General features: G+C 55.3%; 3 protein-coding genes and 1 long non-coding RNA gene across 4 annotated transcripts in view; 3 read left to right on the top strand and 1 right to left on the bottom strand.

Annotated features, from left to right (window-relative positions):
* The first annotated feature begins 26,521 nt into the window (after positions 1-26,521).
* Positions 26,522-167,661, top strand: ARID3C (AT-rich interaction domain 3C). Its single transcript, XM_078852999.1, has 9 exons — positions 26,522-26,548; positions 27,081-27,230; positions 28,472-28,987; positions 118,245-118,317; positions 149,674-149,857; positions 151,046-151,290; positions 152,058-152,312; positions 163,294-163,383; positions 167,430-167,661. The coding sequence occupies exons 1-9, from the start codon at positions 26,522-26,524 to the stop codon at positions 167,579-167,581; spliced, it is 1,692 nt and encodes a 563-aa protein (XP_078709125.1). The 3' UTR covers positions 167,582-167,661.
* LOC140912001 (uncharacterized) lies at positions 64,876-68,313 on the bottom strand. Its single transcript, XR_012159198.1, has 3 exons — positions 68,252-68,313; positions 67,119-67,213; positions 64,876-65,345 (listed from the first exon to the last, which is right to left on the bottom strand). It is a non-coding gene; the product is annotated as an uncharacterized LOC140912001 (long non-coding RNA).
* A 75,752-nt stretch (positions 167,662-243,413) lies between the features above and the next one.
* On the top strand, positions 243,414-259,980 carry DCTN3 (dynactin subunit 3). The gene is made up of 6 exons (XM_078852998.1): positions 243,414-243,974; positions 244,835-244,919; positions 246,089-246,175; positions 252,921-252,979; positions 254,064-254,210; positions 257,337-259,980. The coding sequence occupies exons 1-5, from the start codon at positions 243,711-243,713 to the stop codon at positions 254,151-254,153; spliced, it is 585 nt and encodes a 194-aa protein (XP_078709124.1). The 5' UTR covers positions 243,414-243,710; the 3' UTR covers positions 254,154-254,210; positions 257,337-259,980.
* A 2,713-nt stretch (positions 259,981-262,693) lies between these two features.
* The window catches only part of IL11RA (interleukin 11 receptor subunit alpha), a 66,663-nt gene continuing 59,246 nt past the window's right edge, over positions 262,694-270,110 (top strand). Inside the window, exon 1 of the mRNA XM_078852693.1 lies at positions 262,694-263,026. The gene's annotated coding sequence lies outside the window, so the exon portion shown is untranslated. The remainder of the gene's footprint in view (positions 263,027-270,110) is intronic.

Here is a 270,110-nt window from a genome sequence, read left to right as displayed (position 1 = left end):
TGATGGGAAAACTCATGATGCTTTTTTTCCAGTAGATTTGTTATCATTACTAATGTACATAGAGACTGAATGAATAGAGCTCGTTCTCCTCCTCCATTGTAGCGCTGCTCTGCCACCCCCCCCAACCCCCCCCCAGTTCTCTTGCTGAACGTCAGCCTTGCTAACCTGGGCACTAACGAAACATGCCAGCCAGTAACTCCTCCACGGGCAGGGGGCTCAGCGAGGTCTGTTTTCATGCTTGTAGGCGTTGATGGAGGGGGCTGGAGTTTCCCAGCGGGCACGAGATTTAGAGAAAAATTTTTGACGCCATATCCTGTGGGCCTAAATATTGCTTTCCTCACAGACACTGCCTGGGTGGGAAGTAGCTTTTTGTGAAGGGGAACAGGCTGTCTTCACAGCTCCATTTCCCGTGGAGGTGACTCTTACCAAGCTGAACAAATCTAGAAACACCCGCAGGGGGGAAAATCATGCGCTGGAATCTTTCTCTAGGACCTACACAAAAACCTGTAATCGCGGGCAGGCCCTGCCCTATATTGGCTTGAAGGGTGGGGAGGGTCGTCTGTGTTGGACTCCACTGCTTGTTCCCCAGGCCAGTGGGGAGGGTCGCTCTGATCTTTTTGCCGTTTGCCTTGTGGGGCGGACCGTGTCACAAGGCGGGCGGGGAGGTGTCCTGGACCTGATGTGGGACCCCTGCTGCAATTTCCTGTCCCTCAGCCCAGACGCGGCGCTTCCCGTGTAGGCCATGTCTGTCCCATTGCAGTGACGGGGCAGGATGGTGGTTATGGGCCCAATCCTGGAAGTCACAACAACAAGTCGTGTGGTTTGGTGCAAGGAGCCCAGCTGCACTCTGTCAGGTTCGAGCGTGTGTCAGGACTTCCCAGCGAGAGCTAGGCCGCAGAAGCGGACGTTAGGACCCCAGCGTCGGGTGCGGCCTAGTCTCCGTAGACAAGGATCAGAGCCACCAAACCTCCTCCAAGTTAGTGTCGCCCGCCTGGCTCTTCCTGCCGCCTGGAGCCAAGGCAGCGCGTCACCCCGATGGGAGGGGAACTAGCGATGCTGGTGGAGCCAGCGAGGAGCAGTCAGAGTTAGAGGCTGTTTAGCCTTCTCCTGTCGGTCATATCCCCCTGTGCCTGGCAGGGCAGAGAGCAAGGGGGCCTCTACCCCCCCCCCCGCCCCGTTCTGGATTGTATGGGGGGGGTGCCAACAGGGTCCAAAAAAGAGACCCATGTAATACAGAGACGCTGGCACGGAGGGGGGACTTTAGCAGAGGGATCTGAGAGGGGAGAACAGTCCTGTGGGAACGAGGTGCATCGAATCACCTCCTCTGCATTAGCCCCGCCTGGATCTGGCTGAGGGCTGGGGAATGACAGCAGTCCTGGCACGGCATCCGGCAGGGGACCAGGCTGCTCTCATGCGGCACAGTTGGTTTCAATGGAAGGACACAGCCTCGAAGACCTCACCACGAGGGTATCCCCTAGAGTCCCCTCCGGATTCCAGCCTGTGGTGAAATCCCAATCCAGCAGGGATCCCGCCCCTATCCAGCATCTGCGCTGATCCCCCGGCCTGGTGGGGATCCCTCCCCCTGCCCAGCATCTGCACTGATCCCCTGGCCTGGCTGGGATCCCTCCCCCTGCCCAGCGTCTGCACTGATCCCCCAGCCTGTCCGGGATCCCACCCCCTTACCTTGCTGATCCCCAATTCTCTTTCCCCACATGACGGTCCAGCAAAGGCGGGGGGAGACCTTTACCCAGCAAATCTTTCCTTGGCTGTGGGCAGCCTGTCCCAGGGTCCCAGCTGCGGAGGAGATAAGAAAAGGCAGTGCCCAGGACACCAGGCGCCCCTGGTGGTTTTGTGGCAGAGGGATGGGAGGGACTGGAGGAATTTTGGGGCTCAGCGGACCTGCGCCAAAATGGGCCAGTTTGGGTCTGACCCCATTCTCTGTGGCCCAGGCCTAGTAATGGCAGCTCTCTTGTTTATGCCCACGTACTCTTACTCGCTGGGATAGGGCCCGGGCAGAACTGCCTGGCAGGGCCACCAGTCTGTCACTTGGCACATCGGCCCCAGGGTGCCGTTCTCCCGCTGGCCCCTGGTCGATGGACAATGTGGAAGCCCCTCCTAGGCAAGCTCCATAGGTGGCAAGCCTGGGGGCGGGGGCATGAGGGAAATCTGAATCATAGAATATCAGGGTTGGAAGGGACCTCAGGAGGTCATCTAGTCCAATCCCCTCCTCAAAGCAGGACCGATCCCCGACTAACTTATCCCAGCCAGGGCTTTGTCAAGCCTGACCTTAAAAATATCTAAGGAAGGATATTCCACCTCCTCCCTACGTAACGCATTCCAGTGTTTCACCACCCTCCTGGTGAAAAAGTTTTTCCTAATATCCAACCTAAACCTCCCCCACTGCAACTTGAGACCATTACTCCTTGTTCTGTCATCTGCTGCCACTGAGAACAGTCTAGAGCCATCCTCTTTGGAACCCCCTTTCAGGCAGTTGAAAGCAGCTATCAAATCCTCCCCTCCCCCCCCCCATTCTTCTCTTCTGAAGACTAAACATCCCCAGTTCCCTCAGCCTCTCCTCATAACTCATGTGTTCCAGACCCCTAATCATTTTTGTTGCCCTCCGCTGGACTCTTTCCAATTTTTCCAAATCCTTCTTGTAGTGTGGGACCCAAAACTGGACACAGTACTCCAGATGAGGCCTCACCAATGTCGAATAGAGAGGAACGATCACGTCCCTCGATCTGCTGGCAATGCCCCTACTTATACATCCCAAAATGCCATTGGCCGTCTTGGCAACAAGGGCACTCTGCTGACTCATATCCAACTTCTCATCCACTCATCGCCATGAGTTTTCAAAGATAATGTCCAATGGCTCTGCAATCACATCCGCCAACTCCTTTAGCACCCTGGGATGCAGTGCATCCAGCCCCATGGACTTGTGCTCGTCCATCTTTTCTAAATAGTCCCGAACCACTTCTTTCTCCACAGAGGGCTAGTCACCTTCTCCCCATGCTGTGCTGCCCAGTGCAGTAGTCTGGGAGCTGACCTTGTTCGTGAAGACAGAGGCAAAAAAAGCATTGAGTACATTAGCTTTTTCCATATCCTCTGTCACAAGGTTGCCTCCCTCATTCAGTAAGGGGCCCACACTTTCCTTGACTTTCTTCTTGTTGTTAACATACCTGAAGAAACCCTTCTTGTTACTCTTAACATCTCTTGCTAGCTGCAACTCCAGGTGTGATTTGGCCTTCCTGATTTCACTCCTGCATGCCCGAGCAATATTTTTATACTCTTCCCTGGTCATTTGTCCAATCTTCCACTTCTTGTAAGCTTCTTTTTTGTATTTAAGATCAGCAAGGATTTCACTGTTAAGCCAAGCTGGTCGCCTGCCATATTTATTATTCTTTCTACACATTGGGATGGTTTGTCCCTGTAACCTCAATAAAGATTCTTTAAAATACAGCCAGCTCTCCTGGACTCCTTTCCCCCTCATGTTATTCTCCCAGGGGATCTTGCCCATCAGTTCCCTGAGGGAGTCAAAGTCTGCTTTTCTGAAGTGCAGGGTCTGTATTCTGCTGCTCTCCTTTCTTCCTTGTGTTAGGATCCTGAACTCAACCATTTCCTGGTCACTGCCTCCCAGGTTCCCATCCACTTTTGCTTCCCCTACTAATTCTTCCCAGTTTGTGAGCAGCAGGTCAAGAGGAGCTCTACCCCTAGTTGGTTCCTCCAGCACTTGCACCAGGAAATTGTCCCCTACATTTTCCAAAAACTTCCTGGATTGTCTGTGCACCGCTGTATTGCTCTCCCAGCAGATATCAGGGTGATTGAAGTTTCCTATGAGAACCAGGGCCTGCGATCTAGTAACTTCTGCGAGTTGCCGGAAGAAAGCCTTGTCCATGTGGAGGAAGTGAGTCTGCCCAGGATCCTTGTGCTGGTCGAGGGGCAGCAGGGAGCAGAGACTGCCCTGCCCGGGCAGTGGAGAAAATTCTCCAGCGGCAGAACCAGCTGGGGGATGCATGTGCTGAGAAGCTCTGTGGTGAGCCTGGGGAGAGGCTGTGGCAAAGCCCCAAGACGGGGCAGGGTAGGAAGTGACCCAGAGAGGCAGCTGGGGGTCTGTGCAGTCAGGCCTGGGCTGCTCATTAAGGGGGCCCTTGGACTGGACTGCAGAGGAGAGGGGCGGCCAGGGCTCCCCCGCTCTCCAACCCAGGAAAGTGGAGTAGAAACCCCTGGTGCCGGGAGGGGTGAGGGCTAGTGAGTCCAGAGTTGGACTGCAGGCCCACCATGCGGTCTGAGGACTATTACGTGTTGGGCCCCGAAGGAGTGGGCTGTGGGTGACCTGCCCGGAGGGTGCAGTCACAAGAAGGCGGGGGCTCGGCAGACTATTGTTTGTGGCTAGCGGATCTGGAGCTAAGGAAAAGCCAGGCATCACACAGAGCTGTCCCCAGGCCGCCGTGCTCAGACACAGCTGGTGGCTCTCTGGCTCCCATGCTGACACAGCCTCGTGGCTAAGTCGCAGCCTGGACAAAGCCAAGGGGCTGGTGCCCGCTGCGTGGCGCTGAGCAAACCCCGATCTCCAGCAGGAGCTGCGGCAGGCTCGGGCCCAGAATCGGGCCTTGCTGTCGGCACGCCTGACCAGCAGGTGGCAGCGTCGCCATTCCCTGAGCCCAGCGGTTGCCAGTGTCCTTTGGCAGCTGCAGGAGCTGGGCACAGACCCCAGCGCTGGGCACGCGTGGGGGTTCTGATCTGTACGGCCGGGCCCCCCGAGGCTCTGTCCAGGCCGCCGGGGGCTCTGGAAGCGGGTCGGAAATCAGAGTCTGCAGAGCCCACGTTGGCCCGTCAAGTTGTCCTTTTGCCATGTGGCTGGGACGTCACCCCTCCGTCCTCCCAGCCGCCAGTGTGGCAGGAGGCCCCGGGATGCCCTGCTGGTGCTGCTCTGTGCCCATGCCCGACGGGAGAGATGCCTCGATTCGCCCAGCATGCCCTGCTCCGCGCCGTGCGGATGCCGCTCAGCCGTGTTTGGCGCACCCGGCTCCAGGCATTGCTCCGGCCTCAGCTGGAAGCCCCCCAGAGCAGAGCTGTGTACATGGACCCAGCTCCAAGGGCAACCACGGCCCCCAACTCCCAGGGAGGGCGGGGGATCCTTCACCTGCAGCTCCGGGGGAGCCGTGTCTCAACAAGGCTGTCAGGGCTGGTCTTGGCAGGCACCGTCCCCCAGCCCTGGACCCTGCACCTCTGCCCCCTGCCTGGTTGATTCCCCCCACATCTAGGCCAAGGCTGAAGCTGGCCTATTCCTCCAGAAAGGTGTTCGGATTCACCTTTGCTTTCTGTCCAAGCCACTCTCCAGGCCCAGACCCCCTCTCATCTCCCGAACACCCGCCTTGCCCCATGCTGACGGGCATCATCTCTCTGGCCAGGAGTTTGCTCCCCATCACCCCCGGCCTTGACTTCATTCCCCAGCTCGCCTTCCAGAGACCCATGTGCAGGAATCTACAGCTTCTCGAGCGAATGAGCCTCTGTGGATGGGGCCCAGAGGAGGACACAGCACATGCTGACCAGTGGGTTCCACTAACTTCTCTTCCCCCCGTCTCCATGCCCTTTGCTGCTCTGTCTCTTCTCACATGAGCCCCAGAGGTGCCAACCAACGGGATGCTGGCAGAGCTGAGCTGTAGCTAATTAAGGTGTCGCTAACGATGTAATATCCTTAGACTTCTGTAAGACGTTTGACTTGCTACCACATGACATTTTGATTAAAAAACCTAGAAAGATGTAAAATCAACATGACATACATTAAATGACTTAAAAGCTGGCTACCTGTTAGGTCCCAGGGTGTAAATGAGGGATCCACATCAAACAGGTGTGTTTCTAGTGAGATCCCCCGGGGCTCGGTTCTTGGCCCTGTGCTATTTAACATTTTTATTAATGACCTGGATGTAAACATAAAATCAATCACTGATGAAGTTTGCAGATACCACACTCACTGATACTGAGTGATTTGGATCACTGGGTAAACTGGGTGCAAACAAGCTATATGTGTTTTAATATGGCTAAATGTAAGCATATGCATCTAGGAGCAAAGATTGTAGGCCACACTTACAGGATGGGGGATTCTATCCCAGGAAGCAGTGACTCTGAAAATAATTTGGGGGGTGGATAATCAGCTGACCATTGTAACCTCAGAATTTGACATTACTGCAGCTAGCCATTTTGTGTGTCCAGTCACGGCTAGCTGAAAGCCAAATGCCACGTCGCTAGAAATAATGTTACGCTCTGAGAGGCAAGGCCACACAGCTGCATGTTTGCAGTTCTGCAAATTAAAATTTAAAAATGGAACAAAAAATTCATGTGCCATAAAAATAAAAAAAAATTAAACAATCAACCTTGGTTAAATGCCAAGCATAGAATTTTACTGTTACAATTAAAACCACTAAAAATTCTTTAATAATAAATAATAAATAGTTTGCTAAAACTGAAAAAATTGGTGACCCACTCGGAGACACTATAAGTTACGTGCTTTGTTTAAGTTAGGTATGAAAAAATTAAGCAAAAAAGATTCTTTGAAGCAGTTCAAGGAAGCTTTTCCTTGGGCAAGGAGCTGGCACCTAAACTCCCCAGCAGCAGGGTGGAAGGAGGGCCCCCTGGAAGGCTGGACTCCTCAGAACTATTTCAAACGCTGGGTATATATAAATGTTTGGAATGCTCTCACCCTACTGCACCAGCATATATGTGAGTGTGTGTGCTTAAGACCTAATAAAGAGTAGGTTTCAGAGTAACAGCCGTGTTAGTCTGTATTCGCAAAAAGAAAAGGAGGACTTGTGGCACCTTAGAGACTAACCAATTTATTTGAGCATGAGCTTTCGTGAGCTACAGCTCACTTCATCAGATGCATGCCGTGGAAACTGCAGCAGACTTTATTTATACACAGAGAATATGAAAAAATACCTCCTCCCACCCCACTGTCCTGCTGCTGGTGATAGCAGGAGAGTGAATTTGTGTGGGGGGGTGGAGGGTGAGAAAACCTGGATTTGTGCTGGAAATGGCCCACCTGATGATCACTTTAGATAAGCTATTACCAGCAGGACAGTGGGGTGGGAGGAGGTATTTTTTCATATTCTCTGTGTATAAATAAAGTCTGCTGCAGTTTCCACGGCATGCATCCGATGAAGTGAGCTGTAGCTCACGAAAGCTCATGCTCAAATAAATTGGTTAGTCTCTAAGGTGCCACAAGTCCTCCTTTTCTTTTTGCGAATAAAGAGTAGTTTTAGGTAAAAGCATTCTGTTTCGCGCCAATCATTTATCAGACGAAGGAGCTGTGTCCCCATCGATTCATTCCTGTCAGTGCATAAAAAGAAACAGTCCAGCTACCACTGCTTTGGGTTCTGAAAACCCTGGGTACCTCCATGAGCTCCCAGGGCGATGCTGTGGCCAATGGGTCTAATGCAATCCTGGAATACATAAACAAGGAACTCTTGACTTTCTGTCTGTCATTGGCACTGGTGCGGCCGCGGCTGGACTCCTGTGTCCAGTTCTGATGCCTGCAATTCAAGAAGGCTGTTGATAAGTTGGAGAGAGGTCAGAGAAGAGCCACAAGAAAGACAAGAGAATTGCAACACATGCCTTGCAGTGATAGCCTCAAGGATCTCAATCGATAAACAAAGAGAAGGTTAACAGGTGACTTAATTACAGGGTATAAGTATCTACCTGGGGAATAAATATTTAATCATGGGCTCTTCAGTCTAGCAGAGGAAGATCTAACACGATCCAATGGCTGGAAGTTGAAGCTAGACAAATTCAGTCTGGAAATAAGGTCTACATTGTTAACGGTGAGAGCAATTAATCATGGGAACAATTTACCGAGGGTCCTGGTGGATTCTCCATCACTGCCAAGTTTTAACTCAAGATGGGATGTTTTTCTAAAAGCTCTGCTGGGGTGATGACTGCCCTGTTGGGGAGGGGCACTGGGGAAGGGAATGACATGTACCCTGAACCCTTACACCCCTGTTTTACTGAAGGCAAGCAGCAGGCCTGCTGGGGGTGAGAGCGGGAGGTTGTGATTGCATCTCCCTGCTGGGGGTTACCCCCCGATGGTACCCTCTCCTCCCGGCACTTTGCTGGGACGGAGGTGGACTGAGTTTCTCTCACATAGTCATGGCCCCGTTTTCCTGAGCCGGATGATGTCCCTGGCATCGCAGCAGCCCCGGCACCTTGACACGAGTGTTACAGCACCACCGCCCGGCTGGGATCTCTCTAGGATCTGGCAGAGATCCCATGGGTCGCACAGCCCTTCAGCAATACCTGCTGGCCACTCAGGCCAAGAGAGTCCCAGGGGACTGTGTCCTCCACTCTGGCAATGAGCAGTGTGTTTATATCACTCCCCAGTGGCCCAGCGAGGGTACATTACACGCCGTGTAGACAAACACATTGCACAGTGTGTGGGCTTGCTACCGCAAGCTCTATTTTGTGCAGTTTAGAGTATTTTGTGTGTGTGTGTTGAGTGTAATAATGTATCTGTGTATAATGATTGAGTGTGTGTGCGGGGAAGATTGTACACACAGATTTTACACATATACAATCGACACAGACACACACTCATTCTACGTCTGCACAATGATCGTACACACACAGATTTTACACATATACAATCTACACACACACACTCATTCTACGTCTGCACAATGATTGTACACACAGATTTTACACGTGTACAGTCATTGTGCTGATGAAGAATGTGTGTGGGTGTGCACAGACTGATTGTGTGCCTCACAAACATGTCTCACTCTGCGATAACTATCCTTCCGTGCGCTCTGCGGTCTTGGTCATTTAGCGTAAGATGCTGTCCAGGAATATGAGTAATTTTTAATTTGTGTCTGCAGGAAGGCGGCTGAAGTCAGCAGCTCATATCAATACAGCTCCACTTACAGTGAAGGGCGGCGTAATGAAAATCCAATGGCATGCCGGTGGGAGTAAATAAGTATGCCATTAAAATGAGAAAATCAAAGCCCCGGACAGGTCTTTTCTCTTGCCCATTGATTTCTTTTATTATGGAATTATTGCTGCTAAATAACATTAGTGTGAACAATCTGGACAGTGTTTTCCGTAGATTGTGGGTCAATGGCTTGCACACGGGGAGGGGGATCCCATTCGCGGCTGTTGGGGGGGGAGGAGACATCAGCACAAGAGTAAGGGCCATTCCTTTGGTACCCCACATTGTTCAGCAGATTAAGCCGCATGTTCGGCTGGGTGGGAAGGTGCTACACGAGGCATTGATGGCACCATCAGACCATAGCCTGGCCTCCTGTCTAACCCCAGCCCTCAAACTTCACCCGGTCCCCCCTGCTTATGAAGCCCAGGGCCTTGCCCCGCCCCAGACTTCTTCCAGAAAAGGGTCTCTGAGCACTAGGACGCTGGTAACTCGTTTGGCCTCACAAGCCTGGCCCCATTGTACAGGTGGGGGGACCGGTGGCTGGAAGAGGTAGTGGCTTTGCCCAAAGTCACACACTGAAGCAGTGACAGAGCCGAGCATGGAACCCAGGAGTCCGGGCTCCTCGTTCACGCCTCTCCCTCTTGGAAACCCACACGCAGAATGGCACTGGGGGCTCGCGTTACAGAGCCGCCTGCCAGCAGGACAGGAACAGGCACGACCGGCATGGGGACCCAGGGAGCTGAGCCCAGATGCAGTGTATCACCCTGTGCTGGCTGGGTCAGACCCTCTGCCTCTCTTTACCGCCACCTACATAGCTGGGCATGCCGATAGTCTCGTCGAATTCAGCTGGGGAGGTTTGTGATGTTGTTTCTATTTTACATGTAGGAGGGAAACTGAGGCATGGAGCCGAGCACGGGGAGAGAGTGACTTGCCCCATCATGCGGCAGCTCAGGTGAGCCAGCAACTAACCCACCTCTCCATGCTCTAGTTCCAGGCTTCGCCCAGAAGACCCCTCTTCCTCTCTCCCCAGAGGTGCCTCGCCACCAGAGAGGAGGCCCACGCATGCTGGATCAGCCGCTACTGTGCGTCCTGTAAAGGGCTCCCTGTGACTAGCACCGCCCCAGACTAAAGAGAGAGGAAACTCCCCGATCCTGCTCTATGACAAAACACGAGTGCGTCCCGGCGTCATCTGTCCTCCGCCTTGCTCTCCTAGCTAGCCAGCCCCTGCGAGCTTCCGGGCGTGGCTCAGGCAGAGCCCCCTGCTCGTGGTAAACGGGGGACAGTCCGGGCGGGAGTGGGGAGGGGTTAGCTGTTATCCTGCGGGGCGGAGGGTGTCTCTATTCTGTGGCACCAGGGGCTCCCCACAGCACTGAGCAACTCACAGCAGTGCCCGGGGAAGCCCTGGATGTCCTGACCACCGTGGCTGGCAGACCCCTCCCTGCCCCTTTTTCTTTCGCTTAGTGTCCTCGCAGGGGCTGTTCCCCTCCTGACTGGTTACAAGGCAGCTTTGTGGCGGTTGTGTCTAGGTGCCACGTTCTCCTGCCACGGGCATTTCTCAGGGGGTGACTCCGTCTTCCCGGCCTGGAGGTCGCTGGCCGACCCCCTCGCCCTAAGCACTCTGGGGACTTGCAGGGGCAGGTGTGCGTGGCCACGTAGCGACTAACCACAGTACATTGCTCCCACGCATGCCAGGCCTAAGCAGTGCTGTCCACAACCGTCCACCATTTCTTCGATTGCCCCCTGGTTCATTCCTCTCGCTCTGATTTTCAGCGCTGCTTTTCCCAGGCCACTGTCTATTCTGGGACAAGACATAGTGCCAGGACCTGGGGTTCAGAGGGGCATGAGGGGCTGCCTGATGGGAGCCAGGCTGCGGGTTGATTTCACCTTCTACATGTTGCCCGGCACTGTGGACGCCTTTCAGCTGGACTGGTGTGTTAGCTGTGTTTAGACAGGGCTGGTGACGGGTGCGTGAGTGAGCCGTGTCCTGCCTGTGTGGTGGCTTTTAGTTATTTATCCCTTTGAGTGCAGGATTGTAACAGCGTCACTCTTTCCTGGGACTCACGTTCACTCAAGGCGTTTTCACCTTTCTTCCTTTGTCATTGGACGAGGGAGACCTTCACCTTCCCTCAGCAGAACCCCGCCCAGCAGCCGGTGCTGGGGCCTCCCTGATGGGGAATAATAATTGAGGTCAGGTGATTAATTCAGGCCAGGCCTGGGGATGGAAGGAAGAGAAGACGACAGGCTCTTGGGGTACTCGCTTGAAAGGGAGCTCAGCTCTCCAGCTCAGGGCTGGGAATGCCAGGCAGGACAGGAACTGGGGAAGTTGCAGCTGGCTGGACAAAGCAGTGGCTGGAAACGAAGATGCAGTCTGAGCTGAGGACTCTGGACTCGAGGAGCTGGAGTGGCAGTTGGAGGCTGGAGCAGAGAGAGGGGAGAAACTATATTTTTGAGTTTATTTGGACTCAAGGTAGACTCAGCAGGGGACTTTTGTCTCATACCTTTGGGACTGTGTGGAATAATTCAAGGAGTGCTGAAGAGGGTAAACTGAGGCAGGATCACCCTGAGGCCATGAGGGAGTATGTGGGAGGCGGGTGACTCTGTTACACCATGTAACCAATATTACCTCGATAAGAATAAGAAATACTTTGATCTATCTGCACTCGAGTGAAATAAAGTTTCAACCCAAATAGATTCAACGTCTGTTGTGTACATGTGTTATTGTGAGCTAGGTGAAACCTTGGCATGAGTTGGAGTCAAAATCTTGTTCAAGCAGAGGCGTGAATAAGTCCTCCATTTAAATGTAAGCAGTGTCAGGATGAGCTCCACCCTGACATCTGGTGGTGAGGTGTGGCAAGTTGTGGAAAAGAACTTCAGGGGCCGATCTCATTTGCATAGGCACACCCACCCCGCCTAGAATGAGGCCATAGCTGCCCAAATGGTCACTTTGGCTGCTGTGGGATCCCCAGCGTCTCTGTTATTGGGGCAGGAAGAATAAATTGTTATTACCCTGATTATGGGAACTGTGCTGGGAACTGTACGTGGCCTTTTGTTATGATGGAGGGACTCACCATCAATTAAGTAGCACTCGCTAGCCAAGGGTCATGGGTTTTAAAACTCTGTGAATGGAGAGAGGCTGGGGATAAGTATTAATACTTAGAGGTATGGGCCCCTTGGTGGGGGCCTTACATGCTAATTGCACTTCTTCCTCTCTCCACTGTGGAATGTCAGAGCTAATTTTGATTTCATTAGGAGTCTAGTTACAGGCTGCTGAGCTCGCTTTGGGCTAATGGTGCACCAGCACTGGGGCTCCCCTACTGCAAGCTGAATTCACCAAAGAGCTGAACTGACTAGGAGCTGAAATCACTGAGCGTTGTGTTCAGTAGTGGGGGAGCCTGAAGCTATATTGTGGAGAAGTTTGCGGGACGGCTGTAGTGCCTTGTGGACCGGCTGGTGGAGCAGTTCGTAGGACGGCGGGAGCTGCTTGTGGGCCGCGGAGCTGAGCGAAGCAGTTCGTGGGGCGGCTGGCGGAGCAGAGCGAAGGCCTATGGAGCTGTGGGGCGGTCAGCTTCAGGTCATGTAAGGTGCCTTTTACCCCCGCCCCCATCTTCACCCAGGTTGGGAGGTAAAGCTCCGCAGATAAACTTTCGAACTCTGGGGCTGCCCTGACCAGGGACAGAGACTTTTGGGTCATTGGACTTTTGGGACTTTGGGTGATTTGGGGTTGCTGGATTCAAGAACCAAAGGGAAAGGACACGCCCCAATTTGCTTGGGGTGGGTTTTTTTGCTCATGGGTTGTGTTATGAATCCTGTTGGTGGTGTTTCCCCAACATAATGCCACATTGTTTCTCTCTGTTATCAAAAGGCTTTTTGCTACACTCAGACTATGTGCTTGCAAGAGGGGAAGTATTGCCTCTTGGGGGCGCCCAGTGGGGGTGGTATATATTTGTCCCAGGTCACTGGGTGGGGGCTCGAGCCGGTTTGCATTGTGTTATTGGAATGGATGCCCCAGATATTGAACCCGGCCCTTATTGCTGCCAACTCTGACGGGCAGAAGGGTTACATAAGATAATGCTAAGAGACAGTGAAGGGGCCAGACCTAAAACAAGGCCAAAGAGAACATAAGAATGCCTATCCCAAGTCAGACCAAAGATCCATCTAGCCCACTGTCTTCCGACAGTGGCTGGTGCCAGATGGTTCAGAGGGAATGAACAGAACAGGGCAATTATCAAGTGATCCATCCCCTCTCATCCACTTGCAGCACCTGGGCTTAGGGACACCCAGAGCATGGGGTTGCTTCCCTGACCATCTAGGCTAATAGCCACTGATGGACCTATCCTCCAGGAACTTGTCTAATTATTTTTTGAACCCTGTTATAGTCTTGGCCTTCACAACATCCCCTGGCAAGGAGTTCCACAGGTTGACTGTGTTGGGTGTAGAAATACTTCCTTTGTTTGTTTTAAACCTGCTGCCTATTCATTTCATTGGGTGACTCCCTGGGTCTTGTGTTAGGAGAAGGAGTAAATAACACGTCCTTATTCACTTTCTCCACACCAGTCATGATTTTATAGACGTCTATCATATCCCCCCTTAGACGTCTCTTTTCCAAGCTGAACAGTCCCAGTCTCTCCTCATACAGAAGCTGTTCCATCGCCCTCATCATTTTTGCTGTCCTTCTCTGCAGCTTTTCCATTTCTAATCTATCTATTTTTGAGACGAGGTGACCATAACCGCACGCAGTGTTCAAGGTGTGGACGTGCCATGGATTTATATAGAGGCAACATGAGATTTTCTGTCTTATTAGCTATCCTTTTCTTAATAATTCTCAACATTCTGTTTGCTTTGTTGACGGCCGCTGCACATGGAGTGGATGTTTTCAGAGAAAACTGTGACTCCAAGATCTCTTTCTTGAGTGGTAACAGCTAAGTTAGACCCTATCATTGTATATGTAGAGTTGTGACTAGGTTTTTCAATGTGCATTACTTTGCATTTATCAACATTGAATTTCATCTGTCATTTTGTTGCCCAGTCACCTAGTTTTGTGGGACCCGTTTGTAACTCTTCACACTCTGCTTTGGACTTAACTATTTTGAGTCATTTTGTGTCAGCTGCAAACTGCCAGCTCACTGTTTACACCTTTCTCCAGAGAGTCTGCTCAGAAGCTAGCACCATGGGAAGTAGCTTGCCTGGTTATTGGGATTAGACGTGCGTGTGTGTCTCTGGGCTCCCAGAAAGTAACTGGGACCAGGCAAGACTGGGAGAGGGTGAAAAAGCAAGAAAGCCAAGCAGCGCCTGTGTGCTCAGCGGTGTCCACACTTCATTGTGAAGCCAGGCCTGTGGGAGCCGGGCGTGTGGACTCAGTGGTTTCAAGCCTCACCACTGCATAGTAAGTCTGGGTTCACTGCCATGCACATCCATACTGTGCAATGCCGACCTTCTGACTCCAGTCTGCAGCTTGACCTGCATCCACACTACAGAATGACAGGGCTTGGCTTGAGTCCCGGCTGAACTCTGGCTCTGACCCATCCTCCTAGCAGGGTGCTGAGTGCTGACTGACCTGAATCAGACGGATTTGCGTGTGGACAGAGTGGGGACATGGGCTCAAACCGGAGTTAGAGCCCGGGGTTAGGGTGCAGTGTAGACATACCCAGTGTGACCCTGGCAAAAGCTAGAGAGATCTTTTCAACTTGGTGTTGGCTTGGGGGACTGGTAAGCTAAGAAACTGCTCCTTTGTGTCCTTGTTTCTTTCTGCAGTCAGAGGTATGGGACTTGATTCATTCCTTGTAAACGAGCAAGATTGTATCAAAGAAAATACATCCATTTTTATTCCAACCGGAGCATGCCCAGGGCCCCCAACTTTGACTAGCCACTTGGCTCCAACGAGCCAGCGGTGTCAAAGCTACCAAAAGACTGCAGCTGGACCCAGGGCAGTGACTGTACCAGTCCTGTGCCTCCCACCGACTCCAGCTCTTTGCCTCGGAGGCTAAGCAGGGTTAGGGCAAGTCATTAGCGTTAGCGGTACTAGCCTTGCTATTCTCTGCCGGGGACACCGGAGATGCTTTCATGAGTAGTCCGGACATTGGTTTCACGGCCCAACTGGAGGGCAGCGTCTTTGTTCATCATGCTGCTGCCATGCCCACTGATTCACCCTCTCCCATGCCAGCCAGCCATTCAGGGTGTTGCTCTGGCTTGCCCTAGGACTGGTCATGCAATGAATTTTTGTTGTGGATAGGAATTGGGTAGTATCCATTTGTGAGAGCTCGGCTAATGCTTCCTTCAGTGTCCCTGGAGTTTCTATTGCATGTGACTAAACTAAAGAACTTTGCATTGTCCCCAAGTGTTGCTCACCTGACAGCACCTGTCGCAGCACAGAACCTTGGGGCCCCCCTCCTTACCCTTCTTCCACGGTACAAATTCATTGCTTCGTGATCGTGGCTCTCTGTTTCTTAAACCGCAGCCTGACCTACAGCAGAACTTTACCCCTGCCCCCCAGGAATACTGTACTTAGCCCTCAATAGCCTCTTGCGCGGGACTTTATCGAGGTTTTCAAAAGTCCGAATAACTGTTATCGACCAGTTTTCCTTGAGCCGGTAATTTGCTGATTGCCTCGGAGCCCAGCTTATCGCAGAAATATGAGCTGGCTGCGAGGTGAGGACATGGAGCAGGCCCTGCTGCGGTTTGGTTCTGAGCCAGCCCTAGGCCCACAGTGCATGAGCTAGGTGAGTGCTTGATCCAAACCCATGACAAGAACAAATCCATGATGCTCCCCATCAAAACACATTCTCTCTGCACCTCTCTCTATCTTGCTGTCTTTCTATGCTCAGGCAGCTATTGATCTGCCTACAGGATCTATCTATCTAAAGGGTCCATCTATCTACAGATTCTTTCTGTGGTATCTATATATCTAGTGCATCTCTCCATCTCCTCCGTCTACAGTATCTGTATATCCACAGGGTCTATCTATCTCACTGCAGTATCTACCTTCTGATTTACCGACAGCATCTATCAACACATGGCGTTTAGCCGTGATATTTATCTGCAGGATCTCTGCTCAGGCTACAACTTGTAGCTTCTTAGGCCTGGTCTGAACTTTACCATTAGCTCGACCTAGCTACGTTGGTCAGGGCTGTGAACAGTTTGTGCCCTGAGTGCCATAGTTAAGTCAACCCAACCGCGGGTGTAGGTGCAGCTAGGTCACCAGAAGAATTCTTCTCAGCCATGCAGGGAGCTCTGCTGTCGGGGGTGGGGTCTTGAAACATCTTGACGAAGCAGCCTTTGCTCGAGAGGAGTCAAGGTAAATGGATCTTATACGAGACAGTGTCTGGGCAATGCCGGGTTAAAGTATTTGTACAAAACCTTAAGTCAGTGGAAATGTTCCCTTGATTTTTTTCAAGGATGTAACATGAAGCTCCTTGGGTCATGGACTATTCCAGGGGGTGGCCAAACTTGCTGCCCCTCCGAGCCACATACAACAATCTTCAGAGAGCTAGGGCGCGCCTGCAAGGGCTCAGAGCTTCAGTGTAATAGCGGCAGCCCCAAGACACCCCCTCCCCGCTGGGCAGAAGCCAGAGGTGATACATGGGGAGGGGTCATGTGGGATCACGTGCCCCCCTCCCGATTTTTGCCAGGGTTGGCTGGCCCCATTTAGTCACATGGTGCAGCCTGGCCCCCTCCTTGCATGGCAGCTGCAGAAGCCAGCAAGCTGGGAGCTGCACCCATGGGGCAGTGGAAAACACCTGGGGGCTGCAGGGAGGGGCCTCTGAGGGTTGGGGGGGGCATGCCTGGGAGGGAAGCCGTTGTGGGGGGAACCTTTAAATTGTGCCCCCCGTCATCTCTGGCAGAAGCCCCTTGCCCCACCACACCACAGGGCAGAATCCCCGAGCTCCCCCTCCCCCAAGTCTGGTAGGCGGAGAATGGGGTGGGGGGGACTCCATGAGCTGCATGTTAACTATAAAAGAGTTAGATGCAGCCCACAAGCCCCGGTTTGGCCACCCCTGGACTATAACTTATTCCCTGTGGGTACAGCCCCCAGCACAAGCCTGATTTTGGCCGTTAGGCGCTGTGGCAACATCAACGATGCAATTAGTACAGGGTTTATGGGGGTTTGGGTCTCAGCCCTCCTCTCTGCTCTTTGCAAACCAAACATTTCAGCCGGATGCTGGGGCCAGACAGCCAGGGAGGGGAACAAAAGTGAAAATGACCCATCTGCTTTCAGTGAGCCAGGGGCGAGGAGCTGAGGGTTTAAACCCTGTGCCTTTGATTAGTAACCCAGAGAATGAACGGCAGGGTGCTAATCCAGGAATTTTAATCGGCGCGTGTCCTTTTAAAACAGACAGACACGACTGTACCTGCTGGTGTCCAGCCATTTGAGATAATGGCCCCGTTCTGCTGCTCTCGTTTCCTCTCTGTCTATCTGGGCGCTCCTATGGCCCCATAACCGTGGTCGCTGAGTGCTTGAACCCTCGCCAGGGGAAACGTGCATCTGCAGCTGTTAATGGGAGGGCGGCTGACGTGCAGTATCTGTCATTGCTGTGTTACGTCGGATCAACTTCTGGCCCAGACCCTCGCGTCTGCCCGAGCTCTGGGAGACTCAGTCTGATGGAGTCAGATCTGAACTTCCCAGCTCAGCTTAGACGCTAGTTAAACTTCCTTCCAATAACCAGCCCAAAGCCCCTTTGGTCCCCAGTCTTCCTCCGTCTGGGTCTCTGCCATGCCCTCATGCGGCTCCTCTACCCCAGGGCTTCCTTGCCAGGAAAGGGTTTGTCTCGGCCCCTGCCTGGCTCCAGCCGTTAGCAGGGATGTTCCAGGGCCGATCCCCATCCTGTCAGTAGGTGTCACTATTAGACCCCGTCCTTTCTGCTGCTCCGTGGAATAGGCGCCGGCTCTGGTGTGAGCCCCTCTGCCTTTGACAGGTTTACAGCTGGGATAGAGTGGGGAGGGGGGGAGAGGGACGGGATCTCTGGGCCACCCGCAGCTCTGGCGTGCACGGGCTGCACCCCCTTGGATTTATCTAGGCCAAGCTGGTGGTTTCGGGGGCCCCCTTTGGGACGTGCTGAGCCTGGTTTTCAGAGATGCTGCGGACGGGCCTGGAAGCTCCTTGGGGCAGGGATTGTTCGTTCTGTGTTTGCGCGGCACCCGCCCCCTGGGGTCCTGGCCCGTGACTGCCACACTCAGTCCAAATAATACAGAGTAGTCATCGGTCCCGCTTTGGCCCTTGGCAGTGGTTGAACCCAACACCTTCAGTGTTAAATGCATGAGCCCCTGCTGCCAGAGCTAAAGGACTAATCCAGTTAGCCAGCAGCGATCATAGGTTCTTATCTGCTTATGGGCACCAGCCCCTAGAAGGGTGAGAGCACCTGCCATGCCTTTCACTAAGTGTCTTGCCTCGGTTAAGCCTGCAAGAACTGACCCCAGCAGCTCCTTTCCTGACTGTGTTTCCCAGGACGAGGATCGCAGAGGAATCCCAGAGGCTGAAGGAGTTCAAAAGCACCTTCTCTCCCCTGCCCAAACCTATCTGCTATGCACTGCCATGTGCCATTACCAGCCCCCTGCACCTCACCATAGTGACACACTTTCTCCCGGCCTTCACCCGGCAACCTGCATTCGCTCAGCGCTCCCTGCCTACAGAAGCCAGTGATTGCTGAATAGAGCTGGCTGCCATTCTATCAATGATGAGTTTGAGGTTGGTTGGGGGGGTTTTGGTTTGTTTTACACAAGAAATGACTTTTTGACCAAAACCAACAGTTTCAGTTGGGTCAGAAATGTTCCTTTTTTGATGAAAAATGGAAAGGGGTGCTTCGTTCTGAAACGTTTCAGGGTCGTCCCCCCCACCCCATTTTAAAAAAACTTTTAAAAAATCTTTTCCAGTGGAAGAGAAACAAGCCAGGATAGTTTTTAAAAGGGTGGTGGGGGGGAACACTTCTTATTTTTGTATTTGAAATGAAAATTTTGGTTTCGTTTCAAATTTTTTCACGGGGGGAAAAATCTTGCACACGTTTTGAATGACACAGAAATGTTCGTCTCTTTCTCATTTGTTTGCAGATGTTGCAACTCTGGCTCTGGGTCTGAGCGGTGCAGGAGAGGTGGATGGGCTGAATGTGGCATCTCTCGCTGGGCCTCAGGGCTGCAGGTGTTAGGGCCTCATCTGGAGCCGACAGCTGGCGGACGGTGGCAGGTCAGTGGCATGGTTTGAGGTCCGGAGAGGCTGTAGGGTTTACCATTATCCTTTTCCTACACCCACTGTGTGTTGTCAGAAAGACCCCAAAGACACAGAAGACACCAGAGAACCTGCATGGCAAGGGACAGGAAGACTGGTTCCTCCATCCAAACTCCCTAAGTGTCCTAGGCCCTATACTGCTCTGCAGGATACAAACGCCGACCACTGGGCATTATTGTCCTGGAGTGGGGCCCTGTTGGGAGCAATCTCCCACTCTTCCCCACTGACAGACACACACACGTGTGCACACGACATTCATGCACACTGACCCCTGCACACACTCCCACTTAGCCGCATGCAACGCAGCTGCACACACGCACGAGAAATCTCCTTAGATAATACGTCTTCATTAGGGCAGGTCTTCTGCCGTCAGCATAAGAGCTCTGCAAACCCCCCAGCTGCACATCGCGGGAGGGGGTCACTTCTGCCCTTCTGAGCATCTGGAGTCAGTTGGCTTTAGAGTTGGAGTCAGAGCTACCCCGAGGGAACCTGAAGGGCACCTTCCTGCCACAAGAAGGCACTGGAAGAGGCCTGGCTTATTACACCCACCTGCACTGACTTCAGTGTTGGGCCCCACATGGAGAGTGTTCCAAGTAATCGAAAATCAGCACAGATTCCTCCTCCCCCCCCCCAGCTCTTTCTGTCATCCCCTCTCCCTGAGCTAGAGATGCCAGCCCTGCAAGAGTTTTAGGGTGTGACAGGAGAGTGTTGCCTAGTGATCAGAGCAAGATGCAGGTGGCTACTTGGGACTCCTGGGTTCTGTTCCCAACTCTGCTGCTAACTTTCTGTGTGACCAGGGGTGCCAATTTTGGTGGGATGTATTCCTGGATTATTTCATCACAGGACATAATCTTTCATTCCTGGAGACTCCTGGACAATCCTGAAGGGTTGGCAGCCCAGCATGACCCTGTCCAAGTCAGTCAGCATCCCCTTATGCTCCTCGGGAAGACTAGAATACCAATATTGACCTGCCTCACAGGGGTGTCTGCCAAGCCCATTGCAACCCTTCATTGGAAGGCACAGGAGCAATTGGAAGTCTTTCAATAGACGTGTATACTGCTGCTCTCCAGTGTATGGAATCCAAACTGCTGAGGTATGTGTCCTAGTCCCTCTATGGCTAACAGAGATCCTTCTTTAGCTCAGGTGCCGTAAAGGCACCGTGAGCTTTCCCAGCTAGAGGGTCTGCGTTCTGTCAGTGCCCCCCCTACAAAGTTGCCAGGGGAGCGTGGTGGGGATGAGTAGCTGAGTGACAACCACCCAGCCCTCTGTCGCTAACAATCTGCTATTGTACGAATCAGACCGTTATTTTTAGGCGCCTCTTGGTGGTTCTTATAGATCTAAAGAAATAACAAATATGATTAATAACTGAATGAGTGACACACGAATCACGTGGGCTTTTCCTTTGCCCTCCCCAGCCCTTGGGTGTTCCTCACCTGTCCAGGAGAGAGACTCCAGGGCTGCGTGTACAAAGATACAAGACACGGGAGTAAGGCATACAGCTCTGTTCGTAAGGGGAGTGACTCCTGGACAAGTCTGGCCAGGGCTGGCTGAGGAAGAAGGTGTGAGAATGGGGGCTCTTCTACTACCAGATCAGCTGGGCCCAGGCCACGTGACAGGACAAACAAACAGAGGGGCCCGTGGGGCACCGTGTCCATTTATCATGACGCTCGGTAATAGGAAACCACCACTAAGGAACTCAGGCAGTACCAACAGCACAGAACAAAAGCCTCTTTGGAAATTCATACTCGTTTGCCATCACTGATCACTTTAAAATCAAGGTGGGATGTTTGTGTAAACGCTCTGCTCCAGGAATTACTGTGGGGCTGTTCCCTGGCCTGGGCTCTACGGGAGGTCAGACTAGATGATCGCAATGGGCCTGTCTCACCTTGGAATCTGTGTATTATAGGCCTTTATATGGCTGACCATCCCTACATGCTCTTGAATGCATATGGACTATCTAAAATACACGGCAGACTCTAATCACCTGTAGCTATTTAAGATCTTCCTAGAGTTACATACTGACCGTTAGCACTAAGGGCTAACAATGAATGACACAGACAGAAAGACGTGTGTGTGTGTGTGTGTGAGAGAGAGAAAGAGAGAGAGAGAGACTGCCCTCTGTTGGCTGGAAGCAGATCCTCTCAATTGTGTGTCATAGGCCCTATGCTGCTAGCAACTCGTGGTGAGTTTCCTTCAGCCTGAGTGGTAGGAATGATGTCGGAGTAGGAGGATCTGGGTTCTAGCCCCACTGTTGCTGTGAAGTTCTAAGTTGCAGCAGAGTGACAATGATGCAGTTCCTAGGTAGCCATACAGTTCTGCTAGTCCCATTCATCTGCTCAGCTAGTCGTGTGGACAAAGGCAGCTCCACCGAGCTCTCTGGGGCAGGTGCGGATAGCTCTGTTTTGCAGGTGGGAAACTGAGGCACAGATACACTAACATTGCTATCTTTAAAAGTTGAATGCCAGACTCAGACTCCTCAGGTTTGATTTTCAGAGATGCTGAGCGCCCAGACCCGAAGGCCCATCACCTCTGCCAACCAGGCCTTAGGTGTTACCAGACACTGCGTCAGTGACAGAGCCAGGAATAGAACCCAAGAGTCCTGACACCCCGTCCTAGCGCACAATCAGTAGAAAGCAGCACACCCCAGTACACCACAGCTGGTTTATCTCCTGTCCACAGAGAAACAGTCGCACAGGCACTGAAGATTTGCTTCCGATAGTTCACCATCTGCATGACATTAGAGTCAGCCAGGATCATTGCCAGGGCCCCAAAGACGCAGAGGGGAGGGGGTGTGAAAAAACCATTCACCTGTGAAACTCAGGGCTCAGATTAAGTGGCCACCTGACCGTGATGTTGCTTCCATGTAGTCCATGCTGGATACTTGTCACTGTCACCAAACGACTGCGCCGTTCAGCCCGGATCATAATGTTTCTTCAGGACGAGGCCGGGACCAGTGGGGGTTGCTGCTGGTCTGCACAGAGGTGCGTCAAGAGCCCTGTAGGGGTGTCCCAGGACTGGGCTAGCGGGGGTGAGGTCGGTCAGGCGGGCGGAGGTGGATTAGCAGAGCTGTGCTGAGATCCCAGGATCGGGACCGCAGAGTGGGCTGCCAGTGAGCCGTGTAGGCAGCGGTGCAGGGGGAAGCTCAGGTGGCACCTGCCTGCAGCCTGCCTTGCTTAGACAACACCATCAGACTCACAGCTTCACCATCGCTCATGGATGTAAAAGACCCTCCCCCCAACAAAGCCCCTCCCAGCCTGACCCAGGCAGATACGTATGGAGACTGACTTCTGCAGTCTCCTGGTGACTTGCCATGTAACAACAGCCATGGGCATGCATGATGGCACAGTTCTCCTTAGTCTGTGCAGAAAGTCGTGAAATCTGTGGGGTTCCAGCGGGCAGCCCTCCCCGTACAGTGCCTATCTCACACCCGTGTGCAAAGTAGATTCTGTATTTTTAGTCCATCTCTTTGGACTCCTGTCCTGACTCTTGCACCATCAGATTGTGAAGCCTGTTTCTCCCTGCGGTATGATGAGCTTTGCTCCGTGCTGGCCTAGCCCTGCCCAGGTGGCAAGAAGTTCTGCGACTCATTATCTATCCCAGAATGGGGCGAAGCAGAGCCGAGATTCACCACGGTCACAGGGCAGTGGCTTCAGTGAGATTCTCAGAACAGAGTAGGGCCCATTCCTTAAAGATAATTATCTTACATTTCTATAGAGTGTTTCAGACAAAACACTTTATATGCCATACCTATGGGGCTGACTTCATCCACCACTGCCATGCAGGTGCCTCTGGGGTGGTGCACAACAGCTATCTAACAGCGCACACCAAGAAGAAGAAATGAAAACTACATCCCAATGAAACGGCAGGGGCGTTGGGGAGGCAGAATCTGCCGGACTGGTGATTGCACACAGCCCTACCAGTCAGGAGTGCTCAGCGCTGTTCATAATTCCAGTGCCACTAACTCACTGTGAACCTGAGTAAGTCGCTCCTTCTCTTGCTGGCCTAGCTTTTCCCCGTCTGTCCTGCCGCACCCCGGAGCTGGGGGGATTCTGGAGGTAACGTCTGTAAGACACCTGGAGACCCGCCGAGGAAAGGTGTTGTATGAACACAAACTATTCATATCATAGCAGCCCAACCAGCCAAGGACTGAGGGGAATCACTTTATGGAGAAAGTGCCAGGAAGGATATTCAACCGCCGCAATTGGACAGAATCTCGGTTTTATGTCTCATCCACAAGACAAACGGAAGAAGTAACCACTCCTCCTGGGCCACCACAATGGCTCGGGTTGTGTTAGAGGGAGGGGAAATGGCAGACTGACATTTGGAGATAAAAAAGTTTGCCTTGCTAAAGAAGGAAGGATAGATAGATAGATAGATGGGGAAGGATGTATAGGGGGGTCTAGGAATGGATGGATAGATGGAAAGGATGGATGGATAAATAGAGGTATATTGGGTAGGTGAATAGATAGAGGGGCTGTGGGGATGGATGGATAGAAGGGATGGATGGGGAAGGATGGATAAATAGAAGGGGTGTATGGGGAAGGCAAATAGGACAGATAAAGGGGCTGTGGGGACGGATGGATGGACAGATAAATGGGATGGATGGGGATTGATGTATAGAGAGAAAGTGGGGTGTGCTGGGATAGAGAAGGAGAGAGATCAATTTGGGCCCTGAGCTTTGCAGATGGGGTATTGCTCTGCCATTCCCATGCTGTAAGCATGTTGACTTATGAATGGTTCTAGCTGAATTAGATGCCCTTAAAACCATCAGTGTGTTGAAGCCGTTCCTCATCCCTGAGCTCTGCTCACGTGACAACCTTGCCATTTTGGAAATTCAGGACTGGAAAAATAACCTCCTGAAAGAGTGATCAGTCAAGGGATGTAAGGAGCTACAGTAACCAGCTGCCCCTACGTCCAGGGAAAGCTGCCTCTGAGAGAGAGATGTTATAGAGACCACCTGCTCACCCTGGTCCCTCTTCCTGTTTCTGGTATTCATCTCAGATGTAAACACCCCAAAGGAGGTAGGATAATATCATGTCTCATCATCCTCCCCTGTCTGTACTTACTAGATGCACTTACTGTATCTTCTGCAGCAGATTGTGTAATTTTCCAGCTGTAGGGAAGAGAGTGTGGATCAGTGGTTAAAGCAGCAAGCTAGGCTGCAGGGATTCTGGTTCTAGGTTTCCATGAGTCCCATCCTGCTGCTGTTCTTATTTGATTTCTGTAGGCTTGTCTGATAGGGCCATGTCCACCCTTGGGAGAGTCACTTCACCTCTGTGACTCAGTTTACCCATTTGTAAATCTGGGGGAAGAACACTGACTGTTCCTGTTTCCCTGGAGTGTGGTGGGGCTCTATTAATGAATGCTAACAAAGCACCTGACATCTTCAGTTGAAAGGAGCTACAAAAGCGAAAGGGTGGGCCTGATCCTGGAAATATTTAAACCGATCAGTGGCACATAAAGTTACCCATATGCATATTGCAGGATCAGGAACTATGTTATTTGCTTTGGTCTCTTGCATCTGAGAGATCCATGCAGATGATCAAAGGCAACAAGATTCCTCCCCCATCTATTTATTTTGTGTGTGTGTGCGTTAAAATATGCCGTAAACGTACAAAGAAGAGGAAATGAAGCTGCAAGGATTGTGTCAAGGTGAGGTTTCCTTTCTCTTCTGTGGATTTCTATAACATCGGTACTCACTCCTGCAGCCCTTATGCCAGTGAGGCCTGCAGGATTGGGCCCTACCGGCCCTGGTTCTGAAAGGTGCCCATTCCCTCCCAGGATCAGAACCTAGCCTTTCTTGATCACGTCTAACGCGCTCCTGTCTTCGGGATAAACGTGGATGCCCTTTGTCAGCAGTGCTTAGATGCTGCCGTGATGAATGCGGTGACGAATGCATCATACTGTGATGTATTGCAGATAGGGAACTAGACGGGTGGAATTTTTCTAATCTGTGCAAGAAAAGTAAATTAACAAGAATTTAAGACGTGTGTGTGTGAGAGAGAGATTGAGAGATTCCTTCCAGGAAAAAACCCCTCAAAACATCCTGAAATCCTATGTGCAGCCAACAATGGCCTTTAGGCCCAGGTTAAGGACAAAGTTGCAGCAGTAACTGTGAATTTCCTGGCTTTGTGGGTTTGAGGCAGCTGGTATTTCTGGGTGTGGGTTTTGTGTGATTTGACACAGTTCTATATCTGACACAGGAGATACATATTCCTCCCCAGCCCCCAGCTCTGATGTTAACTTTTCAACCTGCTGCCCCTCACACTTACGCGCTGCTAATCACTTACGGCTGGAGCTCGCTGATGGGATGAAGTGCATCTGATTTAAAAGCACTGGGGGCCTTTCTGCTGTCAGTGGCACAAGGCATATGTGCAGATGTCAGGAGGACTTATCCCAAGGCTTTGTGTAAATTGCAGTGATTTCCCCGGCTGACAGGGAAACATGGGTCTTGCAAATGAAGATATCAAGCCTTGGTAGTAACATTTCTCCTGTTGAATGCGCCTGTCACTGAGGATCCTTTTAAATAAACCACACACACGCACGCACACACCCACTCTCTCTCATGCACAGGCATGGACTGATCACATTTTTGTGTCAGGTATGGCGGAAATGCAGTTTTCAGGCGCCCTGTATGGTGATGCCACGGAGCCTGGACTATGGATTGTCCATGACTGGACAGCCCTTGAAAGACAGCAGATACCCAGGGAGGGAGTTTCTGATCTCACACACATAGAGTCAGGACACTCGGTTGCAAATGCCCCAGCGTGATCCCTGTTACACACACAGCACTAGGCTGGAAATGCACACGTGTGATCGCAGCCCCACCTCAGAGCCCTGGGCTGGAAATGCCCGGGTTTGAGCCCCGCTCTGCGGATTGGAAAGATCTCTCCCACGCAGAGCAATGCCCAGAAGTAGGTTAGAAATGCCCTGATCACTGTGCAGCATGTATCCTCCTCTGTGATCTCCCTGCTGGGGAAGCATTACAGCGTTTTCCCCCTTTGGCTGTCAGCAAACCCTGCCCTCTCTATTTATCATTCCCTTGACGTGTCGCTAGCAAATGGGGAGCAGAGAGGGCTGATCTCTCGGTGGAAGGGGTCACACTGCCTCTGACTGCCACTTGTTGCAAAAAAAAAAAAAAAAAAAAGGGAAAAAAACCCCACCCCACCCCCCACCCCCCCATTGCTACAACAAGCTGCAGAATAAAGGAAATATTTGTAACAATCTGATCCATGCTGGGACCGGGGGCCCAGCGCACCAGCAAAGCGCCAGAGGAATAAAAAGACAGCCACAGATCCGATTGTTTTTTAAATCTATATTTATACAGCCCCCCGCCCCCCCCCCCGGCCCCCGGCTCCCTTGGGCAGCCAGTCAGTGGGAGAGAAGGAAGCATGGTGGAAAACACGAAATCTGCTTTGGTAAGCTTTTTTTTTTTTAAAGAAAATTGTATGTTTTCGAATGCCTGACAGAACAATTACCTCCGGCTCGCGGCTGGGGGGGGCGGGCGGGCGGGGGGGGGGGTTAATGGGGTTGCGGTTGTTGTTTGGTTTCTTTTAGTTGTTGTTGGGCTTTTTGCTTGGTGGGGGGTGGAAGTGAACTCGGGGGCGGGGGTGGAAACTGCATCAAGTCAAACGTCCTGCAACTTCCCAGCCCCCCCAGCCCCCCCCCCAGCCCCGCCGAGTCTGATCATTCATAAAGAGCCGAGCGAGGGGGGATCCCCCGGGGCTTGCACGTGGATCGCGTGTGGGTCTGGCCGCCCCGGGCGGAAAGGGGGGGGGGGGGTCTCCCGGACCTCCAGAGCTGGAGCCGGGGGGGGGCTTGTGGGGAGCCCCCGCGCCCCAATCTCCCCCCGTCTCAATTCTCCCTGCCCTGAAACTCCCTTTACTGCGTCCGTCTCCCCCTCCCCTTCCTCCCCGGCCCATCCGCCGGGATGTTTTCTCGGGCGGGGAGATCCCCCGGCTGGAGCCCGGCTCCGGGCTGCGAACTTCCCGCCGGGGCAGAGGAGCCGCTTCCCGGCTCCCCGCGAGGGGCTTGGGGCCCCCGGCTGGAGCGGAGCCGGGCAGCGGCAAAAGTTGGGCGAGACGCGCCCCCGCGCCCCGAGTTAGTCCGGGTGGGAGCGAGGGGGCGACGCGCTGCGGCTTCTCCCTGCCCGCCCCCGGCCCCGGTTCTCCGGTCCCCCCAGCCCTCCTGCCCCGCTCCCTTCCTCTGTCCCGGGCTTCCTCTCCTCGGCCTCTCCCCCCTCGGCCCTTCTCTGCCCCCCTCCTCCCCCTCTTCCTCCTTCCCCCTTCATCCCCCTCTCCTTCCCCTTTCATCCCCCTCTTCCTCCTCCCTCTTCATCCCCCTCTTCTTCCTTCATCCCCCTCTTCCTCCTCCTCTCCTTCCCCTTCATCCCCCTCTTCCTCCTTCTCCCTTCATCTCCCTCTCCTTCCCCTATCATCCCCCTCTTCCTCCTCCTCTCCTTCCCCCTTCATTCCCCTCTCCTTCCCCTTTCATCCCCCTCTTCCTCCTCCCTCTTCATCCCCCTCTTCCCCCTCCTCTTCCTACTTCCCCCTTCACCCCCCTTCCTCCTCCTCTCCTTCCCCTTCACCCCCTCTTCCTCCTTCCCCCTTCATCCCCCTCTTCCTCCTTCCCCTTTCATCCCCCTCTTCCTCCTCCTCTCCTTCACCCTTCATTCCCCTCTCCTTCCCCTTTCATCCCCCTCTTCCTCTTCCCTCTTCATCCCCCTCTTCCTCCTCCCTCTTCATCCCCCTCTTCCCCCTCCTCTTCCTACTTCCCCCTTCACCCCCCTTCCTCCTCCTCTCCTTCCCCTTCACCCCCTCTTCCTCCTTCCCCCTTCATCCCCCTCTTCCTTCTCCCTCTTCCTCCTTCCCCTTTCATCCCCCTCTTCCACCTCCTCTCCTTCCCCTTCAACCCCCTCTCCTTCCCCTTTCATCCCCCTCTTTCTCCTCCTCTTCATCCCCCTCTTCCTCCTCCTCTCCTTCCCCTTCACCCCCCTCTTCCTCCTTCCCCTTTCATCCCCCTCTCCTTCCCCTTTCATCCCCCTCTTCCTCCTCCCTCTCCATCCCCCTCTTCCTCCTTCCCCTTCATCCCCCTCTTCCTCCCCCTCTCCATCCCCCTCTTCCTCCTCCCTCTCCATCCCCCTCTTCCTCCTTCCCCTTCATCCCCCTCTTCCTCCCCCTCTCCTTCCCCTTTCATCCCCCTCTTCCTCCTCCCTCTCCATCCCCCTCTTCCTCCTTCTCCTTCATCCCCCTCTTCCCCCTCTTCTCCTTTCCCCTTCATCCCCCTCTTCTCTGGGCCGGGCACTCACCCCCACCCCCCACTCTCCTTGTGTCTCCCCGCAGGCTGCCTTCTCCTCCCCGGGGTCGCTGCCCCTGCCGGGGCCGGGCGCCGGCGGCGGCTCCCCGGGGCGCGGCGCTGCCCTGCCGGCCCCGGGCGGCGGCGGGCTCCGGCTGGAGGCGGTGATGGAGAACCTGCAGCGGCAGCAGGCGGCGCGGCTGGCCCGGGTGGAGGAGAAGCTGCGGCGGGGGCAGGCGGAGCCCGGCCCGGGGCAGCTGCGCTCCGTGGTGGGGAGCCGCGTCCAGCAGCAGGCGCTGGCCATCCAGCACTACCAGGCGGCGGTGCGCTGCGGGCTGGCCCCCCGCGGCCGCCTGGGGGGCTCCCCGCCGGGACCCGGCGCCCCGGACCACGAGGAGGAGGAGGAGGAGGAGGACCTGGAGGAAGAGGCGGGGGCGGCCCGGTACCCGCCGCGCTCCCGCAGCGCCCCGCAGCAGCGCCCGGAGCCCGCCCGCTCGCTCTCCCCGCCCCGCCAGCCACCGCCCCAGCACCACGAGTGGACCTACGAGGAGCAGTTCAAGCAGGTAAGAGCCACCCCCAGGGGCGCCTTCCCCCGGGAGCCAGCGCCCCCAAGTTCCCCCCCGGCCAGCCCCACCGCTCCCCAGAGAGCCACCCCCACAGCTGTCCCCCTGTCAAGGGCCTGGGCCTCACCCTCCAGTACCCTGACCCAGAGAGCTACTCCCCTATTTCCCTCCTGCCCCAGGGTCCCCCATCCCAACAGCAGTTCCACTAGCAACCCCCCGGCCCCATCTCCCAATATCCGCCACCCCAGTAGCTACCCTCACCCTGCCCCGATAACTATCCACCCAATGGAGACCCCACCAGTCACCCCCTGGCCTCATCTCCCAGTAGCCCCACTTCAATAGCTATCCCCATATATCCCAGCCTGCCCCGATGCCCTCACCCTGCCCCCAGGACTCCCCACCCCAATATCTCCCACCCCATCCCAATGCCCTCCATCCCAATAGCTTTCCACATATCCCCCATCCGCCCCAGGACTCATCCGCCCCAAGAACTGCCCCAGTATCGACGGCGCGATATCCTCCCTTCTGCTCCCACGTCCCCCACCCCAGTAACAATCCCGCCAGCCACAGCAATATCCTTCACCAGCCATGAGATCCCTATCCCAATATCCACCTCAGCATGCACCCCGCCCCATTATCCCTCCAGAGTATTCCTGTCTCCCCCATATCCACCCTGAGAACTGTCCCCAGTCTCCACTGCAATGTTCTTCACCAATCACTACCCCAATTCCACCCGAAGATCCTGCCCGTCCTCGCAAATACCCTCTCCAATAACTGTCCCAGCAGCACCCCCAGTGGGGAGGGCACTGGGGTGGCTGGGAAAGCTTCCTCGCACTGACTTGAATGGAGAGGGTGGGACTGGGAAATTCAGTGACTTGTTCGGTGATGGAAGGTGAACCTAGAGTAATATGCTGTCTAAACTGGCTGCTCCCTGCCTCTAAATATGCAGGGACTTCCCCATCAGGGAACGTATTTCCCCGTTGCTCTGTCTATCTTGCTGTAGTTTGCATGATCGTATGATGACAACATGCTTTTTTACCTGGCACTTTGGAGACCTTGGTGTGACACTTCCAACCCCGGAAATGCGGACAAAATTCCTACTGTTTTAGAAAGTGCAGGGCTTGGTACCAATTATTTGTTTCTCCCCAAGGAGTCCTTCCTCCCCAGTGTTTGCAGGGTCAGAGCCCTCCTCTGTGCTGTTCTCAAATATCTCCAGTCCCAAACTTCCTTCTGTTTATCCCGCCAGTAAAACTGCAAACGCTCTCTTGAGTTAGGAAGGTCCTGTTCCCGGTTAATTGTCCCTAGGCCTATTGTTCTCAAGGCCCGGATAGCTCACTGATAGAGTGAACGCTTTGGTTAATACAGTACACAGCCTCGTCTCATTAACTTTGGGAGGAATATAGGGAATTGTGCATAAAAGGACATTTCTGTAACTGGATGTTATGTTACCCTCGACTTGGTGGACAGCCAGCGCCAAACCTGCAGCTCTTCTGAGGTCCTTGCTCAGGCGAGTGGTCCAATTGTTGGGAAGAGCCTGCGGCCACAGCCGGATTTAGGGGCAGGTGACCCATGTGACCATCTGGGGGCCAGGGTCAGGGGGCGCCGGGCTCGGGGTGCTGTGTTTGTTGCTAGTGTCTTATATGACGGATACATCATGCATACAAATCGTGCATCAAATTGGTGACGGGCTACAAATGCAATACAAAATAAGATATTCAAACGTTTAACCTGGGGGGACACACGCTGAAGATGCCCCTCACTCAGGGCGCTATTTGATCTAGGGCCAGCCCTGCCTACAGCCCTTACCCGTGCGGGTGATCCGGACTGCGGTTGATTTCAGAGTGAGAGGATTATATACCTGCGGAATCGGGGCCTGGGTGCGAGGAGCGGTGAGGACAGAGTCAAGGCCTGCTCCTGCTTCCCTGGGGAGCTGGCCAAGAGGAACTTCCACCCTTCCCTAGAGGTCGATTGCCCAACCTGTTTGCTGATCTGCTGCAGAAAAGCGGAGGAAACGCACCCTTTGGAAACAGGAAATGGAGTCAGGGCTGGAGCTGACCTTCTTTATCCAGCCGGCAGAGGGGCTGAGCTGTGTGTTTGAGATGCTGGGCAGATAAGGAGATGGAGGGGGCAGATAAAGGAGCATGGCTGCTGGACAGGCCCTGGCGGGAGGTGAGGGGAATAGCAATGCCCGCTGTACTTGGCTCTTCAGATTTGCTCCTGGCCAGCGAGCTCCGAGTGACTGACACATTTGTAGCTAAACAGCTTTCAGCGAGCCGAGAGGCGGCATCTGGAGCCTTTATCGAAAGGAGTTCAGCGGGAAGCAGCTGTCCTGGGCACCAGCAGAGCACAGGGCCGGCCCAGCTTGCAGGCACGTCGGCGTGTGTGGGGAAACAGAGATGTGTCTCTCAAGCCGGAAAGGGGTAGGCAAGGAGGTGATTGCAGGGTTTCTATTTACCACATGCGCTCCCAGCTCCGGGCAGGTGAGCGCTGGGGCGCTGGGCAGGGGGTTCTCAATTGAACCTGGCCTCCTTTGTCCTGGACATGGAAATGGTTGTGTTTACGGCTCGACAATGCGCACATTGATTCCCTGCGCTGAGTGGGCTGCGGTTTTGTGGTCTGAGGCAGCGACGCCCGCCGGCTGCTCACCCGGCTTCTCTTTGGGTCTCTCGGGTGCTCAGGGTCTGGTCGAAGCTGTGGAAGGGGTGGGGCTCAAGTGGCAAAGACTGAATAAGGAGGAACTCACACCCACGCCTCACCTTACATGGGTGTGTGTCATGGTGGGGCCCCAGCCACTTTGGATCCGCGTTTTAGTTTGTGTGTGTTTGATATCGGCGTGCTCTCGAGCTGTATCCTACACTCATTCATCGATTCCCAAGCCAGACGGAACCCCAGTGATCATCTAGCCTGGCTCCCTATAACACAAGCCAGAGACCTGCCCCTAAATAGAACTAGAGCAGAGCTCTTAAATAAAACTAAATCCAAGACACCTTAGCAGCATGCCAGCCTGCTTTCCCTGAGCTTGGTAAAACCCTCTGTCCGGAGGCAGACCGTGGAAACCTTCAGATGCGTTTTGCATTGTGGCCCCTCTGGCCTTGAACCAAGTTCTGGGGGCGAGGGGAAGGGGGCCAGGAGAGCACCAGGGCCCCGATCCTGATGGCAGCGGAAATGTTATGAACACGAGGAGCGGGGGTCAGGGTCTATCATTGGGTTCTGTTGTCGAGATGGTAAATTAAACTACTTAGTGTTTGTGAAAGGGGGTTCCGTTAAATTTCCTGACCTGTGGCCTTTCACGATGACCCCTGGAGAAAGCCTGGCTTCCAGGAGTTTGTAATGCTGCTCTGATGAGCCCCAGAGACAGTGGGTTTGGGGAGATCCCTGCAGTGCAGTCACACGCTGCGTGGGGAGCGTAGGGGTGGGTGGGTGTGTCTGCGGACCATGGGTATAAATCCAAGCGTCATTGCCAAATCAGTAAGGATCAGCTTAGCAAAGCCGCGGGAATGGTGCTCCGCTGACCTTTCTGTTAGAGAATTGCGCAATCAGTCGCTCGTTCACTGGCATTTCAAGCACAGTAACTGGCCAAACTAGAAATAGATTGTCTCCGCATGTACCTGTCATGCGTCAGGTATGCAAGCAGGCAGTATTTACCGTCTGTCCGTGCCCAGGAACCTTGTGCAGTCGGCCGTTGGTCTATTTCTGGATCCGGGCACGTATTTGTAGAGAGAGGCCCAGAGAATGGCTTGGGTGGGTGTGCTGAGTCGATTGAATTGCACTGCCTGTATGGAGGGTTACGTTACGCACAGGGACAGGCTGGCTGGCCAGTTCAGAGGGGTCAGTGTGAGGGGTGTGACGGGCTCCGTGGACTCTTTTGAGAGAAAGCATTCAGAGCATTTGTGTGAAACAGGGAAAGCCTCCCGCCAGCACTCTGCTCCCTGGATCCTAATGCCCCCCCGTTCCCCCCGCCCCCCCAGTTCCCGTGAAGGTCTGAACACACAAGCAGCACAGAAACGGGGCCAGAGGGTCTTGATTTAAACAGGATATAGAATAAATGCCTGTCTAGATAGATAGAAAAGGAAATTAAACTGGATTGGCTGGCAAATAAAATCCTTCCCTACATGAAAGTTTTTCTTTCTTTCTTTCTGATACGTTTTCTTCTGTATTCTTAAGATCAGATGAGAAGTGGGAGCCGTGCTGGATATTTGTAACGCACCCCAGCTGTCTGCCCAGCACAACACTCTGTAAAACTGGCATCAGGTCTAGCGAGTGCGTTTTCCCAGACACGGAGAGCCTTGCTCCAGGAATTGCCCCTTGTGTGTTGTCTTTAGAGATAGGAATCAAACAATCTCAGCAGAAGGTTTGATGCAAAAAGTGGTGCAGCTTTGGGTCGATCCATGAACAGGGCTTCAAGCCGCAGTGTGACGTGGCAGGCGAGGGTTAATCTGACAGCTGTGGCTGGATGGTGGGGGAATTTAGTTGAGGGAACCCCTGAAGAGCCAGACATAATTGTGTCTCTCCTGTCCCCCCAACACACACACTAGTACCTTGGCGTTCACGCTTTGGGAACCAGCTTTCTCGGGTGGTTTGGGCTGCTCTGAAAACACCGTGGCCTTGGGTTTGCATGGTTAGCGTTTGCTGGATGTTGGAACCCATCAGCGGTCTCCTGTCTGGATGTGCCCCTGCTCCGATGACCTTAGATAAGAGCCCTCATGCTGCAGCGGGTGGCGAGGTTGTCACATCCTCGGAGGATCGCCCACAGCGTGGGGACCAGAATGTGTTCTCCATCCTTCTGAGTTTATACAGGGTCTCTTTTTATTCCTTGTGGGCGTGGGAGAGAAATTCCTCTTGGCATCTCTCCCTCCCCTTCCCTTTCCCTCAATGGCCTTAGTCAGGCAGCCCAGGTGTGAGCCACCCTCTTTGCAGGAGATTGGGCCCTTCACGGGAGGAAGAGCCCCGTCTCGGCTCCGTGCTGTGGCCGTCTGAGTGTGCTTCCTCTGACGGGACGGTCCTGAGCTCCAGCACCCTCCCAACCCCTGGCCTAACCTTCCTCTCTGGGCTAGTCACTTGCCGAGCTCCTCACAGGTCTGCACCATCCACTCTTCTGTTTCCTCCCTATCCCCAAAGGAGTTTTTAAGTGCTGGTAAAATAGCTGACTCTTCCTTGCTGGGTCGGGGCTAATATCACCCAGGAATCCCCAGCCCTTTAATAACAGAAGAGAGCAAGGGGGCAGGATGTTGGGGGAGGAAGGGAACAAGGTAAGCTGGCTAGCTTGATCAAATAGCCCGTGGACCACTTACACTGCCTCAGACGGTGGCGTGGTGAGAGTGTGTTTGTACAGTGCCTGGCACAGTAGGGTTCTGGTTCATGGCTGGGGTTTCTAGGTGTGCTGCTTGTATGTACAATAAATCAACAACAAAATCCTGCAAGAAAATCAAATCTAATGCCTGTCACCAGCGTATCTTAACTCCCCTTCCAGGACCTGCCTTCTCTTTTCCGTAGTGCGCGGCGGGGCAGGACTCCTGGGTTCTGCTCACAGCTCGGACACTGATTTTCTATATGACCAAGAGCAAATTGCCAACCCCACATTTTCCGAAGTCACCACTAATTTCTGGTGCCTCTGTTTGGGGCACTCAGCTGGAGAGGGTTAGGGCCTGAGTTTCAGATGTGCTGAGTATCTGCAGAGCTAATTGACTCAGTTAATAAGCTAAGAGGATAGGAGAGGACTGCAGTGATGCATAAAGGCCTTGCTACTTTAGCATCGGCAGCAGAGCTCAGGGCTGTTGGGTTGGTGGGTCGGGGTTTGAACCCTTCTCTAGCAAATAGACAGCATTTTGCTTTCCCTGGGTTTATTCGGATGGCAAAGCTCTTTCTGGGCTCTCGTGTTGGTGCTGAGGCTGGAATGAAGTGTGATCATAGAATCATAGAATCATAGAATATCAGGGTTGGAAGGGACCCCAGAAGGTCATCTAGTCCAACCCCCTGCTCAAAGCAGGACCAATTCCCAGTTAAATCATCCCAGCCAGGGCTTTGTCAAGCCTGACCTTAAAAACCTCTAAGGAAGGAGATTCTACCACCTCCCTAGGTAACGCATTCCAGTGTTTCACCACCCTCTTAGTGAAAAAGTTTTTCCTAATATCCAATCTAAACCTCAATGTTTAGGTATTGGAGCCTTTCCTTGGTGCCAGGCACTAGATCTTCGCACAACGCACAGTCAACCTGTGGAACTCATTGCCAGGGGATGTTGTGAAGGCCAATCGCTAGGTTTAAAAAAAAAAGAATTAGTTAAGTTCCTGGAGGACAGGTCCATCAATGGCTAGTAGCCAAGATGATCAGGGACACAGCCCCATGCTCTAGGTGTCCCTAGATCTCTGACTACCAGAACCTGGCATGGACAACTGGGGATGGATCATTCAAAATTGCCCTGTTCTGTTCATTCTCTCTGAAGAATCTGGCACTGGGCACTTTCAGAGGACAGGATACTGGGCTAGATGGACCATAGGTCTGACCCAGTGTGACTGTTCTTCTGATCTCCCTGGCGGCATTGCAGTTGTAGACGTGCCATGTGGGTCTTGTCCTCTGCTTTTTTCCTGTTGGTGCACAAAGATAGATAGACTTGGAAAGAGTCTCTTGGAGGTGGAGGACTGTACCTTTGGGACTCCATGGACAAATTAGCTCATTTGCACTGCGAATGCTACCCCGTCCCATGCCCTGGCATGCCGATTTTCAAACTGATCTGATTATAGATGCAGTGTAAGGAGGTTACGTAATTCAGCTTTGAACAGAAACCGTGTTGCACCTTCCCTACGGTGTGTCCGTCACTGCCCTATAACAAAGAAAGATGCTGTTTAAGTGCATGATGCAGCCGGTGAAGTGAGCTGTCGCTCACGAAAGCTCGTGCTCAAATAAATGTGTCGGTCCCTAAGGGGCCACACGTCCTCCTCTTCTTTTTACGAATACAGACTGACACGGCTGCTGCTCTGAAACCTCATGTTAATACGATTACTCACTTTCTGTCCAGAACCGTTGGGTCATGCCGCTGCGTCCCATTAAATGGCTGCCTCCAGAGGTGGTGGGCTACACACATTGAAGAATGGCCCGGAACTAGGATACTAGATCCAGATTTGAACTCTGAAGAAGATCGGCTCTGGATCTGAATCCTGATCCAAGCTCTGTGGTGTTCTCTCACTCTCCTGTGGGAGTCACACAGGTGAAGTCGGCAAGATTGGGCCCATTAAAATTTGCAAAGCAGGTTGACCAGAGTGTGAGGGTCTCTGGGTTTGAGGTGCTGTTTCAGAGTCGTTCCCTAGAACAGGGGCGGCCAGTACACGTGGCTGTCCCACCTTTGATCTGTGCCAGCAGGTGCTCTGTTCTCTGGGGTCCAGGCCAGTTCACAGTCTGTGGTGGGACACGGAGCCAGCCACACGTACAGCAGTCGCGTTCGGCTCTGGAGATCCCCACACGTGTGACGTCATGGCTGGGAACCCATCCTGGGAAGAATCACCAGCCTTTGAATAGCCTATGGGATTGCTGCACCGTGACCGGCTAAGTGGCCTCTGAGGTCACAAAGCCAAGACCCAGCAATGAGCTGTGCAGAGAATCCGAATGTAAAAAGCCCTCAAAGGGGTCTTCCCCCTGGATTTTGTGCTGGTGTTTCCGCTTGGTGGAGACCCCCAATCGCCCAAATAAAGGTGTGATGCGGGAGGGCTCAGGGTGGATGGAGCTTTAATAGAATGTCCTTTTTCTTGTCAAAATCCTGTGATTTCCTTTCCCTGAGGGAAACTGGGCGAGGTGGGTAAAGGTGTATCCAATGGCCCCAGAGACAGCTTGGGCTTCCCTCCTGCCTTTAATGGTGGTGGAGCTGTTAGTTGACCCCTTCCTGTGTATGGTTTTACAGACCATTGGCTCTTGTCCCTCTTCCTGATTGTCACCATCCTTTGGGGAACACCAGCACTTTGCACTTCCATAATACTGCCCGTCCACAGGGCTCACACAGGGCTTTCCAGCAGAACGGTAAGTGATGTGGAAATGGCAGACAAAGGGAACTCATCTTAAATTTGCCCCCACATTTACATTTGATTAGCATTTTTTTAAAAGCAGGGACATTTAAAAAAAAAATCCCCCTACATGAATTCACTGCAGGATTCCCCTGCCCGGTTTGAAACCTGATCATTACAACAGAAAGTGAAACTGAGTGTAAACAGAAGTGAAACTGGCAGGTTGATGTCACTGTCTGAGCTGAGAGAAAAGCAAACAGGAAACAGAAGGGAGGGGTGTTGGCTTTCCAAAGGGTTGTGTCTTTTTCTCTTTACACAACAAACCCAGAAATGAAGGAGCCACGTGGGCCTGGTGGGCTTCAGGGCCGGGCGGCCGGAGCGCGGCGGCTGCTGACGGAGGGCCCAGCTCTGCAGGCAGCAGCGCAGAAGTGAGGGTGGCAACACCCTACCTGGCATCCTTCCTTCGGCGCTGCTGCTGGCAGGGCTCCGCCTTCAGAGCTGGGCTCCCGGCCAGCAGCCCCCGCTCGCCAGCCCCCCAGCTCTGAAGGCAGCTGCGCCGCCAGCAGAAGTGCAGAAGGAAGGGTCGCAATACCACCCCCCCACACAATAACCTTGCGACCCCCCCCACACACACACACACCTTCTTTTTGGGCCAGGACCCCGACAATCACCACACCCAGACATTTCAGATTTAAATAGCTGAAACCATGAAATTTACGATTTTAAAAATCCTATGACCATGAAATTGACCAAAATGGACTGTGCATTTGCTAGGCCCCTATATATAATATAGGTATACTGCTGGAAGGGATACGTTGGGCTCGGTGACTCGTACTGCAATGTCGTCTCTGAGGTGGTGGTTTCTGGACTGTGTACAGCGGGTTAAGATGAGCTGTTGGGGTTTTTGCTGTTTGTGGGTAGTTGGACTGGAGGAGGGTCAGTGGAAGAGTTGGTTCCCTTTATGTGAAGGGGTGTATAATAGTTGATGTTGTTGCCACCATAAACTGGAGCCCAAATCCTGTCGTTCTAGTCCTGAGATAATCCCTGTTGCTCTGGTTCTTTGTAGCTTTATTTACAGCTTGAGTCGAGGGTGGTTCATATTGGAGGTGAACGTGAGTCATTATGGCCTGGATGCGTGCTGGCTGAGTTTACAGGGTTGCTGGTGAATAGTTAGAGGATTACTGTAGAAAACAGGGTCAGAGTTAAGGTTGTTTAGAAGTTCACTTTATGAATTTCATTATTTGGGAACATTTCTTTTTACCGTTGCCTTCGCTTTGGATTTCCGGCCTTTCACACTTCTTTTTGGAGTAACCACAACATGCTTTTAATGTCATTGTTATCTGTTTCATTCTCTGAACAAAGTTTTTTGTCCGGGAATTTCCTTAGCTTTAGAGAGTATTTTTAAAAATACAATGAGATAGGAAAACAGAGTTTTATTTGCCTTTTAAATAGCGAGATTGTATTTTGCTCTAATTCTAGCAGTGCTGCAGAGACAGCTCGCGGTGTTCGATAAAACACAGATCAGTGCAGCACTCTGGTCAAATAAGCCCCGGGTGGAGTTCGTCACCGCCTGAGACTCCCAGGAGTTTGGCTGACAAAGTTTACAAACCCCTCATTGGCGCCTCTAATCTTCCTGAACCGACACGGGCTGGCTGATGTGGCTGGCTAACTGCCTCATGCCTGGGGCACCAGATCTCTGAAGTTTATAGAGGCCATGGAGAAATCAAAGTCATCAGCCCATAATGTGTAATTCACCTGCCCTGATTAGGAATAACTGTGAGCTCCCTCAACCCTGAGCTGGAATCAAAGGTGAAGTTATTGTTGAGATTGACGTTACAGATGAGCACAAAGCTTTCTGGAAGTGAGCTACAGGTCTTCCAGAGAGTCCGGGATCTCGAGACTGGTTGGCCTCCTGTGTCACAAGATAGGTGCCGTTTTGCACACAGGCCAGCCGCGCAAGGTTTCAAGAAGAGACTTTGGGAGGAAGCTGCTGGTGGGAGAAACATCTGAGAATCGGGCTTGCAGAGGAGCAGCTTGGGATTTTATTCCTGCACTCCCCAAAGGCAGCGACCTGCCAGTGGGATCCTGGCCAAGTGCTAGGATGCGAGTCTCGGGGAAATGACCGAAAGGCAGGGAAGAGGGTAGAGGTCGGGGTGATCGGAATATCTCGATCACCCTGTGATTTGCTTCATAAGGAGATGCTGCTGCTGGCTTTAAGTAGGGCTTTGTAATGGAGTGGCTTTGGTTTTGGTGGGCAGGAGGAAGGGATGACTGACGGTGCCCCCCCCACACACACACACCTGACCATGCTTCCCCCCCCAGCCCCGGGCCAGTTAAGGCCCTGCTTTGTGCTAGAACGTGTCCAGACTGTGCCCAGAGGAGGCAGAGGGGAGTTCTGGCTGCCCTGCCGTCTTTGCTCTGGATTTAGTGCAGCAGCTCTCGCCTCCGCAGAGTGTGTGGTCTGCACATTCCACCCAGCTGCCGCCACCGCCGCCTTCAGATCCAGAGGGGACCCTCCGGGGGAGGCTCCGGGATCAATCACCTGCCTGCTCCTAGTTACGCACCCTGGCCCCCTGCAGGTGTGCACACCCCCCACACCATAGGTCCTGCACCTTCGGGCTTGCCCACCCTTGGGTCTGCCCCCCAACGCCGGGGCATGCTCGTGCACCCCCCTCCCCCGATGCCTGGGCAAGCCCAGCGACCACTGAGGGGCTGGAGACAGGATCCAGGCTGCCAGGGCTCCTCTATGCATTGGCCTGTTGGACTTTCCCCAGTGCCAGCTGGGACTTTTGCACAAGAAAGATGGCTGGCACAGGTCTGCAGGGCTTAGGTCCATGCGTGTCCCCTGTCCAGGCAGCACCTGGAGAGGAAGGACAGGGCAGTGGCTAGTATCCAGCAGGGGTTCAAGATCCACTGGGATCCTCCTCGGCTCTGACCCCCCGCAGAGCGCAGCCAGAGGACGGCCGGGGATGAACTCCTGCCCCTGGGCCAGCAGCGGTGGCTGAACTGCAGCCTGTCCTTTAGAAAACAGCCAAACTTGAGTTAAAAATTGCCGGGATGGACAATCCCCCGCGACCCTTGGTCAGTTGTTCCAGTGGCTAACGACCCTCCCTGTTAAAAACATGGGGCTAATTTCCAGTCTAAATGTGTCCAGGTTCAGTTTCCAGCCACGGGGTCTTGTTCTGCTAGATTGGAGAGCCCGCGATAACCCAGTTTCTGTTCCCCGTGTCGGGACTTAGCGACTGGGACTTTTAACCGGCTCTTTGTCAAGCTAACCAGATTCAGCTCCGTGAGTCTGTCACTCGGAGGCAGGTTTCCCAGTCCTTTGATCATTCTCGTGGCTCTTCTCTGACCCCTCTCCAATTTCTCAACGTCCTTCTGGAACTGTGGGCCCCAGACCTGGAGCCAGGATCCCAGCAGCGGCCGCACCAGAGCCAGGTACGGAGGGAAAATCACCTCCCTGCTCCCACTGGAGGTTCCCCTGGTGATGCCTCCCAGGGTCGAGTTAACTCTTTTGGCTACAGCGTCACACTGGTAGCTATGTTCAGCTGATGGATTCTCCACCCTGACCCCTCGCTCTCCTGCCGACATAGCGCTGTCCACGCCAGCCCTGGGGTCCGTGTCACTTACGGTGCTCAGGGGAGCGGCTTATTCACACCCCTGCGCGATAGAGGTTATACTGACAACCTGTAGTGTAGACAAGCCCTGATTGTCCTTAACTCTGCTGGCCATAGCGTCCTCCTTGTGTCCCTTGGCTTCCCTTATCAGTTTTTCACAGTTAGTAGCTTCTAATTTATGTTCAGTGCTATCAGCTTCCCCCTTTGTCCGTGTGTGTGTGTCCGTGTGTGTGTCCGTGTCCGTGTGTGTGTGTTTTATGGCTGCCTTCACTTTCCCCTGAAGCCTGGTTAGATTTAAGCTGTGCCAGCTTTAGCCGGGCAGCTGCCTTGCTGAGGCCCGGGGAGAAAGGGAGACCCCTCTGGGGCAGGTCAGGGCGAAGGCTGGTGCTTCCAGGGCAAAAAGCCTGGGGTGTGGCTGACCCCGGAGACCCCCTCCCCCCATCCTGTACTGCACCTTCAATCCAGGTGCATCAGCCAACAACTGGAGGCCTCTTGGTGCCTAATGAAAGGGTCTCTGGTTGCATTCCAACGCTGGGGGAGGGGGAATGGGCTGGGTGGAGGGTGGGGGGGGGGCTCAGTGTTGTTTCCTCCCCTGGCTGCCTGGAGATTTCTCAATCTAGGCTGGAAAATCTCCTTGCCAGGCCCTCCTTTCTGCGGAGGAGAAAGCTGGGTGGGGGCCACCTGTCCTGGAGCATGGCTGGGGAGGGGAGGGGGAAGGGCTGCCAGGGGCTGGGGCTGGGAGCAGAGATCAGGTCTGGGGGGTGAAAGGTCAGTGCATTAATCCACTGGCTGGGCGGCTTTTACTGGCAGCCCCTACGCCCAGCCGCTTGCTTGGTGCAGCGTTGTCTGGCGTCCGGCTGCCTGCAGGCGATCGGCGCGGCTGCTGTAAACAGAGCCCCAGCCCGGGGCGGGGGGGTGCGCGGGCATAAGTGTGTGTGTCTTGGTAGGTGTGCACGCCCGTGCGTGTGCACCTACATGTGTGTTTCGGGGGGGGCGTGCACGTCTGTGTCTTTGTGCACACGTGCGGGTGCACGTGTGTGTAGGGGTCCGTGTGCGTGTGTGTACACGTGTGTGTAGGGGTCCGTGGGTCCGTGTGCGTGTGTGTACACGTGTGTGCATGCACAGGGGCGTGGGCGTGTGTCTGCAGGAGCGTGCAAATGCACGTGTGCACGGGGGGTGCACCACTCCGGGGCGGGACTCAGCAGAAATGAGGCCTGCAGGTAGGTTTTCGGAAGCCTCTGACTCCCTCCCACCGATGGCCGCTTTCCTCCCTCCGCCGAGCCGCCCCCCCCCGCAGCACGGCGCCCCCTACTGCCACGCCGAGAGGTCGAGGTCCGCGCTGGCCCGAAGCGGGTCGCGCCCCTCGCTGCTCCGCCCCGCGAGCCCGTCCAGCTGTAGACACCATCCTGCGTCTGTAACTCAATCCGGGGGGAGCAGCGGGCGTGAAGGAGGAAGTGTAAAAGCAATCAAGGGTGTGAAGAACAGAGGGTGGCGGAGGAGTCGGCCGGAGGGAGGGGGGAAGCGAAGGTTAGGGATAAACTCAGCCGTGGGATGGGGGAGGGGGGTCGCAGAGAGCGGGGGAAGCAATTTCCCGACACCAGGGCGAGGTTTCTGAGATGAGCTCTCTCTGCCTGGCTAGCTCTCGCAGAGCAGGCGGGGACGATTTCCCAGGGGAGCTGCCGGCGGAAATTGGGATCAGGCCAGCTTGGGTGAGCAGGGAAGTAGCGCATCTGAGTGACAGGGTGACGTTGGCGGGGGTGGGGGGGACTGGGTCTGAGCTCCTGATTGAACGGGGGGCAGGTTGGAGGTCTGGGCTGAAATCCCACCAGGCCTTGGTGCCAGGGCTTGTGGCGATCGTGTCCCGTTCACACTAGGGGTTAACGCGGCCACAGCTCCAGCTCAGGGGGCCTGGGAAGGACGGAGCATCCCGGAGGGGAGTCGCCCTTGGGGGCGGCCGGGTTAGAGGCACAGGGATGTCGAGCGGGCAGCGACTGGTGTCAAATGTGATCGCTGAGGCAAACTCACTGCCAGGCGTCGCTGTCGGCTGGCCACAGGCAGGTGTTGTCATGCGTGGCCCAGTGCTTAGAACAGGGGGCTGGAAATCAGGATGCCTGAGGCCTAGCCCTGGCTCTGCCACTGAGCTACTGGGCTGACCTGGGGCAAATCACAACCCCTCCGTGCCTCAGTTTCCCCCGTCTTTCAGATGGGGCTAATGAGCCAGAAGCACCCGGATCTGCTGGGCCAAGAGTCCCACAGGATTGGAAATTGCAGCTCCTGATTGTTAGGAGGGTTTGTTCCCTGGATGGGACAAGGGAGCAGGAGACAACGTGACTGGAAAATAAAACAAAGGCGCCCTGGCAAGCCCCCCGTAAGCTCCCCCCAGCCTTTGGGGCTGGCTCCGAGAAGGCAGCTGGCTAGTGGCGTCATGGTCTGGTGGCCTGCTTGATGTGGGAAGCTTGCAAGGCAGCCTTGTGTGCCAGGATGGGACTCTGGCACCAGCCAGTACCTGGCCCCAGTCTCTGAATGCTGATGGTGCCGTCGGACCACTATCCGGGGCCCACATGGAACGGGCTGATGGGCTCCGTCTAGGTCCAGCCCCCAGAAGGGCTGGCACCCCTTGCACCAGTTGGCCCTCTCATTGTCAGGGGAAAACCAGGGACTGAGTGATTTTGCTTCTCCCCAGCCAGGCTGACACAGCGCAGGGAGGAGGTAGCTTTCCGGCGCCAGCCAGGTCCCTTCACCAGCCACACACCCCCTTTGGAGGTAGGTGGGGCACAGCAGGTGCCCCCGGCCATCAAGGCATCACCGGGGAAGCTGGCAGGGGCGTGGGGCAAACAGACAGGGCCAGCCGTGGGATCGGGCTGTGGCGCGGGTTGGCAGGAAGCCCAGACACCCCAGAAAGGGAGAGGAGACTGGGGGTAGCTCTGGAGGGGCCAGGCTGTGATTCCTAGAGCCCTGCGTTTCTCCTGTCCCGGGCTGCTTCTCAAGCCCCTTCAGTAGCGGCAGCCCCCCTAGCCCGGAGCTGAGAGCAGCTTAGCAGCTCGTGCAGACGGGGCAATGCTTCTTCCACCCACTCCTGGCCCCGTGACTCATGCGCGGAGGGCCCACAGCCCCCCGGGGAGAAAGCTTCTTCAGCACCCGCTACCGGGGGCCCTGACAGTGACACCTGGCCGCAGCAATGGGCCTGTTGCCACGTGTGGATGTGAGGAAGACATGGAGGGGCAACCATGTGCCAGCCTGGCTCGCCTGCCCTGCTGGGATCCCCTGTGGTTTCCTCCCTCCCCCGGGTGCTGGGATCTGCTCTGGGTTCTCCTCCTCGCTCTTTGGGGTCTTCCCCCCTTTGCAGGGAGCCAGCTGCGGGGCAGCACCAAGCCCGCGTGAACCTGATGCTGCTCTGGGTCTTTCCAGTAACAATTCAGCCCCCTGCTTGGCAGCCTCAGGCCACGGGCTTCCTTTCTCCTCCCCAACGTCTGATTCTCTTGGCACCTGCTTGATCGGGGCAATTCATCTTCGGGGCAATAAACGCCTCCCCAGCTTTCAGCCTGACCAGAACGGGTGGGGCAGGGGCGGGTTTTCAGCCCTGACCTCTGCCCTCCTGTGCAGGAGGCGTGTGCTTGGAGCTGGCAGCTCCTGTCTGTCTGTGCTGTCAGTGCACTCCCCAGGCTGTCGGCCATTCAGCCGGGATGCTGTGGGCTGTGTTGGAATTGCAGGCGATGGCTTTGTGGGTCTATGGAAGGGGTGGGGCGGGTCCTTGCCCTGCTTGTGGGGGGTCTGTCGGGAAGCATGTGAACAGAGTCAGTCTGGAAAGAACCAACCTAGAACGAGGTGGGGTGAGTTAGGTCAAATGGCACAAGGGAGCAGCCTGCTTTGTCTCTCTCTGGTTCGGGTGCTTTGGGGGTTGGGGTTCTGGATTCTAAGAAATAAAGTCATGCCACATTGCAGCCTTCCAGCAAGAGGATTCAAGGCCTTTGATTTAATTTCTCCGTGTGTGTGCTATGAACACAGCAGGCAGGAGCAGCGGGGGGCACCCGCTGGGGGGGTGGGGAAAGCGGCGAAGGAGAGAGTAGTTTGCAGCTGGTGTCTGGGCCATGGCAACGGGCTGTGCACGGGGGAGCGAGGGCTCCGGGGCTCGGGGGAGCGAGGGCTCGGGGAGCGAGGGCTCCTGGGCTTGGAGGTGGCCATTAAGGGCCGTTGAAAAGGTTCTGAGAGTAACGTGAGGTGGAGCGTTGTGGGGGAGCCAGGCCGACGCAAGACCTTGGTGCCAGGAGCGGGAGTGCTCAGGCTGTGGCAGGCAGAGCCATGCTGGGGCGGCTGATATCCTGCACAGCTGTGCCTCCTCCTCCTCTGTCCCCTTGGCCTGTCCCTCCAGCTGCTGCCAGGTCATTGGCTGTCACTGGACTTTTTGTGCAAGTGGGGGCAGTTTCCTGACCCTCCCTCCCCCCAACATCCCTCGGGCAGGGCCTGGGCTAATCCAGTAATTGGTTTAATAACGAAAGGCCAATCCCCGTATAGAATCGGCAGGCCGGGCTGGGCAGGTCCTTGGGGCCAGTGGAAAGGCAGCCCGCGGATCCCTGTCATCAAACCCGCTGCACCGGGGCCGTGAGCGTCACCCCCTTCATGGCAGTAATTGGATTTCCTCTCAGCCGCCAGCAGCCTGTGTACACACGCGCGTGTGTGTGTTCCACCCACACTGCGCCAGGCCAGCGGGGAAATGCCACTCCCACCCCTTCCTCCAAAGCTTCATCGTGGCAAAGGATCCAACAGCACAAAGGAGATTCCTGACTGTGTTTGACAGAGAGATCGAGTGTGAGGCCAGAGGTGACCATCCGCCCCTCTCGTCTGACCTCCTGGGTAGCCCGGGGCGGAGACCATCACCTGGTTGCTCCTGCTCTGAACCCAGGAACATCTCTTCCAAGCTGGGTTTGAAGACACCGAGAGAGGGAGACTCCACTGCATCCCTAGGGCGTTTGTGCCAGAGCTCGATCACCCTCCCTCTTAGAAATCTTTGCTGCATTTCTAACTGGTATGTGTCTGGCGTCAGCTTCTCTCTCGTCCTGCCTTTCTCCGCTAGCCTGGAGAGCCCATCAGCACCTGGGATTTTCTCCTCTCGCACCGTGCAATCGGGTCACCTCTCATTCTCCTCACTGATGAGCTAAACCGCGGGAGCTCCTTCCGTCTGTCACACAAAGGCATTTCCTCCAGCCCCTAAATCATTGTGGTGGCTCTTCTCTGCACCCTCTGCAGACCTTCAGAGTGGGTGGTGATGATTTCTAGGGACAGAGAGGGATAAATCCGATCAGCGGGGGCAGCTCCCGGCTGCGGATCTTGCCACGCTGTGTGTGTAGCGCATGGTTAGCCACCTGCCACCTTCCCTGGGTGCAGCCAATGTGCAGCTGAGCCATCCCTACTCCGACTGCAAAGTCATGGTCAGCATCCTGTCCTCTCAGCCCAGCCTCCCGCTTGTGTTTGCATTTTCTAACATACCCAACCGGGAGAAACCCCACCTGTAGCCCGTTACTCTCGGGTGTCCAAAGGGTATAAAGGGAAAACCAGCACCCTGGTGAAACAGCTGGGGATTTGATTGCATCTCGCTCCTAGGGAATGGTTCCATTCCTCGGTGCGTCCCATTGATCTTCCTGCCCCCCTGGCCAGCCAGCTGCCTTGCCTAGGCAAGCTGGGTTTTCCCCTCTTTGCCCTTGTTTGCTTGATGGCAAAACAGGGGCCTTGGAAATTAACCAGCCCCTCCTGTATTCATACAGAATCGGAGCGGGCAGGTGGGAGAAGCCATGGGGCCTGTGCTGGGAAATCCCCGGCGACCTGAGGGTGGGATGGACAAGGAGCCAGGCAAAGGCAGGCCCAACTGAGCAATTCCTCTGGAAAGAAGCAGAGCTTCCCTGCCCCCCACATATTGCACAGCAGCCAGGAAGGGACACCGCCTGGCCTGTTCGGAGGGGAGCCCTCACCCCCGGTAATAACCTGCTCGCAGGGCCGAAAGCTGCCCAAAGGTAGCTCCGTAGCCGGCAGCGCTGCGTGGGGGTGCCTGGGGCACGTTCCCATTCCCCCGGTCGACGTGTGCTGGCCCATATCAGTGCAAGTCCTCGGAAAAACCTGCTATCCATCCCTATGTCTGCACGGGACGACGGCACTGGGCGCACAGCCCCCTCCCGGTATCTGGGGAGGAAGGACTTGTTCTGTACATAGCTCTGCCAGGGCCCTCCAGTCCAGACCTGCAGTCCTGCTGCAATCCCTGCCCCAGACTACCCCATCCCCCAACTCAGCCTCAACCCACAGGCCCCTGCTGCCCCAGCCCTGAGTTCTACCCCTTCCTGCCCCCCAGCCCTGCTGGTGTCCCTGGGTCTCGACCCACAGTCCCTTGCTATCCCAGGGTCCAGCTTCCCCCAGATCTGCTGGAGCCCCGAAGTCCCATCCCGCAGCAGATAACAGATTCATGGATTCCCAGTCCAGAAGGGATCATCTAGTCTGAACCCCTGTAGCGCACAGGCCAGAGACCTGCCCCCAAATAATTCCTAGAGCTGACCGATGGCGCACTCAGAAATCCAGAGACTCAAACCCATTTCTGGGGGTATGCACTTCATGCTTGTCCTATCGATTGCCAGCAGAGTCGGGGCTAGGGGGCCCTGACACCTCACCTACCTTTTGTCTTTCTGGTGCCGTTTCACAAAGATCATGTCCCCTTTACTAGGGCTGGTGGGTTTGTTTTCCGTAAGAAACCCAACCCCCCCAAACCAGAGCTCAGAGCAGGCTCACAATAACAGACTAGAGTGGGCAGCCCAGTGCATGGGAACGATCCTAACAAACCAATGTGCCCCCCAGCATTCACCAGCAACCCTACAATAATAAGCCAGCATTTGTGCACTGTGGGGGGTGTGGGTGTGGAGGGGGGAGTTGTCCTTAAAGTAACAGATTCCAGTTACATGGCTGTCGGGGCTCTACCAAAGTCAGGGCCATGAAAAACGTGTCACAGAAATCTGGTCTCCCTCCATGAAATCTGGTCTTCTGTGGGCTTTTACCCTATACTATACAGATTTCATGGAGGGAGACCAGCATTTCTCAAACTGGGGGTCCTGACCCAAAAGAGATTTGTGTGTGTGGGGGGGGGTGTTGCAAGGTTGTTTTAGGGGGGCCACGCTATTGCCACCCTTACTTTTGGATGGCAACACCATACCTGCCATCCTTACTTCTGCACTGCTGTGGGTGGCAACTCTGCCTTCTGAGCTGGGCTCCTGGCCAGCAGCCACCGCTCTCCGGCCACCCAGCTCTGAAGGCAGCAGGACCGCAAACTCCCCCCGCCCCCCGCGCACACACACACAATATCCTTGCAGACCCTCCCCTCCCCCAACTCCTTTCCGGGTCAGGACCCCTGCAATTACAACACCCTGACATGTCAGAATTAAATATCTGAAAGCTTGAAATTTACGATTTTTTAAAATCCTATGACTGTGAAATTGACCAAAATGGACTGTGAATGGGGTAGGGCCCTAGCTGTAAAGGAGCTGCAGGCAGCCAATGAGGGATCGCTCAAGAGCTGCCCTGGATCAGAGCTGTCCCCTTGTCTGGCTACCGGGGCAGAATGGGCTTTCCCCTGCGTTGGGGCTTGGTGGCTCCCGTCCTCAGTGTCCCCCTCTGAGCACGGCCGCTGGCTGGAGGAGCTGCTGGGGTTGGCCGGGGGGCGGTGGTCTGACAGATGCTGGGTTTGCAGAGAAGGGAAATCTTAGACGGCTCCTGTCAGCAAAGCGGTGATGTCCACCTTGGATTTATGGCCGAAAGGGCACCGGGTGGGCTCAGCTGGGCCCTGGAGGGGGTGGGGTCTCTGCGCTCTGGGCTCTGCTGTGCCACTTAACTCTTGTGCGGTGTCACCTTAAGTGCCTGTTAACAAAGGCTGAATTGCAGTGTAAACCTTGTTAGCCCCACGTGGCCTGCCTGTTCAATGGACTCCATGTCCCTGGGACAGCTGCCTGGGAGCCAGGCTGATGTGCGGTCCAACTGGCTTGTGGGGGCTTACAGCAGGGATGGAATGGGCCCGATGCAGTGTGTGCTTTGCTTTAATTGTATTTACTCGCAGCTATTCATTATTAGTAATAAGTTACTCAGCACAGAACCTCGCACTTTGCAGCCATGGCCTGTTGACATACACAGGTCTCATTTCGTCCATCACCAAAATGCAGCCAACTCTGGGGTGCAACGCGGTGGCTCTTTAACCACGCACAGCAACACAACTTGACAGGTAGGCAGTGCAGAGGAATTTGGTATCCGGTGAAGGCCGGAGAGGTAGATGGCATGTGATGACCCAGGATGCCATTGGGCCAGCACACCAGAATTACCCACAAACCCTTGGGGAAAATGCCACAAAAGATGCCATGAAGGGAGCAATGCGGTTGGCTTTTCGTGGTACACAAACGATGCTTAACGCGTCTCCAGCGCCTGGCACCTTCCACACAGTACGTAACATGTCCTCCGAACACCTCAGGGAAATAGGCAAGTGCATATTGTCCCCATGCTCCAGGGAGATCGGTATGAGCGTCGGGGGTGCCTGTATCTGGACACTAGGAGCTTTCCGGTAGGAATCGTGGGGGCCACCTGACTAGTTTGAAGATGGAGTTTATTAAGAGGATTTATGACGGGGGTGGCCTGTGATGGCCGGGGACTGACAGATGCCTTTTTGACCCAAAGGAAAGTCTTTTTTTTTTAACTTGGGGGGGGGGGGGGGTTGACCAAAAAATTCTAAATGAAATTCTTTGAATTTTTTAGAAAAATGATTCATTTTGGTTGGGGGAAAACATCACTATTTCCATTCTCCACACACACCCCTTCTTTTCCAGAAGGAGAAAAAGGAGAGAGCCCCCATAAGGAGAAAAAGGAGAGAGTCCCCAGGGAAACAAAACCTTTTAAAAAGTTATTTATTTTAAAAAATTGTTTAGAAATTTTTCATCGATGTACAAAATCATGGGAAATTTCAAACAAGATTTCCTTTGGGGGTTTGGGTTGGTTTTGCAAAATATACTTTTCCCCCCAGCCACTTCCAATCCACAGTTGCATCAGACAGCACACGTACATTTAGGAGGGATATAATCAGGTCAGGAGGAAAGTTCCTCTCTGGATAAGAAAATGGAAATGGCCCACCTTGATTTTCATACACATTGTGAGGAGAGTGGTCACTTTGGATAAGCTATTACCAGCAGGAGAGTGAGTTTGTGTGTGTGGTTTTTGGAGGGGGGTGGGGGAGTGAGAAAACCTGGATTTGTGCTGGAAATGGCCCACCTTGATTATCATACACATTTTAAAGAGAGTGGTCACTTTGGATGGGCTATTACCAGCAGGAGAGTGAGTTTGTGTGTGGGGGGGCGGAGGGTGAGAAAACCTGGATTTGTGCTGGAAATGGCCCAACTTGATGATCACTTTAGATAAGCTATTACCAGCAGGAGAGTGGGGTGGGAGGAGGTATTGTTTCATGGTCTCTGTGTATATAATGTCTTCTGCAGTTTCCACAGTATGCATCCAATGAAGTGAGCTGTAGCTCACGAAAGCTCATGCTCAAATAAATTGGTTAGTCTCTAAGGTGCCACAAGTCCTCCTTTTCTTTTTGCGAATACAGACTAACACGGCTGTTACTCTGAAACATCTTTGGATAAGTTCTCCCATAACTGCCACCTTCCTCAGAAGTGGCTGGTGCCGGTCACTGTCAGAGACAGGCTGGGGCGAGATAGACCCTGGTTCTGATCCATTTGATGTGCCTGGAACCCTACAGCAAGGGATTGAAGCTGGGAGTTTCTGGCTCCCAGCACTGTCCTCTGTCCTCTCTGCTTAGGGTCTGTGTCAAACTTGTTCTTTCTTTAAAGGCTTCAAAGCAGCCCTACGACGACAACCCCGCACTCGTGACTAATCCCACAGGAGCAAACCAGTGCCTGGGTCTGAACAGGGAAAGGCTGCAATGTTATTCACAGCGCCGCTGATGCACCCCAGTCCTGACCTGCAGCCCCCTGCTACTCCAGCGGTGGGGAGGGGAAGCCCGGGCTCGCCCCTGCTGTGACAGGGTCCTGGGGAGAGCCCTGGCATAGGAGGAGGAGGGGGCCCTGCAGTGTGGGGTCTCCAGTGTCAGTTGCTGGTGTGTGGGGCTGGGAAAGGCAGCGGGGTGGGCTGGGGGTGTTAACCCCAGGTGCTTTGTTTGCGGTAGTCTGTGCAGGGGAAAGGATGCGGGGAACTCCCAGGGGGAGGCAGGGGAGGGGAGCCCAAGCCCAGCCATTGTCAGGGGCCCCAGCCGGCCTGTTTGCTCTCTAAATACTCCAGCAGCTTCTCGTTCAATTAACAGCAGGAAGGGGGAGGAGGAGGCGACTTAACCCTTCCCCTGCTGGACAGGGTCAGGGAGGTGGTGGATGGGAGCCTTGGTGGAGAACCCCAAGGGTGTGCGGGAGGCAGCTGTCAGCCAGCCGCGGAGCTGGGCCTTGGGCCTCCCGGGGGTGGGGGGGTTGTTCCCCGCTTCCAGCAAGAATGGGAGATGTCGTCAGAGCCCTGGGGGAGGGGACAAGACCCTGGACTCTTGGGAACAGGGGGATGAGGGAGGGGGACACAGCCCCGGGGATGGGGGGCCAGTGGGATCTCTCCAAAATGGGATTGGCACAGTCTAATCTGGGCATGGGCTCAGCTGAGCTTGGGTAGGATGCCCCCCACGGGCTGCCGGGAGGCTGCCCTCTGCTACACGTCACCTGCTGCTCCGTGTGAGGTGCATGGGGCTCAGTGCCGTATGGGGAGCGGGGGGCAGTAAAGGGAATAGATACCAGACAGTGCACCCAAGACCCACCCCACTTCCGGGGTTTCACCCAGTGTCTCACAGGCTTGATCTCCGTCTCTCATTACTTCAGCCTGGAGAGAGCCAGCGAAATGCCTTGCCCTGCCTGGGGAATCAGCAGGGCACTTGTCTCATCCCACCAGCAAGCTGCCCAATTGGGTGCACGCCCTGACGCCCATCACGTATACGATTCAGAGATATTAAGGCCAGAAGAGACCATTGTGACCATCAAGTCTGAACCTCTGTAGAACAGAGGCCAGAGACCTGCCCTGAAATAATCCCTAGAGCAGAGCTTTTAGACAAACATCCCATCTTGAGTTAAAAATGATCACCAGGACCCTTGGCAAATCATTCCAGTGGCTAATTCTCTTCACTTCAGATTTGCACCTTAATTCCGTCTGAATTTGTCTTGCTTCAATTTTCAGCCATTGGATGGGTTTAGACCTTCTTCTGCTAGAGAGAAGAGCCCGTAATTAAATATTTGTTCCCCCTGTCAGTACATATAGACTGTGATCGGGTCACCCCTTAACGGTCTCTTTGTTAAGCTAAATAGACTGAGCTCCTAGAGTCTCTCATTTTGAGGCATCTTTTCCAATCCTTTAATCGTTCTCGTGGCTCTTCTCTGAACCCTCTGCAATTTGTCAGCATCCTTCTGGAATTGTGGGCACCGGAACTGGATGCAGGATTCCAGCAATGGTTGTACCAGTGCCAGTTACAGGGTGAAATAACCTCTCGGCGCCTACTCGAAAGTCCCTTTTGGCCTTGGGCAGCACACCGGGAGCCCATGTTCAACTGGTTGCTTACCAGGACCCCTAAGTCCTTTTTGGGTCTCTGCTTCCCAGAATAGAGTCCCCCAGCCAGTCACTTTCTTCCTAGATCTATGGCCGTACATTTGGCTCTATTGAAATGCATCTTGTTGGCTTGTGCCCAGTTTACAAAGCCATCCAGAGCGCTCTTTCCGTGACCTGGCCTCTTCATTATGTCCCACTGCCCCACTCTTTGTGTCACCTGAAGACATTGCCCTAGATGAGTTTTCCTCCAGGTCATTGATAAAAATGTTAAATAGTGCTAGGGTGACCAGATGTCCTGATTTTATAGGGACAGTCCTGATATTCGGGGCTTTTTCTAATATAGGTGCCTATTACACCCCACCCCCGTCCCGATTTTTCACACGTGTTGTCTGGTCACCCTAAATAGCGTAGGGCCAAGGACCGATCCCTGCAGGACCCTGCTGGAGATGCGGGTTGGGCCGTGGGAGCAGGAGAGGGGAAGGCTGGCAGACGGGCCTGGCGAGGAGATGACGTGGGTGGATCATGCCTCAGTGATCTGCAGAGGGCGGAGCACAGGCTGTCGAGGGGCATGCCAGGGCTCTGATCCCGGCTCTGACGGGATGTCTGTGTACACCCAGGTCCTGCTAAGCTGGCAGTTCTCAACCTTCTGCCCAGCGTGACCCAATGTTTCAAACGAGGAAAGTTTTGGGACCTTCCTCCTTCCTTGCCATGAAGAAGGGCTGGAAGTGGATCCCCCCTCGGAACAGCTTATTCCCTCTCCCCCCCTGAATGAGAACCCATTTCCAAACACTCAGCCCCAAGCCCCTGTACCCTGGTAGTCTCTGCTCCCTTCTGCATCGCCAGCTCTCTGAAAGCCCGAGAGAGCATTGTCCAGTGATCAGAGCACAGGACTTCTGGGTCCTATTCCTGGCTTGCCTACTGATTTGCTGTGCCATTGTCTGCCGGTGAGCTTCCCCCTGGGGGTACCAGGGAGCACAGGGCCACAAGGGGCGGGCGGGAGGAGCTGAGGAAGAGGGAAGGCTCCCAGATTCCCTCTCCGCTCCTGCACTGTGCCAGGACAGCAGCAAGGCAGCCAAACACATTGGGGCTTGCAGCTTGTTCCCACTGGCCACCTGGCTAGGGCTGGGCCAGCAGCAGCTGTGAAGGGAGCCTGGAACCCGGCCGTGGCTGGGACAGTCACGGCCTGCACCCAGCTGGGCCCGTGCCAATCCCATTCTTAGTTCATTTCATCTTGCTCTTAACACTATTGCCCAGCCCTCCCTCGCCACTGAGCTGCCCACCTCATGTGCTGATTGCACCTCTCGGGGAGGGTAGGCACCTCCGCCTCCCACAGAAACGCCAGCGCTGAGCGCAGCCAGCCCAGCGGCCCGAGCTGCCGGGGCGGAGGTGGCAGGTTGTTCCCGATCCTTAGTGCATTAAGATAGCAAAGCCCTGCCATCCCATCCCCTCTTGTAAACCAAGCAGGGTCCAGGCTGGGAGGGGAGCCTGAGCCTCAGCAAAGCTTGGGGGAGCTGTGTGGGTGACCCAGGGCGATGTCTGGGTCACAACCATCCCAGCCGCTGTTGCGGATTCCACCCTGGCTGCTCTTCGCTCCGGTTCAGCTCCGGCCCGGATTTCCCCGCCCTGTGGCAGAGGCTGCTGGACGTATTGTCCTCCAGCTGAGCGTGCAGCTGAGGTCCAGCCACCTGTGGTCATCAAAGCGCCCAGGGCAGGTTTCCCTCAGAACAGAGGTTTTAATTCTGGTCTCCTGGCTGCGTTCCAGCTCAGACAGCTGCATTTTTATTTAAACTCCCGCCGCCCTTCCAGCTGGATACAGGGGCTGTTCGCTGTCACAGTGCCGCTACCCGCCACCCCAGAAGTGGCCGCTTTTCACTGGTGGCTGAAGGCAGGACCCCCAGCTTAGCTTGCCAGGGGTGCGATGAGGTTTAATGAGCAATTACTGTTGGTAAAGCGCTTTGAGAGCCTGGGACAGGAAGCCACAGAGAAACACCGTGAGAAGACCTTCCCTCTTATCCCGTGGCAGCTTACTTTGCGTAAGAGCCTTTGGTGAGGGACCTTGTCACAGGCTTTCTGAAAATCTAAGTACACTGCATCCACTGGATCCCCCTTGTCCACATGCTTGTTCTAGTAGATTGGTGAGGCATGATTTCCCTTTACTAAAACCATGTTGACTCTTCCTCAACGAATTATGTTCACCTCTGTGTCTGACAATATTGTTCTTTATTATAGTTTCAACCAGTTTGCCCGGTACTGAAGTCAGGCTTACACCTCTGGAGCCCTTTTTAAAAATTGGCATCACATTAGCAACCCTCCAGTCATTGGGTAAGAAGCTGATTTAAATGATCGGTTACAAACTACAGTTAGTAGTTCTGCAATTTCACATTTGAGTTCCCTCAGAACTCTGGGGTGATACCATCTGTCCTGGGGACTTATTGCTGTTTAATTTATCAATTTGTCCCAAAACCTCCTCTAAAGACACCTCAGTCTGGGACAGCTCCTCAGATCTGTCACCTAAGAAGAATGGCTCAGGTCTGGGAATCTCCCTCACATCCTCAGCTGTGAAGACAGAGTGGGAGGACTGGCCAGGGAGATGCGGGGAAGTGGGCAGGACTGGCTGGTGGCCACATGGGCCTGGAAGATGCTGTTCCAGGTAGGACATTGCACCACCACTTGGTTCATTTCTGAGCTGTGGGCCAGTCACCTGCACTAGCTCCTGGCTCCCCTTTTCACAGTCTGATCCTGAGCAGGGGCAGCAGGGGTCCTGCTCTCCATACCACCCATGGCAGGGTGTCCCGGGAGAAGAGTTCTTGGAGGCCTGGAACATCTCTGGGCCTGGCTCAGGGGCTGGGGGTCACTGGTAGCGTTTCAGCTCCGGCCGCTAGCACCTGGAACTTGCTGCAGCGCCCCGTGGGGCTCAGCCCCGGGAACCACACTGAGCCTCGCAGTAGCTGTTGGGCTCAGCAGAGGGGTCAGGGACCGAACGGGCTGGCCAGGCTGCACTCCCAACCACAGGGCAGGGTGGCAGACGACAGTAGCGGGGCGCTTTGCCCAGTGCACCCTTCAGCACCCTCTGGGAGCGGTGGGCTGCTCTGACGGATCATAATTCTACCTGCCCCTTTGCAGAGGAGGGCGGCATCAGGTGACTGGCCCCAAGCCAGCCAGTGGCCAAACTGGGAATAGGAGACAAGTCTGGGCCCCAGCACAGTGCTTTAGCCACTAGGCCAAACTCCATGGTCTGGACAGCTGCCTCCGCATCACCCTTGTGCCCCCACCAGGCTGACGGGCCAGAGGCAGGGTGCTGTCACTCTCTCGCTGGGACGTGAGGCGCCGTCTGGCTCTGTCCTGAATCAGTGCCGGGCTCGCGGCGTTCGCAGTGGGGGACTGAATGCAAGGCCCCAACTGGCGGCCTCGCGGATGACAGGTGGTGCCGGGATCAGGGCAGGGTGCCGGATTAGCCCATCTGCTCTCTCATGCTCAGCGGCTTCATCAAGGCAGATCAAACCCCAGGATTAATTTATTTCTCTCGGCCCCTCTCCCTCTCTAACAGAGATTAAACCAGAAACAGATGTTCCCTCCCATCTTTCGGAGAGGTGCTGCCATTCTTCCCAGCATGTGAGATACTCCCTGTGTGGGGAGTGGAGCCTAGTGGTCAGAGCAGGGGGCTGGGAGTCAGGATTCCTGGGATCTGGCTCTAGGAGGGGAATGTGGTCTCTAGAGGCCAGAGAAGGGACTGGGAGTCAGGAGTCCTGGGTTCTGTTCCTGGCTCTGGGAGGGGGAGTAGCCTGGAGATCAGACATGGGGCTGTTGTGTCAGGACTCCTGGGTTCTCTTGCTGCCTTTCAGAGGGGCGTGGGGGTTAGCGGGAGGGGGAGACCTGATAGTAAAGGCTCCTGGTTCTGACCACGGTGGCCTTTGGCATGTTCTTTAATCTCTCTGTTGCAGTTTGCCCACCCGTGAAAGGGGGCTGCGTGTCTGGGAGCGCGGTGAGCGACTTGGATGGAAGGGGTATAGAAATGAAGGAACAGCATTAGGACTAATAAGTAGCACCACACACCCGGGGGGCTGCCCTGGTGGGTTTGACCGGGGAGCCGCAAGGGGAAGGAGTCTGTTTGGTGTTGAAGCTGTAGGTAGGGCAAAAATCCCACGAGGGGATTGCAGGACACTTGGGACCCTGATCGGGACTCTCACCCTCTCCCTGACCCAGCCTCTAACCCCAGGCCCTGAAGCGAGGCCTGCTCTGAATGGGGAGAAGAAAGAGCCAAAGGATCTGGGGTCTCTGACCCTCCAGCCATGAGTGAGGGCCAAGGTGTCTGATGTCGCCAGAGACGGGACCCAGTGGGACGTCTAGTTTGGGAAACAGAACTAGGCCCTGGGGCGCACCGGGAACGACTGCTCCCTCTGAGTGCCCCAGCCATGGCCCCGCATGGTCACCGGCCCGGCGGATGGGCCTGAGAAGCTGAAGCTAGCTCACCTCGAACTAACAGTGAGGCTGATTCACCGCTGGAACGACTCACCTGGGGACCCGTCGCGTGGCGTCTTGACATCCGGATGGCGTGTGTCTTCCTAAAACATCCGCTCCAGCGAGGCCACAAGCCACTGGGCTGGAAGCAGGAATCCCTGGGCGGGGTCTCTAGCCCATCCAGGAGGCCAGACAAGATGATCTCCTGACCTGCTGGGTTGAGCCTCTCTGACTCTGCGGCTGATCTCCGTCCATGCCCAGGAGGAGCTCACCAGCCGCCACTGGGCATGCTGTCTCTGTCGGTGCCCCGAGCCGCAGACCGAACTGGCTGGACTCATGGAGACCCCTAATGTATCATCCCAGCTGCGGGAGGAAGATCAGAGGAAGTGCAGTGCCTGGGGAGATCGTCCCTACAGGGCAAGAGTCTAACGATGGCTTCTTTAAAAGAGGCCAGTAGGCGGGTCCATCCGGGCAGCAGCCCGGGGTCTCTGCCTCCACTCACCCCCAGGGGCAGGGCTGGAAGGGAGAGGCCGCGCGCTCCAGCTCTTCAGCCTCCGGGGTGAGCAATACCGGCTGGAACTCGAGCCGAGAAATCGGCACAGGTGCTTTGACCCGGATCCGGGCGATTTCCGTCTCTTCCCAGGGAGAAATGCTCCATTCTGTGGGCCCTGTCCAGCCAGGTCAGTCTCCACCTGGGACAGTGCCACCCCTGGGGCGCTGAGGGACTCTGCCGGATGTGCTAGGCAGGGGGTCAAACACCTGGATCCCAGAGCAGATGGAGGGGCCAGCTGATGGCCAGTGCATGGATTCCCCAGCTGCGAGGGCCTGGGACATGGCTTTGGGAGGCGCCTCTCCTGACCCCTGCACGGAGATCAAACCGCCTTGCCGCACGGGAAGGAGATGGGTTCACACCTCAGACCTGTTTGGTTACAGCAGTTACCTTTGATTACAGAATCCTCGTCAGTCTGATGGCCGATAGAAAGGGCAGGGGAGAGGGTGCGGGCCCCGTTCATATAGACAGGGGAGGGGCAGGGGGGTCATCTGGTTCCAAGCCAGCCCAATGTTCGGCGGGGGGGATTCAGGACTGGGGTTCCAGCCCGGCTCGTTACAGAGACAGCTCGGCACAGCGGTGACTTGTGGCCCGTATCAGACGTGGATTGGGACGAAGTGGGCAGAGATGGGGGGGTCTTGCCTGCGGGGGGCTAGAGGTTGGCATTCAGGGCTGTGTGGTGGGCGCGTGACTATGAGCGACGGGCATGCGCCCAGAGGGCACTTGGCACCCAGAAGGCAATGAAAGAGGCTGCAAATTGATTACATGATCCAACCTAAGGAAGCAAAGATCTGGGGTGGGAGGGCGGTTCTGTGCACTGACCCCCCTGTTCTAGCAGCACCCCAGACAGCTCCCCTGCGTGCTGAACCAGGCAGGGATCCTGGCATGGACCCAGGGCTGAGCGCGGGGAGCCGGGCAGGGGAAGGGCGTCCCTGGAGTGATGGGGGAAGGAGACAGTGTCATGGCCGCTTCCACAAAGCGAGGAGCTCAGGAGCTGTCCCTGGGCCAGTCCGTGCTGGGGAGGGGGCAGCAAAGGGCTAGCAGCCTGGGGACAGTGCAGGGACTCTCCTGGCTCAGCCTGGCCCCGGGCGGGACGCTCCTGTTGCTTGGGCTGGACTCTTCCACCCGGAGCAGGGGAAGTGCCCCGGCCCTTGGGGGCGTCAGCCTGTGACTGGGCTAACGGGGATCCCGCTGGCTTGAGAACACACAGCTCCAGCTTTCTGCTTGGCTGCCCGGCCCTTCCTGGGAGCGGGGAGAGCCCACAGCACCTGCCGGAGGATGGGCGCAGGCTTGCCTTGCAGTGTGGGCCAGGTCCCTCCCCACCCCAGACAGAAGCTGTCAGCTTCATCCTTTTCCTCAAAGGATTCCCACCCCGCAACTCTTGGGACAGTCAGGGAGACAGGACGGACCCCAGCGGGGCCCCAGGGACCATGGGTTGGGGGCGGAGACAAGGCAGACCCCGGCGGGGCCCCAGGGACCACAGGGGAGACGGGATGCACCCCAGCGAGGCCCCAGGGATGACAGAGAAGATGGCGCAGACCCCAGCGGGGCCTCAGGGATGGTGCGGGAGATGGGACGGATGCCTGCAGGGCCCCTGAGGCAACAGGGGATACGGGACGGACCCCAGCGGGGACATGAGAATGTCGGAGACAGGATGGAACCCGGTGGGGCCTCAATAGGGTGACCAGATGTCCCAATTTTATAGGGACAGTCCCGATTTTTGGGTCTTTTTCTGATATAGGCTCCTATTACCCCCTACCCTCTGTACCGATTTTTCACACTTGCTGTCTGGTCACCCAAGGCCCCAGGGATGACAGAGGAGACAGGATGGACCCCAGCGGGACCCCAGCAGGCCCCCAGGGACAAGGGAGGGGGAGGGATAGCTCAGTGGTTTGAGCATTGGCCTGCTAAACCCAGGGTTGTGAGTTCAATCCTTGAGGGGGCCATTTAGGGATGTGGAGCAAAAATTGGGGATTGGTCCTGCTTTGAGCAGGGGTGGGACTAGATGACCTCCTGAGGTCCCTTCCAACCCTGGTATTCTATGATTCTATGACGGACCCCAGCGGGGCCCCAGGGATGACGGGGGAGACGGGACGGACCCCAGCAGGGAAACAGGACAGATCCTTTCAGGGCTGCAGAGCAGGAGGAGGGATGGCCGCTGTGGTTCTGGAGTGCGAGGTCAATGAGGGAATGGGACAGGAGGTAGCAGGTTTCCATCTGGCCCCATGGCAGGCCTGAAGGAAGCTCCAAACCTTGGCTGCATCCCAGCGGCTGGTTCTCCCACCCCCACCCCTTGCCAATGTGGGGCCAGCGGAGCTGGGCTGGGCAGACCGGGAGAGGCAGCCCGGGGGGCGCTGGCATTGTAGCTGCTTGGTGTGGTGTGCACCTGCAGTGGTGGGAACCAGCTGACCCCCGAGGGTCCCAGCCCCTGTGAACAGGGCACTGCCATTTGCCCAGGCCGTGAATCACGGCTTGTGGCCTGGCAAGGCTGTGCCCAAGGCTCGGTGCCGTTCGCCTGCCCACTGCTCCGGGGGTGAACTGGGCTCGGTGCCCGCGACCGGCTTCCCGGCTCCCTGTCCCTCCCCGTTGGCGTCCCTCTGGCTGTGTGTGCACTGAGCCGGGCTCCCCGGCGGGTTAGCCGGGCGGTTACCATGGCAGGCAGCAGAAGAGGAGAATGCTGGGCGGTGCTGGGAGACGGGCTGGGAGTGGGGGTCAAAGCAGGGAAGGACAGCGGGGAGGTGGAACCCCGGAGAGCTGGCTTCAATGTCCTGCTCTGCTACAGACTGCCTGGGTGACCTCAGGCAAGTCCCTGCACCAATCCCAGCCTGTCGAAGGGGAGATAATCCTTCCTTGCTGCTGCCCTGTCTGCCTCATCCACGGGCAGGGACCATTTCCCACTAGGTGTCTGTACAGCGCCTGGCACAGGGGGGTCCTGATCTCTGCTGGGGCTTCTCGGTGCTACCATGCCACACCGAATACCGATCGTCTGGATCGCTAGGCCCGCCAGCTTTCGTTGGGGCAGGGCCCGCGGGAGCAGGCCCAGCAGTCAGCAGCGGGTAAGTGGCGTGGTTGAAGGTGCCGGATCAAGGCAGTTTATCACCTTCCTCTTTCAAGTCACTGTTCAGGGCCTCAGCCACCTAACCGCCTACAAACAAGGGACTCTCCCGCTGCCGGGGACAGCAGAACTGGAGCCGTGAGAGATGAGCCCCGCCCAAACTGCCGGGATCTGACCCTTCTCCCACCGCCCCGTGTCCAGGCGGCCTGTGTAGCAGTGCTTCGGAGAGCTGATTTATTTGTCATGCTCGTGTCACTCCGTTCTCACGAGCCCACTGCACCTGGCTCCGAGGGACGTGAGAGATGCGTCTGCTAACAGGGAGGCTGAGGGATGGCGACTCACACAATCATTGATTCGTTGTATTATAAGACTTCAGCTGAGGTCAGGGCCCTGTTGTGCCGGGTACTTAGGGTTACCAAACGTGTCCAGTTTTCGACCGGAGCACCCAACTCTCCTGAGTCCCAGCCCATTTGCCCTACCCACTGGACCACGCTGCCTGCAGCTACTTGAAAACACTAGGCTCACAGTCTCCCTATAAAGCATCTGGCTTTGGGGGGTCAAGCAGCCTCTCCCTAGCCCCTCGTCTGTTGTGCAGCGTCTTGAACTGTGAGTTTGTTGAGCCAGGACCGTACCAATCTCTGGGTGTGGACAGCGCCCCGCACTGTGCCTGCTGGTGAGATTCAGAAAATCACGGCCGCACTGCAGGACCGCCGAGGACGAAGCCCGTTGGGAAGCTGAGGAAGGGATAATGGAGTCCAGCCGTGGCAGCCCGTGGTGTGTCTGGCTGTGATCCAGTCACTGGGCTAGGACGGCTAGTGCCCCGGGCCCGGGTGGGTCTGGGAAGGGAGAGAAGGCGGCTTGTTCCTTGCAAACTCCGCGGCAGCTGTCTGGAGCTGCTGCACTGTGCAGAGCACAGGGGTAAGTCCCCCGGGAGATGGGGCAGTGCGCAGAGGGTAAGTGTGGCGGTCAAAGGTGCCGGATCAAGGCAATTTATCACCCGCCGTTCTCAACGGGGAGCTCGCTGGCCCTGCGCGCTTCAGACAGGAATGAGTTAATCCTGCCAGCGCCTCCCGGAGGCCGCCAGGAGTGTCCCCATTGCACAGCTAGGCCCAGGGAGGCAGGCAGAGTGGGGATGCCAGGAGATCAGCGGGGCCCACCGGTCCTGGGCTCTTCGGAGCCGGGAGCCCTGCAGCCTGGCCAGTAGCCTGGGGCGAGTTCAAGTCCAGCGTGAGCTGGTGTATTTCCGTGGGCCCGGGAGCCCCCGACTCCTCGGTGTGTGCGGCTCTCTCCATCCCACACACAGCCCCTCTCTCGGTTATAATTTATGTCCCCAGGCAATTACCCGCTGTGCACTCCCATTTCCTGCCCCAGCTGCCGAACGCTCGGGCTGGCTTTCATTTTAATAAGGGATGGTTGCCCTCCAAATTGACATTGATTCATTGGGGCTGATTCGGGCCGGACGCTTTACGACCCGACCCGGGGCTGGGAACGGAAGGGCGGAGCGGCTGGTGCTAATCCTTCCCCGGCCCTGCACTTTAGGATTCAGCTGATGAGCTGGAGAGAGGGGGCTGGTGCGGGTGGGGGAGGGGCAGGGCTGTCTGGACCCCGCTCCCAGAGAAACAGGGTTTGTGTGCGGGGGTGAGATTCACATCAGCAATGCCCGATGTGTGCACTTGGGTCAGTGGGGGACGAGGTTGGGGGATTGTGCCCCAGCCCCTCCAGGCCTGACCTTTTGTATTCTTTTGTAAAGTGAGGCGGTAACTCCTAGTGGTGCAGAGCTCACAGGGCAACGCACACACACAAACGCACACCCAGCCGTGCACACAGCCGGGCACGAAACCAACACACGTGTGCACAGCCGGGCACGCACAAGCAGGCCTGCGCACAGCCACAAACACACGTGCGCACGGCCGGGCACGCACAAGCAGGCCGGTGCACAGCCACAAACACACGTGCGCACGGCCAGGCACGCACAAGCAGGCCTGCACACAGCCACAAACACACGTGCACACAGCCGGGCACGCACAAGCAGGCCGGCACACAGACACAGACACACGTGCGCACGGCCGGGCACGCACAAGCAGGCCTGCGCACAGACACAAACACACGTGCACACGGCCGGGCACGCACAAGCAGGCCGGTGCACAGCCACAAACACACGTGCGCACGGCCAGGCACGCACAAGCAGGCCTGCACACAGCCACAAACACACGTGCACACAGCCGGGCACACACAAGCAGGCCGGCACACAGACACAGACACACGTGCACACAGCCGGGGACGCACAAGCAGGCCTGCACACAGACACAAACACACGTGCACACAGCCGGGCACGCACAAGCAGGCCTGCACACAGCCACAAACACACGTGCACACATCCGGGCACGCACAAGCAGGCCGGCGCACAGCCACAAACACACGTGCGCACGGCCGGGCATGCACAAGCAGGCCGGCACACAGACACAGACACACGTGCGCACGGCCGGGCACGCACAAGCAGGCCGGCACACAGACACAGACACACGTGCGCACGGCCGGGCACGCACAAGCAGGCCTGCGCACAGACACAGACACACGTGCGCACAGCCAGGCACACACAAGCAGGCCTGCACACAGCCACAAACACACGTGCACACAGCCAGGCACACACAAGCAGGCCTGCACACAGCCACAAACACACGTGCACACGGCCGGGCACTCACAAGCAGGCCGGTGCACAGCCACAAACACACGTGCGCACGGCCGGGCACGCACAAGCAGGCCGGCACACAGACACAGACACACGTGCGCACGGCCGGGCACGCACAAGCAGGCCTGCGCACAGACACAGACACACGTGCGCACAGCCAGGCACACACAAGCAGGCCTGCACACAGACACAGACACACGTGCACACAGCCGGGCACACACAAGCAGGCCGGCACACAGACACAGACACACGTGCACACAGCCGGGCACGCACAAGCAGGCCGGCACACAGACACAGACACACGTGCGCACGGCCGGGCACGCACAAGCAGGCTGGCGCACAGCCACAAACACACGTGCACACAGCCGGGCACGCACAAGCAGGCCGGCGCACAGCCACAAACACACGTGCGCACGGCCGGGCACGCACAAGCAGGCCGGCACACAGACACAGACACACGTGCACACAGCCGGGCACGCACAAGCAGGCCTGCACACAGCCACAAACACACGTGCACACAGCCGGGCACGCACAAGCAGGCCGGCACACAGACACAGACACACGTGCGCACGGCCGGGCACGCACAAGCAGGCCTGCGCACAGACACAGACACACGTGCACACAGCCGGCACGCACAAGCAGGCCGGCACACAGACACAAACACACGTGCGCACGGCCGGGCACACACAAGCAGGCGCGTGGGCAGACAGGTGTATGCTGTGACTCAGGTCGGGCTGACCTTTGTCAAGAGCCACTGGAGGCCGATGTGCCAGGAACCATGGCCACTCCCCGCACCGTTGCGGGTGACACTGTGCAGCCCAGCTCCCACGCTTGCTCCACCGCACCTGATCTGACACCCCCAGCAGTGGTCCAGGCGGCGTCCTTCAATGCCCAGCCCTCCTGCCCCATAGCTCAGCAGGGCAGCCTGGCCGTAGCCGTCACGAAGAGGTCAAAAGTCCCCCACCCCTTCCCTCCCCCCATTGAGTGACACACAAGCGTCAGGCCCTGGATCAGGCAGGAAATGTGGCGGCTTGTTCATCTGGCGTATGGAAGGCACGATGGCCCGGGCTGTCAGTGGCACGTGTTCAGTGCCGGGTGCCCTTCCCGCCCCTGGTACCCCCCCCTCCCCGGCTGAATGCCAGGGCCACAGTCAGGGCTGCACTGAGCCCCTGGCAACCAAGAGGAGACTTCAACCAGGCAGCCTCCTCCACCGAGGGTTAGCCCCTCTCAGCCCAGCAGCTGCCCTACCAGGGAGCCCTCCAGTCGTGCTCCGCGACAGGGCAGCAAACATGCTGCTGCCTAGGTGCTAAGCAGCCCCGACCTGCCATGGCACACAGCAGAGGGTGAGAGGCCAGGGCCCGGGCTGGGTTCTGTTCCCAGCTCTCAGCTCTCCTTGTGACCTTGAGCAAGTTGTGTTTGAGGCAGGGATGGTCTGGCAGTATGTGTCCATGCAGCACCCAGCACAATCGGGCCTTGATCTCAGCTGGGGACTCTTGGTGCCCCTTGAACACCAATAATTAATCACAGCAACTCGTGAGCGGGGAACGCAGCGCCGCGGGTCTGCAGAGACGGGGGGGTTGGATCTGTCCGTGTTTTCCAAGCCCAGGGTCCAGGGCACGTGGTGGGAGTGAGCCAGCAGTGCAGATCCTGGCTTTCCAGGCTGTTGACACTGGGCCAAGCACAGCTGTGGTCAGGTCTCTATTGACATGGACGAGCGTGCTGGAATTGCTTTCGGTTTTAACACGTTTTATTTAACCTGATTTACAGACTTGGCTTGGACACGTTTTCAGGACAGCGCATTTATTGATTCACAAACTAAACCCAAATCATCGGGGAGCGAGTGGCGGTCACCAGTTCAGTGACGCTGCTGCCCAGGGTTGGGACCCTTTCAGCCCTCACAAGCTAAGCAGGGCTGGGTTAGGTCAGGGCTTAGACGGGAGACATCCGAAGACAACCTGCATTGGGGTGGGTAGCAATACTGGGGAATTAGGCTGTGCAGCAGCGAGCAGTGTGGGTGACTTGGGCCAGGTCTACACTCAAAAGCCGACCCAGCTGCGTTGCCCGAGGGGTCATTGCCGCTTGGAGAGGTGGATCAACTCCCGCCCTGGGAGAACCCCTAAGGTGCCGGGAGCAGGGTCACGACTCAGTAGGGGGTGATCTCTCTTCCCCATTGTGGGGCTGGAAAGGCAGTGGTTCTTGGAGGAGAAGTGAAAGAGGCTTTGTGACTCAGAGAGTGGCCTTGTGTCTCTCTAACTTCCCCCTGCGGTTTCTTTTGGGCACAGTGTCCTTGGGTGCCATGGTGGATTGCTGTGTGCTGTGGGGTGCTGGTGGAAGGAGATGGCTAGCGACAGCTAACGGGTTCCGTTCCAGTTGCCTTGCACACGCTGCTTTGGCCTCTCTGCCTTCCTGCAAAGGAGGAAAATGCCACTTTTTTGCAGCCCCTGAATCCTTGGGGTCGTAGGACCCAAGTGCATCGAGCTTGTTGGACTCAGCCTAGCCTCGTCATCCCCTGGTACAATTCGATTCACTGTGTCTGCCTGGGAGATGCACGGGGCGTGAATAGCAGGGACCCTGGGAGCTGTGCGGGGTGGGTTGGCATAGCTGTCAAGCAAGGATGGAGGGGCCTGCTGGGCCCTGCTTGCGCTTTCCCTGACTTTACCCAAGCTTGTTACCCTGCCGCTCACAAAGGCAGAAATTCCCTCCTTGTTAAGAAATGCTAATAACATCTGTGCTTATCCAAGCAGCCCCGGCTCCCAGACTCCCAAGGTGGGGAGATTAACTAGAGGAAGGAACCGTGTGCATTTGTCTTTTGGTGGCATAAAGCCAGCTTGCAGAGCTATGAGGGCATTGGGCAGCTATTGTTATGGGCATTTTCGGATCTCAGCATTTCCCCCAGCCTCTCGGCCAGCCAGCCCCAGGGGGATAAGCCCATCCCACAGGTGCCGTTCCCAGCCCTGTCTGCGGGTCAGGAATGTTGCTGAACCCAGGTGGGTGATGCTGCGGGAGGAGCGGTGCCCCCTTCCTTCCCTTGTTTTGTTTGAGCCTGGCTTTCGTGTGTGTTTTCCTGTTTATCTAAAGGGCTGGCCCCTTCCGCACCCAAATTGCTGGTGATCCTGGGAGGATTAAGGAGCTCTGAGCTGCTGAAAAAGCTCCTTTTCGTCCCTCGCCAGGCAGCAAAGAAGCAAATCCCGTTTCCCCCTGTAATGCCAAGAGGACGGCAAGAGACTCTGCACTTCCTGTCCCAAATGGCTGCAGCACCGTCAGCTGCTCAACAGCCGCCGCGCCCCACCCCAGAGGTGGATGCATCACGACAGCGCTCCCTGTGCACGCCAAGCCCCTGGCCATGGACAAGGCTGTGTAAATGCTGGATCGCTACCAGAGCTGCCCTCCCAGGGGTGGGTCCGCAGCTGACCAGAGCCCCTGTCCAGGCCTTGGCTCGTGGCGGGGGAACTGCACGTGGGGGGCGACCCGCAGGGCGCTGTGCGGGGCCTCCTCAGACCAGACCTTTCCCCGAGCCTGGGGGGTTGCCTTGGGGATTCCTTCCCCTGCCTCCTTGGAGGGCCAGGGCTTAGGGGAGAGGGAGCAGGCAGGAGGGGCGGGGGGATGGGGAAGCAGCACAGAACAGGCCTGTCAAGCTTGGAGGAGCCAGCGGGTCAAAGAGGTTAACCTGAACAAATCCCCTCATTGACTTCCTGTCGTCTTCAGCCATGAACTAATAGCAGGAGGCTGGGGGTGGGGGTGGCGGAGCGGGGCTGAGAGGGAAGGGGCTGCGGGGAGGAGGGGAGGGCTGCGCGGGACCCCCCACTGAGCAGCCCTTGCCAGGGGTCCTTCCTCGGATGCAGAGACAGAGCCGTGGGGTGGGGGATGGGGAGACCCAGGGGCTGTACCAGAAGAGGCCTGGGGAGCGAACCCTGCACGTTCTGGGGAGGGGACACTGCCGGGCCAGGGCCCCGGTCCTGCCCCCAGTCACCAGCTAAGGGCCTGATCCCTGTGCCACCGGGGTCAGCGGAATGGCTCTCGTTGATTTCAGGGCCCAACCCCTACTGGCTCCTCTGGATTTACACCTGTGTGACCGAGGGCAGAACCTGGGCCATATGGTTTGAATTCAGCGTCTCCTCCCCTGGCGGCTGCCTCTGGATTTATGGAAAAGGGAGAGGATTTCAAACCCTTCCAACTTACCGCCACCATCCATGCCCTCCCCAAGGGTTTGCATTTCCTCTGGTGCGCTGGTTTCACCTTGGTTTCTCGTCACTTTCATGGCCTGTGTGCCTTAGCTTGGAGAGAAGGGAGATGGATAGAAAGGGGTAGGAGGTTTAGAAAGGGGCTAGGACAGCTGCCTTCTGGGAACCACAACAGACCCGACCTCCGTGTTGGCCAGATTCGGGAGCATCCTGTGACAGGAATTTAGGAATTGCCAGGCCCCATCAGCCCAGGGGCTCATCCTGCCTCTGGTGGCCAGCACCAGCTCGTTCGGAGGAAGGGACAAGATACCCCCTTCCCCCCCACAGCAAAGAATAACTCATCCATCAGGAAGTTTCTGTCTGTCCCCCTTCAGAAGAGGGTCATTCCCTGAAGTAGAAGGAGGTCAGATCATTTCCAAAGCTCTGAGTTATTTTTCATCCTTATGATTTTGACTCTGGATAGTCTTGTTATTCGTATCCTTTTCTGGATCCTGCTCAGCTCTCGGGCCTCAGCAATATCTTGTGGTAGTGAGTTCCTCTGGCTATTTGTGTCTTGTGTGGAAAAAATAATTCCTTCCATCTGTTTTAAATTTGCTTCATTCCCAGCTTATACTTCCTTTTCACTGAGCATCCCCTGGTCCCTGCGTTCTGAGGCTGGGTGAAGAGCAGCATCCCTTCTCCTTTTGTTGCCCATTCGCTACTTTCTATCCTTCTGTCCTGCCCCTCTTTCTCACCTCCTCTCTAAAGTAACAGATCCCAGTCTTTCCAGTCCCTCTTCAGAAGCATTCCTATGCCTTTAATCACGTGACACGAAAATTGAGGGAGGGGTAAATATTGAAGAGGGCAGGTCATTGATTCAGAAATATCTGGATCACTGGGTAAACTGGGTGCAAGCAACCAGTATGTATTTTAATACAGCAAAAATTGGAAAATTACCCATCTAGGAACCAAGGATGCAGGCCACACTTACAGAATGGGGGACTATGTCCTGGGAAGCCAGGAGTCTGGGGGTCGGGGTGGATAATCAGCTGAACATGCACTCCCAGTGTGACGCTGTGGCCAAAGGGGTTACTGTGATCCTTGGACGCCTAAACGGTCAAATCTCAAGGAGGAGCAGAGAGATTGTTTTACCTCTGTGCTTGGCACTGGTGCGGCCGCTGCTGGGATCCTGTGGAATACCAGCTCTGGGGCCCACAATTCCAGAAGTGTGTTGATAAATGGTAGCGGGTTCAGGGAGGAGCCGTGAGAATGAGGAAGGAATTCGAAAACCTGCCTTAGAGTGAGAGACTCCAGGAGCTCAATCTCTTTAGCTGAACAAAGAGAAGGCGAAGGGGTGACTTGATCCCAGTTGATAAGCACCTACTTGGGGAACAATAAAGGGTTCTTCAGTCCAGCAGAGGAAGGTCTAACACGATCCAATGGCTGGACGTTGAAGCTAGACAAATTCAGACTGGAAATAAGATGTAAATTTTTAACCATGGGAGTAATTAACCAGTGGTACAATCTATCAAGGGTCGAGGTGGGTTCTCCATCCCTGGCAATTTTTAAATCAATATTGGATGTTTTTCTGAAAGCTCTGCTCCAGGAATTATTGGGGGGCAGGTCTCTGGCCTGTGTGTTACCAGGAGGTCAGACTAGATGATCACAATCACAGAATCATAGAATATCAGGGTTGGAAGGGACCTCAGGAGATCATCTCGTCCAACCCCCTGCTCAAAGCAGGACCAACCCCAACTAAATCATCCCTTCTGGCCTTGCAATCTATTAATCATTCTCAGCATCTGTCTCTGAACCCCCTCGAATTCTACTGTATCCTGTTACGAGATGGGGTGACGGGAATAGATCACAGTATCCCCATTAAACCACTACCACGTTCCACCCCAGAACTGGGCGAAGGGAGTCTGCTGAGTGCTTTGTGCTGCAGGGGGCTAGAGAAACACCAGCGATGATGCTGACAGCTTTGCATGGGGATGGGGATTGCTCGTAGTGGGGAGGGGTGGCGAGCGGAGGTTCCTGGCTGACAGACAAATGCCGTTAGTAAAAGTCTGCTGGGAATTTCTGTCACTCGTCCAAAGCACATTAGCGGCTGCCGGGACTTAAGCTGATGACATGGGAGGGAAAATTGGGCTTCTAGGGGCAGATGAGAGAGGATTTGGGTCACACCTGCTGGGCTGGGGTGGAGAGGTCAGAGGATGCCGGCTGCGGGGAAGTTTGTGTCTTCCAGTGGACAGGGTGTCAGATCAGCAGCAGAGTGATACACGGGGACCGGGACTAAACTCATGCCTGGGTTTGGAGGCCAGCCAGCCCAGTTCTGAGCCTTGCAGCAGCCTCTCTGGGATTCCTCTTTCCATCCTCCCCCCAGCACCTTCCCCAGCCAAGGCAGAAATGCCCTGGCTCCCGGGGAGAGGGGCTGCGAGGGCAAAGCGGTGCGTGGCCCTGCAGATACTTCAGCAGGGAGCTGCTGCTGGTTTGGGGAAGGGAAAAGGAAGAAGTGACGGGGGAGGGAGCAGTGCCGGGGGGGGGGGGGGACTTTTGAAGGGAAAAGAGGGGCCGAATGCTGATGAAGGAGGGAAGAGTGGAGAATGAGAGGAGTGGGGGATGGTGGAAGGACCCCCCCCAGTGTAGGTGTTGGGGGAAGGGCAGCCTTGTGGCTGAGGCACTACCCTGGGACACAGGACGCCAGATTCCCTTCCTTCCTCTGCCACAGGCTGCTTGTCTGACCTTGGGCAAGTCATTGAATCAGTCCGTGCCTCAGTTTCTCTGTCTGGAAGATGCGGGTGTGGATCCTGCCCGGCTTCACAGGGTGGTGGAGAGGGTAAATTCCTCAATGAGGAGGGTTGAGGGAGAAGCATGGAAAAGCCAGTATGGGAAATAACAAGCAGAAGGCTGGCGGATTTACTAGCCTCAGCTCCAGGCAGCCTGAGCTGGACGCCAAGTGGAAGGCTGAGAGCAGCGTAGGGGGTGAGTGGGGGAAGGGCACGGGGCGCAGGGCCAACGCCATGGGCCCAAGGCCAAGGGGCAGAGCAAACAGTCCCTCACCTTTCCCAAAGCTGGGTTAATGTTTGAAACGCAGCCCGAGTGGGACAGTCTGGGGCTGGGGTTTAATGACCTGCCGGATCAGCCGCATTATCAGCGCTTATTAAACCTGCTGCCCTATAAAATGATGTTAAATATTAAGCATGGATGAAAGGTTGTGTTTGGATGGGGAGGGGGCGGCAGAAAGGTCACCCTGACTGGGAAACTGCAAAGGGCTATGGGGAGGGGAGCTGCTATGTGGGGGCTCTTCTCTGTAGGGGGCTGACCACGCGCTCCCCTCTACAGCAGGTCCCGGACCCCCGGGCGGAGCTTGGGATGCTGCATCACCCCGGTCTGGCTCCCTGTCCAGGGAGATGTTATGGATCGCGGGGCCCTGGAGGCAGAGGTGGGATGGCCGGCTCCTCTGGTACCATGGAGCCATAGCCTGCAGGCTGGCTCCTGCCTTTGGCAAAAGGCAATGGATCGCGCTGCAGAAAGCTTCCCGGCCACCCCAGCCCCGGAACCGCTCGCTGACGCCAGCGGGATGCTTCAGCAAAGCTCTAACGGGGGGTCCCTAAAACCACGAAGTGCCAGATTCAGTGGGGGCGGGTGCTGTTTAGAGCAGGCTGCCAGGTGCCCACCCAAGGTAGCCTGGCACCCAGGCGGGTAGCAGTGCCCTTCAGAGAGGGACACGTAGATTTGCAAGCAGCTCCGTTTAATTCAGCCAGCACTAATAAAAAGCAACTCCTTAACCATTAACTTATTAACGGCTGGATCAGGCCCCGCGGCCATTCCCCAGCCAGTGAGGCGAGCTGGATTCTGACACTTGGCAGGTTTATGCGAAGCCAGCATGCAAGGTCACAGGATACATCCGCCCTGGCCCACGCTTAGCGCTGGCTCCGGCTGGCAGGTGCCCCGGGGGAGTGATGGCGCTGCAGACCAAAGCCCTGTGCTTATCCCTGGGCCGCAGCCGCCTGACACACATTCCCAGTGGGCCTCAGTCCAGCCCTCAGGGCCAGAGCTTGGCCTCTCGGCCACTGGGGCCAGTGGTGCTTGGGGTGAGGATCCTTGCCCAGTGGGAATTGGCTGAGATCCACCAACTCATGTCACCTGCCAGATGGGAGAGGCCGGTCAGCCAGCGCTGACTGAGCACCAGTGACCTCCAGGTGACCTGCCCGGACCCAGCCCCTGTCGAATCCCCCCAGCAGCTGCATGGAGCCCTCAGTCTGTGCTCTCTGGTTGCCAGGAGGGGCCTGCCCCCCATTGCACAGGGCAGGAGTCCTGCAAGCCCACTGTGCTTGGACCAGTGGCTCCCTAGACCGGGGCAGGACCGGGATAGGAGTCTCTGCTTCTGGATGTCACCTTGTGTCAGGAGAGCCACTCACAGCTGGTGGGAGCCTGGGGCTCATGTACCCCAACCCTTAGGGAAGGGATAATATACCCCGTGGTTGGGGCCCAGGCTGGGCCCCAGGAGACCTGGGTTCAATCCCCTGTCCTGTTGTGTGACCCTGGGCAAGCCCCATCTCTTCCTGCACTTTGTCTATTTTGATTGGGAGCTCCTCAGTGAGACTGTCTCTCCCCCTGTATTCATACAGTGCTCCGCCCTGGATCTCGGTTGGGACTTCTCCTTGCCCCTCTTTCAAAACCGACCAGTTAGCCAGCAGAACTCACTGCCGAGACCAGTGAGGCCGAGAACTGGGGAAGATTCAAAGAGGCCTTGGGACATCTGAAATATCTGGGCTGTCAGAAATACCAGAGTTAGAAGAGTTTCAGAGTAACAGCCGTGTTAGTCTGTATTCGCAAAAAGAAAAGGAGGACTTGTGGCACCTTAGAGACTAACCAATTTATTTGAGCATGAGCTTTCGTGAGCTACAGCTCACTTCCTCAGATGCATATCGTGGAAACTGCAGCAGGCTTTATATATACACAGAGAATATGAAACAATACCTCCTCCCACCCCACTGTCCTGCTGGTAATAGCTTATCTAAAGTGATCATCAGGTGGGCCATTTCCAGCACAAATCCAGGTTTTCTCACCCTCCACCCCCCCACACAAATTCACTCTCCTGCTGGTGATAGCCCATCCAAAGTGACAACTCTTTACACAATGTGCATGACAATCAAGTTGGGCTATTTCCTGCACAAATCCAGGTTTTCTCACATCCCCCCCACCCCCATACACACACAAATTCACTCTCCTGCTGGTAATAGCTCATCCAAACTGACCACTCTTCAAGTTTAAATCCAAGTTAAACCAGAACATCTGGGGGGGGGGGGGGGAGGGAAAAACAAGAGGAAACAGGCTACCTTGCATAATGACTTAGCCACTCCCAGTCTCTATTTAAGCCTAAATTAATAGTATCCAATTTGCAAATGAATTCCAATTCAGCAGTTTCTCGCTGGAGTCTGGATTTGAAGTTTTTTTGTTTTAAGATAGCGACCTTCATGTCTGTGATCGCGTGACCAGAGAGATTGAAGTGTTCTCCGACTGGTTTATGAATGTTATAATTCTTGACATCTGATTTGTGTCCATTTATTCTTTTACGTAGAGACTGTCCAGTTTGACCAATGTACATGGCAGAGGGGCATTGCTGACACATGATGGCATAGATCACATTGGTAGATGTGCAGGTGAACGAGCCTCTGATAGTGTGGCTGATGTGATTAGGCCCTGTGATGGTGTCCCCTGAATAGATATGTGGGCACAATTGGCAATGGGCTTTGTTGCAAGGATAAGTTCCTGGGTTAGTGGTTCTGTTGTGTGGTATGTGGTTGTTGGTGAGTATTTGCTTCAGGTTGTGGGGCTGTCTGTAGGCAAGGACTGGCCTGTCTCCCAAGATTTGTGAGAGTGCTGGGTCATCCTTTAGGATACGTTGTAGATCCTTAATAATGCGTTGGAGGGGTTTTAGTTGGGGGCTGAAGGTGACGGCTAGTGGCGTTCTGTTATTTTCTTTGTTAGGCCTGTCCTGTAGTAGGTAACTTCTGGGAACTCTTCTGGCTCTATCAATCTGTTTCTTTACTTCTGCAGGTGGGTATTGTAGTTGTAAGAACACTTGATAGAGATCTTGTAGGTGTTTGTCTCTGTCTGAGGGGTTGGAGCAAATGCGGTTGTATCGCAGAGCTTGGCTGTAGACGATGGATCGTGTGGTGTGGTCAGGGTGAAAGCTGGAGGCATGTAGGTAGGAATAGCGGTCAGTAGGTTTCCGGTATAGGGTGGTGTTTATGTGACCATTGTTTATTAGCACTGTAGTGTCCAGGAAGTGGATCTCTTGTGTGGACTGGACCAGGCTGAGGTTGGTGGTGGGATGGAAATTGTTGAAATCATGGTGGAATTCCTCAAGGGCTTCTTTTCCATGGGTCCAGATGATGAAGATGTCATCAATATAGCGCAAGTAGAGTAGGGGCGTTAGGGGACGAGAGCTGAGGAAGCGTTGTTCTAAGTCAGCCATAAAAATGTTGGCATACTGTGGGGCCATGCGGGTACCCATCGCAGTGCCGCTGATCTGAAGGTATACATTGTCCCCAAATGTAAAATAGTTATGGGTAAGGACAAAGTCACAAAGTTCAGCCACCAGGTTAGCCGTGACATTATCGGGGATAGTGTTCTTGACGGCTTGTAGTCCATCTTTGTGTGGAATGTTGGTGTAGAGGGCTTCTACATCCATAGTGGCCAGGATGGTGTTATCAGGAAGATCACCGATGGATTGAAGTTTCCTCAGGAAGTCAGTGGTGTCTCGAAGGTAGCTGGGAGTGCTGGTAGCGTAGGGCCTGAGGACGGAGTCTACATAGCCAGACAATCCTGCTGTCAGGGTGCCAATGCCTGAGATGATGGGGCACCCAGGATTTCCAGGTTTATGGATCTTGGGTAGTAGATAGAATATCCCAGGTCGGGGTTCCAGGGGTGTGTCTGTGCGGATTTGATCTTGTGCTTTTTCAGGAAGTTTCTTGAGCAAATGCTGTAGTTGCTTTTGGTAACTCTCAGTGGGATCATAGGGTAATGGCTTGTAGAAACTCGTGTTGGAGAGCTGCCGAGCAGCCTCTTGTTCATATTCCGACCTATTCATGATGACAACAGCACCTCCTTTGTCAGCCTTTTTGATTATGATGTCAGAGTTGTTTCTGAGGCTGTGGATGGCATTGCGTTCCGCATGGCTGAGGTTATGGGGCAAGTGATGCTGCTTTTCCACAATTTCAGCCCGTGCACGTCGGCGGAAGCACTCTATGTAGAAGTCCAGTCTGCTGTTTCGACCTTCAGGAGGAGTCCACCTAGAATCCCTCTTTCTGTAGTGTTGGTAGGGAGATCTCTGTGGATTAGTATGTTGTTCAGAGGTATTTTGGAAATATTCCTTGAGTCGGAGACGTCGAAAATAGGATTCTAGGTCACCACAGAACTGTATCATGTTCGTGGGGGTGGAGGGGCAGAAGGAGAGGCCCCGAGATAGAACAGCTGCTTCTGCTGGGCTGAGAGTAGAGTTGGATAGGTTAACAATATTGCTAGGTGGGTTGAGGGAACCATTGCTGTGGCCCCTTGTAGCATGTAGTAGTTTAGAAAGTTTAGTGTCCTTTTTCTTTTGTAGAGAAGCAAAGTGTGCGTTGTAAATGGCTTGTCTAGTTTTAATAAAATCCAGCCACGAGGAAGCTTGTGTGGAAGGTTGGTTTTTTATGAGAGTATCCATTTTTGAGAGCTCATTCTTAATCTTTCCCTGTTTGCTGTAGAGGATGTTGATCAGGTGATTCCGCAGTTTCTTTGAGTTTCTTTCTCTGAAAAAAAAGAAAGAGAGCTTTCTCTGTGTATATATAAAGCCTGCTGCAGTTTCCACGATATGCATCTGAGGAAGTGAGCTGTAGCTCACGAAAGCTCATGCTCTAATAAATTGGTTAGTCTCTAAGGTGCCACAAGACCTCCTTTTCTTTTTGCAGAGTTAGAAGAGTTCATGCCAAAGGACCAGCGGCAGGGTGTTACACCTTCGGCTTCAGGGCGTCAGCTGATCTCTAACTATCGGAGACCAGGGAGAGACCTGCATGGGGGGCAGATTGGCCCACAGCTGCTCCCTCAGGGTTCTCACACCTTCCCCTGAAGCATCTGGTGTTGGCCACTGCCCAAGACAGGACACTGGGCGCGATGAACCCAGTCTGATCCCGCCTGGCAGTACTTGTGTTTGTGCCCCACAGCTGACAGGCTCCCTTAGCGCCAGCTGCCTCGCTGTCCCTCTCGACCTGCCCCCGAATCCCCCTGCCAATGTCTGTGGCCGTTACTATCCTGCTGTCCTGTTCGCTTCCCTCCCGAGCAGATTGGGAAACTGAGTCCTGGGGGAGCTGGGGACCCTGACTCTGCACAAAGTGCTGTCCAACAGGCAGTGGGAACAGACTAGCCAAGAGAGAGGGACAATTCTCCTCCCCGCCCCCAGCCTCAGAAATCTCTGGGGTGATTTGTAACAGCAGCAGAGAAAAACCTTGCCCTTTAGAAGCGTGATCGTTGTTTTCACTGCGTGTCTTACGGTACCGTCCAAAGGGCCCCGCCGAGATCAGGAGCTGGGAGCTGCTCAGACACCTGGTGAGAGACAGTCCCTGCATGGGCCACGCGTGAGCCACCCATCTGGGGAGGCTAGCCCCTGGCCCCGCCCCTTCTGCCCGAGGCCCCTCCCCTCTGCCCCGCCAGAGCCCCTGAGCCTCCCACCGCAGCTACCCCCCACCACCCGCCCGCAACTCCCCCAGCCCCAGAGTGCCAGGTGGCTTGAGCACCAGGCCCAGCTGTCCTGAGTCCTGGGCCGCAGGCTGGCCCACCCTAGCCCCAGCCTGAGCCACGGGGGAAGAGCGGGAAGCAGGAGGGGGCCTCAGGGCAAAGCGTGGGTGGGGCCTCCCCTGGCCTGTGATACCTGCCGCCCATGACTCCCTGCCCTGACGACCTTAGATGGACAAGACAAAGGGGTAGAGGGAAAGGCAAGAGACCTGATGGTCTCCCTGTCATCATAACATCCAGCTGCCCCAAGCACTGGGGCTAGACGTACTTGCTGTCTCTAGCCCCTCTACCCATGGGGCGGGGAGCCTGTATAGCATTGCTGAACCTATCCTGCCCCAGGGGGTGTCAGCATGGCTGGCTTACAGTGAAGATGTGGAGGCCCAGAGAGGTGAAGAGGTTTGCCCGAGCCCAGAGCCAGGAATTGAGCTCCCGACTCCTGAGTCTAAGCTCAGGGCCTCAACCATCAGCCCAGATCACCTTCCAGTCTGTCAGGAAGATGCTCTACCGAATAAAATTGCACAGCATCCTCTTCTGCAGCCGGTGAGCAGATTAAATAATTAGCTTACCCCAGGTCAATGGGGTGAATCTTTAACGGATTCCCAGTGAAAAGATGAAAAAATTAGCACTATTCAAAATCAATGCAGCCCTTATTATGTGGATTAAAAACTAGCTACTGGCCTCCAAACATAACTGTCGATGGGGAACTAGCAGCGAATGGGGTGTTTCTAGCGGAGTCCCAGAGGGGCTGGTTCTTGACTTAACGATAGTCAATATTTTGCTCAATGGTCTGGAAGAAAATGTCACATAATTGTTGTTAAAGTTTGCATATGACACCAAGATTGGTGGCTGGGTGGTAAATACTGAGGACAGGGCTCTGATCGAGAGCTAGCTGGATCGCTTAGTAAGCTGGGCACAATCAAACAATCTGCCTTTTTAATACAGCCAGTGGAAGGTCATACATCCCGGGACAAAGAATGTGGGTCGTACTTAGAAGAAGGGCGACTCTCCCTGGGAACACAGCAACTGGAATAGGACTTAGGCGTCATGATGGAAACCAACAGAGTTCCCGGCTCGATGCTGTGGCAAAAAGCGTGTAAGCGGGAATGCGGACTAGAAGGGATGCAGTGATCCCTGCACACAGCGCTGGTGAGACCCCTGCTGCAATATCGTACCCAGTTCTGGTGTCATAGAATCCTAGGACAGGAAGGGACCTCGAGAAGTCTCTAGTCCAGCCCCCTGCACTCATGGCAGGACTAAGGATTATCTAGACCATCCCTGACAGGTGTTTGTCCAACCTGCTCTTAAAAATCCCCAATGATGGAGATTTCACCACCTCCCTAGGCAATTTACTCCAGTGCTGAACCACTGTGACAGGAAGTTTTTCCTAATGTCCAACCTAAACCTCCCTTGCTGCAATTTAAGCCCATTGCTTCTTGTCCTGTCCTCAGAGGTTAAGGGGAACAATTTATCTCCCTCCTCCTTGTAACAACCTTTTATGTACTTGAAAACTGTTAGCATGTCCCCACTCAGTCTTCTCTTTGCTAGACTAAACAAACCCAATTGTTTCAATCTTCCCTCGGAGGTCATGTTTTCTAGACTTTAAGCATTTGTGTTGCTCTTGTCCATGCTACAAAAAGGATGTTAACAAATGGAGCGGGTGCAGAGAGGAGGTACAGGAATGATTTGAGGTCTGGAAATCTTGTAAGAGCCTAATCTGTTTAGCTTACTGAAGAGAAGGCTAAGGGGTGACTTGATCATGGTCTGGGAGCTGGTAACAAGGGGCTCTTCAAACATGAGGACAAAGAAATAACAAGATCCTGGGGCTGAAGACTGAAGCCAGAACAGTTCAAACTGGAAACAAGACATGAATTTGTAACGGTGAGAGGGATTAACCACGGACCAGGGTGTGGTTCCTCTGCCACTTGGAGTCTGTCCATCGAGACTGGGTGCCTCTCTCGAAAACCTCTGTTCTTGCTGCACCACAAGCAGTTGGGCTCGGCCATCTTCACGCGCGCCGCGGGAATGGCTGGGGGAGATTGGCCGGGCTAGGCAAGAGGTTGGATGAGATGATCGCAGAGCGGTGAAAGTGGAGGGCAGAGAAGTAGCTGGCTAGAGGAGAGAGGAGCCCCGGGGGGCTCTCAGGAGCCTCCTGATAGGCTCAGTTTACTGATGTCAGAAGAGAAGGGTTGGGGATTGGTCTACAACAACTATTTCAGTGGCCACCATGGTTGGGGCCGTCTAAATCCCACCTACACAACCTAACTCCCAGTCAACCCGGGATGTGGCATGGATACTTGCTCAGTGTTGTGAAGGGGATCTGCAAAGGGAACAATACAAGTCCTCTTTGCCCTGCTGTCTCAGGCTCTCCGGCAGCTGCCTTCTGCCCAAAGCTTGCCCTTATCTACCCTAGAGTCCTGCTTGGGTCACGTGACCTCACTGGATATCTCACACGTTGGGCTGAGATCCGGCTCCCCTTAAAGAGCCAGGCCTCCAGAGGCATGCCCCTTTTTTGTTTTTTTTCAGATGGGGAAAGATGATTGGACTTTTTTCCCCCTCCTACTTTCTTATTTCCATAGGGATTCCAAGTCTGATCTGTGCTGTTTTTTCCTGGAAGACTGGGAAAGACATGGGATTGTGGCACCCCACCTGCCAAGGGAGTGAGACCTGAGCTCCTGAGAGGGATGAGGCGATAGGGAAAATGCTTGTGCAGGGAGGAAAGCATCCTTGGTGGCAGATTGAATACATCTTCCCCATCAATCAACACCTGAGCAAGCTCCCCTCCAGCTCCCCAGTCCTCCAAAGAGACCTCCATCTGAAACAGGCAAGGCCACATTTGTAAGGGAGGTGGGAAGAAACGTAAAGAAACATTCCAAGCACCTTTTAGTTCAATTTCACTCATTGTAAAGAAGCACAAAGGGCGACTCCTACCCCAATAGTCTTAGGAACGACAAGCCTGCGCCACATTGTCAACCTCAGAGTGCGTAAGGTGGGGACGCTCGTACGACTAAGCTACAATCAAACATATTTCTGGGGCTTCTGCTTGAGTTGTGCTGAGACGTGTCCGGAGACGGTAGAGCTTTGAGGCGGAACGGCCGGGTCCCCATCTCCAGTGTCGGTGCACGACTTTTCCCCATAGGGTGTTTCTTCCCCAGAGCCTTGTACAATTTAAACTGATAACGAGTTCTTATACAGCACTTTCCATCTGTGGCTCCCGCCCAGCCCCCTGGTCCTGTGCGATCACTGGTCTGTGTTTGTATAGCGCCGTCTGTGCAAGGTGGGGAAAGACAGGCCCAGACAGGGGAAGTGACTTGCCCCAGGCCAGTGGCCAAGCTGAGAATAGAAGCCAGGGCTCCTGCTCCATGCCACAGGCCCGTTATCTTGTCCTTGAACAGAGCTCATGCCTTGAGGAAATTGTTCCTGTTACCTAGCCAATAATGCGTCCTTGCTCAGCAGCACCGTGTTACTCCTGGTTGGGATAACAACACCTAGCCCCTGTATGGCGTTTCCCGTTTCCAAATCTCCCTCCGTATGCGGAGCCAAATTCAGCTGTGCGTAACTCTGCCCCAGTCTGCAGAGTGACCCCCGTTCTGAGTACGACCTGTTAGCTAGTCCTCACCCCAGCCCTGCGAGGGAGGTACCTACCCCTGGGGTTCTTCTTACCGAGCTCTGGGGTCACCCCCCCCCGAATCCAGCACCGCCCCAGCCTCTTGATCATTCCTGATGTCTGCCCGAGGACGGAACCCCCTCCTGCCAGGAGCTCCCCTATGGCCCGAGACGAAGGAAAGCCACGTGTAATAACAACATGAAGATGCTGATTCAAATCCAGGATGTTGCAAGCAATGGCTGTCACCTCCCCTTGCTCTCACCCTGCCCATCCTCGCCCCTACATGGGTCTGCCCTGTCCAGTGACTAAAGACCATCTGTGCATCGTATTACTCAGCGTTTGACTGACAGTTCCCCTGGGCAATCTGCACTCCCCAGAAACTCTCTCCCTCACTGGAGAAACCAGCAAGGTCTCGGGTCCTGCTGAACCAAGGACTCGGGTCCTATCCACGTTTCCCCGGCAGTGCTGACCGGGATGTAAAAATGCCCAGTGCAGAGGTTCCAGTCCCCCTGACCGGGCCCCGGCTCAGCAAGGTACTGGATAGTAACCTACCTCCTGAGGTGTGTCCCTGTGTCACCTTGCCAGGGCGGCAGGGGACCGTCCAGGTGTTTGGCCAACCTGTGTCCTGCCCCTGCGGCTGCCGTCAGCTGTGGGAGCTGATATTGAGGGAGGGGGAGAAAGGAAGGGGGCCACAGGGGGATATGATGGGGAGGGGGAGGGGTGAAGAGAGCCATCGCTTCAGTAAATTAAAGGAACTGAAGTCAATATTTTTAAAAAGAATAATTAGGAGAGGGGAAGAAAAGCGGGAGGGTTTGTTACCGCCCCTTTAATAAAACACGCTGGGCCCTGTGACCTTTAACCCTGCAGGATAAGCACCCATTATCCCCTTAAGTAATAAACACGTCTCCGCGGCAATGGGCTGGGGGAGGCAGGGTCCCTTTGGCTACGACCATCGCCTGAAGAATCACAGATGTGTTTGTGGGACAGCCACACTGGCATCTCGCTGCCTTGAGCCAGCAGCCTGGGGAACTGCCCGCCACAGGGCCTGAGGCGTGGTGCTGGGGGCTCTGCGCATCAGTAGCCACAAGGCTGCCCTGGACACTCCAATCTGAGGCCTCGGCAGGCTGGTGTCTCTTCAGAGACTTGCTCAGGGCCTGATCCTGCCAGCTTCTGACCGTCCTTGGCGTCCACTGACCTCTGGAAGCTCTGAATCGGGCCTGTGGGGCTCTGGTTTGGTCCCATGGGTGACCCATGTGCTGTGCTCTGCCGCCGTGCTTCTGCTCAGGCAGGTGGGGCATCAAAGGGAGCACTGGACCCAGTGGCATGGGATGGTCAATTAAGATTTCGTTCTGCCTAATTGTGGTGAGTTTTTCCCCTGCCGGGCTGCTGGCAAGGGCAGAGGAGATCCGGGAACTGGTGGGAGTATTGATTCCACGGCTTGACAGGTTAATACTTCTGTTTATAGAGGAATATAGCTACATCGATGGCATTAAATGAGTTACTAATTATATCAATACAAACACGATTAAAAAAGGGTCCCGCTCATAGGTTGCTCCCAGCCAAAGACAACAGTGTAATTGCACAATTGGCCAGGTGCAAGGTGCGCACACGCATGTGTGCATGAGAATGTGTGGACAGGCATGCATGTGTGGGCGTGTGTGGATGTGTGCGGGTCCATGGACGTGTTCCCGGTAATGTTCTACGCCAACCCATGTCGGGGCCAGGAAGCCATGCAGCTCTGGAGTGGGCGTGGCACTCCGTGCTCCAGGAGGGTAGCAGCTAACCACTCTGGAGTGCGGCTCAGTTGAGGGGGCCCCTCTCCAAAGGGAAATCGAGGCATGACAGACGATGTCGACCGCATCGCTGGCAGACCGGAGGGGCAGGGGAAAGGGATGTGCTGAGAGTGACAATCTCCGCAGGTGCATTTTGGACGCGTGAAGGCAGTCACAGAGAGGAGGAGGCTGCGGTAACCGAGACGGCAGATGGTGAGGGTCTGTCAGTGGATTTATATAACCGACACTTTGGGCCTGACCTGCAGCCTGCCCACCTCATGGAGTGCTTCCCTCTGCTCCCCCAGGCTAATTCGGGTCCAGGGTGGGATGGTTCCCCTGGGCCGGAAGATCTCCCAGTGCAAGCTGTGGCAGGAGTGGTGTTGATCCAGGAGAAGATCTCTCCGGAACCAGGGGCTGCCTGTCCGATCAGACCAGATCTGGAACTCAGGCCCCAGCCACTGGTGGCCCCAAATGTCCATATTTTCACACTAGCATTTGAGAGGGCTCATATTGCAGCAGTGCTGGCCAGGCAGGTGAGCATGTGTCCCATGGTGTCCAGGGGCCTATGGATCATTTGCAGTTGTGACCATTCCGGCCTCTGGACCCTCAGGCTTCGCTCTCCGAACCTTTGATCCTCAATGTCCCATGGCAGGTGTTGCAAGAGCCCGACTCTTAACCCAGGTGTATTGTCCAACTTCCAGGTCTGCTGAGCCCATCCTCTCGCCCTTTGTTCCCCCTGTAGTGTCAGTTGGGTGTGGAATTCTTCGCCACCTCCTGGCCCAAACTGGGGCACGACGTTGCTGTGTGCTGTTAAAAAGCTGCCCCATTCCAGCCCAGCCATGGCTGCACTTCTGTAGTGAGTGAAGGGATCTCTGTACATCCCATACATCCCCACATGGCTGCACCGCGGCCGAAACGGGCTGGAGACGAGCACAGGATTATTATTTGTATTATTTATTAACAGAATAAAATTACAAGGGCTGTTTCCCCTCATGCCGCAGGGCATAAACTAAGCAGCAGCTGGCGTGAGAGCGGAATTCCCCCCATGGGATTGCACTGCACTATTAGGTGAACGCTGGGGCTGTTTATCCCATCCTTTGAAGCACGTGGCACAGACCGGGGCAGGACTAGATGGAGCATCGCTGGGATCCAGAGCCGCAGGGGAATAGCCTGCCAGCCTCACATTCGGTACAGCCGGGAGACATAGCCTAGACTGGTGTGGTCCTGTACAGTGGGGTACAGGGCACTGGTCTAGCTGGACCACTGCTCTGGATGGGCCAGGGGTCTGCTCCAGTCCAGCGGCTCCTACGCCCCTGTGTTCTTGTTTGCTCAGATGTTTTGGTGGCAATCCTGACCTCTTGTGTTTGTCCTCTGGGAGGGGCAATAGAAGTGTGTGATGCTGCTGCAGGGCTACCTCACGCCATATCTGTGCAATGCAGCCGTGCAATGCAGCCGTGCAATGCAGCCGTGCAATGCACGCCATTTCCGTTCATGCAGTTCCGGGCAGTGCTACCTCCGTGCAACGGCATCACGGGCGACATGCCTCTCTGATGCGCAGGCAGCGTTATGTTGGGGTGCCTCGTCGCTGCAGCACGGGACCCAAACAAACCCCCGCTTCTTTACTAGCCTTGCCAGGGGCCCTCAGGGAATGGCCCCCATGCTGAAGGGAACTCATCCACTCCTCTCCGTTTCCTCCCAGCACTGTCTGTACCAGGGGGGAGTTCCTGGGGGTGCAGTTCTGGTGCTCATGCTGGCCTATGTATTGTCTCAAAGATTCTACGGCTGGGAAGGACCGATCTGACCCTCCAGTCTGACTTCAGGCATGGCACTGGGTAGAGACCCTCTGCCAGGGATTCCTGCAGAGAGGCAAACACTTCCCCCCTTGTATGTGACGCTAGCAGTAGTTTGTGGTTGAACCAGGGCATATCCTCTAGAAGAAGATCATAAGAACGGCCATATTGGATCAGACCAATGGTCAATCTAGCCCAATATCCTGTCTTCTGACAGTGGCCAGTGCCAGGTGCCCCAGGGGGAATGAACAGAACAGGGAATCACCAAGTGACCCATCCCCTGTCACCCATTCCCAGCTTCTGGCAAACAGAGGCTAGGGACACCATCCCTGCCCATCCTGGCTAATATCCATTGATCGACCTATCCTCCATGAACTTATCTAGCTCTTTTTGAACCTGTTATAGTCTTGGCCTTCACAACATCCTCTGGCAAAGAGTTCCGCAGGTTGACTGTGCGTTGTGTGAAGACATATTTCCTTTTCTTTGTTTTAAACCTGCTGCCTATTCATTTCATTGGGTGTCCTCTAGTTCTTGTGTTATGAGATGGAGCAAATGACACTTCCTTATTTACTTTCTCCACACCAGTCATGATTTTATATACCTCTATCATATCCCCCCTTAGTCGTCTCTTTTCCAAGATGAAAAGTCCCAGTCTTATTAATCTCCATTCTCAATTTAAAGACTCCATGGACAGGATGAAGTCGCCACCACATCCCTGGGGGAGCCATTTCAACCTCTACCAACGTGCATCTCATTTCCAGTTTGAATTCTTCTATTGACCAGCTGCTGGGTCTCATTCTGCCTTCATCTGCGAGATTCAAGAGCCCCTGGTCTCCTGAGAGGGCAGATTGGGCCGGCCTCTGGCAGCTTATCTGCAAGGAATGCACAGTCCTTTCCTGTCTCGCTCAGACGCAGGGAGCGGAAACGGTTAACCCGACGCACGGCAGTACATCTGCTTGTGGGAACTTGTGAGGTAGCCCCTGTCAGCGATGGGCCCCTTCACCTTCCCCTGTTAAAGAGAGAAATGAAATTATCAAAGGCTTGGAGTCCGCTGATCAATGTGTTTTCAGAACACCTAAAAACCTTCAGCCCACAGCTCTCCCTGTTATTTCACTCACCCATTGCCTCTGCTTAAAAGCTGACCTTTGCTCCTTGTTTGATGTAACATGTTTATGCATCTCAGGGCACCCACAGATAAAAGGTTAGAGGTTAATAAATGGTGGAAAAATAGATACCAAAGCTTTGAGGTCACACCTGTTTCTGTTGCTTTAAGTTCCATGCTGCAAGCATCCAGCCGGATTTTAATTGTATTGTAGCAGGGAGCATTCCTGCGTTTATATGAGGATAATTGAGAGGCACCGCCTTGGGGGCACAGGGAGAGGCATCCAGATGCCTCCGCCAGATAGCAGACGCCCTCTCCAGCTCTCGCACATACACGCACGTTCACCAGCACACACGCTCGCATGCACCACCCCCACTGCTAACGTGCTCCCCCAGCACACTCTGATTCAGGCACTCCCAAGCACCCTCACTCACCTGGTCACCAACAAACGTCACCAGTGCAGAGCCGAGCGGCACACATACTCGCCCACCCCCACACGCTCCTGGGCTGGTCAGCGCACACACATCGCCAATACACACCCGGGTGTCCATTCCGCCAGCACCCCACACACACTCACAGGCGCGGCACGTGCCTGCCCCGTATCCCACACGTCCGTGCACTCGCCAGCCCACGGACGCCCCAATCGCACGTGGACCAACGCTCTCACATTTCACCAAGGCACAGGTCCCCCATGCTCCGGCAGCGGCCAGCACACATACAGGCCACCGGCCAGACACGCACTGCTCCACGCGCCCTGTGCACTTACTCTTATTATTAATTGTGTGCACTGTGGAAGCTCCAGTCACAGAGCAGGATCCCATTGCGCTAGGCGCTGTACGTACAGAACAAGTAGACAGTCCCTGCACCAAAGAGCGGACAGTCTAAGTATAAAACAAGAGACAACAGGTGGCTACAGAGAGCCCGTGTCTGCCACCTCTCTCCTTTCTCCCAGGGTCAGGCACAGCTTTGCAGGAACATGGCAGTTCTGGTAAAGTGACGAAATCTTGTCCTTGCCCATCATCACACTGGATGCAGGAGTAGAAGTGTCTCTCTGCAACAGTCTTTTCCTCTGTCACTTCACCTGCACTGTCTCTGGGTCTGCCCCGGGCTTTCGCACTACTGGTCTCCACCGCTACAGCACTAGTGGTCACTGAACATGTGGACAAGGGGGATCCAGTGGACACAGTGTACTTCAGTTTCCAGAAAGCCTTTGACAAGGTCCCGCACCAAAGGCTCTTATGTAAATTAAGTTGGCATGGGATAAGAGGAAAGGTCCTTTCATGGATTGAGAACTGGTTAAAAGACAGGGAACAAAGGGTAGGAATAAATGGTAAATTTTCAGAATGGAGAGGGGTAACTAGTGGTGTTCCCCAAGGATCAGTCCTAGGACCAATCCTATTCAACCTATTCATAAAATGATCTGGAGAAAGGGGTAAACAGTGAGGTGGCAAAGTTAGCAGACAATACTAAACTGCTCAAGATAGTTAGGACCAAAGCAGACTGTGAAGACCTTCAAAAAGATCTCACAAAACTAAGTGATTGGGCAACAAAATGGCAAATGAAATTTTATGTGGATAAATGTAAAGTAATGCACATTGGAAAAAATAACCCCAACTATACATAAAATATGATGGGGGCTAATTTAGCTACAACTAATCAGGAGAAAGATCTTGGAGTCATCGTGGATAGTTCTCTGAAGACGTCCAGGCAGTGTGCAGTGGCAGTCAAAAAAGCAAACGGGATGGTAGGAATCATTAAAAATGGGATAGAGAATAAGCTGGAGAATATCTTATTGCCCTTATGTAAATCCATGGTACGCCCACATCTTGAATACTGTGTACAGATGTGGTCCCTTCATCTCAAAAAAGATATTCTGGCATTAGAAAAGGTTCAGAAAAGGGCAACTAAAATGATTAGGGGTTTGGAAGGGGTCCCATCTGAGGAGAGATTAAAGAGGCCAGGACTTTTCAGCTTGGAAAAGAGGAGACTAAGGGGGGATATGATAGAGGTCTATAAAATCATGAGTGGTGTGGAGAAAGTGAATAAGGAAAAGTTATTTACTTGTTCCCATAATATAAGAACTAGGGGCCACCAAATGAAATTAATGGGCAGCAGGTTTAAAACAAATAAAAGGAGTTCTTCTTCACTCAGCGCAGTCAACCTGTGGAACTCCTTGCCAGAGGAGGTTGTGAAGGCTAGGACTATAACAGGGTTTAGAAGAGAACTGGATAAATTCAGGAAGGTTAAGTCCATTAATGGCTATGAGCCAGGATGAGTAAGGAATGGTGTCCCTAGCCTTTGTTTGTTAGAGGGTGGAGATGGATGGCAGGAGAGATCATTACCTGTTAGGTTCACTCTCTCTGGGGCACCTGGCATTGGCCACTGTTAGTAGACAGGATACTGAGCTGGATGGACCTTTGGTCTGACCCAGTATAGCCGTTCTTATGTTCACTGCTGGGTGCTTGGCGATTGCTCGCCTTCGTTCAGCACATTTCGCTGGAGCCGGGCAGTGTGCTGTCAGGGAGCGGTTACAGTCTAGCTGGGTTTGGGCTGCTCCTTCCATTGACGTGTCTGTTGGCGGCTGGGGCTTTGGGTGAGGTGATTTGCTCAGCTGCTCAGGAGGTCGGTGTGTCAAGCCTGCGCCGTGACACGCTACATTGGTGGATGGAGTTTTCATTGGTTGAGGTGACTTCAGAAGTTGAATGTTCTTTTGGTGGGTTCAGATTTGTATGAAAACTAAGCCAGGTCTCTGTAGGCTCTTCACATGACCTGAAACTCCATCCCCCATCACATCCTAAGGGCGTGGCAGAGCAGTTCAGCACAACCCACCAGCAGCAAGCCAGGCGGTGCGAAAGCTCCCGTACACTGCAGGAGAATGGGTTGCATTCGGCTGCAGAATAGCGTCAGCAGCAGTTGCATTGCAGGGCCTGAGCTCACTAATCATTTCTTTGAGGCCAAGGAGGCCCATGGAGTTTATACCCGAGATGCGTTTATAGCTAGGCAGAAGCTCCTTGAGGCATTTATAACGAGGCGGTCTAATGATGATAACAACGCCTCGGTATGTCTAATTCAGGCCATCTTCCGTTTCTGTGCGTCTCAAATCAAAGGGTAGGGCCCAATTCGCCCCACCGGACTCCAGTCCCAGTGGAATCACACCGTCGGAGAGGTGGAGCAGGGGCAGGGGAGGGGGAGGCAAGCTCTGTTTGGGTGATTTTCCAGACAGATCATGATTTTTCTCTTTTCCAGGTTGGCCTGCACAGTGCAGCCATTGCAGCAGCTTTCTAGGAGTCAGTTCCTATGGAGACCATATTGCCTAGGGGACAGTGCGACCAAGGCAGCAACAGCACATAGCAGACATTTCATCTGGGGCCTGGGCTGTGCACTGGTTTCACTGGTCGCTGTGATCTGAAACCAGCTTAGTTAAACCGGCGCGAACCCTCATGTGGACTCATATCAATGTGAACCACACTTGTATTGGCGTAGCTGGCATGGGTCCCTTCGCAAGGGCAAGCCAGACCTACTGGACAGCTGGGACCATTCCCCGAGTGGATCCATGCAGGACTTTGTACGGTGTTAATGAACTGACTTTTTAACCCAACGTCATGGAAATTGCCGCAAATATTGTGTGTAGCAGGGGCCTGGGCCAGACCGAGGGGGTCTCCAGCTTCAGGACTGGCCCACATCAAAGGGATTAGTACATGGATTTAATGGTATTCTCCGATTTTCCCACCAGTCCCATTTTGTAGCAGTGTACAGTTTCTAGGATGCCAGGTTAAGACCAGAGCTTTTGTAAAGTCTATGGAGCAGGGCACATCTCTGTCCCGCTTCTCATGTCTTACACCTGCGCTAAGGAGCACAGATGTGCCGGGTGGCTGGTTTATCAGGGGATCATAGAATCATAGAATCATAGAATATCAGGGTTGGAAGGGACCTCAGGAGGTCATCTAGTCCAACCCCCTACTCAAAGCAGGACCAATCCCCAACTAAATCATCCCAGCCAGGGCTTGGTCAAGCCTGATCTTAAAAACTTCTAAGGAAGGAGATTCCACCACCTCCCTAGGAACCTGCCAGTGTTTCACCACTCTCCTACTGAAAAAGTTTTTCGTAATATCCAACCTAAACCTCCCCCACTGCAACTTGAGACCATTACTCCTCGTTCTGTCATCTGCTACCACTGAGAACAGCCTAGATCCATCCTCTTTGGAACCCCCCTTCAGGTAGTTGAAAGCAGCTATCAAATCCCCCCTCATTCTTCTCTTCCACAGACTAAACAATCCCAGTTCCCTCAGCCTCTCCTCATAAGTCATGTGCTCCAGTCCCCTGATCATTTCTGTTGCCCTCTGCTGGACGTTTTCCAATTTTTCCACATCCTTCTTGTAGTGTGGGGCCCAAAACTGGACACAGTACTCCAGATGAGGCCTCACCAATATCGAATAGAGGGGAACGATCACGTCCCTCGATCTGCTGACAATGCCCCTACTTATACATCCCAAAATGCCATTGGCCTTCTTGGCAACAAGGGCACACTGTTGACTCATATCCAGCTTCTCGTCCACTGTAACCCCTAGGTCTTTTTCTGCAGAACTGCTGCCGAGCCATTCGGTCCCTAGTCTGGAGCGGTGCATGGGATTCTTCCATCCTAAGTGCAGGACTCTGCAGTTGTCCTTGTTGAACCTCATCAGATTTCTTTTGGCCCAATCCTCCAATTTGTCTAGGTCCCTCTGTATCCTATCCCTACCCTCCAGCATATCTACCACTCCTTCCCAAACTTGCTGAGGGTGCAATCCACACCATCCTCCAGATCATTAATGAAGATATTGAACAAAACCAACCCCAGGACCGACCCTTGGGGCACTCCACTTGATACCGGCTGCCAACTAGACATGGAGCCATTGATCACTACCCGTGGAGCCCGACAATCTAGCCAGCTTTCTAGACACCTTATAGTCCATTCATCCAGCCCATACTTCTTTAACTTGCTGGAAAGAATACTGTGGGAGACCGTGTCAAAAGCTTTGCTAAAGTCAAGGAACAACACATCCACTGCTTTCCCTTCATCCGCAGAACCAGTAATCTCATCATAGAAGGCGATTAGATTAGTCAGGCATGACCTTCCCTTGGTGAATCCATGCTGACTGTTCCTGATCACTTTCCTCTCCTCTAAGTGCTTCAGAACTGATTCCTTAAGGACCTGCTCCATGATTTTTCCAGGGACTGAGGTGAGGCTGACTGGCCTGTAGTTCCCCAGAGCCGCCTTCTTCTCTTTTTTAAAGATGGGCACTACATTAGCCTTTTTCCAGTGATCCGGGACCTCCCCCGATCTCCATGAGTTTTCAAAGATAATGGCCAATGGCTCTGCAATCACATCTGCCAACTCCTTTAGCACTCTCGGATGCAGCGCATCCGGCCTCATGGACTTGTGCTCCGAACCACTTCTTTCTCCACAGAGGGCTGGTCACCTCCTCCTGCTGCTGTGCTGCCCAGTGCAGTAGTCTGGGAGCTGACCTTGTTCATGAAGACAGAGGCAAAAAAAGCATTGAGTACATTAGCTTTTTCCACATCTTCTGTCACTAGGTTGCCTCCCTCATTCAGTAAGGGGCCCACACTTTCCTTGACTTTCTTCTTGTTGTTAACATACCTGAAGAAACCTTTCTTGTTACTTTTAACATCTCTTGCTAGCTGCAACTCCAGGTGTGATTTGGCCTTCCTGATTTCACTCCTGAATGCCCGAGCAATATTTTTATACTCTTCCCTGGTCATTTGTCCAATCTTCCACTTCTTGTAAGCTTCTTTTTTGGGTTTAAGATCAGCAAGGATTTCACTGTTAAGCCAAGCTGGTCGGCTGCCATATTTACTATTCTTTCTACACATCGGGATGGTTTGTCCCTGTAACCTCAAAAAGGATTCTTTAAAATACAGCCAGCTCTCCTGGACTCCTTTCCCCCTCATGTGAGATCCCAGCGTGAGTTCTTGGATTCTGTAGCTGCTGGTCTGGTGTTCCATTAATTCTTCTGGAATTCACACCAGGCAGCAGCCTGTGCGCATTCCCACATGCATCCCACTCACTTCAGCTACTTGGGCCTGCACTGCAGTGAGTTTCACCCTGAGGGAGGATGCTGCAGAATAGCTAGAGGGTATTACAGCTCACAGGGATACAGGAGTTATTGGGATTGAGGGCATCTCTGTGTGTGCATCTTGGGGTCATTCATCCCGGATTAGAGGGGTCGGTTAAATCATTGGAGAAGGGGCTTCCTGGATGTATTCAGTGCTGGTTTTCCAGCCACTTTTGAGTTTGAGATTTTATATCGGGTTTCCTTGAGTTCTGCACTGCTATGGGTGTGTGTGTTAGTTTTTAATGGCGTTTTCTAGCATAATTGTTTTTAAAATGACTTTGTTTTGTTCTCGCCTGATTGTTGGCTTGGATTCCTTTGTACGTTTTGGAAATCCATTCCGGTTTGCTGAGTTTTGTTTCTTTTCAATGGGTTTAAATTCTTCCCAGCTTTGCCAGGAGGAATTGGTGTCTATAGCGGCTTCGATTTGCACTAATTTTTCCTCCGTGTGCTCTGACTTTTACTGCTGGCGCATTGATCTGTGGCTGCACCGTTTGTCATGCTCAGTGGAGCAGAGGCTAGCAGCAAGTGGGCCTCGCAGTTTGAAACTGGAGAGATCCCTCACTTTGATTCGTAGTTTAAGGGAACCTGTATCGAGCCATTTGTTTCCCCTCTCCTCCTTTCAGAGCCGCACTCCTCTCTTGCTGGCTGTGTGGGTCGGGATTGTGTTGCTCTGAGAAGTCTCTTGCAGCAACATTATTGCCTTTGGCCTTAGTGTCTGGTCAGAAACATGTCCGTTAGGTTTTCAGTGACAAGGGTATTCCCAGCTCTCTCCTGTTTGCCTTTGGACTCACATCCCCAGATCTATTGCTTGGCCGATCTCCAAGGGGCAGTTCCACGAGCTCTGTTCTGGGGCAGGGCCAGCGCCCGTTGGCCGTGCTCCCATACGGATGGCCAGGGGTCGACTAGGAGCCGAAGTCTAGGTCCATGATGACATAGTCGCTCTGATGCCTTTTGCTGAGCTACAGGGAAATCTGCCTAGGACGTCTCCTCTTCCTCTATCGACCAAGGCCTTTGACACCTCCAGAGTGGGCGTGCACACATTCACCGGCACACACCCGTGTGCACATCAAACCTAGCGCTCCCCTAGCACTGTTCACCTGAGGATCTCGGGGCCTGGCAGGCGTGGAAATGAACCCCACAGCACCTGGCTCAAGCTGGTAAGTATTAGCATCCTCCTCATTTTGCAGAAGGGTACGCTGAGGCATGGAGGGCCCCGGCCATTTCCAGGTGCAACTCCAGTAAAATCACCAGGGATGAATTTGCCCCGTGATGTGACATGACCAATTTATACCCAGTGAGTCGGTGGCAGAGCCTGGAAACCCCCTCCTCTCCCACACAAACCTCTCCTGACTCCTGGTGTTGCCCTCTCTCCATTACACGGTGCTCCTTGTCTGGAACACAGAGAAAGAGAGAGATGGGTGCATGCATGGACTCCCAGATTCACTAACCCACATGCACACTGAGCAGTGCACTCCCAGACCCCTCGCCCCACCTCGACACACACTCCTGCTTCCCTCGTGCGGGGCTCTAGGAAATATCGCAGAGCCCTGGCTGGGAGAGCAGCTGCAGCAGCCAACACACACTAATCTGTGAAGCAGGCCAAGGGGAAGTGGTTTTGGCAGCGGCTCCCCGTGGGCCCCGTCGGTTGGCTGACCTGCCCGGTGAATATCATTTACTGCCGCTGAGCCAGCAGCCTCAGCGGTGCCACGGTCTGGTGGCCCTGCTGACCCCTCCTCCAGCCATCGAGGGGGCTTGTGTCTTTAGTTCCTCTCTTCTCCCTGCAGCTCAGGACAGGCTACGCTTATCGGCTTGTCAACAGGCCCATCTCCTGGGTCAAGTGCCTGATCCCCGCACATCTCATACCATTAGCAAGCATCCAGCCCCAACTTCCAGGGGCTGTTAACTCTCCGTGGGGATTAAGTGGCTCTGGGTAGCTCTCTCCATAACCAGGTCGCAGGCCTGGCCTGGCTCCCATTGCCATTCATGCCAGCAGCAGCAGGATCAGGCCCAGGCCTAGCCTGAAAGGAGACTTGGGCCATTCATTTTCTCCCCTTCCTCCCAGGCCGGCCGGCGGTCAGCACCATGCTGCCAGCATGCTGCGGTCGGAGGCTCCTGGGCATCTCCGGGGCCCTGGGAAACCCCTTGGGCAAGGGAAAAGCTGCTGGACATGGGGCGGTGACCAGGACAGACAAGCCTGAGCAGTGCACAACATGGGGTGGGGCAGGGAGTGACGGGGCAGCGGGACTCACTTCCAGAGAATGGACCTGATCCGGAGCAGGGCTGAGCACCACCAGGCCCGTTGTACAGTCAGGGGAGGTGCCTGGGGGTCGGGGCCCCTATTGTTGTTCTCCAGGGGAACTTGGTTTTGTTCGGTGATTGGTAAATATCACCCCGCCCTCTTTTAACGGTCAAGCAGCTGGCACGTCTCTGCCTCCTACTGGCCAGTTTGGTTGTTCTGTGGCATTGCGGGATCAGACGTAGTTTGCTCTCCATGCTCCCTATCGGGCCTCTGTAGCAATCCCAGCTTCCCACCCTTCCCCTCCCAGCGAGGACTTTGCACTTCCCATTGTTCTCCCTCAGATGGATTTGCTGTAGTGTTCTAAAATGACTCCCATGCGGTTATTTTCTGGCCATGTTTCTAATCACTCTGGGTCCCTTGATGTTCTTTCTCTGCTCTCCCTGCTGTTGGCCATTCCTCTTCGCCTCACGTCAGCTGTGAATTTCATTAATGTGCCATTCACCCCTCTTCTGGAGCATTAATGACCATCCTTCATCCCAATCCCTGCACTGCTCCTCCAAGCACCTCCCGCACTTCAGCATCTTGGTGGTTATCGTTGCCTGTGTTAAGGCCCTGCAGGTATTTTTTGCCCATGTAGCAGAATCCATGGCCATGACAATTTTAGTTTTGCAAACATTAAATATTTTGTGAGACACAGAATCAAATATGCTACAGAAATCCTGGTACATTCCATCTCACTCATTTCCTTCGTCCACCAGCTTTGTAACTCTGTATATACCTATAAGAGCAATTGAGTTTTCCCTGGAATATTTTTCTTCCTTTAGGAACTCATGCTGCATATTGTCTACCATTCCATTATCCTCAAGATATTTACAATTCTTTCCTTGCTAATATTTCCTCCGGTGTTTCACTAGGCCTGATGTCACAATTATTCAGCAATAATTGTCAGGATCACTCTTTCTTCTTTTTTTGAAAATCTGCACCACATTTACTTAAGTCTGGTCCTTCCCACCTCCTCAGTGCCCGTTGGCTTTTAAAAAAAACTTGTGAGTGGTTTGGTAAAGCCATTAGCTCATTCCCTTGGCATGCTGGGATGTATGTTATCCAGATTCACTGAACTGTGTATGTTCCAGTTCTCCAATGATCCCTGTACCCGATCTTCATTCATATCTATTTTTGCAAGGTCTTCATTGATTCTCTGCCACGTCTTTATTTCTCTTGTTAAAGACAGACTTTTCAAACAGCAGCTCAAATCTCACCCATTTTAGAGCCAGCATCTATAGATACATTTCTGTGGAGATACAGGGAGAAGCTGAACAGAATGATTGCACTGGATTGGAAAGAGCGACGGGTTATGTCACAGGGAATGCCTGTCAGATTCCTGCCAGAGTTACTAGGGGGATTTCTCAGCTCGTATTGGCTGGTAGCCTTCTCTTATGTAATGTCATAATGCTCATTCATTAAGCATTTATATAGGTGCTTTTCACCAATAGATCACAAAGCACTTTAAAAAGGCTGGTATATTACAGGTGGGGAAACTGAGGCACAAGAATTTGGCCTCTCTGCTGAGGATGACAATGGCACCTATTACAGTCAATGATGATATAGAGAGCTAGGCACTAGGAACGACTGAGAACCCCGTTTCACAGAAGCCACCAAACGGCTGTCAGACGGGTTCAGAGAGGGAATACCAGCTCCCTGAGACATCCAAGCCCAGCCGTGGGGCTTTATTTAATTGCCACGTTCAGTGCGGAGGCAGCCTGCTATTCGGACCAGCCTTGCTCAGCTATTCAGAAGCATTCTTCCCCACATTCTTCCCCGGTGCTCCTGCAGAACCAGTTAGCAAGGGGGCTGCGGATGGGGGCTGCCCGAGGATGGCACAGCTGGAGCGATCAGCGCGGTTAGCCAGAGGTGAGGCGTGGGACCTGCTGACGCGCTGGGCTGAATTCACCTGGGGGCGGGGAATGGCAGAAAGGTCAGTGCAGCTCTGCCTGCCCGGGGATGCGCTTGGCCTGTGCTGTGCAACCCACGTCATGTCCGGCTGGAAACCCGGCAAGGCCACGTGCCAAGCTGGGGGCGTCAGCTTGAGGGCCAGAGAATTTTACAACCCCCACGTGATCTAGGTGGGGTTAGGTGAGCTGGGGGGAAGGGGCCGCCCCACGTCACTCCACTCAGTGCAACAGCAGCCCCAGCCCAGCAGCTGGGTTGTGATCACAAGGTCACCCCTGCTCCTGGGGCATGCGCCATACTTCAGAGGCTGCAGGGGTTTAACTGCAAGCTGCTCGGCAGTGGCCTCTGCTGGCAGAGTCGGGAATAGCAATATGTACCGAAGGTACCTTTTAGGCCCCCTTTGCCATGTGCTCTGCGCAATCAGTAACGTATCTATCCCAGCTGAACCCCTGGGAGGCAGAACACGGCTGTTCTCTCCATTGTTCAGATGGGGGAACTGAGCCCAGTCTTATTAATCTCTCCTCATACAGGAGCCGTTCCATACCCCTTATCATTTTTGTTGCCCTTTTCTGAACCTTTTCCAATTCCATAGATCTTTTTTGAGATGGGGCGACTACATCCACACGCAGTATTCAAGATGTGGGCGTACCATGGATTTATATAGAGGCAACATGATATTTTCTTTATTATCTATCCCTTTCCTAAAGATTCCCAACATTCTGTTCACCTTTTTGACAGCCACTGCACATTGAGTAGATGTTTTCAGAGAACTCTGCACCATGACTCCCAGATCTCTTTCTTGAGTGGTAACAGCTAAATTAGACCCCATCACTTTATATGTAGAGTTGGAATTATGTTTTCCAATGTGCATTACTTTGCATTTATCAACATTGAATTTCATCTGTCATTTTGTTGCCCAGTTACCCAGTTTTGAGAGATCCTGTTGTAGCTCTTCACAGTCTGCTTGGGACTTAACTATCTTGAGTGGTTTTATATCATCTGCAAATTTTGCCATCTCACTATTTACCCCTTTTTTGAGATCATTTATGAATATGTTGAACAGGACTGGTCCCAGTACAGACCCCTGGGGGACACCACTATTTACCTCTCTCCATTCTGAAAACTGACCATTTATTCCTACCCTTTGTTTCCTCTCTTTTAACCAGTTACCAATCCATGAGAAGACCTTCTCTCTTATCCCATGACAGTTTACTTTGCCTTTGGTGAGGGACCTTGTCAAAGGCTTTCTGAAAATCTAAGTACACTACATCCACTGGATCCCCTTGTTCACATGTTTGTTGATCTCTTCAAAGAATTCTGGTAGATTGGTGAGGCATGATTTCCCTTTATAAAAAACATGTTGACTTTTCCCCAACAAATTATGTTAATCTATGTCTGATCATTCTACTGAGTTCTTCACTATAGTTTCAACCAGTTCGCCCGGTACTGAAGTCAGACACAGCACGGGGTGAAGTCAGAGCCTCCTGCCTCAGTCTCTACCAGTTCTTCTTTAGCAAGGAGAAGTAGGGGTGGGGGGCTATGACACAGAGCTCCGCAGTTCCGATTCTGACGCACTGAGAATTTACTGGCTTTGCCCATCTGTAATCGCTGGCACGAATGAACCTTGGGATCAGTGGCTGAAAAGGGCCGTGCATTATTCGAGGGCAGGGGCTCACGGGAGGGTTGGAAGAGCCTCCAGCCTGCAGCTCAGCCCGGTGTGCGGGTGGGGTTAACTGCCTGGTTTTTTTGCAGAGGCCGGAGAGTGGCAGCGGGACGCCCAGCTGTGCTGTCCCTGCAAGAAGTGGGCAGAGACTGGCTGCTCAGGGGAAACTTTCGGTTGACATGCTAATGCCTTGGGAGTCTGCAGAGGGTGGGAAAGGCAATGCAAGGGGAGCGCAGGAGGGTCCATGCCATGGCCTCATCACCCCAGCTGGGAGCATGGTAGCGCTCATGCTAAGCAGGAGGAGGCCCGGTTAGTACTCGGAGGGGAGACCGCGGCTGGGGTGTGAAGCCAGCAACCCCTCCCCTGCCTGCTTGGGCTCAGCAGCGCTCTGCAGAAGTGGGCTCCCTGGGGCTGCAGTACCCCAGCCCTTCAGCTCCGTGGCTCGCCCCGCGGGGCGCCTGGGCGAGCGGGGGGCTCTGATGGCTGTCCCTGTGGGGGCTTTCCTGGGCAGAGGATCTCCGAGGCACAGTCCCCTTTACCCTCCCGTGCTTTCTCCTCCCCTCCCCCGCTCCCTCCCCCAATGCAAATATTTGTCCTGATGAAGGTTAACAGACTGACAGATCTAAAGTCCGCTGTTTATCCGCAGGCCAGCGCCCAGGCAGGGAGCTAGCGAGGGGCCCCAGCTCCCCGCTCTGTGGCTGCCAGGCCTGCCTCGGGCTCGCCCCTGGGCCTGCCATGCACAAGGGGAAGAGGTAACTCTGGGCCCAGGGACGCCATTGCTGAGCTCCTGCTCGGGGATCACGTCTGCTCCCCCTGGGCCCAGCCGCAGAGCCGCCAGGCAGCCTGGGCTTACGACAATCTCCTGCTGGCTCCAAGAGAATGGCCTCAATAAGGGCCTCTGGAATTTGCTTCGTCTTCACAGCTGCTCAACCTGCAGTTGAAGCCCCATCACTAGGGGAGTCACTGGGCATGGCAGGGACCCCGTCTGGGTCTCAGAGCAGTGATGGGGCTGGCGGCGTAGGGATATCCCGTCTGGGTCTCAGAGCAGTGATGGGGCCGGCGGCGCAGGGATATCTCGTCTGGGTCTCAGAGCAGTGATGGGGCCGGCGGCGTAGGGATATCCCGTCTGGGTCTCAGAGCAGTGATGGGGCCGGCGGCGCAGGGATATCCCGTCTGGGTCTCAGAGCAGTGATGGGGCTGGCGGCGTAGGGATATCCCGTCTGGGTCTCAGAGCAGTGATGGGGCTGGCGGCGTAGGGATACCCCGTCTGGGTCTCAGAGCAGTGATGGGGCCGTCGGCGCAGGGATATCCCGTCTGGGTCTCAGAGCAGTGATGGGGCCGGCGGCGTAGGGATACCCCGTCTGGGTCTCAGAGCAGTGATGGGGCCGGCGGCGTAGGGATACCCCGTCTGGGTCTCAGAGCAGTGACAGGGTCTGGAGGCGTAGGGATACCTGTCTGGGTCTCAGAGCAGTGACAGGGTCTGGAGGCGTAGGGATACCCCGTCTGGGTCTCAGAGCAGTGATGGGGCCGGCAGCGCAGGGATACCCCGTCTGGGTCTCAGAGCAGTGACAGGGTCTGGAGGCGTAGGGATACCCCGTCTGGGTCTCAGAGCAGTGACAGGGCATGGCGGTGTAGGGATATCCATCTGGGTGTCAGAGCAGTGACAGGGCCTGGCGGTGTAGGGATACCCCGTCTGGGTCTCAGAGCAGTGTCGGGGCCGGCGGCGTAGGGATACCCCGTCTGGGTCTCAGAGCAGTGATGGGGTCTGGAGGCGTAGGGATACCCCGTCTGGGTCTCAGAGCAGTGATGGGGTCTGGAGGCGTAGGGATACCCCGTCTGGGTCTCAGAGCAGTGACAAGATCTGGAGGCGTAGGGATACCTGTCTGGGTCTCAGAGCAGTGACAGGGTCTGGAGGCGTAGGGATATCCCGTCTGGGTCTCAGAGCAATGTCAGGGTCTGGTGGCGTAGGGATATCCATCTGGGTCTCAGAGCAGTGATGGGGCTGGCGGCGTAGGGATACCCCATCTGGGTCTCAGAGCGGTGATGGGCCTGGCGGCGTAGGGATACCCCATCTGGGTCTCAGAGCGGTGATGGGCCTGGCGGCGTAGGGATACCCCATCTGGGTCTCAGAGCGGTGATGGGCCTGGCGGCGTAGGGATACCCCATCTGGGTCTCAGAGCGGTGATGGGCCTGGCGGCGTAGGGATACCCCATCTGGGTCTCAGAGCGGTGATGGGCCTGGCGGCGTAGGGATACCCCATCTGGGTCTCAGAGCGGTGATGGGCCTGGCGGCGTAGGGATACCCCATCTGGGTCTCAGAGCGGTGATGGGCCTGGCGGCGTAGGGATACCCCGTCTGGGTGTCAGAGCAATGTCAGGGTCTGGTGGCGTAGGGATATCCATCTGGGTCTCAGAGCGGTGATGGGCCTGGCGGCGTAGGGATATGTGTGTTGCATCCCTGAGTGAAGTCCCCAAGCAGACTTCGGGAGATGCTGGCAGAAGCTGCCAGGGGGCAGGACGGGTGGCAGCTCGGGGATACTCCAGCTCTCTGGGGACCCATAAAACCATAATAGATCCTGAGCAGGGAAGTTAATCTGTATCCAGAGCAGCTTAGTCAGTGAAGAGATGAACCCCTTCCCTCCCTGCCCCCTTCAGCCCCACCCTGGGGGCTCCGGCTGCCTCTGGTTTGCTCCTGTTCGGAGAGTTTCCTTGCAGGCTCTGCAGCCCTCACTTGCACCCCCGCATCTGCCCCCGAGCTGGGGGTCATTTCCTGCCGCTCCAGGAGCTTCCCTGGGCAGGGACCTCCTGCACCACATGGAGCATGAAGATAAACCCAAGATCAGAGCAGCTGGGATCACCAACGTACACCTTTGGTACACCCTTGCACCCCCCCCCCCCACACACACCTCCATACGAATGCACAGGCCCGGCCATACAGACGTGCACACCCTCACACACGCCAATGCGCACCGGGTACACAGCCAGCCATGCACGCGCGTGTGCAATACACCTGTGCATTGTACACACCTTCAGATATGCACAGCCCCGCCCTGTCCCCGGGTGGCTGGCCCCTTTTAGGGCGCGAGGGCCCAGTGTCCCTGTGGCAGGCTACTCGCAGGAGAAGGAGCCCAGCCTGGCCCACCTGTAGCGAACAGCCCAGTGGCTGCCTGGCAGCTGACTGACTTCTGCGCACGTGGCCCTGGCTCCCAGAGCTCGGCTGGAGAGAGGGTGAGCCTGGGAAAGGCGCTTCCAGAGGAGGTAGCCACAGTAGCTGTAGCAGCGGGAGCAGGAGGATGCTGATGCCACTCGCTTGCTGAGTCCCCACGCTGAGGAGGAAAGGGCTGAGGGGGGAAAGGGGGCCGGCTGGGGAGAGGCTAGCTGAGCCCTGCAGCTGGCTGCCATCACTGCCACGTCCCAGGAGCAGAGCTGTGCTACCCCGAGGACAAGGAGGGCAAAGCCTACCTGGATTATTACTGTGGGAATTAATGCAGAGCAAGGGTGGACGTGAGGGGCTGGAGAGTTAATAATGAAGCCCCCCTAGGGGGACTCTCGATTGAAGTACTCTGGTGTGGGAGTAAATCATCGCGCGAGAGAGCGAGTGCCAGGGGCCTGGCACGGCCACGCTGTGCGGCAGGGGTGTGTGTCGCTGGGCACTGCCCTCGCGCCCACCCAGGTGCAGACCCTCACCCACGTGCACAGCCGCGCCCTCGCCCAGACACATTCTCCTCACTCAGGACATTGACATCTGGGCAAGACAGAGCGCCGGCGAACGGAGCAGGTGGAGTGGTCCTGCCCTGCCCCAGGGTGACGGACTGGGTAGCACCTGGATACCCCAGCGAGGAAAGTGCTAGATGTGACCTAATTGGCCATGCTCCATTTAGAGGAGCACCCGAGTGCACCCCCCTTGTCCAGGCTGGTCAGCGACCACAGCATAGAGACTGGTGGTGGGGGCTAAACCTTGGAGCCTCCCGCTGGCCCCTTCGGTTCTGAGCCCGGTACTGCCTGAGCCCAGAACCCAGGCCCCAGCTCTGCGGCTGGAGTGCTGACTCTGCACTCCGCAGCAGGATTGGCTGGGTAAATACTGAAGTCAAGAGTTTAACGTTTAATGGGTGACTTTTTACAAAGAAATTAAATGGAAAAGAATCCCACATCCACAGTAAAATCTGCTCTGCTAGGCAGTCTGCCCTGTGCCCTTTACCCAGCGCACCCCTCACCCGCCGACTCGTGCTACCAGGGGGATGGGGTCATTTCCAGCCTCCCAGGGATTCTGCCCCTTCTCCTTCTCTGCCAATCATCTCTGGAGAGTCAGCGTTGGCAACATCTCTCCAGTTTATACCTTAGTGTAAGAATAGCCGCTCGGGTGAGGTGCGCCAGTGACTGGAGAAGCAGTTTTGGTGACAAGGTTCCTGGGCTCTGTTCCTAGCTCTGCCACTGACTCACTGCAAGGCTTGCAAGCTCTTTGCCATTCCATGCCTCAGTTTCCCCACCTGGAATAGGGGTTGTCTGTCTCTCAGGAAGGCGCTGAGAGTTAAGGAATAAAAGATTCTTGGATGGAAGCTGCTCTAGTCCCTGCTGTTTGTGATTTGGAACTTTCATCCCAAATGCTTCCCAAAGTGTGTGCACACGACGGCCATGTCTTCCCGCACCACTGAAATGCATCCACTTCTGAGGTGGAGCACAGCAGCTGCTTAACAGCTCACCGCAACACTACGCAACAGCTCTGGCCAGAAAGTAGAGCAGAATCATGCCTCTCATTGGAACCTGCTGGGGGATTTTCCTTCTACCTCTGCTCCCGGAGATGGTACTTCCAGCAGCGTAGTAGTGACTCACAGGCAAGAGCGCCCCCTACTGAATCATTGTGTTTCCCTTGGTGGTTTCCCATCTGAGCCTGGCTTTGCTTGGAAGGTATGACGGGACTATGCTCCAGAGAGCTGCTTTGATTGTTGCCCCCTCTGTCCTTTTCCTTTCAGCCGGAGTACATGATTTCACATCAAGCCCATTTCGACTCATAATTAGACTGTGGAACTCAATGCCACAGGAAGTCATTGAGACCAAGAATTTAGCAAGACACAAAGAGGGACTGTACTCATATGGATAACTAGGTTGTCCAGAGTTATAACTGTGAACGCTACCAAACCTTCTGGGAGGGATGGCACAGCTCCTGCTTCAGGGCTTAAGTTGATCTCGATTAGAGACCAGGATGAGCTCCAATGTGTGGGGGCAGGTTCTGCCACATCTGTTACTGCAGGGTTCTCACGCCTTCCTCTGAAGCATGTGGTGCTGCCAGTGTCAGCGACTGGACTCGGGCTAGGTGGACCCTGAGTCTGAGCCATCCTGACAATTCCTATGTCCCACGAACCCAGAGCCAGGACACAGCTCTTCCGCAGGTACCGGAGGAGCCGCTGAAACCGGTGCCCCTTAGCACTGCCGTCGGCTTCGTGCATGGACAGAGGATTTGAGTCAGAGATGGGCTGGAGCCAAAAGTCTGGATCTGGGTTCAGATGTCAGTTCTCAGCTCCTCTTTACCCCTAGAATCCAAGAGGTTCTGGCTCCCGTGCAGATCTTGACGCCCCGAGCACAGTGCGAGGGGCTGAGGCACTGTTTGATCTCCTAGCGGCAGGACGGTTGGAGCTGGGATTTGGGATCCAGGCCCCTGTGGATTGGTTGTGCCCCCAGAGTTGCGGGGCAGGGGCTGCGTCAGGGACCGTAGGGAACCGATCAGCGCTGGGATGTCAATGGGTGAGGAAGCTGCTCTTTGCCTCCTGCCTTAGTTTCCCTGCTTTTCCCCAGGTGGTCTAGTGGCAGGGGGATGAGCCAGGTGAGAGCATGGCAGCCACTTGTGGCCCAGCCCCTCGCCCTGCAGCGCACGGTGACCTGGCGATCGCCTGGCAGGTGACTGTGTAGCTCTTATCAGCTCCTGCCGCCTGGGTCTTCCCCATTATGTAACTGAGCATAACCAAGGTGCCTTTTCCCAGGGAAACAAAGTCAACAGCAGAGCCCCCGCCCCAGAGAGCAAACACCCTGAGCCGCTCACGCCCTCGGATATCGCTCGCGGGGGGAGTTAGTTCCAGTGTGTAGCGGGGCCAGTCCGAAGGAGCCGGGCCTGCTGGGGCCTGGGCGCTTCTCAGACAGCCGGCGTCCCAGGACTGGTGGATGCGCACTGGACTGATCATAGAATCATAGAATCATAGAATATCAGGGTTGGAAGGGACCCCAGAAGGTCATCTAGTCCAACCCCCTGCTCGAAGCAGGACCAATTCCCAGTTAAATCATCCCAGCCAGGGCTTTGTCAGGCCTGACCTTAAAAACCTCTAAGGAAGGAGATTCTACCACCTCCCTAGGCAACGCATTCCAGTGTTTCACCACCCTCTTAGTGAAAAAGTTTTTCCTAATATCCAATCTAAACCTCCCCCACTGCAACTTGAGACCATTACTCCTCGTTCTGTCATCTGCTACCATTGAGAACAGTCTAGAGCCATCCTCTTTGGAACCCCCTTTCAGGTAGTTGAAAGCAGCTATCAAATCCCCCCTCATTCTTCTCTTCTGCAGGCTAAACAATCCCAGCTCCCTCAGCCTCTCCTCATAAGTCATGTGTTCCAGACCCCTAATCATTTTTGTTGCCCTTCGCTGGACTCTCTCCAATTTATCCTCATCCTTCTTGTAGTGTGGGGACCAAAACTGGACACAGTACTCCAGATGAGGCCTCACCAATGTCGAATAGAGGGGAACGATCACGTCCCTCGATCTGCTCGCTATGCCCCTACTTATACATCCCAAAATGCCATTGGCCTTCTTGGCAACAAGGGCACACTGCTGACTCATATCCAGCTTCTCGTCCACTGTCACCCCTAGGTCCTTTTCCGCAGAACTGCTGCCTAGCCATTCGGTCCCTAGTCTGTAGCTGTGCTTGGGTTCTTCCGTCCTAAGTGCAGGACCCTGCACTTATCCTTATTGAACCTCATCAGATTTCTTTTGGCCCAATCCTCCAATTTGTCTAGGTCCTTCTGTATCCTATCCCTGCCCTCCAGCGTATCTACCACTCCTCCCAGTTTAGTATCATCCGCAAATTTGCTGAGAGTGCAATCCACACCATCCTCCAGATCATTTATGAAGATATTGAACAAAACCGGCCCCAGGACCAACCCTTGGGGCACTCCACTTGATACCGGCTGCCAACTAGATATGGAGCCATTGATCACTACCCGTTGAGCCCGACAATCTAGCCAGCTTTCTACCCACCTTATAGTGCATTCATCCAGCCCATACTTCCTTAACTTGCTGACAAGAATACTGTGGGAGACCGTGTCAAAAGCTTTGCTAAAGTCAAGAAACAATACATCCACTGCTTTCCCTTCATCCACAGAGCCAGTTATCTCATCATAAAAGGCGATTAGATTAGTCAGGCATGACCTTCCCTTGGTGAATCCATGCTGGCTGTTCCTGATCACTTTCCTCTCATGCAAGTGCTTCAGGATTGATTCTTTGAGGACCTGCTCCATGATTTTTCCAGGGACTGAGGTGAGGCTGACTGGCCTGTAGTTCCCAGGATCCTCCTTCTTCCCTTTTTTAAAGATGGGCACTACATTAGCCTTTTTCCAGTCACCCGGGACTTCCCCCGTTCGCCACGAGTTTTCAAAGATAATGGCCAATGGCTCTGCAATCACAGCCGCCAATTCCTTCAGCACTCTCGGATGCAACTCGTCTGGCCCCATGGACTTGTGCACGTCCAGCTTTTCTAAATAGTCCCTAACCACCTCTATCTCCACAGAGGGCTGGCCATCTCTTCCCCATGTTGTGATGCCCAGCGCAGCAGTCTGGGAGCTGACCTTGTTAGTGAAAACACAGGCAAAAAAAGCATTGAGAACATTAGCTTTTTCCACATCCTCTGTCACTAGGTTGCCTCCCTCATTCATTAAGGGGCCCACACTTTCCTTGGCTTTCTTCTTGTTGCCAACATACCTGAAGAAACCCTTCTTGTTACTCTTAACATCTCTGGCTAGCTGCAGCTCCAGGTGCGATTTGGCCCTCCTGATATCATTCCTACATGCCCGAGCAATATTTTTATACTCTTCCCTGGTCATATGTCCAACCTTCCACTTCTTGTAAGCTTCTTTTTTATGTTTAAGATCTGCTAGGATTTCACCATTAAGCCAAGCTGGTCGCCTGCCATATTTACTATTCTTTCGACTCATCGGGATGGTTTGTCCCTGTAACCTCAACAGGGATTCCTTGAAATACAGCCAGCTCTCCTGGACTCCTTTCCCCTTCAAGTTAGTCCCCCAGAGGATCCTGGCCATCCGTTCCCTGAGGGAGTTGAAGTCTGCTTTCCTGAAGTCCATGGTCCCTATCCTGCTGCTTACCTTTCTTCCCTGCGTCAGGATCCTGAACTCAACCAACTCATGGTCACTGCCTCCCAGATTCCCATCCACTTTTGCTTCCCCCACTAATTCTACCTGGTTTGTGAGCAGCAGGTCAAGAAAAGCTCCCCCCCTAGTTGGCTCCTCTAGCACTTGCGCCAGGAAATTGTCCCCTACGCTTTCCAAAAACTTCCTGGATTGTCTATGCACCGCTGTATTGCTCTCCCAGCAGATATCAGGAAAATTAAAGTCACCCATGAGAATCAGGGCATGCGATCTAGTAGCTTCCGTGAGCTGCTGGAAGAAAGCCTCATCTACCTCATCCCCCTGGTCCGGTGGTCTATAGCAGACTCCCACCACTACATCACTCTTGTTGCACACACTTCTAAACTTAATCCAGAGACACTCAGGTTTTTCTGCAGTTTCGGAGTGAGCCGCGTCCCTACAGGGCTGTCTGTCGGCATGTCTGCTCCCCAAAGGCGAGAGCCTGTCCCTTTGGGGTCACCTGGCCGGACACAATGAGCTCACCTGGTCACGGTGCATCCCCATGTCGTGACAGCTGCATCCCCTGCCGGGATGGCGGATGGGGGGTAGTTGTGTCCTTGTGCTGAGTCCACCTTCCTGTCATGATATTGCATCACAGTGTGCTGTGTGTGTGTCATCTCCTTCACCGATCAGAATGGCCATGCTGGGACAGGCCAGTCATCCGTCTAGCCCAGGGTCCTGTCTGCCAACAGTGGCCGGTGCCAGATGCCCCAGAGGGAATGAACAGAACAGGGCAATTTCAGCTGATCCATCCCCTGTCATCCAGTCCCAGCATCTGGCAGTCAAAGGCTTAGGGACACCCGGAGCAGGGGTTGCATCCCTGCCCATCCTGGCTAATAGCCATTGGTGGACCTGTCCTCCAGGAATTGATCTAGTTCTCTTTTGGACCCAGGTATACTTTTGGCCTTCACAACATCCCCTGGCAGTGAGTTCCACAGGTTGACTCTGTGTTGTGTGAAGAAATACTTCCTGCTGCCTATTAATTTCATTTGGTGACCTCTAGTTCTTGTGTTATGAGTAAATCACACGTCCCTATTCACTTGCTCCACCCCAGTCATGATTTTACAGACCTCTCTCATAGCTCCCCTCACTCGTCTCTTTTCCCAGTTGAACAATCCCAGTCTGATGAATCTCTCCTCCTATGGAAGCTGTTCCATCCCCCAAGTCATTCTCATTGCCCTTCTCTGCAGCTGTTCCAGTTCTAATCTATCGTTTTTGAGATGGGGCAACCAGAGGACACTGCATCCTCTCACAGTGTGTGATGTGCTGCTGTGTGACCTGGCATTAATATGCCGGGCTCTGCCACTGGCCTGTCGGGTGACCTTGAGGAACCCCTTCCCTGCTCTCTGCCTCAGTTTCCCCATCTGTAAAATGGTGATAATGAGTCTGACCTGCTTTGTGGAAAGCTCTGAGATCTAGGAATGATAAGCACTAGACAAGAGCTTGGGAGGATGATGGTGGTGGTCGTTATAGACCTGTAACACCTGCCATCATGTCCCCAGCACTGAAATAAACACGAGGCTCTTTAACTAGCCAGCCTGAGCGTCCGGCACGGACCCTGGGGCATCTTGTAGATTTCAGTCCTGGCTCGATGGGTGCCCTGCCACTACCCTGTGTGTGCTATAAGAAGAGGGAGTCTCATTGCTCGATCCCACGCCGACAGCCATGCTAAGAGCCAGCTGATTCTATGCTGTGTTGGGAGCGGATCACTCATGAGTGTTGCTCAAATAATTGATCAGTTTTCTGGGTGGTGGGAAAGGAGGTGGGTCTTCAAGCTAGCCATCCTGTCTAGCTAGGTTCTTATAGAGACCAATCATCATGGTATCTGGGCGTCTCCCAGAATCCCAAAGCCACCCCATCGGTCTCTGAGGGTCTCTAGCATAGTTGTGGGTCACGGGGGGGTGGTAGTGAGGGGGTGCATCCCTGCACCTGCGGGGAGCCCTCGGGTGCAGCGTCGGGTCCCAGCAGGAGAGCACTCGGAGCGGAGCGTCTGGGGTTCAGCCAGGCTCTGAGTCAGCCAGCGGGAAAGCTGCCAGTTCAGTGGTTTGCTGGATTTTAGCCATGGGTTAATGATGTGACAAATCCAACACAGGAGAAGCCAAACAAACCACAGTGGGGCTGGAAGGGAGCCAAGAGCTGGAGGCAGGAGCTCGGCTTGAAGTATCTGAAAGCCAGGGGGAGGGAATGCCTAGTGATTAGTGCACGGCAACGTGGATAGCTGGCCTCGGTTCCTGGCTGTGGTGCTGCCCTGGCATCTCTCTGCCTAGCACAGGGGCAGCTGGGAGCGCCTCACCCCCAGGATCTGACCCGTGCATTCCCCATCCGTTCCCCCCATACTCTGCCACTGACAGTCCCAGCGGGGGAACCGTGCTCCACACGTGACAGGCTCTGATGTCTGAGCCGCAGGGTGATTGGGGTTTGAGAGGGGTCCCCACCCACGCCCCAGCTCTGAATGCACCTGAGTGGTAATGGGTTCGGCATCCCAAAGAGCACGGGCCCTTGGCAGTGGAGAATCTTCGTGAGCAGTGCAGGGCCTGTGACACGCAGCTGGGCCCTGCCCCCCAGTGGAAAGCAGTGGGGTGCGTACTCGCTAGCATACGGGCCAGTGGCTGGCTGGCTTTTGGAGGACTGTGAACACGGTGCATGCACTGAAGTACCCAGAGATGGAAAGGACCCATCTAGCCTGTGTCCCTTGGCCAAGCCAGGATGGGTCCCTATGGCACATTGATCGGATTTTGACCAATCCTGTTGCCAATGTCCTACCCCATCTCACAGTGCTCCCCGTCTTGGGGTGCCAGCCAGCTGAGATCCTAAGCAAGGGAACCCCCCGCCCACCTACCCTATCCCTGCCTGCGCAAGACTCAAGGCCAGGCGGTGGGTAGGCAGGGTTGGCGGGCAGAGCAGAGATGCTGACTGTGCCCCAGCTGTCCTACTCCCCAGCAGGAGCGCGTATTTCTCTGCCTCCCAGCGTGACTGCTGCCTTTCCCCTTCCTCTCCAGCCCATCAGCCTCTGCCTCCCAGCTGGGTGGGAGAGGGACCGGGGACCTCAGCAGCCCCTAGGGCAGTGGGGAGATGTGGCACCAGCAGAAGGAGGGAAGGGGGTGAAGTGTTCCCTGGTTAGTGTCTGCCTGCAATGCCTGTAACCCCAGCATTGCGCCTCTGGGCTAGTGCATGAGACTCTGCCTGTGAAACTGACCGGAGCAGCAGATGCAGCTGATAGGTCTGGTCTCCGAGCCCAGTGGGGGCATGGGGGGGGAATGAAGAAGCAGCATCAGCGGTGAGAAGGGAATGAGACACTCCGGCTTCCACCCCTCTGAGGCGCTGCCAGCAGCACAAGGAAGGAGGCAGGGGATACAGGGGAAGTGTTGAAAGCTCTGAAGTGTGGAGTCCTGTCCCCACTCCTCTGGCCCCAGGGCAGAACGGATCAGCTGCTTGTTTTCTCTGCAATGAGTCGGTTTTGTTCATGGACCACAGAAGTGCTGAGCACGAGCAAACAGGGTAGCTGCCTGTGTTGCCACTTTCAGCAGAGAGAGGCGTGCAAAGGTGCGTGTAAAGCAGCTGTGGCCTTTGGACGCCTGGCCAGGTGCCAAGACCACCTTTGCCTTAGCCTAGAAAACATCCCCCCAGAGGGACAGTGCTGGGCAAAGTTTGGGCAGGAGGGGACTGACCGTGTGTCCCAAACCTTTTACCTTCCAGTGTTACAAGGCCATAGGGATGGTGTGTGACACTGGGGTGACCGCGGCTGGGATCCTATGCCCAGGTCTGGTCCACAATTCCAGAAGGATGTTGATAAATTGGAGAGGGCTCAGAGAAGAGCCACGAGAATGATCAAAGGATTAGAAAACCTGCCTTAGAGTGAGAGACCCACAGAGCTCAGTCTACTGAATTTAACAAAGAGAAGGTTAAGGGGTGACTTGATCTCAGTCTACAAGTACCGACCTGGAGCACAAATACTTAATCATGGGCTCTTCGGTCTAGCAGAGGAAGGTCTAACATGATCCACTAGCTGTCAATTGAAGCTAGATAAATTCAGATTGGAAATAAGGGGTAAATTTTTAATTGGGAGATTAATTGTTCCGATGGTTAATTTACCAAGGGTCATGCTGGATTCTCCATCACTGACAATTTTTAACTCAAGACTGGCTGTTTCTCTTAAAGATCCGCTCTGGGAATTATTTTGGAGGCGTTCTCTGGCCCCTCTGGTCTGGCCAGGAGGTCAAACGAGATGATCACAATGGTCTCTTCTGGCCTTGGAATCTGTGACTATGAAAAGGTCCAACGGCAGTACTGCAAGTTCCACCCTCACAGTCACCTGCCAACCGTCGTCATCTGGGGGGAATTTTAGTGCCTGAGCCGTTCTTTTTAGGTGACAGATCTGAGGAACTGTCCCAGACTCAGGCGTCGTTAGAGGAGGTTTTGGAACAAATCGATAAACTAAACGGTAATAAGTCCCCAGGACCAGAGGGGATCACCCAGGGGTTCTGAAGAAATCCAAATATGAAATTGAAGAGCTACTAACTGTCGTCTGTAACCTATCCCTTAAATCAGCTTCTGTACCCAATGACTGGAGGATCGCTAATGTGATGCCAATTCTTTAAAAAGGCTCCAGAGGTGATCCCGGCAATTACAGGCTGGTAAGCCTGACTCCAGTACCAGGAAAACTGGTTGAAACTATAGTAAAGAACAGAATTGTCAGACACAGAAATGAACCTAATTTGTTGGGGAAATTCTGTAAAGGGAAATCATGTCTCACCAATCTACTAGAATTCTTTGAGGGGGTCAACAAGCATGTGGACAAGGGGGATCCAGTGTACTTAGATTTTCAGAAAGCCTGTGACAAGGTCCCTCACCAAAGGCTCTTAAGCAAAGTAAGCTGTCATGGGATAAGAGGGAAGGTTCTCTCATGGATCAATAACTGGCTAAAAGACAGGAAACAAAGGGTAGGAATAAAGGGTCAGTTTTCAGAATGGAGAGAGGTAATTGTGGTGTCCCCCAGGGGTCTGTACTGGGACCTGTGCTGTTCAACATATTCATCAGCGATCTGGAAAAAGGTCTAAACAGTGAACTGGCAGAGTTTGCAGATGATACAAAATTACTCAAGATAGCCAAGTCCCAAGCAGACTGTGAGGAGTCACAAAGGGATCTCACAAAACTGGGTGACTGGGCAACAAAATGGCAAATGAAATTCAATGTTGATAAATGCAAAGTAATGCACATTGGAAACCATAACTCAACTATGCATACAAAATGATGGGGTCTAAATTAGCTATTGCCATGCAAGAAAGAGATCTTGGAGCCATTGTGGGTAGTTCTCTGAAATCATACATTCAATATGCAGCGGCCGTCAAAAAAAGCAAACAGAATCTTAGGAACTATTAGGAAAGGGGTAAATAATAAGACAGAAAATATCATAATGCCTCGATATAAATCCATAGTACACCCACACCTTGAATCCGGTCACTCCATCTCAAAAAGATATATTGGAATTGGAAAAGATACAGAGAAGAGCAACAAAAATGATTAGGGGTATGGAACAGCTTCCATATGAGGAGAGATTAAAGAGACTGGGGCTGGAACTTTTCATCTTGGAAAAGAGATGGCTAAGAGGGGATATAATAGAAGTCTATAAAATCATGACTGGTGTGGAGAAAGTGAATAAGGAAGTGTTATTTATTCCTTCTCATAACACAAGAACCAGGGGATACCCAATGAAATTAATAAGCAGCAGTTTTAAAACCAACAAAAGGAAGTATTTCTTCACACAACACACAATCAACCTGTGGAATTCCTTGCCAGGGGATGTTGCGAAGGCCAAAAGTATAACTTGTTTGAAGAAAGAATTAGATAAATTAATGGAGGATAGGTCTACCAACAGCTCTTAGCCAAGAGGGTCAAGAGATGCGACCGCGTGTTCTGGGTGTTCCTGTGCATCTGACTACCAGAAGCTGGGAGTGGCTGACAGGGGATGGATCACTCGACGATTCCCTGTTCTGTTCATTCCCTCTGCAGCACCTGGCCTTGGCCACTGTCGGCAGGCTGATACTGGGCTGAATGGACCTTTGGTCTGACCCAGTCTGGCCGGTTGTATGTTCTTAGTGCAGACGAGAGCTGTTATGCGCCCTCCTGTAAACAGTCATCTGCGGATGTGGCCAGCACTGAGACTCCCCCCACTCCTGAGCCACCTCACGGTGGGGGGCAGCAGCCAATAAAAAAAACCCTGTAACAAGCCCACAACCACCTGGAACTTCATGGGGGTCACTGACCTGCGCCTGCCCCCGATATTCACACAGTAGGAATAGAGCTCAGCTCCGTCTGCGCCAAGTGCACTGGTCTCCTCTATCTTTTGTGCCAAAGGTGAGTGGATCATCCTTAGCTGTGAGCAGTATAGGGCCTATGACCACAGCTGTGCAGTTCTCATTCTGTCCCATGTGGGCGGTGGTAACATCTGCACCAGCCAGCTCCTTGCAGCCCCAAGTCTGAAAGTCAGAATAAAAGCTGCCCACGGGAAGGGGAACAGGGATCGTCGTAGGATGGGTTCTTGCTGAAGTCTGTCAAGTCTATGTTAGAAGGAGGTGACAATTCACATCATCGAATCAAATTCTCTCTCTCTGAGATACGTACAGCACCCCCCGCAGGATCTGAGCCCCTCACGACCCCCTGTGAGGCAGGGCAGCGCTGTTCTCCCCATGAGGCACTGGGGCCCAGGCTCTCACAGGTGTGCACTGAAATCAGTGGGGTTAGGAGCATAAAGACCTTGGAGGGTCTTGCTCTCAGTCACCAGCCCATGGTCACACAGGAAGTCAGCGGCAGAGCTGAGATTTCCACCTGCATCTCTGGAGTCCTAGGTTAGTGCCCCAACCGCGGGTCTGTCCCTGCCTGCACGGCTAATGAACAGCTCCCCGGCCCTGTGGTATTAACGCCAGTGAGGGTGAACCCTGGAGACTCCCCTTTGCTTTTCACTGCTCATGTTCCTCCCCCACCTTTGCATCTCTCAGGCCAGGCAACCAGAAGGGCTCCGCGGTCTCTCTGTGCGTTGCCCGGCTCAGTTTCTGTTAGTGCTGCTTGTGGGTCTGGTCAGAGACGGGGCATTGGGCTGGATGAGGCCCAGCCTGCCATGCCCTTTGCTCCTACTTCTCCTGGATGTGGGACAGAAAGAGCCCACGCCGGGTCCCTGTGACTGCACTAAATGTAAGCGAAGCCGCACCGCTCGGTGGTGTGACCGGTCCCCGCCCCGGCACTTTGCAGCCACCGGTTAGGCCAGCCCAGAGAATTCCCCCGGCCCTTTCAGGAGCGTTATTAACAGCTGCCACTGGCTGCTCATCTCAGGCTGGATCCTGCCCGCCACGTATGCCCGGGACGTCCGTGGTACAGGATCCTTAGCCAAAGGAGAGGTTTTCGCTCCATTCTGGAAGCTCCTTCCCCCGCTCTCCAAAGCCCGGCCGAGTTTCCCAGCCTGTGTGTCCTAGGGACCCTGACCGGCCAGACAGCGTGAGGGGATGAGAGTGAGGAGTTAATTGGAGCTGTGCCGACGGCTGCCTGGCACAGCTCCAGCTGGCTGCGTGCCCACTCCCCGGGGCCGCCTGGAGCAGCGGCTGCGCTTGGCTGCCTCGGAAGCGGAGCTAATGAGATGTGTTTAGTTAACAAGGGGGGTGCGTGAGAATCTCAGCACCGAGCGCTCAGGGATCAGATTCACCCGTGACGCCGGCCAAGAGCGGCTGGATTATTGGAGCCCAGGGAGCTAACCCGCTTGCCTGGCGGCGGGTGAAAAGGGCAGGCAGCGGCCAAGCGCAGGGAGGCAGGGCCTGACAGTGTCAGAGCTCCTGGGGCTTTCCCTTCACCAGCATGGGAAGCCTCACCGAGATGAGAAGCCGGGGGTCAGAGGTGCCTGGCGCAGGTGCCTGGCGGTGGCTGCGTGTCCCCCTGTCCCCTGCACGGTTGCTCCTCTCTCCCCTTGGCAGCTGCAGGCTCCTCATAGGCAAAGCATGGCGGGTGAGCAATGGCTCCAGTGGGGGGGTCCCGGGGTGAGAAGGAGCCAAACAATCCTCCCCTGAGCTGGGGGCCCCCTTCCCAGCTCGCTGTATGCCAGAACCTCCTTCATGCCCCACCCACCCTATAGCCAGGAATGCAGGGTCTGTGCTGGAGGACGTTGGCCCACCCTGGATGGTGCAGAGAAAGGGGACCTGGCACTGCACATAGTGAGGGGGGGGGGTGGCACCCGGGGAACAGCTGGGAATGAGCCGGGCCTGGGACCTGGGGGCATCTGCGTATCTCCCCAGTTCAGGTTCCCAGGGGCTGTGCTCTGAAGGACTCCCTGCATGTGACACCCCCCAGCAACAGGTGCCTTTGCTTGCTGGGGTCCTCGGCTCTCAGGAGCACTGCGTAATGGCTGTTCCGCTCATTACTCCAGGGAACCCTCCTGCACCTCCATCCTGGGGGGAACCACGCCAGCAGCCAGCCCCCTGCGCAGCTGTGGGGAGGCCCTTTGTCTCCCGGAACTGGGATAACAGAGGTTGATATATTTCAGAGTAGCAGCCGTGTTAGTCTGTATTCACGAAAAGGAGGACTTGTGGCACCTTCGAGACAAACACATTTATTCTTGCATCCGATGCAGTGAGCTGTAGCTCACGAAAGCTCGTGCTCAAATAAATGTGTTAGTCTCGAAGGTGCCACGAGTCCTCCTGTTCTTTTTAGGGGTTGATATAGTTTGGAGCCAGCAAACAGGGGCAGCAAACGGGAGTCTTGCGAGGGGTTCTGAGAGGGAGTGTGGGAGCAGATACAGCTAACCCCCCCACCCCCCGAAATAACCCTGCCAGAGTAAAGCTAATGCAGGCAGACGTCCAGGTTATTGCACTGAATTCAGCCTGTAGGATTACCTGCCTTGTGGGCAGGTCGGTGGCATGTGTGCGCATTCGGTGCAAGCAACTCACAGCCCGCAGAGACCGTGTACGGGCTTTGGAGACCAGAGTGGCTGAGCTGGAGGAGCTGAGGGAGACAGAGAGGTACAGAGAGGAGACTTTCTGGGACACAGCAAAGCCGTCTCCCTCCTCGCCACACACATACTTGACAGCCTCTGTGCGGTTGTGGAGAGGAAAGTCTCGGGGAAGGAGAACACCCAGCTGGAACAGAGGGAAATGATCCCATAGTTGGGACCCTCCTTCCAGACGATAACCTCTCGCCCTGAGGCCACCCCTCCGGAAGAGCCAGGTAATAGTAAGGGGTGGGAGGGAGGGGATCATTAGAGACATAGATAGCTGGGTTTGCGATGACCGGGAGAGAACCGCATGGTGACTTGCCTGCCTGGTGCGAAGGTTGCGGATCTCTCGAGACCTCTAGACAGGCTCATGTGCAGTGCTGGGGAGGAGCCGGTGGTCGTGGTTCATGTAGGTACCATGTAGGACACAGGGAAGGATGGGAGAGAGGGAAGGACACAGGGAAGGATAGGAGAGAGGGAAGGACACAGGGAAGGATGGGAGAGAGGGCAGGACATAGGGAAGGATAGTAGAGAGGGAAGGACATAGGGAAGGATAGGAAAGAGGTCCTGGAGGCCACATTTAGGCTGCTGGGTAAGAGATTAAAGTCCAGGACCCCCATGGTAGCATTCTCTGACATGCTTCCAGTCCCATGCTCAGGGCCAGTTAGACAGGCAGAACTGCAGAGTCTCAATGCATGGATGAGACGATGGTGTAGGGGTTTAGATTTATTAGGAACTGGGGAAACTTTTGGGAAAGGGGGAGCCTGTCCAGGAAGGATGGGCTCCACCTAAACCGAAATGGAACCAGATTGCTGGCATGTCAAATTAAAAAGGTCATTGAGAACTTTTTAAACTAAGGGCTGGGAAAAGCCGACAGGCCTGGAGGAACACATTCTCTGTCTCCTGGTAAGGAGGAGAGGATAGAAGTTGATAACATACAGGTAGGAACTGAAGAAAAACAGTCAGTTGAAGAGAGCCCCATTCAAGTACATCACAGGAAGGCAGACAACTAAATATTGACAGAAGTTGTAAGTGCTTGTACACAAATGCAAGAAGTCTAAGTAGTTAGATGGGTGAACTTCAGCGCCTGGTATTAAAGGATGATATTGATATAGCAGGCATCACAGAAACGTGATAATCAATGGGACACGATAATACCAGAGTACAAAATCGGTAGAAATGACAAAGTCGGTCACGCTGGTGGGCGAGTGCAACTCGATGTGAAAGAAAGCAGAGTCAAAGAGAGTAAAAATCTTAAATGAAGAAAACTGTACCACAGAATCTCTGTGGATAGAAATTCCACCCTGGAATAATAAGAATATAGCGGTAGGGATATATTACCGATCACCTGACCAGCATGGTGACAGTGACTGTGAAATGCTCAGGGACATGAGAGGGGCTAGAAAAATAGAAAACACCAGAATAATGGGGGATTTCAACAATCCCCATATTCACTGGGTACATGTCACCTCAGGATGGGATGTAGAGCTGGGCGGTCAGATATCCCAATATTATTGGAACTGTCCTGATATTAGGGGCTTTGTCTTATATAGGCAACCTATTCCCCCCATCCCGATTTTTCACACTTGCTATCTGTTCTCCCTATACCGAGATAAAACAGTACATTGGGGAAGAGTCAACACAGCTTCTGTAAAGGGAAATCATGCCTCACCAATCTGTTAGAATTTTTTGAGGGGCTCAACAAGCATGTGGACAAGGGGGATCCAGTTGATATAGTGTCTCTTGGACTTTCAGAAAGCCTTTGGCAAAGGCTCTTAGGAAAAGGAAACTGTCATGGAATAAGAGGAAAGGTCCTCTCCTGGATTAGTAACTGGTTAAAAGACAGGAAACAAAAGGTAGGAATAAATGGTCAGTTTTCAGAATGGAAAGAGGTAGATCGTGGTGTCCCCCAGGGGTCTGTACTGGGACCAGTCCTATTCAACATATTCATAAATGATCTGAAAAAGGGGTAAACAGTGAGGTGCAAAATCTGTTGATGCTACAAATTTACTCAAGATAGCTAAGTCCAAAGCAGACTGTGAGGAGTTACAAAGGGGTCTCACAAAACTGGGTGACTGGGCAACACAATGGCAGATGAAATTCTATGTTGATAAAAGCAAAGTAATGTACATTGGAAAACGTAATCCCAACTCTACATATAAAATGACAGGGTCTAAATTAGCTGTTACCACTCAAGAAAGATCTCGGAGTCATTGTGAATAGTTCTCTGAAAACATCCACTCAATGTGCAGCGGCCGTCAAAAAAGCGAACAGAATGTTAGGAACAATTGCAGAGAGAAGGTGGGTGAGATAATATGTTTTATTGGGCAAGCTTAGTGAGAGAGAAGCTTAGTGACAGAGACAAGCTTTCAAGCTGCACAGAGCTCTTGGAAACATAATCAGTGTCACAGCTCAACCTAAGGTGGAACAGATTGTTTAGCATACGTAGTTAACACAAATTTCAAGGGACCATTCAAGGTGCAGTGGCCCATTTAATATCATCCAGTCACAGGGAGGAAAGGAAGTGTGTCGGGGGGAAGCAGCTGGGGCGGGGAGTTGTTGGTGGGTTATAGATTGTTAGAATAAGCCATAAATCCAGGGTCTCTGTTCAGTCCATGATTTTTAGTGTCTAGCCAAGTGATGAATTTAAGCTCCCAGGCTTGTCTTTTGGAAATGTTCTGCAGGTTTCCTTTGAGGATGAGGGCTGAGAGATCAGCTAGGGAGTGATCGCTTTGGGAAAAGTGTTCACCCGCAAGTGATATGGCGTTCTTGTCCTTTGTCGTTGTTCTGTGTGAGTTCATTTGCGAGTGCCATGATTGTCTCATTTCACCCACCTAGTTGCTCTTGGGACATTTAATGCACTGGATGAGGTACACCACATGTTGTGGTAGGCGTGTGTAGGATCCATGAATCTTAAAAGGTGTGTTGGGGGGGGAATTGATCATTGTAGCAGTGGCGATATGGCTGCAGGTTTTGCATCTGTTCTGGCAAGGTCTGGTGCTGCTTTGAGTTGGTGTGAGCTGGTCTGTGGGGAGCTTGCTTCTGATGATAAGTTTGGAGAGGTTGGGGGGTTGCTTGAAAGTCGAACGAGGGGGTTCAGGAAAAATTTCTTTCAGGATGGGGTCCCCATCAAGTGTGGGCTGTCGTTGTTTGATGATACCCTGTATGGGTTCCAATATGGGGCAGTAGGTGACAGCTAGGGGTGTGCGGGCAGAGCGGGGTTTATTTCTGTATTGAAGCAGGTATTTGGGTGGCCTGTTCCATGATGTGATCTACTTCCCTGGTGGAGTGTCCTTGTTCAGCCAAGGCAGCTTTGAGGGCAAAAGTATAACAGGGTTCAAACAAGAACTAGAGAAGTTCCTGGAGGATAGGTCCATCAGTGGCTATTAGCCAAGGTAGTCAGGGACAATCCCATGCTCTGGGTGTCCCTAAACCACTGACTGCCAGAAGCTGGGACTGGACGGCAGGGGATGGATCACTCAATAATTGCCCTGTTCTGGTCATTCCCTCTGAAGCATCTGGCTCTGGCCACTGTCGGCAGACAGGATCCTGGGCTGGATGGACCTTTGGTCTGACCCAGTGTGGCCATTTTGATGTTCTAAAGATCACTGGGAGCTGGTCCATCTTTCCAGCTCTCCCAGTGCAGGCAAAGGAGGGGACCGGAGATGGATGCTGGATGTGGGGGCTGAACACTGCTCACCAGGTGCTGGGCCCCAAGGCTGCAGCCAGCACTTCGCTCTTCCATCCTGCTCACGGACAGGGTCATCAGTGCCTGCTGTGGACAGTCCCGGGTTAGGGGACCAGCAACAGGTCCCCGAGGCCCGGGGCTCCGCGTGGAGCAGAAAGGGCCATGACGGGCCAGGAGACCCTCCTGGCCCTGGGACTGGTTACAGCTGGGCCCCCAGCACTGTCCCACGGGGCCCCTCCTGCAGGAGCTTCCTGAGGCCCATTCGCAGCCTGAGCCCTGTAGGAGCTTGTGCCACAGGGGGGCGCTCTCCTTAGCGGGGAGGGATTGCTGCTGCACAGACAGGAGTCAGTCCTCACTTAGTACGACGACTGGAAGGAGCCCAGACACTGCAGTGACGGGTGCGGGGTAAGAACCTACAGAGAAGAGAACCGAGCAAAGGAATTTTGTTAGTGAATCTCGAGAGATCAGCCGTGCAACGCAACCGTGGCATCACGCCCAGGCACGTGGCTGTGGGGCAAACACACCCCAAGCACATGCAGAGCCCCGGACCTGGACGTACACCCCAGACATGCACAACCTCCCACCCAGAGAGACACCAGGTAAACTCCCACAGCCACACCCGCATCCCACAGCCCCTCCGTGAGGCGATCACCACAGGCAGCTGTGGGTCTAAGGAAGGGGACCACAGCCAGATTTGGGGCACGGAACGTCTTGCCCAGGGCTGTTTGACTGGGGGGAGCCAGGACTTTGAATATTCAGGAGGCTCCTGAGATCAGCCTCACTCAAGTCTGGTGGGGGCTGCAGAGGTCAAATACCATGGTGAGGCCAAAACCCAGATCCCCCGACCATGCCAGTTACAGGGGACTCTGCTGGCAGGAGAGGGCCTATGACACACAGTGAAGCAGCTCCGATGCTGTCCAGCAGAGGGCAGTGGTGTCTCTCTCACACACACACACACGCGCGCGCACACACACACTACCCAGTCCATTACAGCGCCCCCTGCAGGACGCGTGTGTTTGCCCAAGGGCTTGCTCGGTTCCTGCGATGCTGACCTGCCGTCTCTCTCTCCTGCCTGCAGCTCTACGAACTGGACGACGACCCCAAGCGGAAGGAGTTTCTGGACGACCTCTTTGGCTTCATGCAGAAGAGAGGTAAGGGCCGGCCGCGGGCTTTGGGGGTCCCTGGCCGGGAGCCCGGCTGCAGAGAGGCGTTACGGGGGGTGGGCTCGTGACTCACTCTCACACTGAGTGGTAACTTCTTTCCAATTCTCCGGACCCATCCTCGACCACTGTCCCTCTCGGTCAAATCGACAGCATGGGGCTGGTGGGAAGGGGACCCTTCATGCTATGGGGGAGGGCCTGTGGGAAGAAAGGGAAGCAGTGGACAAGGACAGGCAGGTGCCCCCTGGGTTGCTGGGCTGCCAGGCTCTGTTGGCTGGGGCCGGCTCTTGGGACATTACGGGACCGGGTTGATGTTGCTGGTTCTGGCTGCAGGCTCTCAGATCTGGGTTGGAGGCGTCCGCAGGACACGGGTCCATTTGCTGGCTCTGCTCCGAGGTTCTGGGGGGCAGAAGGAGCTGCTGCATTCCTGGGAAGGGCCCACGTGTTGTGTTGGAGCTGGGAAGGCCACAGGGACCTCGATCCTTTCGCTGGTTCCACCCTCGCGCCTGTGCTGGATAGAATGGTGTCCTGGCACAGAGGGGTTCTCGCCAGGGGCTATGAGGGGGCAAAGTTAGGGTTTCCTGGACTATGATGGACTGGGGTACTCTACAAGGTCAGGGTTCAGGGGCACCAGCAGGGCTGAGTGGGGAGCCCAGGGCTGGGCTAGCAGGAGGCTGCGGGTCGGGAGCGAGGGGCACCAGCGGAGCTGGGGGGGCTGCGGATCGGGAGCAAGGGGCACCGGCGGAGCTGGGGGGGCTGCGGGTCGGGAGCGAGGGGCACCGGCGGAGCTGGGGGGGCTGCGGGTCGGGAGCGAGGGGCACCGGCGGAGCTGGGGGGGCTGCGGGTCGGGAGCGAGGGGCACCGGCGGAGCTGTGCATGGGGAAGGAGCTCTGAGCCAGGCTCTACGCTGTGTCTTTGTGCCGGAGTGGCCGCGAAGGGCTGACGCAGGGGGGAGGCACAGCTGCACCGTATTGCCAGTCCTCAGCGGGTTCTGTTATCGGCACCGGGAGGGATGGGTAGGAAGCCCCAGCAATTGAGGTGATTCGATAAATGCTTTAACCTTTGACCCCCACCTCCCCCCAGCCAGCCCTGAAACAATTAAAAGGTTCCCCAGTGCTGGGGGGGAGGGGGCGCCGGGCCGGTATTAATTAGAGCCCTTTGCTGGCGGCTGGATTAATGAACATGCTGCTCGATATGGCCTAAACCCCAGGCAGAGGTTAATGTTGTGCTAATTAACAGGGGCTGGCAGGGAGAAGGGGCTGCTGCTGCCTGGCACCCAGAGCCCCCCCCATGCTGGGGGCGCCGCCTGGCTGCTGGTCGGCTGTCGGTGTCCCTAAAGGGGGCCCCAAATACCCCTCGCCTTGTATGGCTCCATGCTGGGGAGGGTGCTCTGATCCCTCCCCACCCCCCGCCTTGCCCAGCCAGCCCCTCACTGGCCTCCCTCCACGGCCCATTCAGAGGTTGGGCTCTGCCCGATGGCCAGTGAGGGGCCGGGTTAGTGCGAATGGTCTGTGGCTGGTGTGGGGCAGGAAATAGGCTTCTGGGCTGAGACCCGGCCAACTTGTGTCACACAGTGGCCACTGGGTCGAGAAGGTGCGGGCTGGGGTGAGCCTGGGAGCACTGCTGCCCTCTGCTGGAGAGAATGGGAACGGCGGGACTGCCTTTTCATAATCTCTCTGCCGCGGGCAGCCCAGGGCGATTCCCCATAGGGGTGGGCGTGTTTGGGGTGGGGGCCTGGCATCCCACAGCGTTGGCTGCAGTGCCAGGCATGTGGGGCACAGGCAGGCAGGGGGTGGGTGGGTGCGAGAAGGGGACTGGGTATTTCCGCCCCTTGGGCCGGCATGCCGGGCGACTCTGTTCTCCCGGGGCCGGTCCACCCGTGGCTGTGATTAACCCCTCGCACCCTGCACCCAGCTGCACAGGTACTGCCTGGCAAAGGCCCGAGGTCAGGACATGCCACCCGCTCCTGCTGGGCCTGCCTGCCGAGGGGCAGCCATGGGCTGAGCTGTTCCCATCCCCTCCCGTCAGGTCCTGCCCAGCAGCTGCTCTCCCCCGGGCTCGGCGGCTGTCATTGGAAACCAGCCCCTCCTCGCCTGCCCCCCAAGTCCTGGTGCTGACTCCTAATGCTGACCCCCGCCCCTCTCTGAGCGTGCTGAGGGCGCTGGTACATCTGGGGGGGCCGGGGCTGACGGTGGGGGTCACGGCATGGGGCAGAACGGAGGCTGGGGAGCTGGGGGAACGGACAGGGGGCAGGGATTCGCGTGGGCCCTGCCTCCGAGCCCTGGGCGCCCAGGAGACACAGCGCAGGAGACAAGATCCATGAGCTGCTGCGTGGGGCTCATTATCTCTCTCTCCAGAGCTAATTAACTCCATCTCCATTTGGACCGGCTGACATACGGGCGCTAATTAACCACCAGCCTCTCTTTGTGCACAGCTGATTGGGGCTTTTGTGCCGCTCCTGAAATCGAGCCGGGGGATCGAATCCCCCGGGGGCTGCTCCCCGGGGCCGGCCCGGTCGATGGCTATAAATCCACAGCGGGTGGCAGCTCCCGAGCCAGCCGGCCCCACGATAGCATTGATCCCGGCAGAGGGACAAATAACTCTGCTCCCTGCCGCCCTCCGTGCGTCCCTCCCGGCCGGCATGCATTTATCTGCCCATCCGGCCACGGTCGCTAACCTCTGCCAACCATCTCTGTCTCCATTAGAGCCCCACCCAGGGGCAGCGCCTGAGGCCCCTGGGCGGCTCCTTGGAGAAGTGAGTCTGGGATCCGAGCCCGATTCCCACCAGAAATGTAATGCTGCGCTCCTTGTCCTAACTTGCCATGCAGCGTTGCTGTGCACCGTTAAGCAGCAGCCGCGTTCCACCCCAGAGCTGGCTGCATGTCAGCCTCCAGGGAGGCCGTCGGCAAAGGGCGCCGGAGCCAACGATTTTATGGTTGTTCCCCAGTGACTTCCCGTGGGCTCCAGAGCCCCGTAGGCCGGGAGGGGCTGCGCCAGGTGATCCCTGCATGGGACATCGACTGCTCGCTGATTAGGCTGCGAGGGGGCTGGAATGGAGCCAGAAAATATTTCAAGCAGCCCCCCCCCAACACGATAACACCCCAGCGTGTGCGGCCTGGCCCCCCACAATAATCCCCCAGCATGTGCAGACCGGCCCCCCACAATAACCCCCCAGCGTGTGTGGCCCGCCCCCCCCCACGATAACCCCCCAGCGTGTGCGGCCTAGCCCCCTATGATAACCACCCAGCGTATGCGGCCTGGCCCCCTGCACGATAACATCCTAGCATGTGCGGCCTGGCCCCCCCCATGATAACCCCCCAGCATGTGCGGCCTGGCCCCCCCCATGATAACCCCCCAGCGTGTAAGGAACTGGACTTCATTGTCAAGCTTGTAAGGAGGTGCTAGACCCGGGTATTGGCCACAGGATTTCTTAAATGGCACAAAATGGCGTTTGCTGGCCCCGTTCCCGGGGAGGGGTGTGAGGGCACCCTGCCCCTCCGGGAGAGCCCGCTTTCCGGGGACGCTGCTCAGCAATCCCAGCTGTTGGCAGGGTCTGTCCGGCCCCCTCCAGCCCCCCAGCTGTAGTCAGCCACGGGCGCAGACTCGGAATAACGAGGAGAAAAGCGAGTCCCTGCTCAGGGCACCCCCAGCAAACCTGCAAGTCCAGAACTGAGCCGGAGTCCCCCTGGCTAGAGCCAGGGTAATCCTCAGGGTTTGCAGGTCTGCTCTCCCCGCCGTCCCCCAGCCCTGAGCAGTCCCCCACGGAGCGCTGATTTCCAGGTCCTATCGCCCTCGAGGGCTGCGTCCACTGCAGCCGGGCAGGCGACACCCAGGGCACTAAAATCGGCAGCAGCGTGGGCTAGTGGCCGGAATGCGAACCCCCCCGGCTGCGTCCTCCCGCTGCTGCCGAGACGTACCCTGCATGGGACTCGTCAAGCCGCGGAGGGCACCAGTGCGTGGGCCCGGATTACGGGTGACATGGCTGCATTTGTAGGGCCCTATCCCCGCTCGCTGCTGCGCAGACGGTGAGCGTCCCTGTCCCTGTCCCTGTCCCTGTCCCTGTCCCTGCACAGACCGGGCCCCCGCTGCGCACGGCACTGCACACAGCCAGGCCCTGCCTCCTAGCTTTCGCCCACGTGTTCTTCTTTACGGGTATTATAGCCCTGTGAATCCCGGTGCGCCGAGACTGCCCGGCCTGCAGACTGGGATTTACAGATCTAAGCAGATGAGATGGGCAAAGGGTGGGAGGGAAACAGAAGCCCTGGGTCGAGGAGGGACTGGCCCAAAGACTCGCCCAGCCCGCGAGCAGAACCCAGGTGTCCTGACGCCCAGTCCAGTGCCCTATTCACTGGGCCGCGCTGCCCCTAATAGGGGAGAGGTGGAGGGGCTGGAAATGGAAAGGGGCTAGATCGCACGCCCTGGTTCTCATGGGTGACTTTAATTTTCCTGATATCTGCTGGGAGAGCAATACAGCGGTGCATACACAATCCAGGAAGTTTTTGGAAAGCGTAGGGGACAATTTCCTGGTGCAAGTGCTGGAGCTTTTCTTGACCTGCTGCTCACAAACCGGGTAGAATTAGTGGGGGAAGCAAAAGTGGATGGGAATCTGGGAGGCAGTGACCATGAGTTGGTTGAGTTCAGGATCCTGATGCAGGGAAGAAAGGTAAGCAGCAGGATACGGACCCTGGACTTCAGGAAAGCAGACTTCGATTCCCTCAGGGAACAGATGGGTAGGATCCCCTGGGGGACTAACATGAAGGGGAAAGGAGTCCAGGAGAGCTGGCTGTATTTCAAGGAATCCCTGTTGAGGTTACAGGGACAAACCATCCCGATGAGTTGAAAGAATAGTAAATATGGCAGGCGACCAGCTTGGCTTAGCGGTGAAATCCTAGCGGATCTTAAACATAAAAAAGAAGCTTACAAGAAGTGGAAGGTTGGACATATGACCAGGGAAGAGTATAAAAATATTGCTCGGGCATGTAGGAATGATATCAGGAGGGCCAAATCGCACCTGGAGCTGCAGCTAGCGAGAGGTGTCAAGAGTAACAAGAAGGGTTTCTTCAGGTATGTTGGCAACAAGAAGAAAGCCAAGGAAAGTGTGGGCCCCTTAATGAATGAGGGAGGCAACCTAGTGACAGAGGATGTGGAAAAAGCTAATGTTCTCAATGCTTTTTTTGCCTGTGTTTTCAATAACAAGGTCAGCTCCCAGACTGCTGCACTGGGCATCACAAAATGGGGAAGAGATGGCCAGCCCTCTGTGGAGATAGAGGTGGTTAGGGACTATTTAGAAAAGCTGGACGTGCACAAGTCCATGGGGCCGGACGAGTTGCATCCGAGAGTGCTGAAGGAATTGGCGGCTGTGATTGCAGAGCCATTGGCCATTATCTTTGAAAACTCGTGGCGAACCGGGGAAGTCCCGGATGACTGGAAAAAGGCTAATGTAGTGCCCATCTTTAAAAAAGGGAAGAAGGAGGATCCTGGGAACTACAGGCCAGTCAGCCTCACCTCAGTCCCTGGAAAAATCATGGAGCAGGTACTCAAAGAATCAATTCTGAAGCACTTGCATGAGAGGAAAGTGATCAGGAACAGCCAGCATGGATTCACCAAGGGAAGGTCATGCCTGACTAATCTAATCGCCTTTTATGATGAGATAACTGGTTCTGTGGATGAAGGGAAAGCAGTGGATGTATTGTTTCTTGACTTTAGCAAAGCTTTTGACACGGTCTCCCATAGTATTCTTGTCAGCAAGTTAAGGAAGTATGGGCTGGATGAATGCACTATAAGGTGGGTAGAAAGCTGGCTAGATTGTCGGGCTCAACGGGTAGTGATCAATGGCTCCATGTCTAGTTGGCAGCCGGTATCAAGTGGAGTGCCCCAAGGGTCGGTCCTGGGGCCGGTTTTATTCAATATCTTCATAAATGATCTGGAGGATGGTGTGGATTGCACTCTCAGCAAATTTGCGGATGATACTAAACTGGGAGTAGAGGTAGATACGCTGGAGGGCAGGGATAGGATACAGAGGGACCTAGACAAATTGGAGGATTGGGCCAAAAGAAATCTGATGAGGTTCAATAAGGATAAGTGCAGGGTCCTGCACTTAGGACGGAAGAACCCAATGCACAGCTACAGACTAGGGACCGAACGGCTAGGCAGCAGTTCTGCGGAAAAGGACCTAGGGGTGACAGTGGACGAGAAGCTGGATATGAGTCAGCAGTGTGCCCTTGTTGCCAAGAAGGCCAATGGCATTTTGGGATGTATAAGTAGGGGCATAGCGAGCTGATCGAGGGACGTGATCGTTCCCCTCTATTCGACATTGGTGAGGCCTCATCTGGAGTACTGTGTCCAGTTTTGGGCCCCACACTACAAGAAGGATGTGGATAAATTGGAGAGAGTCCAGCGAAGGGCAACAAAAATGATTAGGGATCTGGAACACATGACTTATGAGGAGAGGCTGAGGGAACTGGGATTGTTTAGTCTACAGAAGAGAAGAATGAGGGGGGATTTGATAGCTGCTTTCAACTACCTGAGAGGTGGTTCCAAAGAGGATGGTTCTAGACTATTCTCAGTGGTAGAAGAGGACAGGACAAGGAGTAATGGTCTCAAGTTGCAGTGGGGGAGGTTTAGGTTGGATATTAGGAAAAACTTTTTCACTAGGAGGGTGGTGAAACACTGGAATGTGTTACCTAGGGAGGTGGTAGAATCTCCTTCCTTAGAAGTTTTTAAGGTCAGGCTTGACAAAGCCCTGGCTGGGATGATTTAATTGGGGATTGGTCCTGCTTTGAGCAGGTGGTTGGACTAGATGACCTTCTGGGGTCCCTTCCAACCCTGATATTCTATGATTCTATGTTTTCTGTCTGTGTTACGCACACACGGAAAGCCCCCCAGCCTTTCCCCGGGGAGCCCGTAAACAAACTGGTGGTGTTTATGTAGGACCTACCCCCAGCGTTTCCAGCTGCCTGTGCCATATGGTGCGTCAGCTTCTGGGAACGGCTCACCAAGAGCAGCAAACACCCCCAGGGCTGGGGGACACGCAGGGGGAAAGGCTCCACTCCATCGGCTAGGGGAAGGAAATGCAATTTCCAGGCCCTGGGAAGGTCTTGCCCACAATGGGAGGGTGAAGGCGAATGATTCCAGCCCTCCGCCGGGCTGTGGGTGCCGGCCCCATCCCTGGGTTTGGGAGTGGAGGGCCGGGGGCAGGAGTTTTGTGAGGCTTGGCTGTTTATTTCCTTCCTTTGTACCAACAATATTTACCTAGGCAGGGCAGGGCTGTGAAACCGGTTCTTCCTGATCCCTGGGGGACCCCCGGCCAGCCCCTGGGGGAGGGAGCAGGGCCGGCTGGCTGCCTGGGGCTGGGTGGGGAGTGCACAGGGCTCGGCAGGGTTGTGTTCCACTGTGTATGTTGTGCACACATGGTTGTAGTTGTGAGTGTGGTTGTGGAGGCGTAGTGATTGTATATGAGTGTGGTGTGTGTGTGCGTGAACGTGAGTGAGCACATGTGTGTGTGCGTGGGGGGGGGCATGTGCACCTACCCAGCGGCTGCCACGCCCTTTCCAGCCCAAACTGCCCCGTTGTGTCCCACCAGCCCTGCGCTGCTGGGCCGGTCTCCAGCTGGCTGCACGGTGCCCCCTCCCCAGGACGCTGGCCGGACCGGGGAGTGGGGGGAGCTAACTCCCTTCATGGTCAATGCCCTGGGGCGGGGATGGGGTTGCTGATGCCCCACGTCGCACCGGGGTCGACTGCTGGTGATGATGTGCTCTTAGCAGAGGAGCCCGTTGGGGATGATCTGAGTGCCCAGCCCTTCCCCCCACCCTGCCCACGGGGCAGCTGGGACACCTGTCGCTGCACCCCCGACCCCTCCTCCTCTGATTGACCCCAGCCCCCCGGAGCAGGCGAGGAGCCTGGCCCCGGACCCAGAGGCAGGGATAGTCCCTGGCGCGGCTCCGGAGCTGCGAACCTCTTCACACTTGCTGCGAGAGTGACTCAGGAACAGCTCCGGGCTGCTCCGGGCTGGAGGAGAACTGAGGCGGGGGGGCATGCCATGGGTGTGAGAGCAGGAGGGCGGATTCCCTCTGCCTCCCACATCGGGGGGACCCTGAGTGGGTCTAGTGCCCAGGCCTGGTGCCCACATCCCTGCGGAGGGTGAATTATTGGCCAGGGCTCAGAGAAGAGCTCTGGGAGCGATCCGAGGGCCCCCCAGTGAGAGCCGCAAGAAGCTCTGTTGGGTTAGCATCCCGCAGAGCAGGGTCCAGCCGGGGGCAGGCTCGCCCCTCGGTCCCTGCATGGGGAGAAGAGCCTGATCCGAGGGGGCTCTTCCCTCTCGTGCTGGGGGTCTCAGCCCGTGGGGCGCGATGCACTGTTAAGGCTCCAGATGCGTCCAAGGGCAGGGGCTGGCTGGACTCGACATCCCTGCTGCGTGGGGTCGCGGTGCCGCTCGGATTCGGCCTAGCCGCCCTTCCCATGTGACGACGGGCCGAATCGGAGTGAGGGGCTCTGCAGGTTCACGCTGGCCCCATCTTCCAGCCACCTTGTCCTCTCCCCAACCCCTGCAGGAGAGGCCCCCCAATGTACCCTTCCCCCACAGCCAGGCGACTTCCCCTCTGTCATTCCATCCCTCCTAACCCCCAGTGCTCCAGATCTTCCCGCACTTCACTCCCCAGCCCCCTACTGTCTCCCAGCACCCCAAATCCCCCACCCCTTTACCGTCAGTCCTCTCTGGGGCCATGTGTGGGGACTGGGTGAATTATGGTCAGCTGGTGATGTACTGTCCCTTCCCCAGATCCCTCTGCCCCATATCATTCCCCCCAGGCCCCACTGCACCCCCACACCTCTCTGCCCCCCCAATTCCTTCCCCAGCCGCTCTGAACCTCCAATTCCTTCTTCACCAACACACCCAGGCCCCCCAATCTCCCCAAGCCAATCCCCACCCCTTACCTTCTGCCCCCCCCGGGGGAGGTTTTATGAGTTTTGGGGGGCATCTCAGCTTGCTGCTCCCCTCTCCAGTTGCCGGTAGGGGGGCTCCCCAGCTGTTCGTATCTGGACGGAGCACTGGACTCAGCTCTGAGCCCCCACGCCGATTGGCCCCTTGTGGTGGGGGCACTGGGCCTGGGGATGTGGGCTCTGGCTCACGACAGGCCAGCAAGACGTACAAATGGGCCCTGAGCCCAGCCAGGTGGAGAACCAGTGCGCTAGCAGGCGGAGGCTGAACGAGAACCAGTGTCTGGCTGGAAACCGGCTCTAGAAATGTTCCCATTGGAAATAAGGTGCACATGAGTAACAAGGAAGGGAATCAGCCATTGGACCAACTCGCCCGGGGCCCAGCAGGATCTCCATCCCTTGGGGAATGGCCACAGTGTGTTAAACCCCCCGCGGCACCAAGTCTCAGAGCCCGGCTCAGCTCGGGCCGCGGGACTCTAATGCTGCCGGGGAGACGCCAGGGCTCGGGCTGGAGCCACTTCGGTCTGAGCCCCCACGTCTACACGGCAATGTTAGAGCCCCACAAGCCGAGGCACCCTGCCCCCATCTCAGTGCAGCGTGGACGGACCCTGGGCCTCTTTAAACCAAGACTGGTCGTGACTCTCGAAAACATCGGCTGTAGCGGGACCAGAAGCTGTTGGCCCAGTGGGGTGCGTGACGGGGTCGGGTCTCTGGCCGGCGCAGTGCGGCTCAGACTAGCTGCTGGGGGTCCCTGCTGGCTCAGATCCCCCCTGTCGCTGCCTGACGTCACCCTCCCAGTGGGCCACGTTGAGGCTCGGGGAAAACGGGGCCCCTACCTTTGGGTGCCTGACTCAGCAGCTCCAGGGGTCTCCGCTTGGGCTCCCCGACGGAGGCCCCCGAAACTAGGGAGGCTTTTGCAGGCATGCGCGGTGACCCGCACTTTGCACCGGTGTAAGTGACCAAGCAGGGAAACATCAACCCCCCCATGGGCACCTCCCCTCCCCCCAGCCCTCTGCACAGTCTGACGGAGGGCAGCACCTTCCCAGCTCGCCCTGGCCTCCTGCGCCCGTTCCTGCCCAATAGTGGCATTCTTCCCCGGATTCTCCTCCCCTTCCTGCCTACAGCCCGGCTTGCTCAGTCGGCCTTCCCATGCCGCTGCTGCCTCAGTTTCCCACCCCAAACCCTGCCCTCGGGGTGTTTTCTCAGCGACCCTCCCCATTCCAGGAGTCTGCTTTAGCCAGGAATGAAGCTCCTGCAGGGTCACCCCCTTAGGCAGGTCTCTCTATGTTCGGTCGACTTGCAGCCACTGCAGTAATTACTGCGGTGGTTCACGTCCACACTCCCCTCCTTGGTGCGCGTCCTCCCCCGGAGCACTTCCGCACACTGACGAGGGGCAGTGTGGGGGGCTAGGAGCCAGGCCTCTCATGCCCCTCCCCACCAGGAGCCCAGCTGCCCCCTGGCTTCTTGCCTCCCGGTAGCAGAGGGGAAGCCACCTGGAGCTTCTCACCTCCAGCGGGTAGATCTGCGCCCGGAGTCCAGTCAGCTGCTGTGCTCCTGGCGGGGAGCAGGGAACCGGGACCCTGCGGGGCAGCAGGGCTCCCAGCGGGGAGCCTGGACAGCAGCCCAAGCCAGGAGCCTGAACGGCAGCCCAGCTTGGAGTGGAGACCTGGCAGCAACCCAGCTGGGGAGCCAGGAGCCGGCTTCCTTGTCAATCTCATGGCTCTAGCAGTCCAGTCTGAATTTGTCTAGCTTCAACTTCCAGCCACTGGAGCATGTTATTAATATGTTTCCCTGCTAGATTGAAGAGCTAATTATCAAACTTCTGTTCCCCATGTAGGTACATAAAGACTGTGATCGGGTCACCCCGTAACCTTCCCTTTATTAAGCTAAATAAATTGAACCCCTTGAGATTATCACTGTAAGGCAGGTCTTCTAACCCTTTAATTGTTCTCATGGCTCTTCCCTGACCCCCCCTCCAATTTACCAACATCCTTCTGGAACTGTGGGCCCCAGACTTGGACCCAGGATCCCAGCAACGGCCGCACCAGTGCCAGGTACAGAGGGAAAATCACCTCCCTGCTCCCACTGGAGGTCCCCTGGTGATGCCTCCCAGGGTTGTATTAACCCTTTTGATCACAGTGTTGCTCTGGGAGCTCATGTTCAGCTGATTGTCCACCATGACCCCCAAGTCTTCTTCAGAGTCCCTGCTTCCCAGGAGAGAGTCCCCATTCCTGTGACTATGGCCAATCCTCTGTTCCTAGATGTAAGAACTTACCTTTGGCTGTATTAAAATGCATACTGGTTGCTTGCACCCATCTTACCAAGCCAGCCAGACGGCTCTATATCAGTGACTTACCCTCTTCATTACTGACCACTCCCCCAAACTTTGTGTCATCTGCATATTTTATCAGTGATGATTTTATGTTTTCTTCCAGGTCACTGATAAAAATGTTAACTAGCGAAGGGCCAAGACCCGATCCCAACGGAATCAGCCCCGCTCAATGAGGCTTCGCCATTTACAATTACATTTTGAGACCTATCAGTTAGCCAGTTTTTAATCCATTTAGTGTGTGCCATTTTAGTTTTGTATTGTTCTAGTTTTTTAATCAAAATGATATATGGTACCAAGTCAAGCACTTTACAGGAAACAAAGAATATTAATTAACACTATTACCTCTATCAACCAAACTTGTAATCTCATCCAAAAATTATATCAAGTTAGTTTGACACGATCTATATCTATAAACCTATGTTGATTGGTATTAGTTATAATACTCACCTATAATTCTTCATTAATTGAGTCATTTCTTTTAAAACCTGTAGATGCAAGTTATCCAGATCTGCTGATTTAAAAATGTCTAACTTTATTAGTTGCTATTTAACATCCTCCTGAGACACTGTTGGGATGAAAAGTATTTCATCATCTTCACCTTCATCATATGAATATATCATCGGGCTTTTCCCCAAATAGAGAACAGAACTACTTATTGGACACTTCTGCCTTTTCTGCATTATTATTGAGCAGTCTACCATTTCCAGCTAATAATGGATCAATACCATTACTAGGATTGCTTTTGTTCCTACTACACTTAAAAAACACCTTCTAATTGTCCTTAACTCCGGTGGCCACAGCATTTGCTTTGTGTTCTTTTGCTTCCCTTATCAATTTTCTACAGTTCCTAGCTTCTAATTTATATTCATTGCTTTTAACTTCCCCTTTTTTCTATTTATCTTATATGTACAGCTGCTTTCATTTCAGCTTTAAGTTGGAGTTTTGTTTTTGTTTTTAACCAATGCAGCCATCTTTCTTGATTGTGGTTTTTGGGCATCCTGTGAAATGTTCTTAAACAACCTCCAATTATCATTCACATGTTTCTGTTTAAATTCCTTCTCCCTGCTGATCTGGCTCATAATTGTTTTCAGCGTTGTGAAATTGGCCCTTTCAAGACACCAAGTATATATATATATTATATGTATACATATATCACTGGTCTGGACTTTGTTCTATTTACACATAACAAATGCAATCAAGTCATGATCATCTGCATCTAAGCGACCAGTAATTTTTAGTTCTATGATCACTTCCTCTTTATCTGTCTAGACGAGATCTACTACAGAATTCCCCCTGTTGGATGCGGCACTTTGGGAATCAGGGAATTGTCATCTATAATTTTAGAGTTCCAAGAACACATTAGTACTGGCAGCCCGAGACCTCCAGCGTACGTTAAACTCGGGTTGAAATCTCCCCTGATAACGCAGCGTGAACGCAGGTGACTTGTCTCCTGTATGTGCATCAAGCACCACATCTGCACACTGTATTCAAGGTGCGGGCGTACCATGGATTTATACAGAGGCAATATGAGACTTTCTGTCTCATTATCTCTCCCTTTCTTAATGATTCCCAACATTCTGTTCACTTTTTTTTACTGCCGCTGCACATTGAGTCAATGTTTTCAGAGAACTATCCACAATGACTCCAAGATCGTTCTTGAGTGGTAACAGCTAATTTAGACCCCATCATTGTATATGAAGAGTTGGGATTATGGTTTCCAATGTGCATTACTTTGCATTTATCAGCATTGAATTTCATCGGCCATTTTGTTGCCCAGTCACCCAGTTTTGAGAGATCCTTTTGTTGCTCTTCGCAGTCTGCCTGGGACTTAACTATCTTGAGTAGTTTTGTATCAGCTGCAAATTTTGGCACCTCACTTTTTACCCTTTTTCTGGATCGTGTATGAATATGTTGAATAGGACTGGTCCCAGTACAGACCCTTGGGGAACACCACTATTTGCCTTATTTAAAGATCCGGGTACTTTTCCCAGGAGTTAACCTCAGCGTCTAATCCCAGTTCTAACTCCGGAGGTTGCCAGTTTGTGCCGCCCTAATTTGCTTCAGTTCTTCACTGTCCCCCAGAAACTGCTGCCGTTATTGAGACAGCGGCTGAGCATGTGTGTCGTGTTGCTGTGTGCTGTCAGAGCTGCTGTGCTCCACCCCAGAGGGGACTGCATCCCACGTCTACGTTTGTGACGGGCTTCGGGGCGTGAGGTTGGCAGAGATGGCTGTTAAAGCAGTGGAAACAGCATGGGGGGGCTTCCCCAGCCAAGCACGAACACCCATAAGCATGCAGGGGGCATGGAGGGGTGCAGTTTGAAGATTATAATGGAATCCACTCCAGAAAGGGTGAAATGAAGACCAGAGATGTCAGACCAGCCATCTCAGCTCCCATCCAGCCGATCCTGCTGGGGACCAGCTCAGTGCTCTCGGGGTTGGGGCTGGAGGCTGATTTTGCCCTCTGCATCGACTCCTGGGCGTGGCCCGCTGGGATCCATGCTGCAGGGGGCCACTGTTTGCAAGAAATGGCTTCACCCCCTTGCCTGACAGCTCCCCGACTTCATGGGGCTTCCTTCTGTGCCTTGATCCATTCTGGGTCCCTCCCAACCCCTGCCACCCACATGCATCTGATTCCCCAGAGACACACACACACACGCACACCCCTCACGTCGCTCTGCATCCCAGGCGCTCTCCCCTCCAGCGAGCTCTCCCGCCCGGCTTGCTGCAGAGGCAATCTGGGCCACAGAGCTCTGCACCTCATTAGCCACGGGGAGGTCAGGGACCCCGGAGGTGCGCTCTGACCCCGAGCGTCATTAATCAGCCGCTGCCAAGCGCCACACGCTGGACACAGAGGGCGGCCGGGAGGTTCACGCCAGTCTTCCCTGGCAACGTCTGTGGGGCGGGCAAGGCTTGCGGGGGGGCTTCACCAGGCGGGAGGAGCACCCCTGAGTGGAGCGTATTTCACCCCCATAGGAAGGGACATACCTGCGACCCACCCACACGCACACCGGCAGGCACACGCGTGTGCACTTCTGTGCCATGCTCACACGCACACGCGCTGTGTACACACATCCCCAGGCTTTCTGCCACGGCACTCACACATAGCACAAGTGGCCACAGTTAGCACACGGGCTGCACCGGCAGGCACACGTGGGCACACGTGCTTCCCCGTCGCACACTTACCCTTGCCCTTTGGTGTGCATGGATGCACACTCACGCATTCACACCCAGGCGCTGCGGGGCATTTCCTGTCCCCATTAGCGCTCCCTGCGGGTGTGCCTGGCGCAGCATCCCAATAAAGCCCCACTCTCTGCCCCGTGACAAGGGGATGTGATTGCGTAGACCTGCCCTTTGCGCCCAGGTGGGATCTTGTGTTAAAGCCAGACCAGATTTTGAAAGGTGTTTGCAGTCGGGAAAGAGACCAGTGCCTAAAGTCACCTTCCCACCCACCCTTGTGAAGGGCGGGGCACGCGTGGGGTACAGACAGGTGGATGGGACAGGTGGAGACTGGACGGGGTGTAGGGGGGACAGACGGGTGCATGGGATGTGCATGGGGACGTGCAGGTGGGGACAGATTGGTGGAGAAGGGCCTGCGTGGGGATGCACAGGTGACGAGGGGGCATGTGTGGGGATGGATGGGTAGAGGGGGCGTGTGTGGGGATGGACAGGCAGAGGGGGCGTGCGTGAGGTCGGACGTGGGAGGGGGCATGTGTGGGGATGGATGGATAGAGGGGGCGTGTGTGGGAATGGACAGGCGGAGGGGGCGTGCGTGAGGTCGGACGTGGGAGGGGGCATGTGTGGGGATGGATGGATAGAGGGGGCATGTGTGGGAATGGATGGGCGGAGGGGGCGTGTGTGGGAATGGATGGGCGGAGGGGGCGTGTGTGAGAATGGACAGGCAGAGGGGGCGTGTGTGGGGACGGTTGGGCAGAGGGGCCGTGCTTGGGAATGGATGGGCAGAGGGGGCGTGTGTGGGGACAGATGGGTAGAGGGGGCGTGTGTGGGGATGGACGGGCAAAGGGGGCATGCGTGGGGATGGGTGGAGGGGGCAAGTGTGGGGATGGACGGGTGGAGGGGGCATGTGTGGGAATGGATGGGTGGAGGGGGCGTGTGTGGGGACAGATGGGTAGAGGGGGCGTGTGTGGGAATGGACAGGCGGAGGGGGCGTGCGTGAGGTCGGACGTGGGAGGGGGCATGTGTGGGGATGGATGGATAGAGGGGGCGTGTGTGGGAATGGACAGGCGGAGGGGGCGTGCGTGAGGTCGGACGTGGGAGGGGGCATGTGTGGGGATGGATGGGTAGAGGGGGCATGTGTGGGAATGGACGGGCGAAGGGGGGGTGGGAGTGGACCGGTGGAGTGGGGGGTTGTGGGGATGGACGGGCAGAGAGGGCGTGTGTGGGGATGGACGGGCAGAGAGGGCGTGCATGGGGATGGACAGAGGGGGCATGTGTGGGGATGGCTAGGTAGAGGGGGCGTGTGTGAGGATGGACAGGCGGAGGGGGTGTGGGAGTGGACCGGTGGAGTGGGGGGTTGTGGGAATGGATGGGCGGAGGGGGTGTGTGTGAGAATGGACAGGCAGAGGGGGCGTGTGTGGGGACGGTTGGGCAGAGGGGCCGTGCTTGGGAATGGATGGGCAGAGGGGGCGTGTGTGGGGACAGATGGGTAGAGGGGGCGTGTGTGGGGATGGACGGGCAAAGGGGGCATGCGTGGGGATGGGTGGAGGGGGCAAGTGTGGGGATGGACGGGTGGAGGGGGCATGTGTGGGAATGGATGGGTGGAGGGGGCGTGTGTGGGGACAGATGGGTAGAGGGGGCGTGTGTGGGGACGGACAGGTGGGTGGTTATTGGTTCTGAACATGGCTCTGTAGCACCCAGACGTGCTCCCAGCTACCCAGCAGGGATGGGAGCTGTGGGGAACTGTCTCTTTCCCTCCCCCTTCCCTCCTTGCCCCGGGGGGGACGACCTCGTGTGTCAGTGACAGCCCCCTGCCCCCCAATCGAGGCCTGTCATAGAGTTGAGGGAGCCAGGAGACACTGCCATGGGGCTTGGGCTGCTCCCGGCATGGCCCCGCCAGCCTGGGGAGACACTGGTGGGTGGCGGGGACATGCGTGGGGATGGATGGAGGCACGAGATGACGGCTTAGCCAGGGAGGGCCTGTTTGGTCACCAGGTGCGGCCAAGAGTGTTCCCCTCCCCTGTCTCTATTCCGCATCCGTCACCCCGACATTTTGCCATCACTACAAACCAGAGACTCATGTCCTGTGGAAATGCCCCAAACCCTCCCGCCCCTCTGGGGCTGCCTTGGCAGTGGGATCAGTCTTGGCGTGGTTTTCCCAGGGGGAATGGTGCCCCATTGCTGTGGAAGGCCCCAGGCTGGTATGGGGCCTGGGAAGAGACAAGACTCCAGCCCCGCCTGCTCTCCAGCAGCAGCTAACTCCGTGCCTGCGGCCCCCCACCGGAAACATCTCCCACTGAGACAGGGTTGCCACTTTCTAATCACAGAAAACCAAATACCTTTGCCCCACCCCTTACCTGAGGCTCCACTCCTGCCCCACCCCTTCTTCAAGGCTCCGCCCCTGTTCACTCCAGTGCCCCCCCCCATCGCTCGCTCTCCCCCACCCTCACTCACTGGCTTATTTTCACCAGGCTGGGGCAGGGGGTTGGGGTGCAGGAGTGGGTGAGGGCTCTGGCTGGGAGTGCAGGCTCCAGGCTGGGGCTGAGGGATTCGGAGGGCGGGAGGGGGCTCCAGGGTGAGGCAGGAGCTTGTGGGGCCGGAGGGGGTTCGGGCTCTGGCTGGGGGTGTGGGCTCTGGGGTGGGGCTGGAGATGAGGGATTTGGGTGTGGGAGGGAGCTCAGGGCTGGGGCAGGGGATTGGGGTGCAGGAGTAGGTTCTGGGTGTGGGCTCTGGGATGCACTGACCTCAGGTTGCTCCCAGAAGCAGCAACATGTCTCTCTGGCTCCTAGGCGGAGGCATGGCCAGGCGACTCTGCACACTGCCCCGCAGCTCCCCGTGGCCGCCCCTGCACCTAGGAGCCGGAGGAACATGTCACCCCTTCCCAGGAGCTGCACGGAGTTGGGTAGGGAGCCTGCCTGCACCATCAACTCGACTTTTAATGAGCCGCCAGGGTCCCTTTTCGACTGGGTGTTCTGGTCGAAAACCAGACTCCTGGCAACCCTACACAGCTACCATGGATGCCCCATGGCTCCCAGCTGCTATGGCTCAGTGTGGTGGAGATCCGGCCGCTGGCAGCTCTGGCCCTGGCCAGCTCAGGGCTATCCAGGAGCCAGGTCTTGTCCCCGGAGCCCTGGGGGGCCAGACCTTGCCAGTCGGTCAGGCTGTGCCTTCCACGCCCTGCAGTCGGCCCCAGGGCCATCGCCCTGCACCAGCCCAGCTGCTGGACGTGTGGCTTGCTCCTTCCCTCCAGGCCGTTCTCCAGTGCTCCCCGCAGTCCTGGGCACTGGGGCCCCTGCAGCCTGCGGGGAGGGGCGGGGCGAGGGTTGGTAGAGGGGAGTGTTTGCACAATCAGCTGTGCTTTCCCTGTTTTACACGCCAGCTCCTTCCTAGCCACCAAAGCCGGGCGGCTGATCCCAGGGGAGAGTCAGTGGGGCTGTGACTGCCTGCCCTGCCCCAGTCACCCTGGGGGCAACCGCGGTGCTGATCCCCTCACATACCCCCCGCGGAAGAGCTGGGGTGAGATGAGGGTGGGGAAAGGCCAGCGGCAGCCCAAGCCCCCAGTCTCGCTGGGGCCTCCCCCGTGTGGCTCGCCGGTGGGACATGGCGGATTGATGTGGCCGCCGTCAGCCCTGATGAAACTGAACGTTTGTTCTGTTCGCTGCCTGTCTAAGCAATTAAACCCCTTTCATTTGTCAGTGGGACGTACAAAATTAGCAGGCGTGAAAAACGGGGCGTCACAGCGGAGTTACTGCGGCACCCGGCGCGTGGAGCTCAGCGGGCCCGGTGCCCACAGGTGCACCCTGCCCTGGCACTGTGCCCTCCTCGCAGGACAATCCACCCACCCCGACTGTCCCTCCCGCATATCCGCCCGGCCTTCTCACCCCCATGACAATCCCCCAGCCCAGGCCGCCCCCTTCCTGCACGACGATCCCCCCCAGAACTCATCTGTAACCTGCCCCCTCCGTTTCTAGAAAGCCATGGTGCCCGCCAGCTGGCCCTGCCACAACCCCAGGCTGGCCCTGCTCTGTGGCTAACCAGAGGTGTTCAGTGACTCCGTCCGTGCTAGGGTAGTTACACAGGTGGGACTGAAATCCCAAACTGGCCTGGATCCATGCAGCCAGCTCTGGAGCGGAGCGCTGCCCACGGTCGCCCGTCCAGGAGAAGAGGAACAAGCCATGCCAGCAAGAGCTAGCGGGAGATCTCGCTCTGCTGCGGATCTGGCCAGGACACCACGGAGAACAGCTTGGCTCCAGATCAAAGGGCTGTCAGTGAGCACAGCTGGTCAGGGGCTGGCTTCACATCCCGTCTAAAGGACGGGTGCCCCCCACCTGCCCTGGAAGGGCACTGCTGAGCTCAGGCCTGTGGCGCATCCCGTAATGAACCGCCATGGCAGGGCGGCATCCCCATGCACCACGCTGGGCATAGGTGTGGTACCGGCTCAGCGGAAAGGGCCTGACTGCCTGAATCTCCCCAGGGAGCACCTCCTCTCGGCTTTAGGGGTATCACTTCGCCATCTGATGCCTGAAAGTGAGCCCAAGCCAGGCCCTTGCCCCCCATGGGCACAGCATCCTGGGCACCAGCAGGGCTGGGGGGGGGGGCTCAGCCAATGAATGCCCACCTGGCAAGGGGCGTCCATGTCCCAGGGCAGGGAACGTCCCCCCCTCTCCCCCGGGCACCTGTTCCTGCCGCCCCCTTGTCCGCGGCAGGTCCCCGAGCAAACGGCGCAAGGCCGTGGCCGAGGCGTGCGCAGGGCCCTGCCGATAATGCTTCGCCATAAATCAATCCCCAGCTAATTGGAGCCCCACAATGGCTATGCCTCCTGAATGGGCTTTTGTGGAGATCTCCGGCAAATAAGCCCGGCGCCATTACTCTTCGGGGGGGCCGGAGACAGGTGCCTTTGTCCCGGAGCTGGGCAGCAGCCACCTCAGCGGGAGGGCCCCGAGATTAATGAAAAGCCATTTTAATTAGCTGGGGGTGGGGGTGGGGGAAAAAAGGGACCATCCATCGTTGCAAACAGGCCGTGTTTGCTTTAGCCCTTATTGAGGCAGGACCCCAGGGATCAGCCCCCCCGGGATCTGAGGATGCGAGGGGCTGGGGCTGGCGAAAGTGCTGGGGGGCGGGGCTGGCTAAAAAGCCCTTGTGTGTGTGTGGGGTGATCTCAGATGTGGGGGCCTGCTGAGACGGCAGGGGGCCTGTCCCACTGGGGACTGGGACCGAGACCCCAAGCCCACTTCCCAGGTGCCGTTCCCACAGGCAAGGGGCAGAAATGGCCAAGAGAGCGCTTGGCCTCAGGGAGAGAGGACTGCAGGGAGCCTGGCCTGCCATGGGGAGAGACATGGGGTCAATGGGAGGAGCTGTGATCCCGTACCATGGGGCAGAGCTGTGATCCCGTGCTGTGGGATGGGGAGCTGTGATCCCGTGCTGTGGGGCACGGGGGAGGAGCTGGGGAAGATCTGTGGTATCTGGCGGGGTAGAGGGGAAGAGGCTGGAGAGGCTGTCAGGTAAGGGGTCGGGGTGTGAGATCAGGTAGGGGTCTAAGCCTGCCGGGGACTCATGCAGGACACTGATGGGTAACCAAGCTCAGCCCGAGCATGTCCCGCAGAAACGCCCAGTGTAAAACACCCCACTTCTCTGTCACACTAAGGGGCTCAACGCAGGCAGAGCCGACCCCTGAGCGGGGGTGCACGGGCCAAAGGGCTCTGCGCTGGCCCTGCTCCCAGCCCGTTCTGCGTGGGCACATCGGGGTGGGACCGGGGCGCTCTGCACTGCGGCTATGCCCTGCCATCCCGGACGCTAACGGCCGGGCAGGCCCCGGCGCTGGCCCAGAACATGGGCAGCACGAGGAAGGGGGCTTGACGCCCCCATGGATGGGAGGGAGCAGAGGAGCACGGCTGCAGCACTGAGAAAATTGATCTGCAGGGCGAGACCGGGAGAAAGAACAAAAGCCTCTTGCCACCCAAGCCAGACACCGAAATTCAATGGAGACAGTAAAGGAAGAAAGGGAGCTCATTTCTCAGGCTTATGAGAAGAAGCCAAGCCAATATCGGGGCCATAAATTAGGGCCGCGGGAGAGCGGCCCTGAGTGACGGTTTCGTTTGAGGTGGCGAGGGCGCCGGTGACAGTCTTGGTGAGCGGAATGGATGGCTCTTCGATCCGCGCCGTGGCCCGCCCCGAAGAAAGGACGGGAATAAATTTGGGACCCTTCTCCCCGAGGCAGCAGCCGGCGTCAGAACCCGCCGGCCATGGTGCCGCAACACAGAGTGGCCGGTGTGGAGTTTGCCAAGTGTCACGTCGGCGGAAGCCGGGGCGGGCACGTTGGTCGGCAGCCCGAGCCCTGCACTGCGGGGTGGGGGGCGCGGCTCGCGCTGAACTGGGGCTTCTGCTTCCCCAGCCCTCCCTGGCTGTGCTGTTCTCATTGGTCCCTCTCCGCTCTCCAGGGCCGCCGGCCCGGAGCAGGGCTTACCCTCTGCTCCCCCTGTGAAAGGGCCGTGGGGAGGAGCGCACGTGTCAGGGTCAGATGCCATCGGCTACGGCTCCTCCCTGCCAGAGGTCAAAGAGGTGGGAGCCGCTGGTCCATGGGCTGTTGCCCTTGAGCCTATGCTCCATGGCGCAGCCCTCTGGCCACCTGTAGGAAAGCGTTAGCAGAGTGTCCCGCTGGCCCTCAACAGGTGGGAGAACAATGGCTGGGGAAAGGGGTGTTTTTGGGGCTCTGATAACATGGGAAGCGGGATTTCTTTCCTAACAGTGCCATCTGGAGGTGGTATCTACTGGAAAGCAGCAAGAACTCGCATGGGGGAGAGAGGGACTTTTACAAACAACATCAAGTCAGCCTGTGGAACTCACTGCCTCAGGATATTATGGAGACAAACAGTAAGATTCGATAAGAGGATTAGACGTCTCTTTACTAAGAGCCACTTCTGCAGTTAGATTAGTAAGGAAATACTGAATAGAGTAAATAAGGCTACAGGAGCCAGGAACCCTCATGTTCCAGGGCATAACTAGACCCCGGTAACTGAGGTCAGGAAGGAATTTCCTCAGATGCTACAAGACGGGAAAATCAGGCATTTTACAAGGATTTCCCATGTTCTGCTAAAATACCTGGCATTAACCCCTCTCGGAGACAGACTGTCAAACCCAGGGACCCCTCTAGGACACTTCAACATTTTCCGAGGGCACAGCATCCGTGAGGTGTGTGTTCCCTTCTCACCTTCACACACACGGGCCTCCTCCAGGTGCAGTCAGGGGTAGAACCCAGGTGTCCTGGCTGCTGCCAGCCCGTTGTGCTGGGTGACCTCTGCGTCTCAGGTGCTGTTCTCTCCCCGTGCTGCGGTCCAGACGGGCCAGGCCTGTGCTCTGGCAGGAGGGCTGTGATCCTGGGGAGGGGGGACACTCATGACCAAGGTGATATTTGCCACCTTCCAGCCCCCTAGGGAGTGGATTCCTGGGGCTGACTCCAGGCTTGTGGCACAGCCCAGAGGTGGGAATCGGGAGACGGATGCGGACAGGGCGCCCTCGTTAGCTCTGCAGCCTTCTGATCATGGGAGCCCAACCGAGCCTCCCCTCCCCGCCCCTCCAGCCCGCCAGCTGATCCCAGCTGACCGCACCCAGGGGGGTCAAGAGTTAGGGGCAGCGGGGACCAGGAGCTCCACACCGGAGCGGGGAGCTCTCATCTCCCTCTGCAGTGACCTGCTGACCACTCGCTCCGCAGGCCAGCGGGAGAGAGAAGCTCCCAGTTCTCCTGGCGGGAAATCCAGAACATGCTGGGGGGGCCTCTATGGGGGCAGAAAGAGGGGAACCCCAGGGACTCCTAGAGGGTGGGGATTTCGGTCAGTCCCTTCCCCCAGCCAGGGGCTCCCCCCATCCCTCAGGTGGATTATTTTCAGGAGATCGTAGCCAGCCAGCCCCAGCCCTTGCCCAGCCCTGCTGGGGTCTGGGGGGTGGGCAAAGGCCCAGGTGACGGCAGGGTGTGTGGGGCTCTGGTGCAGCTCCCCCTGCCCTCCCCAGAGAGTTATGGCATCAGAGCACCTGTAATTCTAGCTGCCTATTGAAGGCTCCGGCCATAAATCCAGGCAGCCCCATGAAGCTAGAAAGGCAAAGCCCAGGTTAACGAGGGCAGGTGAGCCCCAGAGCCCCTGGCCCAGGGAGGAGGCCCTGAAGCGAGGAGCCCTCCAGCCGGGAGCTGGTCTGGGCAAGGGGGAGCAGCTGCTCTGAAAGCCTGGGGCTTCCCCTTGGGGCAGAGGGGAGTGAGGGGCAGAGGGTCCTGTGTTCCCTGCTGCGGGGGTGGAGAGCCGGCAGACAGTCCCGTCCACGCGTCGCCCCTCCGCAGCGGTGAGGGTAAATCCCACCTCTGCCCTGCCGTCGGGCTAGGCTCTCACCAGGGCCCAGGGCTGGTGTGGGGCTGAAGGGGGCTCCGTGGGGCCGCAGAGGACAGTAATTAGCCCTGGGCTCTGCAGGAGGAGCTGTCGATGCAGCAGGGTTATTGGAATTGATTTCAATTTAGAAGCTGAGAGAGGCCTGGCAGGGAGCCACCGCTCTGCAGCACAGCCGCACGCCACGTTAGCACCAGCGGCGGCTCCTCCCGGGGGGCTAGAACCGGGCACTGGGGGTCGGGGCTCCTGGGTTCTCGGCCTGTCGTGGGGAGGGCGTGTGGCTGAGTGGTTAGAGCGGGGCACTAACGGTACGTCCGCACTGCAGCGTAAACCTGGGCTCCCCACTGCCGGGTCTCCCGGCCGTGCTGACGTGGCCGCACCTCACTGCATAGACCACCCGAGTCAGGTCTCGTCTTGAGCTCCATCCACACTGCACAGTGACAGGGTGTGACGCAGCAGGGAGCGGGGCGGATGGACCGGGGAATGTCTGCATGGGGAATGGGAGAGGAGGGGATCAGCCTGTAACCTGAGCCAGGAGGGGGCTGGGGCCAGGTGACACCTTTGCCTGGGGAAACTGGACAAAGGCAGCAGGAGAGAGCCTGCTGGTGTGTGTGTGTGTGTGGGGGGGGTTGGTTTCAGTTTGGGGCTGGGTGGAGGAACACAGGGAACCCCAGGGCTGGGGTCTAAGCTCCCTGCCCCCCAGAAGGACTTGACTGAGGGGTCCTGGTTGTACCCACAAGCTCTGTTTTAGACTGTGTTCCTGTTGTCCAATAAACCTTCCGTTTTACTGGCTGGCTGAGAGTCTCAGTGAATCCAGGAAGAGGGGTGCAGGGCCTGGACTCCCCCACACTCCATGACAACTGGTGGCAGCGGTGGGATGTACTGCACCCCATGGACGGCGCTTCCTGCAGTAAGTGACTGGGGAGCAGTAAAACGAAGGGGAATTGACGGGGACCAGGCGTGCTGAAGAGTCAGAGAGAGACGGTTTCAGGGGGCGGTTAACCCCTGGGAGTGTGTGACCAGAGAGAAGGACTTTTGCACCAACAGGGTCCCCCTGGGGATTGCAGCGAGCGGTCCCAGGGGCGGAGGAGTCTGCAGCTCGACCCTGGCAAAGAGGTGGTGACCTCAAGAAGGACTGGCACACTAGGCGTTCTCCCTGGAAACCATGGAAAGCTGCCCAGGCCTGCAAGTGGCCAGCAGAGAGATGTACGCTAAACGCCTTAAGAGCGACCTGGTGGAGCTGTGCAGGCACAGGGGGCTGCGCATTGGGAGGTCCACCAAGGAACAGCTGATTGCCCAGTTGGAGGAGAGGAATCGCTTGGATGACCCGATCCCTGTCCCTGAGGGAAGGCGCCCGGTGGACGCAGCGTGGGCCCTGGGGCCTGACCTGGCTGGGAGGGGTCAGACTGCTGCTGAGGACATCCCGAGACCCTGCCTACCTATGCCTAGTGGAGGGGTTGGGGGAAGCCCAGGGAATACCGAGGGCACCCTGACCCTGGCAGCCAGCAGGGGATCCTCCTGGTGGAGCTCCCCATCCCTGGAGCGGAGGCGGCTGGAATGGGAGTGGGAGATGAAAATGAGGGAGTTGGAGGATTGTGAAAGGCAGCGGCAAACTGAGCTGGGGGAGAAGGAGAAACAGCATCAGCATGAACTGGAGCTGGCCAGGCTGAGGAGCAGTGGGGCCCCGGCTGCGGTGAGTGAGGGGGGACCCAAGACTGCAAGGAGCTTTGATAAGTGCTTCCTGGCCCAGCGGAAGGAGGGGGAGGACATAGATAGCTTCCTGACGGCCTTTGAGAATGCCTGCGAGATGCACAGGGTTGACCCTGCAGACAGGCTCCAGCTCCTCACCCCCTTATTGGACCCCAAAGCCATGGAGGTGTACAGCAAAATGAAAGGGCAGGAAGCAGGGGACTACGAACTGTTCAAACAGGCCCTGCTCCGTGAGTTTGGGCTGACCCCCGAGATGTACTGGAAAAGGTTCCGGAGTCAGCGTAAAACGCCTAGGGTCACCTACCTACAACTGGTCAACCGGATGCAGGGATATGCCCGCAAGTGGACAGCTGGGGCCCAAGCTAAAGAGGACCTGCTTGACCTAATCGTACTGGAGCAACTGTATGAACAGTGCCCTTCCGACCTGAGGCTGTGGCTGGTGGACAAAAAGCTCGAGAACCCCCAGCACGCAGGGCAGCTGGCCGACGAGTTTGTGAACAGTCGGTCAGGGGGTAGCAGGGAGGAGTCCCAGAAGAACAGCCCCCCCCTCCCCAATGCTGAGAGAGAGTCACCATGGGACCTCCCAGTGGGGAAATGTGGAGAACCCCCTCCTAAGGGGAACGCCTGGCGTCAGGACCCTCCGACCTGCTCGAGGGGACCAACGTGACCTGAGCTGCTATCACTGTGGCCAGAGAGGCCACGTACGGACCCAGTGCCCCAGGCTCAGGGACAGACTGAGCAGACCCAACCTACCCAGGGTTAACTGGGTAGGGACCCAGTCGGATGAGGGGCAGACGACCCAGACAAGGGGGGCTGCCAGCTTACCACCTGCCCCGGAGGGAAGAGTACCCCAGGCCAGCTCCGCCGGAGGGCTGGATGCTCCAGACTCAAGGTTCTCGGTTTACAGGGTGGGCGCAGGGCAGTCCCTCCGGAGAGAGTGCCTTGTTCCCCTGGAGGTGGATGGGAGGAAGGTCAACGGATACTGGGATATGGGCACGGAGGTGACACTGGCCCGGCCTGGGGTGGTGGCCCCATATCGGGTGGTGCCCGACACCTACCTGACCCTGACAGGGGTGGGCGGGACACCATTCAAGGTGCCCGTGGCAAGGGTACACCTGAAATGGGGGTCCAAGGAGGGCCCCAAAGATGTGGGGGTACACCACCATTTGCCCACTGAGGTGTTGATGGGGGGAGACCTAGAGGACTGGCCAAGCAAGCCCCAGACCGCCCTGGTTGTGACCCGTAGCCAGAGCCGGCGAGGGGCACTGCGCCCTGACCTTGGGGAGGGTACCACACCGGAGGCGCTTGACCCTACCCTGGTGGGGAGGGAGCGCCGAGGGGCACGGCTCAGAGAGGCGGAGGCCTCAGACCTGGCCACTGAGGGGGAACCGGGCCCCATCCCTTCCCCAGCCGCTGAGTTCCAGGCCGAGTTGCGGAAAGATCCCTCCTTGCGGAAGTTCAGGGACCTGGCCGACCTCGGTGTGGGACGGACCATGAGGAGAGGCTGCCAGGAGAGGTTCCTGTGGGAGAAGGGGCTCCTGTACCGAGAATGGGCTCCCACAAGGGAAGTAGAGTCCTGTGGGATCAGGAGGCAGCTGGTGGTCCCCCAGAAGTATTGCAGCAAGCTCCTGTCCCTGGCCCATGACATCCCCCTCGCAGGGCACCAGGGAATCCGGCGCACCCGGCAGAGGTTGCTACAGAACTTTTACTGGCCCGGGGTCTTTACCACGGTCCGGCAGTATTGCCGATCCTGTGACCCCTGTCAGAGGGTGGGGAAGGGCCGGGACAAGGGGAAAGCGGCTTTGAAACCTTTGCCCATCACAGAGGATCCTTTCCAGAAGGCGGCCATGGACATCGTGGGGCCTCTCAGCAGGACGACCCGGTCGGGGAAGAAATACATTCTGGTGGTGGTAGATTTTGCCACCCGCTACCCTGAGGCAGTGCCCTTAGCTTCCATTGAAGCAGACACCGTGGCCGATGCGCTCCTGACCATTTTCAGCCGAGTGGGGTTCCCCAAGGAAGTCTTGACAGACCAAGGCTCCAACTTCATGTTGGCCCTGCTCCGGTGCTTGTCGGAGAAATGTGGGGTCCGGCACGACTGGGCCTCAGCTTATCACCCCCAGTCCAATGGGCTGGTGGAGAGGTTCAATGGGACGCTAAAGATGATGCTGAAAACCTTTATGAACCAGCACCCGCAGGATTGGGACAAGTACTTACCGCACCTGCTGTTCGCGTACAGGGAGGTGCCCCAGGAGTCTACCGGATTTTCGCCTTTCGAACTGTTATATGGCAGGAGGGTGAGGGGCCCCCTGGACCTGATGAGAGACGAGTGGGAGGGGAAGGCCACTCCCGATGGAGAGTCAGTGGTGGAGTATGTCCTGATCTTCCGAGAGAGACTGGCTGAACTCATGGGCCTGGCCAGGGAGAATCTGGCCAGAGCCCAGAGGAAGCAGAAGGTCTGGTATGACCGCACGGCGCGGGCCCGTGCCTACGCCACCGGGGATCAGGTGATGGTTCTCATCCCCATGAGAAAGAACAAACTACAGGCCGCCTGGGAGGGCCCTTTCAAGGTTGTCAAGCAACTCAATGAGGTAAACTATGTGGTGGAGCTGTCGAACCGGGCGCACCACCGCCGGGTGTACCATGTGAATATGATGAAGCCATATTATGCTGGGGGAATGTGGTGTTGGCCGTGTGTGGACATTGGGAGGAGCAGGGAGATGACTCTTTAGTAGATCTATTCCCTGGGACCAGAGCTGGTTCCCCCCTGGAAACAATTCCCCTCTCGGATCAGCTAACCCCTACCCAGTAAGCTGAGGTCAGGGGGGTGCTGCATCCGTACTGACAGCTGTTTTCCAACCAGCCTGGACGCACTAATCTGACTGTCCACCGGGTGCAGACAGGGTCGCACCCGCCGATAAGATGCTCCACCTTCCGAGTCACAGGGAAAACTGCTCAGGACCTGGAAAGAGGGGTCAGGGACATGCTGGCTTTGGGGGTGATCCAGCCATCTGCCAGCCCTTGGGCCTCGCCGGTGGTGCTGGTCCCCAAAAAGGACGGGTTGGTCTGGTTCTGTGTGGACTATCAGAAGCTCAATGCCATCACTGTATCGGATGCCTACCCCATGCCCAGGCCTGATGAGCTCCCAGACAAGCTGGGAGGAGCTCGGTACCTTACCACCATGGACCTTACAAAGGGCTACTGGCAAGTGCCGCTGGATGCAGATGCCTGGCTGAAATCGGCCTTTATCACCCCTCTGGGCCTCTATGAGTTCCTGACCCTGCCTTTCGGCCTCAAGGGAGCGCCGGCCACCTTCCAGCGCCTGGTGGATCAGCTACTGAGGGAGATGGAGAGTTTTGTTTTGGTGTACATTGATGACATCTGTGTCTTTAGCCAGACCTGGGAGGACCACATGTTCCAGGTTAGACAAGTGCTGGACCGACTCCAGGGGGCTGGGCTGACTGTAAAAGTGGAGAAGTGCAAGGTGGGGATGGCGGAAGTATCTTACCTGGGCCATCGGGTGGGGAGCGGCCGCCTAAAGCCGGAACCAGCCAAGGTGGAAGTGATCAGAGACTGGCCCACTCCCCAAACCAAAAAGCAGGTCCAAGCCTTTATTGGGATGGCTGGGTACTATCGAAGATTTGTGCCCCACTTTAGCACCATAGCCACCCCCATCACTGAGCTATGCAAGAAGGGGAAGCCAGACAAGGTGGTCTGGACCGAGCAGTGCCAGGAGGCTTTCCGGGCGTTGAAGGAGGCTATGGTCAGTGGCCCAGTTCTGGCAAACCCAGACTTCGACAAGCCCTTTGTGGTGTTCACCGACGCCTCCGACACGGGACTGGGGGCGGTGTTAATGCAGGAGGATGGAAAGGGGGAGAGACACCCCATCGTGTACCTGAGCAAGAAGTTGCTACCCCGGGAGCAACACTACGCGGCCATCGAGAAGGAGTGCCTGGCCATGGTGTGGGCCCTCAAGAAACTAGAGCCCTATCTCTTCGGGCGACACGTCACCGTGTACACCGACCACTCTCCCCTGACCTGGCTGCACCAGATGAAAGGAGCCAACGCCAAACTCCTGAGATGGAGCCTGCTCCTGCAGAATTACGACATGGACGTGGTCCACGTGAAGGGAAGTGCCAACCTGATAGCGGATGCGCTGTCCCGGAGAGGGGGCCCCGAACTTCCCTAGGTCACTGGTCACAGTGACCCCACTCAGTTCAGTCTCGAAGGGGGGAGAGATGTGACGCAGCAGGGAGGGGGGAGTGTTGACCTGGGGGTGTCACAGGGGAGTTTCAATGGGGATGGGAGACCTGAGAGCCTGTAACCTGAGCCAGGACGGGGACGGGGAGGTAACACCTCTGCCCGGGAAACTGGACAAAGGCTGCAGGAGAGAGCCTGCTGGGGGGGCGGGGGTTGGTTTCAGTTTTGTGCTGGGTGGTGGAACATAGGGCACCCCAAGCTCCCTACCCCCCAGAAGGACTTGACTGAGGGGTCCTGGTTGTACCCACAAGCTCTGTTTTAGACTGGGTTCCTATTGTCCAATAAACCTTCCGTTTTACTGGCTGGCTAAGTCACGGTGAATCCCAGGAAGAGGGGTGCAGGGCCCTGACTCCCGCACACTCTATGACACAGGGCTTGGACTGTCCCAGCAGGACTCAGGCTCTGACCCTCCCCCTGGCAGGGCCCTAGGACCTGGCTGCGCACTGACCCGAGTCAGACTGATTTGTGTGTGGACGGAAAGGGGGCTTGGGCTCAGCCCTAAGTCAGAGCCTGGGCATGGTGAGCTGTGTAGACGCCCTCGGTGTCAGCAGGAGATCGAGGTTTTGAACCCCACCCTCGTGATCCCAAACTCTTTGTTTACTCCCACGCCCGCAACGCTCTGCAACCGTGACCTGCCATCCCTGTGTGGCCGGCTGCTTGGTCGTATCCAGCCCTGGCATTATTACTGAGTGTCATCACTGAGACAAGGGGGAGCTGGGCTGGCTTATTCCAGGGCTGCCTATGGCCCCAGTTGTGCCTAGGGACACCCAAAGCCTCTGCTGCCCATAGCCACAATGCCGGTTGCTTTCCAAGGGCCTGGTCCCTCCCCGCATAGCCTCCCATGGCTCTTGGCTCAGTCCTCGAGGCAGGTAAAAGGAGCCCGGCTGTGTGGGACCTGGAGGGTGCTTGGCAGAGAGGCTGTCTCCGTGACAGCGTGGCAGTGATTTTCCAGCAGTTTCTAGCCTGACATGAATAGTTGGTGGAGTCCTGCTCCCGGGTCAGACCCAGGAATCTCTTACTAGCCATGTGGCAGGCTCTGAGCCCCGAGTACAGCCCCCCAGTGTCCTGGGGAAAGGGCAGCCCAGCTCCCATCTTTGCCTTTGGTCTGTCTGGGCCGTGCAGAAGCCCTGGCTCAAACCCGTCCGGATCTGGAGAGTGATCTGATGCAGATCTGGTTCCAGAACCAAGCCTTGCTGCTCAGCCCCGGAGCTGCTCTGGGTAAGGAGGGACACCCCCCAATGGGACATAATGCAGCTCGTCTTCTAGCCAGGGGGTCCCACTAGCACCTGCCCCCCGCGAGTGAAACCTGAGTCCCCAGGAGCCCCCATGGTGGAATTGCAGCCTCCACAGCTGTGTGCTTTGAGGCTGCCCCATTTACCGTGTGCACTGGAGTCGTGGCTAATGCAAAGCCCAAGAGCCACAGGAAGAAGCTCTCCGAGACCCAAATGCAGCCCTTGGCTGTGTGTACTGTGTGATCCCTAAAGACTACAGGTCCCATCATACATTGCCACACCTTGAGCTGACTTAATGCCTCGGAGTTCTCCACCCCTTGCACGTGCACCGTTGCCCTCTCCAGGACAGAGCCAGAACCGCCGCACTGTGTCTCATAGACTCTGCACAGGGCTGAGAACTGGAGCAGGAAGAGGGGCTGCGCCGTCGCCGTGGGATGAGGCGTGTGCCCGCAGGCCTGGTGCAGCATTGAACCGGGGGGCGGCTGCAATCTGCTCCAGAGCAGCCAAACTGGAGGAGGCTCTCGGGCTGCTGCCAAGTTTCCCACCCTCGGCCTGGTGCCGTTCTCGTGCCCTGCGCTGGGGGCTGTTGCTGGGACGTGGGTTGCTGGAAGCTCCAGCAGCCAAGCAAAGTAACTTTTTTCATCCAGGCCTTTTTAGGGTTTGCTCCCTTGACTTCGCTCCTGATTCTTTGGTGACATTTCAGGTTCGTCCCCTTGGGCCCCCTGCCGGACCCAGCAGCAGCGCAATTAGCCATACAGGCTGCTCTCCCAGGGCAGGTGGCATGGCCCAGTGGGCTGGGAATGAGCTAACGCCTTCTGCCTCTTTATGGGGGGCACCCACGGGGACTTCGCTTCTAAAGCTTTTCACCTCTGGAGGGCTGATTCCAGTCCAGCCCGGGGAGCAGGGGACACTTGCTGCAGCAGCCAGGGTGCGATGAGCTGATCTGAGCCCCGTTCCTCGTTCCACGTGCATCCGTGTTACAGGACCAGCCGGCCCAGTGAGCACTAATCTGCCCTCTCTCCAGCAGAGCTGCCAGGGACTCCGAGATTGAGACAGGGTCTTGCCGGGTGCTGGGGGAGAGGTGGGGGGAAGCTTCCCCTGGTTCTGCCCAGCTCCTCCCACCAGCGTGAAATTGACTGTGCCCGCGGGAAGCAGCCAAGCAGGGCGACGACGGTGTATGTCGAACAGCCCCCCTTTCTCTCTCTCTCTTTTGCATTCCCTCTCTCTGCCTGGCACGCGCGTGAACACACACACACCCCCTCGTGCTCTCTGGTGCACACACGTTCTCTCTTTCACTCGCACCCTTTCTCTCTCTCTGTCTCTCTGTCTCTTTAAGGGACTCCAGTGAACCGAATCCCCATCATGGCCAAGCAGGTGCTGGACCTGTACACGCTGTACCGACTGGTGACCGAGAAGGGCGGCCTGGTCGAAGTGATCAACAAGAAGATCTGGCGGGAGATCACCAAAGGCCTCAACCTCCCCACGTCCATCACCAGCGCGGCATTCACTCTCCGCACGCAGTGAGCTGCTGCCGCCTTGCAGGGCGCGCGGGAGAGAGCTGGGCTGGGGGTGCCAAGGGGGCAGGGTCTGGAGGGTGGGGAAGGGAGGTTATGGGAAGGGGGGAACCAGATTGGGAGGACCAGGCTTTGCAGAGGGGGTCAGCCCCACTCCAGCGCCATCCCAGTGGCTCCTGCTTCCCGCAGGGTTTGGCCAGGTCCAGTAGTGATGATGGTGTGGTCGTCGTGAGGGATAATGGCCGGCGTGTGCGCCATTTGCCCTCTGGCGGCCGTCCCACAGGGACGCTGAAGGCCTTTCCTCTGCCCACCACGGGGCCTCTCCCTTAGCTCAGGTAGTAGAGGCCGCCAGTTTGCGCCCCAAAGGTCCAGGGGTGGCTCAGAGAACGTCAAGGCTGCCAAGGGACTCACTCAAAAGTCAGTAAACGCCAGAGTGAAGGTTGACGACCGAACCGTAACTCTGCCCCTTGTGGGTTTGCACCTGCATTTGTGCAGCACCTAGCACCGTGGGGCCTCGATGCTGAATGGGCTGACACAGCCCTGGCTGGGATGATTTAGTTGGGGATCGGTCCTGCTTCGAGCAGGGGGTGGGACTAGATGACCTCCTGGGGTCCCTTCCAACCCTGATATTCTATGATTCTATGATTCTAGGCAACGCTGCAACCCAATCATTAATGGTAACACCAGACAGGCCTTGCCATAGGTGCCGACTCCCCCTCTAGCCGGGGGGGGTGCTCAACCCCCGCTCCCCGAGCATCCCCCGCTCCCCGAGCATCCCGAGCCCCGCCCCCACTCCACCCCTTCCCCCAAACCCCCTCCTCACCTCTTACCCGCCTCCTCCCCCGAGCATGCCCCGTTCCCGCTCCTCCCCCTCCCTCCCACAGCTTCCTATGTGCCGCAAAACAGCTGTTTGGGTGGGAGGCACTGGGAGGGAGGGGGAGGAGTTGGTCAGAGGGTGAGAGGTGCTGGGGGGCAGAGGGGAGGGGGCAGCTTGGCTGCCGATGGGTGCTAAGCACAGGGTGGCTGGAGTGGTGACCCATTGTCCTTGGATGGGAGCATTGCTCTGAACCCTTTGAAATGCTCATGTGGGGTCATTAACCGGCCAGCCGGCAGCGGTGCGGGGTGGAAGATGCCACCAATCACAGCCAGGGGCTCATCACCCTCTGTGTCCCCCTCGCCCCCGCCCCCCTCCAGGTACATGAAATACCTGTACCCCTACGAATGTGAGAAACAAGCCCTCAGCTCCCCCGGCGAGCTCCAGGCCGCCATCGACAGCAACCGGCGAGAGGGGCGGAGGCAGACCTTTGGGACAGCGCTTTTCAGCTACTCCCCCGTGGGCACCCCGGCCATGCTGGCCTCCCCGAAGATCCCCATGCCGGCCCTCACCGTCTCCACGCACAGCTGCAGCCAGACGAGCCAAGTGCACGCCATTAAGAAAGGTGGGCGGGGCGGGGAAGCCCCACAGTCAGGAGGAGATGGGGGACGGGGCCGCCTTCAGTGGGACGGGATCGCAGCATCCGCCAGCAGCTAGTGGGGGCTCGCCTTTGGCCCCGGGGGCAGGAGACGCGGGTCTGTCCCCCGTGCTGCACGCACGCTGCTTAGTGGGTGGATCGTGGGGATCCAGCCGAGGGGGCTGCCCCGGGAAGGAACTTGGCCACCCACTCGCTGCTGGACCCCGCAGAGGCCACGGCGTCCCGGTCTGCTGCAGTCTGGCAGGCAGTTCTTGGGGGGGAGACACCCAGCTGGTCCTAGTGGATGACCCCGGGCAGCTTCCTGGAGGCAGGCGATGTGCCCGGCTCCCTAGCCAAGCCCCCAGAGAGGGGAAATGCCTTCCCGGCGACCCCGCCGGCCATGCCTGGGCACAGGAGCGGCACCGCGCGTGGGCACCGCTGCTATGGGGATCCCAGCCTGGCAAGCGCCCGGATTCAGGGGCTGCTTTGACTCCAGCCCCGAGGAGCTTGCCCACCGCGGGGCGTTGGTCTGGCGGCCAGCAGAGGCCGGGAGGGGTCAGCAGCTCGGGGAGCCGCTCTGCCCCTCGTCACGCAGCCGGGCACAGGAGCCGGCTCCTTCCGCCCCGGCGTCTCTCCGGGCACAGCACCGCGGGGGCCCTCCTGCGCTGGCCCCAGGGGAGGGGGCCCAGCCCACCCTCTGGCCCTGCCACCCGCCTGCCAGCCCCTGAGCCCCTTGCCCCGCCTTGCGGTTCCAGAAGACGGCGTCCTGTCCGCGGCGGTGCCCAGCCGCATCGCCATCCCCGTCAGCCTGGCAGGGCACCACGTCGCCGCGGCCTCCCAGGCGGCCGCGCTGCAGCAGCTGCGGGAGCAGCTGGAGACGGGGGAGCCGCCCGAGAAGAAGGTGGCGCTGATGGCGGAGGAGCAGCAGCGGCTGATGCAACGCGCCCTGCAGCAGAACCTGCTGGCCATGGCCTCCCAGTTCCCCAGGGACATCAAGATCAGCAACCGAGGTCCCGGGCGGGGGGCGGGGCGGGCAGAGGGGGAGGGGCAGAGGGGCAGGGGCAGGGGCGGGAGGGGCAGAGGGGCAGGAGGGGCAGGGGCAGGGGCGGGTGGGGCAGAGGGGCAGGGGCAGAGGGGCAGAGGGGGAGGGGCAGGGGCGGGTGGGGCAGAGGGGCAGAGGGGGAGGGGCAGAGGGGGAGGGGCAGGGGCGGGTGGGGCAGAGGGGCAGGGGCAGAGGGGGAGGGGCAGGGGCGGGTGGGGCAGAGGGGCAGGGGCGGGTGGGGCAGAGGGGCAGAGGGGCAGAGGGGGAGGGGCAGGGGCGGGTGGGGCAGAGGGGCAGAGGGGGAGGGGCAGAGGGGGAGGGGCAGGGGCGGGCATCACAGCCTCGCTGGCTGGCGCGTTGTCACTGTCTGAACAGCTGTACCACCATGGGCTGTGACATGCTGCTGAGCTTGAAGCTAAGCAGGATCGGGGCTGCTCACTGGGTGGAGGGGGGACCCCAGCCGGGTGCCCCATTCCCCATGCTGTCCTCCGAGTCGGTACTGAGCCAGCAGCCCTGCATGGTGTTCAGGGACCGCAGGTTTGTTCGCCCTGGAGTCCCCGCAGGGTCCCCCCATGCGCCCCCCGGGCGAGATGCTCTTCCTGGAGTATTTCACTCCGGCGGCGGGACATGTGGCTGGTGGAGATAGGGCTGCTGTCTCCCCTGCCCATCTCCTGGAGCTCGAAGGAGGGAGCGCAGTGGAGAGCGGCTGAGCGGACCCAGTCCAGCCCTCCCCTGCGTGGGACAGATTCAGTCAGAGCCTGCTGGTCTCGTCACACCCACGCCGCTCAGCCTCTGGTGGGTGCCTGACCCGCGCCCGGCTGGCCTGGCCGTCCGGGGGGAACCAGCCAGGCTTTCCTGGGGCTCACATGGTATCTCTGCAGGTACCAGCCATAACACAACTGCCCTGGGGTGGGGACTGCTGTTCCCCCCCACAGGGGTTAATGAGAACCTGCAAACACACCGCAATAGAGCAGAGGGACAGGGCAGGATGGGGGCGGGGGCCACCCCGTGTTCCTGGATTTGTGATCCAGCCTGATGGCAGTGAGCACAAGCCGAACCCCCGGTGGATTCGGGCGAGCGGAATGTCTGATCTAGAATGAGAGGGATACATGTGGGTGGATAGAGAGGCACGTATGTTGTGTAGAGGGGTATGGACGATGTAGAGACAGTGAGCTAGATAAGGGTTATGAACAGATGGAGGGAGACAGAGAGACAAGGTGGGGGAGGTGATATCTTTTATTGGACCAACTTCTGTTGGTGAAACAGACAAACTTTTGAGCTACACAGAGCTCTTCTTCGGGTCTGGGAAAGGTAGATAGACAGAGTGGTTTCCCCAGGGAATTGAAATTGGGGGGGTTTTCGAATTTACGGGAGCGGGTGTCAGGGCCAATGAGGGGTGAGACCGTGAGGGTGAAGGTGGGCTGTAGGGCACTATAGTAAAAACTGAAAAATGTTTCATGACCATTTTATTAGATTTTAAAATCATCACACAAATTAAAGTTGGCTACTCAAGCCTTCTATGAAGCACAACGTCTGCATCCTTCCTGGTTTCTTGTTATAATTTTGCACAACTCTGTTAATGAACTTCGTGAATGCAATGCATTCATCTTTGGTGGCTTCTCGTGTGTCCGGTACTTCCATTCCTTCAATTGATATGCTCATTAGTTCAGTCACAGGATCAGGCAGAAGGCGACGTCTTTCTGAACACAAAATTCTATTCAATGAGGCAAAAGAACGCTCAGCTGTGGCTGTTGTGACTGGGAGTGGCAAGAGATGAATTCCCACTTCTCTCAGCCCGGGAAACAGAGCACAAAGATCGGGTCGAGCCACTAGTGATGATAAAGAAGTTGAAGTCAAATCTTCATTCATTCGTCGTAGGATATTCCACTCTGTGTTCAAATTCTCAATTCTCTCCTGAGCACATGGCAGCCCCATGGCTGCTCGTGCCTCACTCCATTCAGCTGTCAGTGTTTTATAGGACAGGGATCTGTAAAAGCTGCATAGAGGTTGAGCAGAATCTAGAAGTCGCTGTTGTCGATTTTTAAGAATCTACTCTGTGTACTTTTTCAGTTGTCTTAACAAACACTTCTTGTCCTCTTCACTTAAGGATTCAATATAAACGCCTTCATTAGTCAACTTCTGGACTGACGTCTTTGCTTCTTCCAGTACTTTTTCAATGGATAGCTCTCTGATTGATCCAAATGTATCTTCTGTTGCTGGACAAAGATCTACTATTGTTGTAGCAGATGCCTGGATGGCACTGTTTAATGGCCCAAGTGCTTTCAACAGTAGACTTACGAAAGAGAGAGAATGGCAAAAGTCTTCTCTGAACATAGTAGCAAAAGTAATCCACCAGCCTCACTACTTAGATCCATCCCATCTTGGTAGATACTTTCCAAAGCCAGTATTAACGGCTGGAGTAATTTTAAGACAACAGCCAAGGATCGCTCATGAGAAAGCCAGAGGGTTTTCCCAGGTTGGACTAATTTGAACTTCAGTCCCAGTGTATCTTCTATACTTTCCCTGATTTTCAGTCTTTTTGGACTCTTGCTGAAAAAAGAATACAATGAAGACATTAAATTTGTAGCTTTTTAAATGTCTTTTGAAGAGTCTGCAGCCCGGACTAGCACTGCTTGGAGTAGATGGCCTCTGCAGTGTGTATAGGAGAGACTAGGGTTACACTTTTCTCTGAGCAAAGCTTGTGCTCCACCGTGTCTTCCAGAGAAGTTTGCAGCTCCATCAAATGCGCAAGCAGCCATCTGTTTGGGGTCCTATTGACAAGCATTTAACTCTTCTAAGATGTGGGTTGTCACAGATGCAGCCAATCTGTCCTCTATAACTTGAACATCTAGAAATGCATCTACTGGCCTACCGCTGACCTCAAGATAACGTACACAATGACTTAATACTTGATGCCCATTTGCATCGGTGCATTCATCAGCCATGTATGCAAATTTTTTGAATGTGGTGAGAGAGTTCTTCACTTTTTCAGCTGTTGAGTCTTTCATTGTTGCACCGCATACATCTAGCCAGTCAGTTGAGTTTCTTCCAGAAAGACAGTGAGCATTTGCTGGTCTTGTTTGGAACCAGTGTTCAACTCCAGGATGAAGTGACCATGCACTTAACATTGGCCTCCAGTTCGTAGTGTGTGGCATCTCTTGCTTAAATAGACAGTAGGATGCCACAGCCATGTTTGTTCGCATGAACTGTGTTGTGTCTCCAGCATTCTTAACAGCCTCATTAAGTACTTATAAAATTGGCTTTGAAAGGGGCTTATGAGGCTTTCTGCATGTTGATGCACTCCAGAGGCCCTGTGTTTTTCAGCCTTTTCACGTAGTTTGTCAGCATTGGCTTTGCTGATCGGTTTGACAAACCAAGCTCCTCCACTTTTTCCAATTATAGCACTGGGAAGCTTTCCTTCTTCATAAGCTTTTTTGCAAGAGGTGCACCAGTAGCCATCTTTTGTAACTTCAGTAAATGGGAACACTTTGACCGACAAACATCGGGAACTGCCTTTAGGTTTTGGAGACACGGTTTCTTCAGTAGGTAGCTGTTTTCATGCTTCGGGCTGGCCGGATGTAGATACACCACTTGACCATTCAGATGACATGTTGATATAGAATCATAGAATCATAGAATATCAGGGTTGGAAGGGACCCCAGAAGGTCATCTAGTCCAACCCCCTGCTCAAAGCAGGACCAATTCCCAGTTAAATCATCCCAGCCAGGGCTTTGTCAAGCCTGACCTTAAAAACCTCTAAGGAAGGAGATTCTACCACCTCCCTAGGTAACGCATTCCAGTGTTTCACCACCCTCTTAGTGAAAAAGTTTTTCCTAATATCCAATCTAAACCTCCCCCACTGCAACTTGAGACCATTACTCCTCGTTCTGTCATCTGCTACCATTGAGAACGGTCTAGAGCCATCCTCTTTGGAACCCCCTTTCAGGTAGTTGAAAGCAGCTATCAAATCCCCCCTCATTCTTCTCTTCTGCAGGCTAAACAATCCCAGCTCCCTCAGCCTCTCCTCATAACTCATGTGTTCCAGTCCCCTAATCATTTTTGTTGCCCTTCGCTGGACTCTCTCCAATTTATTCACATCCTTCTTGAAGTGTGGGGCCCAAAACTGGACACAGTACTCCAGATGAGGCCTCACCAATGTCGAATAGAGGGGGACGATCACGTCCCTCGATCTGCTCGCTATGCCCCTACTTATACATCCCAAAATGCCATTGGCCTTCTTGGCAACAAGGGCACACTGCTGACTCATATCCAGCTTCTCGTCCACTGTCACCCCTAGGTCCTTTTCTGCAGAACTGCTGCCTAGCCATTCGGTCCCTAGTCTGTAGCTGTGCATTGGGTTCTTCCGTCCTAAGTGCAGGACCCTGCACTTATCCTTATTGAACCTCATCAGATTCCTTTTGGCCCAATCTTCCAATTGGTCTAGGTCCTTCTGTATCCTATCCCTCCCCTCCAGCGTATCTACCACTCCTCCCAGTTTAGTATCATCCGCAAATTTGCTGAGAGTGCAATCCACACCATCCTAGTCTTGGTTCTTGACGTGTTCTTCACCTTGGTTAGTTTTTGAGGCCTTTGAGTGGAAAAATTGTTTTTTGTCTTTTCATTTTCACTTTGACCTGCAACATATAAAAGAGATCTGAATAAAGTCAATGTTTTGTTAGGATAATGCAAATTTAACGTAAGGATAATGCAAGTTACACCAAAACACATAACAGGTCTAGATTTCTAAAAAGATATAATTTTTTTAAAAAAATGTATTTAATTTAAATTGACTTTTGAAAATTAAGCCATCCTGGGATAAGAGGGAAGTCCTCTCATTGATCAGTAACTGATTAAAAGATGGGAAACAAAGGGTAGGAATAAATGGTCAGTTTTCAGAATGGAGAGAGGTAAATAGTGGTGTCCCTGAAGGATCGGTACTGGGACCAGTCCTATTCAACATATTCATAAATGATCTGGAAAAAGGGGTAAACAGTGAGGTGGCAAAATTTGCAGATGATACAAAATACTCAAGATAAGTCCAAAGCAGACTGCGAAGAGTTACAAAGGGATTTCACAAAATTGGGTGACTGGGCAACAAAATGGCTGATGAAATTCAATGTTGATAAATGCAAAGTTGCAAAACACAATCTCAACTATACATACAAAATGATGGAGTCTGAATTAGCTGTTAACACTCAAGAAAGAGCTCTGGGAGTCATTGGGGATGGTTCTCTGACAACATCCACTCAATGTGCAGCGGCCGTCAAAAAAGCCAACAGAACGTTGGGAATCATTAAGAAAGGGAGAGAGAATAAGACAGAAAATCTCATATTGCCTTTATATAAATCCATGGTTTGCCCACATCTTGAATACAGTGTGCGGATCTGGTCACCCCATCTGAAAAAAGATCTATTGGAATTGGAAAAGGTTCAGAGACAGGCAACTAAAATGATTAGGGGTATGGAACAGGAGGAGAGATTAAAATGACTGGGAATTTTCAGCTTGGAAAAGAGACGACTAAGGGGGGATATGATAGAGGGCTATAAAATCTTGACTGGTGTGAAGAAAGTGAATAAGGAAACGTTATTTAATCCTTCACAGAACACAAGAACTAGCAGTCACCCAATGAAATTTATAGGCAGCAGGTTTTAAAAAAACAAAAGGAAGTATTTCTTCACACAACATAAAGTCAACCCATGGAACTCTTTGCCAGGGGATGCTGTGAAGACCAAAATTATACAATAAAAAAAGAACTAGATAAATTCCTGGAGAATAGATCCACCAGTGGCTATTAGCCAGGATGGGGAGGGATGCAACACCATGCTCTGAGTGTCCCTGGCCTGTTTGCCAGAAGCTGGGAATGGGCGACAGGGGATGGATCACTTGATGATTCCCTGTTCTGTTCATTCCTTCTGAAGCACCTGGCATTGGCCACTGTCGGCAGACAGGATACTGGGCTTGATGGACCCTTGTTCTGACCCATTATGGCCGTTCTTATGTAAAAATTAATTATAATAATAAAAATGTTTAGTACAGAAACTCCCCAACATAATGACCTCTCAGGATAGCAACAATGTGAGATAACATTGGTTGAGTTCAGGATCCTGACGCAGGGAAGAAAGGTAAGCAGCAGGATACGGACCCTGGACTTCAGGAAAGCAGACTTCGACTCCTTCAGGGAACGGATGGCCAGGATCCCCTGGGGGACTAACTTGAAGGGGAAAGGAGTCCAGGAGAGCTGGCTGTATTTCAAGGAATCCCTGTTGAGGTTACAGGGACAAACCATCCCGATGAGTCGAAAGAATAGTAAATATGGCAGGCGACCAGCTTGGCTTAATGGTGAAATCCTAGCGGATCTTAAACATAAAAAAGAAGCTTACAAGAAGTGGAAGGTTGGACATATGACCAGGGAAGAGTATAAAAATATTGCTCGGGCATGTAGGAATCTTATCAGGAGGGCCAAATCGCACCTGGAGCTGCAGCTAGCCAGAGATGTCAAGAGTAACAAGAAGGGTTTCTTCAGGTATGTTGGCAACAAGAAGAAAGCCAAGGAATGTGTGGGCCCCTTACTGAATGAGGGAGGCAACCTAGTGACAGAGGATGTGGAAAAAGCTAATGTACTCAATGCTTTTTTTGCCTCTGTTTTCACTAACAAGGTCAGCTCCCAGACTGCTGCGCTGGGCATCACAAAATGCGGAAGAGATGGCCAGCCCTCTGTGGAGATAGAGGTGGTTAGGGACTATTTAGAAAAGCTGGACGTGCACAAGTCCATGGGGCCGGACGAGTTGCATCCGAGAGTGCTGAAGGAATTGGCGGCTGTGATTGCAGAGCCACTGGCCGTTATCTTTGAAAACTCGTGGCGAACCGGGGAAGTCCCGGATGACTGGAAAAAGGCTAATGTGGTGCCAATCTTTAAAAAAGGGAAGAAGGAGGATCCTGGGAACTACAGGCCAGTCAGCCTCACCTCAGTCCCTGGAAAAATCATGGAGCAGGTCCTCAAAGAATCAATCCTGAAGCACTTGCATGAGAGGAAAGTGATCCGGAACAGCCAGCATGGATTCACCAAGGGAAGGTCATGCCTGTCTAATCTAATCGCCCTTTATGATGAGATTACTGGTTCTGTGGATGAAGGGAAAGCAGTGGATGTATTGTTTCTTGACTTTAGCAAAGCTTTTGACACGGTCTCCCATAGTATTCTTGTCAGCAAGTTAAGGAAGTATGGGCTGGATGAATGCACTATAAGGTGGGTAGAAAGCTGGCTAAATTGTCGGGCTCAACGGGTAGTGATCAATGGCTCCATGTCTAGTTGGCAGCCGGTATCAAGTGGAGTGCCCCAAGGGTCGGTCCTGGGGCCGGTTTTATTCAATATCTTCATAAATGATCTGGAGGATGGTGTGGATTGCACTCTCAGCAAATTTGCGGATGATACTAAACTGGGAGGAGTGGTAGATATGCTGGAGGGGAGGGATAGGATACAGAAGGACCTAGACCAATTGGAAGATTGGGCCAAAAGGAATCTGATGAGGTTCAATAAGGATAAGTGCAGGGTCCTGCACTTAGGACGGAAGAACCCAATGCACAGCTACAGACTAGGGACCGAATGGCTAGGCAGCAGTTCTGCGGAAAAGGACCTAGGGGTGACAGTGGACGAGAAGCTGGATATGAGTCAGCAGTGTGCCCTTGTTGCCAAGAAGGCCAATGGATTTTGGGATGTATAAGTAGGGGCATAGCGAGCAGATTGAGGGACGTGATCGTTCCCCTCTATTCGACATTGGTGAGGCCTCATCTGGAGTACTGTGTCCAGTTTTGGGCCCCACACTTCAAGAAGGATGTGGATAAATTGGAGAGAGTCCAGCGAAGGGCAACAAAAATGATTAGGGGACTGGAACACATGAGTTATGAGGAGAGGCTGAGGGAGCTGGGATTGTTTAGTCTGCAGAAGAGAAGAATGAGGGGGGATTTGATAGCTGCTTTCAACTACCTGAAAGGGGGTTCCAAAGAGGATGGCTCTAGACTGTTCTCAATGGTAGCAGATGACAGAACGAGGAGTAATGGTCTCAAGTTGCAGTGGGGGAGGTTTAGGTTGGATATTAGGAAAAACTTTTTCACTAAGAGGGTGGTGAAACACTGGAATGCGTTACCTAGGGAGGTGGTAGAATCTCCTTCCTTAGAGGTTTTTAAGGTCAGGCTTGACAAAGCCCTGGCTGGGATGATTTAACTGGGAATTGGTCCTGCTTCGAGCAGGGGGTTGGACTAGATGACCTTCTGGGGTCCCTTCCAACCCTGATATTCTATGATTCTATGATAACAACCTTGGCAAATAATGCATTTTAAAAATCTTGGCCTACTAGGAAACATATGTATATAAGTTTCCATTCCCAGTTACAAATCTAGCATTCTGGAGCAAAGTCACTAAAGTATAGTCCAACAAACAAATGTTTATTTAACGGGCCCCTCACTTTTCCTTCCACCGCACCCCACTCACCGGTGTTGTCCTTGGTCAGTGGGGACTCAGAGTTCAGAGGTGCTTTCACACGAGTTCATCTCCCTGGTGCGGGGCAAGAAGGCGCCTTGCTCGTTCCTCCAGCGGCTCACTGTTCGCTCTGGCCACTGTTGTTCGTTGTGCCACCGTTCGCTCCATCGCGCTGTCCCCCATGGCCCTGCGCCGTCGCCTTCGGCTGCCACCTCCACTGTGACCTCTGCCAGTGGGTCTCTTGAGGTTCCTCCGGCTCTCCGTGATTTCAGCCGAGCTCTCAGTGGGGAACCTCGCTGCTGGTGCAGACTGGGCCGTCTCTGCCACAGAAACGCTGTCCCCCAGCCGGTGTAAGCGCTTAGTCCTGATTCTCAGTGATTTCAGCTGAGCTCTCAGTGAGGAACCTCGCTGCTGGTGCAGGCTGGGCCGTCTCTGCCACAGAAACGCTGTCCCCCAGCCGGTCTAAGCGCTTAGTCCTGATTCTCAGTGATTTCAGCTGAGCTCTCAGTGGGGAACCTCGCTGCTGGTGCAGACTGGGCCGTCTCTGCCACAGAAACGCTGTCCCCCAGCCGGTCTAAGCGCTTAGTCCTGATTCTCCGTGATTTCAGCTGAGCTCTCAGTGGGGAACCTCGCTGCTGGTGCAGGCTGGGCCGTCTCTGCCACAGAAACGCTGTCCCCCAGCCGGTCTAAGCGCTTAGTCCTGATTCTCAGTGATTTCAGCTGAGCTCTCAGTGAGGAACCTCGCTGCTGGTGCAGACTGGGCCGTCTCTGCCACAGAAACGCTGTCCCCCAGCCGGTGTAAGCGCTTAGTCCTGATTCTCAGTGATTTCAGCTGAGCTCTCAGTGAGGAACCTCGCTGCTGGTGCAGGCTGGGCCGTCTCTGCCACAGAAACGCTGTCCCCCAGCCGGTCTAAGCGCTTAGTCCTGATTCTCCGTGATTTCAGCTGTAGTGGTCACTGAACACAACAAAAGACTCTCTATGGAGCCTGATCAGCTCTATCCTTAAACAGGGGAGCGAGGCAGGTCAAACAGTACTTGTGACTCAGACAGACCGTCAAGCAAAACACCTGTCCCCACCCTCTCTCTCCATGCCCTCAGTCAGCACAGGCTAAGGACAGTTCTACTGCCCTTTCCTCCTATCATAAGAAAAACAACATTTCATTCCCCCTCTTCCCCCCTCATTCAAGTGATTTGTAACCTAACCCCAGCCAAAATCTATCACTTGGGCAAGGCAGCTCTGTTTGCTGGATACCTAGGTAGATGAGGTGTAAATGTAAATACAATCTGGTCCTGAAGCCTTTCCCCCCAGCCCCCAGCTCATCGCTAGCTGTCCGGGAGAGCTCATTTAGACTTTGCTTACAAATCTTCATTTGAAATGATTAGGTTGGCCAACATCACCGAAATGAATTCACTGACATGGTCATAAAAACAACAGCTATATAAGGAAGCTAGTCCATGTTCATACTTTTCAAATCTATGATACTTTTTCAGATACACTTACTTTATCATACACTGTATATGCTTTTAAAGTCTGTATTAACGTTTCCATTTAAATTCAAATTTCCAAACAGTCACTAAATTGGCATGTAACTAGTTCACAAAACTGGGGTGGGGGGGAATCACTGTATGTATAGATGAGGAGGTAGGGAGGACACACCAATAAATGGCTAGGGAGGGAGGCATAGCTCGATGGATGGATGAATGGGTACCTAAAGCTGGATGGATGGATGGATGGATGGATGGAAGGGGGTGTGTGGGGATGGATGGATGGATGGATGGATGGGGCATGTGGGGATGGATGGATGGAAGGGGGCATGTGGGGATCGATGGATGGAGGGATGGATGGACGGATGGACAGATGGATGGACTGATGGACGGAGGGAGGGATGGCTCAGAGTACGTATAGATGGGGAGGTAGAGAGGACATACCAATGAATGGCTAGGGAGGGAGGCAGAGGGGTACCTATAAGCTGGATGGACGGGCAGATAGATGGGTATGTATCGATAGACAGCGAGAGGAGTACGTATGATAAGTGGAGAGGTAGAGATGGACGGATAGGGGGCGGGCTGTGATGACCAGATCTTGCGCCTCACCGGCACTGCTCATTGGATGTTACTTTTGGGGGAGCCTGTCAAACCCTATTGCTGTTGCCTGGTGACACCAGGACATCATCGTGCAAGTCGGCACCACGTGATTTTGTGCCCCAGGGTGTGAAGAGACTCTCCCTTCCAACAAACGTGGCAGCCACGGGGAGTGATGGGAATTGCTCCCCAAGCTGGGCCCTGCGAGATCCCACCCTCTGCCCCAGCAAAACTGGGGAGGAAAATGTCCCAGTTGCTAACCCAGAGAGCCAAACGGGGTTAGCCAGCTGGCTGGAGCAGGTGGGGGGGGCCATCCCACTGGCTTTGTTTCCCAGGCAGGCCTGTCTAATTTCTGTTTCTCTTAATGCTCATATCGGTCTTTCCTTTCCCTCAGATGACAGACAGGAGACCGCATTGAACCTGTCCACCAACGGCATTAGCAGCATCAACATGTCAATAGAAATAAATGGAGTTGTCTACACAGGTAAATAGAAGGGCTGCTCAGCCCATGTAATTGCGGCCAGGAAATCCAATAAGTTATAGCCACTGCCCGGCCAGCGAGTCCTTCCTTCAATCTGATGTCTTTACTATAAAATCCATTGTAATGAAGTGGCAGGGCCGAGCATGCTGGGGAGGCGGGGGCGGGGAGGCAGAGCTGCAGATTGCCCTGGTGAGCCCCAGTCGATTCGGTGGTGGAGGGCGCTGGGTGGGCGGAGGGGGGAGCAGCACCAGAGGCCTGGGCTTTAATCACTGCGGGATCAGTTGGCCGTAGCGTGGGGGTGGGGACTCACTGCACAACCAGGGGGACTGGCACAGACAGATGGAGGGACTTATGCTGCAGCCAAGACGGTGGACGGCGGCTCCTCAGCTCGTGCCCGCTGGAGAACTCACCTTCCAGAGCCAGGAATGGAACCCGAGATCCCTGAATCTGAACGTTTCTTTGCTGTCCACAAACGTCCATCCATGAAACCTGCTGGCAAAGTGTCTCCCATGGCAGTGGGCTAGCAGGAGGGCTATGCACCCCAGACATCACCGGCACCCCAAGGGGCACCAGCCGCTCTGCACGGGGGTGAATTTCACTGTTAGATCCCCTGCCTTTAATCTAAACCACTCCGGTGCACCCAGACACCACGGTGATGGGTGCCATACAGGTGCTGGTACGAATGCTTTTGCTGAGGGTCATAGTGTTATTTACCCCTTCACATAACACAAGACCCAGGGGGTCACCCAATGAAATGAACTGGCAGCAGGTTTAAAACAAACAAAAGGAAGTATTTCTTCACACAATGCACAGTCAACCTGTGGAACTCCTTGCCGGGGATGCTGTGAAGGCCAAAAGTATAACTGGGTTCTAAAGGGAACTAGATAAGTTCCTGGAGGACAGGGCCATCAATGGCAATTAGCCAGGATGGTCAGGGACACAACCCCATGCTCCGGGTGTCCCTAAACCTCTGACAGCCAGAAGCTGGGACTGGTCGACGGGATGGATCACTCACTAATTACCCTGTCCTGTTCATTCCCTGTGAAGCACCCGGCACTGGCCACTGTCAGCAGACGGGATCTTGGGCTGGATGGCCCCTTGGTCTGACCCAGGATGGCCGTTCTCGTGTTCTCAGAAGTGCACTGGGTGCATGCGTGGCTGGGAGCAGAGATGCAGGCGGGGACAGATCTGTGCTGAGAGCCGAGGGCACGGCCCAGAAAGCTGGAGTTCAGTGGGGAGCCTGAATGATCCAGAATCTCCCACCCTTTTCCTGCTCACGAGCTGCGAGGGATCAAGGCTCCGTCTCTGAGCAGAGCAGCGACAGCCCCTCGGCCGAGAGCCCCTGTGGGAGCGGCTGGGAAGGTTTCGTACAATCTGAGGCCTGTCCCTTTAAGTGTGCGTTCCCACTTTGCTAAGTGGGTCACCCCACTCCCCCCTGGAGACGCCTCCTAGCCATGCTGCGCTGCCCCAATTAAAATATAAAGCTGGATTTGACAGCAGTTAAATATTTAACTATATGGAAAGGTCAGGGCTGATAACAGCCCTGTGTCTGTACCATCCTTCCTTTGCCTGGGGGAGCCTGCTGGCCTGACACCCCAGCTATTCCCCAGGCTCCTCGCCTACAGGCGCCAGGCACTAGGCAGCAGAGTTGGGAGGAGAAGTCAGAGCCAGAGGCCGGGGAGGAGAAAGCCATGCAGCCAGAGATGAGAGGTGGGGCTGCAGGGGAGACGGCTCCTGCACCTTCCGGGATGGGAACGTGGGGAGGAGAGACCAGCAGGGAGCGCCAGCCAGGGCGAGTCCATGGAGGGCGTCACCGTGAAGGCAATGGTGAACTGGGTGCAGGACGTGGCTGGAGGGGACCTGATCTCGCTTCGTGGTGGGTGAGAGAGGGATTCCCCTGTGCGTGGCACGTGCCCTGCCCCTCTTCCAGAAGCAGCCCCGTGGGATGCTCCAGATACGGGGCTCTCGCGCCAGGCAGGGAGAAGCCACGTGAGCAAAGGGACAGTTCCAGAGAAAGGTCCTGGCTTCATGACGATCCCTCCCTGCCTAGATCCCGGTTCTCCCGAAAACCTGCCACACGCGACACGGGCTGTGGACCCCCGGGCCATGCTCCTCCACCTCCCGCCCACACATGTCTCTGACGCTGGCTGGCAGCTGCCCCCAGCTCCTCTCCTCCAGGTGCTGATGCCAGCGCTGGCTGCTGGCGAGGTGGCAGGGTGGGTTCACCCACGTGCAACACACGCACGCTGGCTATTGCAGCCAGGGCGCCAACGTGCTGCTGCGGGCACGGGAGCTTCAGCCCTGCCCTGGTGCCACCCCGGCCCCCAGCTGCTCCTGTAGCTTGGGCCAATCAGGCTGAGCCTCTCACAGGCCTGTGGCCTCAAATGCCGGGGGGCGAGGGCTGGCCAGGGAGCCCCCAGCCCCGGGCCAGCGCAGGAGTGTTCCCAGAGCCAGGCCGCAGGTGTCCCAGGGGACCACTTCCCCCAGCAGCCCCCCGCATGGCTCTGTCTCCTCTGGGCGGCTGTGATCCTTAGGCATGTCACAGGCCTGGCATCCTCTGCTCGCAGCGTCTGGCTGCCCGAGCCCAGCTGCGACGGGCGGCACGAGAGGCTGTAGCGGGCACCTGCCAGGAGTCCAGGGCTCTCGCTGGCGTCGCCGGCTCCTGGTGCACGGCTCTGCTTCTCCCTGGCCTGTGATGGGATTGGGTGGGCCCTGCTCAGCCGCCCAGCTGGGCCAAGCTGGGAGTTGGTGGAGTGGCACCAGAGAGGGCTCTGCCCAGGCGGGTGGGCAGAGAGGTGGCCAGGCCCCATGGGAGGGGCCTGGGTGTCAGGAGACCTGGGTTCTATCCCCGCCACTACCTAGATAGGTGACCCTGGTCCAGTCCCCTTCCCTCCCCAGGCCTGGCGCCCAGTCACCCTTCCTGGTGGGGGGGTGGCCAGCTGGGCCGGGGCCTTGAGCTTTGCTGGGACCCAAGGGCAACGGTCATCGATAAATAACCCTAAATGAAGGCAGCAGCTCCACCGCCCCACTGCACCTCTGGGCTGGCTGCTGCCTCGTCCCTGTGCCCACTGGCTTCCACAGAGACCCCCTCCCGTCCCGCATGGCTGGGGGCTAGCCCTGTGCTCCAGGAGGGAAACCAGGGCTCGTGGGCAAGCTCACAGAGCAGCCACCCACTGCAGGAGTTGGACTTACGGCCAGTGGGCGACAGGAGGGAGCAGTGCCCCGGGGTCTCAGGCCGGCTGCGTGTGTATTGACTAGACTAATGCAAAACCAGTGTGCGATGGGAGCCAGAGCTGGCCTGAAGCTGGGGCAGGCCTGAGCACACGCAGGGGAAGCAGGGGGCCAGCACATAGGGCCCCTTGGGGTATCACAGAGAGGAGATGAGACCTGATCCTGTACGTCGGATCAGCGTGCGGTGGCAGGGGCCCATGTACACGATTTGGGGGGGGAAGGGGTCCATGTATGGGATCGGGGTGGGAGAGGGGTCCATGTATGGGATCCGGCAGGGAGAGGGGTCCATGTATGATCGGGGTGGGAGAGGGGTCCATGTATGGGATCCGGCAGGGAGAGGGGTCCATGTATGGGATCGGGGTGGGAGAGGGGTCCATGTATGGGATCCAGCAGGGAGAGGGGTCCATGTATGGGATCGGGGTGGGAGAGGGGTCCATGTATGGGATCCGGCAGGGAGAGGGGCCCATCTACAGGATGGGGGGGGCCGTGTACATGATTGTGGGGGGAGAGGGCACCCCTAGCATGGCTCCAGGTGAAGGTCTGGGGCTGGCAGTGTTGTCACCTTTGTAGCAAAGCAGCTGTTGGGATACATTTGGGGAAAAGGCAGAAATTGCAGGGCAGGATCTTGAGGGGCCCGGGGTGCAGAGGGAATAATGGGGGGCATAGGGGGAATTGTGGGGTCTGGAGAGGGGGAACATGACGATGGGGTATCGCAGGGCCCACGGGCACCGTGGCTGGGGTGCCCGATCCCCATGCCATGGGCTCTGTTGTGCCCTCGGGGGCGTGCTGGGTCACCCTATGTCTCTTTGCTCCCACAGGTGTCCTGTTTGCCCGCAGACCCCTTGGCCCAGGGGCACCTGGCAACAACAGCAGCAGGAGCTCCCACGGCCCCTCGAGCCCGGTGCCCGCGCAGAACCAGCGGCTCTCGGCCTCCTCACGCAGTCACACTCCCGCCAGTGCCTCGCCGTGAGGGCGGGAGAGTCGCCAAGGACCCCCCACCCCGCCAGCCCCCCATCAGCCCCCTCAGAAATAAAGCAACTTGGAGTCAAAGTCCAGAATCCCAGGGGAGCACCCGCGACATGCCTTCTGCATGCGTGCCCCCCGCCTCTGATGCAGCAAGACCCCTTCTGCCCTGGCCACCTGGGCCACAGGAATCAGCTGGGGGTGGGGGGCGGGCGCTCTGGCTGGGCTGCAGTGGGGTGAGGGGCTCTGGCCAGGCTGCTCTGGCCTGTGGGGCTCTGACCAGACTAACTGTGGGGTGAGGGCCACTAGCCGGGCTGCAGTGGGGTGAGGGGCTCTGGCCAGACTAACTGTGGGGTGAGGGCCTCTAGCCGGGCTGCAGTGGGGTGAGGGGCTCTGGCCAGGGTGCAGTGGGGTGAGGGGCTCTGGCCGGGCTGCAGTGGGGTAAGGGGCTCTGGCCGGGCTGCTGTGGGATGTGGGGTGAGGGGCTCTGGCCAGGGTGCAGTGGGGTGAGGGGCTCTGGCCAGGCTGCTGTGGGGTGAGGGGCTCTGGCCAGGCTGCTGTGGGATGTGGGGTGAGGGGCTCTGGCCAGGGTGCAGTGGGGTGAGGGGCTCTGGCCGCGCTGCCCTGTCCTGTGGGGCTCAGGCTGGGAGTGCTGAGGACTTTGGCTTTCACTGCACACACTTGGACTTGACCCGTGTCAGGGGTGGGGGCGGGGAATGTGGCTGCTCACGTGTCCAGGCCGAGGCAGTGAGCGGGGCAGAGGGATCTGCATGCACCCCGCCCCTAACACACTCACGTATGATGCCACACGCACACGCACAGCACATGCCCCCCCAGCATGCCCACGTGGAATCCCCTCTCTCCGTTACACACACACACACACAGTCTGTGTGTTACCTGCCCATGTGGGACACCTTTCATCATTATACATAGAGCCTGCCCTGGTACACACTCGCTCGTGGTACCCCCATTACACACTTGCTCGTGGTACCCCCATTACACACTCGCTCGTGGTACCCCCGTTACACACTCGCTTGTGGTACCCCCATTACACACTCGCTCGTGGTACCCCTGTCACACACTCACTTGTGGTACCCCCATTACACACTCGCTCGTGGTACCCCCGTTACACACTCGCTTGTGGTACCCCCATTACACACTCGCTCGTGGTACCCCTGTCACACACTCACTTGTGGTACCCCCATTACACACTCGCTCGTGGTACCCCTGTCACACACTCACTTGTGGTACCCCCATTACACACTCGCTCGTGGTAGCCACCTCTCTTGCACACGGTCCTGTTGTCTCCCTGCTCATCCTTGGCAAACCACATGTAGTGTCCCTGGGGAAGCTCCCAGCCACCGGCCCCAAGGCCAGGCCAGAGAGCAGGACAAGGAGGAGTGGGTGGCGGGGGCAGGGAGACAGAGCAGCAGGCAGGGGAGGGGAATGTCTGGTCCTGGGGCTGGCCACAGTGCTCCTCATGGACTCAGCCAACCCCTAAGTGCCCCATCCTGCCCCCAGCCGGGGGCACTGGCAGAGCTGATGGGGCTGGCTGGGTACAGAAGCCTTTCTGGCCCTGGGGAGGAGCGGAGGGGCTGTTTGGATGCCAGCTGGGGACAGCAGCCCCTCATAGTGGTGTCTGGGCTCCTGTGCCAGGCAGCTCCTAGTTCGGTTGCTGGGTGCTCTTTGCCCTTCCTCTCAAGTCGCCTTCACCTTCGTTACTGAATTCCCTCCCTGTGGGGCTCAGGGCCACAACCCTGCACTGTGGGTACAGGGAGGGCACCCCCTGCGGGCCTGCACTGTCCCCCGTGCTCCCCTCCTCCACCCACAAGGCCCCCAAAGATGGGAGAAGGAGCGGGGCACTTGGATAAGCTGGACCCTGAGGTGTAAGGAGGATTCCTGGGGTTAAAGTGGCGACCTCAAAGCACCCACCTGAGCCAGGAATCCCTGGCCCCAAGGCGCCCGGCTTTGCCCGCTGAGCTGTGGTGAGCTCGGCATAGATCCCGCCCGGCCCCCTGGTGCCAAACCTCACCAGACTCCTGCCCACCTCCCCCGGGGCTCGCAGGGCAGGATCCGTGCCCCCTCCAGGCCACAGGCAGAGGCGGGGTAAGGCTGTGGCGGGCGCAAGCCCAGCAGCAGGTGGATCTCACACGGACGAGGCCAGGCTGGGCGATCGGCCCCAGGGAAACGCCCGGAAGGGCCAAAAAGCGTGAAAAGGGAAATGGGGGTTTTCCACTGAAATTGCGATATTAAAAAAGCAGGACGTTTCCCCTCCCCCAGTCTGTACCCCACCCTCCTCCTCCATCGCCTGCAGAGCCCCTCCCCACCCCACTGGGGCAGCCTGCTGCGGGGGAGGGGGGATGGGAGGGGCTAGGGCTAGTGGGAGGGGCAGAATGGGTTGCGAAGGGGCGGAGTCTGGGGGTGGAGCATAGGTGGTGGGCGGAGTCTAGAGCAGGCAGCGCAGGAGGGGGGCCAGTCTAGGGGAGGCCGTCCTCGCCGAGCATGTCGCCCAGTTTGTCCCACGGTTGTCACCATCCTGGCACTGAGATCCAGCTCCCCCACCGATGCCAGCTGTGGTTCTCCCCATCCCATCAACTCCCCCCCCACCTGACTGCAAAGACACCCCCCCCAAATACCTCACTGTGCAGAGAAGCAGCCAGGCAGGGAGCACACGGCGCTACCTCATCCCCCCCTGCAGGGCCCTTGCCCGCCGCGACTCCAGAGCCCTCTGGGGAGCCCGGCGGGATGCTGCCTTCCTTCCCTCCACTCGCTGCCTCGCCCAGGGCTGGGGGGTTCATTTGCACGCGTGTAAATTGCTATGGTACTAAAGAAGGGAACAAGCAGATCTAACCTCACGGCTACCTCATTGTGCGCTAGGAGGTGCCAACCTCCAGGCTGGCAGAGGGTGCCGGGGGTGACACCCAGAGTCTGGCCTGAGTGGTCTTTGCAGCCTCAGTGCTTTCTACTGCAGGGCGAGGCCAGGAGATCCGTGCCGAGCTGAGGGCCACGGCGCCGTCGGCAGACTCAGAGCCGCGGCCCGTGGGCTTGGGCGGTTCCTGGTGGGAATCCCCTTTTCATCTTCCCAAAGGGTCAAAGAACAATAATCCTGCAACTGACCAAAGACGCCCTCTTCCCCGAAGAGGATTCTCTTCCTGTGCCCCCCGGGGCTCCCCAGAGCTGCCTCCCGGTGGTGGCGCAGGGAAGGAGCGGCTGTAGACTGCCAAGGCTCCCCAGCTTGCGGGCGCCAGGGCGGGCCTGGCAGCAGCTGGGGCCAAGCCTCACCACCAGCTTTGCGTTCAGCCCGTCCTCCTGGGACGTGCTGGGCACCGCATCAGCGCCCGGCGTGGCTGGAAGAGACGGACACTTACGGTGCCGTTCCACCGGCCCCTGAGGACAAGGGACTGGACTGAGCCAGGGTGTGGGCGGCCGGGGCTGGGGTTGAATTTCAAAGCTCTTGTACCAAAGATCCAGTGCCTCAAGCACTTGGCTTTCACTCTGTAGGGCCAGTAGCACCCGGAGAAGGGGAAAGGAAGCAGAGAATGATCTTACTTCTGTCTATTTGTCTGTCTGTCTGTCTGCTCTTGGCTAGGAGCTCTTCCTTTGCTGTGCTAGGCTTAGAGGCTGTATTGGCTTTCGCTCGCTGTGTATGAAGCTTTCCGAGGTTTCTTGCTTTTCCTCCGTTCAGTTTCTTCTCTCGTAGGGTTCGGAGTCGATCCAGTGCACGCAGTGGCAGCTGGATTGTGGTGCTCAGGGGTATCAAATAACCAGTAACCAAAAAAGGATGAAAGAGACATTTTCCTGCGGCTGCTCTGAGTTCCAGCGTGTTCAGACAATTAAAATGCTGCTTTTCACTGAGCTCTCAGCTGCCTGTCTTGTGTCTGGCGTTCCCGGTACCCACAGTGCTCCCTGCCCTCGGGCCGGGATTCTCTGGGCATGGGCTGGGCACCGGGCTGGGCACCGCAGCATCAGGTCATGCACAGGTCTCCCAAGAGTGCCGCCTTGCCGGGGGCAAAGTGGCGGTGAGGAGGGGGCTAAGCCCACACCGCTCAGGGCGCTGGGACAGGGGCCCCTTGTGTTCCCTTTTCTCTGGAGAGATCTGGGTTTAAGGCCAGCCCAGGCTGAGAGTGGTGACGGGTCTATTGGTCTCTCAGGCCCGAGCACAAACCAGGCTGCATGGCAGAACCACCCCACATTTCAGCAGAGCCTCGGACCTGCCAGGACAGCACCAGGAGGGGAGTTACTGAGAGGCGTTGGCAGAAGGGTGGTGGGAGCCAGACCAGGGATAGCAGGGGCTGCAGGGCGTTAGCAGGGACCGTTGGTCCAGGAGGGCATTGCTGTTTGAACATTTCCCATCCCCCCCACCCCCGCATCCATCGCATGCTGTTCCCATCTGTGGGGACTGCACCTGGGACTTTCCGGGCCAAAAGCGCAGGCCTCTGTCATTGGAGCCAATGGAGAGTACGTCCCTGTGTGCAGCAGTGGTAGGTTGTTATCATCCCTGGGGCCAACTGCTGGAGCGGGACAGGAAGACAAGCACAAGGTTAGCAAATCACACACATTCAGGGCGCAGGAGAGGTGGGGAGGCATGACCGTGAGGCAGCGTTGTGTCCCCTGGAGGTCAGGCCCCATGGGGCCCAGTCCCAAGGATAAAGCCCATCTTGGCTGAATTCCCTTTGGCCGTGCTCTGATTGCGTCTGTGCAGCGAGCTGGCTGTTATCAGCCAACACACGCCTCCCGTGGATGGATTGGCAAATCCATACTGGGAGCAGCGAGATAATCGGCTCAATAGCTCAGGCCAGTCACTCGCCTGGGAAGGTCCCAGCGACAGTCTGCGGTCCCCAGGGGTCCCTCCCAGGGGCCCAGGGCGAGGAGGGGATGTACACCGCACACCAGGTGACAGGCAGTCTGCAGCTCTGCCCGGTTAACAGTCATGTGGGCAGTGCAGCTGGCATCCACAGCCACCTGGGGGTGAGATCCCCTCGCACACGGGCAGGAAACGCACCCCCAGAGCAGAGGGGTGCTATGGACCGTGTTGCTGGCCACTCAGTAGATGGCTCATTGCCCTTTGACTCAGCCCAATGCTCCAGCCCGGTACTGGTGCCAACCCGCCAACAAGCCAGGAAAGGCAAGGCCCGGCGGGTCATACCCACCCCCAGTGCTGCCCGTCTGGGGTCTCAAAGCACTTTACAGCCCATTAGACCTCACATTGAACCTCTTCCTAAGCAGGCAGCAACTTCTACGCTCCCGGGGTGCCCCCCCAGAGCCTTCCCGCACCCCCTACATGGCCACGTCCCCAGCCGAGCAGGGGGTGCACTGCAAACCCCGGGAGATTCGCTCCCTCAACTTCACGCCCAGCCCAGCCGCCCCCATCCTTTGCTGCTCACCGAGGACTGAAGCTTCCTCCAGCTTCCCCCTTTCAGAAGGGCTTTTGCCAGCTGGGACGGGGCAGGAAACCTCCAAGTGACCAGTCTGCAGGGGGCGTTCCTCACTGCAGCCCCGGTACAGCGGGGATTGACCCGGGGACCCCGGCGCTAAAAGCACAAGCAGCTACAGCTCAGGCTGACCCAGACTCACGGCCCCTGGGGGCCAGACGCATCACACCCCCTCACCAGTGGGTTACCCTGCTCCACTCGCAGCCACCCCAGGCCTCCTGCTGCCCAGCCCTAACGGGAGCCTTGATACACGTGGGCCCTGCAGCTTTCACCTGCTCTGTTTGCCCTGCTAATGGCCGGGGCTAACCTGGCCCTGCTCCAGGATCAGGCCTCTGGTCAGAATGGAGGAGGGCTGAGCCCAGGGCCCACGGGCAGCTCCCTGGAGAGGAGCCAGAAGCAAAACCCCAGCACGGGGGAGGCTGGACTTGGAGCTGAGCCTGCAGCTGGGGCGACAGCGACTCTCAGGGGATCTCGCCACCTGCCTGCAGCTGCCCTTGGCGCATCCGCCTGGGAGGGAGAGTGCCCCCGGCACTGCTTCCCCCCACACCTCTACATAGGTCCCAGAATTCCTGCAGGGACCACGTCCCCATCGCCCGGGGCCTGCGATCTGGGGGCGCTGGTCTATCGCTAGTGCCCCGCGAGCGAGTGGCTCGCCCTGTGCGAACATACGCTCATGCCCGGCACCACCGGGGTCCAATACGTGGCCCCCCAAGCCATGGCAGGGACAGGGAGTGGGGCGGTGCTGGGCTCTTCTGGTGTAGCGATGCTGATCCCATGATGCTGCCGTGACTGTGCACACCAGGGGTACCGATCTGCTCCCTTTCAGGGGGGTTCCTGGCACGCTGCCAACAGGGCTGCGTCCCTCGAGTACCCCACTGATGGCCTCGGGATGGTGCCAGGCCAGGCCGCGGGCCTCTGCCTGCCACCCACATCCAGCCTTATGGACCTAGGAGGTTGATATTAACCAAGACCGCCCCGCAGGCGAGATGAACGGTTAGGGCGACTACGTGGTAATATTGACCGGGGGAGCCCCGAGCACCCGACAGCTGTTTACAGCCTGCCTGGGCGACGGGCGGGCGAGTGCCCCTGTTGCGTGGGGACCATGTCGGTGCACTCGTGGGACACAGCCGCTTGCTGAAATCAGCTCCTGCAGCCTGGGTGTGGGGGGGCTGTGTTAGGCCAGGCTTTGGGGCCGATACGAGGGTTGAGCCTGGCCAGGCCGGGGCAACACCACAGCACAGGGGTGTGGCAGGACCTGGGCAAGCTAGCCCAGCTACTGTGCAGCTCGGCAGCGCCTCTCCAGCCGCAGGAGTGGTGAAGGGAAACGGGCAGCTGCTGTTTCTCTGGCCTCCCCATGGGTGAGGTCTATGGGTCCGACTAGAAGTGCCGCCCCGGCTGGCACTGGCTGACGCCTTCCAAATTGGAGTGGGCCCCAGGACGGGGGTTTTCCGGAGCTGAACCTGCTTTGGGACCCTGTCGAGTGTGGAGGGTTACTCAGGGCCGAGGGATGGGGGCAGCCCAGCCGGGGATGCGAAGCGCATGCAGGGAAATCTCCCTGGTGCAAAGCGCTAGCGGGAGAAGGGGCTGTTTGGGTGAGGCGTGTAGCACTCCCCGCAGTTCCTGGGCTCCATGCGGTGAGTGCTAGGGAGGGTCTGTGCCCTGGCTCACAGAGGGGCTCAGACTAGCCTGGGGCCTCCTGGCCTTGACATCATCAAATGGAGTCTGAGACCCCAACAGCTGGCTCTGCCCCCCGACTTGCTCAGAGCCAGGGCTGCCCCTGCAGATGGGGGGGTGCCTCTGAGGGCAGGGCAGGCCCAGAGACCTCAGCAACACCAAGACATGGACAATGACACCGGGCACGGGCCAGCAAACATGAGCCCTAGTTTCTACCTGAATCCTTCCCCGGAGCAGCACTGGAGAGGCCTTGGTCCTGCAGGCCACCCACCCGCAGTCCTCAGCTCAGACCGGCCACGGCTTTTCCAGACACACGCTAGGCAATGAGCATAACACTGGGCCATGCTTGATGTGCCTCTGCCTTTCCATACACGGAGCGCCCGCTGCTTGATGGGCCACGGAGGATAACAGCCTGCAGCTGCTACCAGGTAGGGGAGCTGCGCCTGTAACTCAAGTAGCAGAGGCTCTTGTTTGGAATGGGGAATGTCCCTGGTTCAATGCCCCCTGGGGACACATGGGCTCATAGGCCAGCAGGAACTACTGTGGTCCTCTAGGTAGACCTCCTGTATAACCCAGAGCAGAGAACCTCCTGGGGACCCCGGATGGTAGCTATAACATGCACACACTCTTTCCACAGGAGAGCACAGCGTGTACATCTCCTTCGGTAACATGCAGCAACAAAATGGCCACTGTCTCTCCACAGCCCCCTTCTCTAGGCTAGAGAGGTGCAGACAATGGGGCACCCTGGGACTTGTAGTCTCTGCAGGCCTGTGAACGAGGCAGCAGGCCTGGGCTGTGTGGACGGGAGGCGCTGCTGGCTTGAGGAAGAAGACTTAACTAGAGGCTGAGCGGTTGGGTTAATTAGGCCCAGGGGAGGTTTGTGGGAAATGCAGGCCTGTTTCCTGCAGCTTGTTGGGCTCTCGGGCTCGCTCGGCGTGGGGACAAACCCCAACGCATTCCCCGCTGTCAGCGCCGGACAGACCTGGGGCGGAGAGAAGCGGCCCCGGCTGGCTGCTGCAGTGTTCATTTGGTGCCTCGCTGACCAGCGGGAGACGGGCAGGGGACACGGGTCAATACGGCGCCAATAACCGGAGCAGCGGGGCGGGGGGGGGACACAAAGTGGCCATTTGTTACGGAGGCGGCATCGGGCAGGGGAGTTATGGCCCGTAATTATCCGCCCTGCTTTGATTTTGTGTTGGAAGCCCTGATGGATTTCCCCCCAATAACGACGGACGGGAGGATTGCTTCCCCAGCCAGCGCCGTCCCGCAGGCCGGGCTCTCGAACGGGGCCACTGGCCGCGCCTGGAGTCAAGGGAGGGCAGGGCACCGGCAGCCACTCTGCTCTCCCGGACGCGTCGGGGTTGGCGGGATGGACGGGGCAAAGCATCCGGCTCTTCCACGACCGGGGCAGGCGAGGGGGGGTCACGCCTGGGCTGGTGAATGTTCATGGTGGCGTCCAGCCCCGAGCTGCGGGGCGCTGTCCGCTGTTTAATTGCGGAGACGCGGGCGAGAGGCCAGAGGAGAGCGGCCAGACGTGCCAGGGTTTCGCAAACCTGGCCTAGGAGGAAAGGTTAAAAATACTGGGCCTGTTTAGTCTTGGGACCTGAGACGTCTTCCCCTGGGTTAAGGGCTGTTATAACGAGACGTCATAACGAGATGTCTTCCCCTGGCTTAAGGGCTGTTATAACGAGGCAGAGCTGGGAGCACAGGGCAGTGAGGCCAAGTTGGCTAGAAATCCCCCCGCCACGCCACCCCAGACATGGGAGGTGGCTGGGCACCCGCCTGGTGCCAGGATAAGTTGGAGGAGCATCACCGGGGCCGCCCTCTCCCCCAGAAGATGCTTTATTCTGGGGGTACCATGGTAGCCATCACTGGGAAGGGCTTTATCTTTTCAGCCCTCCCACATTCCTTGGCCTGCCCTGTTCCGTGCTGTGGGGCGCATGTGGGCCAAGAGCCAGCTGCATTCCTGCGCTGGGCAATAGTTGTGCCGGGGGCAGATCCTTGAGGCCCTGGCTAGGGATGGCAGCTTAGCGCCACTCCCTGTGGAGGCTCCATAGCCACCTGTCCTGCATGGCTTAGGCACAAGAAAGCCGGCCTCTCGGCAGGGGTTTAGACTAGCTGACCCCTGTGGTCCCTTCTACCTCTGGCTCTAGGGGTCTCCCCTCGGAGCCCTGGCACATGGCGAAGCGCGGCAGGGCTGGCCAGCACGGTCTCCGCTGTGGGCCGTGCCACGTGATGTCCAGCCTCCTTTCTGCAGCTCCCCGGTTGCGTGTCGAAGGCGACTCTCGAGGTGTCTCCGAGAAGGGACGGTTTGGAGCCAGATCCAGGGGCACTAGAGGAAGCGTTGGCCCTCCCGGGTATTTGGACCGGGGGCCTTAGCTGTTGGCCACGAGCGGCCCCGGCCAGGGGGCACATAACGCACTGGTTAAGGGGGCCCTGCCTGCTTCTAGCTGCTGGCCCCAGAGAAGAGCCTGCTACTGCTGCCGGCTGGGAGAGTTCTTCCCGCACTGGGGCCCAGTGCTTTCTGCAGGGGCTGAACACATTGGCCACTGAGCGCGTTAAACTAAGGACCCTGATTGCGGGGGCTGAGCCAGCAGTGCCAGGTTCTAGCCCTGCTGCCAACCCGAGCCAGGCTGGGGTCACTGCAGGAGAATACATCGTCCTCGGAGGACCTCAAAGTCCTTTGCTGGGGGAACTGAGGCACAGACGGGCGTGGCAGCGGTGAGGGTGAATTGCAGTCATCATGTGCCTCGGGCCCCGGTGCGCCCTACAAACCATTTCCCCTGGAACTTACCCTCACGTCCAGGCCCCTGCACTGCCTCAGGGAGGGGTGAGCCTGTCCCACATGGGAAAAGCTTTATGCCCACCCTTCCCAGAGCAAGCAGGGGCTCAGGGTTGGGGCGGGAATAACCCGACCAGCTGATTCCTGACCACGTTGACTCCCAAGTAAGAGACGCTGCCCGTGGGCCCTGCCCTGCACCGCAGAGCGAAGGGGTCATCTCAGCTCTGGTCCCAGCACCCTGGTATTGGCCGCTCCAGCTCCCAGCCCCGCAGGCCAGGGCAGTGCAGGGCTGCCAGGGCGCGGGTGAGGGCACTGGGGTCTGACCGGCTTGGGGAAGTGGCCCGTTGTGGCTTCCTGCACCCGCGCTACCCAACCGACCTTGTGTGGGGCTGTCATCTGAAGGCAGGCGATGCATTATAGAGTGACAGCAGCGCCTGGCCAGCCAGCCTCAGCTGGGTGTCATAGTCCCCATACCAGCAGCTAGGAGAGAGTCTCCCTTAGCTCCAGCGGCCAGGGATGGTGCTCTCGGAGCCGGGGACCGCGAGTTCTATCCGGGCTGTCTCTGAGGACGTCCAAGTGGCCTCAGCAGGGCCACCTGCATGAGGCGTAATTCCCAGCCCAGTCAGGCGTCCTGGTGACAGCTCTGCTGGAGCTAGTGCCTGAAATCAGCAGGGCGGCCGTGGCGGCCTGGCAGCGGGCTGGACTAGCCACCTGCGTGCAGCCCTGCCTGACCCCGGGCTGCGCACTTGAGCAGAGCGAGCACGTGTCCGTCCAGCTGGCCGGGAATTACGCCCCCGGTGAGGTGCCGTGTGGGTCCCAGGAGACGAGGGGGGCGAGGGGGACGAGGTGATCTCTCTTGTTGGACTGATTTCTGCTGGGGGGAGAAAAGAAGAGCTCTGTGTGGCTCGAAAGCACGTCTCTCACCCACAGAAGTTGGGGCGACACCAGATATCACCTCCCCCACCTTGTCCCTCTGACCCCCCAGGGATAGACAAACACCAGGTCCTGGACCCCACAGGCTCCTCGCAATCAGACCCACCCCCGGCAGGGCTTTGTCAAATAGTATCTCACTGGCTCTGGGTCTGGCCCTGTGGCTGGTGCAGAGAATCCTGCTGCAGGCTGAGCCATCCAAGCCCTCGGCTCTAGGAGTCTCCCCAGGACTGGGGGGGCCAGGCCGGTTGCTCGTTTGGAAATCCCGCGGGCACGGCCCTTGCTGTGACAGCTGGCCCCAGGCTCGCCCGGGAGCCTACAGCACATTAGACGTCAGCTTGCAGTGCCAGGTGGCTACCAAGAGGCAGGGCAGCTTTGGGAGCCTCCCGACCCCAGGGGCCAAGAGGCAATAGCCCTCTCCAGGGCCGGGAGCGTGCCTGGTTCAGAGCAGCACGTCTGGGCCACGCAAGCAGGCTCAGAGCCGGGGGAGGCAAGCGGTCACTGGACATGGTGCAGAACTTGGACGTCTGTCTGGCCAGCTTCACCGAGCAATGACTGGGGGGGCAGGGCCACGAGCCACGGACAGGTGTCGTCACCAAGGAGGGAAGGGGGCTTTCCCCTTGTGCCTGGGGGGTCTACCTAGGAGGGATGGGAGGGAAGGGGGAGTCTGGCCAGCGGGAGACGTGTCCAGTCAGGGCTGCGTATCTCTCCCCACGGGACGGGCTGAGAGCGCCAGCTAGCAGGCTCCAGGCAGACCCGCCGACTGCAATTCCAGGCCCCAGGACAGAACAGTGAATGACCCCCCCAGAAAGGAATGGCTGAGGTTTAGGGGTTGGGGCTGGGGGCGGCTGGGGGCTTCTGACCCTCGGGACCACCAGGCTGAGGGCTTTAGACACAGGAGGAACGCTGGGGTTCGGGGCTTGAGCCCCGTTGGGGGTGCCGTGGCTCGGGCTTTAGTTACAAGGGGAATGCTGATTTCAGCCACAGCACTCCCCCCATAGCTAAAGCTCCGAGCCCCAGTGCCCCCGCCCCCCCTGAAACTGGGAGCGGAGCTGTGGGGAGCCCCGATCTCCGATGCCCCCCACCCAGCGGAAGCCGAGAACAGAGTCACAGGGCTGAACCCAGAGCGCCTGCCACACCCCCCCCCCTCCCAGATCTAAAGCGCTGAGCCCTGGTGCTCCCAAGAACCGGTGCCAACTTTCTTCTTTCCCCCAGGCCCCACCCTCGTTCGGCCTCTTCCCACCCCCCAGCCCTCCCCCCAGCTGCAGCCCCAACCCCCCCTCCCCCCCCACTCTTCCCAGTAGCTGAAGTCCATAAGCTCTTGTCCAGAGTTACAAACATTTCAGAGTTATGGACAGCTCCATCCCGAGGTGTCTGCAACTCTGGGGTTCTCCTGTATCTATCCCATCCGCCCGGGCCCTTTTAAATCGCTGGGCCCCTGGGCAACTGACCCCTCTACTTCCCTCCCCACCGTCTGCGGGCCTGGCTGCAGGGGCTGGTCCCACCGCAGCCATGGGGAGGAAGCTCTGCTGAGCCAAAGGGCCCTTGTCAGCTCTGCTTTCGGGGACGCCCAGAAATGGGGAAGGGAAGGCGTGTGTCAGTGAACAGGCCAGAGCAGGCGTGGCCGGGAGCCCAGGCGATGGCCCGGCGGGGGCTGAGCTCTCCCAAAGCGGCTCCTCTGGGCCGGGGCCGGGCGCAGTGCCCACCGCAAGGAAACGCCCTCGTGCAGAGGCCTGAGCCACCAGGGGAGCGGCACATTAAAGGGGGTTTCCATCCCCAAAGCAGAGGCCCCGGCACGGCCCCCCGTCACTGGCTGCCCGGTAAGATGGCAAGGGGCTGCCGGCAGCAGCCCCGTCTGCGATGCCCCGTCGCCCAGACTCCTGGGGTGCGCCAGGCACAGGCTGACAGGCAGACGGGCAAGCACACATGCACATACAAACACATGCGCGTGCAAACACACGCGTGTGAGTTCACACACGAGAGCACGCGCGCATATTTCAAAGCCGCTTGAGGCAATGGTGACGGGCTGCTGCCACCTGCAGGCCACGGTGAGTAGTGCATGGCCACAATCCAGCTGAGCAGGGGAGAGGCGCTGGGTGCGTAAATGCTAACGAGGTACAGTCACAATCCCATTATTAAAAGGGGAGGCCCAGATTAGCAAAACTGAGCTCCCCACGGGCACCTCCAGCAGGAACCATCCCTCTACTGACGATCAGTCCACGAGAGACCCAGCAGGCCCTAAGGCTACCAAGGGGGCCGGGAGTGTAACCATCTTTGTAACTGGTGCATCGGGCTGGGTAGGATTTCTATAGGCTCGAGTAATCGTAACTTTAATAGCACTTGTAAAACAGCCCAGACCTTGTACGTGTGAATGTCTGGGTGGTCACTGCCCCTGGGCTTTGTGTCCCGAGAGACTCTAACCTGAAGCAAGGAGCAGAGGTGACTTTCTCTCTGTTAAGCTTGAAGCCGCAGAGCTGACCCCAGAGCGGTGCAATACCACCTTACCAAATTCACTTTCACTACAGTAAAAGGCAACCCCTAGTTCCTGAAGCCTGGATTGCTGCCCACTCACCCGGTCCCTCCGGGGAATACGCTATAGCAGTGCATGGGATCACGTCTCTTTCCTGCAGCGGGCCGCGGCGGTAGCCGCTCGCTACTCTGAAACCTGTCCCTTAGCAGTTACTCCTCTGGCTTGCGTGCCAGGCCGGGGGTGGTGGTGCCCGAGGAGCAGGGCCCGGTGCCCACTGCTAGCTGGTGTCTGGCCATGCACCCATGGGGCGCTCCCTGTCTCTGTCCCGCGGCAGGTTCTGCACCTCGGTCCCTTTCCTGAGATGCTGCCGGCTTGTGAAACTGATTAAAAACCTGGCAGGGAAAACCACCCTCCAGGGTGTCTCCCTGCCTTGGGCGCACGGATCCGAGCTCCTCCCCGGGGACAAACAAGCGCTGGCTAGTGGGGGTGTTTTCCCATCACCGCGGCTGCTCAGAGGGCTTGCTGGGTCAGAATAATGATGGGCAGCTCTTCTGCAAAGAGATGGGGATCACAAAGCATTGCCCAGCGCCCCTGCAAAGGGGGACGGGCTCTGTCTCAGCTGCCCGGAGGGCACAGCACCCCACGGCAGCTCTACAGCCCCAGACGCAGAGCCCCATAGGGCCCTGAAACTGCAAGGGCTGAGGGTGTCTGAGCAGCCTGGCACAGCGCCCCCTAGCACCAGCCGACGGTGCTGTGTCACCCATACCACTCCTTGGGGTGCCTGGGTTTGGGGAGGTGGCTTATCCCTGCACTCAGCCTGCCTGAGGCAGTTTAATTGGGGTCTGGGGGTGGACGGGGTGTCAGGGTTGGGGGCTGGGAGTGGATAGGGCATCAGGATTGGGGTGGACGGGGGTGTCAGAGTTGGGGGCTGGAGGTGCAAGGGGGTGTCAAGGTTGGGGGTGTCGAGAGCTGGGAGCAGACAAGGGGTATTGGTGTCAGGGTCTGGGAGATTTGGGGTCTGGGGGTGGACGGGGTGTCAGGGTTGGGGTCTGGGGGTGGATGGGGTGTCAGGATTGGGGTGGACAAGGGGTATTGGTGTCAGGGTCTGGGAGATTTGGGGTCTGGGGGTGGACGGGGTGTCAGGGTTGGGGGCTGGGAGTGGATAGGGCGTCAGGATTGGGGTGGACGGGGGTGTCAGAGTTGGGGGCTGGAGGTGCAAGGGGGTGTCAAGGTTGGGGGTGTCGAGAGCTGGGAGCAGACAAGGGGTATTGGTGTCAGGGTCTGGGAGATTTGGGGTCTGGGGATGGACGGGGTGTCAGGGTTGGGGTCTGGGGGTGGATGGGGTGTCAGGATTGGGGTGGACGGGGGGTGTCGGTGTCAGGGTCTGGGAGAGTTGGGGTCTGCGGTTGGACAGGGTCAGGGTCTGACGTTGGAAGAGGATGTTGGGGTCTGAGGGTCGGGAGTGTTGGGGTCTGGGAGCAGAAGGGGGGTGTCGGTGTCAGGGTCTGGGAGAGTTAGGGTCTGGGGGTGGATGGGGTGTAGGGATAAGAGTCTGGGGATATCAGTGTCTGGTGTTGGAAGGGGGTGTTGGGGTCGGGGTCTGGGGACGTTGGGGCTTGGGGAGGAAGGGGGTGTCGGGGTTGGAGGTGTCGGAGTCTGGGAGAGTTGGGGTCTGGGGGTTGACGGGGTGTCAGGGTTGGGGGCTAGGGGTGGAAGGGGGTGTCAGAGTTGGGAGCCGGGAGTGGACAGGGCATCAGGGTTGGGGTGGATGGGGGTGTCAGAGTTGGGGGCTGGGGGTGCAAGGGGGTGTCAGAGTTGGGGGTGTCAAGGGCTGGGAGCAGACAGGGGGTATTGGTGTCAGGGTCTGGGAGATTTGGGGTCTGGGGGTAGACGGGGTGTCAGAGTTGGGGTGGACAGGGTGTCAGGGTTGGGGTCTGGGGGTGGATGGGGTGTCAGGTTTGGGGTGGACAGGGTGTCAGGGTTGGGGGCTGGGAGTGGACAGGGTGTCAGGGTTGGGGTGGACGGGGTGTCAGGGTTGGGGGCTGGGGGTTGACAGGATGTCAGGGTTGGGGTGGACGGGGTGTCAGGGTTGGGGCCGGGGCGCTCCGGGCGCTTTCGGACACTGCTGAATTGAAGGCTCGCGACGCCCTGGGGGCTGGGTCCCTGTCAGATGGGGGGAAACTGAGGCACCGAAGGGCACAGCTGGACAGAGGAGCCAGATCTTGAGCTACCCAGCTGTGGGCTGGAGCCTGGCCTGGGCCCTGCAGACCCCCTGATTCCTTGACGAAGGCGGGTGGAGGAGTGTGGCCGGCAGGCAGAGCCCACAGCACAGCCAGGAGCCAGCAGAGCTCGGGGCTCCAGCGGCAGCCACCTCCCCAGCCTTCGATCCCGAGACCCTCAGGAGCTCAGTCGTTTGTATTTAAAACTAATGACCGAGCTCGTGCCCTTCCCCCGAGCAGAGTGTGGCCTGGGTCATTAGCAAAGGGGAGGGGGCATGTTTCGGGGGGGGGAGGTAAAAGCCTCTTGAGGAGGAGCCGGGATAAAGGGTGGCTGGGGCAAGGCCGGGGCAGCAATCGATGGGCAGTGACTGGGGGAAGCGCTGCCCAGCACCGCGCCGTCTCCGAGGTGCCCTGGGGGTCAGAGCAGAGCCGTCCCTGGACGCTGACTGGCGAGGGTGGCCAGGGCCAGGCTGCAAGGGACTCTGGGGTGGGTGCCCAAACTGGCGGCCCCTGGCCTCCTCTGCAGCCAGATGTGTTCAACGGCTCAGCACCTGCCTGCAGACCTGTCCCAGGCCCCGGGCTGGGGCAGGGCTCGGGGGCAGGCACCCGTCCCGGCAAGAAGAAAATCCTTCAAGACGGGCCAAAGCCAGCCCTGGTGTAAGTCCGCCGATTTAGGGGCGTTCTCCTCTCCGGTGGGTGCTGGCCTCTGCCCGCTCTGTCCAGGTCCTGAAGGCTGAGTGGGCCCGGCAAGGCTCCCCCTTCCTTGGCTGTTCATCTGCGGTGCCCCAAAGTGCAGGATCTCTGGGGCACGGGCTGCCTCCCCGTTGCACCCTGGGCAGCCCAGAGCACACTGCTCGTACTAACCACCGGGCCACAGCTCTGCCCACAGGTCACAATCCCCCTTCCACAGAAGGGGAAACTGAGGCACAAAGCAGGGACAGGGCCAGCCCCAACGCCTACACTGAGCCAGTGGCAGAGCTGGGACTAGAACCCGGAACTCCAGGCTGCCCGTTCCCGCCAGCTCCAAGTACGAGACACGTGGCAGAGGTGGAAGGCTGGAGCATGCAGGGGCCTGGGAAACCAATGGTGTGCAGTGCCCAGATGCTGCCGCCAGTCACATGCAAACCGTGCCCATGGAGGTGCCCAGGATTCTGTTCCCAGTTTACTGCTGGGAGCCCTTAGACCAGTCACGTCCCTCTGTGCCTCAGTTTCCCCTGCTCTAAAATGGGGGTAACGAAGCAACCTCCTTTGGGCAGCGCAATGCCATCTCCGGATGACGTAGTGTGTCTGTTGATTGCTGGTGGATGTGGCTATGGGATGCCAGGGATGATGTGAGCACAGGTTGGGGAGCTGGCTGTGTGTGCACGGGGGGGTGTCACTGCAGGGGGCGGGGAAGGGGGTGGGTGCAGCGTGAATATGCCCAGGGGTCGGTGTGTGTCTCTGGGGTCTCACAGGGCCATTGCCTCCCCGCAGCAACTCCTGCCAGTAGCTGCCCTGTGCATCGCGGGCCTGTTGGTCAATAGCTGCCGAATGACTCGAACTTGCCTGGTGCCAGGGCGGCTGCTGGGGGCTCTTCTCGGCCCCCTCCCCCAGGGCAGGCGGAGTGGCCAGGCAGCCGGCCTCGGAAAGGCTCCCCGGGGAGCCGGGCTAACCGAGCCTAACAAGCCGGCATGTCTGGCGCGCGTGGCCGAGGATGGGGAGATTGATCCGGAGGATAATTGGGGTCTCACCTCGGCCTGTCACCGCCAATCAGTTCCCAGCATGGTTAATCAAGTGGCAAGCGCCTCCGGTGGGGCCCGGGCGCGTCATGTGGCCCCGGGGCTGGCCTCAGCCTCCAGCGCGTTCATTAGGAGACTCAGGGCAGGGGCACGAGGAGCTGCCCCCCCCCGGGGGGGGCATAGGGTGGGGGGGAGCCGGCTGCTGTCTCCTGAGTAACCAGCCATCAATCAATGCTGGGCTCTCGCCTCCCGCTGGCACCTTAATTGACGGGGGAGGGGGCGAGCTTGGGAGCCAGGATGGTGCCGGTGGGGGCTGAGGGCCTCCCCATGCTGATCTGCTCCCAGGCTCAGCTCGGAGCTGTGGGAGCCCTGCGACAGGCAGGGCAGCTCCACGACCCCTTCAGGCCCTGTCCTCCCTGCACAGCCCACTGCCGACGGGCTGGCCCCGAGGGTCAGGCCAGGAGCCAGGCCCAGCAAGCAGGAGAGTGGGGTTGGGGGGTTCCCCCAAGGCCCTTTGGACTCCTCCCCATGTGCGTGATTGGCCCGGTCAGCCCAGGGCTCCAGCTCAGTGACTGGCACCAGTCACTTCATAGGAAGGTTCAGGAAGCCCCCCGGCCCCTGTGGCCCCTCCAGAGCTCCTGGTTATCAGTAATCCCTCTGGTTGTCACTCTGGATAGGTTCCTTATGCAGTAGACGTCCAATGTTTTCTGAACCCTGCTCCGCTCTTGGCCTCTGTATCATGTGGCAGTGAGTCCCACAGGCCAGCTGGGCCTGGTACAAAAGAGTAAAAACTTGGATCACTTTTCAGTTTGCCCCCCTCCAACTTTTCTGACCTGTCCCCTTGTCCCTGTGCTAGGAGAGAAGAGAAGCGCCCGACCCCTCCTCCCTTCTCCAGCCCACTCTCTAGCTTCAGTCAGAAAGCCCCTCGCATGGGGGACCTTGCAAGCTTTGTGCAAAACTGGCTCAATGTGTAACTGGAACAAACTCTGGCTTCGGATTGCACTGGGCACTGCCCTCCAGATCATACCGCCCCCTTCCTGCCTCTCCCCACAGCGATATCTCCAGCCTGCCCTGGAGCCGGGCCTTCCTGAGGGGCACCAGCGGGTCCCCAAGGGGCTCTGCTAACATCTCCGCAGGCGGGGGATATACTTTGCTGAGTCCAGCTGTCCCCCATTGAGTGGCACTTGGGCTGCCCTCTTACAGCCTGTAAATCTCTTGAGTACAACTCCCCTGCTGATTAATGGTCAGTTAACACCCGCCTGGGAGTGGCTCCCTTCCTTTGTTGTGACTGGAGAACTAGCCCACATGGAGACTCTCGAATTTACAACAGCGTTCAGTCACAACCACACAGCACAATCTCATCACTTCACACACACACAGATGATATACCGACTTTGACAGAACAATGGGTGTCAGCAGATCTTGACCGTTCATGTGATACCTTACCTGGCATAAAGAAAAGGAGTACTTGTGGCACCTTAGAGACTAACCAATGTGTCGCGGAGTGTGGGGGAGTCCAGGCCCTGCACCCCTCTTCCTGGGATCCACTGAGACTCTCAGCCAGCCAGTAAAACAGAAGGTTTATTGGACAACAGGAACACAGTCCAAAAACAGAGCTTGTGGGTACAACCAGGACCCCTCAATCACATCCTTCTGGGGGAGCAGGGAGCTTAGACCCCAGCCCTGGGGTTCCCTGTGTTCCTCCACCCAACCCCAAACTGAAACTAAACTCACCCAGCAGGTTCCCTGCTGCAGCCTCTGTTCACATTCCTGGGCAGAGGTGTCACCTCCCCCTCCCCCTCCTGGCTCAGGTGACAGGTTCTCAGGTCTCCCATCCCCAGGGCACATTCCCAGGTCAACACTCCCCCCTCCCTGCTGAGTCACATCGTCACATCTCTCCCCCCTTTGAGACTGAACTGAGCGGGGTCACGCTGACCAGTGACCTGGGGAAGTTCGGGGCCCCCTCTCCGGGACAGCGCATCCCCTATCAGGTTGGCACTTCCCTTCACGTGGACCACGTCCATGTCGTAATCCTGCAGGAGCAGGCTCCATCTCAGGAGTTTGGCGTTGGCTCCTTTCATCTGGTGCAGCCAGGTCAGGGGAGAGTGGTCGGTGTAGACGGTGAAGTGTCGCCCGAAGAGATAGGGTTCTAGTTTCTTGAGGGCCCACACCATGGCCAGGCACTCCTTCTCGATGGCCGCGTAGTGTTGCTCCCGGGGTAGCAACTTCTTGCTCAGGTACACGATGGGGTGTCTCTCCCCCTTTTCATCCTCCTGCATTAACACCGCCCCCAGTCCCGTGTCTGAGGCGTCGGTGAACACCACAAAGGGCTTGTCAAAGTCTGGGTTTGCCAGAACTGGGCCACTGACCAGAGCCTTCTTCAGCGCCCGGAAAGCCACCTGGCACTGTTCGGTCCAGACCACCTTGTCTGGCTTCCCCTTCTTGCATAGCTCCGTGATGGGGGTGGCGATGGCGCTAAAGTGGGGCACAAATCTTCGGTAGTATCCTGCCATCCCAATAAAGGCTTGGACCTGCTTTTTGGTGTGGGGAGCGGGCCAGTCTCTGATCACCTCCACCTTGGCTGGTTCCGGCTTTAGGCGGCCGCTCCCCACCCGATGGCCCAGGTAAGATACTTCCGCCATCCCCACCTTGCACTTCTCCGCTTTTACAGTCAGCCCAGCCCCCTGGAGTCGGTCCAGCACTTGTCTAACCCGGGACACGTTGTCCCCCCAGGTCTGGCTAAAGACACAGATGTCATCAATATACGCCATGGCAAAACTCTCCATCCCCCTCAGTAGCTGGTCCACCAGGCGCTGGAAGGTGGCCGGCGCTCCCTTGAGGCCGAAAGGCAGGGTCAGGAACTCATAGAGCCCCAGAGGGGTGATAAAGGCCGATTTCAGTCGGGCATCTGCATCCAGCAGCACTTGCCAGTAGCCTTTTGTAAGGTCCCTGGTGATAAGGTATCGAGCTCCTCCCAGCTTGTCTAGGAGCTCGTCCGGCCTGGGCATGGGGTAGGCATCAGATACAGTGATGGCATTGAGCTTCCGATAGTCCACACAGAACCAGACCGACCTGTCCTTTTTGGGGACCAGCACCACCGGCGAGGCCCAAGAGCTGGCCGATGGCTGGATCACCCCCAAAGCCAGCATGTCCCGGACCTCTCTTTCCAGGTCCTGAGCAGTTTTCCCTGTGACTCGGAAGGGGGAGCATCTTATCGGAGGGTGCGACCCTGTCTGCACCCGGTGGACAGTCAGATTAGTGCGTCCAGGCTGGTTGGAAAACAGCTGTCGGTACGGATGCAGCACCCCCCTGACCTCAGCTTGCTGGGCAGGGGTTAGCTGATCCGAGAGGGGAATTGTTTCCAGGGGGGAACCAGCTCCGGTCCCAGGGAATAGATCTACTGAAGGGCCATCTCCCTGCTCTTCCCACTGTCCACACACGGCCAACACCACATTCCCCCTGGCATAATATGGCTTCATCATATTCACATGGTACACCCGGCGGTGGTGCGCCCGGTTCGACAGCTCCACCACATAGTTTACCTCATTGAGCTGCTTGACGACCTTGAAAGGGCCCTCCCAGGCGGCCTGTAGTTTGTTCTTTCTCACTGGGATGAGAACCATCACCGGATCCCCGGTGGCGTAGGCACGGGCCTGCGCCGTGCGGTCATACCAGACCTTCTGCTTCCTCTGGGCTCTGGCCAGATTCTCCCTGGCCAGGCCCATGAGTTCAGCCAGTCTCTCTCGGAAGATCAGGACATACTCCACCACTGACTCTCCATCGGGAGTGGCCTTCCCCTCCCACTCGTCTCTCATCAGGTCCAGGGGGCCCCTCACCCTCCTGCCATATAACAGTTCGAAAGGCGAAAATCCGGTGGACTCCTGGGGCACCTCCCTGTATGCGAACAGCAGGTGAGGTAAGTACTTGTCCCAATCCTGTGGGTGCTGGTTCATAAAGGTTTTCAGCATCATCTTCAGCGTCCCGTTAAACCTCTCCACCAGCCCATTGGACTGGGGGTGATAAGCTGAGGCCCAGTCGTGCCGGACCCCACATTTCTCCCACAAGCACCGGAGCAGGGCCGACATGAAGTTGGAGCCTTGGTCTGTCAAGACTTCCTTGGGGAACCCCACTCGGCTGAAAATGGTCAGGAGCGCATCGGCCACGGTGTCTGCTTCAATGGAAGCTAAGGGCACTGCCTCGGGGTAGCGGGTGGCAAAATCTACCACCACCAGAATGTATTTCTTCCCGAACCGGGTCGTCCTGCTGAGAGGCCCCACGATGTCCATGGCCACCTTCTGGAAAGGCTCCTCTATGATGGGCAAAGGTCTCAAAGCCGCTTTCCCCTTGTCCCGGGCCTTCTCCACCCTCTGACAAGGGTCACAGGATCGGCAATACTGCCGGACCGTGGTAAAGACCCCGGGCCAGTAAAAGTTCTGTAGCAGCCTCTGCCGGGTGCGCCGGATTCCCTGGTGCCCTGCGAGGGGGATGTCATGGGCCAGGTACAGGAGCCTGCGGCGATACTTCTGGGGGACCACCAGCTGCCTCCTGATCCCACAGGACTCTACTTCCCTTGTGGGAGCCCATTCTCGGTACAGGAGCCCCTTCTCCCACAGGAACCTCTCCTGGCAGCCTCTCCTCATGGTCCGTACCACACTGAGGTCGGCCAGGTCCCTGAGCTTCCGCAAGGAGGGATCTTTCCTCAACTCGGCCTGGAACTCAGCGGCTGGGGAAGGGATGGGGCCCGGTTCCCTCTCGCTGGCCAGGTCCGAGGCCTCCGCCTCTCTGAGCCGTGCCCCTCGGCCCTCCCTCCCCACCAGGGTAGGGTCCTGCGCCTCTGGTGTGATACCCTCCCCGAGGTCAGGGCGCAGTGCCCCTCGCCGGCTCTGGCTACGCGTCACAACCAGGGCGGCCTGGGGCTTGCTTGGCCAGTCCTCTAGGTCTCCCCCCATCAAAACTTCAGTGGGCAAATGGTGGTGTACCCCCACATCCTTGGGGCCCTCCTTGGCCCCCCATTTCAGGTGTACCCTTGCCACGGGCACCTTAAATGGGGTCCCGCCCACCCCTGTCAGGGTCAGATAGGTGTTGGGCACCACCCGATCTGGGGCCACCACCTCGGGCCGGGCCAGCGTCACCTCCGCGCCCGTATCCCAGTATCCATTGACCTTCCTCCCATCCACCTCCAGGGGAACAAGGCACTCTCTCCGGAGGGACAGCCCCGCGCCCACCCTGTAAACTGAGCACCCTGAGTCCAGAGCCTCCAGCCCTCTGGTGGAGCTGGCCTGGGGTACTCTTCCCTCCGGGGCAGGTGGTAAACTGGTAGGCCCCCTTTCCTGGGTCGTCTGCCCCTCGTCCAGCTGGGTCCCTACCCAGTTAACCCTGGGTAGGTTGGGTCTGCTCAGTTTGTCCCTGAGCCCGGGGCACTGGGACCGTACGTGGCCTCTCTGGCCACAGTGATAGCAGCTCAGGTCACGTTGGTCCCCTCGAGCGGGTCGGAGGGGCCCGACGCCAGGCGTTCCCCGTGGGAGGGGGTTCTCCCTATTTCCCCGCTGGGAGGCCCCCTGGTGACTCTCTCTCTGCATCGGGGGGGGCCTGTTCTTTTGGGGCTCCTCCCGGCTACCCCCCGACCGACTGTTCACAAACTCGTCGGCCAGCTGCCCTGCGTGTTGGAGGTTCTCGAGCTTTTTGTCCACCAGCCACAGCCTCAGGTCGGAAGGGCACTGATCATACAGTTGCTCCAGTACGCATACGTCAAGCAGGTCCTCTTTAGCTCGGGCCCCAGCTGTCCACTTGCGGGCATACCCCTGCATCCGGTTGGCCAGTTGTAGGTAGGTGACCTCAGGCGTTTTACGCTGACTCCGGAACCTTCTCCGGTACATCTCGGGGGTCAGCCCAAACTCGCGGAGCAGGGCCTGTTTGAACAGTTCATAGTCCCCTGCCTCCGGCCCTTTCATCCGGCTGTACACCTCCACGGCTTTGGGGTCCAGTAAGGGGGTGAGGAGCTGGAGCCTGTCTGCAGGGTCAACCCTGTGCAGCTCACAGGCATTCTCAAAGGCCGTCAGGAAGCTATCTATGTCCTCCCCCTCCTTCCGCTGGGCCAGGAAGCACTTATCAAAGTTCCTTGCAGTCTTGGGTCCCCCCGCACTCACCGCAGCCGGGGCCCCACTGCTCCTCAGCCTGGCCAGCTCCAGTTCATGCTGTCTTTGTTTCTCCTTCTCCTGACGCTCATGTTGACGTTGTTTCTCCTTCTCCTCCTGCTCATGTTGACGTTGTTTTTCATGATCCTCCAGCTCCCTCATTTTCATCTCCCTCTCCCATTCCAGCCGCATCCGCTCCAGGGATGGGGAGCTCCGCCGGGAGGATCCCCTGCTGGGTGCCGGGGTCAGGGTGCCCTCGGTATTCGCCGGGCTTCCCCCAACCCCTCCCCCGGACATAGGTAGGAAGGGTCTCGGGATGTCCTCAGCAGCAGTCTGACCCCTCCCAGCCCGGTCAGGCCCCAGGGCCCACGCTGCGTCTGCCGGGCGGCTTCCCTCAGGGACAGGGATCGGGTCATCCAAGCGATCCCTCTCCTCCAGCTGGGCAATCAGCTGTTCCTTGGTGGACCTCCCGATGCGCAGCCCCCTCTGCCTGCACAGCTCCACCAGGTCGCTCTTCAGGCGTTTAGCGTACATCTCCCTGCTGGCCCCTCGCAGGCCGGGCAGCTTCCCACGGTTTCCAGGAAAAGCCCCTCGTGTGCCAGTCCTTCTCGAGGTCACCACCTCTTTGCCAGGGTCGAGCTGCAGATTCCTCCGCCCCTGGGACCGCTCGCTGCAATCCCCCGGGGGACCCTGTTACTGCAAAAGTCTTTCTCTCTGGTCACACATTCCCAGGGGTTAACCGCCCCCCGAAACCGTCTCTCTCTGAATCTTCAGCACGCCTGGTCCCCGTCAATTCCCCTTCGTTTTACTGCTCCCCAGTCACTTACTGCAGGAAGCGCCGTTCACGGGGTGCAGTAGATCCCACCGCTGCCACCAGTTGTCACGGAGTGTGGGGGAGTCCAGGCCCTGCACCCCTCTTCCTGGGATCCACTGAGACTCTCAGCCAGCCAGTAAAACAGAAGGTTTATTGGACAACAGGAACACAGTCCAAAAACAGAGCTTGTGGGTACAACCAGGACCCCTCAATCACATCCTTCTGGGGGAGCAGGGAGCTTAGACCCCAGCCCTGGGGTTCCCTGTGTTCCTCCACCCAGCCCCAAACTGAAACTAAACTCACCCAGCAGGTTCCCTGCTGCAGCCCCTGTTCACATTCCTGGGCAGAGGTGTCACCTCCCCCTCCCCTTCCTGGCTCAGGTGACAGGTTCTCAGGTCTCCCATCCCCAGGGCACATTCCCAGGTCAACACTCCCCCCTCCCTGCTGAGTCACATCGTCACAGCATGCTTTCGATGAAATATGGCATAAATGATGGGGTGACTGTGGGGTTTCAGGGTGCTGGTTTGAGTACAGAGTGTCATAGTCACCCTGCTGAGCAGATGGGGAAACTGAGGCACAGGGTGGGGAAGGGACTTGCATCAGGGAACAGCCCTAAGGTCTTCTGAAAAATACAATTAACTTAGGCTTGAATAGAGTCTGGGAGTGGATGGGTCATTACACAAAGTAAAACTATTTCCCCATGTTTATTCCCCCTCCCACCCCCCACTGTTCCTCAGATGTTCTTGTCAACTGCTGGAAATGGCCCACCTTGATATTCACGACAAAAGGTTCCCCCCCGCTGGTAATAGCTCACCTTTCCTGATCCTCTCGTTACAGTGTGTATGGTAACACCCATTGTTTCATGGTCTCTGTGTTTATAAATCTCCCCACTGTATTTTCCACTGGATGCATCCGATGAAGTGAGCTGTAGCTCACAAAGGCTCATGCTCAAATAAATTGGTTCGTCTCTAAGGTGCCACAAGTCCTCCTGTCCTTTTTACAGATACAGACTAACACGGCTGCTGCTCTGAAGCTCTTCTGACTGTCAGCCCGGTGCCCGGACCTCGTGCCGCAGGGCTGTGTCCTGCCTGCCCGGCACGGGGCAGAGAGGTGAGCGCGGTGGACCTAGCGAGGCAGAAGAGCCGGGCTCGGCTGCGGCTCCAGGATCTGTCCGTGGTTCTCGCCAGCTCCCTGGAGCTGCCTGGTGTCACCCCCACCCCCCACTTGGTTCTGCCTCTGTCCTGGCTGCTGACAGGGCACCGCTGAAGGGCACCCGGCTCCTGTCCTGGGGGGCAGGTTAGCCCCTGTCGAAGGGAGGCTGAGCCCTCGTGTCTCAGTGTGTCCCTGAGCCCCGGAGAGCCCTGGGCTGTCGAGGGGCCGGGACTAATGGGAGTGGTTGATCTCGTCCAGTGGCTGCTCTTGGACTCCACTGTCCTGGGCCAGTGACACTGGCTGGGGGGGACTCTGCACGTCCCCTGGGGCAGTGACACTGGCGGGGGGGGGAACACGCTGCACATCCCCTGGGGCAGTGACACTGGGGGGGGGACACGCTGCACGTCCCCTGGGGCAGTGACACTGGCGGGGGGGACACGCTGCACGTCCCCTGGGGCAGTGACACTGGGGGGGGGACACGCTGCACGTCCCCTGGGGCAGTGACACTGGGGGGGGAACACGCTGCACGTCCCCTGGGGCAGTGACACTGGGGGGGGGGACACGCTGCACGTCCCCTGGGGCAGTGACACTGGGGGGGGAACACGCTGCACGTCCCCTGGGGCAGTGACACTGGGGGGGGGGACACGCTGCACGTCCCCTGGGGCAGTGACACTGGGGGGGGACACGCTGCACGTCCCCTGGGGCAGTGACACTGGGGGGGGACACGCTGCACGTCCCCTGGGGCAGTGACACTGGCGGGGGGGGACACGCTGCACGTCCCCTGGGGCAGTGACACTGGGGGGGGAACACGCTGCACGTCCCCTGGGGCAGTGACACTGGGGGGGGGGGGGAACACGCTGCACGTCCCCTGGGGCAGTGACACTGGGGGGGGGGACACGCTGCACGTCCCCTGGGGCAGTGACACTGGGGGGGGGACACGCTGCACGTCCCCTGGGGCAGTGACACTGGGGGGGGGAACACGCTGCACGTCCCCTGGGGCAGTGACACTGGGGGGGGGGACACGCTGCACGTCCCCTGGGGCAGTGACACTGGGGGGGGAACACGCTGCACGTCCCCTGGGGCAGTGACACTGGGGGGGGGGACACGCTGCACGTCCCCTGGGGCAGTGACACTGGGGGGGGACACGCTGCACGTCCCCTGGGGCAGTGACACTGGGGGGGGACACGCTGCACGTCCCCTGGGGCAGTGACACTGGGGGGGGGAACACGCTGCACGTCCCCTGGGGCAGTGACACTGGGGGGGGGACACGCTGAATGTCCCCTGGGGCAGTGACATTGGCGGGGGGGGGAACACGCTGCACGTCCCCTGGGGCAGTGACATTGGCGGGGGGGGACACGCTGCACGTCCCCTGGGGCAGTGACACTGGGGGGGGGGACACGCTGCACGTCCCCTGGGGCAGTGACACTGGGGGGGGGGGGGACTCTGCACGTCCCCTGGGGCAGTGACACTGGGGGGGGAACACGCTGCACGTCCCCTGGGGCAGTGACATTGGCGGGGGGGGAACACGCTGAACATCCCCTGGGGCAGTGACACTGGTGGGGGGAACACGCTGCACGTCCCCTGGGGCAGTGACATTGGCGGGGGGGGGAACACGCTGAACATCCCCTGGGGCAGTGACACTGGTGGGGGGAACACACTGCACGTCCCCTGGGGCAGTGACACTGGCGGGGGGGGACACGCTGCACGTCCCCTGGGGCAGTGACACTGGGGGGGGGGACACGCTGCACGTCCCCTGGGGCAGTGACACTGGGGGGGGGAACACGCTGCACGTCCCCTGGGGCAGTGACACTGGGGGGGGGGACACGCTGCACGTCCCCTGGGGCAGTGACATTGGTGGGGGGGACACACTGCACGTCCCCTGGGGCAGTGACACTGGGGGGGGGAACACGCTGAACATCCCCTGGGGCAGTGACATTGGTGGGGGGGACACACTGCACGTCCCCTGGGGCAGTGACACTGGGGGGGGACACGCTGCACGTCCCCTGGGGCAGTGACACTGGGGGGGGACACGCTGCACGTCCCCTGGGGCAGTGACACTGGGGGGGGACACGCTGCACGTCCCCTGGGGCAGTGACACTGGGGGGGGGGGACACGCTGCACGTCCCCTGGGGCAGTGACACTGGCGGGGGGGGGACACGCTGCACGTCCCCTGGGGCAGTGACACTGGGGGGGGAACACGCTGCACGTCCCCTGGGGCAGTGACACTGGGGGGGGGGGACACGCTGCACGTCCCCTGGGGCAGTGACACTGGGGGGGGGACACGCTGCACGTCCCCTGGGGCAGTGACACTGGCGGGGGGGGGACGCTGCACATCCCCTGGGGCAGTGACACTGGCGGGGGGGGACGCTGCACATCCCCTGGGGCAGTGACACTGGCGGGGGGGGACGCTGCACGTCCCCTGGGGCAGTGACATTGGCGGGGAGGGAACACGCTGCACGTCCCCTGGGGCAGTGACACTGGGGGGGGACACGCTGCACGTCCCCTGGGGCAGTGACACTGGCGGGGGGGGACACACTGCACGTCCCCTGGGGCAGTGACACTGGCGGGGGGGACACGCTGCACGTCCCCTGGGGCAGTGACACTGGGGGGGGGACACGCTGCACGTCCCCTGGGGCAGTGACACTGGCGGGGGGGGACACGCTGCACGTCCCCTGGGGCAGTGACACTGGCGGGGGGAACACGCTGCACGTCCCCTGGGGCAGTGACACTGGGGGGGGGGACACGCTGCACGTCCCCTGGGGCAGTGACACTGGGGGGGGACACGCTGCACGTCCCCTGGGGCAGTGACACTGGGGGGGGGGACACGCTGCACGTCCCCTGGGGCAGTGACACTGGCGGGGGGAACACGCTGCACGTCCCCTGGGGCAGTGACACTGGCGGGGGGAACACGCTGCACGTCCCATGGGGCAGTGACATTGGCGGGGGGGGAACACGCTGCACGTCCCCTGGGGCAGTGACACTGGGGGGGGACACGCTGCACGTCCCCTGGGAGATGCACTGACGCAACTGCCAGAGGCCACAGGCCAGATCTAGACACTGATGGATAAAACCAGGGTCTGGCTGCCCAGGGGAGGCACAGGGGTGCAGGGCAGCCTGACACCCCGGTGGGGAAGGTGGAGGGGGTGTCTTTCAGGGGCAGGGTGGCGGAGCCAGTGGCTAGGGGCTTCCCAGGGGACAGCTTAAGGGGAGGGCATCTGATGGGGCACAGCCCCCATGCTGGCAGCAGAGTGGTGTGTGGGGTAATCCAGGGCTGGGCTAGCAGGGGGCTGCGGGTCGGGAGTGAGGGGCACCGGCAGAGCTGGGCAGGGGGCAGGGCTGGGCTAGCAGGGGGCTGCGGGTCGGGAGTGAGGGGCACCGGCAGAGCTGGGGAGGGGGAGCCCAGGGCTGGGCTAGCAGGGGGCTGCGGGTCGGGAGTGAGGAACACCGGCAGAGCTGGGGCTGGGGGCAGGGCTGGGCTAGCAGGGGGCTGCGGGTTGGGAGTGAGGAACACCGGCAGAGCTGGGGCGGGGGAGTGCAGGGCTGGGCTAGCAGAGGGCTGCAGGTCGGGAGTGAGGGGCACCGGCAGAGCTGGGTGGGGGGAGTGCAGGGCTGGGCTAGCAGGGGGCTGCGGGTCGGGAGTGAGGGGCACCGGCAGAGCTGGGTGGGGGGAGCCCAGGGCTGGGCTAGCAGGGGGCTGCGGGTTGGGAGTGAGGGGCACCGGCAGAGCTGGGGCGGGGGAGTGCAGGGCTGGGCTAGCAGGGGGCTGCGGGTCGGGAGTGAGGGGCACCGGCAGAGCTGGGGAGGGGGAGTGCAGGGCTGGGCTAGCAGGGGGCTGCGGGTCGGGAGTGAGGGGCACCGGCAGAGCTGGGGAGGGGGAGTGCAGGGCTGGGCTAGCAGGGGGCTGCGGGTCGGGAGTGAGGGGCACCGGCAGAGCTGGGGGGGGGCAGGGCTGGGCTAGCAGGGGGCTGCGGGTCGGGAGTGAGGGGCACCGGCAGAGCTGGGCGGGGGGCAGGGCTGGGCTAGCAGGGGGCTGCGGGTTGGGAGTGAGGGGCACCGGCAGAGCTGCCCACTGGGGTTCAGCAATCGCATCACGGGGTCCCCGGCTCGTCACCGCGCTGCAGGGCGAGCTGTGGTGACTGGGACGTCTGCTCACCAGACTCCCCTGCAGACCATTGTCACCCTGACAAATCCCCGGGGACGTGGCCTCCTGGCGGGTCGAACTGTGGGACGGTGGCTGAGAAGGTCTGGCTGGATAGTCACTTTATGGCCATCGGTGAGGCACCCGTCTCCCCTCCAGGGCACCCCCTCCTGCCCGGACACGCCATTGCCAGGGGCTTTGCCTCACACCTCTCTGGGGGCTTCTCTGGGTCCGCAGCGGCCACAACAGTTCAGTCCCGTCCAGGGTTCGGCTCTAAACCGAATGGTCCTTCACCCTCCTGGGCTCCCCTTCGGTTCCTCCACCTTGGCAGGGGACTGACACCCCCCAGCCTCTCCCAGCTGGGAGTCCAAGTACCACGTCCACTGGCCTTCCACCTTTCCTGGCCCCCGGGGCTCCTCTCTCCTCTGGGGCCCCATCACAGGGATTGGCCCTGCTCCCGCAGCTCGGCTGCCTCCTGGTCTGCCTGTGGGCACCCCACCACGCTGGTGCGGCTGGGAAGCCCGTGCAGAGTACCGCCGTGGGACCATGGCAACCGGAGCACGCTGTTTCTCTGCTTTAGCTAATTTCACAGGCGGCCGCACTTCACTCCCCCGAAGCTGGCCCTGACCCTTGCCCCAAGCCCCGTGGCACGGCCGCCTCCAGGTGACCTCTGGCCTCCCCCCGAGGCTGCTGTCCCGGTGACCTGATTGATTCGGGGGCCAGCGGACCATGGGCAGGTTTCATCGGAGCTGTGGGTGGGGCGGAGGAGGAAGCCCAGCTGGGTAACAGGAGCACTAAGCCCTGGCGAGTGTCCCCCCCGGGCAGCGTGCACCGCACAGGGACTGGCTTTGTTTTACCCAGTGGGCAGCGGTTCGCTGGAGCCGGTGCTTACGTTTAGAAGCCCGTTTAGAGCCGGTGGTCCCGCGAGGGAGAATGGAACCGGAGCTTCTACATGGAACCGGCCCAAAGTGGCGCCTTAGGGGCCCACTCCCTGGGTGCTCCGGGGCTGGAGCCCCCACGGGGAAAATCCGGTGGGTGCAGAGCCCCCACCAGCAGCTCCCCGCCCTGCCCCCAGCTCACCTCCCCTCCGGCTCCTCCACTGAACACGCCGCCCCGCTCGGCTTCTCCGCGCCCCCCCCCAGCTTCCCGCGAATCAGCTGTTCGGCGGGAAGCCAGAGGGCTGAGAAGCAGGCTGCGGCTTCGCGCTCAGGCCCAGGGAGGCGGAGGTGAGCTCGGGGGGAGGGGGGCAGGGGGGCACAAGGAGGGCCGCCCACGCCGCAGCAGGTAACCCGGGGAGGGGGGCTGCAGGGGAACCGCTCCCTGCCCCAGCTCCCCTCCGCCACCCTCGGCCTGAGCGGGGAGCCGCGTGGCCTGCTTCTCCGCCCTCCCCGGCTTCCTGCCGAACAGCTGATTCGTGGGAAGCCGGCGTGGGGGGCGCGGAGAAGCAGAGCGGGGCGGCGCGTTCAGGGGAGGAGGCGGAGGCGGAGCGGAGGTGAGCTGGGGCCGGGTGCGGGGCCGGGAGCTGCCGATGGGGGCTCTGCACCCTCCAATTTTCCCCGTGGGGGCTCCAGCCCCAGAGCACCCAGGGAGTCGGTGCCTAAGGTGCCACTTTTGATGTGATCCGTGGGGGGAGCGGCCGCTCCCCCTGTTCCCCCCAGCTACGCTACCCCACCCCTAGGAGCCAGAGGGACCTGCCGGATGCTTCCTGGGAGCCGCCCCAGGTAAGCACCCCCGGGACTCCCCACCTCGCCCCCCGGCAGCTCCCTCTGGCTCTTGGGGGTGGGGTCGGCACCCACTATGGTGGCCCACGAGACTCTCCTGCCCAGTTCTGGGGGCAGTCAGGGGACAGGGGTGGATGGGGCAGGGGTCCTGGGGAGGGGGCGTCAAGGAACGCGGGGGGATTGGATGGGGCAGGAGTCCCGGGGGGCGGGGGTGGGCAATGACCCCCTCGTGGGGTGAGGAGGGAACCCGTTGTTAAGATTTTGGCAGCTCATCACTGGTTTTAACCTGAGCTTCGATTGCTCCAGCAGCAACTGCAGACGAGGAGGGGACAGTAAGTGTGCAGAAGTGGGAGTGAGTCTGCCCGAGCCGGGAAGAAATCCACCCAAGCATTGCAGATCTCAGAGGGACAGTTCCCCCTTTGCACTCAAGCAGTTAGGCAGTATTGGGGGCCTTACGAGCTGTTTGTGCTAGGAGGAGAAATTGATGCGGGAGTCAGGTGTTTGATGCAACCCTGTTTATTTACCGAGAATGTACAGAGTGCTGTTCTCCTGAATGGAGATCTGTGAAGTTAGAAGAGCCAGGTACAGCCCAGTAGGGGGGGTTGCTGCCCAGGTGTTCAGTTTATGTTGCATCCTTCTATTGCAACAGGCCCAGCCTGCTTGGCCTGGGTCTGAGCTGCCTGAGGCTGCACCCTGCTGCTGTGAAGATGAACCCCCCTTTTACCGGACTTTCCCGTTCTGTGGGGGGTGCACAATTTGCACTGAACACAGGAAGCGGATGGTATTTCATGGACTGGCACCCATTGTGACGAATTGGGAATTTTCTGTAGTAGTTTTCTGTAGCTTATGTGTGCCTCAGTTTCCCCCTCTACTTTGCATGGCTACCTGGGGCACGGGGGTAGGGGGAGGATTAAGTTTGCTCTCAGAGGAAGAAAGGTAACATAGGTGTGTGAGTGTCACCTCAGTGTCTGGGTGGATTGAATAGAGAGATTAAAGAATTGGCTGAAATCGACCCAGATTAACAAAGGATCCAGAGACAGAACGCCAGCTCCAGGGACTCCTGGATCGACACTCTCAGCAGGGAAGCAGAGCAGAGACCGCAGCTCGAGAACAAAGGACTGGGAAGGTGGGAGGTGAGGGATAAGTCTCGACTCTCTCACCTGGGAACTGACTAAGGAAGGAGGTCGTAGAGAGAGACCGAGAGCCGGAACATGGAGTCACTGCAGCGTGGCTGGGCGCTGGGCTGACCACAATGGAGGATGCTTTAACCTTCATCTGTCTGTGCTAACCTAAGGCCTTCTCAGGCTGTGGCCAGATGACTAATAAACCCGACTGTTTGCAAAATGCTGCCTGACTGTCCCACTCCCCGCAAATACTGGCTGGGGGCAAGTCTCTGCAAGGGCTGGGCAGAGCTCACAGGGGACAGTAGGAGCCCCAAGGTTCAGTGGCTTACCCTGGAGGCAGAGTGAGACCCCTCAGGGGTCTGGCACACTACCTCCCAGAGACTGTTGCAAACCTGGGGGCGTAGCACCGGTCCTCTGGCTGTGTGACACCCACACTGCACGGCTCCCCAGCTTAGCACCCGGGGGAGACCCAGGCTGGGATAGCGGGGGGCTGCAGGCCAGGATTGAGCGGCATCGGCAGAGCTGCGGGCAGGAACAGGACCCCACCTCTGCTATCGCCGCTCTGGCCGCATGCAGCTGAATGCTCCCCCTTCCTTTCCGTTACCTGGCTCCAGGCCGAATCTGTGCCGCAGTCATGCCCCTGCTGGGATTTCCGCTCAGGCCTGCCTGCTGCATGGGCTAATGGGGGCAGGAGGAGCCGGTCACTCCAGGCCGGATCCTGCATCCCCTGGCATTGCCCCTACGGCTACCCCGTCCGGCACAGTGCCAGGCTCTGGCCACCTGCCGCCAGCAGGCGGGTGTTGAACCTGAGCAGAGCCAAGGAGCATGTGGCTAAGCCTGTTTAAAGGGAGCAGGGCCCTGATCTCCCTGGGCAGGGCCCTGCGGGGGACAGTGCTGCCGTGCAGACTTGGGAGTTCACATGCCACTCGCCCCGGGGTCCGGAACAGGCAGAGGGATCTAGCCCCCATGTGCCCAGGCACTGCGGGGGAGATGCAGGACAGCCACAGAGGCTGGGCCTCACACAGGGCCGGCTGGGGGCTGGGCCCCCTGGCAGGGCTCAAGGGGCCCCACCTCAGCCCTGCCCTGGCAGCTCCCCGTGTCTCAGTCCGCGCCCCCAGCCACGCCCTCGCTGCCCCAGGCACCTTGCCCAACTAGCCCCAATTACATTTCAGTCTCACCCTTCAGAAACCCAGCCCAGCGGGGAACGTGCCCCACACTCTGTGTCCCCAGCGAGAGCCTAGGGAAGGGGGTGTCCATGGGGGGGGGCAAGATCTGGCCCATGCAGCTTATAGGGGGGTCAGAGAATAACAAGCCCCCCATCCTTCTGTCCCTCCCAGCAGCAGCCCCCACCGCTGCAGGCTGAGCAGCGCGTGCTGATGAGACACAGATTAAGGGCCATTGATTTCCTTTGCTCATTAACTCTTCCACTTGAGGCTGCGGCGGTCCCAAGCCCCATCCCCTCGCTAATCCCAGGGGCCAGGCTGCCAGCAACTCCTTTCTTCTGTGCCGTCGATACCGTGAGGGGAGAAATCGATGCTGGGACACTGCACTGCGGCTCTTTGGGCCAGGGCCCACCGTCCAGGGAGTAGCCTCTGAGCGCCGCGGGGCTGTGGGATCGGGGTGCCAGGACTTAGGAATGCCAGCCGGTGGGATCGGGGGTGCCAGGAGGGTGGGCAGGGCTGGCAATGGCAGCAGGGTGGGTGTGGCACTCTGTGCCTCAAAGCAGCATCCTGGAACCCCCATATTCACCAATGCCATATGGTTAGGATCGGTTGCGTACAAAGCGTGCCAGGTAAGTCTGCTGAATCTGCTGAAACCCCTTGTTCTGCCCAAGCGGGCATATCGCTAGTGCGTATGAAGTCATGAGATTGTTACGGAAATGTTCGCAAGCGGCATACAAAGGATCCCTGCTCAGGTGGGTGCTGACCGCCCATTAATCAGCTGAGTGACTCAATGATGCATGCAAGCACCTCACAATGGGAACAGATCGCTCATTGTGACTTGGGGGCTGTTTGTTCACTGGGACGCAGCAAAGCCCACGGGACATGCCTGGGCTAGTGTCTGCCAGGCACACGGGCTCAGGGTACAAAATAAGGAACAGTTGCAGCACAAGGGGCCCTTTCTCCACCCCCCACCTGCACTGGAAACAACTGCAATGCCAAGATCATCGGAGGAGGCTGGACCAGGCTTCGGGGGGGAAGCCTGTGCATTAAGGACTGTAACATCCAGGGGGGTGAGAACATTGCTTGATCTAAATACTGCCTAGTGTAATTCCTTTGGTACCATATCTGTCCTTTTAGGCCTCCCACTTATAATCATTTACAATCAATCTTTCTGTAATTAATAAATCTGTTTTATATTTTACCTAAAACAGGGTATTTTGCTTGAAGTGTTTGGAAAACCTCTGCTCAGTTTACAAAGGCTAACGTGCGTTCTCTCCACATTGAGGGAGGGACGGACTGGGTAATAAAATTACACTGGTCAGGCTTCTGAGCAGGACAAGATGCTACAGCTCTGGGGTCATAGGCTCGGAAGCTGGGTGGAATCGGCTGATGCCTTTCTCTGTGATTCATGAGAGGCTTTGGGTGCCTTCATGTGATCTAGCTGGGTGGGGGGGCCCCACTTGCTGTTGTGCTGAGTGATAACAGCTCCCTGAGGGGTTTGCTGCTTGCCACTAGCAAAGCATTGTGAGAGACAGCCCAGGCTGGAGAGTTAGGGGCACCGCGGTACCACAGATCCAGGCTGTACAGCGGGGATCCCGTCACAGTATACACTGGTGCAGAGATTTGAAGTGTGGTGGCTGATAGCAGTCAAAGCGGTTACCGGTTTGTTCTTTTCTGTTTGCTTATTTGGGGCAAGGGAAGTAGGAACAGAAAGGCACAAAGACGAGTGAAAGAAGTGAAGCCATTTTCATTCCTGTTGAAGAATCCTGGCTGTCACTTTATCAGTCTTCAGTGCAATTGCGACGCCTTCAGCGGCCCTCCATTCTCCTTCTGTGCGGTGAAGCTCCTGGCTTGAGATGGTCACGTCCTGGCATCTGAAGAAGTGGATTTTTTACCCATGAAAGCTTCTGCCCAAATAAATCTGTTAGTCTTTAAGGTGCCACCGGACTCCTGGTTGTTTTTGTGGATACAGACTGACGCAGCTCCCCCCCGACACTTCACATCCTGGCAGAAATCCCTGAGCCCGAAGTGTCGCTCAGGTAGGCTGTGCTGGCTGCTCGCTGCGGCGGCAGGGCTGGGCCAGCGGCACCCCCAGGCATACACTCTTCTGCAGGCAGAACTTGTCTCTGACTCCGCCATAGCCAGCCAGGACGGGTGAAGAGAAAGACTAACTGGGGGGGGGGGGGGGCTTGCAGGTGGCTATCAGACTGTGCCCTCGGGGGTGACAGGTAGGTGGGAGTGGGCCCTGCAGATGGCTTCAGTGGGAAAGGGAGTTTGTAGCATAAGCCCTACCTCAATTGGGGCAACTAGAGGGAGGAGCTGCCCTTGGGGTTGGGGAGGGTGGGCGAATGCCAGTCTAAGAGGAGAAGGTTGGGGAGCCGTTAGCTTTGCCTTTGGGCTTGAAGAGTTATTGTGAACTTCAGGACCCAAGGAGTATCCCACCTCTTCTGTCCCCGTGGGGGTGGGGGGTATCTCAGAGATGGTTCATCTACCTCTGGGCCACCCTTCTGCCTCCCATGGTCTGCAGGCAGCTTCCAAGCTTCCCCTCTCCCTGCCTGCTCTTGTGGGCTGGCCCCCTTCTATTCTTTCTCTTCTCATTAAGCCAGAGAGAGAGAGAACGAGGATAGCCTGGTGGTTAGGGCATCCACCAGGAAGGTGGGAGACCCAGGGGCCTGTGACCAGGGACCTCTTAATGCCAACTGGAATAAGAAACAGGGGTAGCACAGGCTTGTACAGGGATCCCCTGGGTCAGATATGTGTGTGTTTGTTCTCCAAAGGATAGCTACCAAGAGCCTGTATCCCACTGGTCACGCTGATCACTGCAAAATGTATGTCAGGACAGTATTTAGGATGTTGTAATTTACCTGTGGCTACAACATGTCTCTGCGCGTACAAAGTCACAGAAACTGTATGAGCATTCTTGAGAATCAGGCTGCTCATGTTATGCGTACGATATTTAAATCGACAATGGAGCTGTAATATTCTGTACATTAGCACAGTCACTCATGAGAAAATCAAAGGGACAGCTGTAACTTGATTTTTTTTTAAACTGAGTGCATTTTAAAAATGCCATTTCTGACAGAAACAACCAGGAGTCCTTAAAGACTAACAGATTTATTTGGGCATAAGCTTTCGTGAGTAAAAAACCCACTTCTTCAGGTGCAATCTTTAAGGTGCCCCCGGACTCCTCGTTGTTTTTGTGGATACAGACTAACATGGCTAGCCCCTGATACTTGGTACCATTTCTGATAGAGCACCTTGTGACAAGGTAAAGGCATGGCAGTCTGAGAAGGGTTCCAGGACCTGGGTGCTCAAAGAGGAGGATATAAAAAGGAAGGAGAAGCTGGGTCAAAAGAGAACTCTCTAGGGGAAGGGTGCGTGCTCTGAGGATTATTCCCCAGGGTTTTTCAGTTGATTTACTTTTTGTTTTGTGGATAATAGAACAAGCCCAGAGGAACGCTCTTTAAAAGCTTTATTTCCCTTCCCTAGCTGGTGAAGTAGAGGGCAGTAGATTCATTTATTCCTCTAGTTCTTGCTTCACTTTCACAGTAAAGAATGGAAAAAAGAATCTGTGGAGAAGTCCAAGACTGTTGCCAACAGCCTCTCAAGAGAAGGAAACTGATACTGACACGGGTGATAATTCAAGGGCGGGTGGACAAAGTCAGGATTCCAGACAAATAGGTATAGAGGGGACTGGGTTTTTTTCCGGAGTGCTATTAGTTAAATAACACCATTCATATGAATACAATTCAGTTGGGGAAGTCGTAGTGAAAACTAGAAGTGAATACAACGATCACCAACTTTTGGGACCCACAAAACCCACATTTTGTGGGATAATCCCAGTATAGAGCCTCATTCTGCAACCTTTAATCAAAGGGACTGGGACGTTGCTGCTAAAGTTGGGTGACTGCCCCTTGTCAAATGCCGAGACGTGGCGGGACAGACCAGCAGGTCGCCTCTGGGACACGGGGTAGTGGGTGGTTGCACCTTTTCTGCATCTTTTGTTGTTGTTGCAGATGTTTCCTCTGTAACCTAAAATTCTGGCTGCTCTTCCTTGCCCAGTTAAATAATGGAAATGGTGGGTAATTTACCCCCTTCTTTCTCTCAATAGGCACTTACAGTCAGAGACAATGTGTGACGGGGTGGACTAGGCCCCGAGGACCCCTGCTGGAGGCTTTGTGGCCCTGCCACACCCCGCCCCAGAAAAGAGCAGTAGAGAAGTCCTCCAAGCTGCCTGGAGCAGCTGTATGAGAAGCAGCCAATCGGGACCCAGCAAGGTGGTATAAAGAGAGCTGCTGGGCCAGAGGCAGTTCAATTGCTTGCTGGGGCTGTAGGAGTGTGGATGGTGGACAGGCAGCTCCGCTCCCCAACAGGGTGTCATGATGGTGCTGCCTGTGGGAGCCAGCTGAGGTCACTCAATCAGGGTGATCTGCAAACAGACTGGGGCAGACAAACCCCAAATGCTGGTGGGTATTCCAATACTTAGATTTACCCAGCCAGCCCAAAACAGCTTCTCTAGCACCTCCCTGGGTACTCAGACGTCCACACAACGCAGTTCCCTTAAAGTGATCCAACCTCAGGCCCCCATCCAGACACACATGTCAAACAGAGGATGATAAACTCTGAAAATTATATTTCATTATATAAAAGAAAAGGTTCCCCTGACCCCAAAGGACCAAGCCCCAGACCCAGGTCAAATGATAACTCAGATCTTACCCAAAATACACGCTTACAGTCAATTCTTATTTAAACTAAAATGTATTAAAAAAGGAAAGCGTGTTGGTTAAAAGATCAATATACAGACAGACTTGCATTCAATTCTTGAGGTTCAGCTATACAGCAGAGATGAGTTTGTAGTGGCCAAAAGTCCTTTTAGAAATAGTCCATAGGTTATAGTCCAATGTCCATGTTCAGGGTGACTCCAGTCAGTGACTGGGGATCTCAGTCCTTGTGGTTTAAGGTTCCCACTCTTGAAACCCAAAGCAGATCTGAGATGAAGAAGGATCGTATCCCGAGATTTTTATGTTTCCTGCAGCCATTTGGCCTGAGAAAACAATAGGCTTAATTTTCCTTCTTCCAAACATCCTGGCAATTAGACAGGATCATTTATCCATTAAACAGTTCAGACACAGGTTATCACAACCTTCAATGAGACACAGACAATACTATTGCACTCAAGTGTCTTCCTAAATGTTAATATTCCTTTTTTGATCTTTGAATCAAAGCTATAGCCATAGCCAAGACTTGTTTGCTGACATCACAAGACCTGAGCAAACCTCTATCCTTCTACCTCTAACAATGCAGACCTGCATTTCAAAGCTCTGTTCATTTCCATCTCTTCCTAACCAGTCTTTAAAGTTCAGCCATGAGTCAGGTCCAGAGAGAACGAGAAGGAGTCCTGAGCTGGTTGCTGGGACAAAGCCCTGAGGTAAGGGCGAAGACGGTGCAGGGCCATGGGGAAGTGGCCCAGGGAATTAGAGCAGCATTAAATGAATGGACACAGCAGATAGCTTCTCTCTACAGGGTCCCTGGGCCAGGACCCAGAGTAGTGGGCAGGCTCCCAACCCCATTAGCCACTGGGGGGAAGTGGCCTGGACATTGAGGCACCCCAGAGTGGGAACTGAAGCATAGTGGCCCAGCTAGAGAGCTGTAGCCAGTCCCAGGTTTACAGTGGCTCCATGGAGCGGGGCCCATGCTCAGAAGGGGCCCTGGCCTGCTCAGCTTGCCTTGCGCCCCAAGACCCTTCAGCCCAGCAGACACAGTTGCCTCCCAGCAGGGCCAGTGAGTGCGGATGCGAGGCAGGGTGTGGGGGAGAGGGTTTCTTGGCGGGGGGGGGGGGGTTCTGGGCTGTGAGGGGGCAGGGAAGATGTGTATGTTGGGCACTAGGGAGTGGGGTTCTGTGGGGGGTGCTGGGCAGTTGTGGTGTGGCTGTGGGCAGGGGGGTGCTGGGCAGGGGAGGGGTGGTGTTAGGCAGAGTGCTATGCATTTGTGGGGAGGGGGTTGGGGGGGTGCTGGACATAGTGGGGCTGGAGAGCTCTGGCCATAGGGGGTCGGGAGGATGTTGGGTGGAGCGGGCTATGTGGCGTGGCCTGGGCCTGCCCCCTGAGGGGAAGGGCATGCTGGCAGCACAGGGCTGGGCAGGCCACTGTGTGTCTGGCAACTGCTGGTTTGTAAATAGTGCCCTCGCACTGGGCTGGGCGGAGCCGGGCCACCCCGCCATGCCATGCCCCATTACCCCTGGCTGGCCCCTCGCTCTGGGGACTGACCTCCCTGTGCCACGCTCCACTGCTCCCATGGAGACCTACAAATAAGTTTGGCACCGGGCCCACGAAAGGTTAATCCGGCCCTGGCTGTAGCAAGGAAGCCCCAGGAGGGAGGGAGCCCTGTGACACTGCTCTATCCTGGAGAAGGAAGAAACCAAGGGAGTGCAGGAGTGCGCAACTGGCCAAAGCGCGTACTCATGAGAGGAGAGTGAACCCCATCACAAAGTGCCGAAGAGTGACTCGACTTCTAGAGAAGGGTCTTCAAATCCAAGTGAGAAGGGCCAGTGAGATGAGAGTAAGTCCAACTAAAAAACAGATCTCTGTTTCCTTTTGTAAAGCGCTCTGCGCTACTTTGGGAATGAAATTGTAAAATATGATAATTTGTGCTAAAGGTTGGCAAGCCAGCTGTTTTTTAAAAACCTGTCAAAGGCAGAAAGGCAAGAATTCTGCAGATGGACATTTCCACACCTATGGCCCAATGCTTAGAAGTGCTGAGTAGTTGTGAGTCCAGTTGACTTCTCGGCACCTGGTACCAAGGTGCTGGGGATTCCCAGGTAATGGCCTGGGGGTGACTACACTGACATTGTTTAACATAAACAAAATTACTCACCTGCTTAAGTTCTTTGCAGGATGGAGAGCTCCCTGGGCAAGTTTGTGGCTCTGGTTGCTCTGATGGTTTTGATTCCACTGGCTAATACTTTTTCACTGAATTATGGGTTCCTTTCATTCCTCCTCGTACGGCTGAAGCAGCTACTGGAGAATCATAGAATCATAGAATATCAGGGTTGGAAGGGACCCCAGAGGGTCATCTAGTCCAACCCCCTGCTCGAAGCAGGACCAATTCCCAGTTAAATCATCCCAGCCAGGGCTTTGTCAAGCCTGACCTTAAAAACCTCTAAGGAAGGAGATTCTACCACCTCCCTAGGTAACGCATTCCAGTGTTTCACCACCCTCTTAGTGAAAAAGTTTTTCCTAATATCCAATCTAAACCTCCCCCACTGCAACTTGAGACCATTACTCCTCGTTCTGTCATCTGCTACCATTGAGAACAGTCTAGAGCCATCCTCTTTGGAACCCCCTTTCAGGTAGTTGAAAGCAGCTATCAAATCCCCCCTCATTCTTCTCTTCTGCAGGCTAAACAATCCCAGCTCCCTCAGCCTCTCCTCATAACTCATGTGTTCCAGACCCCTAATCATTTTTGTTGCCCTTTGCTGGACTCTCTCCAATTTATCCACATCCTTCTTGAAGTGTGGGGCCCAAAACTGGACACAGTACTCCAGATGAGGCCTCACCAATGTCGAATAGAGGGGAACGATCACGTCCCTCGATCTGCTCGCTATGCCCCTACTTATACATCCCAAAATGCCATTGGCCTTCTTGGCAACAAGGGCACACTGTTGACTCATATCCAGCTTCTCATCCACTGTCACCCCTAGGTCCTTTTCCGCAGAACTGCTGCCTAGCCATTCGGTCCCTAGTCTGTAGCTGTGCATTGGGTTCTTCCGTCCTAAGTGCAGGACCCTGCACTTATCCTTATTGAATAGCAGAAGCCTGCTATACTATACTATAACCTTCCCCCTTTACAGCTTCTTCTTCAGTTGCTCAGGCTCTTCAGTGAAGGAGGAGCCAACACTAAGTGACCAGCAAATGCTCTCGAGACAGCAAGCTCTGCTCTATCGGCTGTGAGCCGTCTGGGCAGCTTGGTGTGAGAACAGACAGTCTAGTCTCAAGGCATTTTGTTGGTCACCTCTACTCATCACTAACGGCAGAAAGAGAATGAGAGGAGAGCAAATGGAAGGGGAGACACAGAGAAAACAAATTTTAGATCCCAGCAGCACTTAGACTCCACCTGAATGGTTGGAGTTAAATAGAAATGGTGCATAGATGCTGGGATGAGTTGCCTACCTAATGACATGATGAGGTATCAATGTCCAACTTGGTAACTGAGACCGACACCTGCAGTAGGAAGAGGGCCTGAAACATAAGCCCTTGTATCAGAGGCCTGGGCCTGGGCTAAAGTAGTGGTCAAAGCTTTGTTAAAATAAAGCAAAATCAAGAGGCCGGGCCTGCTCGCAGAACCCGGCAAGAACAGGGCTGATATTGCAGAAACACACATTCCTAAGCAGTTCTAGGCACAAGAACACACAAACACATTCCAGAAGGATGGTACCAGAATGTCTCGATATCAAGACATTCCCCAAAGAGAACAGGAATATGCTGACCCATCTTAAAGATAAGGTCAGGATAACAGCATGATGGAGAGAGAGGTTTTGATGGAACCAACATGTAAAAGGTGGCACCTAGATATGTCAGAGGGTGGCACCTAGATACATCAGAGGGGCAATACATATTGGCCAGCCTAGGGGGATAGTGGAAAGTCCTGCCACTAATTGAGCTGTCCTTTGTCATGGGCATACATGCACTGAGTGTACTTGTAGCAAGTCAAGGTACCAATATCATGCTTTGTTGACAATAAACCTGACCAAGTGCCTTCGTACCATAACGGATCTTGTAGTCATTGGGCGTTTCTATCGAGGTCTGCTCTGCCAGCAGTCTGCGCAGAGCTGGGACAGCGTGCAGAGAGAACACACACACACAGCCAAACAACGGACAGCACTGAGCAAAAACAGCAACATAGAATACACTTGGGCTTATCGACTCCCAGTGTATGGGAAGAGGACAAAACAGTTGAGGCCCTTAGCAGGAATAGAATGAGACCCCTGACACCAAGTATGGTGCGAACACACTCCCTGAAGATGATACAAGGATATGCTGACAGCCCCCCCGCCACACACACACTTAAAGATAAGGTCGGATGACAGTGTGATGGATAGAGATGTTTCGATTGAACCAACATGTAGAAGGTAAAGGGTGGTAACTAACCACGTCAGAGGAGCAGTAACTAGCTACCTCGGAGGGGCACTACACAACTTGTGTATAAAGAGTGGTCTCGGAGAGAGTGTCCTGTGTAAGAAAAGCAGCAGCACCAAGGAGAGCACTCAGCCACACAGCTGGAAGCAGATAGAGGGAGAAAAACATCAGTTAAATTTCACCTACCCCTATCAGCATAACAAAAGTGTGACAGTCAGGAAGACGGAAGATTCTCAAATAGGTGCCGCATGCTAAATGGGTAGAACTGATTCGCTGAACAGTTCAGGCCATCAGATCCAAATACAGGGGTCACGACACCCCGGTAAACAGTTGCAGTCAAGATCAAGACCAAGATCACAACAGGATCAGATTGCAGAACAGAAGGGTGGAAACTGAGGTTGGAAGGTTTTAACCAAAAATTTGTAAATGACAGCACTTTGGACTTCATTAAAACAATGTAATATCAGGCTCTTAAGGAGACCCTGTCCTAATGGCACCCACTATCACCAGATCAAGAAACAGATCTTATGATGGTTAAAGAAAACTTAGTTTGATAGCATCCTGTCTGGCAAGAAATCACTTATCAATAGTAGTGGTTGTGAAACCCTCCTTTCTTTATTGTTTTGTCATTATGGTCCCCACTTCCTTATTGTTTATCTGTCTGGTCTCTGTCTGGTTCTTTGATTGTTTCTGTCTGTTACATAATTAATTTTGCTAGGTGTAAATTAATTAAGGTGGTGGGTGTTGGGTTATGTCCATTTTGTATGTTTTGTATAATTTCAGGAACCCATATTGGTTCCCAAAATGGAGGTTGTGCCCATGTGACCCAGCTTTCCTGCCTTTTATTTCTCCTCAGATGTGGTAAACAACTTCTGGATAGAACTGTTTTTCTACTGCCTTTTCCACTGGGTTTCCCAGAGGGGTTTTCTGCTCCTTCTACGGAGTTTCCCAGGCAAGGTTAGATAAGTCTTTCTGGAGCATTGCTCAGGAGCTGTCCATCTGAGTGACAGCAAGGGACTGTCACGGGTCTGACTTGCACTTACCTACTCATCCTAGTGGTAGAGGGGGCTAGGGTTTTCTTTTCACAGCTCTGCCTCCATTGGATGTGCATTTGCCATCACCTGCAAGAAGAAGAGAAGGACAGACAGCCACATCCCACTTACCATCATCCATCTTCAGCTGCTGTCCCCTGACATACCATCTACTCTTCTTCAGACCCAGAGGAAAATCAAGGGACTCCCTGGAGCTCCTCTCCGATGGCTTTCAGCTAGCCGTAGGACTGAGGTCCCAGGCAACAATCAAAGCTTAATCTATAGAAGAAGGTTTCTATGGAGGGGTTTACTTACCTGTTTATAGGGTTTATTTTGGGGAATCACTGTATTGCATAATTTTAGTGTTTACTCCCTCCTTTTCTTTTCCCTATTCATTGTACACCAATTCTTCAATACACTTTATTTGTTTTTCACCTTATCCCAACTGACTCCTCATCATTCAAGGTGGGAGGGACTGTTTATGGGCAAATCAAAACCTACCAGTTGATAGATGCTGGCCAGAGAGGGTCGAATCTAAGGAAACAGGAAGCACAGGCCCACATATATTTTTTTGTCTTTCTGTCCTTTTCTCTAACATGGTGTATGATTAGATTAGAGGATTTTGTTACAATATGTTAGGATTGGTTAGTAAAATTTTAGTACAATGATGGGTTACAGTATAGCCAAGCAGGACTCCAGTTTCACTATATAAACTGGGGTCCAAAAAGGAGACCAGCAGAGAAGGAGCAGAAGAATAAGAAGGAAAGACCTGGAAGAAGAAGAACTCACCTCTAAGACACAGCTTGAGATCAGAGCTGCTAAGAATCCTCTGCACGACTGTGACATTCAGCAACCAGCATCCAGACGCGACTGACCTTGCCTGGCCAACAGGGAAAGTGCGCCTGCCTGATCAGGATTGGTGATCATAGCATTGTATGTTTAGCATGTGTATTCTCCTTGGTAATTGTAGAGAGGATAACGATATTACTGGGAAAGGCTCTTTCACTGGTAAAAGGTCCTGCAGATCCGCAAAGAGTACGCTCTGAGCCCTAGGACCTGGGTAAAAGTGGGTGTCCCCTAGAGTGTGTGAGTAACAGACAATTTTGTACGGGTAACAGTGGTCTGCGTTCATTGGTCGTCCAATTTTTAAAAAGGGCTCCAGAGGTGACCCTAGCAACTACAGGCCAGTAAGCCTCACTTCAGTACCAGGCAGATTGGTTGAAACTATCGTAAAGAAAAAATTTGTTATAGAATCATAGAATATCAGGGTTGGAAGGAACCTCAGGAGGTCCCCCCAACCCCCTGCTCAAAGCAGGACCAATCCCTAACTACATCATCCCAACCAGGGCTTTGTCAAGCCTGACCTTAAAAACCTCAAAGAAAGGAGATTCCACCACCTCCTTAGGTAACGCATTTCAGTGCTTCACCACCCTCCTAGTGAAAAAGTTTTTCCGAATATCCAACCTAAACCTCCCCCACTGCAACTTGAGACCATTACTCCTTGTTCTGTCATCTGCTACCACTGAGAACAGTCTAGATTCATCCTCTTTGGAACTCCCTTTCAGGTAGTTGAAAGCAGCTATCAAATCCGCCCTCATTCTTCTCTTCTGCAGACTAAACAATCCCAGTTCCCTCAGCCTCTCTTCATAAGTCATGTGTTCCAGACCCCTTATCATTCACATCTTTCTTGTAGAGTGGGGCCCAAAACTGGACACAGTACTTCAGATGAGGCCTCCCAATATCGAATAGAGGGGAACGATCATGTCCCTTGATCTGCTGGCAATGCCCCTACTTATACATCCCAAAATGCTGTTAGCCTTCTTGGCAACAAGGGCACACTGTTGACTCATATCCAGCTTCTCGTCCACTGTAACCCCTAGGTCCTTTTCTGCAGAACTGCTGCCTAGCCACTCGGTCCCCAGTCTGTAGCAGTGCATGGGATTCTTCCGTCCTAAGTGCAGGGCTCTGCACTTGTCCTTGTTGAACCTCATCAGATTTCTTTTGGCCCAATCCTCCAATTTGTCTAGGTCCCTCTGTATCCTATCCCTACCTTCCAGCATATCTACCACTCCTCCCAGTTTAGTGTCATCTGCAAACTTGCTGAGGGTGCAATCCACACCATCCTCCAGATCATTAATGAAGATATTGAACAAAACCGGCCCCACGACCGACCCTTGGGGCACTCCGCTTGATACCAGCTGCCAACTAGACATGAAGCCCTTGATCACTACCCATTGAGCCCGATGATCTTGCCAGCTTTCTATCCACCTTATAGTCCATTCATCCAGCCCATACTTAGAATCACAGAATCATAGAATATCAGGGTTGGAAGGGATCTCAGGAGGTCATCTAGTCCAACCCCCTGCTCAAAAGCAGGACCTATACCCAATTAAATCATCCCAGCCAGGGCTTTGTCAAGCCTGACCTTAAAAACTTCTAAGGAAGGAGATTCCACCACTTCCCTAGGCAACGCATTCCAGTGTTTCACCACCCTCCTAGTGAAAAAGTTTTTCCTAATATCCAACCTAAACCTCCCACCCTGCAACTTGAGACCATTACTCCTTGTCCTGTCCTCTTCCACCACTGAGAATAGTCTAGAACCATCCTCCCTGGAACTACCTCTCAGGTAGTTGAAAGCAGCTATCAAATCTCCCCTCATTCTTCTCTTCTGCAGACTAAACAATCCCAGTTCCCTCAGCCTCTCCTCATAACTCATGTGTTCCAGACCCCTAATCATTTTTGTTGCCCTTCGCTGGACTCTCTCCAATTTATCCACATCCTTCTTGTAGTGTGGGGCCCAAAACTGGACACAGTACTCCAGATAAGGCCTCACCAATGTCGAATAGAGGGGGACGATCACATCCCTCGATCTGCTCGCTATGCCCCTACTTATACATCCCAAAATGCCATTGGCCTTCTTGGCAACAAGGGCACACTGCTGACTCATATCCAGCTTCTCGTCCACTGTCACCCCTAGGTCCTTTTCCGCAGAACTGCTGCCTAGCCATTCGGTCCCTAGTCTGTAGCTGTGCATTGGGTTCTTCCGTCCTAAGTGCAGGACCCTGCACTTATCCTTATTGAACCTCATCAGATTTCTTTTGGCCCAATCCTCCAATTTGTCTAGGTCCCTCTGTATCCTATCCCTGCCCTCCAGTGTATCTACCACTCCTCCCAGTTTAGTATCATCCGCAAATTTGCTGAGAGTGCAATCCACACCATCCTCCAGATCATTTATGAAGATATTGAACAAAACTGGTCCCACGACCGACCCCTGGGGCACTCCACTTGATACCGGCTGCCAACTAGACATGGAGCCATTGATCACTACCCGTTGAGCCCGACAATCTAGCCAGCTTTCTACCCACCTTATAGTGCATTCATCCAGCCCATACTTCCTTAACTTGCTGACAAGAATACTGTGGGAGACCGTGTCAAAAGCTTTGCTAAAGTCAAGAAACAATACATCCACTGCTTTCCCTTCACCCACAGAACCAGTAATCTCATCATAAAAGGTGATTAGATTAGTCAGGCATGACCTTCCCTGGGTGAATCCATGCTGGCTGTTCCTGATCACTTTCCTCTCATGCAAGTGCTTCAGAATTGATTCTTTGAGGACCTGCTCCATGATTTTTCCAGGGACTGAGGTGAGGCTGACTGGCCTGTAGTTCCCAGGATCCTCCTTCTTCCCTTTTTTAAAGATTGGCACTACATTAGCCTTTTTCCAGTCATCCGGGACTTCCCCGGTTCGCCACGAGTTTTCAAAGATAATGGCCAATGGCTCTGCAATCACAGCCGCCAATTCCTTCAGCACTCTCAGATGCAACTCGTCCGGCCCCATGGACTTGTGCACATCCAGCTTTTCTAAATAGTCCCTAACCACCTCTATCTCCACAGAGGGCTGGCCATCTCTTCCCCATTTGAACAAAACCGGCCCCAGGACCAACCCCTGGGGCACTCCACTTGACACCGGCTGCCAACTAGACATGGAGCCATTGATCACTACCCGTTGAGCCCAACAATCTAGCCAACTTTCTACCCACTTCTTTAACTTGCTGGCTGGAATACTGTGGGAGACCGTGTCAAAAGCTTTGCTAAAAAGTCAAGGAATAATACGTCCACTGCTTTCCCCTCATCCACAGACAAAGTGTCATAGAAGGCAATTAGATTAGTCAGGCGTGACTTGCCCTTGGTGAATCCATGCTGACTGTTCCTGATCACTTTCCTCTCCTCTAAGTGCTTCAGAATTGATTCCTTGGGGACCTGCTCCATGATTTTTCCAGGGACTGAGGTGAGGCTGACTGGCCTGTAGTTCCCCGGAGCCTCCTTCTTCCTTTTTTTAAAGATGGGCACAACATAAGCCTTTTTCCAGTCGTCCGGGACCTTCCCCAATCACCATGAGTTTTCAAAGATAATGGCCAATGCCTCTGCAATCCGCCAACTCCTTTAGCACTCGTGGATGCAGCGCATCCGGCCCCATGGCCTTGTGCTAATCCAACTTTTCTAAATAGTCCCAAACCACTTCTTTCTCCACAGAGGGCTGGTCACCTCCTCCCCATGCTGTGCTGCCCACTGCAGCAGTCTGGGAGCTGACCTTGTTTTGTGAAGACAGAGGCAAAAAAAGCATTGAGTACATTAGCTTTTTCCACATCCTCTGTCACTAGGTTGCCTCCCTCATTCAGACACATAGATGAATATAATTTGTTGGGAAATAGTCAACCTGTTTTTTGTAAAGGGAAATCATGCCTCACCAATCTACTAGAAATCTTTGAGGGGGTCAACAAGAATGCGGACAAAGGAGATCCAGTGGATATAGTGTATTTAGATTTTCAGAAAGCCTTTGACAAGGTCCCTCACCAAAGGCTCTTAAGCAAATAAGCTGTCATGGGATAAGAGGGAAGGTTCTCTCCTGGATTGGTAACTGGTTAAAAGATAGGAAACAAAGGGTAGGAATAAATAGTCAGTTCTCAGACTGGAGAGTGGTAAATAGTGGTGTCCCCCAGGGATCTGTACTGGGCCCAGTCCTATTCAACATTCATAAATGATCTGGAAAAAAGGGTAAACAGTGAGGTGGCAAAATTTGTAGATGATACAAAAATACTCAAGATAGTTAAGTCCCAGGCAGACTGCAAAGAGCTACAACAGGATTTCACAAAACTGTGTGACTGAGCAACAAAATGGCAGATGAAATTTAATGTTGATAAATACAAAGTAATGCACATTGGAAAACATAATCCTAAATATACATATACAATGTTGGGGTCTAAATTAGCTGTTACCACTCAAGAAAGATTTCAATGTGCAGCGGCCGTCAAAAAAAAAGCAAACAGAATGTTGGGAATTATTAAGAAAGGGATAGATAATAATTGCCTCTGTATAAATCCATGGTACGCCCACACCTTGAATACTGAGTGCAGATGTGGTTGCCCCATCTCAAAAAAGATATACTGGAATTGAGAAAGGTTCAGAAAAGGGCAACAAAAATTATTAGAGGCATGGAACGGCTGCCATATGAGGAGAGATTAATAAGATTGGGACTTTTCAGCTTGGAAAAGAGGCGACTGGGGGAGATACGATAGAGGTCCATAAAATCATGAGTGGTATAGAGAAAGCAAATAAGGAATTTTATTATTTACTCCTCATAATACAAGAACAAGGGGCCACCAAATGAAATTAATAGATAGCAGGTTTAAAACAAACACGAGAAAGTATTTTTTCATGCAACACACTGTCAACATGTGGAACTCCTTGCCAGAGGGTGTTATGAAGGCCAATACTATAACAGGGTTCAAAAAAGAGCTAGATGGTCCATCAATGGCTATCTTCCATGAATCTATTAGCCAGGATAGGCAGGAATGGTGTCCCTAGCCTCTGTTTGCCAGAAGCTGGGATTGGGTGACAGGGTATGGATCACTTGATGATAACCTGGCTGTTCATTCCCTCTGTGGCACCTGCCATTGGCCACTGTCAGAGGACAGGATACTGGGCTAGATGGCCCTTTGGTCTGACCCAGTATGGCCGTTCTTATGTTCTTATGTCTGCTGGAGCTAGGATTCCTGACCCCTGGGGTTTGCTCTGTCTCTGCAACTAGAGATCAGAGCTCATTGACTACCGGCTTTGCCCTGTCTCTGCATCAAGAGACCAGGGCTAATTTACTACAGGGTTTGCTCTGTCTCTGCAGCTAGAACCTGGATCTAATTGACTGTTGGGGTTACTCTGTCCCAGCATCAAGTACCCAGAGCTAAGTGACTGCTGAGATTGCTCTGGCCCCCGCCGAAGAGACCCCAAGCCATAGCCTACGGTGGTTGCCCAGTCCTGCTTAAAGAGCCCAAGGACCATAGACTGTTGGCTGTTCAGCCCCGGCCTCAGGGCAAGGGCAAACAGACTCCTGGGAGAACCTGTTTCTGCCTACCGGCTGAAGCTAATTGCCTCTCTGGGAGTTCAACCCCATTAGGCCAGTTGGGGTACTAACTGCTAATTCCCCCAATACTAGGCCGAGATCTCAATGGCATAGTGAGGCGGTGTGGCCTCCCTCTGACCCGGAGGGGGAGAGACGACTGCCACCTGACTACACAGTACTAAATACGACATACATCCCAGCAGATATCCTCCCATATCTTTCTTTAGAAACAATAGAAATATGGCGGCGGTACAAGGAATAAAAGTGAAATCCCACTAAGCATTCCACTGGTGGTCAGCCTGGGAAATGAAAAAGTAACACACGCACGCTTTGGAATTATGGAGCTTGGAGTAAATGGACTCAGAATAATAGGAGTAGACCTTCTCAAAGTGTTGTGACGTTCAATAGATCTCATCAAGAATGTTCTGTAGGCAATAGATTAAGTTAGTAAAAAGAATAAAATAAGTGTGTGTATATAGTAATATTTTTCCTCATTAAATTTGATAGAAAAAAAGAAAGAGGCGGGGGGGAGGGATGGCAGGAGAATGGTTTGATGACCTTCCTGAAATGAATGAGCAGGAGATGGTAGAACTGATAACTATGCCAGGAGAAGAACTACTAGACTTAATGGCAGTTACAGAGGCAGAGAGCGACAGTGGAATAGATGAGGAGCCAGAGGAAGCACCCCCAATGCTTTCAGGAAACTCCCCTGCCACATTCCCAGGTCAACACTCCCCCCTCCTTGCTGCGTCACATCTCTCCCCCATTCGAGACTGAACTGAGCGGGGTCACTCTGACCAGTGACCTAGGGAAGTTCGGGGCCCCCTCTCCGGGACAGCGCATCCGCTATCAGGTTGGCACTTCCCTTCACGTGGACCACGTCCATGTCGTAATCCTGCAGGAGCAGGCTCCATCTCAGGAGTTTGGCGTTGGCTCCTTTCATCTGGTGCAGCCAGGTCAGGGGAGAGTGGTCGGTGTACAAGGTGAAGTGTCGCCCGAAGAGATAGGGCTCTAGCTTCTTGAGGGCCCACACCATGGCCAGGCACTCCTTCTCGATGGCCGCATAGTGTTGCTCCCGGGGTAGCAACTTCTTGCTCAGGTACACGATGGGGTGTCTCTCCCCCTTTCCATCCTCCTGCATTAACACCCAGTCCCGTGTCTGAGGCGTCAATGAACACCACAAAGGGCTTGTCAAAGTCTGGCTTTGCCAGAACCGGGCCACTGACCAGAGCCTCCTTCAGCGCCCGGAAAGCCTCCTGGCACTGCTCGGTCCAGACCACTTTGTCTGGCTTCCCCTTCTTGCATAGCTCAGTGATGGGGGTGGCTATGGCGCTAAAGTGGGGCACAAATCTTCGGTAGTATCCTGCCATCCCAATAAAGGCTTGGTCCTGCTTTTTGGTGTGGGGAGCGGGCCAGTCTCTGATCACCTCCACCTTGGCTGGTTCCGGCTTTAGGCGGCCGCTCCCCACCCGATGGCCCAGGTAAGATACTTCAGCCATCCCCACCTTGCACTTCTCCGCTTTTACAGTCAGCCCAGCCCCCTGGAGTCGGTCCAGCACTTGTCTAACCTGGGACACGTGGTCCTCCCAGGTCTGGCTAAAGACACAGATGTCATCAATATACGCCATGGCAAAACACTCCATCCCCCTCAGTAGCTGGTCCACCAGGCGCTGAAAGGTGGTCGGCATTCCCTTGAGGCCGAAAGGCAGGGTCAGGAACTCATAGAGTCCCAGAGGGGTGATAAAGGCCGATTTCAGCCGGGCATCTGCATCCAGCGGCACTTGCCAGTAGCCCTTTGTAAGGTCCATGGTGGTAAGGTATCGAGCTCCTCCTAGCTTGTCTAGGAGCTCATCAGGCCTGGGCATGGGGTAGGCATCCAATACTGTGATGGCATTGAGCTTCCTATAATCCACACAGAACCGGACCGACCCGTCCTTTTTGGGGACCAGCACCACTGGCGAGGCCCAAGGGCTGGCCGATGGCTGGATCACCCCCAAAGCCAGACTGTCCCAGACCTCTCTTTCCAGGTCCTGAGCAGTTTTCCCTGTGACTCAGAAGGTGGAGCATCTTATCGGCGGGTGTGACCCTGTCTGCACCCGGTGGACAGTCAGATTAGTGCGTCCAGGCTGGTTGGAAAACAGCTGTCGGTACGGATGCAGCACCCCCCTGACCTCAGCTTGCTGGGCAGGGGTTAGCTGATCCGAGAGGGGATTTGTTTCCAGGGGGAACCAGCAGTGGTCCCAGAGAATAGATCTACTAAAGAGTCATCTCCCTGCTCCTCCCAATGTCCACACACGGCAAACACCACATTCCCCCTGGCATAATATGGCTTCATCATATTCACATGGTACACCCGGCGGTGGTGCGCCCGGTTCGACAGCTCCACCACATAGTTTACCTCATTGAGCTGCTTGACAACCTTGAAAGGGCCCTCCCAGGCGGCCTGTAGTTTGTTCTTTCTCACAGGGATGAGAACCATCACCTGATCCCTGGTGGCGTAGGCACGGGCCCGCGCCGTGCAGTCATACCAGACCTTCTGCTTCCTCTGGGCTCTGGCCAGATTCTCCCTGGCCAGGCCCATGAGTTCAGCCAGTCTCTCTCGGAAGATCAGGACATACTCCACCACTGACTCTCCATCGGGAGTGGCCTTCCCCTCCCACTCGTCTCTCATCAGGTCCAGGGGGCCCCTCACCCTCCTGCCATATAACAGTTCGAAAGGCGAAAATCCGGTAGACTCCTGGGGCACCTCCCTGTACGCGAACAGCAGGTGCGGTAAGTACTTGTCCCAATCCTGCGGGTGCTGGTTCATAAAGGTTTTCAGCATCATCTTTAGTGTCCCATTGAACCTCTCCACCAGCCCGTTGGACTGGGGGTGATAAGCTGAGGCCCAGTTGTGCCGGACCCCACATTTCTCCCACAAGCACCGGAGCAGGGCCGACATGAAGTTGGAGCCTTGGTCTGTCAAGACTTCCTTGGGGAACCCCACGCGGCTGAAAATGGTCAGGAGCGCATCTGCCACGGTGTCTGCTTCAATGGAAGCTAAGGGCACTGCCTCGGGGTAGCGGGTGGCAAAATCTACCACCACCAGAATGTATTTCTTCCCCGACCGGGTCGTCTTGCTGAGAGGCCCCACTATGTCCATGGCCACCTTCTGGAAAGGCTCCTCTATGATGGGCAAAGGTTTCAAAGGTGCTTTCCCCTTGTCACGGGCCTTCCCCACCCTCTGACAGGGGTCACAGGATTGGCAATACTGCCGGACCGTGGTAAAGACCCCGGGCCAGTAAAAGTTCTGTAGCAACCTCTGCCGGGTGCGCCGGATTCCCTGGTGCCCTGCGAGGGGGATGTCATGGGCCAGGTACAGTAGCTTGCGGCGATACTTCTGGGGGACCACCAGCTGCCTCCTGATCCCACAGGACTCCACTTCCCTTGTGGGAGCCCATTCTCGGTACAGGAACCCCTTCTCCCACAGGAACCTCTCCTGGCAGCCTCTCCTCATGGTCCGTACCACACTGAGGTCGGCCAGGTCCCTGAGTTTCCGCAAGGAGGGATCTTTCTGCAACTCAGCCTGGAACTCAGCGGCTGGGGAAGGGATGGCGACCGGTTCCCTCTCATTGGCCGGGTCTGAGGCCTCAGCCTCTCCGAGCCGTGCCCCTGGGTGCTCCCCCCCCACCAGGGTAGGGTCCTGCGCCTCCGGTGTGATACCCTCCCCAAGGTCAGGGCGCAGTGCCCCTCGCCGGCTCTGGCTACGGGTCACAACCAGGGCGGTCTGGGGCTTGCTTGGCCAGTCCTCTAGGTCTCCCCCCATCAAAACCTCAGTGGGCAAATGGTTGTGTACCCCCACATCCTTGGGGCTCTCCTTGGCCCCCCATTTCAGGTGTACCCTTGCCACGGGCACCTTGAATGGGGTCCCGCCCACCCCCGTCAGGGTCAGGTAGGTGTTGGGCACCACCCGATCTGGGGCCACCACCTTGGGCCGGGCCAGCGTCACCTCCGCGCCCGTATCCCAGTATCCATTGACCTTCCTCCCATCCACCTCCAGGGGAAAAAGGCACTCGCTCCGGAGGGACAGCCCCGCGCCCACCCTGTAAACTGAGCACCCTGAGTCCAGAGCCTCCAGCCCTCTGGCGGAGCTGGCCTGGGGTACTCTTCCCTCCTGAGCAGGTGGTAAGCTGGCAGCCCCCCTTGCCTGGGCCGTCTGCCCCTCGTCCAGCTGGGTCCCTACCCAGTTAACCCTGGGTAGGTTGGGTCTGCTCAGTCTGTCCCTGAGCCTGGGGCACTGGGTCCGTACGTGGCCTCTCTGGCCACAGTGATAGCAGCTCAGGTCACGTTGGTCCCCTCGAGCAGGTCGGAGGGTCCTGACGCCAGGCGTTCCCCTTAGGAGGGGGTTCTCCACATTTCCCCACTGGGAGGTCCCATGGTGACTCTCTCTCAGCATTGGGGAGGGGGGGGCTGTTCTTCTGGGACTCCTCCCTGCTACCCCCTGACCGACTGTTCACAAACTCGTCGGCCAGCTGCCCTGCGTGCTGGGGGTTCTCGAGCTTTTTGTCCACCAGCCACAGCCTCAGGTCGGAAGGGCACTGATCATACAGTTGCTCCAGTACGATTAGGTCAAGCAGGTCCTCTTTAGCTTGGGCCCCAGCTGTCCACTTGCGGGCATATCCCTGCATCCGGTTGACCAGTTGTAGGTAGGTGACCTCAGGCGTTTTACGCTGACTCCGGAACCTTCTCCGGTACATCTCGGGGGTCAGCCCAAACTCACGGAGCAGGGCCTTTTTGAACAGTTCGTAGTCCCCTGCTTCCTGCCCTTTCATTTTGCTGTACACCTCCATGGCTTTGGGGTCCAATAAGGGGGTGAGGAGCTGGAGCCTGTCTGCAGGGTCAACCCTGTGCAGCTCGCAGGCATTCTCAAAGGCCGTCAGGAAGCTATCTATGTCCTCCCCCTCCTTACGCTGGGCCAGGAAGCACTTATCAAAGCTCCTTGCAGTCTTGGGTCCCCCCTCACTCACCGCAGCCGGGGCCCCACTGCTCCTCAGCCTGGCCAGCTCCAGTTCATGCTGTCTTTGTTTCTCCTTCTCCTGACGTTCCTGCTCCTTCTTCTCCTGCTCATGTTGATGTTGTTTTTCATGATCCTCCAGCTCCCTCATTTTCATCTCCCTCTCCCATTCCAGCCGCATCCGCTCCAGGGATGGGGAGCTCCGCCGGGAGGATCCCCTGCTGGCTGCCGGGGTCAGGGTGCCCTCAGTATTCGCTGGGCTTCCCCCAACCCCGCCCCTAGGCCTAGGTAGGAAGGGTCTCGGGATGTCCTCGGCAGCAGTCTGACCCCTCCCAGCCCGGTCAGGCCCCAGGGCCCATGCTGCATCCACCGGGCAGCTTCCCTCGGGGACAAGGATCGGGTCATCCAAGTGATCGCCCTCCTACAACTGGGCAATCAGCTGTTCCTTGGTGGGTTCCTTTCCACAAGGAAACTAGCTGGGAACTGGATTGGCTGGCTATATGGATACTTAGGGCAGCTTGCTATTAAATAAGTATGCTAAAAAAAAAAATGTATAAAAGCCTGTGTAACTTCCTGCTCTGGGTGCAGGATTTGAGATCTTATTCTCCCTGGACCTTTTTGCAGCTGCAAATAAACTTTTCTGCTTCTCCACCCCGTTGTGATTATTGGGTGACGCACACCGGGTAGCGAACCAACCCCAGCTGTTGTTTAGCCTCTCGGCACTGGGTGCCAGCAAGAGGGACATGGTCAATTACCGCTTTTGATTTGGTGTTAAATAATTGGGCATCTCTTTTCAAGCTTGTTTTATTTAAGAGAACAGACAATTTCTCTTGTAAGTGGCATTTTCTCCAAAAAAGTCAATCTCTACCCTGATGGAGATTTGCTCACAATAACTTCTGAGTGGGCACCAGGGGAAAGTGGAGAATTTCTGAGAACCAAAATGGAAATGTCTCAGGTGTCTCAGGTGCCCTACTGGCTTTTGAATCATAGAATCATAGAATATCAGGATTGGAAGGGACCTCAGGAGGTCATCTAGTCCAACCCCCTGCTCAAAGCAGGACCAATCCCCAACTAAATCATTCCAGCCAGGGCTTTGCCAAGCCAGGCCTTAAGAACCTCTAAAGATGGAGATTCCCAGGGAGAATTCCATCCTGCTTACTTATTAAAAGGCAGGCTTATGAGCTCAGACCAGAGAGTAACAATGGCATGGAATGAAAGGGATGTAAGGGACACCCCCTTTAAGAGTGACTTTAGAATGACTTGGTTTACTTAATACAGCACTAGATATTTGCCCTTAAAATTATCCTTGAAGTCTAATCTAAGGGCCTCCCTTCAATAAAAGTTCTATGTGTTCAAACACTAGTTAATTAAGACAAAAGGCCAAAAGCATGTTATTCAAAAAAGAAAATCTCCTTCCCTTCCACCAACCCTGCTGCCCGTGCACCATTCTCTCAGACCTCAGAGACAGTGATTAAAAAGGGGCTCTGGTGAAGCTTGCAACTTCCTGTGGATATCAAAGATGTATGTTTCCACTAGTGCAAGCTTTCACTTTCACAAGCATTCTACAGACACTTCTCTTCCTCTGCGGACAGCACTGTTAGCCAGCCAGCTAACTGATGAACCAGCCACTCAGTTAAGTACACACAGATTTTAAAACCCTGCTGCAAGATGCTCCAGAGTTTGGGCAAACGGCCTGCTGTCTGCTCCTGGGCTCAGCTTCTCCCCCTCGCACATGGCCCCCTGCAAAGCAGCTGCCTTGACTGCTCGCCTGCATGGAGTCTGACCCCAGCAACAGGGAACCTAATGGAGCAGACGCCAAACGACCACACCCAATTCCAGAAGCTTCTGGGTGTGGAGTGCTCAATCCGCCTAGCAACAGTGACCCAGACACAACTCACTCCTTCTCCCCTTCCCATGGGTCTCTTAAAGAGATATCTCCCTATTTTAGACATGGGTTAAGACCACCTTCTATGCCAACTAATTCAGTGTTTCTGCACAAATTAGCCCCTATATAGAATTTTGTACCATTCACTTTCTTCCCCCTTCTGCATCCCATCACTTGCTCTCTCTTGTTTTTAAGAAGATTTACCCCCACGTTCCGTGTATTGTTCCACAATATGACAATCAAGAGCTGATCTCAGAGTGAGGGGCTGATTGACATCCTCTGCATTCACGGCTCAGCTTTTGCTCGAAAAATGACATCAGTCAAACCTCTTGACTAGGACCTTTATGGCTCGTCAGGGAGAGCCTGGTCCTGGCCTTAATCAGTAATACTGTGCATGCTAGAAAACGGCTTTTCAGTCTTTTTCTGACTGCATACATTCAACAATAAGTTTCATACCAAATGCAAAGAGACTTGTGCAGCCGCCATATGTGACCCAAATAGTTTTACGGGTTCTGCAAAGATACAGCGTTGTTTGAAAACAGACCCAATGGACCATTCCTCCTTTACTGCTGGTGATCTTTGAATCAGGGGTGGGCAAACTTTTTGGCCCGAGGGCCATATCTGGGTATAGAAATTGTTTGGCGGGCCATGAATGCTCACGAAATTGGGGTTGAGGTAGAGGAGGGGGTGAGGGCTTTGGCTGGGGGTGCGGACTCCGGGATGGGACCAGAAATTAGGAGTTCAGGATGCGGGAAGGGGCTCCAGGCTGAGGCAGGTGGGGTGGGATGTGGGGGAGGGCTCCGGCTGGGGGTGCGGGCTCTGGGGTGGGTCTGGGGATGAGGGGTTTGGGGTGCAGGATGGTGCTCCAGGCTGGGAGGGGGATCAGGGCTGGGGCAGGGGGTTGGGGCGTGGGAGGGTGGCTCAGGGGTGCAGGCTCCACGCAGCGCTTACCTCTAGCAGCTCCCAGAAGCAGCGGCATATTCCCCTTCCAGCTTCTACACGGAGGCGCGGCCAAACAGCTCTGCTGTGTGCTGCCCCACCCGCAGGCGCCGCCCCTGAAGTTCCCATTGGCTGCAGTTCCTGGCCAATGGGAGCTGCGGGGGTGGCGCTTGGGGCGGGGGCAGTGTGCGGAGCCGAGCCCCCTGGCCAGCCCTACGTGTAGGAGCCGGAGGGGGGACATGCTGCTGCTTCTGGGAGCGGCGTGGAGCAGCCCCCGCCCCCACTCCCTGGCTGTCCAAACCCCAGACCCCGCACCCCAGTGGGAGCTCAAGGGCAGGATTAAAATGGCTGGCAGGCCGGATCCAGCCCGCTGCCAGTAGTATGCCCACCCCGTTTTAAACAGTCATCTGCCATTTACCTGCTAACTTTTGACTGCTTCTGTATATAAAGAGGCTTTTAAACAGCTGTGCATGACGATACCTAGGCCTTTTTCCTGAATGGTTCATTTAAAACCAGCATTGGTTATGAATACAGGCAGTCCTCAACTTTACGACGTTCAAGGTATGACAAACGGCACTTACGCCGTTTATAAATGGACACCCTGTTTCAATTTTCCAATGCCGATTTCGACTTTACGACACTTGACCTGACACAACGCCATGCCAGCGAACAAGTTCATATGTGCATCGAGGTTCTGCGCCGCCCATCTCCCTGAATCAAGATGCTCAGTAGCTGTTCCAACACCATTTTTACATGTTGAATCTTTGTGCTTCCAAACTTTTTCTTAAAAGTTAGTGTTTCTTTGCACATAATAAAGGCAGAAAAGGGAAAAACTGGTGCAAGTGATGTTTCTTCTTCTAAGAAACATAGAACAATTACTATGGAAAGAAAAATGGAAATAATTAAGAGGTCCGAGAAAGGTGAGAGGCCAACTGAAATTGGTAAAGCTTTGGATTTCCCCCGAAAGACTATCATGACCATCCTGAAAGACAAGGTAGGAATTCAGGAACGTATTAAGGGCTCAGCTCCTATGCAAGCCACTGTGATAACTAAGCAGTGTGTTGGACTTATCGCCCAGGTTGAAAAACTGTTAATTGTTTGGCTGGAGAATAAAAATCGATGCCGTGCTCCTTTGAGTTTAGGCAGAATTCAGGACAAAGCCAGGAGTCTTTATGATGATCTAAAAAAACAACAGGGGGAGAGCCTGAGCCTTTTAATGCCAGTAGGGGCTGGTTTATGCCTTTTAAAGCCAGGGCCAATTTGCATAACATCAAGGGCTCTGGTGAAGCAGCCAGTGCTGATGAGGAGGCAGCTCATGTTTTTCCAGAGATATTGGCTGAGATCATTGGGGGGTGAGGGAGAATTGTGCTCAGCAAATTTTGAATGTTGATGAAACTGGGCTCTTTTGGAAAGAAATGCCGTCAAGAACTGACATTGCCAAAGAGGAGAAATCCATACCAGGGTACAAAGCTGCTAAAGATAGGCTTACTCTTTTCCTCGGTGCAAATGCTGCAGGTGACTTTAAACTTAAACCTTTGCTTGTGTACCATTCTGAAAACCCCAGGGCTTTCAAGGGATATTCCAAGGCATTTCTCCCAGTGATATGGAAATCCAGTCGTAAGACGTGGGTCAATAAGAACATTTTTGAGGATTGGTTTAATCATCATTTTGTGCCAAGTGTCAAGGATTATTGCAGCAAAAACAGTCTTGCATTTAAAGCATTGTTAATCCCTGACAATGCTCCTGGTCATCCAACCATCCTTCATGACATGCATCCTGACATCAAAGTGATGTTTCTGCCCCCCCAGCACCACCTCATTGTTGCAACCCATGGACCAGAGGGTAATTGCATCCTTCAAGGCCCACTATCTTAGGAACACATTTGCACAGCTCATCAGGGCAACTGAGAGGAAGGTGGACCAACTCTGAAGGAATTCTGGAAGGGCTTCAACATTTACCATGTAGTTAAGAATAATGGTGAGGCATGGAATGAAGTCAAACAATCATATCTGAATGGTGTCTGGAGAAAATTGTATCCTGATTTTGGGTCTGACTTCCAAGGCTTTACAGACACTATTGAGGAGGTGACCAATACTATTGCTGAAATGGGCAAAGAACGCAACTTACATGTTGCACCCAAGGATGTTGATGAGTTGCTGGCATCACATTCTGAAAAATTAATTAATGAGGACCTCATTGATCTGGAACAGCAAAAAGTGGCAGAGGAAGAAGAAGATGCACCCACTGTTGAAGAGACTCCTCCTCGTAAAGTCTTGACAACAAAAGTGATGGCTGAGGCATTTCAACATTTGGAAGCTGCCATGTCCCTGTTTGAGGAACATGACCCCAACATTGAGCGCAGTGCATCTGTAAATAGGAGCATATCCAACATGTACAGCTGCTACAGAGAAATTTACAAGGAAAGGAGGAAAACATCTGTCCAAACTTCCTTGGGCACTTTCTTTAAGTCCTTCCAAATCACCTCAAAACCCCCTGAAAACCTCACCCAATTAGACCCACCCATGAGCTCAGAAGAAGGTGTCCCATTTCCTTCTTCATTCCTTCAGTAGGTTGCTTAACCTACAAATCAAATGACAAGATCAGCAATGCCCAGGAACCATTTGTGTGGTAGGTCCGAGGACTGCCTGTACTATATTTCTTTATGTATTTTAGCTTATTATGTGTTTGTTTCAGCTTATTATGTGTCAACCATAGTCTGGAAAGGTTGAGAGACATTGCCTCAGAGGGTGCAGAATCAAGGCTTGGCTACCCCTTGCCCCTATCCAAATCCTCCCTGCCATACCTGCGAGCATGCGGAGGACAGCTCTTTGGAACCTGCTCTTCCTCCCCACCCCTGGACTAGACATGCAGGGAAGCTACAACATGGGAATGGGATGGGAGTCTTACTTCCTCTTCACAGACCTATTCGAGGTAGGCACAGTTTAGCCCCTACACACAACCACCACCCACCCCAGAGCCCAGGTGCCAGTCCTGTGATCTTTGCTCTATGCGTAATTTAGGTGCATGTATGGTACTGAGGTGACAGGCTGTCCCTGGTCACAGATTAGTGTCAGACCCAGCTCCCAGTCCCTGACAGAATGAATTTGCAGCTTAGGTTGTACTGAGGATGCTCATTAACATCTGCTGAAGGGGAAGGAGCCTCCTGATCTGCCCTGACCCCTGCCCTGCTGAGACCCTGCTGTCAGGGTCTGACCCCCTCGCCCCCCCCCCGCCTGCCTTGGGTGACGTTTGCAGCATGCATGACGGTTGTGCTGCCCCTGCGCCCCCCACCCTGGAGCCGCTCTGGCTGCAGCTGCTCGGGGCCTGAAGACTCCTAATCTAGGCAGAACCAGGCCGGTGCTGAGGATGGGGTGTCGTCCCCCCGCTCGTGTGCCTGGGCAGCACATGCCCCTCATCCCAGGCGCTGCCCCACTGAGAGCGCCCGGGGGGCAGGTCGGGACAAGGCTTCGAGGCTGCTGCCCCCAGCACATTCAGGGCAGGGATAATTGTCCAGCTTTGGCGGTTTCAGGCTGCAAGAGCAGTGCTGCAGAAGGGCCCCCTGGGAATCTTTCCCTGCTGGGAAGAAACAAGCATCTGCCCTGGCATCACAAGTATTGTTTACATTCCACTTCAAACTTGCACAATTGTTTCCCAGCTCTCTAGTCTGCAGTGCCCGGCAGTGCCCCAGTGTGCCCATTTATTCTGCCAGTTAGTCCCCCTTGTCTCTGAGAGTCTTTCCTGTGCCTACGGTGGGCGTTGGGCCGGGTGACCAGGCAGGTCCATACAGGCTCTGACACAGAAACACGGATTGCTCTGGGAATGCCTTGATCTTACCAAATCTCCCCAGGGTTGCACTTTTTTTTATTACTCTTATTACTCTTAGCACTTCATCATTTAGCTTTGCTAGCATGGTGCAGATGCAGGGCATTGTGCTATTTAATTTACATTTTAATAGCAACTACTCAAAAATATTTATCAGTAAGTAGTTGCTAGTTGTTTTAGCAATGACCTCTGGGTTTCTAGCAGAGCACTTGCTGCGTTTTTCCCTGTGATTTTTAATTTGGAATTTTTAATTTGACATTTGAGTGACTCTTTCCTGAGATGCTGGGGTGGATGAAGTGGGTATCGATCGACCAGGCGGTGTGAAAGCTTTGCACGGGAAGGCGCCTCTTTCTACAGTGCAAATCAGCATTGATTTGCTTTAACTTTTTGTGTTTGGCTTTGAGATCGGCTTCACATCTCCCGCTCGGTTCCAGAAAGCCAATTTCCATGACCTGCCCTCATGTATTTTGCCACCACCATGCCGTAGTCTGGACCTCACTAAGCCTCTTCTGAGGGGGGAGCTGCATGAGCTGGAGTTTAGCTTAGCACCTGGCTGTCATAGAGGACAAATGTGCCCTTCAAAATGAAGGTCTAAGAACTTTCAGGCTGCAAAAGCAGAGCCCTCCTGTGAGGGTCGGACCCTCAGCAGCTGTGACGCGACTGAGCTCCATTGACTTGGCTCAAGCTGGGCCCATGCTCTCATGAGGCTTAACTGTGGTTGTAGCATAGCTTAGTGGTCAGTGCAAGAGCCCAGCAGACAGGACTCACAAGTCCTGTTCCCACTTCTGCCACTCACTTGCTGTGTGATCTTCAGCAACCTGCCTGGGCCCCAGCTTATCCACCTGTAGAACAGGTAGAATAATAACAGGTGATTGACGTCACCCTGGCCGGTCGCCTGGGGCCCAGCTCCTCTTCCCTTGCGCCACACTTCTAGCCCCTCTCCAGATCTTGCTGCTTCATCCTCCGTAATATCTCTAAGAGCCATCCCTGTCCCTCTGTCCAGCATAGTCCAGGTTGCAGGATCAGGGTCTAGGCTGGAAGCAACACATCTGTGATGTGGAGTAATTATCATTTACAGAGTGCACAGGCCACTTTGCAGACAGAGAAGGAGTCAAGCCCCTGACCTGAGGAGTTGTAATTCAGTCAGCTCTGGAAGCCACATTGGCAGTTCAAACACAGGCAGACACGGAGGCACCATCGATGCGGAAGTGTCAAGTCCTGGGGTTTGAAAACAGAGGCTGTTCTGTTGTGCAGTGTTGCTGTGCACTGTTCTACTGCTGTGCTTCACCCCAGAGATGTCTGCACATCTGCAGTGGGCAAAGTAGCTGATGTGTGTAGCCTGGTAAAGTTTGTTAAGTACTGGATGACATGCATTATATAAATACATGGGCATCTAGGAACTTCCTTTTCTGCTGCATGAAAAGACCTTCCTACTCCTAAAGGCCTCTATCCCTAAAGCTACAGGAGAATCTTCATTAGCTGGTAGCAGTATAGGGTCTATAGCACACAGTTGAGAATCTCTGATTCCACCCCACAGAGGGCAATCGTGGACATACACATTGCATACTGTTCCCTTTCTTTATGCCTCTATATTTTTCTCCCTTTCTGCTCTTGGGCTTGAGAGCCACACTTTAATTTGTTCTCTGTCATTTATATGGTCCACTGTTTACATACAGTTGAAGTCCATAGAGCGTTTTGGGATACTATTTATATAAAAATCACCCCAGTAAATACAATTGTATTGGACTATGACTGGGGAGGAGCTGCGGGGAAGATTCCATGTTTCAGAGGAAGATTTTAAAAGCCTCCATTTTAATACTTCTTAGATAGGATGCTGAGCTTCTCTCGGTTGGTATGAGATGGGATCTCTTGGTATTGGGGAGACAATATAGACTAGTAAGCATGGGGCTAGGAGCCAGGAAATCCTAAGTCCCAATTGCAGCTTTGCCACTGACTCAACTCTGTGGCCTTGAATGTGTTATTCAACCTCTCCCTGTCCTCAGCCATAACATGGTAATAATAATAATAATAAGAATTAATAAGAATGTCATGATCAGACTCGTGTGTATTCAGAGTGTAAATCTCTTATGTGGACCAGCCACTGCGGGGGATAAAGAACAACAGTCTTGGTTTGTAAGTCGAGCACTGGCCTGCAGTAGATGAAGTCAGACTGTTCAACTTGTGCTTCTGAAAATCTTTTCCCGAGATACAGAACATTCTGCTCCAGCTCAGTTGATAGGGGCCTGAGTATTTGGAGCATTTTCTGCTTGCAGTTTCTGCGAAGCTCTGAGTGGCCACATTGACAATCAGACATTTCCTAGACGACCATAATATGTCCTGGGTCTGGTACTGTGCGACATTTTCAGTAATGACTTGGATAATGGCATGGAGAGTATGCTCATAAAATTTGTGGCTGACACCAGACTAGGACTGCAAGAATTTTGGAGAACAGGATTAAGATTCAAAATGACCTTGACAAATTGGAGAATTGATCTGAAATCAACTAGATTAAATTCAGTGATGACAAGTGTAAAGTACTACACTTAGGAAGGAAAAAATCAAATGCACAGCTACAGGATGGGGAATAACTGGCTTGGTGGAGGTACTGCTGGAAAGGATCTGGGGGTTATAGGGGATCACAAATTGAATATAAATCAAAAGGCCTATATTATTCTGGCGTGTGTTAACAGGAGTGTGATAAATGAGAAGGGGAGGGGTAGCTCCCTTTTGTAGACACCCAGCCAGCCAGTTAGCTATAGAATCCCTCTTGGTAGTTGTTCTCTGCTTGCTTTTCCTGAAAAGGGTTGACAAGTCCATAGGTAAAAGGAAGGGAGTGGGCACCTGACCAAAAGAGCCAATGGGAGGGCTAGAACTTTTTAAAATTGGGAAAAAACTTCCCCTTTGTCTGTCTGTGGTTGTTCTCTGGAGAGAGGAGACACAGAGCAGCAATGCTATAAGAAGCTTTAAGCCAGGTATGGAAAATCATCAGATCATACCTAGAACTACTTATTTGAAACCCCAGATATGTAAGTAGATCAGGAAGTGTCTAGAAAGATGCAATTAGGTTTATCTCTGTTTATTTCTTATTGGCTTGTGGACTCCTCTGTGCTAACCCCAGGTGCTTTTGTTTTGCTTGTAACCTTTAAAGTGGACCTCAGGAAAGTTATTTTGATGCTTAATCCTTATAAGTGGTTCTTTTTAAATGTAGCAAAAAGCCTAAGTTCCAGATGTATTTTCTTTCTTTTTCTTTTAAATAAAATTTACCTTTTTTAAGAACAGGATTGGGTTTTTTGTGTCCTAAGAGGTTTGTGCATATGTTATTTAATTAGCTGTTGGCAACAGCTGATTTCCTTTGTTTCTTTTCTCAGCTATTCCCTGGAGGGGGTGTGAAAGGGCATGTGGGTACCCCACAGGAAGGAATTCCCAAGTGCACCTTCCTGGATCCCATACAGTTTTTTGCACTTGGGTGGTGGCAGCATCTACCCATCCAAGGTCAGAGAAAAGCTGTAACCTTGGGAGTTTAATACAAGCCTGGAGTGGCCACTATTAATTGCTAGAATCCTTGCAGGCCCCCACCTTCTGCACTCGAAGTGCCAGAGTGGGGAATCAGCCTTGACAAAGAGTGTTGTATGTAAGACTAGGGAGGTAATTGTTCTGCTCTGCTCGGCACTGGCGAGGCCCCAGCTGGAGTACTGTGTCCAGTTCTGGGTGCCGCACTTTAAGAAAGTTGTGGACAAATTTAGATTTAGAGCAGGTTGCACAGCGGAGCCAAGAGGCCAGTGAAGAAGCTTGGCAACATGTGACCTCCAGAAGAAGAAGGGAGAATGTCCGGGTACCAGCAACCCAGACACAGGTAAGTAACTGTTTTCATGTTCTCTCCACAGGTACCACAGGAGAGTGGACCAGATGATATGTCTGGGGGGAGAAAGCAGAAGGAGACTCCGCTGATTGGAAGGCATGAGATGCGCTGTCCTGAGGTTGGGGGTTCCACGATCACCACTCCCAAGAGAAGGAGGTGGGTGGTGGTGGTCGGGGACTCTCTCCTCAGGGGGACTGAGTCATCTATCTGCCGCCCTGACCGGGAAAACAGAGAAGTCTGCTGCTTGCCAGGAGCTAGGATTCACGATGTGACGGAGAGACTGCCGAGACTCATCAAGCCCTCGGATCGCTACCCCTTCCTGATTCTCCACGTGGGCACCAATGATACTGCCAAGAATGACCTTGAGTGGATCACTGCAGACTACGTGGCTCTGGGAAGAAGGATAAAGGAGTTTGAGGCGCAAGTGGTCTTCTCGTCCATCCTCCCCGTGGAAGGAAAAGGCCGGGGTAGGGACCGTCGAATCATGGAAGTCAACAAATGGCTATGCAGGTAGTGTCGGAGAGAAGGCTTTGGATTCTTTGACCATGGGATGGTGTTCCATGAAGGAGGAGTGCTGGGCAGAGAAGTGCTCCACCTTACGAAGAGAGGGAAGAGCATCTTTGTGAGCAGGCTGGCTAACCTAGTGAGGAGGGCTTTAAACTCGGTTCACTGGGGGAAGGAGACCAAAGCCCTGAGAAAGTGGGGAAGTGGGATACCGGGAGGAGGCATGAGCAGGAGTGCGTGAGAGGGGGGGCTCCTGCCACATACTGAGAAAGAGGGGCGATCAGCAGGTTACCTCAAGTGCCTATATACAAATGCACAAAGCCTGGGAAACAAGCAGGGAGAACTGGAAGTCCTGGCACAGTCAAGGAATTATGATGTGATTGGAATAACAGAGACTTGGTGGAATTACTCACATGACTGGAGTACTGTCATGGATGGGTATAAACTGTTCAGGAAGGACAGGCAGGGCAGAAAAGGTGGGGGAGTAGCACTGTATGTAAGAGAGCAGTATGACTGCTCAGAGCTCCGGTACGAAACTGCAGAAAAACCTGAGTGTCTCTGGATTAAGTTTAGAAGTGTGAGCAACAGGAGGGATGTAGTGGTGGGAATCTGCTATAGACCACCGGACCAGAGGGATGAGGTGGACGAGGCTTTCTTCCGGCAACTCGCAGAAGCTACTAGATCGCACGCCCTGGTTCTCACGGGCGACATTAATCATCCTGATATCTGCTGGGAGAGAAATACAGCGGTGCATAGACAATCCAGGAAGTTTTTGGAAAGTGAAGGGGACAATTTCCTGGTGCAAGTGCTGGAGGAGCCAACTAGGGGGAGAGCTTTTCTTGACCTGCTGCTCACAAACCGGCAAGAATTAGTAGGGGAAGCAAAAGTGGATGGGAATCTGGGAGGCAGTGACCATGAGTTGGTTGAGTTCAGGATCCTGACACAGGGAAGAAAAGTAAGCAGCAGAATACAGACCCTGGACTTCAGGAAAGCAGACTTCGACTCCCTCAGGGAAATGATGGGTAGGATCCCCTGGGGGAATTACATGAGGGGGAAAGGAGTCCAGGAGAGCTGGCTGTATTTCAAAGAATCCCTATTGAGGTTACAGGGACAAACCATCCCGATGTGTCGAAAGAATAGTAAATATGCCAGGCGACCAGTTTGGCTTAACAGTGACATCCTTGCGGATCTTAAACATAAAAAAGAAGCTTACAAGAAGTGGAAGATTGGACAAATGACCAGGGAAGAGTATAAAAATGTTGCCCGGGCATGTAGGAATGAAATCAGGAGGGCCAAATCGCACCTGGAGCTGCAGCTAGCAAGAGATGTTAAGAGTAACAAGAAGGGTTTCTTCAGGTATGTTGGCAACAAGAAGAAAGCCAAGGAAAGTGTGGGCCCCTTACTGAATGAGGGAGGCAACCTAGTGACAGAGGATGTGGAAAAAGCTAATGTACTCAATGCTTTTTTTGCCTCTGTCTTCACGAACAAGGTCAGCTCCCAGACTGCTGCGCTGGGCAACACAGCATGGGGAGTAGGTGGCCAGTCCTCTGAGGAGAAAGAAGCGGTTAGGGACTATTTAGAACAGCTGGACGTGCACAAGTCCATGGGGCTGGATGCCCTGCATCCGAGAGTGCTAAAGGAGTTGGCAGCTGTGATTGCAGAGCCATTGGCCATTATCTTTGAAAACTCATGGCGATCGGGGGAAGTCCTGGACGACTCGAAGAAGGCTAATGTAGTGCCCATCTTTAAAAAAGGGAAGGAGGAGGATCCTGGGAACTACAGGCTAGTCAGCCCACTTCAGTCCCCAGAAAAATCATGGAGCGGGTCCTCAAGGAATCAATCCTGAAGCACTTACACGAGAGGAAAGTGATCAGGAACAGTCAGCATGGATTCACCAAGGGAAGGTCATGCCTGACTAATCTAATCGCCTTCTATGATGAGATTACTGGTTCTGTGGAGGAAGGGAAAGCAGTGGATGTATTGTTTCTTGACTTTAGCAAAGCTTTTGACACGGTCTCCCACAATATTCTTGTCAGCAAGTTTAAAGAAGTATGGGCTGGATGAATGGACTATAAGGTGGGTAGAAAGTTGGCTAGATTGTCGGGCTCAATGGGTTGTGATCAATGGCTCCATGTCTAGTCGGCAGCCGGTATGAAGTGGAGTGCCCCAAGGGTCGGTTGTGGGGCCGGTTTTGTTCAATATCTTCATAAATGATTTGGAGGATGGTGTGGATTGCACTCTCAGCAAATTTGCAGATGATACTAAACTAGGAGGAGTGGTAGATACGGTGGCAGGTAGGGATAGGATACAGAGGGCCCTAGACAAATTGGAGGATTGGGCCAAACGAAATCTGATGAGGTTCAACAAGGTTAAGTGCAGGGTCCTGCATTTAGGACGGAAGAATCCAATGCACCGCTACAGACTAGGGACCAAATGGCTAGGCAGCAGTTCTGCGGAAAAGGACCTAGGGGTGACAGTGGACGAGAAGCTGGATATGAGTCAACAGTGTGCCCTTGTTGCCAAGAAGGCCAATGGCATTTTGGGATGTATAAGTAGGGGCATAGCCAGCAGATCGAGGGACGTGATCGTTCCCCTCTATTCGACATTGGTGAGGCCTCATCCGGAGTACTGTGTCCAGTTTTGGGCCCCACACTACAAGAAGGATGTGGAAAAATTGGAGAGAGTCCAGCGAAGGGCAACAAAAATGATTAGGGGTCTGGAACACATGAATTATGAGGAGAGGCTGAGGGAACTGGGATTGTTTAGTCTATGGAAGAGAAGAATGAGGGGGGATTTGATAGCTGCTTTCAACTACCTGAGAGGTTCCAAAGAGGATGGTTCTAGACTATTCTCAGTGGTAGAAGATGACAGGACAAGGAGTAATGGTCTGAAGTTGCAGTGGGGGAGGTTTAGGTTGGATATTAGGAAAAACATTTTCACTAGGAGGGTGGTGAAACACTGGAATGGGTTCCCTAGGGAGGTGGTAGAATCTCCTTCCTTAGAAGTTTTTAAGGTCAGGCTTGACAAAGCCCTGGCTGGGATGATTTAGTTGGGGATTGGCCCTGCTTTGAGCAGGGGGTTGGACTAGATGACCTCCTGAGGTCCCTTCCAACCCTGATATTCTATGATTCTATGACAAATTGGAGAGAGGCCAGAGGAGAGCAACATAAATGATTTAGAAAACATAAAAGATTTAGAAAACCTGACCGCTGAGGAAAGGTTAAAAAATCTGGATGTTTAGTCTTGAGAAAAGAAGACTGAGCGGGGACCAGATAAGAGTCTGCAGGTATGTGAAAGGCTGCTGTATGGAAGATGGTGATCAGTTGTTCTCCACGTCCTCTGAAGGTAAGACAAGAAGCAATGGGCTTAATCTGCAGCAAGGGTGATTTAGGTTAGATATTACAAAAAGCTTCTAATTAAGGATAGTTAAAACTCTGGAACAGGTGTCCAAGGGAGGTGGTAGAATCTCTGTCATTGAAGGTTTTTAAGACCAGGCTGGACGAGCCCCTGTCAGGGCTGGTCTAGGTTTACTTGGCCCTGCCTAAGGGCAAGGGGCGGGACTAAATAAGCTCTCGTGGTCCCTTCCAGCCCGACATTTGTGTGATTCTGTGTTACAATATTCCCCATAAAGAAAAGGAGTACTTGTGGCACCTTAGAGACTAACAAATTAATTTGAGCATAAGCTTTCGTGAGCTACAGCTCACTTGCGAATACAGACTAACATGGCTGCTACTCTGAAACCTAATATTCCCCATGTCATTGTGACTGATGTTTGTTATAGAATCATTATTTATTCCTTTACAATTTGTTTATTTGGAATTTATTTACAGCAGAGCCTGTGGGAGACAATTTCCAGCCATTCAAAAAGCGACCATGACCCTTGCCCAGGGAGCTCACAGTCGCAGGACAGACTGACAAGGGGACAGAGGTTGGGGAAGGAGAACAATAAATAGGGATTTTTTTTATAAAATCAGCTTGAGTCAGTATAAGGACCGTGGCAGGAATGGGTCTTTAAGAGGGACTAATCAAGGACTGGGCAGGGGCCTTACGGGAATCTCAGGGAAGTTGTACTGTGGCTAGGGGGTTAATTAATTAATTGTACAACACTTTGATGCTGTAACATGCTCAGTGTTATTATTAATTGTATTATAACAGATGGGGTTCCAAATACGCCATCTCCTGGATAGCCCTTCTGGATAGCCTGTTTGCACAGGCTGCTGTGGGAAGCTCCACTCTGCAGGGCACCTGTATTTACTTTCCTTTTGAATTCTGCACTGTGAGTTCAGGTGGGGTTACCACCTTTAAGGCTGGTTTTCAGGACAAAATCATTGTGTCCCATGGCATTGTGTTACATGACACCGTGATAACATTGCATTGTGTCATGACACAGTCTTCAGCTCAATACGCTACCCTGACATACTGTTGTGCTTACAATCCCCTATGAGGCCAGGACCTCATCTCCAAAGCAATTCTGGACGTGAATCAAGGCAGCCCTATCAAAGTCAGGACTCTCCAGTGATATTCGGGGTGGGTGGTTCCCTAAAAGCTGGACTTATTGCTGCAGTTCTCAACCTTTCAGACTCCTGTACCCCTTTAAGGAGACTGAAGCCTGAGCCCTGCCACTTGGGGTTGGGCCCGAGCCACCCTGTCTGGGGCTGAAGCATGTAACTAGCTTTGCGGGCCCCCCTGTGGTGTGGAGCCCTGGGCAATTGCCCTACTTGCCACCCCTGAACACTGGCCCTGCACTTGCAACCCCCTAAACCTGTCCAGCAACCCCCGCGGGTCACGACCCCCAGGTTGAGAAACACTAATGTAGATGAGTTAACTTAGATTCATAGATATTTAGGTCAGAAGGGACCATTATGATCATCTAGTCTGACCTCCTGCACAATGCAGGCCACAGAATTTCACCCACCACTCCTAAAAAAGACCTCACACCTATATCTGTGCTATTGAAGTCCTCAAATTGTAGTTTGAAGACCTCAAGGAGCAGAGAATCCTCCAGCAAGTGACCCGTGCCCCATGCTACAGAGGAAGGCGAAAAACCTCCAGGGCCTTCCAATCTGCCCTGGAGGAAAATTCCTTCCCGACCCCAAATATGGCGATCAGCTAAACCCTGAGCATATGGGCAAGATTCATCAGCCAGATACTATAGAAAATTCTTTCCCGGGTAACTTGGATCTTACCCCATCTAAAAACCCATCACAGTCCATTGGGCCTATTTACCATGAATATTTAATTACCAAAACCATGTTATCCCATCATACCATCTCCTCCATAAACTTATCGAGTTTAATCTTAAAGCAAGATAGATCTTTTGCCCCCACTACTTCCCTCGGAAGGCTATTCCAAAACTTCACTCCTCTGATGGTTAGAAACCTTCGTCTAATTTCTAATCTAAATTTCCTAGTGGCCAGTTTATATCCATTTGTTCTTGTGTCCACATTGGTACTGAGTTTAAATAATTCCTCTCCCTCTCTGGTATTTATCCCTCTGATATATTTATAGAGAGCAATCATATCTCCCCTCAACCTTCTTTTAGTTAGGCTAAACAAGCCAAGCTCCCTGAGTCTCCTTTCATAAGACAAGTTTTCCATTCCTCGAATCATCCTAGTAGCCCTTCTCTGTACCTGTTCCAGTTTGAATTCATCCTTCTTAAACATGGGAGACCAGAACTGCACACAGTATTCCAGGTGAGGAACTTGCCAACTGGAAGACCTCTGCACCCCCGAGGGGTACAGGTACCCCTGGTTGAGAACCTCTGACATGTTCTATGCATATTACAAGCCTCGTCTGAGAATGCTGTGTGGCCATTGCTGAGCTTTCCCAGTGCTTAGCTCTGACAGCGGGACTGTTAATTCCATCTATTCACTGTGCTTTTATTTGCATCTTTAGCCAGGGACGACACAACATCAGCATCCTGATCCAAAGACTTTGTTGTTCCAGGGGACAAGTCCTAAAGGTCGACAGTGCACCAGCGACCAGTGCACCAGCGACCATGTGCAGTTCAAGCAGAACCTGTTGCTCCTTTGGTTAGAGGCATCACAATGCCATGATTCCTCATGATGGAAGCCCTCAAATGACAGTTCAAAGGGCAGAAGTCATGGAACCTGGGGGCAGTTTATTCGTTGACAGGTTAGATAGCATGCTTTGCTCCATGACATCGGTGAGACCACAGCTCCCAATACGCGATGCTCTGTGTCTCGCACCATGGGGGTGAAGAATTCTAGCATGCCAGCCTGCACCCGAAGCCAAGTGGCCTCCAAAGACAGCAGCTCCCTGCACCTTGTAGCCCACGGGGCTAGCCTGCTATATTATATCATCCCTTTTTCTTTATTGGTTTGATTGATTATATTGTTTTGACTGATGTTTTTGTGCTGAATAATTTCAGTAAATATTACTTCATTTTATTTGGCTGTAATGCAAGGAAATTACAGGCCTATATCCTGTATAATTAGCAAGAGCAAATTACCATGAGTGTTTGTAATCTTTGGCACTGATAAATGGCCTACCAGTTACCCCTTTTTAACTTTGGGGAACTGAATGTGTTTAACAGAATTCTGGAACATAGTGGTAACCACAGGGTACAGTGCAAGAACATGGAAGTAACAGCTCAGATCAAAGATAGCAGTTATGAGAATGAGATAATCAGTATCAATACGTAAGAATATATCCTATAGAGTAAGTAAATTCTATCCTAAGATTTATCTGGGTGAGGAAATTAGATTGGGCATGGAAGGTTGGGCACGGATATCAATATTCAGGATAGTGCCAGGACCCTATACGAGGGCGAACCACCCTGTGGAGAAGATTCTTTTTAGAACAAAAGAACAGCCATACTGGGTCAGACCAAAGGTCTATCTAGCCCAGTATCCTGTCTTCTGACAGTGGCCAATGCCAGGTGCCCCAGAGGGAATGAACAGAACGGTAATCGTCAAGTGATCCATCCCCTGTTGCCCATTCCCAGCTTCTGGCAAACAGAGGCTAAGGACACCATCCCTGCCCATCCTGGCTAATAGCCACTGATGGACCTATCCTCCATGAATGTACCTAGTTCTTTTTTGAACCGTTATGGTCTTCGCCTTCACATCCTCTGGCAAGGAGTTCCACAGGTTGACTGTGCGTTGTGTGAAAACATACTTCCTTTTGTTTTAAACCAGCTGCCTATTAATTTCATTTAGTGACCCCTAATTCTTGTGATATGAGGAGTAAATAACACTTCCTTATTTACTTTCTCCACACCAGTCATGATTTTATAGCCCTCTATCATATCCCCCCTTTGTCATCTCTTTTCCATGCTGAAAAGTCCCAGTCTTATTAATCTCTCCTCATATGGCAGCCGTTCTATACCCCTAATCATTTTTGTTGCCCTTTTCTGAACCTTTTCCAATTGCAATATACCTTTTTTGAGATGGGGCAACCACATCTGCACGCACTATTCAAGATGTGGACGTACCATGGATTTATATAGAGGCAATATGATATTTTCTGTCTTATTATCTAACCCTTTCTTAATGATTCCCAACATTCTGTTCACTTTTTTTTTACTGCCGCTGCACATTGAGTCAATGTTTTCAGAGAACTATCCACAATGACTCCAAGATCTTTCTTGAGTGGTAACAGCTAATTTAGACCCCATCATTTTATATGTATAGTTGGGATTATGTTTTCCAGTGTGCATTACTTTGCATTTATCAACACTGAATTTCATCTGCCATTTTGTTGACCAGTCACCCAGTTTTGTGAGATCCTTTTGTAGTTCTTCGCAGTCTGCTTGGGACTTAACTATCTTGAGTAGTTTTGTATCATCAGCAAATTTTGCCACCTCACTGTTTACCCCTTTTCCAGATCATTTATGAATATGTTGAATAGGACTGGTCCCAGTACAGACCCCTGGGGGACACCACTACTTACCTCCCTCCATTCTGAAAATTGACCATTTATTCCTACCCTTTGTTTCCTATCTTTTAACCAGTTACTGATCCATGAGAGGACCTTTCCTCTTATACCATGACAGCTTACTTTGCTTAAGGGCCTTTGGTGAGGGACCTTGTCACGGGCTTTCTGAAAATCTAAGTACACTACATCCACTGGATCCCCCTTGTCCACATGCTTGTTGACCCCCTCAAAGAATTCTAATAGATTGATGAAGCATGATTTCCCCTTTATAAAAAACATGACACTTCCCCAACAAATTATGTTCATCTATATGTCTGACAATTTTATTCTTTACTATAGTTTCTACCAGTTTGCCCAGTTCTGATGTCAGGTTTACCCAGTCTGTAATTTCCGGGATCACCTCTGGAGCCCTTTTTAAAAATTGGCATCACATTAGCTGTCCTCCATCCATTTGGTACAGAAGCTGATTTAAATGATAGGTTATAAACTATAGTTAGTAATTCTGCAATTTCACATTTGAGTTCCTTCAGAACTCTTGGGTAATACCATCTGGTCCTGGTGACTTATTACTGTTTAATCAATTTGTTCAAAATCACCTCTAATGACACCTCAATCTGGGATAGTTCCTCAAATCTGTCACCTAAGAAGAATGGCTCAGGTTTGGGAATCTCCATCACATCCTCAGCTGTGAAGACCAATGCAGAGAATTTATTTAGTTTCTCCGCAATGGCCTTATCATCCTTGATTGCTCCTTTAGCATCTTGATCGTCCACGGGTTGTTTAGGAGGCTTCCTGCTTCTGATGTACTTAAAAAAAAAAAATTGCTATAACTTTCTGAGTCTTTGGCTAGCTGTTCTTCAAATTCTCTTTTGGCCTTCCTAGTTGTATTTTTACATTTCACTTGCCAGAGTTTATGCTCCTTTCTATTTTCCTCACTAGGATTTAACGTCCACTTTCTAAAGGATGCCTTTTTGCCTCTCACTGCTTCTTTTACTTTGTTTAGCCACGGTGACACTCTTTCGGGTCTCTTATTATGTTGTTTTTTAATTTGGGCTACCCATTTAAGTTGAGCCTCTAGTACGGTGTCTTTAAAAAGTTCCCACGCAGCTTGCAGGGACTTCGCTTTTTGCGCTGTAGCTTTTTAATTTCCTTTGAAGGCACTACCTCATTTCTGTGACGTTCCCCTTTCTCAAAGTAAATGCTACCGTGGTGGGCCGCAACGGCGTCTCCCAGCTCCCGGAGCCTTTCGCCGCCACGGGCCCCAGCCGGCCCGCATGCGGCCGGTGACGGATCCCGACGCCTGTACGCGGCCGCAGTTACGGGCCCCGCCGCGTCTGCTTCGCTTTGGCTCCGCGAAGGCTCCGACGTCGTTCGGCTCCACGCCTCCTTCCCCGGCTCCGGGGCCTGCGGCGGGGCCAAGAGCCGCCGGGCCGCTCGCGGGGAGCCCCGAGGAGCTCAGCCCCGGGACGGGGGGAGCCCTCGGCCCCACAGGCGCCGGGCTGACAGGAGCGCGCCCCGCCGGGGCCCAGCACAGCCCCGGGGCGCGGAGCCCGGGCTGACAGCGCAGGGCAGGCCCGGGACGCTGTCGCCATGGCAACACTGGGAGCAGGGCATGCTGGGACCGATCATCTCCATGGCAACACTCGGAGTTGGGGGAGCAGGGCATGCTGGGACTGACCATCTCCATGGCAACGCTTGGAGCTGGGGGAGCAGGGCATGCTGGGACTGATCATCTCCATGGCAACGCTTGGAGCTGGGGAGCAGGGCATGCTGGGACTGACCATCTCCATGGCAACGCTTGGAGCTGGGGGAGCAGGGCATGCTGGGACTGATCATCTCCATGGCAACGCTTGGAGCTGGGGAGCAGGGCATGCTGGCACTGATCATCTCCATGGCAACGCTTGGAGCTGGGGAGCAGGGCATGCTGGGACTGATCATCTCCATGGCAACGCTTGGAGCTGGGGAGCAGGGCATGCTGGGACTGACCATCTCCATGGCAACGCTTGGAGCTGGGGAGCAGGGCATGCTGGGACTGATCATCTCCATGGCAACGCTTGGAGCTGGGGAGCAGGGCAGGCTGGAACAGATCATCGGATTTAACCGCCCCTGCCTTCGCCCGTCAATTCTGGAGAGGCCGCGTTCGATTGGCTCCTGTCACGGGGGAGTCCCGCCCCCGCTTCCGGCCGGCCGGGTGTGGACAAGATGGCGGCGGTCGGGGCGCTGCAGGACCGGGTGGAGGCGCTGGAGCGGCGGGTGTTCGGGGCCGGGGCGGCCCGGGGCTGGGCGGGCCCCTCAGCACCCGCCCCCCGGCCTGTGTGTGGCCCCCGCTGCGGGGCCGGCTCCCCCCACCAGGGACCATCCAGGGCCCCTGGGCTGGGCCCGGGCGGACCCTGCGGCTCGGGGCCTTGCGCCGCTCCAGGGGCGGGTGGCTCCAGCCTCCGCATTGCCCGGCAGCAGCGCCGGGGGGCGGGGATTGGCCGGGGCGGGGGAGGCTCGTGGGGGGCGGGGATTGGCCGGGGGGGGGGAGGCTCGGGGGGGGCGGGGATTGGCCGGGGGGAGGGGGGGAGGCTCGGGGGGGGCGGGGAGGGGCGGGAGGCTCGGGGGGGGCGGGGATTGGCCGGGGGGGAGGGGGGGAGGCTCGGGGGGGGCGGGGATTGGCCGGGGGGGAGGGGGGGAGGCTCGGGGGGGGGCGGGGATTGGCCGGGGGGGAGGCTTTGGCTGTTGGTTCCTTCAGGAGCGCGGCCATGAGCTCTCCCGCCCCCGCTGCGGGTTCTCCTCCAGGGCCTTGCTCGCTCCACTCCTGCCCCCAGCGATGCTCCCCGGCGGGCAGAGCGCTCCCGGGCCGGGGGGGCAGGCCCTGCACGGGGGGCAGGAGGACTAGTGCGGGGCCTTTTGTCCCAGTGCCCCGACGGGCTGCCTGGCTGGGGGCTGCTTCGTTTACTTCTGAATTGCCGCCCCCTCTGGGGTACAACACGGGCTCTGTTTAGCAGCCCCTCGTATCCTCACGTCACCATTCGGGCAGCTCCTTGAACTATGCTGCCTGTGAATGTTAGTAGCTGAAACCGTTTTAAATAGGTTTCAGAGCAGCAGCCATGTTAGTCTGTGTTCGCAGAAAGAGCAGGAGGACTTGTGGCACCTTAGAGACTAACCAATTTATTTGAGCATGAGCTTTTGTGAGCTACAGCTCACTTCATCGGATGCATTCATCCATTTTAAATAGACATTTTATCTCCTGTCACTGCTGGTCTGTTCCTGACAGTTTAGTTGTGGGATCATAGAAGTGTCACTTAATCCCTGTTTGGTTTATACCATCTCTTACCTTCTAGGCAGCAGATGGTTTGGTGAAAGTTCAGGTGGCTTTGGGGAACATTACAAGCAAGAGAGAGAGGATTAAAATTTTGTATAAGAAAAGTAAGTATTCATCCAGCATTTGTGTGTTGCGGTTTTTTTTTACCCCCAGGATTTAGATCCAAATTGTATTTTATGTGGTGGTCTTGTTGGGTGGCCTGTCTGACATCATTTGAGGTGTGTTTTGCAGTGGGTTTAAAAACAACCTTCCTTTGCCTCCAAAGGAGCTAATTATGACTGAGTAGACAAGCTGGCAGCTCTCTTGAGTGGGGTGTACCTTGTGAGAGTAAGGCATCTACTTTGGTTTCTGTTCCATTATCAGAGATCTAAAATCTAAGGTTTCAGCTTTATTCCTTCCCTAGGACTGTGCATTCTACCCACTGTGATCAGATCCCCCTAGAAATCTGCAGCCCATCAGGCCTGGTGTTATCAGCAAGGGGTAGTACATATTCAGTGTATGTGCACCTGCAGAAAATCATGGGCTTTGACTTCTCACTGGCATTGGAGCTTATTACTCCCCGCTGCGTCTATCAAGGACAACTCCGATTGCAAGCAACCTTGGGATTTTTGTATCAGAGGAGAGATGTCGCAGAAACGGCATGCTGTGCCTGGAGAGGACACTGGTGCCACTTCAGCACACCCTCGGCCAGCTTCAGAAAGCAAGACTTGCGTGTGTAAAGGAAAGACATTTCAGAGGGCAGGGGAAGTAGCAGGCCACATGATGGAAAGGGAGCACTCGCTCTGTGCCTTCCCTTTAAAGAATGAATTGTGACCTCTGCAGTTGAATTTAAAATTGGCTAATGTAATACTTAGAAGGTTAGTGGGACCTTGTGTAAATAATGAGTGCCTATTGGCGTTGGGCCATGTGAGTACACACTTCTTTAAAATAAAATCAAACAAGGAAACTTACAGGCTTGGTGCAGCAGCGACTTTGTACTGTTGAGTCAAAAGCCATTCCTCTCCGATCCCCCACTGAGGATGCCTCTGCATCTTCCTACATCTGGATTGTTGTCTAAACTAGTTAGTCAGCTCAGATTTGTAAGCTCTTTGAGGCAGAGTATGTCATTCAAGTGGTCTATAAAATGCTGTGAAAGTTCATGGTACTATAGAAATACTATAGCTGCTGATTCTTTTTAGCAAAATTTTGTAGTAAGTAGGAAGTTGCGACTGGCAGTACTTCCAGAACTAATCACTTCTCTCTCTCCCTCCCTGTAACCTACTTCTGATCTTAGTTGAAGATTTAATAAAATACCTGGATCCTCAGTACATTGATCGAATGGCTGTTCGCGATGCCATGAAACTGCAGTTCATCTTAGCAGGCATGTCATGAAATGAAAGGAGTATGCTCATTCCCCAAAAGCTCTCAAGACAAGCAGGGTGAGGGAGATCTTAACTGAATGCACCTGTCCATCTCTCTTTTAATCATGGGCTTAGGACGGAAATGCCTCATTTGGCTTCTCATCTTCCCCTGTAAACTGGCCAATGCTTCAGTAAAAGATCAGAACTGGAGAAACTACAGTATGAATTGTACAGGGAAGAACAAGCCTGGTTCAGTCCCCAGTCTGGCTCCCTGGCAAGCACTTGGAATGCAACTGGCACCGTGGAACTAGTTCCTGCATGAGGAGTGCTTTTCTCGCTACCAAAGGCCTTCCCTGAATGAGTAATGGACCTTGACTCTCTCTGAGTCTGTCTAGCCTTTGGTCAGAAGCTTTGCGGGGTGGAGGGGGGGTGGAGAAGGGGTGTGTGGAATTGTTTCCCTATGTCTACCAACTGTTATGGTAACAAAACTGCTCTTAAACATCACAATATATATACTTCAGTGTTCATAAGTATTGAACTTCTAACCCTGCCCTGCTCTCTCACAGGGGACCTGAGTCGCCCCTCTCCTGTGGTAGGCGTGTGTAACTCCATTGTCTCCAGTGGCGTTGTCCCCGATTCTTATTGGTGTAAGCAAGGGAGAGTCGGAGCCACGAGGTTGACTTTTAATGGGGCTCAACAACTGAGCCAATGAAAGAGCAAAAAAATGTGCTTTTTCCATTGCTAGCTCAGTGAGGAACATCCTGGCTTCTGCTCCTGGTTCTTCCCTTTTATGTACTGTGTGCTGCCTTTGAGCTTCTGTTTCCCCATCTGATAATAGCTACCCCAGAAAAGGGTGGGGGATGTTTGCGAAAGGCACAGAGATCCTTGATTGGTTGGAAGGTGTGATAGTAACCCACAGTATCGTTGTGGTGAAGTCTTTCTGCTGCGTGTAGGTTTGATTGCCTTATGAGAAGGGGAAGCTGAACGAGGCCAATTAATCAACTTATTTTTTCTCATCTGTGGAAAGCTGAAATAGTGTTTGACTTAAACTTCTCCTTCTCTGTCTTTTAAACCAGAGGAGCAGCTTATTCTTTCCCAAGCCGCCCTTCTGGAACAGGTGAACAACCTCCAGCCGTTCTTGGACAGTGCACACACAGAATCATAGAATCATCATAGAACATCAGGGTTGGAAGGGATCTCAGGAGGTCATCTAGTCCAACCCCCTGCTCAAAGCAGGACCAATCCCCAACTAAATCATCCCAGCCAGGCCTTTGTTAAGCCTGACCTTAAAAACTTCTAAGGAAGGAGATTCCACCACCTCCCTAAGTAACACATTCCAGTGCTTCACCACCCTCCTAGTGAAATAGTTTTTCCTAATATCCAACCTAAACCTCCCCCACTGCAACTTGAGACCATTGCTCCTCGTTCTGTCATCTGCTACCACTGAGAACAGTCCAGAGCCATCCTCTCTGGAACTCCCTTTCAGGTAGTTGAAAGCAGCTATCAAATCCCCCCTCATTCTTCTCTTGTGCAGACTAAACAAACCCAGTTCCCTCAGCCTCTCCTCATAAGTCATGTGTTCCAGTCCCCTAATCACTTCTGTTGCCCTCCGCTGGACTCTTCCCAATTTTTCCACATCCTTTTTGTAGTGTGGGGCCCAAAACAGGACACAGTACTCCAGATGAGGCCTCACCGATGTCGAATAGAGGGGAACAATCACGTCCCTCGATCTGCTGGCAATGCCCCTACTTATACATCCCAAAATGCCATTGGCCTTCTTGGCAACAATGGCACACTGTTGACTCATATCCAGCTTCTCATCCACTGTAACCCCTAAGTCCTTTTCTGCCGAACTGCTGCCTAGCCATTCGATCCCTAGTCTGTAGAGGTGCATGAGATTCTTCCATCCTAAGTGCAGGACTCTGCACTTGTCCTTGTTGAACCTCATCAGATTTCGTTTGGCCCAATCCTCCAATTTGTCTAGGTCCCTCTGTATCCTGTCCCTACCCTCCAGCATATCTACCTCTCCTCCCAGTTTAGTGTCATCTGCAAATTTGCTGAGAGTGCAATCCACACCATCCTCCAGATCATTTATGAAGATATTGAACAAAACCGGCCCCAGGACCGACCCCTGGGGCACTCCACTGGATATCGGCTGCCAACTAGACATGGAGCCATTGATCACTATCCGTTGAGCCCGACAATCTAGCCAACTTTCTATCCACCTTATAGTCCATTCATCCAGCCCATACTACTTTAACTTACTGGCAAGAATACTGTGGGAGACCGTGTCAAAAGCTTTGCTAAAGTCAAGGAACAACAGGTCCACTGCTTTCCCCTCATCCACAGAGCCAGTTATCTCATCATAGAAGGCAATTAGATTAGTCAGGCATGACTTGCCCTTGGTGAATCCATGTTGACTGTTCCTGATCACTTTCCTCTCCTCTAAGTGCTTCAGAATTGATTCCTTGGGGACCTGCTTCATGATTTTTCCGGGGACTGAGGCGAGGCTGACTGGCCTGTATTTCCCAGGATCCTCCTTCTTCCCTTTTTTAAAGATGGGCACTACATTAGCCTTTTTCCAGTCTTCCGGGACCTCCCCCGGTTGCCATGAGTTTTCAAAGATAAGGGCCAATGGCTCTGCAATCACATCCGCCAATTCCTTTAACACTCTCGGATGCAGCGCATCCAGCCCCATGGACTTATGCTCGTCCAGCTTTTCTAAATAGTCCCGAACTACTTCTTTCTCCACAGAGGGCTGGTCACCTCCTCCCCATGCTGTGCTGCCCAGTGCAGCAGTCTGAGAGCTGACCTTGTTCGCGAAGACAAAGGCAAAAAAAGCATTGAGTACATTAGCTTTTTCCACGTCCTCTGTCAGACGGTTACCTCCCTCATTCAGTAAGGGGCCCACACTTTCCTTGACTTTCTTCTTGTTTCTAACGTACCTGAAGAAACCCTTCTTGTTACTCTTAACATCTCTTGCTAGCTGCACCTCCATGTGTGATTTGGCCTTCTGGATTTCACTCCTGCATGCCTGAGCAATATTTTTATACTCTTCCCTGGTCATTTGTCCAATCTTCCACTTCTTGTAAGCTCCTTTTTTGTGTTTAAGAGCAGCAAGGATTCCACTGTTAAGTCAAGCTGGTCGCCTGCCACATCAAAGGTAACACGTGCTCATTTGCAAGCTACCTTTTCGTAGCTGCTGTCTTGATGTTAGCAAAGACCAGTGGCCTCTCTTTTGTTACCCTTCGTGCTTAGAAGTGTGTGGAAATGCTGTTTTTAAAAAAAGAAAAGGAGTACTTGTGGCACCTTAGAGACTAACCAATTTATTTGAGCATGAGCTTTCGTGTTCTCTAGCTGTCTGCCTCAACTAACTGGAAACTATTGTAAGAGTTTCCAGCTCTGAAGAGTTTGCAGTCTAGGAAGACTAAAGCAGTGCAGCAGCATGCAGAACAAATGCAGAATGTGGCATGGCAGTCCTCTTCAGCAACATGGGTGATGTAGAGTGATGTAGTGGTGGGAGTCTGCTATAGACCACCGGACCAGGGGGATGAGGTGGATGAGGCTTTCTTCCGGCAGCTCACGGAAGCTACTAGATCGCACGCCCTGGTTCTCATGGGTGACTTTAATTTTCCTGATATCTGCTGGGAGAGCAATACAGCGGTGCATAGACAGTCCAGGAAGCTTTTGGAAAGCATAGGGGACAATTTCCTGGCGCAAGTGCTAGAGGAGCCAACTAGAGGGGGAGCTTTTCTTGACCTGCTGCTCACAAACCAGCAAGAATTAGTAGGGGAAGCAAAAGTGGATGGGAATCTGGGAGGCAGTGACCATGAGTTGGTTGAGTTCAGGATCCTGACACAGGGAAGAAAGGTAAGCAGCAGGATACGGACCCTGGACTTCAGGAAAGCAGACTTCGACTCCCTCAGGGAACGGATGGGTAGGATCCCCTGGGGGACGAACATGAAGGGGAAAGGAGTCCAGGAGAGCTGGCTGTATTTCAAGGAATCCCTGTTGAGGTTAGAGGGACAAACCATCCCGATGTGTCCAAAGAATAGTAAATATGCCAGGCGACCAGCTTGGCTTAACGGTGAAATCCTAGCGGATCTTAAACATAAAAAAAGCTTACAAGAAGTGGAAGGTTGGACATATGACCAGGGAAGAGTATAAAAATATTGCTCGGGCATGTAGGAATGAAATCAGGAGGGCCAAATCGCACCTGGAGCTGCAGCTAGCAAGAGATGTTAAGAGTAACAAGAAGGGTTTCTTCAGGTATGTTGGCAACAAGAAGAAAGCCAAGGAAAGTGTGGGCCCCTTACTGAATGAGGGAGGCAACCTAGTGACAGAGGATGTGGAAAAAGCTAATGTACTCAATGCTTTTTTTGCCTCTGTCTTCACAAACAAGATCAGCTCCCAGATTGCTGCGCTGGGCATCACAACATGGGGAATAGATGGCCAGCCCTCTGTGGAGAAAGAGGTGGTTAGGGACTATTTAGAAAAGCTGGACGTGCACAAGTCCAAGGGGCCGGACGAGTTGCATCCGAGAGTGCTAAAGGAATTGGCGGCTGTGATTGCAGAGCCATTGGCCCTTATCTTTGAAAACTCGTGGCGAACGGGGGAAGTCCCGGATGACTGGAAAAAGGCTAATGTAGTGCCAATCTTTAAAAAAGGGAAGAAGGAGGATCCTGGGAACTACAGGCTAGTCAGCCTCACCTCAGTCCCCGGAAAAATCATGGAGGAGGGTCCTCAAAGAATCAATCCTGAAGCACTTGCATGAGAGGAAAGTGATCAGGAACAGACAGCATGGAATCACCAAGGGAAGGTCATGCCTGACTAATCTAATCGCCTTCTATGATGAGATTACTGGTTCTGTGGATGAAGGGAAAGCAGTGGATGTATTGTTTCTTGACTTTAGCAAAGCTTTTGACACGGTTTCCCACAATATTCTTGTCAGCAAGTTAAGGAAGTATGAGCTGGATGAATGCACTATAGGGTGGGTAGAAAGTTGGCTAGATTGTCGGGCTCAACGGGTAGTGATCAATGGCTCCATGTCTAGTTGGCAGCCGGTGTCAAGTGGAGTGCCCCAGGGGTCGGTCGTGGGGCCGGTTTTGTTCAATATCTTCATAAATGATCTGGAGGATGGTGTGGATTGCACTCTTGGCAAATTTGCGGATGATACTAAACTGGGAGTAGAGGTAGATACGCTGGAGGGCAGGGATAGGATACAGAGGGACCTAGACAAATTGGAGGATTGGGCCAAAAGAAATCTGATGAGGTTCAATAAGGATAAGTGCAGGGTCCTGCACTTAGGAGGGAAGAACCCAATGCACCGCTACAGACTAGGGACCGAATGGCTAGGCAGCAGTTCTGCGGAAAAGGACCTAGGGGTGACAGTGGACGAGAAACTGGATATGAGCCAGCAGTGTGCCCTTGTTGCCAAGAAGGCCAATGGCATTTTGGGATGTATAAGTAGGGGCATAGCGAGCAGATCGAGGGACGTGATCGTTCCCCTCTATTCGACATTGGTGAGGCCTCATCTGGAGTACTGTGTCCAGTTTTGGTCCCCACACTACAAGAAGGATGTGGATAAATTGGAGAGAGTCCAGCGAAGGGCAACAAAAATGATTAGGGGTCTGGAACACATGATTTATGAGGAGAGGCTGAGGGAACTGGGATTGTTTAGTCTGCACAAGAGAAGAATGAGGGGGGATTTGAGAGCTACTTTCAACTACCTGAGAGGTGGTTCCAAAGAGGATGGCTCTAGGCTGTTCTCAGTGGTAGCTGATGACAGGACAAGGAGTAATGGTCTCAAGTTGCAGTGGGGGAGGTTTAGATTGGATATTAGGAAAAACTTTTTCACTATGAGGGTGGTGAAACACTGGAATGTGTTGCCTAGGGAGGTGGTGGAATCTCCTTCCTTAGAAGTTTTTAAGGTCAGGCTTGACAAAGGCCTGGCTGGGATGATTTAATTGGGGATTGGTCCTGCTTTTGAGCAGGGGGTTGGACTAGATGACCTCCTGAGGTCCCTTCCAACCCTGATATTCTATGATTCTATGGGCTTGAATGTATTCTCCTGGCTACGATACTCCCACTGTACAGGAAGGATGAATTTCAGTGACCCCAGAGCCATGTTATACTTGCTGGACTGTTAAATATTCCTGAGATGCTGGTCAAGTGAGCCAGTGTAACTATGAGGGAAAGTGGAGGCCAACAGATACACACTTTAGAGAATCCTTAGAATGTTATAGGGAAAAACTCAGTAGAAAGTCTCCATTCTAAGGGGTAGCTTCCTGTTCACTTAGTATCCCTGCCCCTTGCACAGTGAGGTCTCTCTAGTCTCCATGCAGTTGCTTATCAGTAATATTCACATATAGTAATCCATCTGCATGCTTCATACAAGTCTCTTGGGCATGTAATCCTCAGCTTGGGACCCATATCTCACGGCCCCAGAAGCAGCAGAGGGGTGACTTTGGAAAGTTGTTTTCAGTTGGTTCTGATCAGCGTGTACACAAACAACTAAAATGTTGGCATTTCACTTACTTTGCAGTAAAGTGGCAGTAACCAGTGGTGGTATGGTGGCCAGCAGTATTTCTCTTCAGGGCATTCTGAGCTGTAATGTGCTTCCTCTGACAAAGAAGTGTATTAAATTAATCCCAATAGAAACACTTTAAATATGCTTTTACACAGTTGTCTCTACTTTGGTAACTGCAAATTTCCTGGATGTAAAAACTAAGCAGTTTTTGTTCTTTTGTTCTGTGTGCTTTGCAGCTGCTCCTGACCATGCTGCCAAACTGCAGCGACTTGCTCAAATCCACTTGCAGCAGCAGGTAGCATGAATACTTATGGTTAATCTTCAATGGGCAGGGATGGGGCCTTTTGTTAATCGTAGGTAATTCGTGGGCAAGGATGGGGTAATTAGTAGCACAGACTAGAGCCATTCTAGTTAAGATTATCAGTATTTTTTTCTTTCCATTACGTTCTTTTCAGTTTGTCCAAATCATGGAATTTGCCAGGAGTCACACGAGATCTCTGCTCAGGAACATCTCAGTGTACAAATAGCTTTGGGTGGCTTTTTTAAAAACTGCAGTGGGGATACTAATGTCTAACTGCTAATTACCCCCAATACTAGGCTGAGATCCCGATGGCATAGTGAGGCAGTGTGGCCTCCTTCCGACGCAGAGAGGGAGAGACAACCACCACCCAACTACAGTCCCCTTCCCAGTTCAGGTGGGTGGGAATCTGAACATCAGTTAAAATAAAATAAGCAGCTCAGTTTACAGCACTAGGTAAAGTGTCTGCCTCAAGGCCTAATCCATTGAGCATGTTGTATCTGATTGCAAGGAGTGGAAGGAGCATTTGCCCTGTCTTCCTTGAGAAGTCTTCACTGAGGCTGTGTTAGTGGTTAGTGTATTTGGTTGCTTTTCTGACAGAGCTGTTCCAAAGTCACTGAGGTAAGAAGGATTTCTTGATGATGAATTGATTTCCTACTTCAGTGGAGTTGTCACTGCAACTCTCTGGCTAAATGTGCATGGTTGTCTCCTTCTAGTAGCTAGTCCACTTGGAGGATTTGAGCTGGCTTACTCAGCTAATAGAGTTAACCCCTTTTACTGAAGCAGTACAGGGGCTCTTGCAGCTGTAGGTCCTGGGTTCCATCCCTGGTGATGACAGAGGTGTCCACACACATACAGCCTCAGGTTAACCACCGCACTCCCAGTGCATTATTGCAGCAGAGGTCCCAGATACACCAGAGGCAGCCTGACAACTGGTACCAAGGAAAACTCAAACAGGGATGATGGGGCAAGATTGTCTATCCAAACAAAGAAGAGAGAGGCACGGGCGTATTTGCAGTCTCCTGTTCTCTTTGGATGCTGAATGGTATCTAATATCTGGGGTTTTTTCCACGTTTTCAAGGCAGTCAGAGTTTATTACAAGCAACAAGTCAAAGATAATGCAACATCGGATGTATCAACATCTACACGCAGACATCAGGACCATGTTTGATGGCATGCTCCACACAGCTAAAGAAATCATGGAGAAGAGCTACACCCCAGGAGAGATGTAAGAGGCTGGAATTGTGTATTAGACCTTTCTGTAGCTCTCCCCATTTCCTTACGCTGCTTCCTGCCATACCTTTGCGAGCCAATGAGATCTTGTTCGTGCTTGCTAGGGCCTTTAGCAATGGGATTTTCAAAAGCTGTCAGCGCTGGCCTGACACTGCTGCCATTGAAGTCAGTGGGAGATTGCTCCCAGTGAAGTTTGTGGTCAGAGTTATGCCAGTGTGGAGCACTTCTGAAAATCTCACCCTAGGGGCTTGCTCACTGCTGTGCCCTGACAGTATCTGAACACTCTTAACATTACCAGGTGGAGGGCACTATTCCAAGGAAATTGTTTAGGTTTTTACTTGTTCCTGGAAATGTATAATCTGGAGTTGCAAAGTCCTGCAACAGTTGGTCCCAAATGGCATCTAGAGGCCTGAGATGTCCCTTACAGGATAGCAAACATAATTACAGAGGCAGTGTGGTGTAGTGAATAAGGCATTGAATTGAGAGTCAGGAAAGCTGGGTTATATCCCCGACCCTGCCACTGACTTGCTTTGTGACTGTGGGTATGTCACTTAACCTCTTTATGCATTTATTGTTCCATTTGTACAACTGAGATGACAATACTTCGCTTTCTTTATCAAGTGCTTGGAAATCCTTGGATGGAAACACTGTATAAGTACATCTTAAAATGCTACAAGTTAGTGGGATTTTGTATTTAAACTTAACCTTCTCTTCCCATCATGGAAACTTGATATTTGGATTCCTTAGCTTTGAAAGACCAGTGTTCCCTCTAACTTTTTCCATCCATGTGCAGAATTAATTTTGTTATGTGAACCAATATGGAGGTGATGTGTGGTGGGGGTGGGGCTGAGGGGTTCAGAATGTGGGAGGAGGCTCAGGGCTGCGGCAGAGGGTTGGGTGTAGGCCCTACCACTTGAATTCAAGTGGTTTACATAGCCCAGGTGTGTGACTCAGCACCTCACATGCAGAGTGGGATATTTTTCAAAAGCAGTCAGCATTGGCTTAACTCTGCTCCGGCTGAAGTTCTCCCATTGACTTCAGTGAAGGGGAGATAAGCAAACACCAAGTGCTTCTGGAAATCTTACCCAGAAACTTTAATCCTTCCTCAAATGCAGGTTTACTAACACAAATGGGAGTAATGGAATCAATTGTAATTTGAAAAGAATGTTGTCATACCTCCTCCACTGAACCTGATTATTTCAAATAAATAAATAAGCCACACCACAACGCTGGTGTTCGCTTTTTATGTCTTTAACGATATCTGTATAGAAGTTTATAATAGTTGCTGTTCTTTTAAACTAGAAAAGGAATTCTTGGGGCACCTTAGAGACGAAACTAGTTTCAGAGTAGCAGCCGTGTTAGTCTGTATCTGCAAAAAGAAAAAGGAGGACTTGGGGCACCTTAGAGACAGACAAATTTATGCTCAAATAAATCGGTTAGTCTCTAAGGTGCCAGAAGTCCTCCTTTTCTTTTTGCAGATACAGACTAACACGGCTGCTACTCTGAAACTAGTTTAAACTAGCTTATCCTACCAAATCTTTTTCTTTTTGAAAACTCAGCTGTGTGCTAACACCTGCTCTTCCTAATGAAGCTGCATTTTGTCAAAGTCGCTCTGTTAACAGCTTGCTTGATTGGGCATTCAGACTTTTGATGTCAGGATGTGCTCAGGGACAGAGCATTGCTGGTGTAAAACCAGCAGAGGGAGCTAAATTACCGGCAGTAGGTTCTTACTACAGATGGTCAATTTTCACATTTGGAAATTTGGAAAGCCTTTTTTCCTTGAAATATTGACAAACAGGAATAAAATTGTAGAGAGTCTCAATTTCTTTCTCTCTCTTCTTCCTCCTCCTCCTCCCCCCGCACCCCCAATGTTTTTTACTGGCTTGCATGCATTTGGTCTGTGGTGATATACGGAATTTTGCTTGATTATTTGATCGACATCTTTAAGACGGAGTGCATTCCCAACCAAATTGAAGGTAGCACACACTGTTGGATATTGTTTTTTATAGTTGAAAACTTTTGGTATCCGACACAATCATTTAAATGACACATACTCTTTGTGCTGGTAAAAAGTGGCAATAGTAGTTACAATTAAACTGCAGCTAGAGGTACAAAACCCTATAAACCTTGCGGTGTACACGTCTTTTTGCAGCTTTGAAAATAGGCTACAAGCTAAGCTTTCCCTAAGCTGCGTGGCCATGCAGCAGGCTATCAAGGGCTGCACAGGGGCAGAGCCACAAGGGCCTGGAGAGGACAGAGGTAGGGGGTGGACGGGGAGCAAGTTTGGGCAGGTGGGGCTGCGGTGGGGACAGGCGCCTCTCTCCCCACCACAGCCCTGGGGCAGCCTGCACCCCAGCCCCTCATCTCTGGCTTCACGCCAGAGCCCACACCCCCAGCTGGAGCCCTCACACCCTGCACCCCAACCCTCTGCCCCAGCCCCGAGCCCTCTCCTGCATTCCAAACCCCTCGGCCCCCTCCCCGCCCCACATCCCCTCCATATTGGTGCACATAACAAAATTCATTCTGCACATGGATGTAAAACATTAGAGGGCACATTGGTAAGGATACTAATAGCATTCTTCTCTTACATAGTACCTTTACAAATATCAGTATAGTTACTCCTCCTTACTGACTCTGTTCAAACAGGATGTCAGTGGCAGAGTCAGGGATATAACCTGAGTCGGCAGAATCCCTGTCCTCTACCCGGCTGCTACACCATGATGTCTTCGGTAATGTTATTATGAACTTTTTAAGAAGTATCAGAGAAGTATCTTTTCCTCTGCATTGATTGATGCCCTTGACCAAAGGTGAATGATGAGATCTTGATTTTTTCCTTAAAAGAGTGTGATATCAACCCATTCTGTATTTTTACCCATCGTTTATACCACGCTAATCTTCGCATGAGCTCTTCATGGGATGTTCTCTACATCATATTGTGAGATGAATTCAGCCATGAGATATTGTATCCACTGTTTTTCTTTGACACCTAGGCAGTCATACCATCATGAGGAACATAGGATGGATAGACTGATAGGTCTATCTGTAACATTAGAAATGCCTTGTAACCCACTGCTTGTTGTCAGGTCTGGCCTCTGTTAATCTGCTCATATGTTAATTGCAGGTGCCACCAGTGATTCTGGCGAAATGTCAGACATATGAACTTGGCAGAACAGAGGGGAGACCATCACTGGAGACCTTCGTTCTTTTCTTTTGCAAACCTTCCAGCTACTATTTCACAGGTAGAGTGCATCTGTCCACTCTGTGGATTCTCTTGTACTGCTTTCAAATGCCCTCATTCAAAAACCTTCTCAAGAACCAGTTCTTCAGTGATGAACCTACAGTGTTAGCCCACGAATTAAGGGTGGGTCGAGGGGCACCAGGTGTGGAGAATATGCATTTTGATAAACTGCTCTGGCTAAATGAGTCATTGGAGTGGGGGACTGGACCCAGTGTCCCTGTGCCTCAGTGGGTCACAGCTGACAGTGCCAAATTCCAGACAAACCCCTGTGAAATAGGGCAGGCTCACCCCAAACTGGTGGTGGCTCTCTTAGTGGAGCATACCAAACCAGCAACAAAAGTAAACTTCTTCTTCTGTCTCGCCACACTGGTCAACAAGAAGTCAAAAATGCAGTGTCCTCAGACACTCCAGCCCTTGTCTCATCACCCAGATACTGGATTCTAAGATGAGTGGTTACTGAAAACCAATTTAATCAAACATAGGGTCCTTCTAATCTCAATAGATCAGCCACTTAGCCTGGTCAATATATACCTCAGATCTTACCCAATAATCATGCTGATTCCAGTTCTTGAGTAACTAAAAACTAAAGTTTAATCATAAAAGAAGAAAGTTGGCAATTATTTGTATGTATATGATTTATTAACCATTAACAAGTCCTTATTATCAGGTTTGCAGCAGTGATGGAATAGACTGCTGGCTTGGAAAGTCTCTCTCTGTGGTAACTTCCAAAAGATTGGAAGCTCTTCAGTCCATAGTTCAAATTCTCCTTTTAGTTGTAAATCCAGTCCAGAGAATCAGGGCAGGAAAGAGGCAAAATGGAGATAGCTCCAGGGTCTTTTATACCCTTTGCCACATGCCTGGAAATGTACTGTCTCTACTTGGGGAAAGGTACTGGCCTAAGATGGAGTCCAGGGTTACATGAGCATATCACATGTCCTTACATAGCTTGATGACTCTCGGGGTAGCCATTGCCCATATTCTTGCTGATGTGTCCACAGGAAGAGCTATCTGGGTGGAGTGAGTTTCTTCTATGTCCCATTGTGAGAGCTAAGTGTCCTTGATGTGCCATCAATAGATAGCTGTCTGGCCTTAATTTCTATTTTACCTGGTGGGTGTTACCTAGGAATACGATGCAGCCGATGAAATGAGCTTTAGCTTACGAAAGCTTATGCTCCCAATACATTTGTTAGTCTCTAAGGTGCCCCAAGTCCTCCTTTTTTCTTTTTGCGAATACAGACTAACATGGCTGCTACTCTGAAATATGTATATATGTTGCCAGTGCATAGCCAATATTCATAACTTCTGATACAAAAATGATACATGCGTATAAACAGGATCATCAGACTTAGCAAATCAGAATTTTTCCCCTGACACCTTACGTGCCCTACTTTGTAGAAGATTTGAGGCAAAATTGAGCAGGGGGTTGGACTAGATGACCTCCTGAGGTCCTTTCCAACCCTGATATTCTATGAATGTCAAAGGTATAAATGGTCATCTTATTACACAGCGTCACACCCAGGTCTCTCGCCTCCCAGGTAGACTCCCTAACCACTAGACTACAGACTCATTCTCACTCAGGCTTAGGTTACAGTTCAGCACATCTCCAAGGCAGTCTCTCCCTCTGGGCAATGTAATTAGTGCCCCGAAGGATTTTGCTGTGGGCATGGCCTCGCTCCAAAGGTCAAATCACTGCCCTGGGAGTGCTCCCCCCGGCAGCGCGTTGGAGTGCGAGTGTGGTCATGCACCAGTGCTGGGAGAGAGGGCTCCTGGTACTCCCCCTCCCTAGGGGACACTGTTTAACAGGCGTGTTACAGCACTGTAACTTGCTGCACTCGGGCCTGTTTTTTCACACCCCTGGGTGAGAATGGCACTTTACAGCGCTGCAACAGTGTAGCCAGAGCCTGTATCTATGAGTATCTGCCTTTAACTCTTTCAACTGGAATTCTACAGTGGGAAAAGTCAAAAAGAGAGACTTGCTTTGTATGTTCTGTTTACAAGCTATCAGGCCTCTTCTCTTTACCACCGCAGCTGAAAAACTTCCTTAAGCGGGTGCAGGGTTGTTATTTTATCATTTCTATAGTACTTTGTGTCTGAGTACCTCCAAGTGCTTTACAAATAACAGCTAATTGGGGAGGTAACTCCCTTCTCTTCATGTGTCAGTATAATAGTGCCTGCATCTCTAATTTTCACCCCATGCAGCAGAAGAACTGCGTTTTTTACCCCCGAAAGCTTATGCCCCAATAAATCTGTTAGTCTTTAAGATGCCCTCGGACTCTGTGTTGTTTTAAGCTCATTCCTTTTTAGAAGACAACATAAGCTACCTCTTACGTGGAAGCAGAAGCTGTTTTGCATCATCACACAACACCACTATCCAATAGGGTTTGGGTAGCTCAGTTGAAACGGCAGCAGCAAGGGAGGAGGAAGGATATAATTACCTGCGCTGAAATTTCACTAGGCCGCGGGAGGATAGATAAGTACCCACACAAGAAATACTTTAGGATCATCAGAGACCATAAATGGTTTAACGTCGGGATTGAGGGGCACTAGCAGAGCTGTGGGGGTGGGGGCCCAGTGCTGGGGTCGCAGGGGCCTGCGGGTCGGGAGTGAGGGGCACTGGCAGAGCTGTGGGGGTGGGGGGCCCAGGGCTGGGGTCGCAGGGGGCTGCGGGTCGGGATTGAGGGGCAGTGGCAGAGCTGTGGGGGTGGGGAACCCAGGGCTGGGGTGCCAGGGGGCTGCGGGTCGGGAGTGAGGGGCCCTAGCAGAGCTGTGGGGATGGGGAACCCAGTGCTGGGGTCGCAGGGGGCTGCGGGTCGGGAGTGAGGGGCACTGGCAGAGCTGTGGGGGTGGAGGGCCCAGGGCTGGGGTCGCAGGGGGCTGCAGGTCGGGAGTGAGGGGCACTAGCAGAGCTGGGGGAGGGAAGCTTGCCCGTGCCTGTCATGCCTAGCTCTAGCTAATAGCCCCCCTCAGTTTCATGTGCCCTAACCCTGCTGTCCTCTCTCCTCTTCCATTTGGGGGGTAAAGCCCCCAGGGCTAGAACCGCTGCAGTTCTGGATTCCCGTTCCCCGTGCCGGGCTCGTTCAGCACATAAGAAGCCCGGCTGTGCCCAGCGCGCTGTGGTGTGGCCCCAGCTGTGTCTAATCCCCACCTGCTCGTCACTGGCAGCCTGGGATGCTGGGGGGGCTACCCAGGGCAGGGGGAGCCTGCAGCCCCTTCCCCAGCCTCCTCCGCTCGGCAGCCGCTTCCCAGGAAGGCTCCTGGCCTCCGGGTTTCTGTGTCTTGGGGGGCGTGAAAGGGGGACTTGAAGCCTGTTGTGTTTGGTGATTTGAGGTGCGCCCGCCCCAACCCCCAGATCCCCCCAGCACAGTAATTACCAGTGACGCTAACGACTCAGACCAGCACAGCTCACTCCCACCCCATCACCCCCGGCCGGTCCCTCCCCTGCCCCAATGGCCCTGGAGCGTGTCTGGGAACTCCTCCGTGAGGCTGGCAAGTGCCGGGCCGAGGGCCCCTCACGGAGGACCTGCTGCCAGTGCCTTCGGGGCTCCGGTTCGGATCCCCCCTCGGGCATGGCACCGGGAGGGAGTGGGCTCTGCTGGTGTCCGGCCTTGCTGGGTTTAACACCGTCTCCTCCAGCCGGGGCTGTGGCGGGTGAACAGGCCGCTCCTGGGGGTGGCAGGTACATCGAACCGTTTGCACCCAGTGGATCCCTGCTCCAGCGAGGCGTCTGGCAGACATCAACTCGCCTGCTGCCAGGGCCCTGGGCAGACCTGCAGCCTCTCGTCCCCGCCCCCGCACTTCAGCACTCCTCCATGACCTCCACAGCCCAACGAACGCGGCTTCCCTCCCCCAGGCGGGAGGCTGATCCCAGGCAGGCTGGCAAGGACTGTTACTCCGTAACACGCAGACCTGACCAGCGCTGGTGCTGTGGGGCTGGGCACGGGGCCAGCGGCGGGTGTTTTATCACAGCGCACACGTACCCAGAGACACCCACGCCGCTTGGCATTGTAGGGCTGCAGGGATGGCTGGTTAATGCACGATTCCTCGTTAGTGCTGCCCTCTGCACCCTGGTTTGTTATTATGGGGCTGCCCTGGTGGGCTGGCACAGGGGCACCCCCGGGGTTGTTAGCGTAGGGCCGTCCCAGTGGGCCGTCCCAGGGGCACCCCCGGGGTTGTTAGTGTAGGGCCGTCCCAGGGGGCCGTCCCAGGGGCACCCCCGGGGTTGTTAGTGTAGGGCCGTCCCAGGGGGCCGGCACAGGGGCACCCCCGGGGTTGTTAGCATAGGGCCGTCCCAGGGGGCCGGCACCGGGGCACCCCCAGGGTTGTTAGTGTAGGGCCGCCCTGGTAGGCCGGCACAGGGGCACACCCACTCCTGGGCCCTGTGATCAACATGGGACGTGGCTCGGGGCGTCGCTGGGACGTGGCTCAGGATGTCACTGGGACACGGCTGGGACATGCCTCGGGGCGTTGCTGGGATGTGGCTCGGGGTGTCGCTCGGACATGGCTGGGACGTGGCTCGGGGCGTCGCTCGGACGTGGCTCTGGTGTCGCTGCTCAAAACTTTTTTGTTGAATATTTTTTTAATTGGAAAATGGGGATTTGACAACTGGATATTTTTTCACCTCAAACAAATCATTTCCCTTGTAATTTCCAACCAAACCAAAACCAGCCAACACCCCCACGCCCGGTTTTAAAATGTGGTGGAACACTCATCTTGCGTGTGTTCCCCGCACCTTTTCCTGTGGAAAGTTTTTAAAGCTTGACAAAGGGAGAGGAAAAGTGGGATTTTGCCCAACAAAAGGAAAATGGGGGCAGGGGGAAGTTGTGAAAGTTTTGGCGAAACTTTTCAAAGAAAAAGAAAAAACTTTAATCTGAAAAACCATATTGATTTTGCTTCTGTCCCAACAGCTCCCGTCAGGAACACTCCGCCCATGGGGCACGGGTGGGGAAACTGAGGCACGGAGCAGGGGACTCGCCTCAGGTCTCTGGGCGGGCTCAGTACAGAGCCAGTCCCCCAGTCGCTTCCGCATCGCTCCCCCGGGCAGAGGCGGCCCCGGGCCTGCCCTCCTGCCCTGCCCGCTGCGCAGACCCTAGGGGGGCGGGGACCCCGCGGTCGGGGTGAGGCCGGGCGTTTGGGGGCCGGCGCTGGCCGCCCCCGCGGTTGCGGGGCAGCGTGAGGGGGCAGGTCCAGGGGCCCGCGCCAGGCGGGTCCCGGGGGCAGGCAGGGGGAGCCCGGCGCCCTGCCCACGCCGTGCGCTCCCGAGAGCGCAAAGCCTCCTCCCGGCCGGCCCCCCGCAGGGCCCGGCCCCGCCGCCCAGACAGGAAGCGCCCGGGAGCCCCGGCCCCGGATTGGCAGGGGGATTCTCCAATTGGGCTGCGGGAGCCCCCGCCGCCGGCCAGCGCCTCCTCCGACGGGCCGGGCGGGAGGCTCGGGCAGCCCGGCGGGGGCCGCGCCATGGCGAGGGGCGCAGCGCGCCGGGGCTCGGCGGAGGGTCGCTGCGCCCAGTGAGAGCCGCGGAGCGCGCCCGAGGGCCGGCCGGCCACCATGCAGCTCGCAGCCCGGTAACAGCGGGGAAGGTAAGAGAGAGCGGGGAGCCCAGACGCCGCCGGGATGGGCGCAGAGCGGGGCCCCGGCGGGGAGCAGCCACCAGGGACCGTGCGCTGCCGGATCCCACCCCCCCCTCCCCCGGCCCGTTTGCGGCGGGGGCTGGAGCGGGGTGCGGGGCTCCCCCACTCGTCCTCCCCGGGACAACCGGCCCCAGCGTGTCCCCCAACCCCCAGCGCGGTCCGTGCGCGTCTGGCCGGGGGTCCCCTGGCGGCTCTGGACAGACGGACGGGCCCGTCGGGGACACGAGCGATGCACCGGCTGAGAAGCCGCCGGCCCGGCCCCAGCTCGCTCTGTGCCCCTCCGGTCCCTGCGTGCAGCGCCTGCCGCTCCTGGCCGGGGCATTCCGGCCTCCCCGCGGCCATCGCCCTAGCGGTGCCCGCTGCCGGGACAGCGCCGGGGGGGCCGGGCAGCCGGTCCCTGGGGCGGTCTGGAAGCCAGGCTCCCCGCGGCTCCGGGCTGGTCAGACCCGTCCCAGGGACAAGCCTGCAAGGTGCCGCTTGTGGGTCTGGAGCTGACCCGGCCCCCGTGTTTGGGGTCAGGGCCGCCTGGGGCTCGCGGTGGGGGCTGGGGTCGAGTTTCGCTCGCGAAGGGTTCGTAGGCACCAGACTCCTTCACCCGGTCGCTGCTGGGTGCAGTGGGAAGCCCAGGGGCCAGTGGATCCAGTGCTCGGGGCCGTCTCCTTGCTGGTCAGCTGGCTTCTGCACCGCGGGCTGGCGGGGACCGGGCTGGGCTCTGGACGGGGCTGGCGCTCCGTGTCTACACCCAGCGTGGGTCGATGCGAGCGCAGGTCACTGTAGGGCTGTCCAGCGGCCGGCGCCGATCCGCCCTGGAGGGGGAGCCGCTGGGTGCAGAGGGACACTCCAGCCAGCCCTTTGCTTTGGCCCACCTGCCGTTGCGAGGTGGCTACCCTGAGGGGGGTCAGGCCGGGACCAGGGCGAGGGGGGCAGGGTCTCTGCAGTGCACCCTGAACCCCGCAGGGCTGGGGGTCGTCTCAAATGGGAGCCGGCGGAGTTGGGGGCACTGGTGTAGCTGGGGGGGGGGAAGTCTAGCCCTGGAATAGCAGGGGAAGGGGGCCGTGTTGGGATTTGGGGGGCACTGGAGAAGCTCTATGTGTGTGTGTGGGGGAAGCCTGGCCCTGGGATAGCAGGGGAAGGGGGCCGGTTCGGGATTTGCGGGGCACTGGAGAAGCTCTATGGGGGCGGGGGGAGCCCGGCACTGGGATAACAGGGGAAGGGGGCCAGGTCGGGATTTGGGGGGTACTGGTGGAGCTCTGTTGGGGGGGGAGCCTGGCACTGGAATAGCAGGGGAAGGAAGCTGGGTTGGGATTTGGGGGGCACTGGGGGAGCTCTGTGGGGGGGGGAGCCTGGCACTGGAATAGCAGGGGGTCGTGGCTCAGCATTGACAGACATTGGCACAGCCAGCGGTGGGAAGCTGACCCAGCCCTTCCTCCACCTTTGCCCGCTCTGCCCAGCTGGCCCCAGCTCTTTACTCTTGCAGACACCGAAGGGGGAAAACCTGACGTGCAGATGAGCTCTGATAAGCTGCTTTTTCCCTGGCGGGTGAAGTCCCTGGGCTCGGTGCGGGCACGGGGGAAGGGCGTTAGGCCTGCACCGCGCTGGCTCGGTGAGATGAGCGAGTGACTCATGCCGATGGAGACTCCGAGCTCAGAGAAACTTGGACCAGCCCCGGTTCCCTGTTGCTGCTGCCGGGCTTATCGGAAGCCCCTGGGCTCAGTTTACAGCCTCCGTGACCCTTCTGCCGCAGGACATCCCGGGGCCCAGCTGGGGCCCAGCCCTGCCTGGCAGCTCCGCTGTCTGCGCCCGGCCCAGGCAGAGAGCCTGGCTGCATGGGGAACGTGTCCCCCAGAGCATCGCAGGGCTGCGGAGCAAAGGGCCCAGCCAGGCCGGCTGCCTAGCCTAGGCGTCCACTGTAACTGAGCCCAGCTCCTGGGTTCCCACTAGGAGACGTCAGGTACGTTGGAGCCTGGGGGCTCCCCCTCCCTAGGCCCTGCCCAAACCTGAATGTCCCTGGGCATTAGTCACGGGCACTAGAATGGGAGTCTTCGGCCGAGTGCCTGGTGAGTGTGTGGGATGGGGCTGCCCCCTACGGGAGGAATGGATCAGCGGCACTGTGATACAGGGCGCTCATAGCCACCTCTGTGTGTGCCCGCCGGGTAGGGGCACGCTCCCATCTCCCTGAGTGCAGCTGTGCGGGCCCCCATCTCTCTCAGTGGGGCAGGACGCCCCGGATCCCTTCCCCATGGGTGCCCGTAGGCAGCTGGCTGACAGCCGCTGCGTCTCTCTGTGCACGTGGATGGTTACGCTGCTCGTGTGATGGATGCGCCTCTCTCCGCGTACCCATGCAGCCCGAGTTGCCAGAGCGTCTGACCGCCTCCCCGTCGCTGGCGTATTGACCCGCAGGCAGGGCAGTGCCCCCGTTGTACGGACGGGAGCCGAGGCACACAGCAGATTAAGTGACTTGCCCAGGGTCCGGCAGGAAGTCTGCGGTGAAGCAGGGAACTGAATCCAGGTTCGTTAGGGTCCCAGTTTAGTGCCCCACCCCCTAGCCTTCCATCCCCGCGGGGAAGCGCTGCAGTGGGGAATGGCTCCCACGTCACGGCAGGAGACGCAGACCCACGGAGGGAGCTGCCGGTGGCTCTGACTCAGAAGTGCGCCGTCCCTGTCCCCAGCTGGTGGCTGGGTGTCCCGAGCAGAGGATGGGGTGCGGTGTGAGCTCAGGGGTTTGGGGCAGAGGACGTGTGTTGTGCTCTGGCTGGGGTCTACGGGGTCGGTGGCGGCTTCGGATGAGCCCAGGTGTTGGCTACGCCGGCTCAATCGTTTCGTGACGAGATTCTCAAGGCGGCCCCCTCAGCGACCTGACAGAACCACGTTATGTACAGCGCTGGCAAGACGGGGGGGCCCACGCTGGCGTGATGGGGCCCGGGGGGCATTGGGCCTCGGTTGGGATGAAGGCTGCTTGGATTGAGAGCAGCTGTTTATAAATGTCACATCAGAAACTTGTCTAAAGTCTAATTGTGTGTGTGCACACGTGCGAATGCACGGACCCACGTGGGGGGGGTGTATGCCCGTGAGCACGCACGGACCCGGACCCACGTGGGGGGGGTGTACACCCGTGAGCACGCACGGACCCGGACCCAGGTGTGGGGGGGTATACGCCCGCGAGCACGTACGGACCCGGACCCACGTAGGGGGGGGGTGTACGCCCTTGAGCACGCACGGACCCGGACCCACGTGGGGGGGTGTACACCCGCGAGCACGCACGGACCCGGACCCAGGTGTGGGGGGGTGTACGCCCGCGAGCACGCACGGACCCAGACCCACGTGGGGGGGGTGTACACCCGCGAGCAAGCACGGACCCGGACCCAGGTGTGGGGGGGTATACGCCCGCGAGCGTTCACAGGCACAGACCCACGTGGGGGGGGGGGGGATGTACACCCGTGGGCGCGCACGGACCCGGACCCACGTGGGGGGGTGTACGCCCGCGAGCACGTACGGACCCGGACCCACGTGGAGGGGGTGTACACCCGCGAGCACGCATGGACCCGGACCCAGGTGGGGGGGGTATACGCCCGCGAGCACGCACGGACCCGGACCCAGGTGTGGGGGGGTATACGCCCGCGAGCGTTCACAGGCACAGACCCACGTGGGGGGGGGTGTACACCCGCGAGCGTTCACAGGCACAGACCCACGTGGGGGGGGGGGATGTACACCCGTGGGCGCGCACGGACCCGGACCCACGTGAGGGTGCACGTGCGTTAGCCCTCCCCCCTGCAGTGATTTCCCCTGTGCTCTGTTCCACTAAAGGAAAATCCGTCTCAGGGGAACTGGCTGGCTAGAGACTGCGTTCACGGGACAGGAACTTCCCTTGTTTCCATCTGCCCCAACTTGGTGCTTCCCTTTTTCTTTTCTTTTTTTTTCCAGAGAGGAGTCTGAGCTGGGTGTGGATTCGAGGCATGTCTAGATCTCAGGGTTTGGCCATTGCCCATTCCAGAGACATGGGCCAGGAATTGGGGTGTAGACAGGGACTGCCCCAAACACCTAGTACAACGGGCCATGAGCCGGCTGGCGTCTCTGCCCAAACCCAGCAATACGTAATGGCTCCAAGCTCTCCAGGGGATTGCTGGGCTGGTTTTAGAGAGTTTTCAAAGTTGTGATGTTTTCGTAACGAGAGTGACAATAGTTTGAACATTTTCCATCTGTTTTTGTGTTGGTTGTAAAACCAACCCCCCGAAAAAACCCTTCTGGTGAACATTTTCATTTCATTTGTAACTTTCATTTTTTTGATGCAAAACCAAAGCTCGTTCCGTTGTTAAAAGCCCGGTGGTGTTTGGTTTTCAAAGAAAATGATTGGTTTCTTCAGAATATTGCTGTGGGGAACACTCCCTGTTTTCCAAGCAGCCCGCTCCGAGGCGAACAGGGGACACGGGAAGAGGGATGCGAAAATTGGCCCCCTTCCCCTCCAAACAGTGTGTCCACTTTGCGACGGGCTCTGAAACACCTTTTCTCCGCAGCGCGACACACAAGCTCCTTGGGGCAGGGGCCGTCTCTTTCTTCTGCCTTTGTACAGCACCTCGTGTGACTGCAATGCGCCAAATAATAAAAGGAGTCGAGTTTTACCAGCGCTCCCGTGGGAAGAGCTGCAGCACTCCCGCCTTTGCCCTTGTCATTGACGTGGTGAGCCCAGGTTCTCACTCACCGAAGCTCTGACCCCCGCAGCCACGCTTCCGTCTCTCCCTCCCCGGCACTCGTGAAAGTTGGAAAATGTGCCTATGTCGGACCGTTGTTTTGCTGGCGGCCTGGCCTAGCTGTCGCTGCCGGCAGCGGAAAGTTGACCACAGCGGGAACTGCAGTGGGGTCGGCTCTAGACAAGGCTGCGTGGGGAGCTTGAGAGGTGCCTGGGCAGTGTGACGGCTGGTTAAGCTAAGCGTGGGCAAGTGCTAGGAGACCGGTTGGAAGGGCGCTTTCAAGCGATCGCACACAGTCCTGGGTTCCATCGACTGTACCTGCTCAGGAGAAACATCCAGGCATCGTTGTGGGCCGCTCGGTAATGTGTGCAGCAGTGAGTGGGCAAAAACACTGGCAAGTTGTGAGGCCCCACTAAGAGAGGGCTGGAGAATGAAGCTGAACTATGGTGGCCCTACCCTATAAAGCAGTGGGATGCCCTTACATGGGAGAGCGTGTTCAGTTCTGGTCCCCTCCTGTCAGACAGGATAGAGCAGAAATAGAAACAGGCTAGTAAAAATGATTGCAGGCCTGGAGAGACTGCTGTAAGAGGAGAGTTGGCAAAGATCAGGGCTATCACACTGAGCAAGGAGTGCTGTGGATGGGTACAGAGTGTGAAGGGAGGAGCAAGTCACTGAGCATTTCTTTCTACCCTGTCTTGTAACACAGGCACAAGGCAACTTTCAGCAAAACTGAAAAGCAACAAATTCAAAACTGACCCAGGACAATGTGTTTTTAAGTAACATGTGATGAACCCATGGAACTCACTGCCACAAGACATCACTCCTGCCAAGAGATTAGAGGGACTCAAACCCTGAATAGTGAGGATAGTGATGTGTGTCAGGGGTACCAAATCTATAGCTTAGGGTACAAACCTACCACTGCCTGACTGGGTTAGACAGAAATGTCCCCTGTACGCACGTATCGCATATGGTCAGTTCTAGGAGTATGCCATATTCCTCCTGAGAGGGGACTGGGTACAGGCCTGGCCAGCTCCCACTGAAGTCCATGGAATTGTATTCCTGCGTTCGGGTAACCCCTGCTTTGACTCACCCAGAGCTTTCTGCAGCTGTGGGGCTCAAACTCCCCACACAGGTTGTCTCAGTTCAGATGTTATTTACAAAGTTATTTAAGTCCCTGTCATGTGAGGGGAGGGAAGAGAATAGAAACAAGAAGGGCCAGACTGGGTCAGACCAAAGGTCCATCCAGCCCAGTGTCCTGTCTGCTGACAGTGACCAGTGCCAGGTGCCCCAGAGGGAATGAACAGAACCGGTAATCATCAAGTGATCCATCCCCTGCCGTCCACTCCCAGCGTCTGGCAGTCAGAGGCGTAGGGACACCCAGGGCACGGGGTTTTGTCCCTGACCATCTTGACTCATAGGACCTGTCCTCCAGGAACTTGTCTAGTTCTCTTTCAAACCCAGTTATACTTTTTTTCTGCTTTTAAAAAAGAGCAATTGAGACGAGTTGTGTTTTCTGCACAATTAGCAAGAGCAAAAGGACTTGGACGCCAAGCTGGAGACGTGGCGAGCCCGCCGCTGAGGGGTGGCAGATGGGGAGAACAGCGCTGTTCTGAGTGACCAGCAGGGCCGGGGGGCCCGGGTGGGCCCGTTCCCAGGCAGAGGATGCAGCGTAGAATGTTCCCCTCACGCTCCTCCCAGGCTGGTCCAGTTGGGGCATGTCGGCATTTACCCAGAAAAGCCCTGGGCCTGCCCTGAGCTCTGTGTGGGGCTCTCGGGCCCACTGAGTCGGTGGGCGTCTTTCCAGCGATGCCCACGGGTTTTGGATCCAGCCCCTAATCTGAGACGCTGTGGATGGGCTTGGCCTGCTCTCACTCAGGCCGTCTCCCTGGGGCTGGAGCGTGGCCTTTGTGTGTTCTCCAGGGCTTCGCCCTGTCTTGTGTCAGGGCTCCCAGGTGATGGGTCTCCCACCGTGCCCCAGTCCACAGCCTCACTGGGCCATCCAGTGCCATCGGCCTTGATTTCTGTGGGCAGTTCAGCTGAATAACTGATGGCCCGAGGCAGCCCCCAGCCAGAGGCTTGCCACACCTAGTTAGCCTCAGGTTCCCTGTCTCAGTTCCCTCCCTCTGTGGCAAGCTTTACCTGTTACCGTGTCCTCTGAGTGTTTACCGAGCATTACCCTGACCCCTGAGCCTTGCCTAGCCGCGTCTCCTCTCAGCTCCGTTTGCCTCTGCTCTGAACTCCCTCTGGTTTGTTCATATCCCCAGGGTCCCCACCCAGCGCTGTATCTCAGGACTGGTCTCGGCTGCCCTGTGATTTTGATTCCTGGGTTTGTTGTGCACACGTGGCTG

The sequence above is a fragment of the Lepidochelys kempii genome, chromosome 5, assembly GCF_965140285.1.
Source record: "Lepidochelys kempii isolate rLepKem1 chromosome 5, rLepKem1.hap1, whole genome shotgun sequence".
Taxonomy (NCBI): domain Eukaryota; kingdom Metazoa; phylum Chordata; order Testudines; family Cheloniidae; genus Lepidochelys; species Lepidochelys kempii.
The sequence above is the reverse complement of the archived record's forward strand: the minus strand, read 5'-3'. Positions and strand labels throughout refer to the sequence as shown.

Excerpts from the sequence above, each read along its gene's own strand:
- DCTN3 (XM_078852998.1), top strand. The coding sequence starts at position 243,711 with ATGGCGGCGGTCGGGGCGCTGCAGGACCGGGTGGAGGCGCTGGAGCGG. Across the intron at positions 243,975-244,834 it reads CCCGGCAGCAGCGCCGGGGG|GCAGCAGATGGTTTGGTGAA; the intron begins GCGGGGATTGGC and ends CTTACCTTCTAG. Across the intron at positions 246,176-252,920 it reads ACTGCAGTTCATCTTAGCAG|CTGCTCCTGACCATGCTGCC; the intron begins GCATGTCATGAA and ends TGTGCTTTGCAG.
- ARID3C (XM_078852999.1), top strand. The coding sequence starts at position 26,522 with ATGGTGGAAAACACGAAATCTGCTTTG. Across the intron at positions 26,549-27,080 it reads AAAACACGAAATCTGCTTTG|ATCCCCCGGCTGGAGCCCGG; the intron begins GTAAGCTTTTTT and ends TCGGGCGGGGAG. Across the intron at positions 27,231-28,471 it reads GACGCGCCCCCGCGCCCCGA|GCTGCCTTCTCCTCCCCGGG; the intron begins GTTAGTCCGGGT and ends GTCTCCCCGCAG.